At 35.6% G+C, this 288,358-nt stretch overlaps 3 protein-coding genes across 8 annotated transcripts in view; 2 read left to right on the top strand and 1 right to left on the bottom strand.

Annotated features, from left to right (window-relative positions):
* The window catches only part of PKIA (cAMP-dependent protein kinase inhibitor alpha), a 94,470-nt gene extending 7,025 nt beyond the window's left edge, over positions 1-87,445 (top strand). Inside the window, exons 1-3 of one of the 3 annotated variants that reach the window (XM_030303971.1) lie at positions 51,158-51,207; positions 80,434-80,611; positions 83,949-87,445. In XM_030303971.1, coding sequence (XP_030159831.1) covers positions 80,461-80,611; positions 83,949-84,028 — 231 coding nt within the window. In that variant the 5' untranslated portion in view covers positions 51,158-51,207; positions 80,434-80,460 and the 3' untranslated portion in view covers positions 84,029-87,445. Of the gene's footprint in view, positions 1-51,157; positions 51,208-73,702; positions 73,770-80,433; positions 80,612-83,948 lie in introns of those variants that run through there. The other 2 variants (XM_030303969.1, XM_030303970.1) reach the window with 2 other exon arrangements.
* A 54,948-nt stretch (positions 87,446-142,393) lies between these two features.
* On the top strand, positions 142,394-196,984 carry ZC2HC1A (zinc finger C2HC-type containing 1A). Of its 2 annotated transcripts, XM_030303964.1 has the most exons (10): positions 142,417-142,489; positions 152,366-152,439; positions 154,552-154,668; positions 168,578-168,719; positions 170,531-170,679; positions 177,956-178,055; positions 178,689-178,788; positions 187,601-187,717; positions 191,415-191,522; positions 196,175-196,984. In XM_030303964.1, the coding sequence occupies exons 1-10, from the start codon at positions 142,474-142,476 to the stop codon at positions 196,338-196,340; spliced, it is 1,089 nt and encodes a 362-aa protein (XP_030159824.1). In that variant the 5' UTR covers positions 142,417-142,473; the 3' UTR covers positions 196,341-196,984. The 2 variants fall into 2 exon arrangements, with proteins under 2 accessions (XP_030159823.1, XP_030159824.1); XM_030303963.1 differs by lacking the exon at positions 187,601-187,717 and having other exon boundaries at positions 142,394-142,489.
* Positions 168,992-260,301, bottom strand: IL7 (interleukin 7). 3 transcript variants are annotated; one of them, XM_030303966.1, is made up of 5 exons: positions 259,801-260,301; positions 253,725-253,858; positions 217,939-218,019; positions 216,714-216,845; positions 168,992-169,110 (listed from the first exon to the last, which is right to left on the bottom strand). In XM_030303966.1, exons 1-5 carry the CDS (start codon positions 259,808-259,810, stop codon positions 169,006-169,008), a joined length of 462 nt encoding a protein of 153 aa, XP_030159826.1. In that variant the 5' UTR covers positions 259,811-260,301; the 3' UTR covers positions 168,992-169,005. The 3 variants fall into 3 exon arrangements, with proteins under 3 accessions (XP_030159826.1, XP_030159825.1, XP_030159827.1); XM_030303965.1 differs by lacking the exon at positions 168,992-169,110 and adding an exon at positions 204,489-205,529; XM_030303967.1 differs by lacking the exons at positions 168,992-169,110; positions 217,939-218,019 and adding an exon at positions 204,489-205,529.
* Positions 260,302-288,358: the final 28,057 nt, after the last annotated feature.

Genomic DNA, 288,358 nt, shown 5'->3' with positions numbered 1-288,358 from the left:
CAGCAATGGGTCATTTGAATCTAGCCCAATCTAAATTTGGTCTATTTTTTAGTTCAAATTTATGTACTGCATTATAGTAAATCTTTTATTTTGTTGGGTTTTTTTCTTTAGTTTCTCTTTAGTATATTCTTTAAAAATTATTTTTTCATGTTTATTTATTTTTGAGAGAGAGAGAGAGAGAGAGTCAGAGCACAAGCAGGGGAGGGGCAGAGAGGGGGAGACATAGAATCTAAGCAGGCTTCAGGCTGTGAGCTGTCAGCACAGAGCCCAATGTAGGGCTCAAAATCACGAATGAACCGTGAGATCATGATCTGAGCTGAAGTCGAATGCTTAACCGACGGAGCTACCCAGTCACCCCTTTTAGTGTACTCTTTTTAATTTGTTCTGGTGAGAGTGTCGTATTTAAGCTAAACTACAGAATTTTGGAATGTATGAAGTAAAACAGAATTGGCAAGACTTTTAACTATCTTCTCAGAAGATTGTCTTGATTTGCTCTGTCCGAGAGGGGAGAAACAAAGAGCTTGCTAGGGATTGCATCATGTTTTACCCTAATTAGACATTAACATGCTAAAATGTCAAGGATGAAGCAACATGTTTATAACATATTTTTTAAAAGCTACTTAAAACTGAAGTGTTAGAAGAACATAGATAGACATACCCTAGACATTTCACAATAGTGTTTTAAGGTATGCTTTTTCTTTGGTTGATTGGGATGAAAAACCTATTAATAAACATTTCTCAATTATTTACTTTTATTGCTGCCTGATCAAACCTTCTTTAAAAAGCAGGCATAAAACAAATAAGCATTCTGACCTTTGCTTAAATAAGCAACAAGAACCTCACATCTTGATCAATGCACTGCCATGTTTATGAGACTGAGGGTACAAGCATTGGCTTTGTTGGGTCATTGCAATCATAGCAGCAGTACAACCCACTTTGTTGCTTCTCTTCTATACTGCAGAGTTTGGCTGCATAAACAGAGAAGTCAGTAATATCTTTCATGCCATTTCTTACGCTCCTCTCCATGATTTTCACACTCAGGTTCTCTGATAATTGAAATGTAGTGAAAAACAACAAGGGTGTTAATTCCTTCTATCCATTCACAAAACTTAATCCTGCTAGGACTTGCAAAAATAATTTTGAATCTGAATTGGTGGGTACCCCAATGGAATAATGAGAATAATCTGTCAGACTCACCAATTCCCAATACAGATTTAAAGATCATCAAATTTTAAATATTGCAAAGATTTAAAACGATTTTTTAAAGATTTTAAAATTTGGGGCTTATTTATAAGGTAAGCTCACTAGAGAACAGTGCACTTTTAGAAGGATTCATTCTGAAAAGGACTGCATTTTTTTAACCACTACCTTCCAAATAAATTGTGACAAATCATTGTTCACCCAAATTAATATCTCATCTCAAGGAAGTGAGTTCATGGGGAAACTGCCTTCAAGTAATCTGTGATTTCCTGCAGTGGATCAAGCTGAAATGCAAAAAGGCTGACATTCTTAACTACAGTAACACACCTGTATTTACTAGGATTACCTAATGATTAGTACACAAGAGTCTTAAAATAACCTGAGAATGTCCATTGATAAAAGTTAGTCAACACATGGCTGGTGATCCTGTAGAAGACAAATCTAAATTTCATTTCTTAAATCATCTGCATATTAGGGAACAACCTAGGATTGCAAACCAAAGCATGAGACAATAGTGTTTAGTATATTTTATAGGTGTTAAGGTTTCTAGGGAGCTTACTAGTATCATACACTGTGATAAGTACTCAATAAATGTACAGTTATTTTCAAACTGTAAAATATCAGAATCATAAAAATTTCTGCAACTCAAATGATAAGTTTCATGTTTGACATTAAAAGCATTTATAAAATATTTGTTGAACAACAAAATAAATCAGTACCATTTAGTTTTGAAAGCTGCTCCCCACCACAAAATAATTGGCATTCTATATATGTTCATTGCGATTATGTTTGTAGGTGTAGTGGCAATGAATTATGAATGGGATTACCCTCCTCTCTTGCCAAACCATAGTCCCTTCCTCTGAGGTTTTGTAGGATGCAAATTACAAGTAATGCATATTAAAGATTGATATATATCTAGTAAGCACTTTAAGACACTCAGCCAAACACAGTCCTTTTACCTGGGACAGGAAGACATGACATTACCCTTCTTTCTTTAACTTCAATGGATTTGGACTTTAAAAAACTCAAAATGCAAGATTTTAATAATAAAATAATAAAATATTAATCAATGGTTCTCTTATGTCCATGCCTTTTTCAATTTCATTTATTGTCAGGAACACAGTGATAGAGAAAGCAAAATTTTGGTTGATTGAAAGTATGCAGGTTTGAGATAATCATCCTGTAACATCTTCACTGGGGCTTTGTAAAGTCAGTATTTGACCAGAAAAATTAAATTTGACAATAAATGACCTGACACTAAACAGTCCATTGACTAAGCAGACGAAGGGGTTGGCCTTTTGGTATCATTTTTTAAAAATCACTAACTTGTTCAGGCAAAAAACCTTAAATGTTTGAATTTCCCCTTAATAGATAAAAAGGAAGATGAAGTAACCGGGTAACATGAAATAATATAACAGGGTTATGAAAGCAGAGCAATTGGGTTGATCTCAAAATGTTTGACTATAAAACTAATGTTTTTTGTTCAATTTGATAATTTTACTCAGAGCTCTCAGGCAGCTTTTGATCACTTTCAGAACCAATCAAAAAAGCTCTATGCATCATCTTCAAAGTATGCTGATCACTAGACCTTCCCCTTCCCTTGTTTGTGTGTTTATTTTGGGAGTTTTAGCTACCACTTATGTTGAAATCATGTATTTTAAGAAGTAAATTTGAGCTTGAATTGTAACGAGTTTGAATCCCACCTTACGATATACTAGCTATATGACTTAGTATAAGTCACTTAACCTCCGTGACTGGTTTCTGGTGTTTCAAACAGGAAAAGCACAGGGTTGTTGTGAAGATTAAAAAGATATCATAAAAGAGAATTTAGTGCAGTTTTTGAAACACTGTAAGGGTTAATAAATGTTTTTAATTTCTGTCATTTTTATTTCACGGGCAACTTACAACCAGACCTCATTACCACAACTTCTCCAAATGTTTATGAACTCTTTTCCTACCTCTCCCATGTTAGTTAAACTAAGCCTTGAAATGACCTTGAACCTCACGGGAAGATGTCTCTGTGCAGGTAATGCCACCGGTGGGAGAGGTTGAGGCCAACACAAAGCAAAGTTGTCAGGCTCTGATCTGGCAATAGCTGCGGGAATTAGACTTAACTTCTATTTTTAACTCTGCAAGTAGTTGATTGGATGACCTGGGAAAAGTCAGTTGGCTATTAATTCTGCATCTTATTTCTTTTGAAATTTTACCATATGTCTAATCACTCTTGTCACTAACTCATTATCAGAAAGGATATTAAGATTGAAGAAGGGTGTTGATGTCAGAAGCAAGTGCCAGATAAAATGGGGAAGCTCCCTTACTTAAAAGCAACAGTTGACTTTTATTTATTTATTTATTTTTGTTTGTAATACAATATGGAAGTTCTTTGGAGAGAACAACTTTAATTTATAGAGAGTTGTTAACATTCACTTCCACTTGCAAATGTCTTTGAAGAACCTGCTAATTATCTGCCTTATAACCAAATGTATATATATTTTTATGTGCAACTATTGAAGAAATTTCTTATTGTTAATATATTAAGTTGTCCAAAAAGGAAAATTAACTTGTAACTCCATTGTACATCATATACCAAGGACTCTTTTTGGTATATGATGTCTTTCTATTTTATTGAAGCTCAATGAATTTAGCAGGAACATATAAGCATTTTAATATTCCAGGTCTTGTTCATTACTGGGTGCTACTGATTAGATGTGATCAATAACAACATCTTTAAACTGTGAAATTAAAAAAAAAGCCTCAATTAGTGTGAAAACTTTAGTAGAAACACTGCCTATAAAAGCTGCATTGTTAGTACACACACATGCTTTAGTATGATAAATTTTGGGGCTTAAACACATAAATTTACTTTTTTTCCTTATATGGCTTTTATTATTAATATGAGTCATTTTGGTTTAAAGAAACCAGTACAAAAACTGTCTGGAGCTTGTGTTTAATATGTAAGCCATACTTCTTCACAGGTGAGGACTGGTGATCACTAGCCAGATTAGCAATAATTTATTTTGTTTGGTTGAGTCAACCTATGTGTACCTGGGAACAGAATAACTTTATTCTTTGTATGAGTAAGCCTGTCCTACATTTCCAAACCCATATTGTTAATTCATGTTTGGATCCTGAATTCATTAGCTATTCACCAAAGGCTTCAGGCATATAGATTGTTGGCATAGTCTGGTTCTAAGATGAGATGTTATAAATAGTGAAAATACCTGCTTTAAACATATAGTACATATATGTATACACAAATAAGTAAATTTATATATTTTATGTGTATTATATATTAATTATATTTAATCAATAATGTGTGAATATATATATATACATACATATATACATGTATATGTGTATACTTTCATGAACGTTTTCCTTCTATTTCAAATATTTGATTACTTTATAGTTGGATTTCATTTAAAATAAACAGACAAGTTCTTGGAAATGCGTTTGAACATTCTTTGTTTCCAGAGTCAAGTTTTGGGGAAAAAACCTTACCTTTTCACTGGGTATTTATTTTTCAAAAGTTAAAAGAATATTTCAAAAATTTCAAAGTGATTCTTTAATATACGAATATGTATTTATGTACCTCAGATTGATATATACATGTGTATGTGTGTATGTGTTTATTTCTTTAAATGTTTTAAACTTAATCTTACTGAGTTATTACTACTATCCAATTATGTGAGAATAATAGTATAGTTGCCTGTCAGCTTGGAACATACTCCTGTTCCATTTGATTATTTTTTATGTCTTATGTTCTCTGATTGTCCATCATCTTTTCTGCTTTAAAAATATGTTTTAGAATGCATAAAATACATTCTTCTATATTGGTATTTCATGTTATAATTTTCTGGTGTCCCACAAATCCTAATTTAGAGTGTTCTCATTTTACCAGTATTTCAGAAAGAAACACTGTCCTATTGAAATCATCAGGTCTATCTGTTCACTAGGTATTCTTCGCTTTTTCTGTTAGAAAATGAGTAGGGAAAGAGAAGAAGGAGATTCTGCACTATGGAACATTTTAGTTCTTTTTCTACATTTACACCTAATAAAATGCAAACAATAAACATGAGAGTGGCAGTTACATATCCCCAAATTAGGACATAGACCCAATATACTGTAACTTTTTTTCAAGTAAAAGAACCAAACTTGGTCTGGCATTTTTTCAGTCTTCCTCATCATCCTAACACAGGTAGTATAATATTAACTAGATTTTTAAAATAGCCATTGTTGATTAATGATGTCTATTTTTGGTTTTGCTAAGTTTTAACTGTTTTATAACACTTTTATACAGAGGCTTATATTAACAAACACCATTGGATTATTGGGTTTCCTCCTGCTTTATATCTGATAGCTCTATAACTTAAAACACTTAAAAGACCAAATCTCTCAATTAGAAAATATAAGCACAATAAAAGCAATGTTTCAAAAATTAAATCTGGAATACATTTCTCTTAATGTTAAAGACATATAATCTTGTAGATGTATGTTTGGATGTTTTATAAATAAAAGTAATATGACTAATCATGCATTAACTTTACTATCAGAAATTCCCTTGAAATCCTTTTTAGGACACAAATATTTATGATACTTTCTTTACTGTTTTAATTTTATTAACTTATTGAAGTGTTATATGTGAAGTATTTCATATAAACTGCATCAATTACTAGTTTAGGAATTTTAATTCAGTATGTAAATATGCTAACTTCCGTCAACATTTTTGTAACTTTAGGGTCAAAATTAATTTGAAGGTTATTGGTGTTATTATTCTGGTTTCTAATAACTGCTGTCTCAAATAAATGCATTACCAAGACAAAAATATCCCTGGCTTAATGTTTCTGGCCTATTAATCACATCCTGGGATGTCTCATGGATATCAGTAAAATGATATATTTTAGAGCATAGCCTCTGAAATGACTTCTCAGTTGGCAGGTAACCTTTGACAATAAAATATAACTAATATTCCATTCTGTAAATTCATTATACCACACAAATGTGATCTTAATATATGACAGGTGACTATTAATGTTTAATCATTCCCCATATGCCTATTACCAATTATTAACAGAATATTGAGTAAGCAACAGTCAGTTGAGCATCCCATTCTTGATTTCAGCTCAGCTCATGATCCCAGGGTCATGGGATTGAGTCATGCGTTGGGCTTTACGCTGAGCGTGGAGCCTGCTTGGGATTCTCTCTCTCTCTCCCTCTCTCTCTCTCAAAAAAAAAAAAAAAGTAAGCATGAAAATGGAAATAGGCTTAGATCTGCTCCTACTTCCAAATTTGTAGACCTCACAGGAGCCTGAACCAGGAAAATCTACATGGATTACTTTCAACTCAAAGAGCTGGTCATGTTAAAAAAAAACTTCTGGTTTAATTAGACAAAAAATCTATCTTGTCTGTTTTTTTCACCATATTCCAGGTTGTACATTTGTGATTACCAACTTCTTTTGCAGAGAACCATGCCTCCTACCTAACGATTTCATTGCTTAATAAACAAACATTGATGATGCTGATGGATTACCTGAATTAAATAATATACTAATCTAGTTTGCATTGACAGAATGCTGACATTCATGAGAGTATATCATTCACACACACACACACACACACACATACACACACTTACTAGGTGAAAGTTAAGTAGTAGTTTCTGCTGTAAACTAGAACATAATTTGCAACCTAAATGGAGCACTTGCTGCATAATCATTTTAAAAGGTAAGAACTAAAATTCACAGAAAATTCTCTTCCATAACTACCTTGGACAGTTTTAATGCATTTCTACTAACTTTCTGTTAGGTATAAAATTATTTTAAACAAGTCATTTATAATATCTGCCTTAGTATTTTTGTACTTCTGAAATATCACCACTATAATCTGCTTTTTAAAATAGTCTGACACCTACCAAGTACTCTTTCACCTCCTACAAGAAAGCAAGAAAAAGAAAGCATTTATGTTTTTAATTTTAGTGAAGGGTTCTTGATTTAAGAATTAGTCATTTTCTGTCATTTGAATTTCACCTCTTCTGTAAGTACTCAAGGTTCATTCTGTAGGACTTTTCCATAGTTTTCACATATATCACCATTAATTTCATCTTTAACTTGAGATTAAAAAATAAAGTTTACTTTCTACTATTTCTTAGTTCCCTTCATTTCCAATATCCAGTGCCTTCTCAAAAACAACATTATGGTTTTGAACTGTTTATCAGTAATAGATAATGCCAGGAAATGGTGACTCTGGTTTTCAGTTAAAAAATTAATAAAATGAGAAACTAAAGGAATAATTACTACAGAAACGTTTCCCCTCCATTTAGCTAATCAGCTATCCATACTAATGAAGATTAGATTTTGAGACTATGGATCCAAATACTAAATGTTTTACATAATTAGAGAAGTGAAAAATAAAACTATTTTGCTTACTCTGTGCTAAATGCTGTTCTTCCCCCCCACCCCCAAATGCTGTTCTGAAACCAAATAGATCCCCCCTCACAACAATCCTAAGAAGTAGGCACTATTATTACCTATTTTACAGATAGGCAAACAGACACCCAAAACGATTGAGTACAATAATAATACAGGTACAGATACAGTCTTTAAAACCAGTTTAAAGTATTTAAAACCTGTTACTGTGAGAGTCAACATTCCAAACAGCTGTAATGAATATAAGGGTTTTGATCCCCACTTTTTGTTATTTGCCCATTTACTTGCTTATGGAAAGGGAGGGAGGGAGGGAGGGAGGGAGGGAATAAGGTAAAGGAGGAAGAGCGGGAGGCAGGAGAGATGTCAAAATTCTGCCAGCTTGTTGATACTGTGTGCTATATAATGAACTTCAGTTTAGGGTCTTGTAGCATTTTCAATACAATAAGTAACTTTAAATTTCCTCAAGTGAAATCTCTGGTAATATTATCAGATGGAGACAGCCAGTGAATGTCTATTTACTTATAATCATAATTGAAATGTTATAGCAGTCTCATATTTGGAACAAAAACAGTTGTAATTTTCACAGCAATAAATCTATCTTTTCTTAAAATTATAATCAGGTTTTTTTTTTTTTCACCCTCAACACTCAGCTAATTTAATTTTAGTACCTGCCCTTTAAAAAAAAAGCCCAAGAGTTTTAGTAAGATTTTAAGTTAGGTTTAAATCATAAGAAAATTAAAGTTTAGAATTTGTAACAGAAAGGAAGCACCCCCGTCCCATTCCATGCCCACCTTTGTCCATTTCCACCAGAAATTTTCTACCAAGAAAGGAGAAATTATTCCAATTGGTCAGATTTAATGGAACATTCATTGAGCCACATTTTACTGTTACTGCATAAAGGTACATAGTAATAGTTCTCACATTCTTTCTTGCCTATAATTTGATCCTATGAGAGCAAATAAGTGGAGTGAGGATCCTTGAAAGCTAGACCTCAGTCTCCTCTCTCTTGCATGCCTTGCACCAGGGAGTGGTTAATCCAGCAGACAATGGACGCTTCTGTCTTTTACTGGTTGTTTCCATGCAGATAAGTCAAGCTCTGTTTGAGCCTGCAAAATCTTACATGCTCTCTTACCAACTTCTTCCTTCAGTATATATTAGAAAATAGTATCACACCTCAAATAAGCCTTTACCATAGCTCTGAACTCAGGGTCATCAGGAAGTAATCCCAAATCTCAGAGGTGGTTCTGTATCTTAATAGATAATTTGTATTTATAGTTAATATTTACTTTGGATCATTCACATGTTCTTGTGCAGTGAGAAACTATTTCTGTCTTCACATGCTTAAAGCCAAGATAAGTATAGATTTTTAATCAAGGTGATTTAGAAATTGTATTATGTGTTTGTTATGTACTAGCCACTATCCTAAGTACTGGTGTGTTAACAGAGTAGTTATAAACCACACTGATTTTCAGCAAGATTGTTAAGAAAGGTTAAAATTCAAATGGCAAAGGGGTACAAAAATAATACGCAAAAAACAAATTTCAGCTTAATATGCATGGTTGGCATTTTGGGGATAGAAAAAAATCTAATACAGGAACTTTTAAGATTAATGTATGTCACTCTAGTTGGACTTCCTTTTATTTAAAATGAGCTTTTTTTCATACAAAGTCAACAAATAATTAACAGTAATTATACAACTTTGTAGTCCTTTCTTTTCTTCTTTTTCTTTTCAAGATTTTATTTTTAAGCAATCTCCACACCCAATGTGGGGCCCAAACCCACAACCCAGAGATCAAGAGTCACCCTCTCTACCTTCAGAGCCAGGCAGGTGCCCCTGCAGTTTCTTATTTTTTAAAAATAGGGTGCCCTTGGCTCATGACATGTGGTCATTTTAATATTTTGAGAAACCAACCTTAAGAATTTTGGAAATTAGTTTTTTTCATTAATGAAAATTCTAATATTTGTGCATCAGTTTTATCTCATGCCTCTAAAATTGGATGAAAACGTTCCAATTTTAAGTCATAAACCAGTATATTGCCTGTTGATTCTAGGGTTCCAAGTTTTATTATAAGAAATGGTAGAGGAGAGGAATCCTCATCTTGAAAACACCCAAATTTGAGTTCTGAAACCTTTTTTGATTGGTGAGTACATGTTAGTGTCACAGCATCATATGCAATGACAGAGGACATGGTCAAGTTTTTATCAGCGCTCACCCAGCACTAGGTTTTGATAGTTTAGTAGGTTTTTAACTACCTTTTCTCCTGCTCTCTGACACGTGGCCTCTAACTTTGAAAGTACTTTGGTTTATTTATATACCATACATTCAAAAATACTGAACATACATACTATTCCAGATATGGCAATGGTCACAAAGGAGTCAAAGATGACTAAAACGTGGCTCTCAAGGATTCTCCAATGTAATGAGCCTTTGCTTCTTATTTTTCAAGAGGCATCAATTGTGTCTTTTTTAAAAAATTTTTTTAGCGTTTATATTTATTTTTGAGACAGAGAGAGACCGCATGAGTGGCGGAGGGGCAGAGAGAGAGGGAGACACAGAATCTGAAGCAGGCTCCAGGCTCTGAGCTGTCAGCACAGAGCCCCACACAGGGCTGGAACTCGCCAAAGGCGAGATCATGACCTGAGCCGAAGTCAGACACTCAACCCACTGAGCCACCCAGGTGCCCCCAAGCGGCATCAACTGTAAGCAAACAAAAGTAACAGGGATTTAAGTAGCATTTGTATCATAATTAAATGTAGATTAGGCCAGATGATTTTTTAAAAACCAGGTTTAACAAAGAAAGCACAAGAATGTTCTTTGGGCTTTCTCCTTGATGAGCATAGTTATCTATCCTTGGGATGTAATAATAGAAGTCAGTAAGTACTACATCAACTATAGCCCTATGGGAACAAAAATGAATGATATTTTCTCCTTCAGCCGTTGACTTTCAACAGACATACATAGCCAAGTCACTTTTGCTTTTCCTGTCAAGAAATCACCAGAAAACAGCAATGATGGTAGATGCTATTTACTGCCATGGGGTTGAGAAAATTAGTGAGCTGCATTTCACTACTTGTCAAGCATTTTGACATCCTTGAACAGAAAGTGCTGTTTAAATATAAAGAGCATTTTCGTTTGAACTGCTGTTAGTCATCCCTGTGAGGAAATGACCTATCAAGTAATAGACCAAAGTATAGGAGAACTGCCACCATACAAGATTGATTTCTGCTAAAGAGACCTTAAAGTAACTGTGTGTTTCAATTTGTGGTTGTTTACAATCATTTGTAAATTACCACGTAAAAACCCAATATAAAAAGCTATTTGGATTCACTTTCCAGCACAATTTCCTGAGCATTCTCTGCCCCTCCCTACCTTCTCTTTCTGTCTCTCTGTCTCTGAGACCAGAAGGAGAGCAATGGGTTTCAAGCTTTTGCGCAAATCAGGAGATCAGAAGGCTTGTCAAAACAACGATTTGGGGGCCCCGCCTGATAATATGCATTTGTAACAAGTTCCTAGGAAATACTTTTTTGCTGGTACACATTTGATGAACCACAGTTCAAATTAAAAGGGTTCAGGGATTTGGGAAGAGGAATGAGAGACCTTGGGAAGCTGAATCAGATCTTGCTTACCAAGCCATCCCAGCTGTTGGGAAGAGAATTGCTCCTGCCCTGGGGAGCCTACTGAAAGTAAACGGCCCTTCTCTGAGTAGGTGACTGAACTAGGTCAGCATGTAGAGCCCTCCTACTCTTTCTACTGTCAGGTATACAGTTTTAATAAGCCATTTAACCTCTCTTTGCTCAAGTTTTTCTCAGATTCAGAGTAGTAATGGTAATTTCTCTTCTCTGTTATTAAAAAATAAGACAAACAAAAAACCCCAGACAAATCCTTTGGTATTTTCCCAACATTGACAATTCTTTTTATTTATCTATTACTCTGATGTAGTAAAGAAAAGCTATAAAATTTTAGCAAAATCTCTCTCCATGAAGATTTTAGGCTTTTTAGCTTAACAATTTAGCTAAAATTACCAAATACCTGTTCTTTACTTCCTGGGGCTACAACTTGTCTCTCCTTAAGAGGGAGGGAGCTCTAAGGATATAAGTACTTAAAGAGACTCTCTTAAAAGCACTATCTAATCTGTACCCCTTCCACTGTCACCATCTCCACTTTAACCACTATTCTTTTTAAGGTTTCCACACCAGGAACACCAACGTCCTTGCTGTGCTTTCCAAACACAGTACTCTCCCATCCAAAGGTCCTTGCATTTACAATTTTATCTGCTGGAAATGTTCTACAAAATAATCCATATGCACACAACTAGAATTTTATAATGGAGGGTGTAATAATAGGATAAAACTACCCTCAAGTCTCTGCTCAAATATCACCTCATCAATGAGGGCTTAATCTTTCCATAAAAAATAACTTTTGCATATGAACATGCAAAGCAAACACATATACCCTTGCATACATTAAATACATATGCACCTATCCCATTCCTGATATATTTCTCTCCATACATTTGTCTCCATCTGACAGACAATATATGTTTGTACTGGTTTATTTACTGTCTCCTTTGCAGCCAGAATTCCATGATGGTAGGGTCTTGGTTTTTTATTGCAGAACCTACAACAGTTATTTGCATGTAAGAGCCACTCAGTCTCACCAAATATTTCTAGAATATTTCTAGAACAAAAGAAAGGTGATACATTCTTTTTTTTTTTTTTTTTTAATGTTTACTTACTGTTGAGAGAGAGAGAGACAGAGTGTGAGTTGGGGAGGGGCAGAGAGACAGGCAGACACAGAATCCAAAGCAGGCTCCAGGCTCAGAGCTGTTAGCACAGAGCCGGATGCGGGGCTTGAACTCACCAGCTGTGAGATCATGACCTAAACCGAAGTTGGATGCTTAACCAACTGAGCCACCCAGATGCTCCAAAAGGTGATATATTGTTACAGTAGATTATCCACTGCAAATTTTGGAATCTCTTGTGCTACTTACTCAAAAGACTTATACTCCAGTTATACTTAACTATTGACACTTCTTTAGAAGCACCAATGCTCATTATGCATGCTATTGCCTCTGCATTGAATGTTCATTTCTGAAACTTTTTTGTTGTTTTTCACACTCCTCTGTTTTCTTAAATTACATATCAGATGTCCTGTTCTCCAAAAGTGTTTCATAGTAATGGAAACCCCCTTCTGACTGAAACCCCTATCTTGGCACTTAACCTACTCATATTATTGTCTGCCTGGAAAGTCATCCCAGCTTTACTATGGACCACTTGAAAACAAGGTCTGTTCACTATTTCTAGCATCAAAAGTGCAATGCCTGAATGCCTGGCGTATGGCAACTACTCATTAATGTTGAATAAATGAACAACAATCCTCCTTCCCCTCACCATCATGATAAGCTACTCTTCATTTCTCTATACTTCTAAAGTTGTCTTGGAGGTCTGAAAGTAATAAGGAATGTTCCTGAAAGTCAAGAGAATAGACACCTGTGACAGTAACCAGTCTGAAGATCAGCCAAGTCAAAGTCTCAAAACTAGAGTAATTCTCAAACAAGGACAAAGAAAGAGGCATTCAAGCTCATCTAGCTAGAGGTAGAAAGATACTGGTGTCCACACTGCCACGAAGAAAACCGATGCCACATGAAGCTTCTAATACTAATGACAGTGTATAGTATCTCTCAAGTATGTGGTAGTAGATCATGAAACTCTTCAGAAAACCTGTTTCTGGACTTCACCTCTTTAGGTATCATTTGGTGTGTGCTGAGGCAATACAGTAATTTCACTATGTAATTGGTTTAGAAACGATTCCCCTAGGGAAAGAAAGATTCGGTCTTAGTCTGACCTTGTTTCTACAACAAAATACCACCAAATGGGTATCTTATAAACAACTAAAATTTATTGTTTACAGTTCTGGAGTCTGGGAAGTCCAGGATCAAGGTGACAATATGGTCACCTTCTGTTGAGGGTCCTCTTTGAGATTCCTAAGCTGGTACCTTCTCCCTGTGTCCTCATATGGTAGAAGGGGAAGGGATCTGTCTGGGGCATCTTTTATAAGGCACTAATCCCATCTGTGATAGTTCCAGCCTCATGACTTCAGCAACTCCCAAAGCCCCATCTACTAATGCTATCATATTGGACATTGGGATTTCAACACATGAATTTGGTGGGTACAGAAACATTCAGACTACAATAGATACTTAAGAGTCAAAGCTTATTCTAAAGTTCATAGCCTGGAGATAGACAGAATTTGGAGATGTTCAGCTGGTATGTGACACAGTCTTGCCTATTTGAAAATGAAAATGACCCATCCCAGCAGACAGATCCTTCACACAATTGAGAAGAAACAACCGTGCATTGTGAGAGTGTTTGCCTTGGCAGAAAGCTGTTATATTTGTTTCTCCTATATCTATCAGTGTATTATGCATAATATTAACAAGAATTTAAATACAGGGAAATCTAAAGCAAAAATAATAGACAAAAAAATGCAGGGAAATAAGGTGAGTGAGTATTGAAAGGCAGAGGTGGTATACTGGTGGGCCTGGAAATCAATTGTGACTAATTTAAGTTGATTAAACAGAGCATAGAAAATGCAGAGGAAAAGAAAGGTTGGTGATATCAACTAACAGACTAGGCAGTTTTCTCAATAGAAATATCTGTGCTTTACCAAAGAAGAAAGCCCATACATGATAAGAGATTGAGAAAACAAGTACAGCAATTCCTTTGTCAGAAGGCTACATCTAAGGCAAAATGAGAAGTCTACCTCAATGAGAGCAAGGAATCATTGTCAGGAAATGACAGTTGTATAGAATGAGAAAAGGGAGACTCAGAGGCATCAACTGGGAGATGAGAACTTGCCTGGTTTACTCATAAATAATTGGACTCAATTTATCTTGTTTCTTGTATTTCTTGAGAAGTGGTAAGTTTATTTTCATTATAGTACTTGTCCCTCACCTGCCTTAAAATATGGAATATTCAACATCAATAACTGATTGCTTAGTTTTGTCATATTTTTCTTGGACTAGAGTTATTTTTTAAAAAGTTTTTAATGTTTATTTATTTTTTAGAAAGAAAGAGAGAGAAAGCACAAGCATGGGAGGGAGAATAGAGAGAGAGAAAGAGAGAGAGAGAGAGACACACACAGAATCCAAAACAGAATCCAGATCCCATAAACCATGAGATCATGACCTGAGCCGAAGTCAGATGTTTAACTGACTGACCCACCCAGGGGCCCCAAGCTAGAGCTGTTTTAAAGCAGTAGTAAACAAGCTGTGGCCTCCAGGCCAAATCCATGCATGAGCTAAGGATGGTTATTATGTTTTTAGAAAGTTGTAGGAAAAGAACAAGAAAAAAAAGTAGAGTATTTGATAGAGACCTATATAGCTCACAAAGACAAAAATATTTGTTATCTGGAGAGTTTAAATTTTAAGGGATAAAATTAATATTCATTCATTTTATACATATAAATGAACATAATAAATAATGAATAACAAATGAATATTATATACAAAGTTCAATATATATATTTAATTATATATACAGTTGAATATACATATATACTCAAAGTTCAATATGTTTCAAGAGGGCAATTTTGTCATACACATTGTAGGGTTCACACCCTACAGGGTAGATTGCTGGAAAAGAGAGGAAAAAAACTTACTGGTTTTATAGTTCTTTGGGGTCAAGAAGAGAGAGAAATGAGGCAAGTTCACTTCATTTTTGCAATTATAATACTACAGAAGAAAATGTGGTAAAAAATGTAAACCTGATTGTGAGAGATACATAGATGGAATGAATGAAAAAGGCAATGAAAGGGTATAAATGACTTCTTTGAGAGCTCTGATGGTAGGAAGAAAGTAAGAAATGGTAATGTAGGTCCCTGTGAATACTGGTAGGTTGTCTTTCAATCTGAGATTTCTCTGCTACCCCTGCTGCTGTTCCCTGCCCCAAGCAAGTGTCAGAGAGATGAAAACTCTATCTTTGAAGCTCTTGCTGATTTGTTAAGAGAGATGTTGAACAAGTAGACCCACATACATACATAAATATATATCTATGTCTCTTTTGGATGTTAGTATGTAATAGCTTTTTCTGTTTTTGTGTAAAACACTTCAAACATGCTTCCTCTAATCAAATGCTCATAGGGCCAAGCAAATTGGGCCAGGTCACACGTAAGAGAGAAGGAAGAGGCCTGTGGCAAAATGGAGAGATTGTGCCCTTCCTAAAAGAACTAAAATTATATTAAATTTAAAGGAAAGAAATAAAGCATTTAGAAGTCACTAGTTTTCAATCTGTTCTCTTTTTTCTATTAACCATACCTCTTTTTTTGGCAACTGAAGGGAAAGGAGGACACCTTTCAGTTGTTACTTTTCTTGAAATGGTTCATTCTATTCCAATTCGGCCTAACCTCAACATACTTGCACTTCCCCTATGACCTTGTGAATCCATCTACTATCTTCATGTAACTTTCCAAACTCCTCCCGATGACAAATAATGTTCTTAATCACCATTTGTTGAGAACTTAAATACATACTGATTAATTTTTAGTGGCATTTAAACCTCACAAATATTGCCTCTATTATACAAATAAAAATAAAGAGACTTAAAGAAAGTAAGCAATTTGTCAAAAGTTGTACAGTTAGCAAGTGGGCAGGTCTAGGATTCAAGCAGAAAGGGTTCAATACCAGAGGGCATGGTCTTAACCATAAAGTTAAGCCTCTTGGAGGAAGTTAACCCCTATTCAAAGGAAATGACGGGCAGATGCTGGCTCCCTTGTGTGTAACAGCTGCAAGGGGGGTGGGGAACGTTTAATGGAAGTATATTCCCACTGAATTTTTCTATTTTTTCACCATTGCATTAAACAGTAACACATCCTTGATAAACATAATCTCTCTTTTTTTATTTAAAAAAAAAATTTTTTTTTCAACGTTTTTATTTATTTTTGGGACAGAGAGAGACAGAGCATGAACGGGGGAGGGGCAGAGAGAGAGGGAGACACAGAATCGGAAACAGGCTCCAGGCTCCGAGCCATCAGCCCAGAGCCTGACGCGGGGCTCGAACTCACGGACCGCGAGATCGTGACCTGGCTGAAGTCGGACGCTTAACCGACTGCGCCACTCAGGCGCCCCTCTCTCTCTTTTTTTAAAGTAAGCTCCATGCCCAGCCCCATCTGGGACTTGAACTCATGACTGAGACATCAAGAGCTGCATGCTCTACCCACTGAGCCAGCCAGGCACCCCAAACATAATCTCTTTGTGATTCAAACTTTCTAATATTTCAGAAACTTCAGTGAATAATTTACATTTCATATTTTTTCTCTTTAACTTTCAGACCTTTATGAGAAAGGATAATATTGCTTTCTTTTAAATGAGTAGATAGTTTGTAATTTTTTCTCTATATTTTAACATGAAGTTTTATTCAAACATTGCAAATTACCAACTGTATTGCACTTGATGTAAATTTATCACTTTTCTCAATTGACTTACTGTGAATAAGAGTTCATTTTTTTTCTGATTAGTCCAGAATTATTCATATGATGAGTGGCAAAGACATGTTTTAACACTAGTTTTTACTAACTCAACTTCCATGTTCCTCCTGAATCAACTAAGCTTTCTTTATTCTTAATATTTTATGATTTCCTCAGTTTAGTTGAAATTTGGATTTTTCAAATGAGTTCCCTACCATTTCCAACAGAAATTTAGCTTCTCTTTCTCCTAAGAAAGTCAGTCGCTGCTTACATTTATGTCACTTTCTGATTATTATTCTACCTTCTCTAAATTCTAATTTGAATTTAATGTTAGGAAGTAATGTTGGCCCTCTTTCTGTTCAAGCTACTCCTGTATCCTCCAGAACCAGTGTCCACTTACACCTTCCTGAATGAGGTCAACTACAACTCACCAAGATCCTTATCATTTTTATAGTTTCATCATCTCTCTTTATCTATGCCATGACCTCATTTCTCATCCACATTTCAAAATTCAAACTTATAGGACTCAGTGCTACAATAATCAGTGCCAGTGAACTTGAGATGACCAGAAGTTCAAGCATTATAAGCATTAGTAATATAGTCCAACCGCTGTCTGTTCTACAAATTAATATATGACTACTACTAAAATTTGCAGTTTCACCATGATAGTCTGCTTCTTTCCAAAATGTATTATATTCCTTTTATATGCCAGGGACTGATTAACTCTTTGGTTTCCTTCTTTTTCCCAAGTGTGACAATTTTTATTTTATTTTATTTTATTTTTTGAGAGAGAGAGAAAGGGCATGAGCGAGTGGGGGAGGGGGCAGAGGGAGAGATGGAGAGGGAAAGAGAGAGAGAGAGAATATGAATCCCAGGCAAGTTCCACACTCAGTGCAAAGCCTGGCATGGGGCTCATTTCCACCACCCTGAGATCATGACCTGAGCTGAAATCAAGAGTCATACACTCAACCTACTGAGCCATCCAGGTGCCCCGGTGACAGTTTTTAAAAACAACTTGTTTTCCAAACACTTAATGACAACTTGAGTTTTAAAAAATCTAATTGGTTTTATTCAACAAACCATAAATTAAGCAGCATCCCATCTAGCAAATAGAAGGGAACTCCAAGAGCTGCTGGAAAGGAAAGATTTTTAAAGGCAGAAAGGGTGGAACAAGGGAATCATAAAAGAAAGGATTGTTACAGGCGAGGTCACATTCCTCTGGGGGAAGGCAGGGTGGATTACCTCACTAGCTGGCCAGGAAATTCCAGACTGACTAGTTTACCATTCAATTCCTAGAAGAGGTTGAAACTGCAGTCAGTTTAGGTAGATATTAAGTCTTGGTTTGCTGACATGGGGCTTAGCCCAAGTGACTTCATTTTGGGTGTTTGTTGTTGTTGTTTTGTTTTGTTTTTAAGTAGGCTTCATGCCCAGCATGGGACTTGAAATCACGACTCTGAGATTAAGACCTGAGCTGAGATCAATAGTCAGACGATTAACTGACTAAGCCACCCAGGTGCCCTGTTTCTTTTTTAACTGTACCAAATACCAAGTTGTCCCTCCTGCCATGCTTGCTTTTGTATCCCCATTCATACCATCATAGTTTAAATTATGTTAATTTTCACCTTGGCCCTTATAATAGTCTCTTATCTACCTACTTCCCATCTCTTCCCCATCTGTTAATCTTCTAAAATAACAATTGTGAAAAATGATGTTCACAATAATAATTGCGAAAAAAAAGATGGCTGCTTGCTTTGCTTAAGGACACTTCAAAGATGCAGAGTTGGAGAGGAGGGCTCTCACCACCTGCTGATTTATGCCCAAGGTCTCAGAAGTTAGAATTTCTTCCTTCAGAAATGGGAGACCCAGCACAGAAAGGGAATGAGGAAGTACCATAGAATGGCTTATGAACTTCTTAATGACTTCTCAGAAAATGTACATACACATATACGTGTGCACAGAATGTTCAATGTGATTTCAAAGAGATTCTCAGAAACACTATGTCTTGAACACTGGGGAAAGAACTCTTGTTCCAGACATTCGAAAATTTACTTTTGAATAATGCAACACAACTCTTTCAACACAACCCAGAGAGCTGTGTACTTGGACCAAATTGTTTATATCCCTTATAGTATTGTTTCTGCCAAACTGCCCCATCTGCTTTTGGCTTGCATAACAGACAACTGCCAGAATTTCTTTTCTATCTGTTTGTAGAGGTGCTCTTCCATCCTTTATACAGACTGTACAAATGCACACAATATCTTACATACTATCTCATAGGTTAACAGATACTTGGAGCCCAAAGTAAAGTTCCATGGACTCTAGGCTAACAATGATCTATAAAAAATAAACTAGTTCTTTGTAAACCAGACTTTTTGTATTTCTCACACTCCCTGTTTCCCACTTATTGTCTCTTATCATTTCATAAATTCTTTTGATGTTTCTTCTGTATCATTTGTACTAAAGTGAAACAAAACAAGATATTTTTGTCTATATCTTCACAAAAGTGTTAGAATGGAGGCTTAGAGGCTGGTATGGGGGTCCCAGTGATAGTCGAAATGAGAGAACCCCTTAATGGATGTGGTTTTCTTCTTTCAATTACCTGGAGATTGTTTTCCAATGCTAAAACCAGAACATTCTGAATTTTGCCTGAATTAAGGGAATCAGTGTGAACTTTCATTATGATTTTGTTTTCTCTAAAATTTTTATGTCATTTCACTGACCACTGAAAAATCCAAAATAAACTCTTTTGCCTGGCACTTCAGGTACCTCGACTGTTCCCACCTGCTGCTACAATTCCATCACCTTCTCCTCTCCTACATAAAAGCCCATGCTGCTGTCAAACCACACAAGCCTGTCTTCTTTCAAGAGCTAGCGAGATTCCTAATCGCTGTCCACTTTTCATTCCATTGATCATGCCAGGAATTTGATTTTCTCATATCCAGTACATATTAAAAACACATTATTATAACATGCTTATATAGTTAATACATTAAATGAAAAATATTGACACCTAAAGATGGCTATGTTATTATAAAACTGGTATATATATTCATATATATTTATGTCTTTCAACACTAACCACACCTTCTACATAATACTTAAGATGTGCTTTGCTTTATATTTTCTAGGCCATTTTATATGATACTTTCTTTACCTGGAATTCTCCTTCCTCCATACTTTATCTGCTTGCTATCCCTTCCCCATGTGATGACCCTAACTGGAAACGGCTGGTTTCTACCCTTCTCACAATTTGGCCTGGCATCTAGTTCCAACTTCTATTATATCACACCTCATTGTAACTCCCTGTTCATTGTCTTATTTCATCGTTTCCCCAATACCTGTAGAGCACTGTGCAAGCATTCAAATGAATGAAAGTTGGTGACATTGAAATGTAGGTATAATTAGGGGCACCTAGCTGGCTCGGTTGGTAGAGCATATGACTCTTGATCTTGGGGTTGTGAGTTCAAGCCCCACAATGAGCGTGCAGTTTAATTAAAAAATAAATAAATAAATAAATAAATAAATAAATAAATAAATAAATAAAATAAAAATATAGGTATAATTGGTTTTGACGAGTTCAGTGATACTAGTTACTGAAAGTCATGAAAATACTTACACCTTTGATCCACTACTTCAGGAGTCAAAAATTTGAAAGCTTCCAAGGGTCAGGTAAGTAATGTAAATGTGCATTGTGGCCTGAGGGGAGGCAGTGGAAACAGGATACTGTATATGCCTCACCTAAACACATTCAATTTTACACTTTTATAAATACTGTAAATGCAAGCCAAGCAAATCATAACACTTGTCTCACTCTTACTAAGTTGTTCTAAAGAAACAATTCCTTAGAAGAAAAAAATGCATATTCATAATAATATTCTTTGTAAGTTTATATGTAAAAAAGGGGGGGATGAACACAAATTAAGTAACTAGTAATAGGAAACTTATTAAATGTGGATATCCACTAAATGTCATCTATTCTTTAATATTAAATAACCCCCCCCAAACTACATAATATGAAAAATGCTTTCACTATTGAAAATAGTAGAAGGATAAAGCAAAACTGTATGTTTGCTATAAACGTGACTGTGTGAAAATGTGCATCCTTGTTAACAAAAGGGATTGTGCAAAATAAAGATAGCTATATTAGGGTGCTCAAAATACAAATGACTTTTTTTTAAGTTCAACATTTAATAATTCTTTATTTTCCAATCCCAATCTCTGAAGAAGACTTTTGGGAATATCTTTTGGAATCTTAGAAGATAACGTCTAACAAGCAGAACCAGGTTACTTTGGGTAAGAACTAAAGAATATGAATTGTGAGCTAAGCTAGAAATACCATTGTCATAGCAACCTCCAAAGATTTCATAGAAAAGACTATGACTTTTTTTTATGGAGATGACTAACAAGATCCCTTTTGAAACAGTTCTGATACAGTGAAGGATAAGATACAATAAGTTTGATAATGAGTTTCTCTGAAGAATTGTGATAAACCAGCATAACCTTGAGATCAGAAGTGAGAATCCTTAGTTTAGGCTTAGCATGTTTTGTGTACTGATTGGTTTTAGTGATGTAATGCTGATATGATGCCAATCTGTCTTCCCTGCATATAATAATCATTTATTTAATAATACTATAATAAGCCTATAATGATAATAATGGTTATTTTCATTGCAAAAGCTTAGTTCTGGTCAAGAGAGATTTGATGTATTTTTCTGACCCTTCATAAAGACCCAGTTATGTATTTGCAGTGTTCTTCTGTGATACTGTATATAACCTCTTGGAAACAGAGGCCTATGGAAATACTGTTACCATCAATAGAATTTATTGTAACTTCATTGGAAAGGGCATATTCCATCCATCTCATTGCCTCAGTTGTTAAGCTGAATTGCCATCCTTCATGATAAATCATTTCCATGTCCAATCTTCCTGCAAAGGTTTTGTAGATGTTTGAGTTTAGATCAAGAATGCCCCTTAGATTGTTTTATGAAGACCGGTTTGCCATAGTTAGCAAAATCTGGCCCAGCCTACTGGTCATGTATTGTTTTGAAGGTTTCCTGAATAGCTAATGAAATCAATACTTTTGTATAGCAACTAATGCATTAAAACTGCTAATTTTGGGGGGTGCCTGGGTGACTCAGTTAAGCAATCGACCCTTGATTTTGACTCAGGACATAATTTCAGGGTTTGTGAGTTCAAGCCCTGCATCAGGCTCTGCACTGACAGTAGGAAGCCTGTTTGGGATTCTCTGTACCCCCCTCTCCCGGCCCCTCCCCTACTCGACCTGTTTCTCTCTCTCTCTCTCTCTCTCTCTTTCAAAATAAATAAACAAACTTAAAAAAACCTGCTCATTTTTTTTATCATGCTAAAACCATGAGTAATTCCTTGACTTCACTTGGAACATCTGCCTCTTTGATGGCATATTTCAGTGGTAATAACTTTGGCATCCTGCACACATCAGTAGCCTAGACACAGGGCCACATAATTAAGGGGGAAGAGACTGTTGGTAATTACATTAAAGGGGAAAATATTAATTAGCATTTTTTTTTCAGTTTGAGGTAAACTTATGTAAATCTGGGTTTATCATAAATAACAATATACCCAAAGTATCATATTTCTCATACACATACAAAATATTGAGTGTAGCTTTCTATGTAATATTTTAAAAACCCACATATACAGAGTCAAATCACCTATTATCTCAAAATAAGGGCTTGTGTGACAGTATCAGGAGGCATTATTATGTGATCCAAAATTAGTAAATTGTGGGGCTGAGTTTGAAACCTTTGCAGTTTAGTCCTCATCATTGAAATTGGCATTGGACTGTCTTTAGAATTAATACCTGTTCACTCAGTTCCCAAACCAATTAAATATATATCATAAATATCTTAGTTCTTCTAACCATTTAGTATGTTTTCTGAAGCCACTGGGAAAACTGCCTTTTTCACCATCTTCTGAGGACAGAGGTCATGTTACAAATAAAAGGAAGTATTGATTTCTATTTCCAGTTTTTAGTACTTGACCACACAAAATTAAACCTCAGATTTTTAAACAATAATTTAGTCATTATGATAGTGTATGAATGGGATCTGTCCATTCATTTATCCAACACTTACTTGGTGAGCTGCTGCTTGATATAAAAGACTGTATTAGGGAGATAAAAAAATGTTTGAGGAGATTCCTGGCCATTTAATCATGTAGCTAATCATCACTCATACTGAAGTCTTGAATCAGAAAAGAAACAGAGTTGAACCAATATTAAGTTTTGCACACAAATGCCCTTTGGGAGCACAGAAGGGAAGGCTTCTTTCATTGAAAAATATGTGACTTTTCTATAAAATATTAATATGTATCTTAATCTATATTTTAATTGAAGAAAAATTAAACAATTCTGTAAAACCTTTACTGCTTTGAGTCATATGAAAACTTGTTGCTAATTTGAGGCTTTTCTAAAATTAAATTCATAAGATGAGTAATTAATAACCTTGAAATTTAGGAAAGTGACTGAGGTAGACTAGCCAGGATGTTGTTTGCACTAATTTGACTTATATATCCTTGCTGTAGTTAATCTTTTAAAAATCAGCCTGACAATAAAAAATGTTCTACCTTTAAATATCAGTAAACCTCCTGATGAAGTTTTCCAGATTAATCTGAATGCATTTAAAAAATGTGGTAAAAGAATGGGGGACATCTAAATTTAGTTTCCTTATTGTGGTTTATATACACAATGGAGTACTATGTGGCAATGAGAAAGAATGAAATATGGCCCTTTGTAGCAACGTGGATGGAACTGGAGAGTGTTATGCTAAGTGAAATAAGCCATACAGAGAAAGATAACATATGTTTTCACTCTTATGTGGATCCTGAGAAACTTAACAGAAACCCATGGGGGAGGGGAAGGAAAAAAAAGAAAAAAAAGAGGTTAGAGTGGGAGAGAGAGCCAAAGCATAAGAGACTCTTAAAAACTGAGAACAAACTGAGGGTTGATGGGGGTGGGAGGGAGGGGAGGGGAGGTGATGGGCATTGAAGAGGGCATCTTTTGGGATGAGCACTGGGTGTTGTATGGAAACTAATTTGACAATAAATTTCATATAAAAATAAATAAATAAATAAATAAATAAATAAATAAATTTAGTTTCTTTAACTAAACAGCAAAATACTTTGCCCAATTTACTTGACTTCAGAATTTTCATTTCTGCAGTTTGAACCAGGAGATGTACCTTTATTGGCTTATTAATTTTCTGAAATTCTAATACTACATTGTTGTTAAATATCTCATAGTTATTAATAAAATATTGTCATAAGTATCTCTCATGAATATTAAGATAAATAGCTATGAAACAACTGAAATTTCTCAAAACTGTAGTAACAAAGTATTATTTCTAAAGGTGTATCTCAAGAAGTGTTAAACTGCGTTAAGTATAATATTTAATGTTCTTTCTCAAAAGATAAGAGCTTTCTATCCCAAACACGTAACATATTAATAAACTCATTTTGGAGCTGAAATTCTCCCTTCAGCAGAACACATGGCATATGTAAGTGATTTTTTTTTTTGGTCTGTATTCCTAATGCATTTTCTGTCATAGTCTCCCAGTGTAACTGCATTTAAAGTGTGCTCTTAAGCGTTTGTCAGTTAAAGAAACCCAACATAAAGCCCAATCTGAGTTTGCTAAGTGGTATAAAATTAATAAAAACTGCAGCTCATTGGAATCTAGTGTGTCACAGGATTTTTTGCACACTTGGCTCTTCAGCAGATTTGTTTTGGATTCTGGATAAATTATTTGGTACCTTGGTTAAGTAAGCTTGTAAAGAAATTTTGATATATACAACCACTTCACATCAAGCTCATAGCTATGTTTGCCAAGTATTTTGTGGGAAGAAAAGATTAAAGAGCGAAGAAAGATGGATTTCCTTAAGAGCACTGCACTATAAACAACATGTACATAAAGACTAGGTAATTACCAGGGAGAAATAGGCCTGCCAATAAAGGCCAATATATGCAACTCTCTTCTTTTGCTGAAAATCTGTGCTAATTTCATGTTATTATGTACTAAAAGAATATTGCATTTTCCACTAATGATACTATTATAATTCAGGGGATATGTTTCCCACCAGACTCTGTATGTACAATATATGATAAAAACAAAGGTATAATTATAAGATATCATACTCAACTCACTGAAGTAGTAAAGTATTCTAAACCTAATATAATGGATAAATGTGTATTGTGAGATAGTTATATGAGTCTACAGTATATTTGAAAAAGATATCCATCTTTATATAAAAACAACATTTCTACTATATTGTAAATTATAACTACATAAAATTATCAGACTAACTTTAATTACCACTTATTACACTAAATCTGTTCCCCAACAAGAACAATATATGTATATGGGTGTTTGTGTGAGTTAGATGACAGGCATTTTTTAAAAAACTGTACAGGAAAATTTGGAGTAATGAATTTTCATGTAGCATGAGGAGGTAATCAAATCATTCTCCCATATTTCTTTAATTCTAAGGTACCATATGCTGTATAATATGCTTAAATTAGTAACAGGTTTTTTTTGAAAGAGAAAAGGCTGATATAGCAAATGTGCACATTATAAGAATAAATTTCATTTTATAAATTTTATAATGAAAAAGGTATCAGAATGGAATATTTTTATTTACCTTAAAATTAAATTAAAATTGAAGCTTAATTTCTACAACAATCTTTAGAAAATTTTATTATTCAATCTTTGTTGAAGATAAATGTATAATTTATTATGATTTATTTAGAAATTTCCATCCATCTTAGAATTTAAAGTTGGGGCTAAAACCATCAATTATCTGAAATTCTTTTTCAGTCTGAGAATTCAGTGTCTCCATTGATCCTATAATGAGCTTCATGGAGAGTATGGCAGGTAGAGTCCTTGTGGAGTAATTTATAGATAGTGAACATGATGAATTGCTCCCATGTTTGCCCAGGATTCTGATCCCTTGAAATCACTGAAGTACCAAAAGAATGAGTATAGTAGGAAGAGTGAATATTTTAGCTTACTCACAGTCTCTCTGAAGCAAAGGCATATTTTGTACATAAGTGTAAAGAAATATATTATGGGGGGAAAATTCTAGTTACAATCAGAAAGTGGTGAACTCTGGGGCTTCATTTATTGCTGGTGAGAGTTTAGAGCCCTCTAGACATTGATTGACATGGTGGACTTATTTTAATCAGCAATTACAAAGACTGACTAAGTGCTAGACATCAGTGAGTAGAATACCAGGCAAAAATCAGCTCTTCTTCCTTGTACAAAACCTAGACTGCATCCTATCAAAGGACAGAATTAAACAGGCAAGGGAAAGTGTATTGAAGACTCCTGCAATAAGGGAGAGAGACTGGGCTCAACTCTGCTGAAACGAAAGGTGGGAGAGTTTTTCAGTGCTGGGGTGAGCTAGTAGAATAGTACTGGAGGACACGAAGGCGGTAGATTGGTCAGTGGCAATTAGGCCTTCTGCGTTTTCTAATTGGCACTTACTGAAGTAGACTCTTACTGTCCCACAGAGAATGGGGCTGCTCTCTTTCTTGATTATGTTTCAAGCAAATGGCTCCCAGGTAATTGAGAAAGATACTCCTGGGTTTGAAACTGTCAAGAGGTTGGAAGAAGATTTACATATCAAAGGGTCAGAGATCAAATTCACAGTAGCAAGTTTTCTAAAGCAAATGCTTTAAATAAGAAGAGGTTAGGGGCCTGCAGTCAGGAAGAAACCTGTCTGAAGTTTAGTCAAGCTAAGAGGAATGTTAAGGCTGACTGGTTGGTCAATCCAAATTTGGAATGCAAATACAGATCTGTTTGGCAACTCTGGAGAAACGCCTATAAGAACAGGAAGCTCCCTTAATCTCCCATTCTCCCTTATTTGATTTAGATGTTTCACTTATGTGTTCTTACAGGGCCACAGTTTTGCCAATATCACAGAACTTATCAGGTATAATTGCAATTTTTTTGTCTTTTTACTGCTGTTGACACTAGACGGTAAACTTCATGAGGACAGGGATCTTGTTTACATTTGTAAACTCAGGACCTATTGTAATGCCCCTCATCTTACAGTACTTAAGTAGATGCCTGATAAATTAATCTAAATTCTAAAAAAATCAGAAAAAGGTAGCCAGGCTGGGAAATAAGAATGCAAGAATTATAAAAGAATTAAGAGACTTTAGTTTGATAAAACTGAAGATTGTAAGGGAATAGAAACCATGTATTCCTAGAAGGTATGAACTGTTTTAGTAAGTCCTAGAAAACTACTAGAAGTAGGCCATACCCAGTGAAGGTAACAGGAAAGGGAGCTCACATTGAATGTTGACTATATGGTAGATACCATGCTATTAACAGATTTAATCTTTTCTCTGTAGGGAAAGCATTGCAAACCACACTTTATAAGCAAGGAAACTAACATCTAGAGTGGTCATATAATTATAAACTTAAGTTGTAATAAAGTTTTAGAAGAAGGGGCAAATAATCAACACTTTAAGCTCTGTATATTAGATCATACCTCTAACAAAAGATCACCCTCAAAATAGAAATAGAATCAGTATAGTATTAGATGTATCTTTAAGTGTTAGAGACATGGAAGGTTATAAAGAAAACAGGTGATGTTTGGTGTAACTTTCAAAACTTCTGAAGGTGGTATCACCACAGGAGACTATCCCTTGGCTGCACTGTCATCTATACATTATTGGGTTGGCATTAGTGGGGCTCTCCTCTTGTACTTAGGACACTCTCTATGATTCTTTAGTAACAAAATATCTTTGTTCCTTTGATTCTGTTATCACTGAAAAAGATTGTTTAAAGGAACAACCTTTTTTATTTTATCAGATTCACATTGGGAGTGGTATACACGAACTCTCACTGTATGCTGGCTATATGCTGGTAGTCTGTTTATATTTCCCTACATATCAGGACAGGAAATACCACGGCTGCTGGTGCCAGTCCCATCTGGCTAAATAAATTGTTGAAAGGAGGATATTTCTGAACTGAGGAGGGATGTCTGGGACAAGAGCAAACAGGTGGAAAGAATTTAATTAACATTCAGTTTGATCTGAAAGCCTGATAAAATTCAAATACCCATGTCAGGCTTATATGGAACTTAGTTTTCAAAATAATGTGGCTTTATAGTTTTTCTTCAGAATTTGAAGAAAAACAATAATTTAATCTAGTCAATAAAAGGAACATCTTCCTTATGTTGATTTGAAATCCTTTGGTGAATCCTTTAACTTCTCATCTTATGGATTTTACCCTTTCCAGAAAAAAAGCATACAGGGAGGAAGTAAGATCTAGTGCTTTTCCAGTGTACCATTGGCATTCTTCCAACTCTCCTGGAAAACTCTATTCTATCATTTATATTCCTATAGATCTCTGAATTGCAATGAATAATCCTCTTACACAACCTCTTAGACAAAAGTATCAAGATATTCTTAAAGAGACTATATACACTCAGGCATATTTAAAATAATTTTTAGTTCATCATCATTCCCCAATAAGAATGCAGGGTTGCTTAGCAACAGGATCAGGGAACCTTAACAGGAAAATGCATAGAAACAATGGTGAAAAGTGATCAAAACCTTAAAAGGCAAATTCTTTTAACTAAATCCTTGTGAAAATTTAATGCGTCATGCAGAGAATGAGCTTTTCAATCTACAAATTGTTTCCTAAGATTGATGCAGTATTATTTCAAGGTGAAACATGAACTGCTTTCTGTACAGTGGGTAAAGCAATAGTATTTCAGTCTTCACATAATTTAGGATACCTAAAAAGATTTAGCAGTGTTAGCTTGAAAATACATAACATTTCCATACTGTTCCATTAATTATCCTTAAAACCATACAGGTATATAAAGGTCCTTACAAAAATAAGTAAATACTACAAGTATATTTGATTAGCTAGAATATTCTATTTTTGGCTATGATATATAACTAGACAATTAAAAATTCAAAAATTATATTCTTTTAAATTTGAACATACACACATATATGCAAACATACGTTATCTAATTCTTATTTCCAGTTTTTAAAAAAAGAATCTACAAAGCACTGTCTCTTTGGGAATATTAGATTGACTAATTTTTGACAAGTTTGACTAATGGGCTAATTTTATGCTGTAATACCTGTAAAAGTGCGGACTTGCTTCTATTAGTAACAATGGAAACAAATCTGACACATGTGGGCTCTCTTGATGTAAATGCATAAACAGCTGATTCAGTCAAAGAATAAGCTCAGTCTTCTGGATCAAAAGGCAGAAAATCCCAACTCTGATCCTGGTCTTGCCTCTGGTTTCAGCAAGTCACTTAACCATTCTAGACCTCTTATCCCTCCTCTAAAAAAGAAGACCTTCAGAATTCTCACCAGGTCTAATACTCCTGATGTCCATGTCCATTAACTCTTCTCATGGAAGAATTGGTTGTTTTATGGAATTGGTTATTTGGCTACCGTCTTTATGTGAATGTTAAAAGTAGCAGGCCTATCCATCAATACTGTTGAAGTATCTGGCAGAAAAATTTCATTACTGGTTTCTTTTTTGCTTTTACTTTGTGTCTGATTATATACTGCAGAGCTACTTTTTTAGTTCTGAACGCTGAAAACATGCAGGTGCAGATGTAATATGCCGCAGCTCTCTATACCAAGCCATTCTGTTTTAAAACTGGCTTTTTTGCAGTCTTTCGAAGAAGGCTAGATGAGCACATCTGTTTACTTTTCTTAAGAAGTTTTATAACATCACCAAAAGGTCATCCTTAAACAGTCAGACAAGATCAACAACAAAATCTTGGAAAACAGCCAGTCCACCAACAAAACAAACCCAATGGACTATTTGCAGATTTTAAGTTTAAACAGGCAGCAGAATACAAGAGTTGGGGGAGGGTATGGGAGAGCTACTTTACAGATATAGCAAAGAAGTAGCTTCAAGAGATGCCTCATACGATTAAACTGTTGAGAACCAACCAGATTAAACAAACCTGGCCTCCAGTTATTGGTAAAAGGTGTATTTATAAAGAAGTTGGAAGCAACAAGTCTAAGATCATGAGTCAGAGAAGCAGATTCATGAGCCACACCCACGCTGGGTTCTACATGCCATTTATAAAACAAAGAGAAATTGATGTAAATATTTTAATTTCGAGGAAGTGAAACAGTGGTTTTTAATCCCACCAGTTGATGCCAGGCCAGATTTTTTTTGGTTTTTTTGTTTTTTTTTTTTTATCATGCAACTGAGTATGTAGTCCCAAAGCACTGACAGAGAAGTAGTAGCGAAGATGCTCTTTTCTTCCCATGAAAATACCACTTCTACTAATAATTCTAAGAAAAAGAAAACTTTTAATAGAGAACACATTAGAAAAGAGTCACATATTTAAATCCAGGAATTTAATATTGACATAAGAAGTTTGGGAAGAGAGAAAGCTACAGAAATCGTCGATGAAAACTTTGCACTGTTAGTTGAAATTTTAAAAATTATAAACATAAATGGGAGAATTGTCTGCAATTTGTATTTTATCTATGATTCAAGGAAGTGACATAGGAGAAGTTTACCAGATTGAAAAGTAACCTGCTAGGGAATATGGATACCACTAATATAGAAACAGTGATATAAAATAGAAACACATTTTTGTAGCCAAGGATTTCACCAGTTTTATAAGAGAGGATTTTATGGTTGACACCAGAATCATATTGTAGTTACACCTAAAAAATTTTAGATTATGGAATACCTAAATATATACTTAGGAGAAATAGTCAATAAATTGTACACAATATATTATAGTGGTAAACATTAAATTCTTGTCAAGGAATAATTTTAGTCTTTTTGTGGTCTTTTTGAAAAAGCCTAATTTTTAAATAAAAATTATTTCAATTTGGGAAATGAGAAATTTAAAATAAGAACCATATTTCTACAAGCCAGTTTCGGATGCTCAAAGTGAGCAGGCTACAAAATGGTGTATGGCCAAGGCCTTGTGGGAATCTGCCTGTTTCTTGCAATTTGAATCACACATTCTGTAATATGCAGGGGCACAAAGTATTTATAAGTTATGCTTTTCGGGTGAACTCTTACACAAAAATAGCAGTCACCTTCAGAACTTCCTTGTCTAACTAATTAGAATAGACCTGAGGCAAAACTACAATATTGACTTCGGTTTCATCAAGCTCCACTGTCTGAGTTTCTTTCCCCTGTGAGTCTATTTATCATTTCTATGCCCTCTGTTACTGAATACTCTCTGCAGAAGCCTGCGCCCTCAAGTTCTCTTCCTTCCCACACATCTTCAAAATTTGCTTTTGGATCATTCAGGCTAAGAAAAAAATGACTAAGATCTTAAGGTACGACAGGTATTTGAAGTTCAACAGGAAAGAAAGATTTAAGCTAAAGTGATAGGTTTAGAGCAAATGGGTACAAAGTGACCGTCAAGCATCTGTTAGTAGATGGGAAGACGTTTTTAGCATCAGATCTTTCCTGTATCTTCAATCATAAGACTAGTCCTGCAAGCCATATAGTTAAAAGTAATTATATGAAAGGATCAAGATACCAGTAAATAAAAATAATTTCTTCTTAGTTCATAAATAAGATGTAAGTTAACTAAAGCGGACACAAAAATGTCTCCCTGTTTCCTGAATGCAAACCAGCTAGCAGGGAAAAGGAGTTTGATAAACTGGCCTTGGTGTTGGTGAATGGCAAGGAAAATTCAGTGTGGAATTACAGATGGAAAGTATGTCAAATGATATGTGTGTGTGTATCCATGTGTGTTTGTATAAAAGCCATTTCTGTCATCTAGGAAAAGACATTTATTTATTTATTTATTTATTTTTTTAAATTTTTTTTCAACATTTTTATTTATTTTTGGGACAGAGAGAGACAGAGCATGAACGGGGGAGGGGCAGGGAGAGAGGGAGACACAGAATCGGAAACAGGCTCCAGGCTCCGAGCCATCCGCCCAGAGCCTGACGCGGGGCTCGAACTCCCGGACCGCGAGATCGTGACCTGGCTGAAGTCGGACGCTTAACCGACTGCGCCACCCAGGCGCCCCTAGGAAAAGACATTAAACCTTCCAAATTTAATGCACTGAGAAAAAGATATAAACCTCCACATCATTTTATTGCTAAATTGGATCATATTTGAGGGATGAATCAATACTTGAAAGGTCTCCTAAGGCTATTTATTATTATTTTTTTTAATGGCACTGGTATGCAAGGAAGTTGTTCTGAAAGGACACAGACAGGTAATACTATCTGTCAAGAATTTTGGCAGCAGTAGTTGAACAAAAACTAAAATATGATAGAAAGCACAGTTAATTTTCTTTGTCTCATTACAAAATTAAAATGAAAAATTAAAAAAACTCTAAATTTTATTTTATATTTAGCAGTTATGTAAATTAAAACAGATTGATCTTATTCCTCATTATGGTTATTCAGTTACCAAAAAAACCCAACAATAACACCATACTTGCTTTGAAGTGATTCCTGAATATGGATGCACTTCATATTTAGAATCTGATAGCCAAAGACTCTATTTAATTTACATGGACCAGTATTTAGTAGTTATTGATATTTATTCATGAAAAATAATTTTCTAATATTCCATCATTTACTATTTTTTAACAAAAGTAGGATTTTATTTTTCTTATCAGATGCTCCTTTCTTTGTTAAGAAATGAAGAAAAAAGGAGTTACTAATTCTAAGCCAGATCCTTGATTTGACTAATGATTATGAATATGAATAGAGGCTTTTTCTATAGTACAGTAGCTCTTAATGAAAAAAAAAAAAGGCGGGTTCTAACATATTCTACAAAGGAAAGTGTGCCAAGACATAGTCAGCAATCTTTTAAAAATTTTTTTAAGTTTAAAAATTATTGTACTTTGCATGAATTCTACATTTCTCCTAAATGATTTTTACTGTGGAATATATGATGCTATAATACTAAATTTGTGAATAAAGTATAAGAGGCTTCATATATCTCCATATCTTACACTGATGACACTAAATTCAAATGATACATAACAATGAAACATTGTTATTGTTTCATTAACTAGGAGAAAAGTGCTCTGATAACAAGAAGAAGATGACAGAAACAATAGATTTTCCACTCTTTGCTCTTTATTGTTTGTGAGACTACTCTAGTTGACCAATTAATGACAACACATGACAAAATTTTCCTGACTTCTAATTAATTAAATTAACTGTAATTTCACTGTTTTTATTACTGCTAAAATTCCACTAATTCTATTTATTATCTTCCTTACTCATCATATTTTCCTCCTTGACCTTCCTCACAGTCAGAAACCCCATGTCTTTAACTTGTCATGATCAGAGAAAAAGCAAAGAGAAATGAATGTAATGCCACTATAACCATTAATTAGAAGCCATGTTTTAGAGTATTAAAACAGAAGAGGATTATAAACGATAGTTTAGATTTCGGAAAGCTATATAGTATATAAATGAAACCCCAAATGGCACCAGAGAGAATTTTCCAGAGATTCAATGTATTTGATACACATCCAATTTGTGCCCATGGATGATGAACAACGAATAGTAAAGGAGAATCAAAGATACACTTCTGGACAAATGAGGGTAATAAACTGAAGTAATTTACCTCAATTATTTCTTAGGCTTTCTTTGTTTATTAAGCTAGAAGTTATATGACATTATTGAAGTAAAAGCATTACAATGACTTCGCCATTTTAGAACATGAAACAAAATGAGAACTCAGGGCAAGGAAGGAAATGAGTAAAGCAAGAAGGAAAAAGAGAAATGAAAGAGCTGAAAGATTTATTTCTGTGCTGCCCGGTGCTAGGAGAGTTTTCTTGTGCTCTACTACTTAATCTTAATGCCATTGTTATAATGGTATTAACATACACATTTTACAGACAAGTGACTGAAGCTCTTCAGCTCCAGGTTGCACTTGATCACGTGCCAGGTTTTCAAGCCTGTGATGGGGACAATCATACCAGGAATTTCAATCCTGGTCAACTCACGACCTGGTGGAGATACCATTCTGTAAGCTCACAGTTTTGATCCAAATTTTGAGCACATTAAAATGTTGCTCGTCTTTCTCCAGGATGGTAGTCTGTATTTCAAGAAGAACTGTAATTCTTTCCCCTGTAACAATTTTACTGAGTTGTTTGTGCCAACTAAGGGTTTTGATCGGTTTTTATATTAACAAATTCCTGGAATTACATGTAAAATGCTGTGAAGGGTTATTTGCTTACTTTTAGGGAAGGAATACATAGCTGTTATCAGATTCTCAAAACTCAATCAACTACTATATAATAGTTCACATTAAATAAGGTATTGAATACTCCTCTGAATCCAAATACTATTATAATGATTATTATTTTTTTTATGTGATTTTATTTTTAAGTATCTCTACACCCAGCATGGAGCGCGGACTCACAACCTCAAGATCAAGAGTCACGTGCTTTACTGACTGAGATAGCTAGGCACCCCTATAATTATTTTTAATCCTTGCAATGTCCCTTACGATCTCCATTTAACAGTAAGGAAAGTGAGACATAGTGAAGTCCAAGTAAATCACAGGGATAGAATTGAAATCCAGGTCTGTTTCAACTTGAGAATCACTAATTCTATACCCTGCACTGCCTCTCATTGTAGATAATCAATAAATGTCTATTTATTTCCTTTATCCCATTTGGAGAGGAAGAACACAGATGTGTGAAAGAAATCTAGAATCAAAAAGCAACTAGTACAAATTAGTTGTCTTTTTCTTTTTTTTTTGTTTTTTGTTTATTCATTTTTGAGAGACAGAGAATGAGCGGGGGAGGGGTAGAGAGAGAGGGAGACACAGCATCTGAAGCAGGCTGCAGGCTCTGAGCTGTCAGCACAGAGCCCATCGTAGGGCTCCAACCCACCAACCATGAGATCTTGACCTGAGCCAAAGTCTGGTGCTTAATGGACTGAGCCACCCAGGCCCCTATTGTTTTCATGCAAATGGTGTAATAATAATGCTAGCTAGCAACTACTAAATATTCATATTGTGATAGAAGCTGAGCATTACACACTTTATGGGCATTCTTTTATTTAAATCTCACATGTATACTACCTCTTCTAGGAAGTAGATGGTGTAAATGTGCTAAGGTGATTGAAATAATATGATCAGGTACCAGCAGTGAAACTGGGAACAAATTTCCTGGGTTGAATTTTGAATTCTGACCAAGACACTAAGAGAAGGGATGAGAACTGGTGAGAAGACTGGAAAGCTATTCACAGCAGGAGAAAGCACTCATGTAAGCATTGTACTGCTTTGCTTAAGAACTGTGAACCCTAAGGGGTGCCTGGGTGGCTCAGTTGGTTAAGCATCTGACTTCAGCTCAGGTCATGATCTCATGGTTCGTGATTTCAAGCCCCGCTTTTCTGTACTGACAGTGAGGTGCCTGCTTGGGATTCTCTCTCTCTCTCTCTCTCTCTCTCTCTCTCTCTCTCTCACTCTGGTCCTACCCCACTTGCATGTTCTCTCTCTCTCTCTCTCTCTCTCTCTCTCTCTCTCTCTCTCTCTCTCAAAAATAAATAAATAAATACAGAAGAACTGTGAACCCTGTGGGGTTCCGATGAAAACTGAAAGGAGGTTTCTTCTTACAGTTTGAAAAAATATATAAACTGGTATCTCTTCATCTCCTAGTGTTTAAACATGACTGTTTTTTAGATGTGTTGAAATAACTAATCCAAACTCTCTTTCAGCTCTAGAATAAATGTTTATATCACAGAGGTAGAGCCCATGGAGCCATTTTCCCAAATCCATAAATACAATCCCACCTCCCCACCCTCCTTTTTAAAGTGTTTTACACTCTGGAAAAACAAACAACAGCAACAACAAACACAGTTTCCTTTTATCCATAGTTACTATTCATCTAGTCAAGAAAACCCAACTTGATATATTTATGCCAAAGTATAAATGAAATTTATTATTCATTTAATTAGTTCTTCCCGTAAAATTCTATTTATCCCTACAACATATATTATCACACAAAGAATTTTGGTAGTATTATAGTATCAGCTTGATAATCTAGATCATCTGACTGTGTTCTCCATTTAAATAACATTACATGGATCTTTCTGAAGGAATATTATAATTAATCTGCCCAAAAAATTTATAATTCTCTGCTTTCACACATATTTGGCATCATTTTGACTTTCACTACTCATTTATTGTATCTGCAAGCCTTTTTTGTTAAAATAGCTGGTACACAAATCATTTCCTGGTTGCCACATGTGGAATGCTGATTCTATTTGCATTTGAGACTTACTAGCCTTTACAACTAGCAGAGTCTATGGACTTGAAAGAAAAACAGTGCTTCCTTTTGGAACTTTCAGAAAATATCTCCAAATCTGTATTACTGCTTAAAGAAAACTGATTTATCATTGTAAATTTATGACACTTCTTTTTGCTAATCAAATGTAAATTAGACTATGAACCTATATAAACTGACAATTAGTGTATATATTATAAATATGACTATATTGTAATTAACTATAATCTGTCTTTTTCCCCCAAAGCAAAAGAAAAATAACATCTTAAGAAAGAAAGGAAAGAGATGAGCCGGAGAGAGAGAGAGACGCTTGAGGAGGAGAGACGAGAGGAGAGGAAAGGAAAGAAAGAAAACGAAAGAAAGAAAGAAAGATAAGACAAGAAGAAAGAAGAAAGAAAGAAAAGAAAAACAAGAAAGTGAAAAGAAAGAAAGAAAAAGAAAAAGAGAAAGAAAGAAAAGGAAAGAAAAGGAAAATAGTTTCCTACCCACATCTTTGAATCACTGGCTCTCTTCTTTGAAGTTCTGAATAGCTATATTTTTATCCATTGGAATCATGGAAAAAGCTAGCTAGCATCCCTTTGAGTAATAACTTATCTCACATTGAAATATCTTAATACATATGAACAGTAATAGCTTAAGTGATAAATATTACTGACATGGAGTTATGATTTATCAAGGAGAATGTACTGGAAGTGGAGATGGGCAGTGACAGAACAAAAATAATTTTTAACTACACGTTGCCTTGATATTTAGACCATTAACTAAGAAATCATGTGAAGAGCATGAAAACAGATTTCATTCATTTCAAGGAAGCAGAATACTGGCTCATCACTTAACATTTACTAGGCATATTCTCATAGTATTGGAGGTTATGTACATCATTTAATTTAACCACATCCTTCTATAGTAGTGTTATCCCTGTTTGCATATAGGAAACAGAAAGATTAAGAATGTTACCTAATTCTAGTAAGCAGCAAAACCTAAACTGATCTAATTCCAGAGCAAAGCTCTTTTCTGCCATCAGTGTGGATCTTTATCTCTGAGAATTGATGAACTCTTATGAACATTCTTCTAGAAAAAATGCATAAAGAAACAACACATGGGATGATATAACAGTACAAAGCTCACTAAATGATTGGTGGGTTTAGAGTTGCTTCTGCTGGTAGAGCTTTTGCAAAATCACTTTCCTCTGAGATAGTATGCTTTCAATATTTTCTCTCAAGACTTTCCTAAATTATACGTATCAGAAAGCTATTTGCTTCAAGGCTAAAAAAAAAAAATGAGTGTTTTAAACTATACTTGGTGCCAGTGTTGTACTATATACTCTACATCTGTCAGGATCCAAGCTGTGTCCACAAACTGCCCACTATGCTATGGCTTCTTTCTTATTGTGAAGTAGATATAATTTAATAATTGTGAGGGAAAAAGAAGAGAGAAACACTGCCTCTTGGTCCTAAACATCATACTGTTAGCCTACCCTGGTGCCCTGGGCTAGTTCTTTCTCACTTTTGTTGCCCCTTAGTACAGAGAGTGCATTTTTGTGATCCTTTCTCACAGTCTTCTCTCCAAGTGCATCTTTTGTAAATGCAAGCCTTTTCAAGCAGTTACTTTGTACCAGGTGGTCTTATGTATAATTTTGAATTATATGTATAATTTTGTACTTCTCAGTAGGGTCCTTGAAGACAATACAGCGTAATGGTTAAGAAAGCTGGTGATCTGGGGCACCTGGGTGGCTCAGTCAGTTAAGCGTCCGACTTCAGCTCAGGTCATGATCTCATGGTTCGTGAGTTTGAGCCCCATGTCTGTGCTGACAGCTCGGAGCCTTGAGCCTGCTTCAGATTCTGTATCTCCCTCTCTCTCTGCCCCCCTCCCCCCACTTGCAGTCTGCCTCTCTCTGTCTTTCAAAAATAAATAAATGTAAGAATAAAAAAAAAAAAAAAAAAAGTGATCTACTGACTGCCTACACCCCTGACTAGCTATGTAACCTTGAAGCCCTTAAAAGTATCAGATTTCTTATGTGGCAAATGGGATAATAAATGCACCTACTGCATAGAGTTAATGTGTAAATTAATATAACATGAGATGGTACATGTTATGCATTAGCACAGTGCCTTGCTCTTATTAGTAATAGCTGCTCTTATTACTATTCACTCTGTATTCCCAATCTCAGCTAGTGCCTAACATATAGTAGTTTTTTAGCAAATACTTAATGAAATCGAACTAGTTCTGAAATTTAAGTGTTGCATCCACATCCCTCCCACCACTTCTCCCACAGAAAGGAAGAATAGACAGAGGAAGAGAACTGGCATGTGCTCCTTTCTTACTCTAGACCTCTCATCCAGCCCTGATCAATAAAATGATATTCCTGAACCTCAACAAGTTTGAGAATTTTTCAAATTACATTATTTGAAAATAGTTGGGTTCCCTAATTTATCATGCCCCAGGCCCACAGAGTCACCAAGCTTATATTAATGCAATATAGTTGAGACTAATGGTGATAATTAATGAACCATTTATGAGCTCATTGGGGATTTTAAAAATTTATTATCCATACCTCATAGAGGTACAGCTATTCTGTTTTTGTAGTAGACTCAACAGTCAAAGTAATCTTTTAAAAAACACAAATCAGATGATATCACTGCCTGCTTCTTACATCTAACAACTATCTACTGTGAAGAGAAAAATATAAACCATTGAGTGAGGCTTAGGAGTACTGTATGCTCTGGCCACTTTTGGTATCGTTCCCCAACCTTCACCTGGTTCCAGGCACATTTTCCTCACAGGTTTGCATTTGCTGGTACTTATACCTAGACCATTATCCCTCTAATCATTAACATTTCAATTCAAAGGGCCACCATTGTTTTGGCCAGATACCTGCCTTTTCAGTGCCTCTCTATCCCATTACCCAGTTATATTTCCGTCACTTATATGAAATTTATCAATATGTTTACTCTTCTTCCCCCACCTCTGGGGCATTTGATTAAGAGCAAGGACTTGGTGCTTTCTCCTTCACCATTGAATCCTCTGAGGCTTTCAACAGAGACTGGGGCATGGAAAGTGCTTAGGAAATGTGTGTTTAATAAATGAGCAAATATGTGAATGAATGAAAAAAATGTGAAACAACAGAATATTTCTCTTTCAAAAGAACAGAGAAATAATTTCATTCAATAAGAATCAATCACACTTAGTTACTGATTTATGACTTAGTAGTTTGCATTCAGTAAAAAATGTTCCATTCATTGCTTTTGGGTACTTTATATGTCATTAATTAAATTTTGCTCATTTTAAGGCCAATCCATGAGACATCATTTAACTTGCCTTCTCTAAACTCTTTAACTTACCCAGCATTAACTCAATTCAGGACATCACCAATTACTGCTCATGTGACACTGGGTAATCATACTTAACCACTCAGTGCCTGTTTCTTTATTTGTAATATGGAATAATAATAAGACTTATCTCATAGGTTTATGAGGAGGGTAAACTCATATATAATGTGTATAATGTATATAATGTATATAAATATATATAATGGTATATATATATATAACAGTATATAAATATGTATAAATTATATATATTTGTATATACTTTACTATATAAATTTGTATGTAACAGTATATGTGTATATATGTATATATACATATATATACATATATACATATATATATATACATACATACATATATATATATAAAACTGTCTTAAAATAGTGTCTGGCTCATGGAAGCATTATAGAAGTATTAATTACTGCTATTAGCATTATTATGAAAACTAAATGTTGAGAATAATCCTTCATAAGTTGCATATTGCACTGAAGATAACTAAAACTAATAGAATATTTAGATATGAGATTAAAGAAGGGGAGTCACTAAAATATACTGAGATAGAAGATTACGAGGGTATAAAAGCATAGAAGCATAAAAACAAAGTTTTTTGCTTTTGTTTTCTTTTTTAAAGAAGAAAGAGCCTAGAAATATGAGGACCAAAACTGTCCATTGGTTGTGTTGACATGGAGATAGCTGGTGACATTTATAAGTAAAATTTCAAGGCAGTGGGCAAAGAGGTTGGGGTGAGAGAAGCCAGATGGAACTAAATTATAGAATAAATGGGATGTGAAGAAATGGAAACAGTATATGAAGACACTTTTGAAAAGCTCAGCCATGAATTAGATAAGGAAGATAGGCAGGGATCAAGAGAAGATGTTGAGTATATTTTTTTAACATTTTAAGTAGGAGTTACTTAGTCTAGAAGTTGAATTTTGATGGGAATAATTCATAAGGAGTTTTCAAGTTGTGGAAAATGCAGTGCTGCGAAGTACTTGAGAAGATGAGAAAAAACGGAATACCCACTATGTATAGTGAAAATGGCTTTTTACTTTAACTCTTACAACAAAAAGGAATACAAAGATCTGTACAAATGTAAATGAACTAATGGATTCGACAGTGAGTTATTTACTGACTTCTATTTTCTTTTTTATTTTAGTATTTTTTTAAACGTTTATTTATTTTTGAGAGAGAGAGACAGAGTGCGAGCAGAGAAGGGTCAAAGAGAGAGAGAGACACAGAATCCGAAGCAGGCTCCAGGCTCTGAGCTGTCAGCACGGAGCCTGATGTGGAGCTCCAACTTACGAACCAGGAGATCATGATCTGAGCCGAAGTCGGATGCTTAACCGACTGAGCCACCCAGGTGCCCCAGTGACTTCTATATTCTTAATGAGATATGAGACAACTCCTCTCCTAAGAACAAGGGAGATAGAGAGGATAGAGGGAAATTTCAGGAGACTGGGGAAGATTTGTAAAAAAAAAAATCAGTCCTTTAAGTACAATTAAAAAGAACTTACTAGTAAGTCAGAGCCATATTTCCAGTCTTGAAAACCCCATTTGAAATTGGTTATCTTTAATTTATTGGAATACTAATTTGCCTTTGCCATGTAATTTTTCTCTCCAACTACCTGGCTATAAGTTATGAAGAGATAGAAAAGTTAAAGATGGCAGTGAAGAGAAAATACAATTATGGGGTACCTGGTGGCTCAGTTGGTTAAACATGTGACTTCAGCTCAGGTCATGGTCTCGAGGTTCATGAGTTCGAGCCCCAGATTCGGCCCTTCACTGACAGTGCTGGGCCTGCTTGGGATTCTCTCTGTCTCCCTCTCTCTCTGCCCTTTCCCCACTCATGCTCTCTTGCTCTCAAAATAAATAAACTTAAAAAAAAGAGAGAAAACATGATTAGCATTTGAAATATGTTATGTGATATTCAACCTCAATAGTTGTGTAAAAATTCAAAGAAATGGAATGTGAGGTTTCAGTTTATTAATATAACAAAATAAAAAATTTTATATATATTTTGTGTTGACAAAGATCTTGGTAATATAATTTGATTTCATCTTTTGAAAAGTAATTTGGCAATATCTCACAAGATGAAAAGGTCATAGGTTTTACATAATAATTCTAAGTCTGGAAACTTTAATAAATAATTGATATTTAGAAAATTATTATATAAAGGTGTTCATTGTCAGGTCATACCTAATAACAAAAAATTTGAAACATCTTTAATAGTCAACAATAAGAAAATATTTTAGTTAGTTATATCTCCTTAGTAGAAAATTCATTATTATAATTACAAGAAAATGCAGCAAAACAGAATGCTTAATGAAGAAATCTGATTTCAAAATCATGTTTACCTTGTGACAACTATGTAAATATATGAATATTTATTATAAATTAAACCAAAATAAAAATTTTAAAATTCTGTAACAGTATGAGAATTTTGTTTTTGTTTCAAAATAATATTTAACATGGTTCTTTTTATAATTTTGCTTTTTAAGAGAAGCAGTGAGGAATTTTCTACCGCTTTTCTTAAGACTCTCTGATTACCACATCATGTTACATTTCATACTTTCAGATCAAGTCAACAATTCTATCATCAGGGATTAGATTTATTTTATAGTTCATATTCCAAGTTATTTGATATAAAAAGACCAGATGCAATTGTAAGTGCTTCAAAAATATCATTTCAAGATCCTTTTTTTTTTTTTTTTTTTTGCTTAGTCTCTCCTAGTATGGAGATTAAGAAAACTACTTAAAATTGCTAGCCATTCATTTCTACTTTTCTTATTTTTATTCACTTATCTTCACAGAAATGGAAACAAATGAGTCTTCCAGGTACATCTGCCAATTTCTTAAATCCTCTATTATCCACATTATGAAACCGCACTGATATGAATGCTTCCAGTATTTTCAGAGCTCTTCAGTTACTGAATTATACTTTGACTGTCTGTAATAAGTATCTTATGTAAGTGTAAAATTTCAACTCAACTTATGGAAACCTTTTAAGTTCTTAGTTCAAAAGTGAGAGATCCTTAGTTCAGCCTTATGATTAACAATTATTTGCATAGTTAGGAGTTCCTAAATTATTGATGGATACCTGGCAGTACTCACCATTTCTCAGAAGTTCCCTATTACTCCCTCTCTCTCTCCCACTTCCTCTCTCTCTATCTCTCTCTCTCTCTATCTCTCTCTCTCTCTCTCTCTCTCTCCCACACACACACACACATTGTGATTAGAAGCATAGGCTGTGGCATCATAAAATCTAAAGTTCTAATTCCAGTTGTGCTGTTTCTGGGCCATTTTATTTTAGGTGAGTAACCTAATCTGTGAGTCTTTTTATTTTTATCTGTAAAATGGAGATTCCAATTATAACAGACAATCCTCAAAACATCCCTAATCATTTTAGAGTTTCTTTCACAGAGTTAGATACAAAGCAGGCACTCAATATATGGATAGGACTTTTATTACTTTTTTTATTATTTAGGTTTTGCTTTTCCCTGGGTCTGTGAGCCCCCATAATGAAATGTAATTTCCAGTAAATTGAGTAACACTTGTTATTAGCAAAGATTTTAACTGAGTTGATTATTTTTCAGTGCAACCCAGATTAGTTTTCTGCCTTTTTTTTTTTTTTGCCTTATGTAGGTGTTCAGTAAAGATTCATTTAATAAATAATTGAATGAATAAATGAGTGCATTTATTCTATAATTTATATCATTATATCAACGAGAATAAACACTAGTTCTTGAGAAAGTAGAACAAATATAACACAGGGGAAAAGGTGAGAAAGGGGTCAATGGAAAAAAAATGGCAAACTCATTTTTGTGCCCAGTGTCAGAGTAGAAGAACTGCCCTGTCTTCAAAAGCATGAAGGAGAATTTGCTAAATAACATACCTTAACTGTTCTTAAAAGTTAAGCATAACATTCCCTGATGATTTTTGTATTTTGCACCAATAAAAATAATCTAAGATTAGCCATATTAGAGATAGAATCATGTTCAATGACATTATGTACTCTAAATTTCACTGTACTTTAGACATTGCTTACAATCAATGTTTATGATAATCTCTGCCCTCTGAAGTGGAATCATGCCCATGGTACATATTAGTCATATAAAGGTAGCGTAGTATGAGGTAGTATTTTTCAGGTAAAGTTACTCTTTTCCCCAATTCCAAATTGTACATGTTGGAAGAACATCATTATGCTCAGCCCACAACTAAGAAGTGAGGAGTTATGCTTAAGGTGGAGTATTTACATAAACTATTTGGAATTTTGCATTGGAGATTTATCTGTTTTCCCCCATTTAATTATGTATTCCATTATTCATTTTTATCAGTAAGAACTCATGGATTTTTATTTTATACTTTGGGTTATAATGTAATGCTACTTTATTGCTGAAATTGTTCTGGTTGTGACCAATCTGAACACTTTCAGTTGGCTCTTGTGCGACTTTGCTATGTCCCCATCCATATACGTCTGCATTTTTTAGTACTTCATTGTTTTTTTTTTTGAAAGAGGGTCTAGGCTCATCTTTTATATTTACTGTCCCAGTCTGAGAATCAGCCATTTTTCCAAGGAGCCCTAGATCCTTTTATTGGGGAATGGTATTAGACACTAAGATCTGGGGGGAAGTATGCTCATTCCTGCTAGGGTGTCATTGCTTCTAGGTCTGACTGAGCAAAGAGAAAGATGTGTGTATACTAGCCATGTATATACGCCTATCTATAAACATTTCTGTACATAATCATGTGTGTCAATATTAAGTGAAACATGAATGTATATTGAAGTTTCCATCTCTGATCTATTACCACATAGATCATTCTTGCCTCATTCCTTGCTTATTTTTAAATTTCAAATCCAACAAAACACTTGACTTTTAAAAGTGTGAAAATCCACATTTTCAACATCAATAGACTACCTGACATCTGCTTCCAATAAGATGGGGTAGCCCATTTCTCCCAGGTCCTCACACTTAAAACTAAAACCCTGAACACAGCATAAAAAAAAAAAGCATAGGAAGACACTTAAAGATGGAAAAAAGGTGGACTTACTAGGAACCTTAGGACTTGAGGAATGACATGGCGATGACTTCCCTGTTTCCTATTGCTCCCTATATATCCTGCAGAGGACACTGCAGGAACCTCTGACCCATAACCACCAACAGAACAAGAGACGTAAAAACGTCTCAAGGAAAACCTGGTCTACCGAGCCAAAGTCTGAGGAAAAGGGTTGCTAACACCAGAAAACCATTTTGGTAATACATGCACTGCTCAAGCCAAATACCAATGGAAAAGTTGCATTCACCACCTATGCCCCCTGGTTTTCGTGGGACCAAGTGAGGACCTGATTTTCAATACCATCCCTCTTTTGCCCTCCAAAAGCAGGCAGCACTCTGGTTCTCCTACCAGGGTACTTCAATGTGGCCCAGCAGTGAGCTGAGCCTCCACCCCTATCAATCGGCAAAGACTTAAGAAGGTGGCCTGACAAGGCTAGTTAACACTGGACTGCCCTCACACAGTCTTAGGGTCCAGTTTGGGAGCTTAGCCTCCACCTCTACTTGAAATCAATAGTAGGATGTTGCAAGTTGAAGCTAATAGTCACTCTAATTTGACACTCTACTTTGACAGGGTGACACCACCCTGCCACCTGGTGTCAGTAAGACCCAGTAGGGTGCAGAATGCCTATTCTCTTCCTAAAGCACTAAGATACAATGAGGTGGCACAAAGCAGGGCTGGTTCTCTTCCCACCCTGGTGTCAGCAGAGAGCTGAGCCTTTGCCCACAACCAGCATCAATGGAAAGATGGTGTGAAGAAAGACAATTAACACTTCCCTTCCACCTCCCCTAATGTCAGGGGACCTGCTGGGGAGCTGAACCTCCATCCCACTTACAAGAAATATGATGCTATGAATGGTCCTACTTTGGGGTGGTGGGGCACAGGTATCAGCAGGGCAGGAGGAGAGAGGAGAGCTGAATTTCTATCACATCTGTCTGCAGTGAACCATGTGAATCAGTGCCCACTTTTGCTGAAGTATTGTCAATAGGGCCCAGTGGAAAGCTGTACCTACGTATTCCCACCCCAGTCTTCATGCCACATCTCAATATAGGGATCTTGCTGCTTAAAATAATAATAATAAGATTAAATAAGATTCAGATTCATATAATACTCAAAATGTTCAAATATAATTGAAAATTACTCATCAGGCCAAGAACAAGGAAATCACAAAACAAATGAAAAAATACAAACAACATGCACCAACACCAAGATAAATAAGGTGTTGGAATTATCTAAAAAGGATTTCAAATAAGCTATCATGTAAATGCTTCCAGTAAGCAATTATGTATTCCTTGAAACAAATGGGGAAAAAATAGAAAATGTAAGCAAAGAAGTGGAAATTATAACAATAAAAACAAATGAAAATGATAAAACTGAAAAATACAATAACCAAAATAAAAATCTTATTAGATAGGCTTTAGAGTGGAGATGACAAAGTCTAGAATCATTAACTTGAAGATAGATCAATAGAATTCATCAGATCTGAGAAACAGAGAGAAAACCAGACTGGGAGATGGAGGTGAAGAAGGAAAAGGATCTCAAGAACCTGTAGAACAATAAAAAAAAAAAAAAGAGCTAACACTCAGGGCACATGGTGGCTCAGTCGATTAAGTGTCTTACTTTGGCTCAGGTCATGATTAAATGTTTTGTCGGTTTGAGCCTCATGTGGGCTCTGTGCTGACAGCTCAGAGCCTGGAGCCTGCTCTTGATTCTGTGTCTCCCTCTCTTTCTGCTCCTTCCCCACTCATGCTCTGTCTCTCTCTCTCAAAAATAAATGTTAAAAAAAAAAAAGAGCTAACATTCATATTACCAAAGTCCCAGAATGAAATGAGAACAAGTAGGACTGACAGAGTATTCAAAGAAATAATGACTAAAAAGTACCCAAATTTGTAAAAGACATAAACCTGAAGATTCAAGAATCTGAGAAACTCCAAATAGGATAAACACAAAGATATCCTTGCCAAGACACATCATAATTAAACTTAGAAAAAATAAAGACAAAAAAATCTTGAAAGCAGACAAGGAGAAACAATGTACTACTTACAGAGAAACATCAGTTCCAATGACAGAACATTTCTTTAATATTTTTTAATGTTTTATTTATTCTTTTTTTTCAATATATGAAATTTATTGTCAAATTGGTTTCCATACAACACCCAGTGCTCATCCCAAAAGATGCCCTCCTCAATGCCCATCACCCACCCTCGCCTCCCTCCCACCCCCCATCAACCCTCAGTTTGTTCTCAGTTTTTAACAGTCTCTTATGCTTTGGCTCTCTCCCACTCTAACCTCTTTTTTTTTTCCTTCCCCTCCCCCATGGGTTTCTGTTAAGTTTCTCAGGATCCACATAAGAGTGAAACCCTATGGTATCTTTCTTTCTCTGTATGGCTTATTTCACCTAGCATCACACTCTCCAGTTCCATCCACGTTGCTACAAAGGGCCATATTTCATTCTTTCTCATTGCCCTGTAGTAGTCCATTGTGTATATAAACCACAATTTCTTTATCCATTCATCAGTTGATGGACATTTAGGCTCTTTCCATAATTTGGCTATTGTTGAGAGTGCTGCTATAAACATTGGGGTACAAGTGCCCCTATGCATCAGTACTCCTGTATCCCTTGGGTAAATTCCTAGCAGTGCTATTGCTGGGTCATAGGGTAGATCTATTTTTAATTTTTTGAGGAACCTCCACAGTTTTCCAGAGTGGCTGCACCAATTTGCATTCCCACCAACAGTGCAAGAGGGTTCCCATTTCTCCACATCCTCTCCAGCATCTATAGTCTCCTGATTTGTTCATTTTGGCCACTCTGACTGGTGTGAGGTGATATCTGAGTGTGGTTTTGATTTGTATTTCCCTGATGAAGAGCGACGTTGAGCATCTTTTCATGTGCCTGTTGGCCATCCGGATGTCTTCTTTAGAGAAGTGTCTATTCATGTTTTCTGCCCATTTCTTCACTGGGTTATTTGTTTTTTGGGTGTGGAGTTTGGTGAGCCCTTTATAGATTTTGGATACTAGCCCTTTGTCCGATATGTCATTTGCAAATATCTTTTCCCATTCCATTGGTTGCCTTTTAGTTTTGTTGGTTGTTTCCTTTGCTGTGCAGAAGCTTTTTATCTTCATAAGGTCCCAGTGGTTCATTTTTGCTTTTGATTCCTTTGCCTTTGGGGATGTGTCAAGTAAGAAATTGCTACGGCTGAGGTAAGAGAGGTCTTTTCCTGCTTTCTCCTCTAGGGTTTTGATGGTTTCCTGTCTCACATTCAGGTCCTTTATCCATTTTGAGTTTATTTTTGTGAATGGTGTGAGAAAGTGGTCTAGTTTCAATCTTCTGCATGTTGCTGTCCAGTTCTCCCAGCACCATTTGTTAAAGAGACTGTCTTTTTTCCATTGGATATTCTTTCCTACTTTGTCAAAGATTAGTTGGCCATACGTTTGTGGGTCTAGTTCTGGGGTTTCTATTCTATTCCATTGGTCTATGTGTCTGTTTTTGTGCCAATGTTTTATTTATTCTTAAGAGAGAGAGGAGAGAGAACGTGAGCAGGGGAGGGACAGAGTGAGAGAGGGACACAGAATCTGAAGCAGCCTGCAGGGTCTGAGCTGTCAGCACAGAGCCTGATGCAGAGCTTGAACTCAATGAGCCATGAGATCATGACCTGAGCTGAAGTCGGATGCTTAACTGACAGAGCCACCCAGGCGCCCCCAGAATATTTCTAATCTGAAGCTTGGAGCGAGAACATTGTCATAATATTTTTCAAGTACTGAAAGAAATGTCAGTCACAAATTCAGAAATTCTATATTTACTTTCTTGTTTGACTTATATCAATGGACTACTAACTAATCTTTCTATATCCAGAATTGTCATCACCCTTCCCCAACAATCCAGCCACTGAAAGAAAACACAGGCAAATTTATCTTACAAAAACTTCTGATTATGTTATGAAAATCAACTTTTCTCTCTCTTCTAACTTTAACTTTCCAGTTAAAATCCTTCAGTGCATTTACCTCTTGCTTAGGATAAAATCTTGCATTCTAACTGTATTAGTCTATTTGCACTGCTATAACAAAATACTACAGAGTGGGTGGCTTATGAACAATGGAATTATTGTTCTCGAGTCTGGAAGTCCAAAATCAGGGCAGCTTGGCTGGGTGAGGGTCCTTTTCTGGGTCACAAATTTGTCATTGTATCAAGTGGCAGAAAGTGGTAGGGAGCTCAGTGGGGTCTCTTTTACCAAATCACTAATCCCATTCAAGAGGGCTCCACCCTCATGACCTAATCACCTCCTAAAGGCCCCACCAACTAATACCATTACATTTGGGGATTAGGATTTCAACGCATGAATTTGGGGAGAACACAAACATTCATACCATGGCACTACTACATGGACCATTCGTGATCTGGTTTCTAACTCTTTCTCCATGTTCTTATTATACTCCAGTGAGTATACTGATTGTGTATGTAATTCCTTTCTAGTCTAATCCTTAACTATTCTTTTTCTTGCTACCATGAATTTCTCTCCTCTTTGTCTCAAAAATCACTCCTCATTCATGTTACATATCCATCTCACATAGTGCCTTCTACAATAAGCCCTGCTGATACTCACATACCACTGTCCACAGCATGAATTATGGTCCTGCTATGTCTTCCTATAACATGCTGTAATAATTTATGTTATAATTATGGATTTACTTATCTGGGTGTCCTAATACATTGCATTCCAGATGGTAAGATAATCCTTTTAATAATGGTAACACTGGTGTCTAGTATACCTATGGCATATTTTAGGTGTTCGGTAAATGCTTGTTGAATGAATGAATGATCAACTTGAAATCTTAATCATTCACTTTTTAAATATCTATCAAAGACACCCAGTTTTCCAAAAAGATTGGGGACTTGAGATCTTAGACTTGATTTAATAACAGAAATTGTTGATCTATTAGTGCTTAAATGCCTCAAAGTAAAACCATTAACCCAAGAACTTAAGGTTTTCCACTTGGACTTTCAAGCTAGTCATTAATATCCCCATCCCCACTGTATCAGATGCTGTCGGTGCTCCCCAGCACTCATCATTGCAGTAAAGACTGATAGAATCATGCTATCACCTGCAATTATCTACCCTGTACAGGCCAGAAGTGCCCAAGAGTTGATGTATGTGGGTGTAGCTTTCAACCAATAACAGTTTCTCACCCACTATTGGGGTAACTGAATCACACTCTGTAGTCTCACAGAACTCCCCTGAAGGACTGACAGCAGTTCTCCCCAGGAGTAATCTGTTCAGTAAAGCACCACTACTGGCTTCCTCCCATGCCTCTATTCTCAGTTCCCACTCCACTTCTGGGTTTCCTGGGACTACCTCCCAGATAAACAGTTTGCATTCAAATTCTCTTCAAGTTCTGCTTCTAAGGGAATTCAATCTCAAACAATTTATAGCCTCGTAATGATTCACTAGTCCTTGCAGAGTCTCACTGTAAAAGTATCAAGGCATGGCACATTATGTGTCACTCTTCCTAGATCCTATTATAAACACATAGGAAAGAACATAACTTTGAAGAGAAAAATAATTTATATGACAATGATCAATGGATAAAGGGAAGGTAAGATAGTGCCATTTGTTTTCCATTAATGATGCTTTGGAATTTATCAGCAGATGGTCTGTAACAGGTGTGACTATAATTTGTGGAGACTGCTTCCTCAACTACTCAGAAAACTGCTATTATTATTTTGGAAGCACAGCTTTAGGACTTTATTGCTTCACTTGTAGCCAGCCTTTCCTTTTACCCTAATATCTCTTTTTCTAAATCACTGACTAGCATTCAACAGATTTATTCTCTCCCCATCTCCCCATCCCAAGAAAAGACACATCCTTGTGCTACCCAGAGACATTCACACTCTTATGTATCCATCAGTGCTTGAAAAGAGGAGCTCATGGTGCATGTGTGCAGTGAATATTATACATTAAAGGTCTCTGTGAAATGTACTTCTCTAAGTTCCTATGTTTATGAATAATTTAATCAAATTAATAGTTTACTAAAGATCTAGATGAAGACTGAAGAAAAGAAGTAAATTTTACAGAAACAGAAAACTTGCCTTTTTTGCCTTTTGTTTTGTAATGATCAAAGGATAACGGGGCTTTCTTTTTGCTTGGCTTGAAGGCAAAATACAACCTAAACCCTTGTCATATTCACTTCTGAGTTAGCAAACTTATAAACTGGATATAAACTTATAACGTAGAAGTTTATACTGCTTAGGAACCCTACATTTGGACATTTACTTAAAATTTTAAAAAATTGAGATCTCTAAGTGAAAATAAATGTCCCTTTCTCTTGCTGTCTCCATTTTAGTTTCCTGAGTTTCTGGAAGGTCTGGTTTCCCCAAAGGAGCAGTTTCTGATAGAAGTCTGAAAGTCTGACCCAAGGGGAAAAAAAAATCAAGTATAGCCAATGAATTAAGGACAAGAAGGTTTCCAATCAGGTAGGAACACTTAGTCTCACATTCAACCACCTCAGAAAAAGTATGCTGATGGCTGGATAAGACATGACTATTTGGAAAACGATGGATATATAACATACAAGGAAGTTGTTTGCAATTCCCTATAGTGTTTATCAGAGAGTACCTTGGAGGGAAATGAATACAATAACAGTATGATGCTTTTTTCCATTTTTAGCTCACTGTTGCCTAGTACATATAGTGATCTTGGTGACTGGTTTAATCCTAGGAGGTTAGTCATGTGGAGCAGCAGATTAATCTTTTTGTTACTTTCTCCTAAGACAAATCATATTCTAGGTTGTCTTCATGACCTTTTAGTTGCTTATCAAAATTAAGGGCTATGATGACAAGAAGTCTAAGTAAGGAAGAGCTGCAGTCAATGGTGTGAAGGTTCTTGTTGGGGCACACTTAGTTTTGGTCTTGGCAAAAAGTGAGTGTACATAGGGAGTTAAGAGGGAGGAAAATGGGGCATGGGAATTTACCTATGCATGTCAAAACTGCACTAACCACTTTATTTTTCATTAGCAATTTCAGATAAAACCTTAAAGCAAAATTAATAAAGATATCTCATTGTATGGCAAGACAAAAGACAGTAGTGACATCAAAATCAGGGCCTATCCATCTCATTCGCAGTTATATTCAGCGTTTACCATATCACCTGGTCTGTACTCAGTACTCAATATAAGACCCATGTTGAATGACTTATGGATGAATGAATGAGAAAAGTTAATGTGTTAGAAAATGTGTTTTATCCTTATATTTCCTTGTGTGTCGGCTTCTGTATTCTCAGGATCCAGCACTGTAACTGACACTTTGAATGTAAGCAATAAAATTTGTTCCAAGAATGGATCAGTCCCCATGATTCTAAGGATAATTATAAGACCAAGACAGACCCCATATTGCGAAAATCTATGACAGAAGTATCCATTAGTTGAAAGTCTAGATTTCACACTACTGATATAGCTGAAGAATTTATCTAGTTTTAATTTTTTTTGAGTATAGTTGACACATTTGTTGTATAGTTGTAACATTCGTAATGTTACATTCGTTTTAGGTGTACAACATAATGATTCAACATCTCTCACCTATGCTCATCACAAGTGTAGCTATCGTCAGTCAGCATATAACACTATTACAATATCATTGACGATATTCCCCATGCTGTGCTTTTTATTCCTGACTTACTCATTTTATAACTGGCAGCGCATATCTCCACTCCCCTTCACGCATTTTGCCCATTCTCCTACTCCCATTCCCTCTGGCAGCTGTCAGTTTGTTCTTTGTATTTGTAGTTTTGATTCTTTTTATTTCTTATTTATTCATTTGTTTTTGTTTTTTAGATTCCATATATGAGTGAAATCATATGGTATTTGTCTTTCTCAACCTGATTTATTTTACTTAATACTACCATCTAGGTTCATCCATTTTGTCTCAAATGGCATGATCTTATCCTTTTTGATGATTGTGTAATATTCCTGTGCATATACGTGTGTGTGTGTGTGCGCGCACGCGCGTGTGCGTGCACATGTGTGTGTGTATACCACATCTTTCTTATTCATTTGTCTGTTGATGGATACTTAAGTTGCTTCCATAGTTTGGTATTGTAAATAATGCTGCAACAAACATAGGGTGCATATCTTTTCAAATTAGTGTGTGTTTTTTTGTTGTTTTTTTTTTTAGGTAAATACCCAGTAGTGGAATTATTAGATCATATGGTATTTCTCCATATTGTTTTCCATAGTAGCTGTACCAATTTATATTACCACCAACACTGAACAAGGGTTCCTTTTTTTCCACATACTCTCACCAACATTTGTTATTTCTTGTCTTTGATTTTAGTTATTCTGACAGGTATAAGGTGACAACTCATTGTGGTTTTGATTTACATTTCCCTGATGATTATGACGTTGAGCATCTTTTCATACGTCTGTTGGCCATCTGTATGTCTTCTTTGGAAAAAATGTCTATTTAGTTCTCTGCCCATTTTTGATTGGACTGTTTTTTTTTTTTTTTTTTTGGTATTGGGTTGTACAAGTTCTTTATATATTTTGGATATTGACCCCTTATTGGATATATAATTTGCAACCATCTTCTCCCATTCAGTACACTGCCTGTTTGTTTTGTTGATGGTTTCCTTCACCATGCAAAAGCTTTTTATTTTGATGTAGTTCCAACAGTTTATTTTTGCTTTTGTTCCCTTCCCTTAGGAAACATACCTAGAAAAGTGCTGCTGCTGCTGCGGATGTCAATGAAATTACTGCCTATGCTCTCTTCTAGGATTTTTATGGTTTCAGATCTCATATTTAGGTCTGTAATCCATTTTGAGTTTATTTTTGTGTATGGTATAAGAAAGTGGTCCAGTTTTATTCTTTTGCATGTAGCTCTTCAGTGTTCTCAGCATTGTTTACTGAAGAGACTTTTTTCCCATTGTATATTCTTGCCTCCTTTGTCAGAGATTAATGGACCAAACAATTGTGGGTTTATTTTTGGGCTCTTCCTTCTGTTCTATTGATCTTTAGGTCTATTTTTGTGCCAGTACCATACTGTTTTGATTACTGTTTTGATTACTACAGCTTTGTAGAGAATTTATTTAGTTTTAATTATTTACATATCATCCCATTACATTAGACATATTATTAAATGACTCAATTATGGATAGAATATCCCCTGATAAGCTTCTGTGCCATATTATTTGCAAAACATGATTTCTGGAGCATTTTTATAATGACAAAGATAAGGGCAATTTCAGAATCATTAACTTCTAAAATTGGTATTTATATTTTTCCACAGGTAGGTAGGATAGCCACAGTACTGCATGAGTGGCTATTTCTCTATAATCTGCTGTTGCTATCTTCTGCATTTCCAAGAGACAAAAGTCATTTCATTAAAGAAAGAAATGTAAATTTTAGCATAATGAAGCTTCCACCAAACCACATGTACTCTCTCTCTCAGATATGAAGAGGAAGTAACCATCTAAAATACCACCTTGGAACTCATTGCAAAATAAGAGGAAATCCACTCATATTTAATTATTTTATTCTTTAATTGATATATGATATTCTGATATACTTATTAATAAAATCTAAGTTGCTAATGGGGAAATAGCTTTGTAATGCTTTTGTATTTATATGTATTTATCAATAATGTATGATATTACCTCCCCCCCTCCATCTTTTTTCTGTATTCTCTTGAGGCAGGAGATGTAGTTATCAGTTGTTTTTAACATTCCTAGGCAGCCATAGGACTAGTATCACTTAATTAATGACAATAAATTATCCCAAAGTAGGATGTCTTTATATGGAAAATAAAGCCCTCATGTGAAGAGGGAAAACTTTCATAGCTGAAAGATTTCAACTCTAAAAGATTAACTACTAAATATGTATGTTGCGTCAAAGTAGATTCCCTTTTCTATAATTAATGACTAAGGGTTACCTTTGATAGAGGATTTTAATTTTTAAAATGCTATTATATAATAATTAATACATGCAAAAGAAAATATTCAAATACATTAAGTTATGAGGTATAATAATAAACTCCTGCAAACACACCACTAAAATTGAGAACTGGAATCAAACTGCTGAATCATTTTGTTCTACCCTTGTCCCACCTTCCAGTTTTCACCAGAGAAATAACTCTGATTTTGGCTTTATGTTCAACATTCACTTAATTTTTATGTATTTTTTTTACTATATATATGATTTTGCTTATTTTTGATTTTTATAAAATTGATTTCACAGTTTATATAGTCTTCTGTGCTTGCTTTTTTTCACTCAACATTATGTTTCTAAGGTTCATCCTTGCGTGTTGTATTAGTGTTCATTAATTTTCACCACCGTATTTCATTGTAAATGTAAGAAAATGTGCTTATTTATTACTCTATTGTGATATTTGGGTTGTTTTGGACATATTATGAACACTGCTTCCATGAACATTTATTTTATGTTTCCTGGTACACATGTGCAAGACTTATTTTAACCATATTTCAGTAAAAGTAGAGTTGCTAAGTCATAAGGAATTATATATTCAACTTTAAAGAAAATGACAAAATGTTTTCCCAAGTTATGGAATCAATTGGAAGTCCTTTTGTTCTATATCTCATAGGTTAGAATGGCCAATCTCCTTGGTATAAAATCTCATTTGGTCTTAGTATTAGTCTCCTAGTGTTGCCCTAACAAAATACCGCTGATGGGTGGCTTAAAAAACAGAAATTTCAGTCTTCACAGTTGTGCAAGTTTGAAGTGCAGTAAAAAGGTGTTGGTAGGTTTGGTTTCTCCTGAGTCCTCTTTCTTTGGCTTGCAGATGACTATGACCTTCTCGCTGTGTCCTCACTTGACCATTTTTACTGTATATGTGCCTTCCTCTTCTCATAAGGACACCAGTCAGATTAGGTCCTCTGTTATGATTCCTTTTAATCATAATTACCTTTTAAAAGGCACTATTTTCAAATACAGCCACAATGGGAGTTTGGACTTTGAATATGAATTTTAGGGACTACAATTCCATCTAAAACAGTTTTAATTTGTGCTTCCTTAATTACCAGTAGGTTTAGAATCCTTTCATTTGTTTGTTACTATGTTTCCTGTTCTGTGATATTCCAGAGAATATCTTTGGTCCATTTTTGTATTATCCTTTTCTTATTAGCTTCTTTTTATTCTTTAAATACAAATTAATAATCCTTTATCAACTATACATGGTACAAATAGGTTATGTCTTCTCACTTTTTTGATCTTGTGATAAACTGCAGCTCTTAATTTGAACGAAATCAAATTTAACTTTTAGGTCAGTGCCTTTTTGTCTTAAAATCTCCTTTCCTAGCTTGATGTTACACAGATATAGCAGATTTTCTTCTAAAATTTATTTTTATTTTTTGTTTATTCTGTATTCAAGCCATAATTCATCTAGAATGTATTTGTATGCATTATCCAATTTCTTTGTTTCCTGATGAATAACTAAGTTTCCCAGGACTGTTTACGAAATAGTCCATCCTTATCTGAATAATCTGTAGTGACTTCTCTGTGATATGTCAGATTTCCAAATACTGTATACTATAGTCTGAACTCCTTATTTTGTTCCATGAGTCTATTTGATTACCCTGAAATAACACCACACTGTCATAATATAGGCTTATGATAATCTTCATATCTGTTGAGTAAATCCTTCCATGTTAATGTTCTTTAGGTGTTTCTGAGCTATTCTTGGCCATTTGACCACTCATAAAAATTTCAGAAGTAGCAGCTCCATAAAACCTCTGTTAAGTATTTTGATTGAAACTGTATTGAATATATAAATGAAGTTGGGGAGAATTTCCATCATTATGATGAGTCTTTCTATCAATAAACAAGGTGTATCTCTCCATTTATTTAGGACTTCATTAATATCTTTCAATAGGCTTTATTATTTTCTCCACAAATGTCTTGCACATCTTGATTTGGGTTTATTCCTAAGGAACTTTAAATTTTAAATGATTTTTTAAGAACTCTGTTTCTGGCTTATAGAAATGCAACAGGTTTTTGCATCTTGAGCTTATATCTAACCATCTTGCTAGTACTGGTTATTAATAAGAGAAGAGTTTCTCAGCAAAGAGAAATAAATGTAAAATTTGTTAATGTAATTAATAAATATAATTAATAAATGTAATTTTTAAAATTTTAGGTCAGCTCTGGTCAATAGATTTTTCTGTGATTATGGAAATGTTCTTAGTGTTATTCAACAGTATAGCCTTTAGTTGCACATGTTTTTAAAATTTAAATGTAAATTAAACTCACCAAAATTAAGATTTCAGTTCCTGACTCAAACTAGTGCACATTTCAAGTATTCAATCGCCACATGTGGGTAATGCATATCATAGTGGACAGCGTAACTCTAGATAATCAGACTGTGGAACCATGCAGTCCCAGGATTTTTTGTCAGTGGCATAGTGAGGTCTTCTATGTGACAATTATTCTTGTTATTAAAAAGAAAAGTCACTTAAACTAACCATCCATCCCTTTTTTAAATAATCCCACGTAGCTTTCACCATCCATGATTTTTCTTTAATTTTATTTATTTTGAGAGAGAGAGAGAGAGAGAGAGTGAGAGTGTGTGTGTGTGTGTGAGCGAGTTGGGAGGGGCACAGAGAGAGGGAGAGAGAGAATCCAAAGCTGACTCTGCACTGTCAGCACAGAGCCCGATGCGGGGCTCAAACTCAAAAATTGTGAGATCATAACCTGAGCCAAAATCAAGAGTCCAAGTCTTAACCAACTGAGCCATCAAGGCACCCCCTTTCACAAATATTTTGAATCTTATTTATATTTTACATAACCTACTTCTTTAATTAAGTGTTTACTTTACTGTCCTAAAGTAGCACATACCACAGTATCCAAAGTTCCCTTCACTACTGGTAAACTATGATTGAATGAAGAAGCCCTTGTTCCACTACCTTGTTGGTCTTTCTTATAATCACATATTAATCTGTATCAGCCTTCATATTCAAAATCCACCTTCAAAATTATCGACTATTCCCATGATAGTTATCTTTATTTCATTCAGCCAGTATTACGCCCTTCTAAGTGTAGTTTCAATTATTTTCTCCTAACAATCTCGTATTTATCCATGTGGAAATGCATCTCCTACTTTTTCTTACCCTATTCTGAGTTCTTTCTGTAAATGAATCCTCATGAGATTTATTTCCTCTGACTTTAATTACTTAATATTTTCTAAAAAACTTAAAATATTCTGGTAAGCTCCTTTTTAAAAATTATTTATATATTTTAAATAATGTGTTATGATAAGAAATTATACTTGGTAACCAAAAAACCTGAGTCCTAGTCTTTACCTATAAAAATGAAATAAATCCATTCAAGTAAGTCATTTTATATATAAGATTTGTTCTGATTCTAAAATCATAATTATTATTTAGAAAATTCTGTTTGAAATATGAAGAGATTCAAAATCTATAACACTCTTGAATTCTACAAAAAATCTATAAAAAAATGTAGGGATTTCCCCCTTTTCCCATAAATTTGATGTATAAATTATAATTCTTCATCCCTCACCTATAGCATACTATAGCTGCAGTAGACACAAAGACAAAATATGTATAAATATGGTGCACTAATTTTTAAAATGGATACTTTTGTTTAAAAATTTTAAAATTGTTTGAAATTGTTAAAATTTTAAAAATTACCTAATTTTTCACAACTTTTCCATTCCCCATGACACTGCAATCAATCATGAACTATTTGCTTTTCTGTTTGTTAAAGCTCATTTTACAATATCAAGCATTAATTTATCCTTAACATAGGAAATTTTGGAAAATGAGCTTTCATAATTTCTAGTATTACATACTCTCCTAGATTTCCTCCTTTCTCACTTGTCATTCCTTACCAGTATACTCTGGTCATGACTCCATCCTCAGTGTCTAACTTTAGAATGCCCTAACCTTCATTCCCTCCTCACTCTCTATCTACACTCACTACTCATGAGTTTTAAACTGGTCCCATCACTTTAATGGGTAGATGACTGTGGTTCCCAGATTCGTACTTCTAACCCTAACCACTCATCCAAGCTCAAGACTCGTTATTTCAGTTTCCCACTACCTCCACTCTATGCATAGTAGACATTTCAAAGTCAGCAGGTAAAACTAAATATTTTCTTCTGATTCACCCCTTCCACTCCAGTTTTTCCTGGCTCCATAACTCATCCAGTTTTTCAGACCAAAAATGTTGGAATCATCCTTAAAAATCTCACTTCCCCACAATTCCCACATCCAGTCCATGAGAAATTCATGCCAGGTCTAATAGGAAAATATATTCTTTTTTTTTTTTTTTTTTTTCAACGTTTATTTATTTTTGGGACAGAGAGAGACAGAGCATGAACGGGGGAGGGGCAGAGAGAGAGGGAGACACAGAATCGGAAACAGGCTCCAGGCTCTGAGCCATCAGCCCAGAGCCTGACGCGGGGCTCGAACTCACGGACCGCGAGATCGTGACCTGGCTGAAGTCGGACGCTTAACCGACTGCGCCACCCAGGCGCCCCGGAAAATATATTCTGAATCTACCTACCTCTCACCATCTTCAACTCACTCCAAGACACCATTGCTTGTCTTATCTAATGCAATAAGCAGCCTCTTCCATGGTCTCCTGGCTTTTTCTCTTGCCCCAACCCTTATAGTCTATTATTCAGTACAATAGCCAGACCAATCTTAAAAAACATAAATCAGATCACATTATTTCTAAAAATCCATTTCCATCACTCTTAGAGTAAAAATTAAGCTGCTGTACATTTCCTACATGCATTCAAAGTTTCTTCATTTATAATACTATCCTCTCACACACTTTCCTTCAGGATTTTTCTTTTTGTAATGGTTTTCCCAGGATCAGGGCCTTTGCATTTGCCACTCCCTAAAATCTGGAAAATCTGTAAGATTCCTCCAAACAAGATCTTGGAAGGCACTTATATTTCACTCTGTGGAGACGTTTTGTAGAAGATATTTTTGCATAAGATAGATATATTTTACTTTGGAGACTATTCATATATCTATCAATGTCTAAGTTGGTTAAATAACAAATGTGAACTAACAGAGCTAAAACAAAATTGTTATAGTTAGTAAGACCTAGGTGTTTTAAACAGTGAGCTTTAAAGAATTATAGACATGTGAGGTACACCGTAGTCTCAGTATTTAATGCGTAAGAATCAGCTGAGATGTTTCCCAAATATCCATTACCCTCTACAGAGATGCTGAGCAGGAAATTAGGACAGGATCCAAGAACCTGAATTTTAACAAGTACCTCAACTGATTCTGTTGCAAATGGTTTGCAGACAGCCTTTTGAGAGACACCGAGCTGGTGTATTTTCTTAGATACGTGGAGACTAGACATGATTACCAATGATCGTACAACTCACTAATGAGATGCAACTGTGACTCACCAAACAGATGAACTTAAAACCTAAGTGATAAAAGAAGAGGATCCAATAAGAACCAATATAGATGCTATCCCAAGCTAGGAGTTTTGCAAATCCATTCATAGAAATGGACTGGTAGTTAACAGTCAAATAGCACTATATATACGTGTGTTGTTGTGTATTAAAATATATTTTTGTTACATATTTTTTTGCTATAAAATTATGTGCACATGTGTGTCATAGATATAGCTAAAGGATATAGATATGTAAAAATATGTAATCTAGGTTCAGTTCTTCAGCTGATACTTCATAATGTCTTTATAATTCTCTGAATAAAGAACCTCTTCAAATATTGTTTAGGGAAGAAAAATACTTGTCTATTTCTTTTCTCATCCACTTCCTTATCCCTTCCCTTCTTGAACAATTTAGTCCAGAAGCTATTAGATGAGATCAAGTTAGCCTTTGTTGGTGTGGGGATGGTGGGCATGCAGGGAACCACAGTGCTTTGGCATTGTGTCTCAGAGCCTGAAAAGGGTGAGAAGGATGTCTGCAAAAGTGTGGAGTGTTGAAGTCTGATTGGCATGAGAAGGACATCCTTATGAAGAAGTGGTCATGGCAACCACTCAATACAGATAGTCATAACTTGTACTAGGTGAGGAAAATGTATGGGATGGGAGAATGTCAGCTATAAGAATGTGTTTAACAGGGAGATTGATCCAATAAGTAAGGATATTAAGGATACGGTAATCAATGTTTCTCATTATCTGAGGAAGGTGTTAAAATAGGAAAAGGACGGAAACTAGAATGAACTTTGTGGTGTTAAATGAGGATCAAGGATATTAATGTGAACTCATGATTTTCAATACACAGACAGAGAAATAAACACAGATATAATGTGAATGTGTACATGAACATATAAATGTTTATGAATATGTTTTTTCATATGTGTGTACGTATATATGTACATAAATGCTCTAGTTCTGTCTGTTTGAAGTACCTGGGGCTGCTGCTTGCCAATAGCAATGAGCACACCTAGTGTCCAGATCTTTGATTCAAATTACAGGTCTCCAACTGAAGGAACTATAGCTTTTTGGAGAAATGACTGATTCCAAAGCTAGGGCACAGAAAATATAAAATGACTGTAGACCATATTATGGGTTCAAGAAATAAGGAAGATATTAAAGAATAATGGTGAGGAACACCTGGATGACTCAGTCAATTCAGCATCCAACTTGGCTCAGGTCATGATCTCACAGCTCATGAGTTCAAGCCCTGCATCTAGCTGTGTGCTGACAGCTTGGAACCTGCAGGCTACTTCGGATTCTGTGTCTCCCTCTCTCTCTGTCCCTCCCCCGCTCTCTCTCTCTCTCTCTCTCTCTCTCTCAAAAAATAAATAAATATTAAAAAAAAAAAAAGAACGGTGAAACACCCAGACATATACACCAAATTGAAGGGGTTCCCACAGGGCAAATCTTGAACAATCTAAGTCTCAAAATAAATAATGATAGAAACAAATTATAGTCCATTGAATAAAATAGGACTCTATGAGTTCATACTGATGTAAATAATTAAATTTAATAAATTATGTTTGATGAGAAACAGGATATTTACATACTCACAAAGTACCTTACCATAAAACTTATGAATGAGGGAAAGAGAAAAAATAACTTTATAGTGAAGACTGGGTGACACCCCTCAACCAAATACATAAAATTAATATCCTAGTAAGGGTATAAATTAAAAGTTTGCCAAAATTGTTTGATAGGATGCACTAAGAATAGAGATTTACTACTGTGATATTCCTTCCAACTATATATATCCTAAATTTAATCATGAGACAAATACAAACAGCTAAATCCCACAAAATATCTGGGTCTGTAATCTTTAAAAGTTTCAAAGTTATGAAGGTCAGCATGAGAAAATTTTCCAGATTAAAAAACTAAAGAGATAGGATAACTTAATGCAACATGTGGACTTGGGATTGATTCTGTTATTTTGTAGGAAATGACTGGGATATTCGACAAAACTTAAAAGGGGTCTGAAAATTAGATAGCACGGTAGTAATGTGTCATGTTAATTTCTTGATTTTGATTTTCATGATTATACTCGGATATATGTTTGTAGGAAATCTTAAAGTCTTTGAGGGTGACAGTGCATTATGTTGGCAACTTACTCTCAAATGGGTTGGGTGATGAATTATTTTCATTTTCATTTCAACTTTTCTGTTAGTTTTGAGATTATTAAAAAAAATTACAAAGATAAAGGAAAAGATTTCTGAGTCAAGTAATCCTCCTCCTGCTGGCAACTAGCATAGTTAAAACTTTACAATGATAGTCTGCTTCTCAGTCTACATGTGCTAATTACTCTTACTAGCACTATATACTTCTGTTGGTTGTATCACTTTCCATTTGAGGTTTCTGGGTTTTTTTCCTAATGATGTTTTTTTTTCTTTTGTTTTTTGCTCTATCAAATATCTATGAAATATCTATGAATCTGGTAAAGTCTTCTCTGTATTAAAATAAAATCAATACGATACATAAGAATGAAAATAGGTTCTTGAAGAAATTTATAAATTCCTACCTGCATTCAAATTGGAGTAAATTGGCCTGCAATTCATAAACAAAACAAAACACTATAAGGAACACTTGGACTCAGGAACTCAAAACGGTTGCATGTGTTTATCCTGTAAGATGTCTATAATGAAACAGCAGGATAAAGACTGTCTGTCCAAACAGAAATACAACCTTTTAAATCACATTTCAGGTCAGGCCATGGAACAGCAAGCCAATTCAGTAAAAAAATTGAAATAATTCTTGTTTTCAACAATTTACTAAGTCAGCATTTGGAATAATGAAAAACTTACCTTTGACTCTAAGAAAACTGGACAGTCATTAGTTAAAGCAAATGTGTTGTCCTACTGGCCTACACCTGGCTAAAAATAGTAGTAAGACTTGAGAACACCCGGGGACACTCAACAGACTCTCTAAATATAGCCTTTCCTTTCTCTAAAAGCTTTTAGAAGTATACTATCTTTTGTGAAAACTTGGCCTTTATAAAGGACACATGGACACTAAGGTCGGTGACTTTTAGGCCTAGAAAAGCTTTGAAGTATTTTCTCAGTTTGGGAACCCACATTTTTGAGTCATGTAAACTTTACAGTGAAGCCCAAGAAATTCAGTATTTTGCCTAGCATCAAATGGTAAATAAGTAATAATGATGGCACTCAAACCTCTGTCTTCTAAATCCACTGAACATGGATGGCAGGTAGTAGTTTGAAATACCTGCTTATTGGGGCACCTGGGTGGCTCAGTCAGTTGGGCGTCCGACTTCGGCTCAGGTCATGACCTCGCGGTCCGTGGGTTCGAGCCCCGCATCGGGCTCTGGGCTGACAGCTCGGAGCCAGGAGCCTATTTCGGATTCTGTGTCTCCCTCTCTCTGACCCTCCTCTGCTCATGCTCTGTCTCTCTCTGTCTCAAAAATAAATAAATGTTAAAAAAAAAATACCTGCTTATTTTCATCACCCTCAACAACACATTCTTTCTATGCCTTATCCCTCTTAGTTCTTTAAGAGGGTTGACAACAATCTGTAAAATTTAGCTATACTAAATTTTTAAAATTTTTCTATATGATATCACTATGTTAAAAATGTGTAAGGGCATTTTCTTTGCTTCTTAAAATGCCTCTGCCTACATTTACAGTATTTTACTGTTGAATTATTGAATAGTAATAAGCATAGAAACACATTCTAGTAGAGGAGACAAGTGTTAGGGGCAACATGGTAAGGAGTAGAGTAAGTAGTAACTCCAAGGGAGATGGGGAGAAAAAGAAGAGAACAAAAATGTGATTTGTTTGGAAAAAATTAATGGCAAGTTAATGTTTGATTATACCTAATACAGTATAACCGAACTTAATTTAAATTCCAGGTTAACTTCTGTTGTTTGCATTGCCACAGACTAGGGAGTAAACAAAGCAACACAATTTTTGTGTTCCACTATTTTGTATTAAATTCCTAATGATTTCTACAAGAATTTTTTTTTTAATAAATAAAAAAACAAGACTTGTCTTTATTTTCTCTGTTGGTTTCCACTTTAATAAGCTGACAAATGGAATTTAGCTGAATATTTATGATTAACCCTGTGCCATAACTTTTTAAATGTTTATTTGAGAGAGAGTGTGTGCACATACCATGCACACACATGAGTGGGGGAGGGAGGAGAGAGAGAGAGAGAGAGAGAGAGAGAGAGAGAGAGAGAGAGAGAGAATCCCAAGAATCTGCACTGTCAGCGCAGAGCCTGACATGGGGCTCAATATCACAAACCATGAGATCATGACCTGAGCTGAAATCAAGAGTCAGATGCTTAACCAACTGAGCCACCCAGGTGCCCTAACCCTGTCCCATAATTTTAAAGGCACTAGAGATTGTGTGTGTGCACATATGCACACACACATATACACCCATTTCCTATCAACTATTGTGCTGCCTTTGGAACCAATGAAATAAAGTTTTCAATCAAAAAATTATTACTGTCATCTAGACAAAAATCAGATATAATAGTGGGGGCAGCCACTGGTGAGGTTAAAAGCCACCCTAGGTGATTTATACACGCAGCAGGATTGAAGGTCTCACTTCAGCTGAAGCACTTCGATGGCAGTATAACCAAGCATGGCCCTATTTTCATATCTGAGATCTGTTTTTTTTTATTCTTTTTTATTTTACTTGAGTATAGTTGACATACAATGTTACATTCGTTTCAGGTGTACAACATAGTGATTCAATATCTCTACACATTATGCTATACTCACCACAAGTGTAGCTACTATCTGTCACTAAGCAATGCTATTACAATATCGTTGACTGTATTCCCTATGTTGTGCCTATTATTCTGGTGACTTATTCATTCCATACCTGGAAGCCTATATCTCCCACTCCCCCTCATCCATTTTGCCCACTCACCCCCACAACCATCAGTTTGTTCTCTGTATTTATAGGTATGATTCTGTTTTATGTTTGCTTGTTTATTCAACTGTTTTTTTTTTTTACATTCCACGTATGAGTGAAATCATATGGTATTTGTCTTCTGAGACCTGTTTTACTTAGAGTTCTTTGGCAAATGCTTCTATGTGTTTTTATACTATTTGGCTGTACTATAAATTATCAAAAGTTGGTGTGAATTAATGAAGTGATTTGCAAAAGTGAAAGCCTAGAAGATAAGCATGAGGTCTCCTAATTAACACTCAAATAAATTTGGATGACACAGACATTCTGGAAATTAGCCAAAGACATTAATAATTCATAGTGCTGAAATAAAAAATGTTCTAGTTATGTCAATACAAAAGAAATCCTAATTTATACCACAAGGTAATAAAGTCTAAAAGTTTATTTGTTACATATTTAGTTAGTACCCTACACTGTACATATAATCCTTCTCTGAAATTTGGAAGACGAACAAAAATAGAAACTCTCCACCCTCTTGAGATCTCTTAGTTTCAGTTTACTGTAACTTCATGAGTAGTATTTTATTTATTAAAACCAATGTTTACCACTTTAAATAGTTTCTTAAATGTTACTAATAATGCAATTGAGTAATAATGATAATTTAAACTACTGATAATAGAGTTGATATTAGAGATGCTTGATATTGATAGCAAAATGATTTTGATAATCTACAAAATGTCATGAGGTTTTCCAGAATAACAACTTGTCTCCTAGACAAAAAGGCACTTATTATTTGTCTTCTCACCTTATAAAAAGTTACTAAAATTTGTATTATATCTTATTTTTAAATGTTTATTTATTTATTTTTGAGAGCCGGGGGGAGGGACAGAGTCAAAGGGAGAGAATTCCAAGCAGGTTCCACATGGTCAGCACAGAGCCATATGCAGAGCTGGATCTCAGGAACCGTGAGATATGACCTCAAGATATGAAATCAAGAGTCAGAGGTTCAAGCCACTGAGCTACCTAGGTGCCCCTAAAATTCATATTTTAATATAGTTCTGTGTATTACCTCACTTTGAAATTATCGATTTATATATCCACTGTATATGGCATAAATATCACATATATTTCTCAATGGCTACATTAATATTTTCTTAATTTGTTAAAGTATTTAATGCATGTTGCTGTTCTTTAGCATTCACTTTTCTCTCTGGAGCCTATCCCACTGACTTCAAAAAGCCTGATAAATCTGAAAATCTCATAGTAATGTATGGAAAATCTTAAAATATAATGATGGTAGAGAAAAACAGTATTAAACATTGTGCTGAAGTTCATTCCATTAATAAAGAGATAACATTCAGACACATAATAAATATGAAAAACATTTATTATAATATACTGAACAGGACATTTTCAATAAAGGGAGATATTGAATACCATATAAAAAATTCATATCTGCAAAGCAGGTGAATTGGCAATGATGATATATATACTTAAATATATGGAAACATAATCATAGCACCTGTTTTTCTTTTTGGCTGAAAAAAGGAGTATTGGAGTGCTTAAGTACTATTTCAGTTGGAATAGATATTTAGACATTATGTAGAAAATACTTGACTGCAGAAGAGCAGATATTAGCATGTGTGTAAATGTGGGTTTTCAATTAATGCATTTTCATTCATGCAGAAAGGAAAAGAATGCCAAATTACTTTAAATGTGGCATTGTGATACCTTAACGTGCCATTCTTAGACTTTTGCTGCTGCTGCTTTTCCTTTAGCATTTACCAAAGAATGCCATCTTGTCATTCATCTAAGTTAGAATTCTAGAAGCAATCCCAGTATTCTCGCTGAAGGGCCCCCTACCTACCTTCATGCTCCTCACTCAAAAAGTTAAATTCCTGGCTCTCCTATTCTAGACAGCTCTCTCTAATGTAGGCCTGCTTTTTCACTCCCTGGCCCAAGATCTCTGCCTCAGCCTCCTACTGAAGTCACTTCTAGTTCGTTGTGAGTAGGGCCTTTTTTAAAGATTCCTCAGTCCTAGGCAACTGCACTTTTGGAAGCTTCACATGACATCTTATCAGTTGTATTAAAATGTTTCCATATCAGAGGCTCCCAGGTGGCTCAGTTGGTTAAGCATCCAACTCTTAATTACGGCCTGGGTCATGATCTCACTGTTTGGGAGTTTGAGCCCCACATTGAGTCCTGCATCAGGCTCTGCTCAGACAGTGCAGAGCCTGCTTGAGATTCTCTCTCTCCCTCTCTCTGCCCGCCCCCACTCTCACTGTCTCTCTCTCTCTCTCTCTCTCTCTCACACACACACACACACAATATTGTTAAATTACCTACCAGTTTCATGACTTAATGTTTCCAGACCCTTGTTATTTCATCTTTAAATTGAGATAATGAGAATACTCTATTTGATAGAGTTGTTGAGAATTTAAATTATATAATTCTAATAAACTGTTTAGTATGGAATCTGGCAAATAGCTGATATTTTGTTATTACTGATAAAACACTAGTAAACAATAACTGTTTCATTCTTTTTATGGTCATTGTTACAACTTGGTGCAGACCAGAAAATACTACTGAGCTTGATTTGACCTTTCATTGTTATTTTGAAGATGGAAAAGTTAAGAATGAGTTATTTTGAAAAGAAATGTGTCAGTGTTCTAACATCCTTTCAAAAGTTAAATATTTATTTGATATAGAAAAAAAACAGTCTTAGTTCAATAAGAAGGTATAGATTTTCAAATTATCTTTCTTCCTTGGAATCATACAGACCCAGAAAGGGAGGAGAAAAGACAAAAGATTTAGAAAGTATTATATAACAAAGAACAGCACCAGCCCCAGGCTTTTAATGCTTTTGTAATTTTGATGTGAATAACCCCAGGCTTCCATTCTGACATCAGTACTACCAGACTGTGTAAGACATGGTCAATTTGATTAACCCCTCTCTGCTTTAGTTTCTTCATCTATAATGTGCAAGTAATATTACTTGTCACTTGCCAACCAGCAGTATTTCTTCAGCTAATTGACTGTCTCAGCAGGGATGTTGCAAAGATTAGCTGATAAATGATTTATAAACCCTTTGAAATATTAAGTAAATGATGTAAAAAGCTCTAACAAGAGGACAGAACAAATCATTCCATGCATTAATTTGCTACTTAATTATATATGTTTTATATATATTAAAAAAACACCTTGAAAAAAGGTAACCCTCAGCACAGTGAAAATAGGATAGATTACTAGGAATTCTAGAGTGCTTTTTGTTGCTGTTATTTTTTTAAATCCTGTTATAATTAAGAATATACAGAAGAAAAAAAGTGTATTACAGGAAATGATTATAGTTCACCTCCTTAAATTTATGAAAAGTCTTCAAGACAGGAAAAGAACTGAATAAAAATAAGGAACCATGCTTCCTCAGCCTACTTTTACTATTGACAATGGTATAACCTTGATAATTTTACTTAACTAATGAGGATTTTGAGAAAGATAATTTTTTAAAAATCTACAAAATATTTCTTATAGATATAAGAACAATATACAAAATCCTGTGCCAAGCACTGTTAGGGACTAAAAATTCAAAGACCCAGATCTCAGGAAAAATATAATATACAGAGAAGAGTGATATGAAAATAATTAAATAATAATTCTTGCATAGCGCCAAATTAAATGAACACTGTAATACATTATTCATTATACCTGGAGATGGGAAAAGGGTGTAGTTTATAAATTTGGTTTGAAAGATCACCAGGGTTTTGTTGTTATTGGGAAAGAAGGGCATTCTAGGTTAGGAAAACAGGATTAGAAAACCATAAGAACACCAGACATACTGCAAATGTTAGCTATGAATGAAATTTAATATGCATGAGAGAGGTAGTTGTAGGGAAAGGTAAAGTAGGTTGGCTTCAAATTCTAGAAGACCATGCAAAAAATTTTAACTATGTTTAGTGGGTTTCCAGGAACCATTGAAGATTTTTGAGTACTTTATGTTTTATAAAGTTAATTCTGGTGATAGTGGAAAGCATAAATTGGAGAAGAATATGTTTAGATAAGTAAGTAGTAAGCATATAATTCCAATAGTCAAGAAACAGATGATGAAGGTAGTGACCAGAGAAAAAATGGAAATGAAGAATGTAAGAGAGACATTGAATAGACAGAATTAAAATAATGAGGTTTGAAAAATTATTAGATGCAAAGATGAGATGTGAGTAGTTATTGGGATGGAGTAATTGAAGACAATTTTAAGATTTCTGTCGTAGGTGGCTGACGAAATGGTGGTAATATACACTAAAATAATGAGAAGAATGAATAGTTTGGAGGTGGAGGTGGAGATACAGCAAAGGGATTCCATTTTGAACCTACTGAATTTGTGTGTTTGAAGACAATCATGGTGGATTTTCAATAGGCAATAAAAATTCTCAAGCTATACTTTAGAAAAATATCAGGCCCCCAAATTATAAATTTTATAGTCATCTATATATACAAGTGGCAGTTAAAACTACTGGGGTAGGGGAGCCTGGGTGGCTCAGTCGGTTGAGCGTCCGACTTCGGCTCAGGTCACAATCTCACGCCCTGTGAGTTTGAGCCCCATGTCAGGCTCTGTGCTGACAGCTTGGAGCATGGAGCCTGCTTCAGATTCTGTCTCCCTCTCTTTCTGCCCATCCCCTGCTCATGCTCTGTCTCCCTCTCTGTCAAAAATAAATAAACATTAAAAAAAAAAACAAAAAACTACTGGGGTAAATGGGATTACCAAACAGAACATAAAGAACAACAACAAGAAGAATAAATATTATTTAAGAGATAAGTGGGGGAAACAGCAAGATGAAATTTAAGGAAAAGACTATGGGGAAACTAACAGCAGTAACTACAGTAGCCAAAGGAGGAAAAACATTTCGAGAGAAATAACAATGTAAAATTCTGTATACAGTTTGATAGGGATGATTACTGTGAAAAACCTTGAATTTTGTGATTAATCTATGTTTTTTTTCTTTGAGAAAGCAGTTCTGGTAAATTGATAAATAACGTAAGTCAAACTGCAAAGAAAAATAGAGGAAGCAGGGAAAATTAGTATCTACCTCTTTTCCTATAAGTTTGGGAGGAAATGAAAGTAAAACAAGTGAGTGACTTAAAGAACATACAGCGTTAAAAAATAGAATATATTTTATAACACGGGAAGTGTAAGCAATTTTATAGGCATTAGAGAAATAGGGAAAAGAAGCAAAATTGAAGGAACAATAATGGGAGAGAAGATAGAATCAAAAACACCAGTCAGATATTAATGTTGGGCAAAAGACTCTCGAATAAAGAGATGGACAGTTTTGATGTGAGGATAAAGAAAGAGGAATTGAAGAAAATTATATAGGATGACCTTGATCTTTTCATAGAGTCATTAGGCAAGATTTTCTATGAAGAGTAAGAATTTGAAAGAATTTGAAATATAAATAAGACTTGAGAAGCACAGACAAATAAAGAAACTGCTGTTGTTAGGGATGATAAAGAGGTCAGCAAGAAATGAACAAAGGGATTTATGAGCTTTGAGGTCACTTGTTGCCTAATTAGTGAAACTATTTCCTAAAGGAATATACCCTGTGCTTCTGGCTTTATAACACTTTTAAGCTTAGATTTCTCATTACAAAGTTTTGATTTGCTAAGTATTGTGGAAAGGAAAAAAAAAACAGATTTGAATCAGACAAGAAATTAAGTAATGATACAAATTATTAGATTATGAATTTACAAAAACAATTTGAAAATTTGCCCATGTTAAAAAAGGAAATATATATATCTATGTTTATCTATCTATACAGAGAGATCTGTATCTCTCTCTATATATAGAACCTTGAATGAAGGCATAAGAGTAACAATTATCACATCACTAAGATCAGAGATGAATTGATGAACAGAGAGAAGAATAAGAAGAAAAATCATTAGTATCAAATAATTGGAAATTTTTTGAACTTGAGAATTTTTTTATATACTGAAAATCAGGGAGAAATTGAAGAACTTCCTACAATGAAGGTCGATGGCATAGCATCTCTAATAGTCAAAATCTTATTGTGAAAACCATCAAAAGACCTTCTATTCTTTTTCTCATATTGGGTAAAATGCATTCTAGCAATGTTTTGAATGTAATGAAAAGATCACTGCCTTGGAATCAGAATAAAAAAAAGGTTTGGCTTCACCTAGTTAATACATGTTGCCTCTTCTCTGTGATATAAATCAGTATATGAGATTAATTTTTGAAAGTATGCTTTTGATAGGACACTATCCAAACTCTTCTGAATTGCAATACGTGTCCCTATTATACCAAATGATACTTTAGAGCATGTAATGTCATGACTTGGTGCAGAAATTAGAATTACACCTTAAGAGAGGAGACTTTTGTGGAATTTTTAAAATCGTGTCTATTTATAGGGCTGTGGTCTTTTTATTTCTTCCTTGCTGAGATTTGCTCCAAGTATAACTAGAATATAGTTCAATTCAAGGAAAAAGGTAATTGAGGCAGCATGAAGTTCTGGAACTCTGTTTTGAGCTCAAGAGACCTAGTCTGAAGCCCTCTGATTTTGTGAGATTAAGGGCTTGCTTTTTGGGAATAAGCTACTAGAATCTTAACCCTGAATTAGATAAATAAGTAGTACCTTTATACAGGAAAAGAAAAGAGAAAAAGATGGGTAGTACTTAGCATGGAAATAAAACAGCTGATATTTCCAGAATATTTTAGGAATGAACAATTTGCTTGCTAAATTCTTTGCAAAATTCTTTACAATTCATTACAATAGAGTTTCCTTCTAGGAAACTTTCCTGTAGGTCTCCTAAACCCTTTCAGTCAGTCTCTGAGATACTTTCAGTAGGTTCACAAGTTCAAAATTATTTTCATAATTATGATATTTGCTTTTTTTACTTGGCAGACATTTGCACAAGTGGTGCAAAAGCGTGGTGGGAAAAACTGCTGGCACCTTAGCACGAATCAAGTCAGCAACACCAAACTCCACTAGTAACCCTGGTATTCTTATACACCACCATACACTCACAGTTAATATTTTATAAATACTAGATTTACCTACAGATATACTTGATGAAGCAGTAAAAAAATATTAATTTTGTCAAATCTTGGCCCTTGAATACAGATCTGTTGAATATTCTTTGTGATGAAATGGAAAGTCACATGAAGCATTTCTGCCAGGTACCAAAGTAGATGGCTGTCTCAAGTCAAGTACTTGGGTGACTACTTGGGTTGAGAGCTGAACTAGCCACTTTTCATAAATCACCATTTTTACTTGAAAGAACAACTAACAGGCAAACTGTGGTTTTTCAAACTTGGATATTTGGCAGAGATATTCTTAAAAATGAACAAAGTGAGCTTGTCACTTCAAGGGGAGCAAACTCCAACTGTGTCTGTTGCCAATGATTAAATCTGAGCTTTCAAACAAAAATTATAATTTTGAAAAACTTATTATCTGTCCCTGTGACCTTGTCAGTTTCCCAGTTCTTGAAGACTTTGCTGATGAGTTAGGTGGTGTTACCAACAAATGTGATATTGTACAATATAGTACCATTTGGCAATTTTGTATAACCTAGTGAACCAATATCCTCCAAATGACCAATGCTTGATATTAAAAAAAAAATATATATATACACATACATATGTATGTGTATATATATACATATATATGTATATATGTATGTGTGTGTATATATATATACACACACATACATATGTATGTATGTGTGTGTATATATATATATATTTATTTAATAAGCATAAGCAAAGATCCATTTAAAGTACAAGGTAGACAATAACTTTCAATAAAAGAGTATGGAAAGTATTTGATATGATTACAGATTCCACATTTCAGAAAAAAAAAAAATCCACAATCATCTGAAAAGGCTATTAAAACTCTCCTCACATTTCCAACTAAAAAAATCTGTATGAGGCCAGATTTTCCTCATATAATTCAACTAAAACAACATATTGAGACAGATTGAATGCAGAAGCAGACATGAGAAACCAGATATCTTTTATAAAGCCAGACATTTACAAAATTAAGCCAGAGAATTGCAAAATGGAAAACAATGCCATTCTTTGTCACTAGTTTTTTTTTTGCTTTCAAAAATATATATTTCACTAAAAATATATTATTTATGGAAACATTTAATGGGTTTATTATTTATATTTTAAATGAATTAATAAATATTTTTAAAAATTTCAGTTTTAATACCATATGGTAAATATGAGCAGATATAACCACATAAACAAAAACTCACTACTGTTCTTAAAAATTTTTGAGAATGTAATGGATATCTGAGACCAAAATGCTTCAGAAACACTAATGTAGACTAAGCCCTAAGCACACAGTAAACTACTCAGGGGCTTTTAACACACGTTGCATGATTTCATAAAGAACAATTGAGAAGTTATGTAATTGTATTTGTAATATGGGACAGGAAGAATTTTCTTTCTCTTTTAAACTTAAAAGAGATCATACCATTCATATTAGAGAGAAGACTTCAGTGCTTGCTGATGGCATTCTCTCCATTCTTTCTTCCAAGACTGTGAGTCTCATTTCATGTGTCCCCATTTACAGGAGTAAAATTAGCATGTTATCCAGTCACCATTTGGCTCATGACTCAATGTCACTATAAAAATCATTTTAGCAGCTTCATAGGCCCAACTTCTTTTAGGATACACATCTGTGTGGAATGCTTCAATTTGTTTAATATAGGAGACGTAAGTACATACTTTTCCTATCCTCTTGCAATCTGTCTAAATCTGTAAAATCTGTTAAGGTAAAATCTTTTGGTTTATTTTTGCAAATAATTTGTCCATATGATATTTAAAAAGGTAAAGAGCATAAACAAGGGGAAGACCAACATGAATCATGAATCTCAGTTCAGAAATCCATTATAGAAATGAAGAATTTTTAGAATACCAATATACTGTTTCTTTTCTTAAAGAGTGAGAAAGTAAGATTTTTTTTTTAAGAAGGGGGAAAGAAAAAGCAAGCTTGTTTCTTAGTTATGAATTTTTCTTGGATTTTTAGATATCAATATTTGGAAATTTATGTTTTATAATTTAATTAATCTAACTTTAAATGGTGCATTTAAGTAATAAAATGCTTTTTCTCTCTCTCTCTCTCTCTCTAATCAGACTGTGAATATTAAAATAATTGGCTGTTTTGTATAACTGGATAAAAAAATAACATTTTATCTTGTTTGTATCCAGTACTACCATTTTGTGATATCTACAAAATTCTAATTAAAGCAACATAAACAGGAAACTCTAGTGAAGCCCACTTTTGGTCAATTTTGCAGGTTTTATTCTGATTAGTTTTTTTTATAAGGCCATGTGTGCTAATTGCTACTCTTTTAAACGTCTACCAGCTGCTGATATTTATTAGATTTTTTTTAAAACTTTTATCATTATTTGGTAGGTATCAATCAGACATAATCATTTGGCAATAGGTTCCCCAAAATATCTAAGCAAAACTACAAGTCATTATACAGTGGAGTATTCAGTGTAAAAGATATTTCCGGTCTCTGATAGTCATAGCACTAAACTGAAGAGCTGTGTCTAAATGTTTAACTGAAAGAAAAAATAACATAGCTACCCCTGCATGTAAAAATAACTCTTTTTGAGCACCTAAGGGGAATTCACTAAAAGAAATATAATCATGGAAAGAGAGAGAGAGAAAAAAAAAGAGAGTTCATAACATCTATATATTTTGTCTAAAAATACAATTGTATTCTTCATTCATGTATTTATATGTATGCTATTTGTCAGCTATTTTTCTTTTTACTGAAAAATAAGTCTATTGTCCGGAGAAATAAAATGTAATAAAAATGAAATGCTACTTTTGTGATAACTATTATTATAATAATAATTATAATGGCTACCATAATTGAATGTCCAGTACTTAGCGTATCAACCTAGTAAATATGTTTCATAAGTGCTTAAGGAGAGGAGAAGTTTATAGTAATAAACTCTTCTCACAATCATCATTAGTGTCTTTCAATCCAATTGACAGCCATATATACACATTTTAAAGGTGAGCACAGTATACATTTACATATGTCATAACCCTATTTCTTATTTCATGTTCATGTTACTTAAGAGAATACCATGTGAAAATTCAAATTAAGTTGTTGGCTCCCCCCTTTATAAATAGAAATACTGCCAGGATCTTTTAATATTCCCAGATATACAAATCATTACACAGTATACATTCTTTTTAATTCATATCTTCTCATGGAAAATGTCACCACTTTTTTCTGTCTCATTCTTGACATTTCAAATCTCCTTCAAACTACTATTAGCAAAGTGAATAAGATACTAAACCCCCACAGGCACATGTATTATTATGACAGTCTACCAAGAAAAATGATAATGGCAAAAAAAAAAAAAAGGATTTTGTTGCAAAATACAGTACCTTTTTATGCAAAACCCATCAACCTGGGTTAAGTCATAGTTCTGTGTATTCTTTAGCAATCACTTACTATTTCTGGGATTTATTTTCTTCATCTGAAAATGAGGATATTTTTGCATACATCATAGCATTGTTATCAGATGGGAAATAATACCAGTTGTGCTTTTTTAAAAGCCTGAGTTTTAGGGGCGCCTGGGTGGCTCAGTTGGTTAAGCGTCCAACTTCAGCCCGGGTCACGATCTTGCGGTCCGTGAGTTCGAGCCCCGCGTCGGGCTCTGGGCTGATGGCTCAGAGCCTGGAGCCTGCTTCTGATTCTGGGTCTCCCTCTCTCTCTGCCCCTCCCCCGTTCATGCTCTGTCTCTCTCTGTCCCAAAAATAAATAAACATTAAAAAAAAAAAAAAACTTTTAAAAAAAAGCCTGAGTTTTAAAAAGCCATAAAGAGACTAAGAGTGAAAGACAGTAACAGTGATTGTGGGATGAATTTATTCCTGTAACTCACCTTTCCTGAAACTTTTATGACATAACATTTATTAGGTTGATGTGCATGTGAAACTCTAAATCATCAAAGTAATGTAGAACCTAGATACTGTGTTGGTTAATTGGTGGTAGAGTAGATAATGAAAATATCTTTATAACTAAATAACATTAAACTACTCCAAGGTCAAAATCTTTATCCAAACTCATACCTTACTCGCATACAGGCAATCTGGTAAAACAGAAAAAGTAAACTGGGACTTTCTAGACCTTCATTCCAGAACTTAACTAACTGTTAAGTGAAGACGGTCAGACCATAGAACTCTCAAGTCCTCAGATTATGTACATGTGAAAATTCTGGATTTTTAGGATTTGGTAATTTAGTATAAACAGGGAAGAGGGAGGTTCTCTGTGGCTACTAATGAAAGATGTAATATATTTCTTCTTCATTGTTCAATTCTATGCAACATACTTTTATCTAGCACTGACTTTGTGCAAAGGACTCTACTAGGAATTGTATGTAATTAAAACATTAAAATGTAGTTCCTGTCTTGTCAGAGCTTGTGATCTGTCTAGAAGAAGACAGTGCTACTTAGAATTTAAGTGCCTTGTACAGGCACAAATCAAGGCCAGTGGGAATGCCAGCTGAGGAGACAGGGGAAAGAAGACAGAGAGAAGATGGCATTTGGCTGAATTTTGAGGGCTAAATCCATTTCACTGAGCAGATTTGTTAAAGGAAGGCATTCCACGTGGAATAACAGACTTGAGCAATACACCAGCAGAGAAGCTCTGGAGAAATAGTGTATGCTATTCAGCAACATACAAAGTATGAGAGCTAGTAGTTGAAGTTAAAGCAACAAAAGTGGGTTCTTTCCAGATTATGGAAAAACTCAGCTATAACCCCAGGACGAGCTTTTCCTGTTTTACAGAAAGTAAATATGAGTGACATCAAATAAAAATCTATATGACTTGGCAAGTTATTAGACATGGATATCAAGTGAGAGAAATAAGCAAAAGTATGCTCCAACACAGTGTATTGGTGAGGCCAGTTTACTCTATTTGTGTTTTGTTGTTGTCTTTTTTATTGAATTTGAAATGCTTATGCAAAACCACGTGAAAATACCTATTTAGCAGGCAGTTGACCTTGTGTGTGAGGAGCCTGGGAAAAAGAGATGCATACTTTTGCATTATCCCTAGTGAGGAATCAGAAGCCTCAGGATTAGATGAGTTATTCAAGTTAGAAAGAAAAAAAAAAAAAAAAAGGTCAAGGACTGACCTAAGTTCCTATAAAAATGTCCCCTAGGAAAAGAAATTTGTGAAGAATACAAAAGTCAAAATAGGATGAAACCAGGATAGTAAGATGACAGACTGTTTTATTTGTTTGTTTGTTTGTTTATTTATTTCAGCACCTATCCACCAGGTGCCAAACCAGGATAGTAAGACGACAGATTGTTGTATTTATGTTTGTGTGTTTGTTTGTTTGTTTGTTTGTTTATTTTATATCAGCACCTACCTACCATGTGCCAAACATTGTGTTAGGCTCTTTAGATACATGATCCACATAAATTCTCATAGCCACCTTGAGAACTAAGTATATTTATCCCAGTTTATAGATGAAACACTAAGTACAGGAAGATTAAATATAGCATAACAACTAAATGGAAAATCTAAATTCAAATACAGATAGCTATAATAATACTTATGACAATACCTATAATAATCTTGCCTCTGTAGTTTGCTGTATGTGCTAGGGGAGAGTTTCAAGGAGAATGTAACTGGCAATGTCATATATTGTAGAGAGCTCAAACCGGATGGGCACTTGCAAGAAATTTTATAATTAATCAGTTACTTAATGTTAATACAGATCATTTCAAAGTAATCTCCATAAAATATTCTACATAAAAGCCAATGGAATATGGCACTTCTAAAGGTTTGTTCAAGGAAAATGAGAAAATAAAAGTAGCTGAACCCTTGTGAGAAGTCTAATAAAGGAAAGAGATGGTAGTGCAAAGAGTTATAAAGATTGAGAAAAGAATGTTTGGTTAAATGATTGGTTTAGTTGTTTTGATTTTTGTTTTTTTTTGTTTTTGCTTTTGTTCTTGTTTTTTTTTTTTTGTAAGCAGACTTGAACATGCTTACAAACTTACAGGAGAAATCCAGAGGAGAAAGAAGACTCAAATTATTGAGGAAAAAAAATTATGGATGGAGCAAGGTCCTACAGGAGGTGATAAGAAACAGAATCAAGAGAATGCCTTAGAAAGAGAGCGGCTAGTTCATCTAGAAAAGAAAGAATAGCGTTTTACAGAGAAATGTGTTTGAGACAGGAAGAAAGTTAAGAGAATTTACAGCAGATGTCCTACATTTTCTCAGAGAAAGAAGATGCAAAATCATCTCTTAAGGCAGGGGGTATCTGGTTGTGTGGCCTGGGAAGCATTTGGAATCCTTCCCACAGAGAAAAGCATAAAGGAGGAGTCAACTAGAGGTGAACAAAAGAATTTCTGAACAACCAAGAGTGTATACTAATAATAGAGTCAAAAATTTCCAGTTGAGCCAATTGGCACAATTTTGCAACTTTTTCTGGTAACATTTAGCTACCCAGGTAATGAGATCAGAGAAAGTGCACCATGCTGTTTTCCTAGGTGAGGCTTAGGAAAATCAAGGTGAGAGTAAGTCAAAGGGATTCTTGAGGCCAATAAGAAGTTACATGAAATGGTCAGCAATTGATCCAGACTGGACCTAAAGAAAGCTAAAAAAAAAACGTTAAAGGAATTAAAGATTTAACCAGTGCGAAGAACAGATTCATTAAGAGTAAGAGGGGAAAAAATGGTAGGTGGTTATGGCCACAAAGGGAATCTCCAAATTCATAATTTTAGAAATGCGATAGTTTTGAGTGATCATTGTTTTTACAGCTTCACTTGAGCTGTTATTAACTATCATGCCATTCAGCTGTCCCATTACTTATTAGAAAATGGAAGACCAGGAGGTCATGTGATTTTCAAAAGTCACTCCATGACTAACCCAGGATCTTTTGGGGAGCATTTTGAAATTTTAATAAAATAATAACCATTAAAGCATATTCCCTTACAAAATAATGGTAGGTATAGTGAGTGACTGGAAAGCAATGTTATCCATAATATAGTCACAGTAAGCATGTAGTATACATATATTTCCTATTTCAAAAGTGTATTATGCTATTCCTCCCTCTTTCTTGTTTCAGCTTCCTCTTAAAGAAGCAAAATGTAACTTTTCTCCAGATTGAAAGAACAGCTCCTTCCTCAATATGCTTTGGGGAACTAAACCTAAAAGAATGTGCTACTTACTGACTGCCATCCTAAATTACAGTGTAGATGGCATCAAGTTATTTCAGAGTGCCAGTGTGCATGCCCATGATGATGTATGGGGTCCACCATTTTTGCTTCCCCCATATTTCTTACATTTTGAAAATATTCCTTTCTCTTGACTATTGATGAGTTTTTAATCTTAAACTACAGTAAAATGTAATTGGAATGTTTAGGAATAGGAGTGAAATTATGTTATTTTCAAGTTCTGTTTCAACAAATTAGTACAACAGAAGTTTATTGTTTTATATATTACTACCCATTCCTCTTTTGACCTTTAGGGAAGGACATAAATTTAAACAGAAAATATTAAAAGATTTGCATTTGGTGGCCTTCTGTTAATACACATATCATATTTTACCTTGAAAATATTTTTTGCATTAAGTCTTTAATTAAGTATGTGTATCACAAGTTTGGGGAAACTCACTTTCATTGACTCCTTTTTAAACTTGAAAATTTTATTTCGAAGATTCAGTCAAGAAATATTATTATTCCTCTCAAACAATGACTTAACAAGGGGGACCATAAGGGAGCTGTTCTCCTGGACTGGGGGCAGTTATTTGGTCACTGACATTGATTAGACTTGCTGGTTAATGGTGCTAATAAAAAGCAAACTGAATTTTGGTCATTATCATTCTTAGAGTCTGTAGACAGTGTAACTTGCATTCTGCTTATGTCTAGGATGGACCACTTCGATTCCACCCCCAATTTTGGTATGCCATTGATCTCAAGTTCTCTCTGGAGTTGAAGACTGACTAAAGTGATATTAGAGAAGGAGAATTTTATGATCTAAACCAATACAAGTTATGGTATTCAGGCCAAATCTGCTCTTACTCCTATTTTTGCAAACACAGTGTGTTTATCACATGTATTTAGCACATTTACTTTGACTACTTTTGCATTATAATCACAAAATTGAGTAGTTGGAATAGAGACCATATAGCCCTCAAAGCCTAACGTATTTACCGTCAGGCCTTCACAGAAAAAATTCCCTGACCTTTGATCAAGAATTAAAGCATAACTTGCTTTTTGAACATGAAAGCAAGACAACTATTTAACATTCATATTGTAGACCAGTAAGCTAACAAGCATCTTTGTTAAATGTTATCATCGACCAACATTATATTTACCTATTAGTTTTTCTTTGTTTTGTAGTCCCTGCTATGTGGATATTTGTTAGCAATGACTGATGTGGAAACTACATATGCAGATTTCATTGCTTCTGGAAGAACAGGTAGAAGAAATGCAATACATGATATCCTGGTTTCCTCTGCAAGTGGCAACAGCAATGAATTAGCCTTGAAATTAGCAGGTCTTGATATCAACAAGACAGGTGAGTTGTTTGACACACATCTCTCTATGAACATGAGATGATTTGTACCATTTCACTGCGTAGGATTAAAACATGAAAAACTACCTTTGAAAATAATTTAGTAGAGTTATAAACAATCTTAGACAAGATAAAAGTCAGGGACTAATCCCTTAGTCACTCCTATTTCATTTTCAGTGACTTCTCTTTATAGGGTTCCCACTCAAATGCAGAATCCTTAATCTGATTTTACTAATGCAATGAATAAAGCACATGGGTTTTAAAAAATCCTAATCTCGGGGCACCTGGGTGGCTCAGTTGGTTAAGCGGCCGACTTCAGCTCAGGTCATGATCTCACGGTCCGTGAGTTCGAGCCCCGCGTCGGGCTCTGTGCTGACAGCTCGGAGCCTGGAGCCCGTTTCAGATTCTGTGTCTCCCTCTCTCTCTGACCCTCCCCTGCTCATGCTCTGTCTCTTTCTGTCTCAAAAATAAATAAACGTTAAAATTTTTTTTTAAATCCTAATCTCTATAAAAGCTCTGAAATTTCTATGTAGAATATTTAACAAAGTTGGAGCTCCTACCTTTGACAGTATTGGCCACCTATAACATTTCAAATAACCACTTCAAAGGAAAAGGGTCTCCAGGATCAATTCTATTGAGAATGGGAGTAAAATAGTTTGTTATATCAATGTGTTAGGTAATAAGATCTTTCAGTTTTCTTTTCTTAATAGAATGGGTTTGTGGAAAATTTGTCTTATTATTGGGCCTTGGCGCTCTTCTTACCCAAGCAATCTAACTTTACCAATGGAAAAGTAAAGCAAATATAGATGTCAAAGTACTTCTGAGTATTTAAATGAATCCCAATAGTTCTTTCATCCATAGCTTTTGCAAGTATTAAAGCTAAATGTGTTTCTCTGACAAATCTTGTGCAAAAATAACCTTTAAAATTAAAAGAGGAGTTCACAATTAAGGAACCACAGTGTTGTGTACGTGAAAAGTCAGCTTCTGACTCATGATAACTATTCAGTACTTCTTTGCTATTAGAATTTTTATGGCAGAGCTTTCCAGTTATTGGAAAACTGAGTCAGAGTATATGTTAATGAAACAGCAACATTACCCTAAAATACCTAGGGACAGTACCTTATTCAATGGCTAAAGGTCAGCAGGTCACAGATTGGTCTTTTAAAATTCAGATTGAAAATAAAACTTAACATCACCACCTTGGAATATACAGACCTATGTATACTTTAGGTTTTGTTGTTTCCCTATTATTACTACCAGAAGTTACTTCAGAAAGGATTTAGGGAATTATTGCAATTTGGTGGTATGAGGTAAGTAAAATTTTTTCTGTGGTCTTTGAGAAGTTGCTAATTAATTTCTTTTATAAGATTTATATTTTTATTTGTATATTAATATTCTGTTCTAAGTAATATACATTATTTTTAGCCACTCCCAATATATTCATAGTACAGTTACATTTCTTCTTTTTCTCCTCACTGAAATTGAAACTCAACAGCATCAAGACCTTTCTTATACAAGAGAATATATTAACTTGGTATATAGCAAATGAAATAATAAACTGATAGTTTATATTAACAAATATAATAAAATAATTTTATGTTTTATATTTTTAAACAGTTTAAAATAATTCAAATACCATTATGCTTCTAAATGTCTTCTTTTCTAAACATTTCTAAGTGTTAATTGCCATTCTCCAGGCTCCTGAAAATTTTTCTGTTTCTTTTTAAATCCTAAAGTCCAGAATCAGGCAAAATATAAGCGGTAGTAACTTTTTTTATTATTCTAAGTACAAAGAACTAAAAATAGTAACTGTACAACACTGACATATAATGACAAACGAAATATCAGTAGCTGAGTATTGTAAGGGACTTCCTCTGTAATTCATGAGTGTTTCAACTTCTTTTTAATTTATACTCAACAATATTGCTGTCCCATGTTTACCATGACTTGTTAAAAAGCATCTATTTAGCCACACCTCTGTAATTGCAGCATTATGCTAAGAAGCCCTGGGAAGTGTCCCCAGACACCCAGAAATCACAAGCCTCATGGGAGCCAAGTTCCTCATCTTGTATTTATGCAGTCACTTTCATCCTTAAATATTCTACTGTCTTGCATCTGCCCTAATTTGACTTCATTCCTTTGGTTATTAAGAGCTTTTCCTATTTATCAAGTTCTGGTTGCATGCTAATCTACACATCTCACATTCAGGCCATCTGCACATCTTGGGAGGTTGTTCATTGTTGTAATAATGAAAGTAGTTTATGAACATGATTTATAATATATAATGTAAACCCCGAGAACCCCTTTAGAACAGAATATATCTATATAAGAATATAGATATAGATATAATTTATGTACTGCTTTTAATTTCTGGAAGTATGGTGTATAGTGAAATGTTTTGTGTATACTTGTTAAGAGTAAAAGAGAAATTGCCTTTCAACATTTCCATCTAAAGAAATGGAACAGTCCACTTACTTCTATCCATTTGAATTATGGTAACAAACATTTAGCAAACATTGATATAATTTACGTTATTGCAACGCCCAAAAATATTTTATCCACTAATATTTATTGGTTGCTTAATGATGAACTAATACATGCAAACATATGAATCTTTGAATCAAGGATTGCCTACAGCTTGTAAGTTTGAACTTTAGATAAAATTACCTAATGTGAAAAGAAAGCATTATTTAATTTCCGTGCTTGCTATGTCATGAGCTGAGATTGCTGCTGAGGATGCTGGTTTTATTGGCATTGTACATATGTTCTATAAGGGCAGACCAGAGGCCATGATAACTGTTCAGCAAGGGACCGACCAGCTGACATAATGTCCTTTCATCCTCCACTGTTGCTTTTAATTTAATTAACTAAACCTCTGAGAAATCAGCTGGGTTATCAACAAGTACTATAAATAATGGAAAATGAAATTTTTAAATATTTCTTAAAATAAGACAGGAGTGAAACGGTAGAGTTGCTTCTCATTTCTGATTTCTGCCTAAAATCACTACTGATTTCTGCAATCTGTGAAACTATTAAGTGCCATCACCAGACCTTGAGATTTCCTGGCTATTTATCAAAAGCATAGATGATCACTAACAACTATAAAAATTGAGTTATTATTTTGTGCTGTCCCAAGTTCTTAGCATCAAAATTAGCCAGCCCTTGAAACTCTTATACTGTTTTCTTCATGAGAAATTGATCACCAATAAAATATACTTGTCTCTATAGAATTTATGACTTTTTGAGTATTTCTGAAATTTTCAATATGATATATTAAGAGTTGGTAAATATAAGAAATAGCTTTTATTTGCCTTTACCCTTTTTTCATTGTTTCTTACAGAAGGTGAAGAAGATGCACAACGAAATTCCACAGAACAAAGTGGGGAAGCCCAAGGGGAAGCAGCAAAATCTGAAAGCTAACACCCCACTTTGATAACTTCATCAACAGCTGACAATGTCTCAAATCTCCAGGCCTGGCTGGAATGAATTTGTTCCCAAGAGTGAAAAGGGGGGAAAAAAAATGGCTGTGCTGCATTGTAGGAATCTGCTCATTGTCATATTAAAAATGGGGGCAGAGGCTGTGGCTGCAGACAGACTTTTCTCTACCTCTGTCTTTAGCAATGGTTGAAATCATGTGGCTTGTGTTTGGATGTCATTTTTGTATGGATCCTTTCACTTGACCATATGATAAAATGCTTGTAGAGAGTAGCACAGACCTAGATGATGATTCTTCCTGTAGCATCTGGCCCCTCACAATGTCAGAGGATTTAATTGTGTTTAATTGCAAAAGGTTGGTTGAACCCCAGAGTTTAAATATCTCTGGTCCAAGTATTCACCCAGTAAAAGAACCATCCAGAAAGCACTGTTTTTAGCATTATGTATCTGTGTGTTCCTGCTGTGTTATTTACACTGTTTTGTATTGTACAATATAGACACTCAGCACTGCCCCCTTCTTTGATTGCTTATGACAAACAAAAACAATGTACGTTACTGTGAATTTTTATACCACTCATTTTTAAAAGGGCTGCCTTTTTCCTTCTCCACAGTATGGTGGTGTACACAGGATAGATCACAATTTTTTTTAACTTAATCTTTCCCCTTGATTCACTGTTGATGGATTAAGTCTAACCAATTCATCAAGAGTCCTTTGCTTTATTAAATAGGCATTTGAAAATATCCATTAATGTGAATTTTACTTGAATTCAGTCTGTTTGGTGTCTGCACAGACCAGAATTCAATCTGCAAATTTTGTTTTATTTTCCATTGGAGAACTTTTCCCACTAATATACATTTAAAAAATTTTTTAATTATGAGGATTTTGGAGAATCAAGATAGTGGGAAAGAGAATACAAGATAATTCTAAGAACAGGAAATATTTTGTTCTTATGGAATCAAATTTCTCAGTGCTGTATGGTACTATTTAAATTTGGAGGACAACTTATCTGCATGGAGCTGTAACAGATGGAAAAAATTATCTTGCAATCATGTGGCCACCAATCACAAAAGTAAAGCCCTTGCATTGTGTTTTCCATGTCTTTTTTCAGCCCTATCAGATACAAATGTTATTATGCACTTTTTAATGTTTGTAAACTTTTACTAATAATTAGTGTGAATTGCATTCTGATACAATAATAATTATCATTAGAAGCTAACAAAATCCTCATTAATATTGTTGATAGCCTCTGCTGTGTTTTGACATCATGGTTCTTATGTGGAAAGTTTCTGTGAGCTGTGTAATCCCTCTGGTCAGTATTATAAAATCACTTATCAGTGGTAATAAATAAGGAACCAGTAATATGCCAGTGGCTCATGGATTACTGGACAAATAAGTAACAGGAAGACCCTTTATAATAAAGAGCCCAATTAATTATCCTTGAGGTCTTAGATAGAGTCCCATATGAAGTAGGTTAAGCAGAATCTCCATAGATAATCTCCATGGACATAGTGGGAACTCAGCTCTCCTCTATAGCTGCATATAGGATGAAATTTACAGTATGTTCCAAATGAGTGGGATAAGGGCATGGGTATCATTTGTCCTCAATCATGTATTACTAGAAAAAAGTGTCCATAGGGTGAGTCTCTCAGAAAATAGAAGGAAGACTAAATATTAGAGTACTTCATTCTAACCCATTAAGGTCCAAAGTACCCAGTTAAAATTCAAATAAATCCACCTATTAATAATCTTACAAGTGGGAAAAGAGGTTCCTGAGGCTTTTTTAGACAATCTCTCATAGTCCATTTAAAACATCCAACCCATAAAATCACTCTTTCAACATCCTCATTTACTATTCTCATAGCTTTCTTGTGAATCTAGGTAAAGTTCTCTCCATCCTTAAAGTTGTGGAATTCCAAACTGATTTCATGTAGTTTTGTAAAGTTTTGGTAAGACTAGTGCTGAGTGTATGTGGAGAGTTTATATTCCTATGTGATATATTATTATTAATGCATGTGGTGTCATGCTTGTCTTTGAATATATAATAGTGCTAAATTGCAAAGTCATATGGAGCTTTTTGAATTATTTTGACCTCTTACTGCTACTTTGTCTGCTATATTCAAACCCAGAGGCATTCCCAAGCTGGAAGATAAAAATCTACTTTCCAAAATGCCTACAACCTACAAATGTTGCTCAGCAAAAGTTCAGTGTCTTCCAAATTGTACTGTAGTATCTTTTTCTTGCAAGTCAATAATATACATGGTATTGAATTTTTAAGGAGGAAAGGGTGGAAACTAAGACATTAGGTTTGATAATATGCACTTAATGCCTACTAACCAACTGACATTATGCTAATAACTTCTCAGCACATTTTCTTCCATTTAATTGTTTCTCAGACAATTTGATTAAAAAGGTAGTACTATCCCATTTCACAGATTAAGAAATTAAGTCTCAATAAACTATAACTTTTCCAAGTTTAAAAAGCTAATAAATGATGAAATTAAGATTTGAACCTATCTTGGTCTCTCTCCAAGGAGCTTTCTACTACACATGCCATAAAACTAAAGCCAATTTATACAGCATATTTATTTATAAGGGAACATTTAGAGATGAAGTGGTTCATCCTCCATTGTTTTAGAGAGGGAAACTGAGTCTCAAAAGAGGGAATTGTCTTTCTCAAGGTTACCTAGATGAGTAATGACACAAATGTGACTAGATCACAGAAAGTGTACTTTTTTTTAAAAAAAGAAATTCAATTAAATTTATTTTTTGTGTTATACTTGCCCCAAAATATTTTTCTGGCATGCAGTCTATAAATTTAACATGGTTCAGATTTTTTTATGTCCCATGCTACTCGCTTTGTTTAATTAACTAGAAATATGTATGACAGTTTCAGTTTTTCAACTCATTTGCAATAAGTATGAACTTGTCAAATTTACCTTTTATCAATTGTAAACATCCTATGCCAACATATTGCTATCATAATTTATAGAAATGTTTTTCCAATAGGTAATAGGCAGCCTTCAATTTTTAGGCAACACCCCCAGAACTGCTCACTATAAATGCCCTACACTTGAGTCTTACTCAGACACAGTAAAAATGCACCATTTTAGAAGATGAATGAGATTGCTCTTTCTCTTCAGAGAAGCAATAAAGGGTAAAGAAATGTAACTGCCAGGTAGCCAAGCTTCTGAGTGAAGCTTGTAGTAACAGGAAGACAATGTATAGTTACCAAATAAAAATAAGAAAGCATCTATGATTTATGATGTCTTAATAGGCCCCAAATTGTTCTTTAAAGAGTGGCAGTCTCTGAAGTCATTGTGAGCTTGTATGACTTTTGTATTTAGTAATGTTGCATGCTCACATATTGATATTAAAAGTAATACATTTTTTTCTGAAATGTGCATAGTCTATGAAGAGTATTTATTGAACATACACTATGTATTTGATCCCGAGAAAGTGCTGCGAGTGATAAAGGAGAAGTTTAAAGCCTTCCTGTGGTGGACATACCGGCATTCTAGCCTCTTTTTCTGGGATTTTACTCCAATAATTTTTACCGCCATTCCACTCTGGTGGCCCACTTCCTGGACTTCATCATCTGCCAGACCCAACTGTTAAATCGTAAGCCCCAATATCACTCCTATCGTTCTTACTTGCTCATCTGTAGGGCAATAAAAGATTTTCAGTCAGAAGAAAGACCAGTGTTTATCAGAATCCCCTGAAAGTTTTACAACACTCTCTCCTCTACCCATATGCATTCCCTCTCTCTCTCTCTCTCTCTCTCTCTCTCTCTCTCTCTCTCACACACACACACACACACACACACTTCCCCTTTGAAAGAACTCCCTGTGCAACTTTGGCATCTTTTTCTGCCCACACCCTCACCTCTACAACCTGTCAATCACTGATCTAGAAAAAATGCAGTTTCCAGATGCACCAGCCCTATTCACCTGACTAAAAATCTTTAAAATCAGTCAGTAACAAAATGGAGTGCTCACAGACACCCATGGTTTTACTATATCAAGGATAACATCTTGGGGTAGAAAAGCAGAGTGTTTAACTTCTTTTGTTTTGATGTTGCTCTCTTTTTGTTGTATTATTTTTACCACATAAAGGCAGCAAAAACCAAGCAGAATCCAAGGTGGGACTCGGGAGAAAGTAAGCATCAAATAACACACAGCCTGAGTTCAGGCGAGGTCTTAGGCAGAAGGGGTAAAAGAGGATGTAAATCTTTTAAGTTCATCTTACTCAGGTCACAAGGATAAAACAGTACACAGGGATTTGGAACAAAATGCTAGCCAGTGCAAAACAAGTTTGTATTGTCTCTGGTGTTTTTTTCTCTGTGTATATTTGTTGCCTCTATCTAGGCCAGAATGTGGGGATTTGGGATCCTGGCCATCTCTCACTATAAAGTCAAAGTTAACAAAACTATCTGACTATAACTGGTTAACTTTCTAGTTTGCACCACATCTACTTTGTTTTTATCAAGATCGGTATTTCCTTAGCAACTCTCCTCCAGTCTGGAATCTACTGTTAATCCTTCTCAATGCTCCTGCTTTTCTTCCTTTCTTGTCTTTGTGCCATCTCTGCCCAATCAAAACCATTCAAGCCATCTGCCTTCACTCTACTTTCTTCAGAGTGACTGTAAAAAGTTTATAACAATGCTCATTCATTATTTGCAACTTCAGTTTAGTCATAAGTGCTGCACAGCTTTTTTTGTCATGTCTCTCAGTACACAGGAAGTTTCCCACTTCTAAGATACAGGTTTTCACATCTGAGGTTTTTTAAACATTTTCTTTCAGAAGGTCTGTTAATTATCCTTTTTTCTTCACCGACTTTACCCTTTTTCACAAATGTACTCAAGTTCTCAGTTCCCCTCTTAACTTCACTACTTGTATTTCTGAAAATAGGCATCATTGCTGTTTTCATGTTTCTCTTCCTTATTTCTTATCCTTTTGCAATTTAACTTCCAATCAAATTTTTATTACCAACAATGTCTTCAGTAGCACCTGGACTCTCAGTAATTGTCACTGAAGCTTTGGCCAATGTGGAAATTAAAAAGTGATGATGTTCCAAAGGACTCAAACTTCTCCTAAAATAAAACTTAGTGGTTCTATAATTCTAATTGATATTCATGTGGCTACATAATAAAGCCTCCTAAAGGAAAGAATTTTTGTATCCTAAGAAACAAATTCTCCAGATTCACAAGTCTTCCATATAGATATGCCCTTTCTCTTCCAGAATATTCTCCCCATAAGGTTTTTTTGCTACACCCCCAGATCCTACAGTGCTCATTTCTACATAGGGGTGGTTGCACGTATCTAGGCATTAACCTGGAGACTGGATATGGAGAGATGGGCAAGATTAGGATGTGATGTTTTAGAGTTCTGTGTTCCATTATATTATACTCCAGGATGACTGCCAGTGGTATCACTAGCTCCTCTCCACAGCAGCCATGTACAAGCAAAACCACTCAATTTCTTTGTATCTAGTCCCACTCTAGTTCTCTGAATTAGACCTAAGTGAGTATATCAATCCTACTAGCCAAATATAATGGATAGTTCATGTATGTTTTATAGTCTACCACATGGCATTTAATCCTATTCACCACGGAATCTTTTTTGAGATGCTTCATTTACCTTCCTACCCCACTTCCCACCCTCTGGTTGAATGTATGTATGCATTTAATCCTTTGTTCCTTTTTCTCTGGCAACTGCTTACTTTCCTTGACAAGTTCAACCTTCTTTACCTCCCTACTAAATACTGTGGTTCCCTGGGATTCTATATTTATTCCTCTTCTACAATCCCAGTCTTCACATGACTTATTCTTGACCAACACAATCAATCACCACTTTTACCATGATAAATCCCAGAGGTCACTCCTGATCAGCTGACTTATTGGATCCAGCTCAATACGGATTTCCCAAAAACATCTTAAAATTCAATATTCCAACACCAAATCCAATATTTGACCCCATTCCCAAAACTGCTTTTCTTCATATGCTGTAGATCTCATATATGGAGGCACTGGTTTCCCAAATTCAAACCAAATTAAAAATCCAAATTCTTATAGTTCTCTTAACTCTTCTTTCTGCAGTTTGATTTTCAGTCCATCAATTCTAATTCTTACTACTCCTTGAAACTGCTCACTTCTTTTTGTCTGTATTACAACCCTTTAAAATTTTTTTAAATGTTTATTTATTTATTTATTTATTTATTTTTAATTTTTTTTTTCAACATTTATTTTATTTTTGGGACAGAGAGAGACAGAGCATGAACGGGGGAGGGGCAGAGAGAGAGGGAGACACAGACTCGGAAACAGGCTCCAGGCTCTGAGCCATCAGCCCAGAGCCCGACGCGGGGCTCGAACTCACGGACCGCGAGATCGTGACCTGGCTGAAGTCGGACGCTTAACCGACTGCGCCACCCAGGCGCCCCATATGTTTATTTATTTTTGAGAGAGACAGAGACAGAACCCGAGTGGGTTAGGTGCAGAGAGAGAGGGAGACACAGAATCGGAAGCAGGCTCCAGGCTCTGAGCACAGAGTCCAGCACAGAGCCCAACGTGAGGCTCGAACTCATGAACTGTGAGATCATGACCTGAGCCGAAGTCGGATGCTCAACCGACTGAGCCACCCAGGCACCTCTGTATTACAATCCTTTAAATCATCACTTATCTAATATAATGCAATAGCCTGCTCACTAGGACCTGCCTTCTCCAGCACTCTTTCTATCCATCTGGCAACCACATGTATCTTTCTAAAACATAAATCTGATTGTTTCACTCCCCTAATTTAAAAAAATTCTTAAATTTAGCCAGATAAAACTTTTTGATATAAATGCCACATTTTACTTTTACATAACTCTTTGCTCTGTGTTAGCTGTTTTTCTGTTCCTAAGATGTTCTTCTTTATGCTTTATTGCAAGTTCTCACTGGTCCGTCCAGACCCTGTCCCATTTCACTCTCTGGAGCCTTTTTGACTTACATTCCCATTCTGAAGCCCCAGTCTAGAAATTAGCTATTCTATACTTCTTGATTCCCTAACACCTTATCTGCAAATGTATCTCCTTAGATCACAGCTATTTGTTTACATGTGTATCTCTCCAACTTGAATATGAGCTCTTTGATGGAAACAGCCCTTTTTTATTCATCTCTGTATCCTCATTGTCTATTAATACTCAATAAATATTTGTAAATGAATGTCTGCTTTCTGAAGCTCACAATGTAGTTAAACAAAATTTACACACTGATTAGGGAAACGTGCAATTCAGAGATACAGTTGATAGTTGAAAATAGTGAAATCTGTGTAATATTGCCTTCTAGAACATAAAAACTTAATTTCTATCACTTTTTTTCTAGTTTATTAAAATAACGTAACTATTTCTAAATTTGGTTCCCAAACTGTATGCTGCACATTTACACAAACACACACACACTCTCACACAGATTTGATAGGACATACAGATAAAAGATGTCCAATAGGATAACATACATACAAATTAGCAAATCAGAGTAAGTCTTCCAGCTAAATAGTGATCCTGGTAAAGGTATTTCTTGACATTCTGTAGTATAAATTCCCTTCAGTTTGCTAAAACTAAGAATACTCCCCCCCCCAAAAAAGGATGTTGTATCATAGTCTCCTAGTCTTAGCAACACATTAGTCAGAGAACAAGATCTTTGGGGAGATTTTTGGTCTTTACAGAAGGGGACACTCAAGTTTTTAAGAATATGCTTTACACCAATAAAATATAATGTACTCTAATAGGCTAAAAAAATGAACGTTCTGATAGAATATGATGAACTTGGTAGGAATTCATAGAATAAAAAGGAGAAAATAATACGAAGGGACCAAGAAACATGTCAAGGAAAGGACACTGATATTTATGTACAGAAACTTAAGGTCTTTTTCCGGAACACTGCATCTTTTGAAAAACAGAGAAAAATAGTAACCAAATTAACACTGAAATCTAGCAATACTAAAGAAGGACGGTGTGCTTTTGGACTCTGAAACTAAGAAACAAGAATGGCCAAGGAAATGATATAGGTTGCTCCTAACAGAACACATGTTTGCACTTTGGCTACCATGATTAATTTTACATGTTTCACTTGAGTAGGATAGTGTGACCAGTATGACTGTCCTGTTTAATTTTTAAGTTTTCTTTATCCCACACATTCTTTAAAACCCATAAAATAATATATAACAATGAATTTTAAGGGCAAAAAGTTATGTAAAAATAGCTATAGCTAGGCAGTAACAAATTAAACAGAATCTATCTTCCTGCATGGTCCTAAATAAAATCCAGTAAATCATCAATTTTATTTAGGAAATATTTGTTGAACATTTAGTAAATTTAAGTCACTGTGTTAGGTGCAATAGGGAGTAATTTTTTTTTTTTTAATACCACAAAATCTTTGACTAGTAGAAACTGGAACATGTGACAGTAACCATAGTTTGTTTTTTTTTTTTTTCTGTCAGTATTCCCAGCCTTTTCCCATTGTCACTTTATCACTTATTATAAGGAATTTTCCTTCAATTCCACTGTGTAGTGAGAATTTATTTTTGCTCAGGTGATTCCTAGGCCTTTATAACACAGAACTGGAAGAATAGATCTAGACACAGTTTAGCTTGATAAGAGGAAAAAGATTTTTTTCATGAAGAATCAATACAAGAGTTGTTCTTTTCTGAAGATACACCAGAAAAAAATTTAAGCTAATATGTTTAAATCAGTTTGCATAATAAAAAGCTAAGAATTAGGAAATTACAAAAGCAATGAAACTGGGATTTCTATAATTTTTTTAATGTTTGTTTAGTATTTTTGAGAGAGACAGAGACAGCATGAGTGGGGAAGGGCAGAGAGAGAGAGGGAGACACAGAATCTGAAGCAGTCTCCAGGCTCTGAGCTGTCAGCACAGAGCCCAATGCAGGGCTTGAACTCACGAACCCTGAGATCATGACCTGAGCTGAAGTCATTTGCTTTAACTGACTAAGCCACCCAGGTGCCCGGAAACTGGGGTTTCTAAAAGACAGTTTGAGAGGGTTCACAGGAGATTTCAATGAAGAAACAAGGAAAATTTTAGAAAGGATAGTAAACAGCATTTCTATAGGTTGTGAACTAGACCTTCCAAGAGATACATGCAAATATTGGGAATACTTTTCAATTAGTTCTGGTTTTTAGATGAGATTTTTTTAAATGTGGTTCCATTCAAAGACAGGGCCACATGAGACCCTACGACTTATTAAAGTATACTCATCAAATAGCAATGGCAAGACAAGTACATACATAATCACATATTCATCTTAATATGATTAACAATAACAGATGAACCAGGAACATCTCATGCATATGCTGGGGGAGAAATGTCACTCAACAGGAAAGATCATGGAGAAGGATGCAATAGAATGATTCCTTAAAATACTTATTTCATTGAAGAAAAAGAGATCAGACACTGTAGATAGAATAAAAAATGATGTAAACTGAGGTAAACAGGTAGGAAAACATGGGGTCATATATTTTTCAAACAATCCAAGTTAGCTAGAACACAGTACATGTGTTAAGTCTGAGGTGAGACACTGGGTCAGGCAGAGAAGTAGAAATCTGAGACCCTCAAGAGGAAGACCTGGAAGTCCCAGAAGCTGATAAAGCCACTGAGGGCTTCAGGGTGTGCCTGGCAGCTGACAGACCAGCTTCCACAAGATCACTCAGAGGGAAGAGTGTGGGCATCCGAGAAGGTTCCAGGCACAAAGACCCTGAGACAAAGAGGAGGTCCATGCCAAGGAGCCTAACATAGAATTGGAAGAATCCTGAACTTGAGAGTTAGGTTTTTGAAGGTAGGCTAACAGATGAAAGTAGACACAAGGATGTATTCCAAGGTTAAGATTCCAGCCGCTGAGAAAACCAAACGTCAGAGGAAAAGTGAGAAGCAGCAGAAATGCATACAAGAGGCACAGCAGCTGCTGCTGTCCTTTACCCATGCTTTCCACTCATGCCCTGACACACGCCTCAGTTTTTAAAGGCACCATACTTCTCTGCTGACATGTGGCGCAAGTATAAGAGAAAGAGGTCTTTTTATAGCACCACAGAAAGATGATCTTTTCTAAGGTTCTGAATATGTATTGGATGCTTGATTAAATTGCCTCTATTTCTCACAATTACTCTGAAATATGAATATACTTCTCTCCTTATAAATGACCAACCTAAGGCACAGAGAAGTTAAGTGGCTTGTCCAAGGTCATGCAGTTTTTGTATTGCAAAGCCAGGACTGAAACCTATGTTCAACTTCTCTGATAATAATTTCCCATGCTCCTTCAACTACACCAGAGCTGTCCAATAGAACATCTACAAAACAGACATGCGTTTTTATGTTTTCTAGTAGTCACGTTAAAATAATAAAGCAGTAAACAACTGCTTTCAAAAATACTGGCACCAAAATATATCAACATAAAAATTAACAACACATTTTTGTACCAATTCCTCGAAATCCAGGGTCTGTTTTATGCCTATATCTCAATTCAGGCTAGCTACATTTCAAGTGGTCTAGCTACTTTATGGGACATCCATACCATAGGGCACATATCATAGGGCACAAACTATATGCCCTATTCTGTTTTCCATGGATTAAGCAGAGAAAGGACTGACTTTTGAGGCAAAGGGGTGTAGGGGGTGCATGTTCGTGTATAGTTCTTTCTCATGGAGTCTCAACTCTGGCCTCCTGTCAGAATCACCAGAAAAACTTTTAACATATTAAGAACTTAGCCTCATCTCTATTTTGACTCTATTGCAAGGTAAGACATCAACTTTCTTCTAACTTTGTTGAAGTATAACAAATACTAGAAAGTGCTCATAACTGTGCAGTTTTCCATATTTCAATAAAACAAACACCCTCAGGTAACCATCATCCAGATCAAAGATCAGAATATTCCAATACTCTAGAAGTCCTCATCAGGTTCTCTTCTGGTCACCACCTCCTGCAAAGGGCTGCATCCCCTGAAACTAATAAAATGGTGAATGTCCATCTGTTCTTACAGAGCAGGCCCTGGAGTTCAGCCCAGAACTGTCACCTAATATGCTAATGCTCCTTGCAGGCTGCTCTTTTGCAAGGTTCTATGCTTGGGATTCTCAGGTCAGTGGGTAGCCCCAGAAATAACAAACCACATGCCAACCCATCTATCTCTTAGAGGATCTCTACCCAAGGAAACACAGGTCCTTCAAACCATTATATCCCCTGGTTCACACAGGTCCTATCTACACTCAGCCTTAAACCGCTAGCTCTGTCTCCATGCAGCCCTTTTTAGGTGCATGATCCCAAAGATTGGGTCTTCTTCCCTCTTTTCTGCACAATCTACCCATTTTCTCATCTGAGTTTTACTTCTCTCAGTAGCAAAAGATCAAATGGATAACAGTTTTGTGACACCAGTAATAGAGATTTCAATTTCCTGCTAAACAGGCTTTAATGTAAGTCACAAACTAATGTCCTTTTCTTCCGTACATAATTCCCCAACCTTCTGCTCCAGCCCTTCTCATTACCACACAGATCCTCTGGTCTTATAAAATTCAGTTCTTTGGAAACAGCATTTGTTTTTCCCACTGGTCTTTTACCTGCCCAGGTTCAAATGATTTAAAGTACATTTCTTTCTTTCTTTCTTTCTTTCTTTCTTTCTTTCTTTCTTTCTTTCTCTCTCTCTCTCTCTCTCTTTCTTTTCCTTCCTTCCTTCCTTCCTTCCTTCCTTCCTTCCTTCCTTCCTTCCTTCCTTCCTTTCTATCTTTTTTTTAAAGTACATTTGTAACAAAAGGTAAACTTTGTGTCATCAACAGGTGTTCCCTCATTGGTTTAATCAAACAAAACAAAACAAAACAAAACAAAACAAAACAAAACATTAAGACATTTCCTAACTCCAGCCAACCTGAGCAAATATAAAAGCAAATGGAATCTGTGAGTCCCATGCTACAATAAGTCCTAAGTAAACAACTTCTCAAAGTATTAAATATCCAGCAATATTCGGCCTGCCATTTGTTGGAATTACAATTGCTTCACAGTATTGTTTTCTTCCCTGCTCTCAGAACAGTGCCTTGTTGTACTTCCAGCCCATACAAGAATATTTTGAATGAGTCTGACTTTGCAAAGACAGCATTTGCAGCTGAAAATAGCAAAACATGACCATCTGTTCTCTCCCTTCATGACTCAATCTGACAACATCTTAACACAGTTGTCTTCCTCCTTGACTCCCTCCTTCTCGGCCCACCTGCCTCATTCCACAAGTTTCCCACTTGAGCTTCTTCACTTACACTTTGTCTTTCCACGTTCCTCTCCTCCTGCTCACATATCACTACTTTCCTCCATTTTATTGCTTCATAATTCTCACAATCCTCAAGAATACTCAATGAATTGCATTCCAATCTCCATCCTCCCAAGTCCAGCTTTCTCCTTAAGCCCCCTGCCTAGCACTTTCTACACTCTACTTAGCCCTACCTAACTTTATGTGGGAAAAAGAAAAAAAGGAAAGGAGTTCCATATCTAGGCTTCTAAGACCAATCTGAAGTTTGCCTGAAGTATGGGAATAACCAACCCTTAGGCATTGGGGAGGAAGAAAGGCATAAGAAAAAAAAGAATGGGCAGGGTGCCTGGGTGGCTTCTGTAAGTGAAGCGCTGACTTCAGCTCAGGTCATGAGATCACAGTTTGGAGTTCAAACCCCGTATTGGGCTCTGTGCTAACAGCTCAGAGCCTGGAGGCTGCTTCAGATTCTGTGTTTCCCTCTCTCCCTGCCTCTCCCCTGCTCACTCTCTCTCTCTCTCTCTCTCTCTCCCCAAAATAAATAAACATAAAAAATTAAAAAAAAAAAAGAAACAAAAAATGAAGGGGCATAAGACATAAATAACACTGGGGGCAAGAGTAATTTTCACCTCTATTACTACAGATTTCCACTAAGTCATTTAACAACAACAGGAGAGGGAGTAGAGGATACCCAGTTGCCACCAGCTGCCAACCACTCCAAATATCAGAGAGACCCTGAATTTTTCATTTGTCCATTCACTGAAACTCCAAATGATTGATAATTTTAGGTAACACTTGGAAAATACATTTAAGAGAGACTGAATTTAATAACATAGGCTCAAAACCCAGACTCCTTACTAACTAAATGTATCATTGCCCCCAATTTACTTGACCACTCTGGGTATCAGTTTCTTGTCTGTAAGAAGAAATAATAATAGCATCTGTTAGCAATGTTGAATAATATTAAGAGTAATGTTATAGAGTATTTGAGTGGCTCAATCAGTTAGGTGTCCGACTCTTGGTTTCAGCTCAGGTCATGATCTCACACTTTGCGAGATCAAGCCCCGGGTCAGGCTCTATGCTGACAGCGTGGCACCTGTTTGGGATTCTCTCTCTCTCTCTGCCCCTTCCCTGTGTGATATTTCACTCTCTCTCTCTCAATAAATAAATAAACATTTAAAAATATTAAAAATAATGTTAAAGGTTCAAATTAGTTAATACATATAAAGCACTGAGAAAAGTGCCTGGCACTTAGTGTAGATGTTAGCTATTAACATTACTGTTGGTGTATTGTTGTTATATGAGATATCCAGTCTCAGATAACTCAGAGAACATAGTCAAATGACTTCTTCTACCTCTTAATGAGTAGTGCCACCCAATGGCACAAAGGTTTAACTTATTCATCCACTGAACAAATATGAATGAGTTTCTTCTATGTAGCAGGTACTTTCAGGATGCTAACTATATAATTTAACTATAGGGAATGATCTTCAGCCACGTAGAGCTCACAGACTGGTAAATCCTGGCTTAGTTGGATCCTAGCAAGTGGAATACTTAGAGCATTTCCTCTAGCCTATATGAGGAAAGCCAAATTGTGAGAGCAAAATTCCAATCAGGAGAAAAGAGAGAAAGGGAAACTATTTCAGGACTGCCTTAGGGTGAATTCAAGTTCATGTCTATTTTTTTTCTTACAACTGTTACCTTTGGAGTGTCACAATGTTAAAAAAAATAGTAGAAGGAGACATAAGTTCTCATAACAAAATAAAATGTAAAGCCATGAGGGATTGGCACTAGAAGGACTGGGGGAACCACCAGACAGGCTTAGTCATTTGATGACACTGATTTCCTCTGTCAACTCTTACTGGCACCTCTGAGAGCTGTTTTCTTTTTAGTCTTCTGATTCAAGTACAGGCAAAAGTATATCCTCTTGGTTCCCCTTGATAAAACTGAGATCAGGCAGAGTCTGGTAAACACCAAGGAGACCAAAGAAAAGAAAAATATAGAGTATACATTGATTGGCTTACTAAAGGAAGGTTTCTCATTTTTAATCTAGTTGACTTTAGTCCAGGATCTCAAGGTCCTCCCATTATTCATAAGATCCTCTGAAGAGTAATGAGACACCATCCAGATAATTCTCCCTTTTAATCTATAGACTTCCTCCTATCACAATTCCTAGATTAAGAATTTTCTCTTCCACTAGTTAGATATATCATGAAAACTATCTTTAAATAAGTATCTAGGGGTGCCTGGGAGGCTCAGTTGGTTAAGTGTTAGCTCTTGATTTTGGCTCAGGTCATAATCTCACAGTTTCTGAGTTTAAGCCCTGCATAGCCCTCCACAGTGTGGAGTCTGCTTGGGATTCTGTCTCCCTCTCTCTCTGCCCATCCACAGCTTGCTCTCTATCTCTCTCTTAAAATAAATAAAAATAAACTTTAAAAAATTAAAAAAATAAATATCTATTTCCACCATACAGTAATAATTACATGATTAATTTAACCCACATTATTCATACATACTAAAGTTATTTTCTTGTTGATTAATAAAAGAAAAAAGGTCCCAAATTCCTCAGAATCTCAACAGGCATACACAGGGGTTGTGAAGCATATCAGTCTATTTACTCAATCAGAAAAGCAGACTTTTAAAATTTTATTGCTATAAATAATAATTTTTAAATAAAAAGCATTTTCTTCTTTTTAAAAAGAAGAAATTTGTATTTAAAAAGAAGAAATGTTTATTTGAGAGAGACAGTGAGAGGGAGAGAGAGAGGGAGTGAGCAGGGAAGAGGGGCAGAGGGAGAGAGAAAGTGAATCCCAAGCAGGTTGCATGCCCAAAGCTTGATCCCACCACCATAAGATCAAGACCTGAGCCAAAATCAAGAATCAGAAGCTTAACCGACTGAGCTACCCACATGCCCCAAAGCATTTTCTTCTTAATCTGAAGTGAGTTCTGTAATAAATATTCTGGTTAATCAAAGACTGACTATAATTGCCCTTGAATAAATATTTCTATATTACGGCACATTTCTCAGATAGGAAAATCAAGTTATTTAACAATAGTTAAACTAGTCTTTTCTTGTACATGTCTCAAGTGAAAAATAAAAATATACCTTTATATTTTTCTATGTTTCTATATTTCTATTTTCTACTTTGTATTTCTAAATATTGATAAATAATAAGTAATAGATATCTGCCTCCTGGTGGCCATATGCAGTTCTAAAAGGAAAAAAATACCCTGTGTCTCTAAAACACAACAGTGATTTTGTTTCAGAATTTTTTTTAGAAAGCTGTTCACTCTGGAAAGCAATGATGGGTCAGATTGGTACCAAGAAGGGAAAAAGCAGCAGTGGCAGCCAACAGGACATTGTGCCTTCCAAGAACATTGTGAAACAGAATTCCCTTTTAGACCCAATTGGCTTGTAAGCCATAAATACATGCATATAAACTCCAAAGAGTCCTCATGAAAACCAGTTTTGATAAAATTAAAGAGCTTAGCTGGTAATTCTAATATGCTTATTACAAATATCTCCCCTTAAGCCTCAAAATCCAAAGGTTAGGGTGCAATATGCCTTTATTAGTAAACAGAATATTCCTCATAATATATATTACCTCCTGATATATACCTCCTGATGTAACGTCTCTTGTGTCAATCAGATATGGCCTAGAAATGTATGCTTCTTTGTTTGGTTAAGTACCTGTACTTGGCAATAGAATAAAACCTGGAAAGTAGTAAACATACCCTGACAGGAACATAGTATTGCTCACTAAAACCATGTCAGAAATGCAGGAGGTTTTGTCAAAATAATAACTTACTGAGGCAATTTTTAAAACTATGATTTATGAAAATCTGAGTCAATTTCTGAAGAGTTTCCTCAGTAGAAATAAGAGTAAAGTACGTTATATGTCATGTCACTAATAAATATTTAACCTAAGTTATAAGCTTATGACATAGAATAATTTTTAAATAGAAGTCACATGTTTCAATAGACAAACTTAGTGGCTAAAATTAATTTGACAAAATCTAATTTTGAAATTGTTAGATTAATTGACTCAAGACTAAGAACTTATAACACTTTTTTTAAAGTTTATTTATTTATTTGTTTTGAGAGAGAGAGAGACAGAGAAAGGGATAGAGAGAGTGGATGAGGGGCAGAGAAGGAGAGAGAAAATCCCAAGCAGGATCTGCACTGATATGGGGCTTGATCTCACATACCACGAGATCATGACCAGGTGTCATGTCATGACCAAGAATCAGTACCAAGAGTCAGAGGCTGAATCAACTGAGTGACTCAGGCACTGCTAGCACTTACACTTTTGATTGCAACATGAGGATTTAGTTGGGAAAGTGATATAGAAAATATTCATGCATTATTCCACATATCTCATAGTGTTCCTTTGATTAGTGTTGGTCTGCAGAAGGGAAAGGATTGGTGGATATTATTTTCATGTAAGTAATAGACAATAATTAAATTAACTGAACTCAAATCATTATACTATACTATTACACTATTGTTTTGAGAATGAGTTGTATTATCATAGAAAAATGTTCTCTTAAACAATTGAAGAAACAATAAATTCATAAAAAGAAATAATATATTTGACTACCAAGGACAAACATTCATTTATTCATGACAAGAAAAAGGGAAAGCAAAAGAATAACTTTACAAAGGAGAAACCTGACAAACAGAACTGTGAAATTATCCTTCAAAACGGGAGAAATAAAGAATTTCTCAGACAATAAAAATGAGGTAATTTGTTGCCAGTAGACATGCATGTCTTGCAAGAAATGTTAAAAGAAGTTCTTTAGAGAGAGGAAAATAATAAAGATCATAAACTGGAATCTACACAAGGGAAGAAAATCAAAGAAGAAATAAGTGAAGGTAAAATAAAAACTTTTATTTTTCTTACTCTTAATCTAACAGATAACAGCTTGTTTAAAATAATAATAGCAATAATGTTTTAATTCGGCAACAAGAAAGAGGAATTAGAATTATTTGTTACTATAATATACACACACTAACCATAAAATGACATAGTGCTATTTTATTTTTTATTTTTATTTATTTTTTATTTTTATTTATTTTTTATTTTTATTTAGTTTGTATTTCAGAGAGAGAGGGTGCATGAGCAAGAGAGAGGGACAGAGGGAGAGGTGGGGGGGGGCAGAATTTTAAGCAGGCTCCACACTCAGTGCAGAACCGGAATAGGGCTCAATCCTATCATCCTGGGATTGGGAGCTGAGTCGAAATCAAGAGTCCGACACTCAACAGACTAAGCCACCCATGTGCCCCGATACAGTGCTATTTTAAAGCGGACTTGGATTATTGCAAATGTATATTGCAAACCCTAGGGCAAGTACCAAAAATGGTAACAAGAGAAAAAGTAAAGGAGTATAAATCGATATGCTAAAAAGAGTAAATGGGATCAGATAAAATTTTAAATTAAAAACCACAAAAGGGGGGCGCCTGGGTGGCTCAGTTGGTTAGGCGTCCGACTTCAGCTCAGGTCATGATCTCACAGTCTGTGAGTTTGAGCCCCTCATCGGGCTCTGTGCTGACAGCTCAGAGCCTGGAGCCTGCTTCAGATTCTGTGTCTCCCTCTTTCTCTGCCCCTCCCCTGCTCATGCTCTGTTTCTCTCTGTCTCAAAAATAAATAAAAACATTAAAAAAAACCACAAAAGACAGAAATAGTGTGGAAGACAAAAATAGAAACAAAGAATAAAGGCAAGAAATAGAAAACAATAATAAATGTAATAGTTATTAATTCAATTAAATCAATAATTACCCTGGATGTTAATGCTTTAAATGCACCTAATAACAGATAGAGATTTTCAGAGTGCATCAAGAATCAAGACCCAACTATATGTTGTGTACAAGAAATCCACATTACATATAAAGACGCATATAGATAAAAAAATAAATAAATAAATGGATAGGGAAAAATATACCATGCTAACACTAGTCAAAAGAAATAGAAATACAGTTGGCTCTTGAACAATGTGGAGGTTAGGGGCACCAAATCCCATGGAGTCAAAAATCCACGTGTAACTTTTGACTCCCCCAAAACTTAACAATAGCCCCGTGTTGACTGCAAACTTCACCAATAATATAAATAGTCAATTAAAACATATTCTGTACATTATGTGTATTATATATTACAACCTTACAATAAAGTAAGGTAACGAAGATGTTATTAAGACATAAAGAGAAAATACACTTACAGTACCATACTGTAAAAAAATCTGCATAAAAGTGGATCTGCATAGTTCAAACCTGTGTTGTTCAGGGGTCAACCATAGTTATATTAATTTTGGACAGAGCAGATTTCAAATCAAAAAAGTTATCAGGAATAAAGAAGGGCATTACACAATAATAACAATGAGATCAATTTTCCAAGAAGACATAAAATTCTTAATATGTATGAGCCTAACAACAGAGCATCAAACTATGAAAGGCAAAAACTAATGGAACTGAAAGAAATGAATCCACTACTATTGTTTGAAACTTCTCTATCAGAAATGAACAGTTCCAATAGTCAGAAAATCAGTAAGGACATAGTTGACCTCGACATCATCAACAATCAACTAGATATAATTGACATCTATGGACTACAAGCAACAACAGCAGAATACATATTCTTCTCAAGATCACATGGAACTTTGACCAAGATAGACACAACATTCTGGATAATTCTGTCCCATTTATAAAATGGGACATTAGATTTAACTGAACCTATCTCAAACAAACTATGTTGGCAGTTTTCCCATGCACAAGTGACCAGGAAATTTTTCTTTTCTATATCCTTTTATATTAAAATGACATTATACACATATAAGTGTTAGAATATTTACTGTGTCTTCACACAGTGCATTTATTATCCTTCCTTAATGGCTTTAGAGTTCTTTTTACCAAGACCCCAGCAGTCTTTGTTAAATTTTTGCTTCGCATCGACAAGATGTTTCAGGCTTCCCTTTTATGCTATAGATCTGAATTAGCCATTTCTCTATTTTAAAAAAAAAATTTTAATGCTTATTTATTTTTGAAGGAAAGAGCAAGCATGAGCGGGGGGAGGGGCAGAGAGAGAGGGAGAGAATCGGAAGCAGGCTCCAGGCTCTGAGCCCAACATGGGGCTTGAACCCACAAGCCATGAGATCATGACCTGAGCCGAAGTTGGAAGCTTAACCAACTGAGACACCCAGGTGTCCTGCCATTTCTCTATTTAAAGACCATGATCTTGGTGCTAAATGGCTAGGGATGCTCATTGTTACTGGCTTTGGCATAATTTCATAGGGGCATCAGTGAAAAGAGGCAAGAAATAACTAAACAAAGATAGTACATCATAAGTTCATTTTGGTATTTACATTTCAAAATTAAAATTAAAGTGTTTACTTAATTTCTTTGATATTTGCATCTTTTGTACTAAAATTTTTTTTCTTAATGACATTTTATATATAATATGTCAAAGCAAATAATTTCCTATTCATATATTTAGAATATATACCTACACACAACCACACAGACACAATATGATTACTGAAAAACAGTGTAGGATTATACAAGTTTTTTTATCCTTAGTGTATAGCTTACTATGAATGTACAGTTAATGTCTTATAAATCACTTGAAATTATTCTTCTCTGTGTAATTATGTCATCAATTCCATACACAATTAGGCTCATTTATTTACATTGTTTTAATTTTAATTTCACATTGATTTAATTTTGTATATATGTTTCTAAAACAAAATTCATTCAAAGAAATCAAACCTCTATCTTTGTGCCCTTCATACAATTTTCTATTTTTCCAATAGGTAACCTATACCTTTAGATAGTTTTTTTTTTGTTTTTTTTTTTTTTTGTTTTTTTAGTATTTTTAAAATTTTCCTCTAAATAAATGTGTGTTTGTATTTGGTCACTTAAGATACACACTTTTTTTTTTTTCCACATTGCTCTTTCCACTTGACAATACTTGCTGAATATTACTTCATATAGAATATAAAAATAGTCTACATTCTTTTTTATATGTGCAGAGTTCCTTTGATTTGGGTATATCATCCAGTTTACCAAACAGCCCTCCATTGATGGGCATCTGCAGAGTTTGCTATATTTTGCTCTTACAAATAGTACAGCAACAAATATTGTGGACACATCTTTTTGTATTTTTTTTTCAGTGCATCTTAGGAATAGATTCCTATAAATAGGATTTCTGGATCTGAGTGTAAATGCATATCTAATGTTGTCTGATAGTGACAAATTTGCCTCAATAGGAGTGAACCATTCTGCATTTCCACCAGGAATGTACGAGTGCCTATTTTCCCACAGACTGCCAACAGAGTATTTTAGATGAGAAATGGTATCATAGTACAGCTTTAATTTGTTTCATTAAGTGTGTGTGCCATTTGTATGTCTTCTTCTTAGAAATATATAGATTACTTGCCCATTTTTCTATAGTATTGTTGGTCTTTTACTTTATTTTTTTGAAAATCTCTTTATATATTAGATATGTCAATATTTTGTTTCTGATCTAAGTCACAAACAAAACATTAACATATTTAATGTATAATATTTTTCACAATGTCATTTAAAAATTTTTTATTTTGGTGTTTTTACCACGTAAAAATACTTTCACTTGATGTAGTAAAATGTATCAAACCTTTCCACTATTACTTCTGGATTTTGAGTCATAGGAGAGTTTTTCCTATTCCCAATTTATAGATGAATTAATGCCTTCTCTGGTTCTTTTGTGATTTCACTTTTTAAAATATTTAATATATTAATATATTTATATGTATATAAATATAATAATATATTTAAATATCTACCACATGTAGAATGTATCATGATAGGACCTGGCTTCCCAGGTATCCCAACACCACTTATTAAAAAGCCTTTTTTAAAAATACTATGAAGATAATATGCATACATTTGGAATGCCACTATTACCATATATTAAATATTCATATACAACAGTTTATTTCTGAAGTTTGTTTTCTCTTCTATTTTTTGTATGTCTACACAGTGAAGAACTATATACCCTTTTAATTATAGTGATCTTATACTATGCTTTAACATCTGCCAAGGCCATTAGTCTATCATATACACTCTTGCACCCATTCCCCCATTTTTTCCCCTCACTACTTGTTGCTTATTTGTTCTTCCAAGTTAACTTTATAATAAAAATTTAAGCTCCAGAAAAAAATTCTGATGATATTTTCATTGGAATCATGTAAAATGTGTATGTTAACTTGGTTGATACTGTTTTCAAGAGCGTAATCTGTTTTCCATTTATTTAATCCTTCTTTTGCATCTTATAAGAGCAGTTTATAGTTTTTCCCAAATAGGTTTGGACATTTTTTTTCAAGTGCACTCCAGGTTTTGAGATTTTTTGGTGGGGAATGGTTGGCTGATTTTCATTTTTATTATAGTGTATAGAATCTTTTCTTCTGTTAAATTTATGTTTATATGTACAAAGGCTACTGTTACATACTGAATTAATTGCTATACTTCCGTGACACTTTTGTTTCTTATTTTTTACTTATTTATTTTTAATTTTTTTAATGTTTATTTATTTTTGAGAGATAGAGCATGAGCAGGGAAGGGGAAGAGAGAGAGGGAGACACAGAATCCTAAGCAGGCTCCAGGCTCCGAGCTGTCAGCACAGAGCCCGACGTGGGGCTCGAACTCATGAACCATGAGATCATGATCTGAGCTAAAGTCAGATGCTCAACTGACTGAGCCACCCAGGCGCCCCTTGTTTGTTTTTTTAATGAGATGATGACTTGTTAAAAAGAAAACCACAGGCCCAAAATGGCATCACTTAGGTTAAGACCCCAAGTCAGTAAACCAAGACTTAATACCTAAACGGTGGGTAGTTTCAACTCCCCAGGAATGTAAACTTTAACTAGTCAACATGAGAATTTTGTGGCCAGCACTAGGAAATTTACTGATAGACCATCTCCCTTCCCCATGGAAGGGCAACCTTGCCTAAAACAATGGATTCTTTGCTAATAATTTCCTTTTTTGTACTTCCTCTCTACTTTTAAAAACTTTTCTTTTTCTGTAGCCCTATTTGCTAGATGAGATGCTGCTTGATTCGATTAATAAAGCCAATTAAATCTTTTAAATGTATTCAGTTGAATTTTTGTTATTTAACAGACTTAGTGGCAGTGATGGGATTGGAAGTGAACTTTCAGCAGCATTTGGGGACAACAAGAAAACACAGGCACCCCAGAATCCTGAATTCACTGTCTTGCCACTTCTGAGGGCTGTGGGTAAACTCCTCTGGTTCTAAGTTCTACTTTGTGTGTATCTGAGCTCCCTATATAATTGGCTTTCCTTTGCAAGGCAGACCAACTTCAGCTGGTTGCCCAGAGAAAACTGAGCTGGCCTATTTGCCTGGAGCCAACTGAGCTGGCAGTTTTGCCTGGAGCCTGACTGAACTGGCAGAAGGATATGCCCAGAGCTAAGCTCCTAGCCTTTCAGACCACAATTCCCCAGGTAGAAAACCTCAGCAATGTTCCACAGGAAATGGTGCTGGTGCACACAGGGCCTTCTCATGGCCAGCACTCAGTAACATTTCTTGGTTACTGCCGACACATTAAAATGCACGTTTGTTTTATTTTATGTAAATAAAGGCTATTGCTAGTGGGGGATCTTGGAGGCCAAAAAGTCTCAAAAATTGGTGGGCACGGGTAGAGTATTTAAAGGCTGTTAGAGCACTCACCACCTCAAGAAGTTTCCCACGATAGTATAAGTTAGTCTCAGAACAGGTTAGATTAACACTAGGTCAGCCACCAACCTCAAGGAAACTTCCATGCAATGAGGTACACTGTAAAACACACACAACTCCCAACCTGGCAGCATGTCCCTTTTAGGTGTTATTTCAGCTCTGAAAAGCCCAAAGGCTTAGCTAGCGGGATCCTTAAATTCTAAAGAGCCAAGTATGCCACCTGCCAGCACATCTGCTTATTTTATGTTCAGGGAGTTGCAGATATCTAGCAAAAACAGCAAAATCTTACTAAACTTGTTTCATGTTTTGAGGAACTTGGCTTAGTAACTGTCAGGTTGGAAGTCCTAAAATAAGGCCAGACAGAAATGTGAATTGCACCCTGTTTGCATCTAGATATGGCTGGACAAAAATATGAGCTAACTCCATTTGCAGCCAGGATCCTACTAAACTATTGCCAGTCCTTAGGGGAATTACAGCCTAGAAATATAATGGCCATTATGGAAAACATTCCAATTAGATAAAATCATTTAAGGAGTGCACTTAAAAACAGCAGTTCCCAAATTAAACAGAATGGGATACCTGTTTTAATTAGCAAGCAGAAATCTCCAAAAGTTTTTCCAAATTTCAAAATAGTTTTCATTAGAAGATTCATTACAAAAAGCTAATGAAAAATTAAAAATGTAAGAGATACCTGGGGTGCCTGGGCGGCTCAGTTGGTTAGGGTCTGACTTTGGCTTAGGTCATGATCTCACGGTTCGTGGGTTCTAGCCCCGCATCAGGTTGTGTTGACGGCTCAGAGTCTGGAGGCTGCTTCACATTCTGTGTCTCCCTCTCTCTCTGCCCCTCCCCCACTAATGTTCTGTCCCTCTCCATCTCTCAAGAATGAATAAACGTTAAAAAAAAAAAAGTAAGAGATACCTAAAACAAGACAGTAAGATTAATGTAACTCTTACTGTTCCTCCTTTTCCCTCCATTAAGTACTCATTCCCTGTCTAAATTGTTTTTTTACTCCAAAAAGACTAAAGCATAAACCAAAGTCTGTCAAGTTAATGGACCTAAAGACATCCCCTATCTACCTTCAAAGGAGGGCCCCCATATGGGTCCCTCTCAGAGTTATCAAAATGAGGGATTTTCTGATAAACTGCTATGTTATTCCCTTAAATAGCCAAGGGGAAATTCTGGTAAATACCAAAACCAGCAGAGGGCAAAAATTCTCACCAGAATCAGCTTTGCTACATCTGTCTGTAGTGTCCACTTGAAAGAGGAAAATAAAATTTCATGTTGCCCCTTCCTTTCCAAATCCAGACCCACTGATTATTGATCCTTTCACTGCCAGAGATAGCTACTGTCTTCTCTTTTTTTCTCATTTGCATAACTGGGTTTGGCTTTCTGCCTGCCTGGGACAAACAGGTTCTTTCTTTTGGCTATCCTTGGGAGTGGCTTTGATTAAAGGATATACAATTCTACTTAGTAACCACCATTGACCCTAACACTAACTTGACTGAATGTAAACCCATCCATGGTTCTCAATAAATTTTTATTCTTATTTTAACTGCCAATCATATACCTCCATTTTCCACTTGATTTTTTATTGGGTAGCATTTGTGTTCATGGTAGCCAACACAAATAAAACCCATAAGCACTTGAAAAACCAAACCACATCCATAGTCAGACTTGGAAAGGTTTAAATTTGTGGAGTACTAGTGAAACGTATGAAGAATTTTAATCTAAGATTCATAAGTTCTTTATATTCTAGAATTTTAGTATAAGGGATGGTATTTCAATGATTGCTCTTGTCCACCATTTCTGCCAAGTTTAAGAAATGTAACAGCTAACCAAGATTTCTCATCTCTTCACCTACCATACTGTACTTGTATCACCCAAAAGGTAACACAACCATCAAATCTCACATTTCTAAACATTTTTATATACGTTTTCTGCTAACAGGAAAATGGACGGTGCTGTACTATTGAAATAGTTTCTCCTTTTCAAGTGCCAGGGTAAACTCTGGCTGATTACAGTAAATGATCTGAATTTTCAAGCATTGCACATGTCAGCATTCCAGTAAAAAACAAGGACAGAAGGGAGTTGTTTCCATTCACCCAAAAAATTCACAGGCTTGAGCTGACTTGTCTTGTGTGCTCAAGGAAACCACAAGTGGTGTATACTGCTGAGAACCAAAATACTTCCTGCTATTTTTAACAGAATTTAAATGTGTCTCCTGGCTGTCCTGCAGTTGCCTTTGTCTGTTAAACAAACCACCAAATGGCCTCTTTATGTCCCAGTTTGCCTATTAGGATAGGCTACTTGTTTAGAAAACAGCTTAATTTAAAGAATAACAGAATTATTATTCTTTTCCAATTTTGGTTATTTTATAAAAAAAAAAAAAAAACATGAGAATAACATTAGAGTTTAGTAACAGAGCTTCTGTTACAAATACACAGAAAGTATTTCCCCCAGGAAATAAACTCGTATCTACAGTTGCCTCAAAAGATTTACTATCCTGAGGATACAGGATAAAATAATATTAAAGGTCTGAAGTAATTATTTTGACTCCAATTGTGGTTGAACGTACCCTGTCACATTGCTCTGGAACTGTCACAGATTAAATATTGTGCAAGTTTTGTGAACTATAAAATTTGAGTATAAAAAGAGCCATCCAGTGAGTGTTGCTAGAAAAATTATGAGGTATGTTCTTCTTAGCCCCTAAAATGATACAGATAGAAACAGAATAAAATGAATTATCAAGGACAACTTGAAGAGAATAAATGTGTTACAAATGGATAATTTACAGTCAGAAAGCAGAGGGGGGACCAATGTGGATTAAAGGTCTCTGCACCTGGTCTTTAAGTGTTGAATGCTCTGATCCCCTTTCATCTAGGAGATTAAGATGCATAGAATTAGCTCTTTTTTCCAAAGCTATCAACTATGAATGGTGGATTGCATGTTCAAATTCAGTTCATTCTGTTAGAAATATTCTTGTACATGTCCCACAGAAAGGAATTAAACAGCTACCCCTACCCTTGGTATAATGGCTCGCATAAGTATCAGGGTTATATTTAGCAGTAACTGTTACCATTGTTTCTTCAAACTCAGTTCCCCCACTGAGTCTCCATAAGAGGACTTATAACAACAGCTCCAGGGAGAACACTTAAACATGCCATAGTAGAGCGATAATTTTGGCAATAGGAAACTAACATGACATCCAGTTTATGATCTATTTCTTATTCATAAACTATTCAGATTTTTGTTGTAAGTGTATCTTGCTTTGACAGTCTAAAGCATATTAGGAAAAAGACAGTCTACCCAAATCCTCCTCTTTTCCCTCCCTTCCCACTGTTGGCATGTGTTTATTTCTTTGTGTATTTGTGTACACATGTATCTTCCAACTTGTAAGTTTCTTTGAGGAGAGTGACTGTAATATCTAATTTCTTCTGGAAAAAAACCCATTTCTAACATACTGTTTTACGTGTACGCGCACACACACACACATACACGACGCTTTTTTTTTTCCTTAAAGATTTGATTTTTAAGTAATCTCTATACCCAATGTGGGGCTTGAACTTACAACCCTGAAATCAAGAGTCACACGCTCTTCCAACTAAGCCAGCCAAGGGACACTTTTTTAATGTTTACTGATCTAATTTTATTCAGTAAGGCTTTAAGAGTAGCTTTCTTTTAAAAAGCTAGTGGGATTTAGTATTTCAATTTCTATTTCTTCAAAAGTTCTGATTTTCAGCTTTCTACATACTTGCTTGACTGTAACATACACCCTGAAAACTTTCTACTAATTTGTGTCTTCTCTTGTCTCTGACCAGTGTGTGACATCATGCTGACAGAGAAAGAATGAACCTTTGTTTTGTCCAAATGAACAAATCTTCTAAATCTGAACATATTTACCACTGGGGGTGATGTGTAGAAGGCAGAGGTATAGTCAACATCAGAAGAGGCTGTATTCTAGGAATGCACTGATTTCTGTGTAAAGAGTTCAAGAGGAGACATGGTTGGAAGATATGGTGCTTAGTATATGTTATAAAATTAAAAATATGTTAAATTGAACATGAACAAGAAATGTATATAGTTTGCATTTTCCTGCATATTCTGATTAAGCTTTGAATTTGTAGCATTATCAATGAAGCATAGCAAAAAACTTTGAGAGAGAGTAGAAGCTCATATTCATTCACACTAGCAAGATGAGTGATGCAGCAGCATCATGAGTAATGATATAATGGTTTTAAAATTATATTTGGGAAGCACAGGCAAAAAGATCTATGATATTTTCAATATAATTTTCAGAGAGCCAAGGCATTGTCATAACAATTATTGTGATGCGAGACATGCCATTAACCAAGAATGGCACCGTTTCACAACAAACATGACAAGATGGTTCTGTAACATGAACAAGAAGAGATGGGGTCTGGACACTGCAAAGAATATTCATGTGCACTGACTGTACATTAAACAAATAATAAGGGTCTCTTTACTACCTATTATTCTAAATCTAGATCAACAAATCTCTATCACATTGGTTTATAAAATTTGTTACACATATTTTAAACCAAATTGTTAATATAGGCTTCACTTTTGACCACGATGGAGCCACAGGAACCAGATTTGCCCTCACATCTTGTACATAATGACAAAAAAAAAAAAAAAAAAAGAACAGAAGAGAAAAAGTAACTATTTTGATCCAAAAATATTAAGGATAAAGCAAAATATTTTTAGAAAGACACTGAATACAATTTAGCATTATTCTCCTTATCATAATCTCCTATAAGTTACACTGTGTGTGTGCCCTTTTACCTTTGGATAGTTTTTAGCAACATAGCCCTTGCTTTTTTTGTTTCTTTCCTTGATTCGACTTCCGTACTGAACCTTCCCAGATCTACTCAATTTTTCTGATATGTTTTTGAATTAAAGTTCCTGAAACTATTCTCAAAGCCATGCTTACGGTATGTATGATTATGAGGGAGAAAACTTCAGTATGGAGGAAAAGCTCTAAGTCTGCCATATTATTCTAAAAGATTCTGCCTTCTGGTTTTCTTCCATGTATTAGGAGAGAGGGATAATGGAAACATAATTACATTTTAATTTTTTTATTTTAACACATAACATTGACTATCCATGTGTAAAAAGCAATTTTCCTTTCCTGGTATGAATTTAGTGGTAGTTACAGTGTTTCTTAGTACTTCAAACTGATTTACTTAGAAACTTGAATTATCCCTAATAACCGTCTGATACAGTATCAGCTACATATGCTTTCTGAATTAAAGAAAATTAAAGAAGAAAGTAATGTGTTTGAAAGCCCCTTTGTTATATAGATCCAAGTTTATGTCATGTAGGATTTTTTTTTTTTTTTTTTTTAATTTTTTTTTTTTTCAACGTTTATTTATTTTTTTGGGACAGAGAGAGACAGAGCATGAACGGGGGAGGGGCAGAGAGAGAGGGAGACACAGAATCGGAAACAGGCTCCAGGCTCCGAGCCATCAGCCCAGAGCCCGACGCGGGGCTCGAACTCACGGACCGCGAGATCGTGACCTGGCTGAAGTCGGACGCTTAACCGACTGCGCCACCCAGGCGCCCCTCATGTAGGATTTTTAAAATAGTCAAAACTCTTCATAGATATGAAATCTTATTTTCAAAATAATTTTACCATAAGGCAAAAAAAAAAAAAAAAACAATTGAAGTTAATCATGGCCTCTAGCCTTGAAGGATGGTACTAATCACTGACAGAAACTGGGGAAGCTCTGAAGGGAGAAAGAATTCAGGGGGGATGTTAATAGATTTAATTTTAAGTACTACATATTTTGTTTAGGATCATGACATGATATTTAAGAGAAAAAAATCTCACAGGTTATCAGAAATGGGAATGCCTAGAGCTTTGTTAACAACTATGTTAGCACTATGATTACTCTTCATATAACCATGAGAACTGAGCATATGTTTCTTAAATACCTGTTGTGCCACCAGAGGATTTCTATACTAAAAATATAGTACAGAAATATTCTTCTAAGATTTATCTATATTCTCGTTAACTCCATGCTCCAATTTTCTTGCTCTAAAGTAATGAGTAATAAATAGAATAATAATCCAAGTATACAATTTAAATAACTTCCTTACCTTCCATCTTTTATATAAATATTGGTGAAGATTATATATCTACTATTCTTTCCATTTCACAGAAACTTCTCAGATTTTGAAACAACAGAGTATTTTTATAGACCATGGAAACTCTAAATCATAGCAGCACTTTATATGTAACCTTTTATAATTCTTTCTGGGCATAGGCTAAACAATACTAATTCCCAATGAAAAACCACTAGGGGGTGACCAAACATCATTTCATTTTCTTCTCTGGCTCTGGTTATTAATACTATTTGCATAATATTAACACTCTATAAATGTTTTACAATCAATTAATTCATTGGTATTCCTCAAGATTTTCCAAGTTACTAGAAATGTTTAAACAAAACTGAATTCAACAATAATTATTCACAAGAAGTTTAAGTACTTCTAAATACCCCATGTTATTCAGTCTTAAAGGATTTAAGGAATTGAAATACTCTTAAAATATAAAGGTTAAATGTAAACTATGAATTGTTTACTCTACCAGAAGTGAATTTTGTGTTCCCTCTGAGATTATGAATTATATAAATTAACCAAAAGCTTGAAAATCTAGTACACAATCTGAAAATGATTCTTGACAGCATTTCCTAACATTTGAAAAATTATACGCTAACATAAAGATAATGAACTATAATAAATGGTAAGTCTGTTTTTGAGAGAAGTAATCAATCGGTTTGCACATGGCTAAATTTGTTTTATTCTATTTTTTCCTGAAGTTTACCTTGAGAAACTTTAATAAAATACAAATTAGTAATCACAAATAGAAAAATTACAGTAGTCTTTACTTAAAAAGAAATATTTTCAATAGTTTTAACTCTCAAAAGTCTGAAGCTTAATAAGAAATTTTGGAAAATACCAATTTAATTACCTACTGACATTTCTGAAATGATGAGCAACTATAAAGAAGTCTTTTATCTACAAAAATGGAATGAATATTTATTTAAATCAATGACAACAGAAAGAGAAGCAGTTAAACAAAGTACTTACCTCTCAATTCTCCCAGCTTTTGGACCAGGAAGCAGGCTACTATAAATAAGCAAGTCAATATTATCCTCTTATTTTCTAGACAAAATGTGTTGCTGGAGTCAACTACTGAGCTTTGAAATCAAGCCCTGTCATTTGTTAATTGTGTGACTTTGAGAAAACTCTCTAAGCCACAGTTGAGAAATAAATAGTTCCTCTCTCATGGGATTGCTTGGTGGATTAGGTGAAATACTATATGTAATGTATTAAGTAGCATGCCTGACACAAAGCTCCCACTCAAAAATGGAGAATTAACTATTATATGGGAAGCTCTGCATCTTGATGTATGAGTTGGACAAAATGCATCACCTTCACAATACTCCTGCCATTGTCTCATGGACAGATTAGTTATCATTATATACTATTCCCCCGTCTTAGCTTTCAAATTCTCCCTCACAGGTTCCTCAAAATATCCCATTTCAAAGATTTTTGATGCTTAATTCAACTCAATGAAATTTGTTGGAACTATAAAATAGAATTATAATGATTATAAATTCATGCTTAGGGTCTGGCATGGTGCTGGATTTAATGAGGGATTGCAATAAAATATAAAAACATGATCTCTACCCTCAAAGATAAGAATGAGCTAGTATAGTTAATGGGAATGGAAGGGAGGGGAAGATAGAGGATGTAGGGGAGAAAATTAAGTTTCTGTTGTTTTAAGCCACCCAGTTTGTGGTAATTTTTTACAGCAGCTCTAGGAAATTAATACAGATGAGCCTCTTTTCAAATCATCATAGTTATTAATAAAGAATACATAAATAATTATGGCTAGGAAACTGAAAGCTATATACAAGAAATGTGTGTTCTGAGTAATGCAAAATTTTGCAGTTGGATAGAGATGGCCTAGTGTTAGTGACAGTTGAGTTTTCCAAAGTACTCCTGGATTTTTATATTTCTGTCCACTGTTGGTGCTACAGAAAAGGTGAGTAAAGTTTCCCTTTTAAAGGACTGATTTGTTCACCTGGTTTTTCTCACTGTTCTATTGCATTTCTAATAGACACATTTGCCTGGCCTCCTCCTCCATAAATATAGAGGCAGTAGTACATTGTTTACTGATGAATCCTGATTAGTGACATGCTCATCACTCTTGAGTAGTGAAAACACAGAGTATTGTTCTGAGTTTTCAATTACTTAATTTCAAGAAAAAATAGAAATTGGAGTTTACATGAGCCTAATGATAGTAAATGCTTATGTGTCAGACATTCTGTTAGGTATGTTCATGTATTACTTGACTTAGTCTTCACAGCAACCTTTTGAAGAGCTATTACTACCTTTGCTTACAAATGGAGAAACGGAAATCAATGAAGTTGTCAAAAGTCACTGGAGATAGGAGATAGGATTATGATTCTAACAGATCTGTCCTTGTCTAAAGACTTGGCATTTAATCAAAAAAGCCTTTTGAAGTAGATAATCTGCCCTACCTTAACAGTTTGACTCAGAGTCAAGATATTGCTAATAATTCTTAAAATTGACTTTCTACTGCCTAATGTAGCAATACTTCAAGCAATGCGAAGATAGGCTTTTAACAAGATATTTTTGGTTGAAGGAAAACCTACCCAAGAGCTATTCCTTTCATAAATGGCTACAGAATACTACTAGAATCACAAAATGTTGATGTTTTAAGATGGAATGGGTCCTGGAGTTAGTATAAAATCCTTGTTTCATAAAGAAGAAACTGAAGACAAAGATGTTGATTGATTTGCTCGAGGACTGCCTGGCTAGTTAGTGATAGAATGTGGGCTAGAAGTACAAGAATTCAAAAGGAACGAGATCACTAATGTCAAGCCTCTTGGCATACACTTTTTAACAGTTATGTCTAATGTACTATGAAAGGAACCTCACATTTAAAATAACTTTTTACTAAAACTATTATAAAATAATATTTGAATTACAGTGGAATAGCATACGTACCAAGAAATCCCAAATATGACCACTAAAGAGAAAAATTTTATCAAGAAGTTACTTATAACGTTTGTTTTTCATCTTCAGATCCATTACAACAATTTAAAAAGTACATTTTTAATTCCAACATGTTGTCAAAGGGTCAGCCAACTAGGTGTGTTAATCTACTTGAAGAAACAATAAATTCATCTTTGACCTAATCTCTGTTTGCTTCCTAGTTATTTCTATTCTAATGAATGAAGTGAATGAAAAAAATCACAAACTGGTATTTTGGTTTACAGTCACAATTTTTAAAAACTTATATGCAAATTGTTTGTTTGGTGTAGTTCTCTGGGCTTTCACAGATGTACAGATTTATGTGACCACTATAGCAATCAGGATACAGAATATTTTTATCACCACAAAACACTCTCTTGTGCCATTCCATTACAGTAACATACTCTCCTCCTTCCACCCTTACTCCCTACTAACCAATAATCCATTCTCTGTCCCTGTAAACTGACCTTTCCTATGTCAAATACATAAAATAATATAGAATGTAATCTTTTGAGACTGGCTTCTTTTACTCAGTATAATGCCCTTGAGGTTCATTCATACTGTTGAGTGCATCAATCATTGTTCTTTTTTATTGCTGAGTAGTATTCCATTGTATGGACATGCCAGTTTCTTTATCTGTTAAGTTGCTAAAGGACTTTTGAGTTGTTTCCAATTCTAGCAATTATGAATAAAATTGCTATAAAATTTATGTGCAGGCTTTGTGTGAATATAAGTTTTCATTTATCTAGGATAAATACTTAGGAGTAGCTAGGTCAAATGGTTAAATCTATATTTAACATTATAAGAGACTGTCAAACTGTTTTTCAGAGTGGCTGTAGCATTTTGCAAATCTCAACAAAATTTGAGATTTCAAGTTGCTTTGTATCCATACTAGCCTCTGTTTGTTTTTGTTTTAGCCATGCTAAGAAATTTACGATATTGTGTAGTGGTATCTCATTGTAGTTTTATTTGCATTTGCCCCGTGGACTATTCAGAAATGTATTGTTTAGGGGCGCCTGGGTGGCGCAGTCGGTTAAGCGTCCGACTTCGGCCAGGTCACGATCTCGCGGTCCGTGAGTTCGAGCCCCGCGTCAGGCTCTGGGCTGATGGCTCAGAGCCTAGAGCCTGTTTCCGATTCTGTGTCTCCCTCTCTCTCTGCCCCTCCCCTGTTCATGCTCTGTCTCTCTCTGTCCCAAAAATAAATAAACGTTGAAAAAAAAATTAAAAAAAAAAAAAAAGAAATGTATTGTTTAATTTTCAACTATGGGGAGATTTTCCATGTATTATATTATTGATTTCTACTTTAATTTCATTATGGTCAAAGATATAGTTTGATGATTACAATTCTTACAAATTTGTTAATGTTATCATTTATCTTGGTGAATGCTCCAACTGCCTTGAAAAGAATTTGCATTTCTGCTATTGTTGAGTGGAGTGTCTACAAATGTCAAATGGTTCCAACTGACTGAATCAATTGGCTGTTCAATTTTTTAAAACAATTTTTGATGATTATTTTGTCTACTTGTTCTATTAATTAATAGAAGAAAGTTGGACTCTCTAACACTTAACTTTGAATTTTCTGTTTCTTCTTTTGGTTCTATCAGTATTTGCTTCATGCATTTTGAAGCTCTGTTGTTAGTTACACAATCTAAGTGTTATGTCTTGTTCGTGAGCTAACACTTTCAATAATTATATAATGTCACTCAATTCCTTCTGATTTTTCTGGCTGTGAAATATACTTTGCCTGTTGTTAATACAGCACTCAAGCTTTCTTGTGATTAGTGTTTGCATGGTTTATCTTTTCTCATTCTTTTACTTTTAAACCACCATATTTAAAATGGATTTCTTGTAAGTAGCATATAGATGGTTCCTTTTTGTTGATTCTAAGTCTATCTTGTAAGTGGTATATTGAAACCACTTGCATTTAATGTAATTATAATATGGATTTATGCCTACTGTTTTATTTTGTGTTTGTCTCCTATGTTGATTATTCTGTTTTCCATTTCCTGTTCTCAGTTGGATTATTTGAACACATTTCAGTAATCCATTTTAATTTATTTTTGGGTTTGACTGTAACTATTTGTACAACTATTTTATAGTTGTTCTAGGGATAATAATGTATATAATTGCTTATTACATTTATTACATTATACTTAAAATATTTTACCACTTTCAAGTGAATGTAGAAATCTTACCACTTTGGAGATACATTTACTCCCCCCTTATATTGTGATTGTTGTATGTATTTCACCTATAAACACAGAAAATTCTGTGATCATTTTTGTTCTTAATCATCATATGTATTTTAAAGACTTTAAGAGAAGAAAATTACTCTACTATTATATTTACGCAGTGATTTATCAGATCTGTTGCTTTTCCTGCACTTTCGAGCTTCCAGCTTTTCCTCTAATATCTTTTCCTTTCACCTGAAAAACTTCCTTTAGGATTTATTTTAGAGCAATTCTGTTGGCAACAAATTATTTAAGTTTTCCTTCATATATGAATGTTTTTATTTTCCTTTTGCTCCTGAATAATATTTTTGCTGAATGTGGAATTTTATGTTGGCAGGTTGTTGAGGAATGTCATCGAAAAGATGTGACCATCAAGTGACTTGTGAGCTGGACCTGAGAACGCAGAGTGTAGATTCTACTTGCCTTTCTTGCTCCCAGAGGCTGTTCCAAAGACTTAGCCTTGAGATAGTGATGTGCTGTTGAGAACACCTGCATAGCATATGTGACTGAACCCAGTTGAGGGTTCTCTATAAACTTTTAAGATTTGGTGGGCAGGTATGAGGATCCATTCATTTTACTGCCACCCAAGATAAGCCTCATATGTAAGTTTTCTTTGCTTATTAAAACTGCCACCTAACAACCTAGAGTGGCCTGTGTCTTTTGGTCTCGCTATGCGCTCCACATTTGGGGGTCAATTTCAGATTATACCTAGGAAGTTCCTAGAGAATTTCAAACCAACACAGGTCATTTCTTTCAGCACTTTAAAATTGTTTTTCTACTGCTTTAGGACCTCCATGGTTTCTGATGAAAAATTCAGTTATTCAAATCATTATTCCCCCACATGTAGTTAATCTTTTTCTCTGGCTGTTTTAAAGATTCTTACTTTGCTTGGTTTTCAGCAGTTTGATTGTGACTTCTGTTTTCCTTTCTAAAATGTCTAGTTCATGGGGCGCCTGGGTGGCTCAGTCAGTTAAGCGGCCGACTTCGGCTCAGGTCATGATCTCGTGGTCCGTGAATTTGAGCCCCACGTCGGGCTCTGGGCTGACAGCTCAGAGCCTGGAGCCTGTTTCGGATTCTGTGTCTCCCTCTCTCTCACCCTCCCCCATTCATGCTCTGTCTCTGTCTCAAAAATAAATAAACGTTAAAAAAAATTAAAATGTCTAGTTCATTCTTTTCTATAGCTTCTCTATCTCTACTGAGACTTTCTATCTTTCTGTTCATTGGTAATTTTCCTTATTTCTTGGAGCATGGTCATAGTAGTTGCTTTAAAGTCTTTGATTATTTTCAATATCTAGGTCATCTCAGAATTTGTTAGACTTTGCCCTTGAAGTTTTTTGAGATTTCCTTGTGTGTGTGTGTGTGTGTGTGTGTGTGTGTGTGTGTGTTTATGTTGAGTAATCTTGTCTTTAGTCTCCCTACTCTACCACATTCATCCTGTGACTTGTGGCAAGAGGATAGAGAGAAAAAACAAAAGCAATGGGGATCTGTCCATAGTCTTCCAACCATAGTCACTCTAGTCAGAATGACCTCTTTCAGAGATTTAGGGCTCTCTGGGCCTCTGCAATAGCTCTGCCACCATGAGACTGTAGCTTTAGGACTGGAGCTTGCCTGATGGTAGGGCCAGAAGGGAAAACATCCAACAGACTCCCCTACTCTCTCTATTCCATGGACACTCCCCTTCTCACTCCTCAAACCAGAAAGATAGTGCTTCTATTGAAGTTCTTTCTTGTCCGTGCTGGTGTACAGTTCTGAGATTTGCACTGCCTTTGAGTTCAGACTGGGAGGTTAACAAAAACAATAATAGGAAAATCATTGCCAAATTGTTCATTCTCTGAGTAGTGCCTTTCTTCCCCAATCTCACTGCTACCATATATTTTTCAGAGTCTTCATACAGCTGATTCATAGCTCTGGACAGGGATTTTTAGTTGTATTAGGTGGGAGAGACAGGGTAGAAAGTCCTTAACCAGTACTGGAGGTTCTTCACAATATTTTAAATCAGAATAAAACTACCTGCGTTAAGAAACATAATTATGTATTATAGGGGTGCCTGGGTGGCTCAGTCAGGTAAGTGTCCAACTTCAGCTGAGGTCATGATCTCAGAGTTCTTTTTTTTTTTTTTTAACGTTTTTTATTTTTATTTTTGAGACAGAGAGAGACAGAGCATGAACGGGGGAGGGGCAGAGAGAGAGGGAGACACAGAATCGGAAGCAGGCTCCAGGCTCTGAGCCATCAGCCCAGAGCCCGACGTGGGGCTCGAACTCATGGACCGTGAGATCGTGACCTGAGCCGAAGTCGGACGCTTAACCGACTGAGCTACCCAGGCGCCCCATGATCTCACAGTTGTTGAGTTCAAGCTCCACATCAGGCTCTCTGCCTGCTCTCTGCAGGCAGCACAGAGCCTGCTTCGTATCCTCTGTCTCCCTCTTTCTCTGCCCCTCCACCATTGTTCCCTCTCTTTCTCTCAAAATAAATAAACTTAAAAAATTTTTTTAAAAGAAACATAATTATGTATTATATATTAAATTTTATGAATAAATATGGCATATTTTGGGGATTTGAAAATATTCTACTTAGGCTAACCATTTATCCATTATAACATTAGTAAACATCATGAATTTTGTTGGCTAATAATTGCAGCATTTATACATATATCTGCGAGATAATACAAAACAAGATGTGGCCTAACACAAGCTCATAATTCCAGCTAACATTCGTTAACACCTTACTGTGTACTAAGTGCTTCACCTGAACTTCCACATTTAATCTTCATAGGAACCTTGTAAGAAGCTACTATTATCTACATCTTACAAGTATAGAATGGGTGGCGCACAGAAGCTCAATCCATTTTCAAGAAAAGGAAGGGTACAAATTCAGGTTTGTTATGTAGGGGTAGATGGGCAAACTTTTTCTTAAACAGCTAGATAGTAAATATTTTAGGCTTTGTAGGCCACACAATCTCTGTTGTAAATACTTAACTCTGCCAGTAGCGTGGAAAAACCAGTCATTTGTAAATAAATGTGGATGGCTATATTCTAATAAAACTTTATTTATAAAAACAGGCAACTGATCCATGGACTGTAGTTTGCCAGTCCTGCTCTAGACACCAAAGGTCTAATCACTATTCTGCACTACTTCTTTTTCCCACATAATCATCTTTCTACCACCTACCTCTCTGAGTTTGACCTTATTTTCCTGTACAACAAAAAACTAAAATCAGTTGTGATTACATTGTTATTAGAAATAAGCATACTTCTTAAAATCAGAATAGATTTTTAATTTTTTTAAAGTTTATTTATTTTGAGAGAGAAAGAGAAAGAACAGGGGAGGGGCAAAGAGAGAGAAAGAGAGAGAGAGAGAGAGAGAATTCCAAGCAGGCGCTGTGCTGTCAGTGTGATGCAAAGCCAGACATGGGGCTTGAATTCACAAACAAGAGATCATGACCCAAGCCCAGATCAATAGTAGGATGCTTAACCCATTGACCCAGCCAGGTGCCTCCAAAATGGGTTTTTAATTTGAGATTTTGGCCATTATTTTGCTGTTGTTTTTCATTATTTTTTGTTAAACAATTCCTATAATTTAGTGAATGAGATGAATTTCCAGTCAAATACCTCTGCAGAAAAACACAACCAGCCAGAAAATATTATGCAAGAATGGTCACCAACACTGCTACCTTCTGAGATTTCAGGCAATGGTTCTTAACATCAGTACAAATTACATTGGAAGCTGCTGTTGAGCAAGCAAATAGAATTTCTGACTTGAGAAATTGAGAAATGGCAAAGGGAATTGAAGGATTAAGAAATGATAAAAATAATTTATAGAAGAGAAAAAAAGTGAATTCAACATTCCTTTCCCTAGAGAAAAATAGCATGAAACATTATTTGACTTAATCCTATTGTAAGTTTTTCTAAATTCTATTATTTTCAAATGGCACTCATATCTAATTCTATCAATTTATAAATTTTTAGTATCCTGGGATTCACAAAATATATTAAATTTTAACACATTAGTCTGTCTTCTTCATGTTCACCTTTGTACTTGGAAGACATAATATTAAATTTCATTCAATTTTATATCCTGTATTACTATAAATTAGGGTAAATTTCTTAGAAGATATTTCTGCTTAAGAGTGAAACATTGGGCTGAGATGTGAAAAAATGTGAAACATCATTTGGGTATTATGAAAGTTCTATCTGGAAATACATCTAAAATAATAAAAAGGAGGGGTGCCTAGGTGGCTCAGTCAGTTAAGCATCATTGTCTTGATATAGGCTCAGGTCAGTATCTCATGGTTCAGTGTGAGATCAAGCCCTGGGGCACTGACAGCGTGGAGCTTGCTTGGGATCCTCTCTCTCCCTTTCTCTCTGCCCATTCCACACTTGCACATGCACTCCGTCTCTTTATATAACATTTACAATACATAAACATTTAAAAAATAAAATAATAAAAAGGAGATATTTATCTCCTATTTTCTAAAATTTGAAGAAGTGATTTAACTTAAAATGGAAACTTGCAATGATTAAAAAAATTGTGATTAATTAATGATGTGGCACAGATATCTGTTTTAATTTCACCTAGTGGTAAGTTCACCTGTGTCATAAGTTTGTTAAAAATTGTCATTTAAGGGGCACCTAGATGGCTCAGTCAGTTGAGCATCCAACTCTTGGTTTCTGGGCAGGTCATGAGCCCAAGTAGGCTCTATGCTGAGTGTGCTCACACTCTTTCTACAATAAAAAATAATAATAAAAATAAAGATTTAAATAAAATAATTGTTTCAAAACCAAAATTTCATAGCTGTGTTGCATGCAAACTGGAGAAGCTTATAAGAGACTTTAACGATATCTTTAATATATTAGTTTCTAAGTCTCATAAAACTGTGGTTTCAGCGTATTATTCTTAATACTAAGTTTTCACAAATCTACTATACGTGCAGATGTTTCTGAGAATGGTATTGAGGGAACAAAAAAGAAATGGGTCTGGCCTCCACATTGGGATCATCATGGAGCATGGGGAATGAGGACCGAGCACCAGGGGTAAGGTTGATCATCCAACAAAACTATGTCCTTGGAATCAGACATCACCAAGAGAATACAAAATTTATAAATTGGCAAAATTCTTGGGAAAAAAAGAAGAGTGTTCAATTTAAACAAACTTCTGAAGGACACACTGACTTCAAATAGGTCAATTCTGTTCTAGAGTTGTGTTAACACTGTTCTGCTGCTGCAATTTTTAGCAACACGTCACAGAATTATTGTGCAAAATGTTCATCAGCTGGAACACAAGGAGTAATTTTCTAATCTCTCTTTGTTGTTGTCTTTTAGGAAGAACTATAATGTGTTTGTTATAAATATGCTTCACTGTGTAAAAAAACGAAAATTCCAGCACAGAATCTTCTTTTGCATTTTTGCATTTCTAAGGTCTATTTGTAAAGGATAAATAATTTAAGCCTCATTTTTAATTTCAAAATAAAGTTTACTTTAAATTTCTTGGCCACATTGGTACTACTAGGAGATCTTTGGAAATAAAAATAGTAAAAAAAAAGCATTTGAAACCTCAAATATTTAGACTTCATATTTATATGCCACATACCTCAATACTGAACCAATCATGTTTACTTTTTTTACTATGTGGAAATAGAAAGTATAAACCCTATATTGATTATTTCAACTCAGACTGCAAAAATATATCTGAAGCCAGAATCTACAAGTCTCAGTTGAGAATTTAATAATAAATCTTTTTTTTTTAATTTTTTTAATGTGTATTTATTTTTGAGCAGAGAGAGTGTGAGCAGGGGAGGGTCAAAGAGGGAGGGAGACACAGAATCTGAAGCAGGCTTCAGGCTCCAAGTTGTCAGTACAGAGCCCGATGTGGGGCTCAAGCTCACGAACCGTGAGATCATGACCTGAGCTGAAGTCAGATGTTTAACTGACTGAGCCACCCAGGCGCCCCTAATGATAAATCTTGACTGAATATAAACTATTGTCATATTTGTTTTTGAATTAAAAAAGGAGGGGTCATTATATTGTGCTAGATAGATAAGGAAAAGTTTACAGATATTTATATAATTCCATACCAAAAATTTTTTTTGTATTTATTTTAATCTTTTTTTTATCATGTTGTTTTTTTAACTTACCATTTAATTTTTATGTTTACTTGCTAAGAGTCAAATGCTTTCATACAATGAAATAGAAAATACTATTTAGAGTTTCATACAATGAAATACTATTTAGAGTTTCATACAATGAAATAGAAAATACTATTTAGAGTTTTAAAGAATTTTTACTTATAACTTTTTACTTATAACTTTGAGGCAATGAGAGTTTGTTATAGGAAATCACATTTGGTTTGGAAATGTGTGTTTGTTCACTTAATGTTGAATCTTATGTTGTAAATGATAATTAAATCTACCCACTGATCTTGTGACAGTTAACTCAGTAAGACCTCATTTTCTTCATTCTGTAATTTCCCATATACAAATGATTTCACTTGTTAGTAAGCCCCCCAAATTTTAGTTCTTCATATCTTGCTACAGAAATATCTACTAAAAACAGAATGACTAAAAATTCATTTCTAAAAAAGCAACACAAATCTCTCTTTGACAAATACACTTCATGCATTATTGAAAATACCACATTTAGCTTTGCTTTTTGTAAAGTTTCCCATTATTATAAAATACCAAATCTATATTTTTGTTTCAGATGAACTTCTTTGCCAATCTCCCTATTTCTCCCACTAGTATTTACATTCTTTTAATCATCCAGACTAGTCTTCATTTTCTAATTTGTCTTTGATTCTATTCTCTCACCATAAACTGCTTTCATAATTCAGTTTTAGAGGAAAATTTCCTGAAGAATCAAAATACTTCCTAATATCTGATAAAAAAGATCTGTGACTCAGTTTGTTCCTTCTCAATTTGGGTAACCTTAACTGCCAGAAAGTCTTGGAATTATGGTTAATCCTTAATTATAATAGCCATTTTATCTTAGTTTGGGTAAAATTGACAGATAAATTCTTTTCAACAAATACCTATTGAGCACATATTAAGTTAAGCATATATACATACATATATATATATATATATATATACATACATATATATACACACATATATATGTTAAATCTGGTGTTTATTATAATTTTATTTCTATATCTGTGATTCTTAATCACAGATTCTTAATGGTTAAATTATATTTTAACGATGTTACTAGAAGTTGCTTTCATACTTCAAGAAGTAGAGAATTGCATACGAATGACATGAAAAAAAAATGCATCTGACCCATCAATGAGGTCTGTGAATTCTTTCTTTGAAATACCAATTTTTGTAAATATAATTTATTGTCAAGTTAGCTAACATACAGCGTATGCAGTGTGCTCTTCCATTCCCACCAACAGTGAAGAGGGTTTTCGTTTCTCCACATCCTCGTCAACATCTGTTGTTTCCTGAATTGTTAATTTTAGTCACACTGACTGGTGTGAGGTGGTATCTCAATGTGGTTTTGATTTACATTTCTCTGATGATGAGTGCTGTTGAGCATCTTTTCATTTGTCTATTGGCCATCTGGATGTCTTCTTTGGAAAAGTGTCTATTCATGTCTTCTGCCCATTTCTTCATTGGATTATTTGCTTTTTTGGGTGTTGAGTTTGGTAAATTCTTTATAGATTTGGATACTAACCCTATATCCGATATGTCATTTGCAAATATCTTCTCTCATTCCGTTGGTTGCCTTTTAGTTTTGTTGATTGTTTCCTTTGCAGTGCAGAAGTTTTTATCTTGATGAGGTCCCAATAGTTCATTTTTGCTTTTATTTCCCTTGCCTTCAGAGACACAGTGAGAAAGAAGTTGCTGCAGCTGACGTCAAAGAGGTTGTTACCTGTTTTCTCCTCCAGGGTTTTGATGGTTTCCTGTCTCACATTTAAGTCTTTCAACCATTTTGAGTTCATCTTTTTGTATGGTGTAAGAAAGTGGTCCAGTTTCATTCTTCTGCATGTTGCTATCCATTTCTCCCAGAACCAGTTGCTAAAGAGACTGTCTTTTTTCCATTGAATATTCTTTACTGTTTTGTCAAAGATTAGTGGCCATACATTTGTGGGTCCAATTCTGGGTTCTCTATTCTATTTCATTGGTCTATGTGTCTGTTTTTGTGCCAAAACCACTGTCTTAATTATTACAGCTTTGTAGTAGAGGCTAAAGTCCAGGATTATGATACCTCCCACTTTTTTTTTTTTTTTCAACATTACTTTGGCTATTCGGGGTCTTTTGCGGTTCCATACATTTTTGTTTGTTTGTTTTAGCTCTGAGAAGAATGCTGGTGCAATTTTAATTGGGATTGCATTGAATGTGTAGATTGCTTTGGGTAGTATTGACATTTTAACAATATTTGTTCTTCTGATCCATGAGCATGGCACAAGGTGCGTGTACAGTGCAGCAGGCCTCAGTCTGGAGAAAGCGCCACAACACTGGATCAAGTTAGAAACTGGTTCTTTCTCCATTTTTTCAGTTCCTCGGTCCATGGTTTTTCTCTTGTCCAAATACAATCCTACACTTCCATAGCCTCTCTTTCTCTTCCTTTTGTCCCTCCACATTAAGGTATCCCTCCCCTCTGTGCCTACATCACCAATTTTATCTCTCCCAATTCCATAATCATGCACCTATGGCCCTCCAAGTTGTCCTCGTGGGTCCCGGGAGATGTTTCTGTCACTCTGTAGCCTGGTTTCCTGGAATTACAAGTCTTCTGGCCTCGATACTGCTGTGTTGGAGGGACGAGGGAACTTCGGGTCCCCCTACTTCTCTGCCATGTTGACTCCTTCCCCTGAAATATCTATTGTACCCTTAAATTTCCATACTTATATTAAGACACACTTTGCTTTATTTTGTCATCTTTTGAATACACACTCTTTTTAGGTGACATTTAACAATAAGAGAAGTCATTGTAAATTACACTGCCATACACATTGTATGTCACTTTTTAATTTTCCAATACTATGTCTACATAAATGCTGCCATGGACTGAATTGTGTCCCCCCCCCCCCCCAGATTCATATGTTGAAGCCCAATCCCCCAAAGTTACTATATGTAGATATAGTTATTACTTTTAGAAGGCAATAATGGCTAAATGAAGTTATAAGGGTGAGAGTCCTACTTTAATAGGATTGGTGGCCTTATAAGAAGAGGAAGACAGAGAGAGATCCTTCTCTTTCTACCATGGAAGAAACAGCAAGAAGTTGGTTCTTTATACACCATGAAGATAGCCTCACCAGAACCTCATCTTGCCGGCCTCCTGATCTCAGACTTCAGTCTCCAGAATTGTGAGAAAATAAGACTCTGTTGTTTAAACCCAATCTACAGTATTTTGTTATGGTAGCCCAAGCTGACTAATATAATGCTTATGCTATATAGTCCAACTAAGCTTTATTATAATTCTAACAGTGGAAGTATTAGACATTTTCCAACCAATAATAAAAAAAATAGCATTTTGTTTCACATTTTACTAGTATTTTTTGTGGGTGATCTGCTTAAGCCACCCTTTGGTAGCTGACATAATTAGGAAGGGAAGATTTGTACACTTGTGCCCTGGACAATAGTAATATTAAATATTATAAACCATACCCTTGAATCTACCAATTCTGTTACTAACAATGGGCCAGACCATCATCCTGTTAGGTTTGGGTCCTTCCAAATGATTACCTTGTTCACTGTCTCTACCAGAAATATTCATCTTAATTATACTTTTTAAAAAATGTTTTACCCTGTACAAAAATCATCAAAGCTGAAGATGTTTCACTGTTTATGAAATAAATTTTAGTTTGAAAGCCTCATACTCATGATCCTCTGTGATATGGGCCTAATATAAATTTCCCACATACAATTGCTGCTCAGTAACTACTTATTTAACTAATTTTCCATTTTCAACATGTTCTCACTGTCTTTTGACCTGGACAATTATCATTGCTACTTTTTCCCCTCTGTTTATCCTGCGATCAACCCATTACCCAAAATACCTGCCATAATCCTCTACATCTGCTAAGAATAAATACAAAAGAAACTTTCCCAATTCCAAACCATGTTGACATTTTTCCCTATAGATCCTTTGACTCTTTTGACTTAAACTTTTCATTCTAGCAGCATAGCATTGGGTGTGTGAGCTTGTATTTGTAGCATTTTTTATATCTAATCATCTCATCTAGATTATAAACATCTGTAGGCCTCCATTCTCAATATCCAGTCTTCTTCATCAATCCTTCTCTGGAAACCCAGCCCCTGATAATCTCTCTACTTTGAATATTTAATACGTATTTCCTATATCTTTCATTTGGCCATTAATTACATCCAATATACTATTTATTTGCTGTTTGTCATGTGTTATTATATTCTTCACATATTCTTGCTTTATTAACGATATTTTAAGTTCCTTGAGGTCACATCACTTTTTTATAATGTCTAGAGCTGAACTATGTAAACATTTGTGTATATAATGAGACACAAAATTATAGCCTGGAAGGCAAAATGCCAGAAGACAGAAGACCTGAGTTCTAGTCCTTGGTTTAGCTAACCAACCATCCATGCTGGACAGTCTTTTAGTAAATTTTTCTTGGCCTTTCTAGAATAAAGTTGTAATGCAAGAAGATTTTTAAGATCTTCAAAAATTTATTTTTTGAAATTGGTCCATAGTTTTCCTCTTCTACAGTGTCCAAATTGATACACAAACAAAGAGGTGAAATACATATCTCTCTAAAAACAGGAGAGAAACAAAGGAGACCCCTAACAACTGAAAGCAGCCAATGGGGTATTTTAATATGGCAAAGATTACATAAAGATTCTGAATTCTTCCAGAGAATATTCTTGGTGTTACTTTGTTGATTTTTATTTTTTGGTTACCCACCTCTGTGGGTAAACATGATGTATCAATCAGGGTTCTCCAGAGAAGCAGAACCAAAAGGATGTATACATGATTTACACATACATGTACACACATATACTTACATACATACATACATATACACATGTCTATATGGAGTCCATACATATGGAAAAAGAGATTTATGTTAAGCAACTGGCTCACATGTCTGTGAAAGCTTTCAAGTACAAAATCTTCAGGATTATGTCATAAGTTAGAAATCCAGAGTAGATTGAAAGCAGCAAGGGGTAAACGTGCCCTCACATATAAAGGGAGACCTATAAGACTCGTGACTGATCTCTCTTTTGAAACTTGGCAGGCCAGAAAGAATTGGCACGAGATTTTCAGGGTGCTAGACAGCAAAAATATGCAGCCGAGAATCCTTTATCCAGCAAGTCTGTCATTTAGAATAGAAGGAGAGATAAAGGTCTTCCCAAACAAACAAAAACTGAAGGAATTTGTCACCACTAAACCAGCCCTACAAGAGATCCTAAGGGGGACCCTGTGAGACAAAGTACCAGAGACATCACTACAAGCATAAAACATACAGACATCACAATGACTCTAAACCCGTATCTTTCTATAATAACACTGAATGTAAACGGATTAAATGCGCCAACCAAAAGACATAGGGTATCAGAATGGATAAAAAAACAAGACCCATCTATTTGCTGTCTACAAGAGACTCATTTTAGACCTGAGGACACCTTTAGATTCAGAGTGAGGGGATGGAGAACTATTTATCATGCTACTGGAAGCCAAAAGAAAGCTGGAGTAGCCATACTTATATCAGACAAACTAGACTTTCAATTAAAGGCTGTAACAAGAGATGAAGAAGGACATTATATAATAGTTACAGGGTCTATCCATCAGGAAGAGCTAACAATTATAAATGTCTATGCGCCGAATACCGGAGCCCCCAAGTATATAAAACAATTACTCATAAACAGAAGCAACCTTATTGATAAGAATGTGGTAATTGCAGGGGACTTTAACACCCCTCTTACAGAAATGGATAGATCATCTAGACACACGGTCAATAAAGAAACAAGGGCCCTGAATGAGACATTGGATCAGATGGACTTGACAGATATATTTAGAACTCTGCATCCCAAAGCAACAGAATATACTTTCTTCTCGAGTGCACATGGAACATTCTCCAAGATAGATCATATACTGGGTCACAAAACAGCCCTCCATAAGTTTACAAGAATTGAAATTATACCATGCATACTTTCAGACCACAATGCTATGAAGCTTGAAATCAACCACAGGAAAAAGTCTGGAAAGCCTCCAAAAGCGTGGAGGTTAAAGAACACCCTACTAACGAATGAGTGGGTCAACCAGGCAATTAGAGAAGAAATCAAAAAATATATGGAAACAAACGAAAATGAAAATACAACAATCCAAACGCTTTGGGACGCAGCGAAGGCAGTCCTGAGAGGAAAATACATTGCAATCCAGGCCTATCTCAAGAAACAAGAAAAATCCCAAATACAAAATCTAACAGCACACCTAAAGGAAATAGAAGCAGAACAGCAAAGGCAGCCTAAACCCAGCAGAAGAAGAGAAATAATAAAGATCAGAGCAGAAATAAACAATATAGAATCTAAAAAAACTGTAGAGCAGATCAACGAAACCAAGAGTTGGTTTTTTGAAAAAATAAACAAAATTGACAAACCTCTAGCCAGGCTTCTCAAAAAGAAAAGGGAGATGACCCAAATAGATAAAATCATGAATGAAAATGGAATGATTACAACCAATCCCTCAGAGATACAAACAATTATCAGGGAATACTATGAAAAATTATATGCCAACAAATTGGACAACCTGGAAGAAATGGACACATTCCTGAACACCCACACTCTTCCAAAACTCAATCAGGAGGAAATAGAAAGCTTGAACAGACCCATAACCAGCGAAGAAATTGAATCGGTTATCAAAAATCTCCCAACAAATAAGAGTCCAGGACCAGATGGCTTCCCAGGGGAGTTCTACCAGACATTTAAAGCAGAGATAACACCTATCCTTCTCAAGCTATTCCAAGAAATAGAAAGGGAAGGAAAACTTCCAGACTCCTTCTATGAAGCCAGTATTACTTTGATTCCTAAACCAGACAGAGACCCAGTAAAAAAAGAGAACTACAGGCCAATATCCCTGATGAATATGGATGCAAAAATTCTCAATAAGATACTAGCAAATCGAATTCAACAGCATATAAAAAGAATTATTCACCATGATCAAGTGGGATTCATTCCTGGGATGCAGGGCTGGTTCAACATTCGCAAATCAATCAACGTGATACATCACATTAACAAAAAAAAAGAGAAGAACCATATGATCCTGTCAATCGATGCAGAAAAGGCCTTTGACAAAATCCAGCACCCTTTCTTAATAAAAACCCTTGAGAAAGTCGGGATAGAAGGAACATACTTAAAGATCATAAAAGCCATTTATGAAAAGCCCACAGCTAACATCATCCTCAACGGGGAAAAACTGAGAGCTTTTTCCCTGAGATCAGGAACACGACAGGGATGCCCACTCTCACTGCTGTTGTTTAACATAGTGCTGGAAGTTCTAGCATCAGCAATCAGACAACAAAAGGAAATCAAAGGCATCAAAATTGGCAAAGATGAAGTCAAGCTTTCGCTTTTTGCAGATGACATGATATTATACATGGAAAATCCGATAGACTCCACCAAAAGTCTGCTGGAACTGATACATGAATTCAGCAAAGTTGCAGGATACAAAATCAATGTCCAGAAATCAGTTGCATTCTTATACACTAACAATGAAGCAACAGAAAGACAAATAAAGAAAATGATCCCATTCACAATTGCACCAAGAAGCATAAAATACCTAGGAATAAATCTAACCAAAGATGTAAAGGATCTGTATGCTGAAAACTATAGAAAGCTTATGAAGGTAATTGAAGACGACTTAAAGAAATGGAAAGACATTCCCTGCTCATGGATTGGAAAAATAAATATTGTCAAAATGTCAATACTACCCAAAGCTATCTACACATTCAATGCAATCCCAATCAAAATTGCACCAGCATTCTTCTCGAAATTAGAACAAGCAATCCTAAAATTCATATGGAACCACAAAAGGCCCCGAATAGCCAAAGGAATTTTGAAGAAGAAGACCAAAGCAGGAGGCATCACAATCCCAGACTTTAGCCTCTACTACAAAGCTGTCATCATCAAGACAGCATGGTATTGGCACAAAAACAGACACACAGACCAATGGAATAGAATAGAAACCCCAGAACTAGACCCACAAACGTATGGCCAACTCATCTTTGACAAAGCAGGAAAGAACATCCAATGGAAAAAAGACAGCCTCTTTAACAAATGGTGCTGGGAGAACCGGACAGCAACATGCAGAAGGTTGAAACTAGACCACTTTCTCACACCATTTACAAAAATAAACTCAAAATGGATAAAGGACCTAAATGTGAGACAGGAAACCATCAAAACCTTAGAGGAGAAAGCAGGAAAAGACCTCTCTGACCTCAGCCGTAGCAATCTCTTACTCGACACATCCCCAAAGGCAAGGGAATTAAAAGCAAAAGTGAATTACTGGGACCTTATGAAGATAAAAAGCTTCTGCACAGCAAAGGAAACAACCAACAAAACTAAAAGGCAACCAACGGAATGGGAAAAGATATTTGCAAATGACATATCGGACAAAGGGCTAGTATCTAAAATCTATAAAGAGCTCACCAAACTCCACACCCGAAAAACAAATAACCCAGTGAAGAAATGGGCAGAAAACATGAATAGACACTTCTCTAAAGAAGACATCCAGATGGCCAACAGGCACATGAAAAGATGTTCAGCGTCGCTCCTTATCAGGGAAATACAAATCAAAACCACACTCAGGTATCACCTCACGCCAGTCAGAGTGGCCAAAATGAACAAATCAGGAGACTATAGATGCTGGAGAGGATGTGGAGAAACGGGAACCCTCTTGCACTGTTGGTGGGAATGCAAATTGGTGCAGCCGCTCTGGAAAGCAGTGTGGAAGTCCCTCAGAAAATTAAAAATAGACCTACCCTATGACCCAGCAATAGCACTGCTAGGAATTTATCCAAGGGATACAGGAGTACTGATGCATAGGGGCACTTGTACCCCAATGTTCATAGCAGCACTCTCAACAATAGCCAAATTATGGAAAGAGCCTAAATGTCCATCAACTGATGAATGGATAAAGAAATTGTGGTTTATATACACAATGGAATACTATGTGGCAATGAGAAAAAATGAAATATGGCCCTTTGTAGCAACGTGGATGGAACTGGAGAGTGTAATGCTAAGTGAAATAAGCCATACAGAGAAAGACAGATACCATATGGTTTCACTCTTATGTGGATCCTGAGAAACTTAACAGGAACCCATGGGGGAGGGGAAGGAAAAAAAAAAAAAAAAGAGGTTAGAGTGGGAGAGAGCCAAAGCATAAGAGACTGTTAAAAACTGAGAACAAACTGAGGGTTGATGGGGGGTGGGAGGGAGGGGAGGGTGGGTGATGGGTATTGAGGAGGGCACCTTTTGGGATGAGCACTGGGTGTTGTATGGAAACCAATTTGTCAATAAATTTCATAAAAAAAAAAAAAAAAAAAAAAAAAAGAAATCCAGAGTAGAGCTATAGTTTGACTCCAAAGGCCAAATCCCTTCTTACTCAGGGAAAGACAGTCTTTGTTCTATTAAGGCCTTCAACTGATTGGATGAGGCCCACTACATTATGGAGGACAATCTACCTTACTCAAAGATCACCAATTTATTTTTTTTTTTTGATTTATTAAAAAAATTTTTTTAGTTTATTTATTTTGAGAGAGAGAGAGAGAGAGAGAGAGAGAGCAGGGAAGGAACAGAGAGAGAGAGAGAGAGAGAGAGAAGGAGAGAGAGAGAGAATCCCAAGCAGGGGGAAATCAAGTCCGATGCTTAACCAACTGAGCCACCCAGGTGCCCCAAAGATCACCGATTTAAATGTTAATGTCATTCAGAAAAGACCTTCACAGAAACATCCACAATAATTTTTCACCAAATCTAGTCTAGAAGCTGTGGCCTAGCCAAGTTGACACATAAAATTAACCATCACACATTGATTCTGTCCTTATGGAAATAAAGAGTAACTCAGACGGTTTGCCTTTATTTCATTCCATGAACAGTTTATCAGTCCTCTCTGTTTCCTGATCTGAAACTTGAGAGAACAGAAATCCAATGCCTTCCCTTCTGTCATTCTCAACAGGGTCACTATTCTTATTAAGAAAAAGTAGTTATGCTACAATATATGAATCTCAAGTCAGATAATCTATTTATATATTCCAATTCCACTACCTATTCACTGTAACTTTGAAAAAGTCACTTAGTCTTATTGAATTTCACTGTCTTCAACATTAAAATGGGAAGAATAACATCACAGGTAGGTTCTGAGAACAACATGAAAGTATATAGAAAATGGTATGCATAGTAACATATTAACCCTAAACGTTAAATAAAACCTCTCTAGAGGCCCTTGGGTGGCTCACTTGGTTGAGCATCCAACTCTTGGTTTTAGGCCCAGGTCATAATCTCATGGTTTGTGAGTTCAAGCTCCACATTGGGATCTGCCCTAGCAGTGCAGAGCCTGCTTGGGATTCTCTCTCTTTCTCTCTCTGCCTCTTCTCCACTCACACTGTCTCTCCTCAAAATAAATAAATAAACTTTAAAAAATAAATACATAAAATCTCTCTGCCTACCCAAAAGAACTGTTTTGAAAACCACACCATTCACTCATATCTATTCAGTCATTTAGCAAATAATACCATTGACTGAAGTATTATACTAAGCTTCTCAAAAATGAAATGCCCTATGAAAATGTAGAGAATTATCAAAAGCACTGAATGGTTAATATTCTGTGTTGTTATTATCAACTCAAGTACAGCTGGGCATGAGATAGAATAACTTTTAGTAATAGTAGTAGGTCATTAAATTGGCACTACTATATATCTATAAAAGGACGGTTCCCTAGAAGCAGGGACTGAGAGGGGGATTCTTGTGTAAGTGATTTGTTACAGATGACTCCATGACTAAGGGAAACAGGTTAGGGTAGTAGGGAAGAAGATAGGTAAGCAAGGATGTAGTCTTACATGGACACTGACTTTAGCTCACCTTCAGTCAAAGGTTAGCTTGTTGTATCCAAGAGTCAGCCATTGGCTGTGGGATGCCCTCCTGATGGTGAGGGCCATAACCTCTTAGATATGGCATTACTATTCATAAGAAGGACAATTCTTTAGAGAAGGAAGTAGCTATGGGTTATCAGCTAACATTCTCAACAGCTAGGCTGGATGCACCTCCCAGTGAGGGGATCTGAAACTGTCAACAACATCCTCCATTACAAAAGGTCACCGATGTTCACAATAACAGAGGCACTGTAAAGGTATTAAGAGCTCTGAATTCTCAAAACAAAACAAAACAAAACAAAACAAAACCCTGACATTCACTGTAGTATATTATGGTACTCAAATTCTTTGAAAACTGGTCATTCCTTGAACTGCATGTAAATTAAGTTCCTATGAATACCATTATTTTATTATCTGGAATTTCTCTTTCTTATGAAAACATAAACTTTATTTTGTTTTGAAAACAGAGCCAGATGAAATCCTCGTTTGTTTTTTTGATTATCTGTTAGCTGCTAAGAAACATAAATGTACTCAAGGCTTAAGCAATTCTGTTTCTTAGAAACAGTAAGCAAACAATTGTTGGATTCATATTATAAAATTAGACAATATACCAAATCTATTCTAAGTAAGAAGTACATTCTAAGTAAGAAGTAAGTAAATAGAATAGTATACTTTCAATGTAAAACTGTAAATAAGTAACTTTTCTATTAGAATGATAGGTTTGCAAATGTGGGCATTTGTATATTAATGGCAGACAGTTCTAATGAAGGCACAACTACTGAAAATTAGAGCTTTAGTTTTTCACTTTTACCTGTCTGTTCTTAAAATCAAGTAATCAATTATATTAGTAATTACATGTATTCATGGGGTTAATTCTCATATAGCGGTTTCCATTTAAAAGTAGCTGGAGAAACTACAGTATCTAATAATTGTTTTAAGAAACATACTCATTAGGGTGTTAAAATCATTAACAAATGCCAAGATATTCACTTATGTGATTTATAATGGGAGACTTTTCCCTTTTTTTGTCCTTAGTATAAACACCCTCTTCATGATTAATATTATATAATATTTATTTGCAATACATTAGAGCATTTTTAAGAAAATGCTTTTGAAGGACCCAGGAAGCTGCTATAATTAATAATAAGACAAGGGGGAAAGGACTTAGGATATTTTTTTTCTTTTTTTCTGTTTCTCTTCCTCCAGGTGAGAAAAGGAGCACCTGAAAACATACGGCTTTCCTGAAGACAATAGGCATAAAGCTGAAGTTCACAACGTCTCCAAAAAGTTCCAGGCATTGGTTCTTACTTGAATTTTTAGAGTTACCCTATAACATGTAAGACACACACATACAAAACGTTTTTGCTGTCCTCCCCAGTCAGTATCTAAATTGTTTCTGTTTTCTTAGGATTAGATTTGGTTAACTAATGGAAAAATGTGTAAGCAAGTACTGTTATAATCTACGGGTGAAGAGAACTTCAATAAAAAGTCAAATGCACAAGTCATAAGAACAATATATTGACAACCTGACCAATTTCTGTTCTATGAAAGGTGTTATAGACTAAGTTATCAGATATTTGACACACTGGAAAAAGATTTTTTTTAAATAATCAAAATTAGCAATAAGTAAACATCTAAAATACATAAGGAATTTATAAATCGTTAAGAAAAAATGAGAATCCTGACACAAAATATGGATAAAATTAGGCAATTCATTGAAAATCAAATCTGAATTAGCAAATATGTAAAGAGATGCCAATGTCTTGATTTTCAACAGATTGGTGAAAATTAGAGGTAAACCATGTGTTAATGAAACATAGGGAAATGAGACTCTTGCACGTGGCTGATGGCAGTGTACAGTGGTACAGCCACTATAGAGAACAATTTGGCCATACTTACTAGAAGTGAATATGATCCAGTAATCCATTCCAGGGATGCATCCCAGAGAAACTGGAGTCCAGGTTCACAAGGGGACAGACACAAAGATGTCCATCGTAGTAGCAGATTAGAGGCAACTGGGGGTACATCACTGGAGAAATGGGTAAACAAAGCATGGTGTATACATACAGTAAAATACTATCCAGAATTTAGAAGCAATAAACTAGTGTTACATACAGCAGCATGGGTAAATCTCTAAATTAATATTTATTTAAAAATTACAAACTGAGTGAAGGCTACAGTATAATGTCATGTATATAAACTAAAAACAGATGTACATATAAAACAGTACCACATATGTTTCAAGGAAGCATATATATCCAAAGATAACAGTAGCTTTGAGCTCAAATGCAATATAATGATGCTCTATTATGAGGAGGTTGGCAAACAGAGTTAAAATGATGAATGAAAGTCTAAATAATAAAATGCGGGGGTGGGGGGGATATGCCTTTGTGTAGACACATGGCATATGTGCTATACATTTTTCAAGTTTTTACTTAATTTAAATTCTAGTTAGTTAACATATATGGTAAAATTGGTTTCAGGTGTAGAATTTAGTGATTCATCACTTACCTACAACACCCAGGGCTCCTCACAACAAATGCCCTCTTTAATGACCCTCACCCATTTATTATTAACTTAACACCCTCCACCTGAGATTTTAAAAAAATATAAGTTATATAATGCTGTACTTGTAACTTAAGAAAAAATATTACAGGGACAAATATATATAAATACTCTCATTTACTGACTATCCCAGAACATGCCAGGCTTGCATTATTTTCTTAAGACTTAAGTAAGCCATTGCCCCCTCATCCTCAGTGATCTTTACCTATCCAATGACACCCTTCAAAATACAATTTAAGTTCTTATTCTCCATAAGGCCTTTTAAATTGTTCTATTTATGTAAATGTCTTCCTGAAACCAATCACTTTTATAAGCTGTGCCACAACACCTAAGACTTAATGATATATTGAATATATTGTCCTCTATCACTCTGTATTGTGCCTTTCCCAGGGCTTCCTCTACCAGATGTTAATTGCATAAAAAGCAGAGAGACTTCTTTGGAGCCTCCTGTTCTGCCAAGAACAGAGATCTTTATGTGGGAGTATCTCAATAAGTATCTCAATTAATAGATTTCCAGTTAAGATTTTGGATTGTGGTGGCAAAGGATGGGTAGATGGGATCATGACTGAAGGTTGAAAAAAATTTATCCTTTTGCTGCTAAGAATTAGTTTTGCAAGTGGGGAGAATACATGTTCCTTTTGGAATTGGAGTTCCTTTTGGAACTAGAGGAGAAAGAGTAGAATAATCACTATCACACTGTGAATTGAATAGCCTTCCAGTCAATGAAAGAGATGAAGTTTGCTTTAAGTTCCTCTCTTTTCTCAGTGTTTTCTTGCTTAAAACTATACTATTTTATCCCTGAACACTAAAAGAATTTTGTTTTTACTTCAATCTACAAAATAAAACTAGTAAGAGCCAACTCAGGATGTGCTTCCTCAATCTAGAAAACTGTTCAACAGCTCCTTCTCCCCTTTAAGGGAAATATGCTTCTTTTGTTTTTGATGAAAATTATCATTTTGTTAAGGTTACTAACTGCATAAATTCCTAAAGTGCCGTGGGTCATTCTTCTGGAGGCTATGGAAGGAAGAAATGCCCTACGTAATGGGAGTTGATAAACTGAGTTGGATTCTCACCGAGATTCAGAATCTCATTTACCTGTGTTCTGCAAATGATTCGAATGGCAGCCAAATGTTGTCTCAGAGAGGCAAACTGATCTTTGTGTAAGATCCAAAGGGAGGCTGGAGCTTTGAAACAAGAAGATACACATAGCTTGCTCAGCACTTTGGAAGGTGCAAAAGAGATGTGGGTTCGCTCCAGGAAATGATGGTTGAAGGGAAAGTAATGCAAAGCATAAAGAAGCAGGGATACGATGTGATAAGGGTGCAATATCTATTTCGGCCACTTACTAGTTTTGTCACCTGGATGGAGTCAGTAAACATCTCTGAACCACTGCTTTCTTTTTTGTATGATAAAGAGGTGAGAAAATCTTTAATTTGTATTCATCTATGAATGTTACATGAGCTAAAAAGATCAGTTGACAGCTAAAAAAGATATGAACAGATAAGGAACATAAGAGAAGAAATTGAGTTTCATTCATTTTTATAGTAATGAAATGGGCCTGAAACAAGGTAGGTACTTAACAAATATTTGTTGAAAGGATGAATCAGAAGAATGGAATAGATCAAGAGGAAGTAAAGTCAGAAGAGAGCACCAAGACTCAAGAGACTCTCAGGCCAAGCATGTAGGAGGCAGAGGATGGAATTTAGAAAGGCAGAGAAGAAACTATCCTCTTTGCCCAGAGATCAGGACCAGGGAAAAGCTGCAGGAGCCAGGGTTGCTGTAGCATAAAAGTGCTGAGAGACCGTTATCTGTCCAGGAGATTAGCAGGCATGTGTTAGAAAATTAAGATTCAGAGTAATAAAACCTACCCAAGTATACCTTCAATAACATGTCTGAACATTTAGAATTATATTTGAGGCAACTAGAAGGTAAGGTGAGAAAGGGAAGTGATGTGTCTCATGAAATTGCCATAGGTAAAATCAGACAGACCAGAGTTTAAATCCAAGTTACCATTCACTAGTAGTACAAATAATGGCAAAAAATTAATCTGAGATATCTAGAAAACAAAGACACTAATTCTGAAAAATGAACACTATAATATCTACTCTGAAGAACTGTTTTGAAGATGAAGTAAGTAAACATATGAAAAGGACCTAAAATACGCCTAATACGATTTAAAAAAAAATTGTTATTGTTATCATTACTATTGTATTAATGTTTTTGTTGTTACTACAGCTATTATGCCTAACAGAGTATGTATCAGCCAACTCCATCTTTGGCTTGACTTGAGATCAAGAATTTGCAATTTGTAAAGCAAATTCCTTCATTTTGGGGGGTTTTCTTCCAAGTGTGTTTTTTTCCTCCTTAGTGCTCTTTTATTTTTTTTATTTATTTTTTTCTTAGTGCTCTTTTAAAAGTGCCCTCCAGGGGCGCCTGGGTGGCTCAGTTGGTTGAGAGTCCCACTTAGGCTCATGTCATGATCTCGTGGTCTGTGAGTTTGAGCCCCGCGTCGGGCTCTGTGCTGACAGCTCAGGGCCTGGAGCCTGCTTCAGATTCTGTGTCTCCCTCTCTCTCTGCCCCTCCCCACTCATGCTCTGTCTCTGTCTCAAAAATAAACGTTAAAAAACATTTTTTTAAAGTGCCCTCCACACACACACACACATACTTCTAGCTTTGTCTTAGCAGCACCAAGGAAAAAGGACTTACCCACGCAGGCCAAGGAGGCTAAGTGGCAGGTGGCTGTAGTCTGGCCAATTAGGCCCAGGATCTCAGATGTTAGAGGAACAGAAAAGTCAAAGCAGAACCATGGGAAGGGCATGAATAGAGACAGGAATGGTTCAAGTTTTCCTTTACATGACTCTGTAAGAGATGGACCATATGGCTTTTAACTATACTTGGATAACCTTCCTAATAAGAGGTGATATCCCCCCCTAGTGTTTGTTTCTAGTTTATAATCGTTGACCCTTGAAAACTACAGGTTTGAACTGCGGGAATCCACTTACACATGGAGTTTTATTTTTATTTTTTTTTATAAATACAGTACTGTAAATGTATTTTCTCTTCCTTTTGATTTTCTCAATAACATTTTCTTTTCTCTAGCTTACATTATTGTAAGAATACAATATATAATACATGTAACACACAAAATATGTGTTAATTGTTTATACTCTTGGTAGGCTTCCAGTCAACAACAGTCTATTAATTAAGTTTTAGGGGAGTCAAAAGTTATTCGTGGACTTTTGACCGTGCAGGTGTCAGCACCCTTAATCCAGTATTATTCAAGGGTTGACTGTAATACCTTTGAGCGGGGAGTAGGAGGACCATTGTTTCCTAAACGCTACTGCTTTGTAAGATACATCCTTTTAACAATAGACAAAGTTAGATATGATGTGAAAACTCGGCAACTGGACAGATAAATAAGAAAATTAATATAAGATTTGTTCAGAAATTACATTAATACTGATAACTTGCCAGTGGATATACTAGAGTTAACACACCACATGGTTTCTCACTATTAAATCAAATTTTCAAAGAAATTTAGTTCTGGTGAAATGTATTAGACTGTTAAGCAAAAGTTTTAGCTGGTTTCGAAATTACCTTCATCCCCAAAAGGGTTGGACTCTGACAGAAATAGCCCTCACTCCCTAAGTCATTCCCTCATTCCGCCCTTAAACTCCCTGATCATAGTTTTGATATTACTTCATAAATTAGGAGGCCAGCAGACTATTTTAGCTAAAAGGGCCTGGGTAAGCCAGAGTAGATGAAGATGAAGGCAGGGCTGGCTTTCCCTTCTAATTTTCCGCCCAAACTTTCATGCTGAGGAAATGATTTCCAAGTATTTAGAGCAATCTCAGTTCTACACGCCAGGCGCAAAGTATGATTTCTCTAAAATAAGGGGGAAAAAAAGTGCCTTAACCCCTAAATCTGTGTGTGAATTTCTAGCCTAAGGAAACACACTCAGGTAGTGTCATGTGACCAACAAGCGGAAAATGGAGAGTGCGCTGCACAGTCGAGTGTAGGACGTGTGTTTGGCTTGCTTGTTTGCTTAAAGTCCTCAGAGAGAGAATAGAAGACACACCTGCATTGACCGACTGAAGGACTGGTGAAGGGCTGCCCGTGAGGTGCTGAGACATTCTAAATAGAAGGATAAGCTGTGAGGGAAACAAGTCTGCAGTCAGAGGAACAAAGGCGTCATTGGGCGGCAGTACGCAACCTGAAGTGGTTTAGGCTTACCGGGAGGGAGGACGGCCGGGAAAGCTCACAGCCAGGAGGCAGCCGCGCAAGGGCTGCTAGAGGCGCGCCTCCTCATGAGGCCCCGCCCTTCAGGAGCCCCGCCCCGCCAGCGTCGGGCCAATGGGAGCCCGGGATGTTAGCGGGTGGGAGGTGCGGCCGGGTTGCTACAGCCGGAGCTGGGCGGTGGCGGCGGCGGCAGCGGCGGTGGCAGCTGCTGCGGGCGCTGCCGGAGGAATCTCGCGGAATCAGAGGTGGTGGCGCAATGGAGGGACTGGAAGGTGAGGAGGTGAAGGAATACGGGCCGGGCGGTTAGAGCGGACCCGGAGCAGCCAGGGGTGCCCAGGAGAGCTGTACCGGGGAAGCGAGGCGGGTCCGGAGTGGTGGACCCCGCCGCTCCTCCCGAGGCCCTGGCAGGCGGTAGCTCTACAGCCCCCGACACGGTGGAGCTAATGATCCTCTGGCTGCCCCGCTTCAGAAGGTCTTCAGCTGGGGTTCTCCACCTCGAGCTTGATACTGCCTTTGGCATCTGCCTGCAGGTCTCTTCCTAACATCTTCTGGTCTTGCCTGATTCCTGAGTGTCCTTTTGGTAATCATAGACTCCGGACAGATTTTATTTTTCTTGCAAAGTAGATTCTTTATTATTGTCCATGGGCTCCCTACCGCTAGCCTTTCCTGGGGGGCCTCGGGGTGTATTTCCACCTCTAGGCTGTTTCCAGCCTCTAGCTTCTGACTTTCCTTGGCCAGTTTCCCTAGGTAACCGTTTTTCTATTTGTACCGCATCTTCTGTTGGAGGGATGCCAAGAGCATCTCCCAAGGAAGAGTCACTGGCCAGCTTTAGAGCCGGGACAATAGATTAACAGAAGGATTTAAGACTTACTCATTACGATTCTGTAAGAAAGAGCCGGCATTGATTCTTTATCTTTTGACTTTATCCTTGTGCTGTAATCATGACTCCAGATTTTGCTTTTTTCCCAATTCTTTCACTTCTCTATTATTTTTATCCATTTAATCCTGTGTAGTATAGCGTTTGCCTAAAAACAACAAAGGAAAAAAAAAACCCAACTAACATTGGCAACAACAGTTTCAAGATTATTTTTCAAATTGTGGTTAATCCTTTCCATGAAGAAGAAGCCTGCAGAATTGAAAAATCATGTTGCCTTGATTTAGCTCTTTCCCCCCCTCTCCTAGTTTACGTAGATTCAGGTGGAATTAAAAATAAACAGAAACATTGAGCCCTGTATTGTTGCATGCCAGAGAGCAAATTATTTCAGGTTATGTTATGAAAAGTAATAACTGGTAACTTTTTGCAGTTACCTAAGCTCACCAAAAAACAAGTGTAATGATGAGTATGATAGTGTTTCATGCTTTTGCTCTCATAGTAAACAGCTTGAGAATGGTAGATAAGAATTCTGATAATTTTCCATTTGTGGGCAGCTGCAGTATACTGTTGCAAATGAAGGTCTTAGTCTTTGATCATTTAATTTATTTTAGGGGGATCATTAAGCTTCCATGAGATAGGAATTGTAATGATAGCATTCCTTACTTTCAATATTTTTTTTAGAGGACTCCTGGAGGCATCTTATTTTTAAAATTTTTTTTACATTTATTTATTTTTGAGAGAGAGAGAGAGAGAGAGAGAGAGAGAGCGAGCGGGGGAGGGGCAGAGAAAGAAGGCGGCATAGAATCTGAAGCAGGCTCCAGGCTCTGAGCTGTCGGTACAGAGCCCAATGTGGGGTTTGAACTCAAGAACTGTGAGATCATGACCTGAGCTGAAGTAGGAGGCTTAACCAACTGAGCCACCCAGGTGACCCGGCGTCTTATATTTTTTAATGTATTTTGTAATATGTGTTGGTCTTATAGCATAATGGGTTCTGGAATTTTCATGAAGTTATCAAAACATACTTAAAATGCTTTAAAACAGTTTTTCTGCAGATTTTTATTATTTTATTCAACATTTGTAATTAAGGCAAAGATCTTCCTCTGCTTTTTCACTTATGTATGCTAAGCACCTAAAACAGTGTCTGACACAGAGTAGGTACTCAATAAATATTTGTTGTTAGATTAATGACTTTGTCTATGGTGGGCATCATTGTAGGCCCTGGAGACGTAGCAAAAAATATAAAGTCAAAGCTCTGCTCTCATTAAGTCGGTATTTTAGTAAACCTTACATTTTTGCAGTACTAAGACATTACTATTGAAATCTTAATAAGAATGCTTTTAAAATATAATGAAAACCTATTATAGTACTCAATTACATGGGTGGAGAAATACATGTATTCTGATGTTAAGATAGTGTGTTATGAGGGGCACGTTTTGTGGGCCCAGCTTGTGATGTATCATGGTAAATAGTAACTTGCCCTTTACTTTTGTTTTTGTTTTGTTTTGAGTTTTAAACAAAATTAGTTATTATCATTAACTGTAATGTGTTTAGTTCTAGTGAATTAGGTTAAAGTATATTAAATTGGTTTTCTGTACAGAAAAGTAATTGAATATTAGTAATTTCAAAAGTGGTTTAAACTAATACAACAAAAGCTCTGAGAAGTTTTGTTGAAGTTAGGACAGTGCCTTTCTTTCTTTCCTTTTTTTTTTAAATCAGTCCCTATGAGGTCACATTTTGCAAAGATCATAAGTTTGAATCTTAAGGTTACCATTCATTAATTCATTTATCTATGTCTTCATTTAATAAACATTGATACAGTGATAAGTAAGATAAAGTTTTCCCCTTATTGGAAGTTAAAATCTAGCACTAAGTGTCTAATAAACATTACATTGAAGTGTCCAGTAGAAAATCTTCAGGAATTTGCTCAACATCATAGTAATTGAGTAAATATTGTACTGTTTGGCATTATACCCATGTCTCTAGTTGAAACCAGTAACTGGACTAAGCTTGATTATAAAACCAGAAAATATATGGACTCCTAAAAAATTCTATTGAAGATTATTGTACTCTTTTAAAAATTATTTTTATATAAAACATGTACCACTTATATTATTTTTGGTCTTCTGGGACTTTCATGTTTTCTGGTTGTTAACGAGATGAGGTATTAGTCCGAATACTGTATTTCAAAACTAAATATAAATTATTGCTCATGATTTTGTGTAATCTATATCTGAGCACTTCTGTGTTCTCTGTGTAGTTAGAGCAAAGCCTTTAATTCCTTTTCACCTAAGTCTTGTGCTCAATAGGTATACTCGAGACCAGTAGAAGTAGTTCTAGACTTGGGAGAGTTCCAATGTCTCCCAAGCTTTTCATCCTTAAAATGTAGAAATGATAAACTTTAAGCAGATTTAATCAATACAGTATTGTCATTTCTTTCATAACATCTTGATAAGTGGTTACTAACAGTTTTAACAGAGATCAGGCTGCCCATTCCTTTTGTGGGTTACTAACTTAGTAGATCTTAGTGTACTATCTTCTAAAACCTCATTAGAAGTCTAATTCTTCTTCTCTAATGTAGCCTCTGATTTAGTTAACACAACCATTCCTGACCCATTAGAATTTCCTTTTTGTTTTGTTTTTCCCTAGTCCAAACACATACTAGTTTACTGAACAATTCTTCATCTTTTTAAATTTATCTTGCCTTTATTTATTTATTTATTTATTTATTTATTTATTTATTTTTTGTGCTGAGTTGGAAACTAGATTATTTTAATAGCCAGTGTTCGAGAGGCCTGTGTTTGGATCATTGCTTTGTTTCTTTTTAGCTCTATGATTTGGTTAATTGGAACTTCAGTCTCCTCAGCTATAAAAAGTGGGGCTATTAAATACTGACCTACCTGACTATATTAAGATTAAATGATGTCACATATATAAAGCTTTCAGCGAAGTGCCTAGTACATAGGAAGTCCCCTCAGTACTTGTTTATTGGATGGGTAAACTCATAAGAAGTGTGTTAGGAGCTTAGGAGTGATTCGGTACAGGTAAAGCTGCATGCTTGGAAGGTGTTGTGGGCAGTCTCATTAGATGCCTATGGCAGCAGGATAGATAGACTGGAGAAAGAAGAAACTGGAAATACATATATGTGATGAGGATTTGAACTAAGGCACAAGTAGTAGGAATTAAAAAGGGAAGATAGGGGCACCTGGATGACTCAGTTGGTTAATTGTCTGACAGCCCAGGTCATGATCTCTTAGTTCGTGAGTTCTAGCCCCACGTTGAGCCCTGTACTGACAGTGTGGAGCCTGCTTGGGATTCTTTCTGTCCCTCTTTCTCTGCCCCCCCCCCACTTTCTCTCTCTCAAAATAAATAAATAAACATTTTTTTTGGAAAAAGGAGGATAGATTTAGAAGATATTTCTGAGATAGAGAGGTGAGATATGACTGGTGGATGTGAGAGGGAAAAGGAATCAAATATAAAAGTCTATCTAGCTTGAACTAAGAGATAATGTTAGTATCTTTAACCAAGAAGACCAAGTGGAGTGGGAGAAGAGGTAATGAGTTTGGCTTTATAAATTTTAGTACAGTACTTGGAGGCTGTCTAGTGGAAATGTCTCATGGCTACTTGGAAATGTTTACTTGGAATTTTTAGCTTAGTAGCCATGACATATAAGTGACAGCAAGTGGATGTACTCACTCAGGAAAGCTGTATGTAACAAAATGTGGAAAGAAGCTTGGGGAGGAATTGATGCTTTAGGGTTGAACAGGAAAGGAAATTGGAGTAGGAAGAAGTCTGTAAAGAGATTTAAAAATTATCAAGAAGGGAAAGTGGTAAGAAACTAATATTTATTGAATAGTGAATGTGTGCCAGAAAAAGCCTATAGCACCAGAAATTCCTGGAGGTCTTAGTACTAACCAGGTCAAACCCTACTTAGCTTCTGAGATCTGAAAACTTGGGCATAGGAGGGAGAAATATCATTTAAGCCAAGACAGAAAGGACTTTAAAGGTAGAAGGGATTGATCAACAGTGCTTCATGCTATAGAAAGATTCAGTAGAATGAGGACTGAAGAGAGGGCTTTGGATTTGACAATTATTATTGTTGTTATTATTATTATTATTATTATCATTATTTTAAACTAGACTCCATGCTCAACATGCAGCTTGAACTCATGATGCTGAGATCATGAGATCGTGAGTTGTATGCTCTACCACTTAAGCCAGCCAGATGCCTCTGGATATGGCAGTTAGATTCATGAGTGGTTTAATTCCTTGTTTATTTCTTTTTATTTTTTGAAGTTTATTTATTTATTTTGAGAGAGAGAGAAAGTACAAGTGAGGGAGGCCAGAGAAAGACAACGTGGAGCCCGATGTGGGGCTCAGACTCACAAACCGTACAATCCTGACCTGAGCCAAGACCAGCAGTAGGTCGCTTAACCTACTGAGCCATTCAGGCGCCCCTAGTTCCCTGTGTCTTCAAGTCAGTACTCTAAAATCTCCTCATTAAAGAAGCTCTCCCTGATCCTGCCCACTTTCAAACACACATAGCACTGTTACTGTCTTCTCTCTCCTTACTCTGCTGTTTTTCTACATTGTGCTTATCACCACCTGACATTTTATATATTTCATTGCTTTTATTTTTTCCCTGTTAGAAGAGTAGAAGCTCTGTAAGTTCATCTGTGTTTGCTTACCTCATAGAACAGTTCCTGTGTCATGCTAGGTGCTCAACAAATACTTGTGGATCAACAAATTGATCTATTTTAATATAGTGTTTAGGCCTGATAAAATTTGCCTGCAATTCAGATAGGGAGAGAAAGGGAAGTAGAGAGGAGCTAGTCAGTAAATGTAAGCCAGTGTTTCAAAAAAAATGTGCTACTCAGGCATTGGTCCTAAAATATCGCCTTGATGAGAAAGGATTTCCGTTGAGGAAATAATAATATACTAATCTCTTTTTTAAGACTGAGGAAGTTCTGCCGTAAGAATACCCATTTATTTAATGTGGCATTTTCCAAACATGTGACCCTGGAGCAAGGGATTTGAGGGTGATTGGTCAAAATGGAAATGACTAGTCAGGTTCAGACTGAGTAGGAAGGGAAGTGCAACCAGAGATGGGTTATCAAGAAAATTCAAATCACTCTGAGATCAAGAAAGTACTTTAGAGAGAGGTAGAAGGTAGAAATGTGTGGTTAGAGAGGGTGCTTGGGCATTTTAAGAGTCAAATGTGGACCTTTACTAAATTGTTTCAACAGTGGTTGTTTTTGCTGAACTGGAGGGATGGACTAAAGAGGAGTGGAGGGTGAAGGTTATGTGGTGAGTAGGTTAAGTGTGAATGTTGAAATGTTGAAATCTAGGATGGGCTCAACAGGAAAAATCTTGGAGATACTAGAGATTATTGACCTGGAAGTAATTAAATTTTGAAAAGAATTGTTGGAAGAAGGTGGTGTGTAACAGATGCCATGTGCTGCAAAAGGAAGGTTTTATTTTAAAGATTGCATTCAGATGAACAGTGACCAGAGGTGAGGAAATAGACATGCTGCACAGAGGCCAGAACTGTTCTGAATTTCAAGACTTTTCTTTTGAAAATATTCTTTCCTATTTCTTAAATATGTACATTTTAGAATGTCATAATTGTCTTATGTAACAATATATTATTTCACATCTCTATATATCTATATATTTATCATATAATATATAATATGTATATCATACTTATATATCACATCTTTATATGATATATATATATGTGTGTGTAGTTACATATATATATATGTGTGTGTGTATATATATATATACACACACACATATATATATATGTAACAGCATTATATGAAGATACAGTTTCAAGCTTTATGGTGCACGTTTGAAATTGCTAAATATGGTAATGCATAACAGAATCAACATTGTGTTTGTGATAACTTTTATAAGAGGTTACCTTCTTGAGAGTTTTAGAATATTAAAGTGCTTTATTTACTTGCTTTTGTCCTTAGTTTGAATGCTTCTTTCAACAGTGCTTGCTCTCTGCTACAATAGTCAACCCTCTGCATATCATCTCTACTATATTTTTATAAGCCTCACAATTTGCTAGCTTTTGCCACTCAGGACAGATTAGTGGAGTTTGCCCGCATGCGCTGCAGAGTGGTATTTTTTTATTTCATTGATTGTGAAGCATTTTTATATATACCATCTTAGATGATCCCTTAAATTATAAGGTAGATTGAACAAATAATATCCTCATTTAACAAATTTTAAACTGAAGCTATTTATATGATTAGTCATACATTTTCTTGTTGAAGACATTTCCAACAAGGAGAGAGACATCATGTTCTTTGCAATAGTTCCTTGTAGATTCTCAGTTCTGTATGTAGACAAATGGAAGTGATTTTCTCAACATTCTACATGCTACCTGAAGCATTCATTCCACCATCTGCAATGGTCAGTTGGTTTAATCATCCTTACATATAACCATTTTTTTTTTTAATTTAATACCGGTAAGAGAGATATGTTATCATCCATGTACTTTTCTTCCTAATGTGGTCTTAAGATAGATTTTATTAGATGAATATAGTATATTTATTATGATATATTAGAGATAGAAGGGGCCATGTAGCCCATTTAACCTAACTTTCTCATTTTATACAAGAGGAAGCTTAATCTTAGGTGCCCAGGGAGTCACAGTTCTATGTGATAGAGCTGGGACCAGTACTTTTTCTGCTAAGCTGTCATATCTTTTAATGAATACCGTTACAACAAAATTTGGCTTTGTGACTGAATCTAAGCTGCTTATCATGACTTGCTGGTAGAAGGAGGTGTTGACACTAACATACATACATGTGTTATATTTTGTGAATTATAGGGCAATCCTCCATGACCAGCTAATATAAGAGGGAAGAAATTATAACTTTACATTTTTATTTATTTTGAATGAAGTAATGACTTAATTTTTTTTTCTTCAGGATAATTGTTTTTAAATCCTTTCTCTTTAATGCGCTTTCCTTTTTATACCTTTTAGAGATAAAGATTTTTCCTTTAAAGACAATTTGAACATATTTGATAACTTGTAATTAATCCCAGGAGTTGGATTTTATTATATGTTAGTATTGTAGTTGCTATTACATTAAAAAATGGGAGATGATTTGGTTCTTAGATATAGTGAAGAAGTAAATCATGTAGACTGTTAGCTTTATAGAACAGTGATTTTGTTATTTCATGCTGTGTCACTATGGCTTGATATGTGCTTGGCAAGTTGTGGGTGCTCACACAGGCACTCACATTATTTCCATGGGTTGAATTTATTTTTCTCAATAGTTAATTTTTATAAAATTTTGCTTTGTCATCTATTTAACAAGGAGATACTGAAATATACTTTTAAGCAAATAAAATATGTGATTCTTTTTAACATTTTGTATTAATGAATTTTTAAATCATTGCATAGAATTTAAGAGTATATGAAAACTATAAATAAGCAGCTTAATAGATTATGCATCATGTGATATCACTTTGACCATCATTATGAAGACATGCTTATCTTAATGTATGTAATGGATTCTATCTAGCGACTGCCTCAGCTTTTTAGATAGTGGAATTAAGTCCCTATAAATGAGGTTGCTCTCCCTAAATAACCTAACATGTGGTATTGGAGAAGGACAAATCATGCAAATCTTAGCTTTGCCTTTGTAGTGCCCACTGCTTAACTGCCACCATAGAGACATTGCCTCCATCTGAGATGACAAATAGTCACTGTCTACAATTAAAATAAGGTAGTGGAGTGTTAAGAGAATTAGAGAACACAGCAGTTTTTCTGGTACTGTTTGATTGTATTCTCAAAAATTTCTATTTTGATTCTTCTATTAGTTTTCTGTGAACTCACTAAATGTTTTGGAATAAATTATATGAAGTCCTAATTGTACTTTTTTCATGAACTTATTTAGGTTACTTCTAAAACAAAGTGGCTTCTATTTGTCTTTCATGTGATAAAACAATCAGTAAAATATTCAGCAGAAAATATGTTTAAGATACAGGTTCAAGTATCATTTTTAGAAAATTACAGATATGGAAATAAATTTAGGTTTGATGATTGGCTAGAAAATAAAATGACAAATTGACTCAGCTATGTAGAATTCCAAAGAATGTAGTTTTTTTTTTAAATCAACTTAGTAACAAAATGTGTTGTATGAAAATGCGTGATAGATGTATTAAGTTTTGATTGAGTAAAAGTCTCAGCTACTTGTTCCTTATTTAATGAATTGTCAGAATATCTCAATTGTAATATCTCCATTGAATCCTAATATAATATTGTATGTATAAAATAATGAACAATTCATATAATGAGGGCAGCATAGTAACTAGATGATTTTTTCTTTAAAGCATTATACTTCCTGTTATCTGGTGTTAAACAGAACAAGATTCTTTTTATCTTGGACTCCTTAGATCGTCTCAGGAAGCCACCTCACTGATCACCAATGTTATATCTTAATGCTTTGAGGATTAATAATACGTATTATTAACCTTAAGGTAAACTTTTTTTTAAGGTTTGTTTACTTACTTTGAGAGAGACAGAGAGTACGAGCAGAGGAGGGGCGGAGAGAGAGGGAGAATCCCAAGCCGGCTTTGTGCGGTCAGCATACAGAACTCGAACTCACAAAACCCTGAGATCATGACCTGAGCCAAAATCAAGAATCAGACACTTAACCAGCTGAGCCACCCAGGCACCCCAAGATAAACTTGGTTTTTAACGTTTGGTAATTTACAGGAGAGATAGCCTATAAGTTCAGAGAATATGACAAATTGGTTTGGTTAAAATTAAAGAAAACTACATATTTCCAGCAATATGCGTTTGGTTATCCTTAAATCATGACTTCAGTATTTGGCATGGCCTTTTTGACCACTGAGAACTTGTGGTTATCTTGTGCCCATTTTAATCAATAATATTGTTTATTCCAAAATGAAACAAGTCATTTTCCACAAGAATTCACAACTTGCGTATGAAACCAAGGGAAGACATTGAAATTTGAAACTTTCACAATTTGAGCAAAGAATTTACTGATTGAATTCTTTTCTAAGGGCGCCTAGACGGCTACTCAGTCAGTTAAGTGTCTGACTTTAGCTCAGGTCATGATCTCACGGTTCATGGGTTCAAGCCCCGCATGGAGCTCTGTGCTGACAGCTCAGAGCCTGGAGCCTGTTTCTGATTCTGTTTCTCTCTCTCTCTCTGCCTCTCCTCCACTCGCACTCTATCTCTCTCTCAAAAATAAACATTAAAAAAAATTCTTTTCTGTTTCAGAAAATGGAAGTGTCCAAGTTGGAGAATTGTTACCATGCAAGATTTGTGGAAGAACATTCTTTCCAGTGGCATTAGTGAGTACCTTTTTCCTTTGGGTTATGGCAGATCTGTAATTGTTTGATACTTCAGGACAGCCATTACAGAAAGAACCTCTGTGGAATAATTAAAAGATATACTGGCCAGTGTTCTTTGTTAAAGATATCAGTTTCATCTAGATCTTTCTTCCAGAATGTTCTCTTTTTTTTAGAGTTTGGTCTTCAGAACTACTGTGTTAAAGTGTTCCTCTCTGGGAATATTAGCAAAACTAAACAAAAACTCTGAGAAATGCATAATAAAATGTATTTAAAGACAGAATGATATGATGTCTGGGATTTGCTTTAAAGTACTTAAGGAAAAAAAGCTAGTATAGATGACAAGATTGCTGAATTGTTGGTGATTGTTGATGAGGAAATAGGAGTTCATGACACTGTGCTCTTAATTTTTAAATATATTTGAAATATTCTGAAGAAAAATTGTTTTCAATTAAAAGTATACCTAAAATATATTATGCATTCTTTAGATACTTTTAGATATTTGATGTACACAAACATAAGCACTTTTAATTGATTTTAATATAACAATAGCCAACTAGAGAATAAGGGAAAAAATGCCTATGTACTAATAAAATACTTGATTTTTACTTTTAAATATAAATATACATTTATTAATATTTTGATGTAGAATAAAGAGTTTTCTTTGAATATGGATCTGCTGGCTAGAGTTCTGCCACAATCCAGAATGTCTATTACTATTTCCAGTTTGTTTCTTTAAAGCAAAGTGAGGATTTAATGATCCAAAATGTCCATCAGACTATGGACTTCTTATAAATAATATTTTTTTTTCCTTTGTCCTTTAAAAACATCTAGCCCACACTTAGTGATTTTTTTTCTTGTTTCTATAATCAATTCACTGTTTTTCAAACTATTTTCAAAGCATTCAGCTCAGTTTACATAGGAAAAAAGTTGCCCTTTTTGCCCTCATTTATTTATTTAATTAAATAATGTGATCACTATTTGGGAATAAGCGCTACATACTTTTGACACATACAACTCAATGTGAGAATAGACATCTATTAGGAAGTTGCCTGCTAGCCACACTTTTAGTTTTGTTCATATTTAAGAGATTTTTATTCTAATAGCTATAATTACAGTGCTTGTTGAAAATGAAAACTGAAAACATGTATATAGAACAATTGATTTCTGATTGTGTATTGAAAATATAAGAGGCTCCATGATACCAAACCAACCAGTTCTGAGGTTTCCTCTTTTCTCAGATAAAGTTCAACAGTTCTTGCTTGTTCAGTGTTTATCAAAATACAGAAGTAAAAAAAGTGCATATAGTGCACTGATGTCATTTGTTAACGTGTTTTATTTAGGGGAGGGGAAATGATTATCCATTAGGTTAACTGGAATCAGTTATGAGAGCTTCCATTGAAATGAATGCATGAAAGATTAAATGAATGAGCTGCCAGCTGTATTTAAAAAAAAAACAAAAAACAAAACTATAGAAGTGGAAGGCTAGACAGCTCAAGAAAAATCCTTGGTAAAGAAAGGCAGAGAACTTGATTTCCAAAAGGGAAGAAATAGATGATTGTGAAGGAAATCGGACCACTGTGGCCTATCATTTTGTGTTAACTTTACATTAACATGCTACTGTTATGTTAATAATTTTAGTAGCCCAGACTACTACTATTCTGTTAATTTTTTGTGATCCTCACACTAATCCAGTCTCTGTTTACATTCTTTTTCTAGTATCTATTTTCATGTATTTAGTGATGAAGGGAATTTTTTTTTTTCACTCAATAGCTTCAATTTGGTTACATTACATTTCCTTATTCTCAGCAGTATAAAAACTAGAATATTCAATAACTTAATAAAATTTTGGAAGAGTATTTTTCTATACTCTCTTGTTGTATATAGTAATTGTACTTTCTTGAGAAAGATAACTTACAGCATGCATCATATATACTTTTTAACAATTTTAAAGCAAAATACGTCTTATTTATGTTTTATTTATTTATTTAATTTATGTTTTATTTTTATTTCATCTTCCAGTTTTTAAATTGGTCTCAAATGGCAATTTAAAGTTTTTTAGAATTCCCTTCTATAGAAAAGAAAATGATACATTGCATTTATTCATCTTGACAGAAAAAACATGGACCTATTTGCCAGAAAACTGCCACTAAAAAACGGAAGACTTTTGATTCAAGCAGACAAAGAGCTGAAGGAACTGATATTCCAACAGTAAAGCCTCTTAAACCTAGGGTAATTACATAGCTTTTTGAATAGTATGGACTTTCCTGCTATATATATTGAAAAAAAAATTGTAATTATCTGTTGTGCTAAGATTGAAAATTAAGGAGAATTGTTTCATGTTTTCAGTTTATAAATGATCAGAAAATTGTTTATTTTAAACTTCTGCAAAGAAGAAACCAACTACTGTCTAAAAACCTATTACACTGAGGTTTTTATAGCATTGGAAAGCCAATTGCTTAGTTGTAGGATGAAAATAATTTAAAAGTTTTCACATATTCTTTTTAAGTCATTGTTAACTACTTCAAACATAAGTTAGGTACTGTGTATAAGTTTAAGTGTCATATCAGTAGTATAATCCCTATATGCAAAAGTAAAGCTATAATTTATAGATACCTTAGTATAATAGAGACTGATTATTTCGATTGTCAGTAATTGTGATCTTATGCTTTCTGGGGAAGTTTGATCAGTTACTCATCTGTCCATGTATAGCCATTGTCAGCTTGTTTTCTTTGAAAGCAGTGAATCTCCTTTCATAATCTCTCCTTAATGCTAGCTGTGATATGTTATATTGCTAACAATAAATCACATACATACTTTGTTGGGCGTAGTTTTAAATAGTTCAGTGAAATAGTAAAAATTTGAGTACCTCATTGTATGGGTTCTACTTCAGTGATAATGACTTCTTCTTGTGCTACAGGAAAACATTTCCCAGTGGGGCAATTAATCTTACAATAAAATTATTTGACAGTAGAAAAATCTAATGTCCATCTTTGTTTTTCAGTCTGTGACTGTTTAAGTCAAGAATAGTGAAATTTGAATAATGTACATAAACCATTATTTGAAGTTTTTCTTAGTATGTCTTCCAGATATATGATTATATTGGCTTTAATTAGCTAAGACAGTTAAACTATCTATTGTTTATTGAAAGTTTTGGAGGCAATGTAATATAGTGGGTATAAAAATGAAAGCTGGCTCAAGAGCAGCCTGCCTGGATTTAACCCTTACTCTGTTACTTACCATATTGTGTTGGACAGGTTACTTAATCTATACTTTTCTTTATCTGTAAAGTGATTGTAATGGTAGTATCTATCTTGTGGGGTTCTTATGAGGATTACATTGAGTTTACCCATGATGATGTCTCAATAAATGTTAGCTATCCTATTTCTTTTTAAAGGAGAAGCGTTCCAATAGTGAAAAATTAAGCCTCAGATAAAAGCAAGGTAAAAACCATTGCTTTGCATTAAGTAGTTTAATTTCTTGGTACTTAAAATTGTGGTTTATAGAACAATAATGTCAGCACTATTTGGGAACATGTTAGAAATGCAGAATCTCAGGTCCCACCCAGACATACTGAATTAGAGTCTGCATTTTAACAAAATCCTTGGGGAGACATATTCATGTTAAAGTTTGAAAATCAGTATATTAAGACTTTTTTTCCCTTGATGTTTTCATAATTCTTTCCTTGTCTGTGTATTTTGTGAATTTGACTTTGATATGCCTTGGTGATGGTGGGTTTTTGTTGAATCTAATGGGAGTTCTCTGTGATTCTTGGATTTTGATGTCTGTGTCCTTCCCCAGATTAGGAAAATTTTCTGCTATAATTTGCTCATATAAACCTTCTGCCCCTTTTTCTCTCTTCATCTTCTGGGAGTCCTATGATTTGGATGTTATTCCTTTTTAATAAGTCACTGAGTTCTCTAAGTCTTATATCATGATCTTTTACCTTTGCTTCCCTCTTTTTCCCTGCTTTCTTATTTTCCATAATTTTATCTTTTATATCGCTGATTTGCAGCTCTGCTTCATCCATCCTTGATGTTGTGGCATCCATTAGAAATTGCTTCTCGGTTATAGCATTTTTAATTTAGTCCTGAGTAAACTTCATTCTCTTATCTCTGCAGAAAGGGATTCTATGCTTTTTGCAACTGCAGCTAGTATTCTTATTATTGTGGTTCTGAATTCTAGTTCAGACTAGTTCAGACATCTTGCTTATATCTATGTTGATTAAGCCCCTGGCTGTCATTTCTTCCTGTCCTTTCTTTTGGGGTGAATTACTTTGTTTTGTCATTTTGGAGGATAGAAAAAAAATTAATAAAATAAAAAATAAAAATTAAAAACAAAACAAAAAAATCAAATAAAGGGAGCTAGATCCTAGGTGTGTTTTGGTCTGTTTGTTGAAAAAAGCTTGACAGGATAGAGAAAAAAAGGGAAAGAAAAGAAAAAAAAAAAGTAAGAAAAAATTTTTAAAAACTATATAATAAAGTAGAATAAAATGAAATAGAATAAAATATTTTAAAAAATAAATAAAATAAAAAAATAAAAATAATTTTTTCCCTTTCTGTACCCAAGAAAGAGGAAGGAAAAAAAAAGAAAAAAAGTCAATTTAAGCAAAAACAGAAACAAAATGAATAAATGAACCAGCAAACAGAATGAAACCTGAATGAAGTTACATCCCATTTCCCCTAGAACTGAAACTATGAAGCCCTCTATAGTCTGTACACTAAGCAAGTGGAGGGACTTGTCCTGGTCTTCTAGGGGATGTGCTTGGGAGGGGGGGGGGTGCAGTTGGGAGGGGCTTGGTATAACAGCTCCGTTCTCCACTAGGTTGTGCTGCTTGGCTTACTGGGGTAGATCAGTGTGATGCCTGTGTGCATGAGAAGTGGAAATGGCTTCACCCAGCTCCCTAGTCTCTGACACAGGAACTTGGCACTCTTCACCAACCAGCAATCAAGCACCCCTTCTTTGTTTCAGGCCTCCATCCACTCCTTGCTTCTGCCCTGCCCGTGTCCAAGTTGTCCATTTGCTAGGCAGCACTTCCCTTTGGAGTTTTATCTCAGATAGGGTTTGTTTCAAAACCCCACACTTTAAAGACCTCTGCTTGGACTTGCACCAACTCTCTGGCAGAGAGTCTTGCTGAACAATGGCTGGGTGCCGGCTTGCCCCCAGAAAACATTCATGTGATCGCACAGCAGCAGAGGTTCAGAGATTATGGCAAATCACAATGCATAGCCAGTGCCAGGTTTCACCACACTCTGACGTCTTTGTCCCAATATCAGGAAACATGGCTACTCTCCAGGGTCCACTGGGACCTTTGCCTGTGAGAAAGCCATATGGCCTCTACCAAATGCACTCCAAGCGGGGGAACCATTTCTCCCCATGTGGCACATGAATCCCTCAGACCCCATTTCCTGCTCCTGGGGATTCGCCCTACTTCCTCCCAAGCTCTGCCAGGCACTGAGTCCCAGAACTTCAGACTCTGTACTCCACTGTTTATGGAATCTTGGTGGTATTGAAACCCTCTCCTTTCTTCACATTAGCGGTTATGGAGAACAAATTTCTTGTTCAGTCTCCTGTGAGTGTTTTCACTCTTTCTCTCCAGCTACTTTTGCAGGAATGCTTTTCTTGCATGATCCCGATGCACTGCACTCTCCCCCCTTACTCTTTCTCTGTTCTCTGCAAAAACAGCTCCCAACCCTCCATGGCTTTTCTCTCCCCCAGTTCACCTGTCTGTACTGCATTCCTGCCGAGTTCTGTGGCTCAAGTACCCAGATTGTTGTGTTAATCCTCACATCAGTTTCCTAGGTGTTCAAAATGGTTTGGTGCTGACCTAGCTGTGTTTCAGTGACGAGGCAAGCTGAGGGTCTCTATGCTGTCCCACCATCTTAACTCCTCCCCCCTTGAAAATCTGTGTATTAGAAGATTTAAACGTCATAGTGTAGTTCTCTATCTGTATCAAGGAAATCCTACAAAATCATAAGCAGAGTGGAGTAAAGCAGATACAAACTCCATTTTGGGAGAAACTAATCCACAGACTACAAAATATTTGTAAGGGCTGCCCAAAGCAACTGAATGCCAGGAGAACCTACCCACAGAGGAAGTGTAGGAAGTTGCTGAGGGACCCATGGCCCAGAATGGGAACCTGCCACCTCAATGGTGAAGGGTCTCCTCACCTTAAAGGTGACTCCTTATGTGAGAGGAGTCTAATCAGGAAGTATATATCCCTTGTTTACTATAGCCAAAGCAGGAACTGGGGTGAGTACAGGACCCTGGATGGCCAGGAAGTGGAATGAGCCTCGCTTAATTTGAACAAAAGCCAGAAAGGAGGAAGTAGGGAGAAGAGGCACAGAGTTGAAGAAGCCCAATGTCAGAAGATCTCCAAAAGCACTAATGAAAATAAAATACCCTTTCTGAAGGTAAGGGGCCCACTCTAAAGAGCTAGGTCCTATTTTTTTTGAAGTGGTTAGTATGGTTACTGAGGGAAGCATGGCTGGCAGCAGTAGCCTTCCTGGACCCATATTGTTTTAGAGAAGAATGAGAGGTGTGTCTTGTAATCATGGAGAGGCCTTATTTACATCTGTATCTACAAAGGAGAAGAGAGCTGTTGGTTTGTGTAGCCTGGAAAGGGACTGTGGACCTCTCCTTCTCTGCAGAACCTCTTGTAAATAGCTGTACCAGGAAAAACTAATTCATTCAATGATGAATAATAATAAACCACACAAGGATGCTATGAGAAAAAAGGTAGAGGAGAGCACCAAAACTTACCAGTAGATGAGTTATACTCATGGAGCAGATGAATGTTATATTCAGACCTTTCACTATTAAATAAGAAACTTTAAAGGGTCAGTTATCTCCAGTATCTAAATTTGCTTGTATTTAGTTAAGGTTTTGCATCTATCTTCACGAGAGAGGTGAGTTTGTCATTTTTCTTTCTATCAAATTTTTGTTGCTTTTGTACACCTAATTGGAAAATTGTTCTCTTAGTTTTTTTTATTTTTTGAAAGAGTTTTAAAAGATTGATGCTATTTCTTTTTCTTTTTTGTTTAATTCTTTTTAATATTATTTATTTATTTTGAGAGACACAGAGAGAGACAGCATGAGCAGGGAGGGATAGAGAGAGAGGGAGAGAGAGAACCTGACAGCACAGAGCTCGGCTCAATCTTATGAACTGTCAGATCATGACCTGAACTGAAATCAAGAGCCGGCCGGCCACTCAACCAGCTGAGCCACCCAGGCACCTAATGCTATTTCTTTCTTTTTTTTTTTTTTTTTTTTTTTATATATATATATATGAAATTTATTGACAAATTGGTTTCCATACAACACCCAGTGCTCATCCCAAAAGGTGCCCTCCTCAATACCCATCACCCACCCACCTCTCCCTCCCACCCCCCATCAACCCTCAGTTTGTTCTCAGTTTTTAACAGTCTCTTATGCTTTGGCTCTCTCCCACTCTAACGTCCTTTTTTTTTTTTTTTTTTTCCCTTCCCCTCCCCCATGGGTTCCTGTTAAGTTTCTCAGGATCCACATAAGAGTGAAACCATATGGTATCTGTCTTTCTCTGTATGGCTTATTTCACTTAGCATCACACTCTCCAGTTCCATCCACATTGCTACAAAAGGCCATATTTCATTTTTTCTCATTGCCACGTAGTATTCCATTGTGTATATAAACCACAATTTCTTTATCCATTCATCAGTTGATGGACATTTAGGCTCTTTCCATAATTTGGCTATTGTTGAGAGTGCTGCTATGAACATTGGGGTACAAGTGCCCCTATGCATCAGTACTCCTGTATCCCTTGGGTCAATTCCTAGCAGTGCTATTGCTGGGTCATAGGGTAGGTCTATTTTTAATTTTCTGAGGAACCTCCACACTGCTTTCCAGAGCGGCTGCACCAATTTGCATTCCCACCAACAGTGCAAGAGGGTTCCCGTTTCTCCACATCCTCTCCAGCATCTATAGTCTCCTGATTTGTTCATTTTGGCCATTCTGACTGGCGTGAGGTGATACCTGAGTGTGGTTTTGATTTGTATTTCCCTGATAAGGAGTGACGCTGAACATCTTTTCATGTGCCTGTTGGCCATCTGGATGTCTTCTTTAGAGAAGTGTCTATTCATGTTTTCTGCCCATTTCTTCACTGGGTTATTTGTTTTTCGGGTGTGGAGTTTGGTGAGCTCTTTATACATTTTAGATACTAGCCCTTTGTCCGATATGTCATTTGCAAATATCTTTTCCCATTCCGTTGGTTGCCTTTTAGTTTTGTTGGTTGTTTCCTTTGCTGTGCAGAAGCTTTTTATCTTCATAAGGTCCCAGTAATTCACTTTTGCTTTTAATTCCCTTGCCTTTGGGGATGTGTCGAGTAAGAGATTGCTACGGCTGAGGTCAGCGAGGTCTTTTCCTGCTTTCTTCTCTAAGGTTTTGATGGTTTCCTGTCTCACATTTAGGTCCTTTATCCATTTTGAGTTTATTTTTGTAAATGGTGTGAGAAAGTGGTCTAGTTTCAACCTTCTGCATGTTGCTGTCCAGTTCTCCCAGCACCATTTGTTAAAGAGGCTGTCTTTTTTCCATTGGATGTTCTTTCCTGCTTTGTCAAAGATGAGTTGGCCATACGTTTGTGGGTCTAGTTCTGGGGTTTCTATTCTATTCCATTGGTCTGTGTGTCTGTTTTTGTGCCAATACCATGCTGTCTTGATGATTACAGCTTTGTAGTAGAGGCTAAAGTCTGGGATTGTGATGCCTCCTGCTTTGGTCTTCTTCTTCAAAATTCCTTTGGCTATTCGGGGCCTTTTGTGATTCCATATGAATTTTAGGATTGCTTGTTCTAGTTTTGAGAAGAATGCTGGTGCAATTTTTTTTTTTTTTTTTTTTTTTTTGCTGGTGCAATTTTGATTGGGATTGCATTGAATGTGTAGATAGCTTTGGGTAGTATTGACATTTTGACAATATTTATTTTTCCAATCCATGAGCAGGGAATGTCTTTCCATTTCTTTAAATCTTCTTAAATTACCTTCATAAGCTTTCTATAGTTTTCAGCATACAGATCCTTTACATCTTTGGTTAGATTTATTCCTAGGTATTTTATGCTTCTTGGTGCAATTGTGAATGGGATCAGTTTCTTTATTTGTCTTTCTGTTGCTTCATTGTTAGTGTATAAGAATGCAACTGATTTCTGTACATTGATTTTGTATCCTGCAACTTTGCTGAATTCATGTATCAGTTCTAGCAGACTTTTGGTGGAGTCTATCGGATTTTCCATGTATAGTATCATGTCATCTGCAAAAAGCGAAAGCTTGACTTCATCTTTGCCAATTTTGATGCCTTTGATTTCCTTTTGTTGTCTGATTGCTGATGCTAGAACTTCCAGCACTATGTTAAACAACAGCGGTGAGAGTGGGCATCCCTGTCGTGTTCCTGATCTCAGGGAAAAAGCTCTCAGTTTTTCCCCGTTGAGGATGATGTTAGCTGTGGGCTTTTCATAAATGGCTTTTATGATCTTTAAGTATGTTCCTTCTATCCCGACTTTCTCAAGGGTTTTTATTAAGAAAGGGTGCTGGATTTTGTCAAAGGCCTTTTCTGCATCGATTGACAGGATCATATGGTTCTTCTCTTTTTTTTTGTTAATGTGATGTATCACGTTGATTGATTTGCGAATGTTGAACCAGCCCTGCATCCCAGGAATGAATCCCACTTGATCATGGTGAATAATTCTTTTTATATGCTGTTGAATTCGATTTGCTAGTATCTTATTGAGAATTTTTGCATCCATATTCATCAGGGATATTGGCCTGTAGTTCTCTTTTTTTACTGGGTCTCTGTCTGGTTTAGGAATCAAAGTAATACTGGCTTCATAGAAGGAGTCTGGAAGTTTTCCTTCCCTTTCTATTTCTTGGAATAGCTTGAGAAGGATAGGTATTATCTCTGCTTTAAACGTCTGGTAGAACTCCCCTGGGAAGCCATCTGGTCCTGGACTCTTATTTGTTGGGAGATTTTTGATAACCGATTCAATTTCTTCGCTGGTTATGGGTCTGTTCAAGCTTTCTCTTTCCTCCTGATTGAGTTTTGGAAGAGTGTGGGTGTTCAGGAATGTGTCCATTTCTTCCAGGTTGTCCAATTTGTTGGCATATAATTTTTCATAGTATTCCCTGATAATTGTTTGTATCTCTGAGGGATTGGTTGTAATCATTCCATTTTCATTCATGATTTTATCTATTTGGGTCATCTCCCTTTTCTTTTTGAGAAGCCTGGCTAGAGGTTTGTCAATTTTGTTTATTTTTTCAAAAAACCAACTCTTGGTTTCGTTGATCTGCTCTACAGTTTTTTTAGATTCTATATTGTTTATTTCTGCTCTGATCTTTATTATTTCTCTTCTTCTGCTGGGTTTAGGCTGTCTTTGCTGTTCTGCTTCTAGTTCCTCTAGGTGTGCTGTTAGATTTTGTATTTGGGATTTTTCTTGTTTCTTGAGATAGGCCTGGATTGCAATGTATTTTCCTCTCAGGACTGCCTTCGCTGCGTCCCAAAGCGTTTGGATTGTTGTATTTTCATTTTCGTTTGTTTCCATATATTTTTTGATTTCTTCTCTAATTGCCTGGTTGACCCACTCATTCGTTAGTAGGGTGTTCTTTAACCTCCATGCTTTTGGAGGCTTTCCAGACTTTTTCCTGTGGTTGATTTCAAGCTTCACAGCATTGTGGTCTGAAAGTATGCATGGTATAATTTCAATTCTTGTAAACTTATGAAGGGCTGTTTTGTGACCCAGTATATGATCTATCTTGGAGAATGTTCCATGTGCACTCGAGAAGAAAGTATATTCTGTTGCTTTGGGATGCAGAGTTCTAAATATATCTGTCAAGTCCATCTGATCCAATGTCTCATTCAGGGCCCTTGTTTCTTTATTGACCGTGTGTCTAGATGATCTATCCATTTCTGTAAGAGGGGTGTTAAAGTCCCCTGCAATTACCACATTCTTACCAATAAGGTTGCTTATGTTTATGAGTAATTGTTTTACATATTTGGGGGCTCCTGTATTCGGCGCATAGACATTTATAATTGTTAGCTCTTCCTGATGGATAGACCCTGTAACTATATATAATGTCCTTCTTCATCTCTTGTTACAGCCTTTAATTTAAAGTCTAGTTTGTCTGATATAAGTATGGCTACTCCAGCTTTCTTTTGGCTTCCAGTAGCATGATAAATAGTTCTCCATCCCCTCACTCTGAATCTAAAGGTGTCCTCAGGTCTAAAATGAGTCTCTTGTAGACAGCAAATAGATGGGTCTTGTTTTTTTATCCATTCTGATACCCTATGTCTTTTGGTTGGCGCATTTAATCCATTTACATTCAGTGTTATTATAGAAAGATACGGGTTTAGAGTCATTGTGATGTCTGTATGTTTTATGCTTGTAGTGATGTCTCTGGTACTTTGTCTCACAGGGTTCCCCTTAGGATCTCTTGTAGGGCTGGTTTAGTGGTGACAGATTCCTTCAGTTTTTGTTTGTTTGGGAAGACCTTTATCTCTCCTTCTATTCTAAATGACAGACTTGCTGGATAAAGGATTCTCGGCTGCATATTTTTTGTCTAGCACCCTGAAAATCTCGTGCCAATTCTTTCTGGCCTGCCAAGTTTCAAAAGAGAGATCAGTCACGAGTCTTATAGGTCTCCCTTTATATGTGAGAGCACGTTTACCCCTTGCTGCTTTCAGAATTTTCTCTTTATCCTTGTATTTTGCCAGTTTCACTATGATATGTCGTGCAGAAGATCGATTCAAGTTACGTCTGAAGGGAGTTCTCTGTGCCTCTTGGATTTCAATGCCTTTTTCCTTCCCCAGTTCAGGGAAGTTCTCAGCTATTATTTCTTCAAGTACCCCTTCAGCACCTTTCCCTCTCTCTTCCTCCTCTGGGATACCAATTATGCGTATATTATTTCTTTTTAGTGTATCACTTAGTTCTCTAATTTTCCCCTCATACTCCTGGATTTTTTTATCTCTCTTTTTCTCAGCTTCCTCTTTTTCCATAACTTTATCTTCTAGTTCACCTATTCTCTCCTCTGCCTCTTCCATCCGAGCCGTGGTGGTTTGCATTTTGTTTTGCATTTCATTTAAAGCATTTTTCAGCTCCTCGTGACTGTTCCTTAGTCCCTTGATCTCTGTAGCAAGAGATTCTCTGCTGTCCTGTATACTGTTTTCCAGCCCAGCGATTAATTTTATGACTATTATTCTAAATTCACTTTCTGTTATGTTATTTAAATCCTTTTTGATCAGCTCATTAGCTGTTGTTATTTCCTGGAGATTCTTCTGAGGGGAATTCTTCCGCTTGGTCATTTTGGATAGTCCCTGGTGTGGTGAGGGCCTGCAGGGCACTTCCCCTGTGCTGTGGTGTATAACTGGAGTTGGTGGGCGGGGCCACAGTCCGACCTGATGTCTGCCCCCAGCCCACCGCTGGGGCCACAGTCAGACTGGTGTGTGCCTTCTCTTCCCCTCTCCTAGGGGCGGGATTCACTGTGGGGTAGCGTGGCCCATCTGGGCTACTTGCACACTGCCAGGCTTGTGATGCTGGGGATCTGGCGTATTAGCTGGGGTGGGTAGGCAAGGTGCACGGTGGCAGGGGGGCAGGCTTAGCTCGCTTCTCCTTAGGTGATCCACTTCAGGAGGGGCCCTGTGGCAGCGGGAGGGAGTCAGATCCGCTGCCGGAGGTTTGGCTCCGCAGAAGCACAGAGTTGGGTGTTTGCGCGGAGCGAGCAATTTCCCTGGCCGGAACCGGTTCCCTTTGGGATTTTGGCTGGGGGATGGGCGGGGGAGATGGCGCTGGCGAGCGCCTTTGTTCCCCACCAAACTGAGCTCTGTCATCCGGGGGCTCAGCAGCTCTCCCTCCCTTTGTCCTCCAGCCTTCCCGCTTTCTGAGCAGAGCTGTTAACTTATGACCTCCCAGACGCTAAGTCGCGCTTGGTGTCGGAACACAGTCTGTCAGGCCCCTCCGCTTTTGCAAGCCAGACTCAGGGACTCTGCTTGGCCGGCGAGCCGCCCCTCCGCCCCGGCTCCCTCCCGCCAGTCCGTGGAGCGCGCACCGCCTCGCCGCCCTTCCTACCCTCTTCCGTGGGCCTCTCGTCTGCGCTTGGGTCTGGCGACTCCGTTCTGCTAATCCTCTGGCGGTTTTCTGGGTTATTTAGGCAGGTGTAGGTGGAATCTAAGTGATCAGCAGGAAGCGCGGTGAGCCCAGCGTCCTCCTACGCCGCCATCTTCCCTCCCTCCATGTTTATTTTCATGCTATTTCTTTCTTAAATATCTGTAAGAATTCAACAGTAAAGGCATCTGGGCCAGAAGTTGTCTTGAGGTTTTTAAATAATAGATTCATTAAAAAAAATTAATGTAAGACTGTTGTGATTTCCTGTTTCTTCTGGTATCCCTTTTGTGGTGTTTGTCAAGGATAGTGTTCATATAATGTGGTCGAATTTATTAGCATAAGGTACATTATAGTACATATCTTCATTTTTCCTCATGTTTATAAGAACTCTATCGTGTACTATTTTCCATTCCTTGGTATTTTGTGTTTTCTTTTTCTCCTTTCTAGTCCTGCTTATTACTCTTTTTAAAGAACCGTCTTTTGACTTTGCTGATTCAATGTATATTCTTGACTTAAAAAACAAAGACATAATAGAGATAGTTGGGTGTTTCAATAATATGACACAACTAAACCTATTGTAGCACAAGTGCCAGCATTATGCATATGGAAAGATACTTAGAGGTGGCGTTTAAAGATAAGAACAAGATTAAACTCTAACCAATATAGTAATTGCTATAACAGACACAGATGTTAGATGCATAGAGATTAGAAAAGAGAAAGTAAAAGTAGCATTATTAGATGATATGCCTGGAAAACTCCAGAGAATCAACTGTTAAATGATTATAAACAGTAAGAGAAACCAGTGAAGTAATGAGATATAATGCTCATTATACAGAATTCTGAGATATACAGAAATTACTGAGTATCATATGTCAAGAAACCCCTTGAAACATAAAAAAGAAGAAAAGACTCTCTATAAAAAAATAACACAAAATAAAAAATATCTAGGAATTATATAGGTATAAGGTATAAGGTATGCATTATGCCTTATAAGGTATGAGACTTCCACAAAGAATACTTTAAAAAAAACTGAAAAACACAAACACTTCTTTTTATTTATTTATTTATTTTTTTAAATTTTTTTTTTTTTAATTTTTTTTTTCAACGTTTATTTATTTTTGGGACAGAGACAGAGCATGAATGGGGGAGGGGCAGAGAGAGAGGAAGACACAGAACCGGAAACAGGCTCCAGGCTCTGAGCCATCAGCCCAGAGCCCGACGCGGGGCTCGAACTCACGGACCGGACCGCGAGATCGTGACCTGGCTGAAGTCGGACGCTTAACCGACTGCGCCACCCAGGCGCCCCCACAAACACTTCTTTAAATGAAAATATCTCATGTTTTTGGGTAGGCAGGTTCAAAAAAATAAAGGTATTAAGTTCCTTAAGTTGTTTATGAATGCAGTGTTTAATTTTTTCAGTTAAAATATAGTTTAAAAAAGTTAGACAAGCTGATTCTAAAGTTCATATGGGAAAATGAAAAAAAATAACAAGAATAACCAGAAAAGATCGAAAAAGAAGCAGCCTAAAGTAGGGTTATCCTATCAGATATTAAACTAGTATTATATTATAAAGTCTTAACATTTAAAACACTGATACTAACACAAGGATAATCAGAACAGTGGAACAGAAGAGAAAGTTCAGAAATACCCAAATACAAAAGAGAATATGATAAAAGTTATCAGTTCAATGTTGAGAAAAGTCAATAAAGGATACTGAGACAGACAGCTGCATAGCCATGTTAAAAACAAGAAATAAAGTTGAATCCATACATCACACCATAACTCATGATAAATTCCAAATGAATGAAAGGTTTAAAAATTTTAAGTAAAACCATGAAAATTCTGGGGGGGGGGGAAACATGGGAAAATTCCATTTACCTTAGTGTGAGGTTGGGTCTTGCTAACAATGACTACAAATCTGGAACTCATAAAAGAAACAAATAAACTGTATTTTAAAATAATTACTAATATCAGAACAGCCTTAGACAAGCTCATAAGATAGCCATATTGCAGGGGAGGGCTGAAGCTAGTCTCCTATAAAGAGTTAACTAGAAATTGTTAAAAATAAGACCAGTGAGGGGTGCCTGGGTGGCGCAGTCGGTTAAGCGTCCGACTTCAGCCAGGTCACGATCTCGCGGTCCGTGAGTTCGAGCCCCGCGTCGGGCTCTGGGCTGATGGCTCAGAGCCTGGAGCCTGTTTCCGATTCTGTGTCTCCCTCTCTCTCTGCCCCTCCCCCGTTCATGCTCTGTCTCTCTCTGTCCCAAAAATAAAAATAAACGTTGAAAAAAAAAAAATTAAAAAAAAAAAAAAATAAGACCAGTGACCCAACAGGTAATTTGACTAGGCACATAAATGGTTCACAAAAAAGGCAGTGCAAATGATTCTTAATGATACGAAAAGATGCTCAACTCACTTTTTATAAGAGAAAAGCCAGCTAAAACCAAAGAGAGAAGTATTTTTCACCTCTCCAGTGAGTTAAAAAAAAATAGAAGTTTAATAACATACTCTGTTGGAGAAAGCATAGGAAAATAGGGAAATTACCCTGTTAGTGGAGCTTAAATGGATGTAACACCTACAGAAGTCAATTTAGCAGTGTTTTTAACAATTACAATTGCATTTTAAAAATCGCATATAATACAATTACATGAAGTTTATTTTTAAAATTATAAATTTGGGGAGAAAGTCACTTAAGGACTTCTAATAAGAGAACATTTAAAATAACATAGCATTTCCTCAAGTTTTATTTCAGTTATTTTTTATTTTTTATTATTTTTTTAATGTTTATTTATTTTAAGAGAGAGAGTGTGTGTGTGAATGCGAGTTGGGGAGGGACAGGGAGAGAGGGAGAGAGAATTCCAAAGTGGCCCCATGCTCAGCACATAGCCCAATGCAGGGCTACATCTCACTACCCTGAGATCATGACTGGAGTCAAAATCAAAATTAATGCTTAACCACCTGACCCATCCAGGCGCCCCTCAACTAATTAAAAAAATGTTTTTAAATGGGTTTTTCTTTATTTCTGTATAGCCTGAACCACCAAAGAAACCATCTAATTGGAGAAGAAAACATGAAGAATTCATTGCCACCATAAGAGCAGCTAAAGGCCTTGATCAGGCACTTAAAGAGGGTGGAAAACTTCCTCCTCCTCCTCCACCTTCTTATGATCCTGGTATGTGGAATATTGTTGACAGAAATGTTCATATGGAGAGGAAATACTGATCGAATTTTTATAAATTTAAATTGTTATTAAAGTTAATGTATAATTATGGAACTTGATGAAGCATAATCTTTAAAAGTTTAACTATAAAATAATGCTGATTTTTTCAGACATTTAGGCTTATAAAGACACATCAGTGTTGAACATAGAAATTCATTATCTTTTTATTTCAATACTGTTATTTAAACATAAAGCATTATAATATCATTTGAAACATTATTATAGTCACTTTCAAATGTTAATATACCAGGAAATATTTGAAGATGCTCACTATCAATTGAAATGTAGTCATTTGGTAAGATTCAGATTGTTTTGTTGCCTGATGCCTTTGGTATCTTCTTATCTGGGAAGGAAAAAAAACATACTGTTGTTTCTAAGAGGTACATGTTTATGTAGGGAAACCACCATAAAAATTCATTTACCTAAATTATGCCTTAATTTCATGTATTATTATACTTTCTTCATTAGGTAGATAAAAGTTGCTTATCTGTTGTTACCAAAAGCAAGGTAAGATGCTGGCAACCTCATATAAGATATTGAGATATTGAAAGATTTAAAATAACACAATTGACACTTGGACATTGACTATTAGAGTAGTCTGAAGAGGTAGTTATTTTAATATAACAAGTTAGCTGCATTAAATTGTGTTAGTATTGTGATTGAGATTTATTTCTCAGTAAAGAAAAGTCTTATAAAATAAGTCGGGGAGATGAAAAGTGCAGCATAGGGAAATAGAGTCAATAATATTGTAATTACATTGTATGCTGACAGATGGTAATTACACTTACTGTGGTGTGAATTGAGTAATGTACAGAATTGTGGAATCACTGTGTTGTACACCTGAAACTAATGTAACATTGTATGTCAGCTATACTTCAATAATATATATATATTTTTTAAAAGGAGTCCTGTAGAAAACCTAGATATGATCGTTTTTAACGTTTTATTGTAGTGAAGAGGTTAACAAACTATTTCTATAAAGGGCCAGATCGTATCGTAATGAGGTATATTTTTATCTTATCTGTTGGAACTTCGAAGAGAAAATAAAACTGTATAAAGTCAAACTATTTCTTGACAGTTTTATCCTATTATTATCATTATTTATTATTATTATTTTTAGTGAGAGAGAGTGCTAACAAGGAAGAAGGGCAGAGGTGGGGAGAGAGAGAGAATCTCAAGCAGGCTCCATGCTTAGCATGGAGCCCAATGTGGAGCTCAATCCCACGACCTTGGGATGACCTGAGCCAAAATCAAGAGTTGGACACTCAACCAACTGAGCTACCCAGGCGCCCAACAGTTTTACTCTAATTAAAATGAAAAATTTTAACAGATGAGCTCAAATTTTAAAATTTATTTTTAATGTAATATGTTATTACTGCTTAATAATTTAGTCTCCAGTATAAAAATATGTATATATTGTGGAAACATATGATATATTATAAAGACAAAGAAGAAATCCTATTTTTCCTCTACTTATTCATTCTTTTGTACTAAGGATTTATGTTTTGGGTTTTGTTCCCCTCAAATAAGATTCTAAGCTGGGAGAAAATCAGAATTTACCATATGCTAGCAGACTTTTTTCTTAAATGTCTTTACCAAGTTTAGTGGTCAGGTTGGGTGGTTATAAGGAAATAACAAGTTTTGTGTATCAAATATTATTGCTTTTGTTACACGTATTGAATTACTGTCCACAAAAAACTTATAATTCCTTATGTTTCACTTTAAGAATTATGTTATTATTTTGTTTCTTTTTTCTGTTTTAGATTATATTCAGTGTCCATATTGCCAAAGGAGGTTTAATGAAAATGCAGCTGATAGACATATTAACTTCTGTAAAGAACAGGCAGCACGTATTAGTAACAAAGGCAAATTTTCTACTGATACCAAAGGAAAGGCAACTTCTCGGACACAGGTGAAATGTTCAATTATTCTACAAATGAGAAAATGACTCAGTTTTACAGTTTTTTGCATATGCTTTACAGAACATTTGGCTATAATTTTCTCACCTGCTAAAATGTTTTATTACTGTTCAGGGACTTAGTAAGAAATTTGAGTGTTTAATTGATAACAAGTAATTAAAATTATTAATTTTAAATGGACTTGAGCTTATAGAGATTTGAAAATACACAGGTTGATAAAGGTATTAGGAAAAAGTAAGAAAACTAGTTAAAAGGTAGGTGAAGGAGATTCAGAGGAACCTAGTGGGGTTAGAAGAGTGAGAAAATGGCAGTAAAAATACACATTTGAAAATTATGTGAGTACTGAATGTTTCCATGTTATATGTGACCATACACATGAGAGAGTGAAATCCTGGGGTCAAGACCAACTGCTATTTCTGAACTTTCAGGCAAGTACATAAGAGCCTTTTTTCTTCGTCTGTGAAGTAATCTACCTGATTTTTGTGAGAAGCAAATGAAATGGTGTATGTGAAAGCACCTCTAGAGCCATAAACCATGAAAGGATTTTGTTATATGAAATTTGTACAGCACTGTTGTTTTTCATTAAGCATATTATGACACAAAAACTTTGATAATGTCATACTTTTAAGCAAACTTCATTTTTCACAAAGCTTTTATATACAGTTTATTTATTTTTTACTATATCTTTATGCCTAAAAACATGAGCATTTGGTTTGGAACTGAAAAGTCTATTAATTAATTTTGAACCATTTCACTTACTTTTCTCAGTATCACTGGCAAGAAAGTAGAAAGCACATCAGCTATTAATAATCACAAAAATATCAGTAACCCTTTTTATACCCTATCCAAATGCTGCTTCTATTTAAATATATAAACTACTCCTACATTTATTTAAATCTTCCTCTAAGATTTCTCTTGGGGCACCTGGGTGGCTCAGTTGGTTGGGCATTCGACTCTTGATCATGGCTTGAGTCTTGGTCTTAGGGTCATGAGTTCAAGCTCCATGTTGGGCTCTGCTCTGGGCATAGAGCCTACTTGAGGGAAAATAAATACAAGATTCTCTCAAAATGTACTATAATTTCTAAAAATTATTTGTTTTCTTTTCAGAATATCACATTTGTCTTCCTAGTTTATATGTGAACATAGGTAGCTCTCCTCTAATATGTATGTAAAATATCAGTCTATTTTCTTGCCCTTCTTTTCCCTTTCAAATTTCTCCTTCCATCTGCTACCCTCACAGTTCTTCCTATGCAGTTCCGATTCACAGCCTAGAAAACAGATCTTTTATTTTCACTTTTATCTTCTCCCTGCTAGTACTGTAAATCTAATAGGCAGTAAATAATCATGAAATTCATTTTGTTTGTTACTTAGGAATAAAATATGGGATTAAAGGATGCCATTACAATGGGGAACCTTCTTGAGAAAAATCCATATTGAAGTTCTGTTAATATTATTGAGAATAGAACATTTCATTATTATTATCATCATTGTGAGGAAAGAACAGTGAAGAAAACTCATTTTGAAGAATTTCCAAAACAGATGTCAAACAACATTTATCTTTGACTTAAGACAGTTAAGATCATTAATATGATTTTTTTTCTTTAGTCATAATAATCAGTAAAGGAAATAGAATAGAATGTGTGTGTTCCAACAACTTGGAGGCAATGATTATAAGTGTAAAATCCAGGTAGCTGATAGTTCTCACTTAAAGTGTATCAATTCTGATTCTATGCCCAGTCCTATATAGTCATTTCAGTGTAAGTCCATATTTTCTCATCTTTATTTATTCAAGAAATTTTTATTGAGTACCCTCTCTGAATTAGACACTTTACCAAGTACCTGGTCTACATTAGTAAACTAAATAGAATACTTTTCCTAAAGATGCTTAAAATGAATCCCTGTCATATTTAGTAACTATAATCTGGCCCAATTACGGCCCACTTTTTGACCCAGCTCTGATCAAAATAATGATAAAAATACAATGAAGATCTATTTCTAATAGGTAAAAACAATCTTTTCGTTTAATTTTCCATCATTCTTCTTCATTAGGAATTTTAGCAAATTCTAGCAAATTCATGACATTTTACATATTTATTTATGTATTTATAGTGTTTATTTTTGAGAGAGAGGCAGAGTGTGAGCAGGGGAGGGGAGGGAGCAGAGAGAGAGAGAGAGGGAGACTCAGCATCTGAAGCAGACTCCAGGCTCTGAGCTGTCAGCACAGAACCTGATGCGGGGCTCTAACTCACAAACCATGAGATGCTTAACTGACTGAGCCACCTAGGTGCCTGATCAGGCACTGTGCCTGATCTTTCCCACCCTCTATAATCCAAACCTTCCATCCATCTCAACCGATTTAGTTCCCTACATGCTGTAAAATCTACCCTGATTTGGGTAGATTGGTTTCCCTCACATTTGCATCTATAGAATGGGGATAATATGTACCTACCTCATAACAGTTATCAAGAGCATTCAATGCAATAATGCCTATAGGTGTAATTTCTTCTTTTACTCATAGTTTATCCAAATGGGAGTCATTAACTTCCAGATCTTGGTGTTCCTCTAGATGTTTATTGCTAGTTTGTTGTTGTTGTCGTTGTTGTTGTTGTTTTTTACTTAATTCTTTTATGGTCTGAGAACATACTTGGTAAGATTTTCATGTTATTGAGATTTGTTTTATTGCCTAGCATATGGTCTTTTTGGTGAATGTTTCTACAGTCTTCAACTGTGATTGTGACTTTTTCAGTATTACTAATTTGCCAGTTTTTGGTTCAAGTATTTCGAATCTGGCAGCTTCAAACTGTCGGTTGAAGTATTTAGGCATTTACACTCAATATAATTATTGATGTTTGTGGTGAATAGTCCATGTTGCTGTCTGTTTTCTATTTTTGTCTTTTTAAAAGTATTTTTTAAAGTTTATTTATTTATTTGGCAAGAGAGAGACAGAGAGTGCCAGCAGGGGAGGGACAGAAAGAGAGCAGGGGGAGAGAGAATCCCAAGCAGGCTCCATGCCGTCAGTTCAAAGCCTGGTGCAAGGCTCAGACCCACAAAGTGTGAGATCATTACCTGAGCCAAAACCGAGTCAGATGCTTAACCCACAGAGCCACCCAGGTGCCCCCCCCCCTTATAAATTTTTCTGGTACTTCTTCCTTGCCTCTTTTGTCTTAGTGAAAGACATTTTATTTTCCCTATTGGTTTTTAAGCTATAAATCATCATATTTTTTTAAAATGGTTACTCTGGGAATAACAAAATGCATCTTTAACTTATCCATATCTGTGGATATTTCCATATATCTCTTACCAGTCTTAATTTATTGTTATATATATGTAACTCTATAGCCTTATAAACCGATCGATATTCCTGATATGTGCTGTATTACAGTGTTCTACTTACACCTTTAAAAGTCATCTGTCTTTTAAAGAAATTAGGAGAATAAAGTAAATATATAGTTATTTATATACGTATACACACATGAATATTTATGCACACACGCATATACTTTTTTTTCTTCTGCTGCCGCCTCATATACATATTGTATTTAACTTACATACTACTTACTCATATATTATCATTTTCAGATTTCTTCTTGTAATCTCAGTCACCATATAATGTCATTTTCTTTCAACCTGAAGAAGCTTCTTGAGCCTTCCAAGAGTGCAGATATACTAGAAGGGAATTTTCTGGTTTTGGATATCTGAAAAAATGCCCGATTTTGCCTTCATTTCTTTGTTGAGATTCTCTGTGCGTTCATTCACTATTACCATATTTTCCTTTAATTCTTGTGTATGTATTCCTTTACTTTTTGAACGTATTTGTAAGTAAATGTTTTGAAGGTCTTTTTAACTTCTAAATCTAATACACCTGTGCCCATTTAGGTCCATTTTTGTTGACTGTTTTTGCCAAATAAATATGGGTCATGCTTTTGTCTTTCCTTTTCCCTTTTCTTTCATTGCTGCCCCCTTTCCCTTCCCTGTTCCTTTCCCTTTCCTGCAGTTAAACCTAGAATACACAGTTACCAGTTTTCTAGAATTACTTTTGGATGGTTTCCAGTTTCTTAGCATCTTATTTTTTTAAGATACTTTTTAAAAAATTATTATCTATAGGAGAGTTAAACATATGTTTTACGCCCCCACCATTGACTTTGTAATCTGTTATTATATTTTTAATTTGATTGTTTGATTTGTATTTGATTATTTTTCTAATTTCCTATGTTATTTTGATTATTTCCAATTCCCTCTCTGTATTTCAGAGTTGTCTTTTATTTAAGTGTAGTAAACATAATTATTTTCTATTATGTATATAATTGTGATATCATTTGATTTTTATGGATATGTTCTTGCTTTTTTTCATTTATGATTTCTTATATCATTATGTACATAATTATTATTGATCATTTGGTGCTTATTGCCCTTAAAAAATTATTCATGAGAATTATTCATGTGAAGAGCCTTTTTATTTGTTTCTTCCAGGTATCTAAGAGTACTGCCACTGTGAAGGCACTTTTAAATTATTGGCTTTAATTTGCCTGACCACCTAGTAATGCAGATTTATACAGCAAATCCATGTGATGGCCAGACTTGTTATAATCTCAAATGGTGTTGGCCTACCACTTTATTTTTTTCTTTCTGTCATTCTGTGCTTATAAAGTGTTTTTTTTATACTTTCCTGAGCATTTTTACTTTTTAGTTGAGAGGTCAATCCAAATAGTGCCTTCTACTATGTTATTAAAAATGAATGCCCTCTATGTTCTTTAAGCTCTTTCCAATTTCAAGAAAAAGTCTTTGTAAACATAAATATTTCACTAAGGAAATTTATTAGATTTGTGACCATATAAAAACACATGAAATAATAAACTAACAAATGCATATTTAATGAATGAGAAAAATATGTATTAAATATAACTATAGGGGCGCCTGGGTGGCTCAGTCGGTTGGGCGGCCAACTTCAGCTCAGGTCATGATCTCGTGGTCCGTGAGTTCGGGCCCCGCGTCGGGCTCTGTGCTGACAGCTCAGAGCCTGGAGCCTGTTTCGGATTCTGTGTCTCCCTCTCTCTGACCCTCCCCCATTCATGCTCTGTCTCTCTCTGTCTCAAAAATAAATAAACGTTAAAAAAAATTTAAAAAATATATATATAACTATAAAAATAATGTGATTTTGGTTTTTTTTTTGTTTTGTTTTTCTGATGACTGAAATGGATTTGTATAAAATGGTTGATAGCTAGAGTCATCCCGAAAACCTTTATTATACCAGTAGAATTTCAGCTAGCTGTAGAACAAAGGAAATACAGCTCAGTAAGGAAGGAGTCAGATTATCTAGGTCAGGAGAACAGCAAGTTACTGAGAGGCAGGCGAATATGGTTTAAACGTGCAGAGTAGTATGAGGATTCAGTAAAGAAACAAACCTGACTAGTTCTGGTCAAAAGTAAAAGGAAATATTATAGGAGATAGATGAGATTAGTCTACATTCTGGATATCTCAGGAAACCTTGACAAAAAAATTGGGTAAAACAATAGGAGGCCTAATATAGAGAGGGGAAAAACAGAGCACCTTTTGAAATAAATTTATTTTCTAGTTGTACACCATTAAGTTAATTTCTAATATGTGCATGAAAATATTTACTCCTCAGTATGTAATGGTACCAGAGCTCTTCCCACCCGTGCCCAGCCTACAGATTTGACTTCTCTGTATGTAATATGCTGTACCAGTTCCCTTTGTCTATGCTAATTGTTTTGTTATTTTTTTTTGGTAGCTCACAGAATATGAGTGGCTCACCAGTCCTGTTTCTTAATCCAGTTTTACTGAGCCTATTTTTAGTAGACATGCCTCATATTTTAACAGGTCTTTGTTAGGGCTTGTTTTCCATATTGTTGTTAGCTTTAAAATCTTTCCTAATACCTTCATTGGTATTTTAGTGGGAGAGACCAATACTAATCAGATGCCCTTTTAAATACCGGAAACACCTCTTGGGTTTTGAGAGAAACCGTATCTTTATATGGCTTATCTATATGGATCCTAGTCATTTGTTCATTTGAAAGTTATTGAAGGTTTTCTAAGTGTCAAGTGCTTAAAAAAGTTTAATCTCTTGCATAGTAGTGCCAGAGGTGCATGGAATGTGTGTGTGGGGGGAGGGGGGAGAGAGACCCTTTCATCAAGATTTATTTTCATTAAAAGGTCACATACTAAATTTTGATGGGTGTAATGTTTGACTTTAAAATTTATGTTTAGCAATTTTTAGTAGTAGTGCTTCTTAACTTTCATACTGATTATTGGTTATAAAATATGATTTGATTTTTGAAAATTAGGTTTAAAACCAGTTTTCACATGAAGTCCTAAGCAGTCTAAATATGCGTTGGGCTAAATCTCAAGTATAGTAAGCACTTTATAGTTGAAGGGCTAGAACTGAATGGCATGAGTCTTAATTCCTGTTCTGTGATTATGTTGGAGTGTTACTGTGGGAAAGTTCATTTCATTATATTGGAGCAGGTGATTAATAAGATACTTTATTTTTATTTTTATTTTATTTTATTTTTAATTTTTTTTAATGTTTTATTCATTTTCTGAGAGAGAGAGCAGGGAAGGGGCAGAGAGAGAGAGGGAGACACAGAATCCAAAGCAGGCTCCACGGCCTAAAATTAATGATATCTCTCTAGAGAGTGGAGAAAAAATAAATACTCTATCTTTTCTCAACCTATATTCTATTCATCTAACATCTGGTGAGGATAGTGAAGCCAAAATTAGCTCTTTCTCTTTGCATTCAGGAAATCCATAAGGCAGCTATTGTTAAAACTTATCCAAACTTATTTGTAATCTTATGAATTATCAGTAGAAAATATGGCTGGATTATGTATGTGAAATATAAAACCATGCTCAGGAATATGTAAAAATTTTGACTTTTAAATCTGCACTACTAAGTGAGCATCATTGGGTGTTTCTTTTTCTATTAATATTTGTTTGGCATTTAAAATCTTAACATTGAAGAAATTTTTTCCATTTGACCTTTTTTTCCCCTGTGAACTGAGTAAAGCTGTTCTTAGTTTATTTTAGCAGTGCAATATCTGAGCCAAACTTTTAGTATACTAGTTTTGAGAGCGAATGTATTTTGGGAAACCTCTCTCTGAGATGATGTATTTTAATCTATACTCTCTCAATTTGAGTAATTCAGTAGCTAATAAAAAACTGCTCATTTCAGGGTATGGGAGCTTTTGAAATGCTAGTTTACAATCCATAATCAAAAAGTGATGTTGATAAAATATTTTTTCATTATTTTAGTATAAGCCGCCTGCACTTAAAAAGTCAAATTCTCCTGGAACTGCACCATCAGGATCTTCACGATTACCACAACCAAGTGGCACTAGCAAAACTGTTGTAGGTAATGAGCTCCATAAAATAATTTGACTTTTTTTTGGGGTGGAGAGTAGAGATGGAAATTAAGAGAGTGTTCTGTTTTGCATTATTAAAATAGATTTATAATTTGGAAGAGATGTGGAGGATAAATAATTCTTTGTGGGTAAAAATAAAGTAATTTTCAATAACTTCTACTTAGGATATTTTATAGTACTTTTTTCCCCACCTTAAATGTCTGTCCTTCATATTTTTACTGATACATAACCTGTCAGAGTCAACCTGTCTGATCAACCAAGTTCTTTTCTTGATTCTTTAACCACAGCATTTTCCACTCATTTCTATATGTACTGCTCTAAACTTGACAGTTGTCCTAATAGACACGTTTAATGGTTTGAAGAAGATATTGATTAACTGAAGTGTACCTTTATTTATACATAAATTGTAATAAAGGAATATGGAAATTTTAAACGAAGGGTGTTATATGTTGTTCTCTGGAAATTTCATTAAAAAAAACATTTTCTTAGTTGATAACTTGTTTTGATTTATTGCCACAAAGATTCATCGTGACTAAAGCATCGTTTTCCTTGTCAGATTCTCTGTTTTATGTGATTTTTCTCTTTCAGTCTGTTGTTAAAACTAACACCTTTTTTATTATAAGGTGTGCCTTCAGGTAAAGCGTCCTCAGTTAGCAGCTCTTTGGGAAGCAAACTTCAGACCTTATCTCCCTCCCATAAAGGGATAGCAGCTCCTCATGTAGGGTAAGTCAGTTTCAATTTAATTGATTAGTGATACGTGTGTGTGTGTGTGTGGATATATATATATACATGTATACATATGTGTATGTATATGTGTACGTGTGTGTGTATGTATGTATGTATGTAAGTGATGCCAAAGTTTTATGTTTAGATAATTGGCCTTTTTATTAACCTTGATTTTCTTTCTAAATTTCATTTGTCTTTTAATATATTGCTGTTCAGGGGCACATACACTACTGTTCAGTGTCTAAATTAGGATTACCATTTTGCAAAAAAATCTAGTAGCATGTATCAAGAGCCCAAAACACATTCATATATTCAGTTGAATAATTTTACTTCTGGGAATCTAGTCTAAGGAAATCATTTGAAATACAGAAGATTTTTGTAATAACCATTTTTTATTAAAAATTATGTATCAGGCACTGTGCTAGACATTTTTCACATATTTTTATTAAAACCACCCCACCATCATAGGATGAGGGGATCGGAGAAGCAAAGTAATTTGCTTGAAGCCACACAGCTATTAAGAGTTGGAAGCAGGATACCAATTGGAGTCTCTTTGGCTGTAAACATTAGTTTCTTTTCATGTGGTTTTATTACAACGTAAAAAAATAAAATCAAACCACCTAAGTTTCTAGCTTTTGTTTGAATAGAAAATTATGAAAATCTACACAGGGATATTATACCACCGTAAACTGTATATAAATTTTAAGGAGATGATTCTATTATTATAGGAGAGGAATGTAGTATATAAACTCCATGTATACTGTGATAGAAGCTATAAAAATGCATGTAGACAAAATATGCTGAAATATTAACAGTGGATGATTATTTTCTATTTAGTAGACTTGTTAAATACTTTTTATCTTTCTACAGTCTTATATACATGGGTTTTAAGAAAGTAGTATAATTAAGCTTTCCACAATTATTTTACGTTAATGTGGGAAAATTTTGTTTGTAACACCACAGATTTTAAACATCCTCCTATCTCAGTAGAAACTCTTTTTCTCTCTCATTTTGATAAATCAGAAAATTAAGGGTTACCACGTGATCATTAGAATGAGAGCTTATGGGGCAGCTGGGTGGCTCAGTTCGTGAATTCTCCGACTTTGGCTCAGGTCATGATCTCACGGTTCGTGAGTTCGATCCCCACGTTGAGCTCTGTGCTGACAGCTCAGAGCCTGGAGCCTGCTTCACATTCTGTGTCTTTCTCTCTGCCCCTGCCTGCCTCGCTCACATTCTGTTTCCCTCTCTCTCTCTCAAAAATAAATAAACATTAAAAAATTTCAAAAAAAAAATAAGAATGAGAGCTTATGTCTATACAGATACTAATAAAGTTGATTTAGGAAATATAACACACATATTTTCAGATATGGGTTATCATTTTTGTTTTTAATGTAGGAAATATATAGAGAGTTATCTATAAAGTAAGAGTAACTATCTCCCTCCAACTCCCTAATTTGGACTACATAGAAAGCACAAAATCTAAATTAAGTTAATGTAAGTATCATTGTAGAAAAAGAAAAAGTCAGCTAACAAGATCTGATTAGTTACATGTTTTTTTTCTTTTTATTGTGCTTCCATAAAGAAGACACAGGCTATCCTTAAGAAAGAGGTTATCAGTAGAACAGGTGGTTAAAAAGTAGGAAGTTTGGTTGTAAAAAACGATTTTATGATATTTTTTTAGTTTCTCTATTGAATTGACTCAGATAATTTTTAATTAAAGTGAAGACAGTAATATATGCATTTTAACTTTTACAAAGCTTTTTTTTACCATATCACAGAACTGCCTTCCATGTTGTGTTATAGTTTCATTTACAGTTGTTCATGAATTAAAAGCTCATATTTTTTTAGTGCCTTTCCTCTCCTACTAGTAATTTTATCTGTTGGCAATATTAAGTTGTCCTGACACCCTACCCTGTATTCTTAATAGGGCATGTTAAACTGGCAGGTGTAATGAAAAGGGGCACTGACTTTGGATTAGAAAGTTAGGCTTCTAGATCCTACTTTGCCACTGAATAGCCATATAACTTGGTGCATATCTCCTCTGTCTCACTCAATGATCTAAGAAACTCTGATCAACATTTATATAATCCTGAGGAGAAAATTTGTTTTTACTAACAATTAGCAAAGACTTTGAGCACAGTAATTTTATAAATTATGCACTGCTTACAATGCCATGAAGATTTAAAATTTCTGGTTGTCTCACATGGTATTAAACTGTCAAACATAACTGTGTAAATGTCAATTGTCCATTTTATATATAGTCCTTACATGTTAGAAGAATGTTTCCAACTACTGCCAGAGAGCTTTGGTGTTTGCTTGTGGCCAGTATGTTACCATATTAACTGGAACGTTACTATATTACTATATTAAGTAAAACCATTCATTGCTACCTATTTAGTGTCAGAGTTCATTTTTTTTTGAATTATTGAGTGTATTGTTATTTATTGATTATGTTGATTTATACTTTTCCTTTGCTAGATCGTGAGCTCTCTGGCCAAAGCTCATGTGTTTGTCTGTCTTGCTTACAAATGTAGCTATAAAATGTAGTTTAATGCCTGGCATAGAGACACATAATAAATTTTTGGTGAATGAATGAAACAAAAAATGAAATAATAAATTAAATCCCTTATTTGTTAACCTATTGGCACAGCATAGAACCATAGTCCTGATAGTGGTAGGATATTACTTGAAGTTTGTATGGCAATCATTATTTCCATTGACAAAGATGATTCAGGATTGAGTAAAGATAGAATTAAGACATTCGGTTAGCTACGATGTTCAAGAAATTGAGCACCTTCTGAGGTTAATGAAACAATCATTTCCGTAGCTTGGGATTGTTTAAATAATGCCTTGTGTATATAATCTTGATTGCTACCAGCTTTAATCATGTATAACAGTGATGTGTCATATTTAGTGGATATTGGACTCATACTACAGAAAAATTTTATCTTGGAAAAATTCTCATATATTTGGTAATTAACTTCCAGATAATCTGTGGGTCAGCTGATTTTATCAGATTTTTTTTAAAGCAAAAACTATTCTCAATGGAAAAATGTTCCTTTATTGAAAAGATGATTATCTTTAATCCCAGGAAATTTTAGAAGTATGATGAAATGCAAAGCTTTTAAATAAATACTGCCACATTTGAATTGTGTCACAGAATGTACAGTCATGCCTTGAGGTTTGTGCTTTCATAATGGCTAATTACCAGCTTAAGTGGATATTTTAGCCAATAATTTTCAATAGGTAAAATACTAAATATCAAAGACTTAACTTCTTTTCAGTTACTATCAAAAACAGACATTTACTTTGGAGATAGGCTGTTATACATGTAGTGAAACTAGAGCAATGGAATGCATTTAAGGAGCATTTTTTAATAAATTGAATTTGGTTTCCTTTACTTTAATTATATTGATAAAAGTAAGAAACCGATATCTAAATTTTAAGTACATTTTTGTAGAAGTGGAAATAGGCCTTTCTCATAAGCCAAAGTTTTGCTATGTGTGAATTGATTTTGTGTGGAACACTGTAAATTTTTATGAATTTCATTGTCATTTATTACTGATCTAGAAATGCCTTAAAAAACCAGAATTGCAGAGTTTGGCTTCTTATATGGACAACAGTGATTGAGGCTATTGGTTTAGGGAAACTAACTTTGCCCTGTATATAGGATTTGATGAGTTTAGGGTCAAAAATAGAAGTATAACACACTTAAAAACTTGGAATGCCTCAGAACATCATAACTTTGGGAGTCTACACAGACACAAAATACAAACCGGTAATTTTTCCCAATATTCTTTAAGAAGTCACCTTTTTATTATACCTACTCTGCTTGCTATAGTGTTAAAAGACTGAGTGTTTTACATATTTCCTGAGTAATTTGCTCTCATGGTATCAACAATAAACAAGGACCTTCTCAAGGTTAATATTTATTTCAAATTAAAACCTATTTCAGTAGGTTGATATCATTGCCAAATATTTCTTAAGATGGGAATTCATACTCAGCTATGAATATTATGAAAAATTGCAAAAGTATTATTCCTTTTTAGGTACACTCCTTATATTGTGGCAGTTGTATGCAACTACAGATAGTAATTTTAAATTAAAAAGTCCTGGTCAAAATTACAGTTTAGTATCTATAGAAATGTATTATTAGCTTGGCAAAAAGTAATGTATACTTGTCTGGGATTATAAGTAATGTAGTGATACCCATCGTAACCCTTACATATATGGTAAAACTTTAAAAATCATCACTGAGATCTGCTTTTCATTTACATTTTCAAAATCTTAAAATACTGGCATCCTCTCATATATGGAGTTTTTATATTTTAGATCAGGTAGTCTTCTTGAACTATGGCCTGAGAGCCAAATCTTGCCCACAACTGTTTTATTGGAACATGGCCATACCATGTATTATGTATTGTATTGTCTGTGGCTACTTTCATGCTACAGTAGTGCAGATAGTATTTGTGACAAAGCATAGCCCATAAGGCCTAGAATACTTACTGGTTGGCCCTTCATAGGAAAAGTTTGCCATTCTATATTTTAGAATAAGTAAATTATCATAGTAATTAGACATTTATAATTTGAAAGTATGGATTTTAAGGATTCTTTATTCCCAAAGTTAGAACTTTTTTTTTTTTTTGGTTGTGTGGAATATCTGGAAACTTTGACCATTGATTAGAGGTCCATGGAACCAAAGGATTTTTTAACTTTTACTAACCCAGCACATTTGTGTGCTTGTATTGAAAGAACAGTGAGAAATTGAAAATATACTTTCATGTTGACTCTGATGAAATCTAAGTGCCAATTTAAGGGCATATCCTTGAATTTCATGTGGGATTGAAACCGTATGTTATGTGTATCAGGTTGCTTAGTCTGCACTAGATGTATGCTATGTGTGTGCGCTTAGTTGACTTTAAAATATCATCTTCTGTTTTCCTTAGCAGTAGCAAGACTATTTCTACTGCTGAATGGATTAGTTTATTTCTGCCTTAATTTCTTTTAGCCCTTGGGTATATAAGTGACATCACCAGTTGGAACCTTTAAAAGAAAAATAGCATAGAAGCACTCTAAAAACATTGATACTGATAGTTCCATAATGGATTAGTATCAGATTGAAATTATATTGCTCAAACTTTGTGAATAATCTAAAAATACCTAATAGATAATTTACTTTCCCCAGATTTATTCTCAAAGTAACCCCGGGTGTATAAATTCAGTGTTAACATCAATAAAGGTGAATTTTTTTCATAGCTTTGAACATCTAATGCCCCTGAGGTCAGAACAAAACATTAAATAGACACAGGCTTCCAGGTTCCTAAACTCATTTTATTTGCTTCCTTAAGTCAGTTGCTGATGATTTGCACAACCAAGAAAGATAAAGAGAAGAAACTTCAACCAAAGAGCCATCTGCTGGGGTGAACCCTTTAAATTCCTTTTGAAAACATGTTACTACTTTTGCAAAGATTTTAATTTATTTCCAAATATCCCTTCATCTTGTTGCTGCTTTGACTTATCTTTAGTGCTGTTGGAGGTTGAAAAACAGAATGAAGGGGTTTGATATAAAAAGAAATGTGAGTAGAGAAGTGTTCATGCTCAGTAAAATAAATACGCAGATGGTACACGAGAAATCATCTGCTATATCTTATGATCTGGGTTAGTTTAGGGAAAGATTTAACTATTTGAAAGGTCTTCTTTCATAAACTAATAATTTTTAAATTTACATAATAGCCTCAATGTCGATTTTTTTTTAAAGGTTTATTTATATTTAGTGAGAGGGAGAGAGAGAATCCCAAGCAGGCTCGATGTTGTCAGCACAGAGCCCGGCACTGGCCTTAACTCATGAACCATGAGGTCATGACCTGAAGCAAACTCAAGAGTCAGATGCTTAACCAACTGAGCGACCCAGGTGCCCCCCCAGTGTTGATTATTATTATTGCATGGCCAAAAAATATATGTAATCGAGATTTTATATATAAAAATATATTTAATATATAAAGTTTACATATAAATAAATTTATAAAAATACTATAGTTTTTAAAGTAAGTACATTATATATAAATTTTTATGTGTGGTATATATATAATCTTGATTACATTATGGGGATTTATAAATTTTGTTTTTGTTTGCTTATACCTTGATAACATAGCATAACAATAGCAAGTTATACAAGAGCATAAGTTTAAGTGAACTGAGTTTAGGAATAACATTTGCTGGGGCACCTGGGTGGCTCAGTTGGATAAGTGTCCAACTCTTGATTTTGACAGATTCAACTCTTGAATCTGACAGTTCATAGGATCAAGCCCCGTGTCAGGCTTTGCACTGACAGTGCAGAGTGTGCTTGGGATTTTCTCCCTCCCTCTCTCTCTGCCTCTCCCCTGTGTTCTCTTTCTTTCTCTCTCTCTCTCTCTCTCCCAAAATAAATAAATAAACTTAAAAATAAGAATTGCATTTACTGACATTCAGGTAAAGTAATATTTGAATTGTGAATTGTGTCTGTGTGTGTATATGTATATACATAAACATATACATAGGTAGATAGGTCAACTGAGTTAAAATTTATGACACAGGTATATGGGCCACGAAACAAATCCTTATTGGAAACTGACATTCAATTAGATTTTCAAAATCTGAAAATGCTGGTTAATTCTCATATACGAAAAATATATAATACTCACATTAGATAATTACCTTTAGATTTTATTAGATTTTATACATCTCCTTTATCAAATTGAACTTTGTTGTGTCATATGTCAGATTTGAATAGTTCTTACCCTATTAGAAAAATTTGTTTTAAAAATGTAGTTTAAAATTTTCTAAATCTTAATTTCAGTAATTTCTGAGAAAGAAAATAAGATCTTTCATTCTTTATTCCGAAGACACAGATATCTTTTGTAAAATAACCACTACTTGTAACACTAAAGTTTTGATAATTGTTAAGCAATTCAAAGAAAAATCTGATTTTTACTAAGTTTTTACTGACATTTACTAAATAGTAAAATTAATAATCTTTTACAGCTGAAACCTAATTTTAATTTCAAACATTTTAGAAATTATGTAAAATATATATATTTAATGAAGGTATTTTTTAAGAAGTTTTTTGAGTATAGTTGACACATAGTGTCACATTAGTTTCAGGTGTACAACATAGCAATTCAACTTCTCTGTATGTTATGCTGTGCTCACCACAGATGTAGCTACCATCTGTCACCATTCAACACAATATTGACTATATTCCTGAAGCTGTGCCTTTTGTTCTTGTGACTTATTCATTCCATAACTGGAAACCTGTATCTCCTGCTCCCCTTCACCCATTTGCCCTTTTTCCCATCTCCAACCCCCCTGGCAACCATCAGTTCTTCTCTGTATTTATAGATTTGATTCTGCTCTTTGTGTGTTTATTCATTTGATTTTTAGATTCCACATATGAGTAAAATCATATGGTATTTGTCTTTCTTAGTGTGACTTACTTCATTTAGCATAATGCACTCTAGGTCCATCTGTGTTGTCTCAAATGGTGCAGGCTTATCCTTTTTATGGCTAGGTAATATTCCTATGTGCGTGTGTGTGTGTGTGTGTGTGTGTGTGTGTGTGTGTACCCCACATCTTATTGAAGGCATTTTTTAAAAAACTTTAGAGTGTTTTAAATATTGTGATGTAAACACCTAATATAAGCACCACCACCTGCAAAGCATTAATACCAACTTTCACAGCGAAATATCTGCTATGTATAGGATACTGAAAAAACATTAAAATGTATAAAATGTGTCCGTCTATAGAGACCCTTATAATCAAGAGCAATGAACGGATTCTTTTTAGACACTAAATTCTGCACAAACAAGATCAGTTTTGTTTCATTTACCGGGATATCCCCAGAATGTAGCATAGTGCCTGATACATAGTAGGTGCTCAGGATTTGTAGAGTCAGTGAGTAAATGGAAGATTAAGTGGAGTAAACAAGCATCTCTTAAAAAGAGTATCCTTTTTAAGTTAATGAGCATTGATGTATTATTCAGTAGTCACTTTCCTATTTTAATTTTTCCTGGTCCCTACCATGAATGGATATTGGTTGGTGATAGTATGTAGGATTTAATTATTTGGTTGATGTAAAACAATGACATTTCAACAAACCTGCAGTCTTCCATCTGGAGGAAAAACTTCAGATGACATGGCCACTTAACATTTCTACATGTGATATTTCAGAATTGCCATCCATTTTTTTTCCCCACTATATTATGCTTTACCTTTCTCTGTATAAATTTTAGAAATAATCATTCTTTGTTAGAAAGTCAGGGGTAAAGATATATATAATTTATTTGATTCCTTTATATTTGGAATTTTAAAATGCAGAGGAAATTATAAAATAATAAAGAAGAAAAAACAACTTACTATGAAATCAGGAAACGTGGAAATTAGATTATTTGTGAACTCCATAAGAACAAACATCAAATCAGTCTTATTTACCAGAATAATAACTTTTCTAGCTCTACAAGTTTTATTTGAAATGGCCATTGTCCTTCTTAACTTGCTTTATTGATTCCATTGCCCTGCTATATAAAAATGTGGCATTTTTTGGATGTTCCTCAAAATTGGCAGGGTGGTCTGCCTCGTCAGAATTTCCTATCTAGTAGTAGACTTTGTATGAACTGAGGATTCTTTTTGATAGTCCTTACCCTGGCAGTCTGATAATTTAGAGCTTGGTGGGTAGATTTCTGATGAATAAGAATAATGTTAAAAATATTTTCTTAATATAAAGAAACAAACAGTAGCAATCTCCTTATGGGTACACCTTTATATATTTTAATAGTAAGATGGACAAGTTAGGCCCTCCACTTCGAACTGGAAGACATGTGCAAAGGTTGTATGACAGTGATACAAAATCAGACAGTGCCATCAAAAGACATGAGTTATTACCCATTTACAAGTAAGTATTTGTAACTCAGTTTGGTTAATCTTTTTCAGATATTTCCTTAAAGGCTTTATGTAATTGAATATTATAAACTTATACATTCCTATACTTAAAAAATCTTTCTTTAATCATTTGTAAGCCTAGAAGTGCTAAATAATCTTCTAGGATTTAAAACACTGATGTTAGATGAGCATTTCTGTTGTTCTACATAAAGCTGGTTTTAGCATACATTTGTTTACATTAAATTTTAACTTTTAGAGGATTGAAATAGCCACCTTCAATAATTGTTATTTTTATGAAGCTTACTTTTAGAAGCAATATTTTTAAAAAGAAGAGAATAGGGGATATTATGCCCTACATAATGTGTAATATTCCTGTATTATTTTTTAGTTAGATAATGAATTATTATAAAAAGGCAGAAAAAAGATTTTAGAAAACATTTGGTCCAGGAATTCTCATCCTTTTGGTTACATGGTTACAAATAACACATGAAACTGGGAAAGGATAAGACACTGCCAGGTACACTCCCCTCTCTATACTGGCCTAGAAAGCGGAGAAGAGTGGCAAGTGCTGATGGCAGTCATCTTGGAACTCTTCCACATAAGTCTTCAGGGTTTTCTAGTTTGGGCTCCAACTCCCAAGTCTAGCCCTCTCATTTTAAAATGATGAAATCAGAATCTGATAAATTACTTATTAAAGTTGAAATGTGTATTATTCATCAGAATTCACTTACTTAACTTTTAAACCGATGCCTGCTACAGCATTCTCTTACCATGTATGAAAAGTAAGAATAAATTTAAATGTAAAATAAAGTAAAATAAAGATGGGAGAAGTCTTTGAGATATTAGCAGCAACCATGTGTTCTTTTTAAGTAGTTAGTGATCAATCCTAGAAGGAAGAATTTGTGCCCTGAGCCATTTTCTTAGTACTCCTGTTGCTCTCTATTTGCTCTGAAGTGTATCTCAAAGAAACAGTGACTGGTGGCAAGGTAGAGTAAGTGTAATTCCAAAATTAAACTTTCTTTATTACTGTGTGACCTAGGTCAAGCAGATTACAGATACAGAATAAGGGTAGCACTTTTCAAACTCTGGCCAGGAGCAAAAGTGTGCTGACCATGTGGGACTGGGGCAGCATGTTTTAAGTACTGATCAAGACTGTTTTTCCCAATCTCCTAAGAATGGTTCTTGATACTCAGATTCCACCTCTTAGAAGATGTTACTAAAAGTACATGATTGATATTTCATAATGATGATTCTTGTTGATAATCTAATTTTTCTCTAATTTTAAAACAATTTTCTAATTATTTGAATAACTTCATTGATATGGTGAGGTTATATGTGTATATCTATAGGTGTGTTTGTATTATCTGTGCATCTCATGTACATAATATAAGAGGGTGATAGGATTTCTAGCAAGACTTTGTTTTAGAGCCAAAAAAAAAAAAAAAGTGTCCTTCCTATTTCTCTTCTGACTCTCACTGGAGGAATTGCCATTGTTTGACAATTAGTTTTTAGAGATTGAATTCCCAAAAAGATACTGTAGCAGTTCTGCAACATCCCTGGAGGGGCTGGCTATATAAGAGTATATATACCTCATCGCTAGACTGTCAGTCGCCATTTGAAGGGTCCAGGGTAACCCATTCATACACCAAGGTGATTCTTGTCAAAGTTTAGAAATTATTTTTTTTTTTTTATAGTTTACTTATTTTGAGAGAGAGTGAGAGCAGGGTAGGGGCAGAGAGAGAAGGAGAGAGAATCCCAAGCAGGCTCCACACTGGCAGCGCAGAGTTGATGCAGGGCTCCAACTCACGAACTGCGAGATCATGACCTGAGCTGAAACCGAGAGATAGACACTTAGCTGACTGAACCACCCAGGCGTCCCAAAGTTTAGAAATAACTTAAAGTAACTACTGAAAGCAGCCTCTTTTTGAATGACAGCATTGCATATTGATATAAGAAATGTAACAACCCATCTAAATTCAAGTTCAAATACTGTGGCCATGTTATAGCTTTGCAGCTTACTTACTTTCTCTGAGTATGAGTTTATTCAACTTTAAGATGGGAATAATAATATCTTCTGAGATTTCTGTGAAGATTAAACAAAGTAAAGTATGTATAGTACCTGGCATCATATTTGGCATTTGAAAAACAGTAGATGTTGTTATTACCTATGTCTATTTTGGAGGTAGCTATTTCAGAGACTGTCTCCAACTTTGCTCGCTAAGGAGGAAGAATTTCAGCCATTGTTTAAGAACTTACCATCTAAAGGAATTTTTAAATGTATTCTGCTTGTTCATGTGACACAACATTGGATATCTCTGAAAAGAGTTGACTAAATCTCTAAAGAGGGAGAAGGAACTAGCTCTTTAACATCTGTTTGGCAACACATTTGAATGTCACCTTGGTGAAGTTACTTAACCACTCTTTGCCTTAGTTGCCTCATTTCTAAAGTAGAGTTATTAATACTGTTTACTTCATTGGATTATTATGAGGATTAAGTAAGCTTATATATGAAGGCAATTAGAAATATAACTATACCAAATGTGGTAAGCACCATTTTGTAAATGTTAACTAGTAGTAGTAGTAACAATAGCCATAGTAGTAATAAAATAGTATTATCATCATCGTCAACTATTCTGAATGTTTATATAAATTGCAGCTGGCATATCATAACTTCTATAAGAAAACTGATGATAGTTAATTTTAGAAATGGGGAACTTAGACTCACGTTGCCTGCTACTGCCACAGTAGTCAGTAGCAATTTGGGTTTGAATCTGGGTTCATCTGAATCCTAAATCTTGTACTTTTACCACTGTATTGTTATTCAACCGTCTAAGCTTTCTTTGATTCCTGAAATTTCATAAAGGGAATTCAGTGATGATCCAACCAGAACTCGTCTACTGATACCAGATAGTCCAGGCTGTGTAGTTGACTAGATTAAATCTTAAAAGGGGGAAATTATATTAACCCATTTATCTTAGTTGCTATTTCCAAGAGTAGGCTTTCATTTATTGAAAATTATTAAATATTTATTGGCTAATATTTGGCTAATACTGGCTAATATTTTTTTTTTTTAATGTTTATTTATTTTTGAGACAGAGACAGAGCATGAGTAGGGGAGGGGCAGAGAGCGAGAGAGACACAGAATCTGAAGCAGGCTCCAGGCTCCGAGCTGTCAGCACAGAGCCTGATGTGGAGCTTGAACTCACAAACTGTGAGATCATGACCTGAGCCGAAGTCAGATGCTTAACCGACTAAGCCACCCAGGCGCCCTCTTTCTTGTTGTTTTTTTAACCACATCTCATAATGTGTAACATATTATTTAACAGGTATTCATAGGCATTTAACAAATATCTCTATTTTGAAGGAACTATAGATTTAAACTTTTAAAATCCTGAAGCCTTTCAGAATTATTAACTTTAAATTTCACGTAACATATATATATATATATATATATATATATATATATATATATATATATATATAGTGGATTTTATATGCCATCAGGATACTGTTAGTAAATGCAAAGTGCTTTGGATTATCCTTAGCTTTAACTATTGTTTTCAGATTTAAAATAATTACTCGTATTTTAATCTTTTGAATTCACCTCTCTACAGCTTCAAATTATTTTTCTAATCATGCAAATAAGCAATATGAGAAATAAATGGTTACTATTTTTTATGTTTTCATTATGTCATCTCTTTCTCTCTTAGAACTAACATCAAACCTCGAAATTCCACACCACCTAGTTTGGCACGAAATCCTGCTTCAGGTGTGCTTACAAACAAAAGAAAAACATACACTGAGAGCTACATAGCCAGGTATGTTTAGCTCTGAGATTGTAAGAACTAAAATAAAAATGAATATATGTAGTTTTTTAAGGACCATATACAAAAATATGTATCAGACTGTTAATAGAAAATCTAATTTTCCTTTACTGTTAATGATTTAGTTTGGTTTTTAAGCTGTACACTAAAGAAATAATTTGGGCATAAATAATAGTTTCCTATACCTTGTAGTTATTAATGTTGTAAATGCTCAAAGTAATCTGTTCAGTTTCACTGGATTCATTGGTATTTTATATCTTAATTTTAAGTGCAACGTAGTTCTTTTTACCTCAACAAATTGAGTCATAGACCCTTTATACCACTGGTATTGTAATTTTCAGCAGCATTTTAATACATTTAAATTCCCCTACTGAGGTTGTGAATATCCATGTACTTCCCTTTCTTATCTGTCACAATATTTGTACAACTTTGACATTCACTCCGTGTTTAAGCATATAATGAAATCCTTCCAGTTACAGCTAGTATATATATGTGTGTATGTGTGTGTGTGTGTGTGTGTGTGTGTGTGTGTGTGTATCAATCACAAGTATTCCAGAAAGCTTTAAGGCAATATACAGAGATACATGTTGAGATACAATATTATATAAAAATGTGTGTGTGTGTGTGTGTGTGTGTGTATTCCAACTATTCCAGAAAGCTTTAAGGCTATATACAGAGATACACGTTGAGATACAGTATTGTATAAAAATGAAAGAATAGGAAAAGGAAAAATGAGAATTAAAAGATAAAGCAAAAAAAGGAATGAAGTTAGTCCACAGCCTAGCCCTTGGCCATAAATTGGGTCCAAACTTTGTAGCAGCCAGAGTACAGGAGAAGAGAAGAGTAGTTACATGATTGATGTTATATTTAAAAATCAAAAATTATTTCTCTTTGAAAGCACTAGTCTCAAGGCCTCAGAAATCTGCCTGTGAATTCTTATAAAAGAGGAACTGAGTAATTTAATGGATAACTTTTTTTTCCAGTTTTATTGAGAAGTAATTGCCATACATCACTGGATAAGTTTAAGGCAGACAGCATGATGGTTTTGTTTTACATATATTCTGAAACGATTACCATATGTTCGGTTAACATCCATCTTCTTAACACAAAAGGAAAAAAGCAAAAAAAAAAAAAAAAGATTTCACCTTGTGTTGAGAACTTTTAGGATTTACTCGCTTAGAAACGTTCCTATCTGTCACACTGTTTGATGTAGTCATCATGTTGTACATTACATCCCTAGTACCTATTTATCTTACAACTAGAAGTTTATACCTTTTGACCACCTTCCTCTAATTTATCCTCCCCATCCAATGGATAACTTCTTAATTAACATCTCCACTGTAAATACGGTAATAAATTTCATAGGGTGTTTTAAGATGCCCTCAATGCAGGCCTATAACATGAATTCACCAAAAATTGTTGTGATATATATTTGTTATGTATAGGTATATATGTTGTCCGCTTTTGTTATAAGTATATAACATACACAGTTATCCATTATTTAGATTTAATGCAGGGTTAGATTTTCAAGTATCTAAATCCTAGCTGTCAATCTTGGTTGTTACCCTTCAGAACAAAGCACCTGTGGAACTTTCTGAAAATGAACAGGTCCACATCCCTCCCAGAGAGTTTGAATTCTTTGGTTTGGATTTTTAAAGTTTTAAGAGTGATGTTTAGGCATAACATGGAATGAGAGCAATAGATGAATAGGTGAATTACTACCTTTCCAGCTACATTCTTTAATAAACATTGTTTGTCTCAGCTGAGGTTTTGATGCATGTTAAGTATTAAAGAAGTGAACTTAATGTTTCTTGGATTCCTGACATGTGGCTGTACTATGTTGTTGTGTAAGTATAGGGCCATTCTGAGTGTAGAATTTACATTCTCTTATAAAGTAGAAAGCTTAATAAATACATGCGCTTGAATAAAAAGATCATTTAATCTTTCTAAAGAGGTAGACAAAAGAAGTGTCAACAATCAGGGGTAAAAATCCATTAAAAATGAGTTTGGGTTCTTTTTTTGGTTTTCTTTTCTTTCTTTTTAAATGGTTGATATGTGATAGGAAACCCTGAACCTTGTTCACTTGACTTACTACCCTACCCAGATGGAGTAATTACAACCATAATAGATGAAGAAATCTCATAGATATCTTTTCCTGCAAGTTTGAGAGACTACATTTTCTGGATGGTTCTTCCACCCAAAATACCTAGAAATAACTACACAAAATGGAACAAATATCCTTTTGAATGTATAGCTTAGCTCTCAGAAAGGTAAAGGAAACCTCCACAGGTAAATAAACAAAGGAAACTAGAGGTCAAATGGGTAAATTAACCCTGACACTGCACTTACATTTGAGGCTTTACTGATCTTCCTGTTGAAAGGCTTGGGTTTTAATGTCATTGTGGGAGAAAGGAGTTGGTTTGTTGGACTTGTACAAAGTGGAGCTTTAGAAACTCAACTTTGCCTTCCCCTCTCCTCATGCCTCTTCTCTAAGCCAGGACTCTTGAAATGCTCATCCGGAGGCACAGCTAGATGTAGTCACATGGTAATATATGACATTTGGCATTGGGATTACTGACAGGAAATAGGGAATGATAGCAAGAAGTGTCAGGTGTGTCTCTTTCCTGGAAATCCTTGCCCCCATCCTGGAGCTGGTCTTTGACCGTCCAAGTGACAGCTTGGGTGTGAAAGAACAAGATCTTATAAGTGTGTGTAGGATCAGTTTAATAGGAAATTCTGTGTCCCCCAAAGGGAATGAGTTTCTCACATAACAGTCCATGGACATAGCTTTCAGTTTGTCCCGAGGGATGTCTGGTTTCAGTGGACAGCGTATAAGCTCTATGGCCTGGAAGCACAGCTGGCATTCCACCTTTTTAAAGGTTTTCATTAAAGAAGGCTGGGAAGCTATCCCAGTGTCAGATGTGTCCACAGAAACAAGGAGTTCACCTTAGGCTACATTATAGGTTATATTAAAATAGAAATGATTATAGCTGACATTCTTGTGGCATTTCTGTTTTTAAAGAAAATTCTTACATGTCACCATTAAAGAGGGAGACTGATACAGAATTCTGTTAAATACCTTTTATTGATATAATGACATTCCCTTTTATTCCTAATTTTCTAAGTGTTTTTTTAATCAAGAATAAGTGGTGAGTGTTATTGAATATCATATATGTACATATAACTAATATTTTTAAATCCTTTAGTCTGTTTATGTGATAAATTGTATTAATATATTTCCTAATGTTAAATCAGCCCTATGTTCTGAAATAAATCTAAAGTGTCCTGAATTGCATGTTTGTAAATTGCATTTGCTGAAATTCTTGAAGATATTTACATGTATTTCCAAGTTAACAGGTAAAATTTATTTTAATTTTATATTATCTTATTAGTTTGAGTTTCAAACAACCTTTGAAAAGAAATTGCAGAATATTGTTTTTCACCTCTCTCTTTTGGAAAAGTTTAGTAGAATTTACCATGTAAAACTGTCCTGAATCCATTATGTGTGTGTGTACCTACGTGATAAGGAGGGGTAGTCTGTTAATTACTATTTCATTCATAATTTAATGATTATGTTTGTTTAGTGCTAGTTTATTTGAAATCAGTTTTCATAAGTACATTTTTCTAGGAAATTTTTCATTTCATCTGAGTTTCAAATTGCTAGCATAGAATTGTTCTAATAATTTTAAATCTCTGTTATATCTGTAGTTACATCCCTCTTTTATTCTGAATATTGTTTGTTCCTTTTTTGTTGATCATTCTTGAGAGAAGTTTTCTTTGGCATTTTAAACAGACCAAATATTTTGCTTTCTTTATCCTTGTCATGTATTACTCATTCACTTACTCGTTAAAAAAATATTTACTGAGAGATGAGTTTATGTCCAGTACTTCTCTTGATCCTAGCCTAGAGCAATAATAAAACAGATAAAAATCCCTGCACTCAGGGAGCTTACAATCTTATGGAGAAGACATAACATAAATAACATATACTGCATGTCAGATGCACAACAGTTAAAGCAAAGGGGGACACAGAGTTCAAGGTGACAGTGAGAGTGTCCAGAGCCATGAGGGTTGCAGTACAGGGGATTAAGGATGAAAGAATTTGAGTGTGTTAGTGTAACTAAATTAGAGCAAAGGACCTAATGATAATGATGAGAATTTTAAAAGATACTATGGATACAGTGAAAATAGCATAATAGATTGGGAGAAATTATGTATTTAGTTTTATAATATATGTTATATGTACATATTTATTATGATGTATATTTGGAGGCAAGACCTCCACCTTTCCTCAGGGCAGAGTTCCAGTTTTCTCTGTAGAGATGGTTTTGCAGAAGGGACACCTAAATTTCCATCATGCTCCCATTGTAGTAAATACGTAGTATATTGAGGAGATGCAAAGTATGGTGGCATTTGTTCCTGAAAGATTCTCATAACAGGGACAAATAAAATGCCAAAGAAAACATTTAGAATTTCATTATTAACTAAAAGGATTCTTTTTTTTTAAATCTAAACTAGAAGAATATTAAAAATGAGGTTAAACAGTGTTTTAGTTGTACTTAATATTTTTATGTTGTGTTTTCTAAGGGTTATGAAAACTACTGACAAGAACTTTGTGTTTCCACTTTTTTCCTATACTTCTTCAGGCCAGATGGAGACTGTGTATCTTCACTTAATGGCGGAAACATTAAAGGCATGGAAGGAAATTCAACAGGACACTTACCAAAATTCTGCCACGAGTGTGGGACTAAATACCCTGTAGAATGGGCAAAGTTCTGCTGTGAATGTGGCATTCGAAGAATGGTTCTGTGAACAGAGTCCAAAAAAAAGCTAAGTCTAAAATTTTATGACTGTTGCTGCTTGGACAGCTAAGCACTTCCTCTAGTGAATTTATGCTAAAATTATTCAAAATACTTTTTTCAGCAATTTTTGAAGCATAATCTTTGGCTGTGTAATGTGTGTGTGTATATATTTGTGTACATATACTGTGTATAATAAATACCTGATGCCCCAAACTGTGCCATTCAAGGAAATATTCACTCATCTGTCAAAATAATTTCAAGTGGAATCATTAACTTAGGTGTTACTTTTCTGTTATTGTTGTTAAAGCACATGAAGCATACCTCCACAAAATCAAACACTAGTGCTCAGTCCTTCAAGCTTTAGGGATGATCATTACCTTGAGCAAAAAATCAGAACAAACATATTTATTATCGGTGCCTATTTTCAGATAGTATCATAGGATGGGATGCTTGAAATTTTGGAAATGAAGAGAATATTTTTAGTTACAACTAGTTATGTGAGATCATTTCTGTAGAGCTTGCCAACAATTAATTTTATAAATATTAAAAAAGAAAGGAAAAAAGCCCCACGGGTCTAGGTTGTCCTTTACTCAGTATGTCACTAATTTTATAATTTAAAGGTCTTTACTCATTCTTTAAAATGTAATTATGCAGTTTCCTTTTTAGAAACACAAGACTGAAAAATACAAATGTGTCTTATTCCAGTCATAACTGAATGATTTTTTTTTACTTCTTTGTTAGTTGAATGTATATTCTATTTCTAATTGTATCTCCATATTTCATTTTTTTCATAACCTCATATCTAAAGAGTTTTATTTTACTACTTTTTTTATTTGCAAAGTTTGAAAATAATATAAAATGCGTAAATTTCCTTACAAAATTCCACACATTTATTTCTGTGTAATTAGAAAAAATTATTTTTAATAGATTTTAAAACAAACCACCTCACCTAATAAATAATTTGGATAATCATTAGCAATTATTAAATTTTAATTTCCCTTGAAGTATAGTTAGATGTAGTTATGAGTAGGTCAAGGGAATATCTAATTTTCCTACTTATATTTTCTTTTTAGTGTTTAATGCCAAAACACCATTCACATCACAGTAAAAACCCCACTGATAATGCATTGCTTTAATGCATTAGTTGACTTAGTAATTAAACATTCACAAAAATTTAATTATACTTTAATTTTGGCTAAAATGTAGCTTTTAATCATTGTCACTTTCAATGTAACAGTATTTAGCAGATTTCTTTGATCGCCTATGCAGCCATATTCTGTAATTTATTAGTAATTTCTGTTGAATGGAAAGAGCTTTGATCTTATAAAGTTATAAGCAAATCTTTTATAGGCAGTTTATAGCTTCTCGTTTATGACTGTGATCAACTGTAAGGGTTAATGTAGAAATTTGTGGCTTACAATTTTTCTGAAATTTATTTATGCTTATACTTTGTAATTGTATTCATTAGTTTTTGGGGTTTTTGTTTTTTGTTTCTGTTTTTGTTTTTCATTTGGGCAGGGTATGTAAACTTGAGATAATGGGAATTGTTATTTTATTTTCCTTATGGTTTCTTTCCTGACTTTTTATTAACTTTTTTTTTCTGGTTGTCTTCATTCAGTCAAATTAGTCTTTAAAAAAAGTCCATTTATTAGAATAAGCTGTAATTAATTAGAATAATGTACGTATTAGATTTTCATTTCTATAATATGTTATTCTGTCTTAATTGTTATAAATCATAGGAAGAACTTTAAACTTTGTTTTACCTGGAACTGAGCACTATTTTTTTTTTAAGACCACATAATTTTTGCCCAAGGGGAAGGGTAGATAAAATGAACTTAAACAGAAGTGGCACGTGTTTGTTTCTCACAGAATTTTGCAGTAGCAAGTAAATGTTACAATGTACTACATGGAAAATGAGTTGGTAAAAAAAAATCATCCAATTCTAGAACCCAGAGATTATTATAAATAGTAAGTTGGTGAAGTATACTTATGAATTATGAAACATGTTGTGACAGTGTGTTTAAATGCATTTTTATATTACTTACATATATTATTCTCACATTGATTTGTTGTGCAATAGTTCAGTTTATGAGAAATTTTCCTAGATCATTTAGTTTATTTTTATTTATTTTCACAAGTATTTGCCAGTGTGGTAGAATAAAAAATGATTATAAGCTTAAATTTAAAATGTAAAAATTGCTTATATATTATTCTGAAAGTCATTAGCTTGAAAAAGTAAAATTATTATGGTTGCTGTTGTCTCTTGTTCACAGTTTTTTATTATAAATATTGTCTTCATTTTTGAACCTATTCAATAAAGATGAAGCAAAAAAAAAAAAAAAATTCCAGTCGGTCTTTATTAATGTCTTAACTTTTACCCAGACATAGGTAGAAAGATAAGAGCACACTGAAATATGAAGAAAATATTCAAAGTCTAAATACAAATTTTTTTAAATGGCAGAAAGTAGCTTTTAATTGGCCATTTTTTTGTGCCATCAGCTTTTAAAAAAATTGCTATTACTTTACTGAATTGCAGTGTTTTCTGACTTCAAAGTATTCTAAATGTTTCATTACAAGATTTCTAATGCATAGTAAATTCTCTTCATGGCCAGTAAAATATAGCAGTTGAAAACATTAGTGAACTTAAGATTGATAGAAAATGTTGCGTGTATATTTCGAATTAGGTAATGTTACAGTTAATGGCAAAAAGTATTGGTTTGTCATCAATACTTAGTAATTTTAGACTATCATATTTAAAATTTTAAACAGGAGCTGTCTCTAGTAAAAATATAATCAAATTAGGGGCACCTGGGTGGCTCAGTCGATTAAGCATCCCACTTCTGCTCAGGCGTGATCTGGCGGTTTGTGAGTTTAAGCCCTGCATTGGGCTCTGTGCTGACAGCTCAGAGCCTGGAGTCTGCTTTGGATTATCTCCCTCTCTCTGTCCCTCCTCTGCTTGCACTCTGTCTCTCTCTCAGGAAATGAATAAACATAAAAAAATTTTTAATATAATTAAACATGTTTGATTTGTACTCAATGCAATATATTTGCATTGTAGGTATATGTATTTTATGTGGTGGATATATTTTTAGTACTAAGATAATTTTTCCAACTGTGTTACTGAATTGAGCAGTAGAAAATCATTAAAACCAAGTTAATGATAGCCACACTTATTTTCAGAAGTTCAGAAGTTTTTTAGTTAATTACTACTATCAGAATACTCATTATATGGAAGTTTGCTTGGCTTATACGTGGATTGCTTTTTTTTGCCACTAGAGGGTGCTTTTAGATAATTTAATATTACCAGCTTCCAATTTTATTTTAAAGGCCTCTCCGCAACATAGATATATCTATCTCATGACATTATGGAGATTTATAAAAGATAGTTTTTATTCTTCATTTTGTTGTAACTTTAATAATTCGCAAGCTGGTTTTTTTTAATGTTTATTATTTTTGAGAGAGCGAGAGACAGCAAGCAGGGAAGGGGCAGAGAGAGAGAGGGAGACACAGAATCGGAAGCAGGCTCCAGGCTCTGAGCTGTCAGCACAAAGCCCCATGCGGGGCTCGAACTCACAGACCGTGAGATCATGACCTGAGCTGTAGTCGGCCACCCAACCCACTGAGCCACCCAGGCGCCCCCATATGCTGATTTTTAAGAACCTTAATCTAGCTCATTTTAGGCACCATTGTGGTAGTAATTAATAGGAATGTTTAATATTTAACCCTCACATTTTGTTAACAATTTATGCATCTCAAACCTATTACTCAAACATTACCAGATACTCTTTATGCTATTACTTTAATATTTCATTTTAGTTGTACAAGAGTTACAATCTTTTTTTAAGATAAGAATTTTTTTTAAATCATCTAGCCTAACTTAACGATATTTAATATAGGTGAGTGACATCTACTTATTTTATTTTTTGTTTTGTTTTTTCTTTTTAAATGTTTATTTTGAGAGGTAGAGAGAGAGAAAGAGTGGAGAGGGGCAGAAAGGGAGAGAGGAAGAGAACCCCAAGCAGGCTCTGTACCCTCAGCATGCAGCCAACACAGGGCTTGATCTCACAAACCACAAGATCATGACCTAAGCTGAAATCAAGAGTCAGATGCTTAACGAATTGAGCCACCCAAGCGCTCCTAAGTTTTTAATTCCAGTTAGTTAACATACCCTGTTATATTAGTTTCAGGTGTACAATATAGTGATTCAACAATCCATCCATACATACATCACACAGTGCTCATCACTGACAAGTGCACTCCTTAATCCCCATCACCTATTTTACCCATTTCCCCCATCCCTCCCCTCTCGTAACCTCAATTTCTCTGGTAGTGACCAGGGATGCTGCCAATCATTCAACCATGCACCACACACCCACCCCCCACAACAAAGAATGCTAATTTCTTGGTTTGGATAAATGTACCATGCTTATGTAAGATGTTAGCGTTAGAGGAAACTTGGTAAAAGGTATACAGGAACACTCTGTACTATCTTTGCAACTCCTATATATCTGAAATTATTTCAAAATATATAAATAAAGCTTATACTTGAGGGCAACATACAGCTTCAGAGTCAAACAATCGATATTTTCATAATTTATTTCTATTACAGTGTACTATGTACTATAGCTGAAGTATTGTTTTGATTTTTTGCAAATAACTTGAATCAATGAAATTTATATTGCCAGTGATATATGTTGACATTTTTGAGACCAATAACATACTTTCAAATGTCTTCAAAGGGGTCTTTAATCATCTTACCTAAAATACCTCCTCTGTTGATCAATCTTGTTTTTTCTTTCTTTGTTTTCCAGAGAATTTGTTTTCTGTAATAATTTTGTTCATTTGTTGAGTGTTGCCTTTTTTGGAATATATGCTCCCTGAAGGCAGGGGCTTTCTTGTACCTCTAGGTCCAGAACTGTCACATTAGAGATGGATACTTAATAAATATTTGTTGAGTGAATTATCTGTATCTGTGTTGCATCTTCCTGTTAAGTGGTATTCAAAGGATGGGGCTTCTTTAAACCCACTGGGCTGTGAAGATTGAAGTCCCAACCATAGTGTTTAACTTAACCTTGATGAAAGTAACTCCTCTTTCTTAAGTATAAAGATGTATTTGTCTACATATTTAAACTTTTTCACAGCTAAAGACAAATCCTTTCCTTTCTGCTGGGAATGCTGGGTAAGGAGATGATAAGGTAGATATCTGTGATTTTATACTTTCCTGTCAGATCTTTCTGATTTCTCCTAGAAAGCTTTTACTTCACCTGATGAGATGTTCTTCAAACCAACCGCCTTTCATTTGATAGGATTTGGACCATTTCCAGAACAATTTATAAGAGTTCCTGTCCAATTAAATTCTTAGGTAAAATGTTCCCATTTGATTCAGATTATTTTCAAACATAAAATTTGTGATAAGCATCAAAGGTAGAAATTGGCAAGCACATGCCCATCTCTCACATGGTAGCACCTGATAGATTATTGAGTTATTTGTTGACCTTAGTGGTGGCACAAACGAAAAAATCATCAATCCCACCCGGGAAGTGTGGAAAGGATGGGACCCTTAGTCTGTGTTTTAAAGAAAAACAGGAGCAGTGAGCCCTAAATTGTAAATGTTTCCACAATATTCCCCATGTAAGATACAGATAGAAAATTGATTCACTTTGATAATAAGATCTTAAAGTGTATCTAACCACCCCCCTACTTAGAAAACTTGTTTTCTACAGAAAACCGCAGTTTTTTCTTACCGTTGTGTATGAAGAGGATATAAAACAAATAAGTGAAAATAAACCCCAGGTTATTCCAAACCAAAGTAACCATTTTGCATCTTTCTCAAATACTAAATACTTGGTGAATCTAGGTGCATACATATATTTAGGTACTGAGACATAAAAAACTGTTGGAATTGGTGATTATCAATGTACCTACCTATTGTATTTTTCTTGTCCTATAATATCTCCACAGATTCTATTATTTGGTCAGAATCAAGACTGAAAGCTGTTTCACAACACAGTTTAGAAATGAAAATTCCATGGAGATGTTGAGAACACAAAGCTGTGGAGTCCTATTGGTTTAAATTAATTATGTTCTATGCTCCTATCATATCTACCTTTAAGTAAGTTGTATTTTATTGCAGTAAAATATTTTTTTGATAATTAGATTTTTATTGATACACTGGTTTAATGCGATTTGTCTTTATGTATTAACCACCATATACCTAGCTTTTCCCATTAGAAGCTTAAAGGAACGCAAAAGATCATATGCTTTTTCAGGAGAAAACATTTTAAACAAATGTGGATAGAAAACAAATTATGTAAATAATAAGTTGTATTTAAGATAAAATATTAAGATGAATCTGATGAAATAATAATGCCTGATACCGGAAATTAAGTGCTGGGCAACGAAAGGAAGAAATATTAACATTATCTAGAATCATCATGGAAGCCATAGCAATTGAGGAGAAAGGAATTGAGATGCCCCTTGAAGTTTGAGCAGGATCTGTAGTTTTAAGAGAACTGTCTTAATCCTGGAAGGAGTATTTCCTTCAACGGATTCCTTGGGAGCCTATTCTAAAAGACTTTTAATTGAGACCCTTTATATAATGCAATATTCCCCAAAGTGCATTTAGGTAATGGATTTTACATAAAAGTAGTGCTCTCTAGTCAAATTTTGGAAATGATTTTTAGTGTTAAGCTTTTTTTTTAAAGCTGTATGTGTTTATACATCCTTTAATATACTTGTATAAATTGTAAATCTCTGAAAGAAAATTTATCTGACTCCAGAACTCAGAATCCTCCCTCTTTTTATTTTTCTTTTTATATTTCTCCTTCTCCTCCTCCTCCTCCTCATCTTTCTTCATCTTCTGTGCCGTCATCATCTTTTTCTGTAGCATTAGGATTAGGATTACTTGGGACAAACTTTAGAAAATACTGCTTTAAAGCATTGTAAATGTACATACTGGAAAGAAAATGTTCATTGGGATAAAACAAGTCTCTAATTGGAGAGTAAAAATATAAAAATATGATATCCAAGTTCGTTATTAACTAGCCTGCCTTGTCTCCACTTACCTTCCTAGTGGGTAGGAAACAACGAAGGTAAATACAACCATAAATGCCTGGGTATTTTTTTTTTCAAGCATTTGGTACATAGTATAGGCTGAATACTGTTTTGAGTGTGAATTTTCTCTAAAATTCAAACATATCATAAACAAATGAAAATCAAGGAAGAAAATTTTAATAACTTATTGCAAGCATTTAAAAATATTGTTCTTTATTTTGCCATAATCTCAGAATCATTTTCAACACTTGTTAGGGATGTTTGAGACAGGCTTCAAGGAACACTTTCAAGGACAGTTTGAAGAGCTTGCCTTAGAAACTTAAAATTCCCTCATTTCTACAGCTGATGGTTTACCGACAATACCAGTTCATCAGAGTGAAGGTGTACCACACAGTTGACCATGTTTTATGGTGGAAGGAAGCATAGCTTACTTGGAAAAGTCCATCTGAAGAAAGAGCTTGGTGAAGAATCATTTGCTCCTGAAAGTGTGAGCTCCCTTTTCTAGAGTTAATAATGAAAACCAAACAAAAAACATACTTGATTCAAAGCCCTATTAATGGAGCAGTCAGTGAATTCTGTACAACCGTCTGTACAATTCTACACAGCTACCTGCACCAGTGAGGGTGAAACGCCATAGGATTTAGGGAGAGGGAGAAAGAGAGGCAGGGACACAAACTTGAACTGAGAGGAAAGTCTTACCACCACACACTGGCACCAGAGCCTCATCTGAAGCTCAAAGCCGGTCAGCACTTTACCAGGTGGTAATGAAAGCATAAAAGAGCAGTAAGGCTGTGAGTTAAGCAAAGTGGTGGCTGTTGAAGGACTCTGGCCTGGCTAGAATAGGTTTTTCATTTCCCTTTATAAGTAAGCAAAGACTATTGGCAGACTTTTCTAAACTGGATGTGGTATATACAAAAGCTTCTTTTAAAAGACTAAAATTTAACATAGAAAGCAAAGTTCCTGTTCTTATATAGTTTTGGGTCCTGGTTTCATGCACATTCTGAGTAATAAGGTATTAAAAGTCACATATTCAATGACAGTGAGAGATCAAATAGTGGTACAGTATTAAAATCTTGTTTTAAAAGGCATTAAGTGAATCTGACAGTGTTATTACATAGGCCATTTATTATCAAAGGAGGAATGTTATCCAAACTAAGCAACGTTTGTAATACTGTATGAAAATATTTGTATATAATACAGATACAGTGTCAAAATTAAATATACACATTTCATTAATTAAAAGGTCAACATATATTATTCTGTTAAAAATATACTTCCCAAATTGCAAACTCATTTAGACAAATTTTATTACATATAAATGACCAAAATAACTCAGTATTATGGTTTAGCATCCTTAGAACAGGTGAGTTTCTATTTTGTGAAACTATTCTTTATGGTCATCTTAAAACATTTGCTATACCATCTAGTGAAGGCACTGTGTTATACATTCATGTATGATTACATGTCTTAATCTCTCTCTTAAATCTCTTGTACTCCTTCATACTGCTGCTGCTTTAAGGTATATGACTCCTCCTCTCATGGACGTTACCCACATCTCACTGTTAATTCTGAAACATTTTCAGCACAGAGACACCAATTTCCACTCTCATTGTAGTATGCTGATGCATAAAATTAATTTGATAATAAAGCAGTGTTATTTTTTAATCTTTGCAACCTTTATATACTTCACAGATTTTCTCTCTTCTTCTGAAATTTTAAAACAGGTTTAAAAAGTATTATTGCAACTAATAGTTTACATGGATTATCTTACAAAAATCACAGAATTAATACTGATTATGTCCAAAAACATATAAAATAGTTTGTTGATTGCAGCATTTGGTTTCCACTGTCTGCGTCCATCTAGTTCTAGTTCTATTGTATGAATTTCTCAGCTGCTGTAATCCACTTTTACCAGGAGGCATTCTGTCACTTCTAGGGTATTCTACCCCCAAAAACTGTATGAGCAAATAGATTCTTGGAAGATACAACTAAAGTCATATGTCTTTATATTGCCACTCCATATTTTTCAATGTTCTTTAGAGCCCCTCAAAATTTTATTCCAACAAGTTTTTATCTTTTGTAGTAGTATCCCTAGGAAACACAAGCTCTTCTGTTTTCTCTGTTCCTTTAAAGATTTGCTGTCTTCCTAGAAAAATAAATTTAAAAAGTTTCAAATTTACATTAAAAAACACCTTTTAAAATATTCAATTATTAATTTCCATCCTATTAGGTTATGCTGAAAGTTTGGTGTAATTGAAAAGGGAGAATCTTGAATGATATTTTTTGAACTATGATTTCTAACTATACTTGTGATAATTGATGTGGAGGAAATTCAAGATTGTTGTGGTTTAAGATTTAGGATTAAAGAGCTACATCAGGTGGCTGCCATTTTCACCACTGCAACAGTGTACATGCTATTGAAATTCTGCTGAAATTTACATGGAAAAGATATTTGTGGATTACTCAATCGTCTTGTTTAATATAGGAAAAAGTGTATTTTTTTGTGGAAGGAAGAATTAACACTGAAAACATTCAGGGTATTTTGGCAAAGTTGATTGATGATGATCTACCTGGTAGAGCTTGTGCCCTAAGGTCCACCCTGACAATCTGGTCAGTTTTCACTAGAGTATAGAAGACACGTGTCTCAAAACTAGTTTTCAGGCCCTGATGAAAATCTTACAAAAGGCTACCTGTACAACCTACAGAGAGTGGAGAAAGAAATACTTCACACGGAATAGATACATAAGGGAGCAGCTCTGTATACACTTGATCACATTCCAGTAAACCCCTGGAAGGGGGATTCATGGAGGGTAGCGTAATTCACCTTTTGGATAACAACCAATTATTGAGTGTTTTCTAGGTCACGTACTGCGTTCCATGCTTTACATACATTATTTCATTTTATCTACTTAATGACTTTATGAAGTTGATGATTTTGCCTCCATTCACAGATGAGGGAACTGAGCTGCAAGAGGATAAATAAGCTACCATAGCCATGTAAGTATAATACCTGTGGTTTAAGATCATCTGTCCTATTATTAGTTTAGCCACAAATTGGGATCTCTATTATATATTTAGTAACACTAACACATAGCCTTTAAATAATACACTTAAAAGATTAAATAGATTTCAAAGAAAAATATGAAGGAGAATTTCTCATTCATTTTATTGAGGGTCTAGGACATCTTCACAAAATACAAACTGAAATTCATAGGACTAAGCGGTTTTGAAATGCATAGATGTGAAAATTTAAGTGACATTTCCTAGGACACCAAGATTAGGCATTCATTAAAAAGACAAATGCAAAAAAACCATGATTTTACCTCTGTAATCCTGGGAACACAGATGTTATCTCCCTTCTCTAAGCTTTGTTTCCAAATTTTCTTAGCCAGAATCCCTCAATGTATTTATATTGCTCGTGTTCATTTCCACTCTTCCAGTTCAGCTGGAATTCCTATGATTTCCTGAGTCCCAGAGCATGCAACTCCCCCTCCTTCTTTAAGAGAAATAAGGGATTCCCATGCTCCCATATATCTATTGGTGGAATAACATTATAATAGTAACAGAAATGTGAAATAACGGAAATAACCCATCATTGCTATGAATCAACTGTCTTCATTTTCCGTGTCCCACTCTAGTTAATATTTACATCATTTTTAAGTTTTGTATTAAGCTTTTACTTAAATTCTAGTATAGTTAATATACAGTGTTAAATTAGTTTCAGATGTACGATATAGTAATTCGACACTTCCACACATCACTATGTGCTCATCACAAGTGCACTCCTTAATCTCCATCACCTATTTAACTCATCCTCACACCCATCTCCCCTCTGGTAACCATGTTTCTTCTCTATAGTTAAAGAGTGTTTCTTGGTTTGCCTCTCTCTCTCTCTCTTTTTCCCTGATGCACATTTGTTTTGTTTCTTAAATTCTTTCCTGCTTTGTTGAAGATTCGTTGACCATATAATTGTGGGTCCATTTCTGGGCTTTCTATTCTGTTCCATTGATCTCTGTGTCTGTTTTTGTGCCAGTACGATACTGTCTTTGATGATCACAGCTTTGTAATACAGCTTGAAGTTTGGAACTGTGATGTCTCTGCTTTGGTTTTCTTTTTCAAGATTGCTTTGGCTCTTCAGGGTCTCTTCTGGTTCCATACAAATTTTAGAATTGTTTGTTCTAGCTCTGTGAAAAATGCTGGTGGCATTTTGATAGGGATTGCATTCAATGTGTAGATTGCTTTGGGTAGTATTGACATTTTAACAATATTTGCTCTTCCAATCCACGAGCATGAAATATTTTTTTCATTTCTTTGTGTCTTCTTCAATTTCTTTCAAAAGTGTTCTATAGTTTTCAGAGTACAGATCTTTTGCCTCTTTGGTTAGGCTTATTCCTAGGTATCTTACAGTTTGGTGCAATTGTAAATGGGTTCGATTTCTTGATTTCTCCATCTGCTGCTTCATTATTGGTGTATAGAAATGCAACAGTTCTGTATGTTGGTCTTATATCTTGCAACTTTGTTGAATTTGTGTATCAGTTCTAGAAATTTTGGGGTGGAGTCCTTTGGGCTTTCTTCATAGAGTTATCATGTCATCTGCGAAGACCGAATGTTTGACTTCTTCCTTGTCAATTTCAATGCCTTTTATTTCTTTTTGTTGTCTGCTGAGGCTAGGACTTCCAGTACTATACTGAACAACAGTGGTGAGGGTGGACATCTTCGCCGTGTTCCTCACCTTATATGAAAGGCTTTCAGTTTTTCCCCACTGAAGATGATATTAGCTGTGGGGCTTTCATATATGGCCTTTAGGCTGCTGAGGTATGTTCCTTCTATCCCTACTTTCTGGAGGGTTTTTATCAAGAAAGGATGCTATATTTTGTCAAATGCTTTTTTCTGCATCTACTGAAAGGGTAATATGATTTTTATCCTTTCTTTTATTAACGTAGTGTATCATGTTGATTGATTTGTGGATATTGAACCACCCCTGCAGCCCAGGAATAAATCCCACTTGATTATGGTGAATCATTCTTTTATGATACTGTTGGATTTGATTTGCTAGTGTCTTTTTTATAATTTTTGCATCCATGTGCATCAAGGATATTGGTCTGAAATTCTATTTAGTTGGGTCTTTGTCTTGTTTTGGAATCAAAGTAATGCTGGCTTAATAGAATTAGTTTGAAAGTTTTCCTTCTATTCCTATTTTTTGGAACACTCTCAGAAGAATGAGTATTAACTCTTCTTTAAATGTTTGGTAGAATTCGCCTGGGAAGCCATCTGGACCTGGACCCTTGTAGTTGGGAGATTTTTGATTACTGATTGAATTTCTTCACTGGTTATGGGTCTGTTAAAATTTCCTATTTCGTCCTGATTCAGTTTTGGTAGTTTATATGTTTCTAGGAATTTGTCCATTTCTTCCAGATTGCCCAGTTTGTTGGCATATAATTGCTTATATTATTCTCTTACAATTCTCTGTATTTCTGCAGTGTTGGTTGTGATCTCACCTCTTCAATTCATGATTTTATTTATTTGGGTCCTTTCTCTTTTCTTTTGTTAAGTCCAACTAGGGGGTTATCAATTTTGTTCACTCTTTAAAAGAACCAGTTCTGGGTTTTGTTGATCTATTCTTTTTTTAAATTTCTGTATCATTTATTTCTGTACTAATTATTTTATTTTATTTTATTTTATTTTATTTTATTTTATTTTATTTCCCTTCTTCTGCTAGGTTTGGGTTTTAATTGCTGTTCTTTATCCGGCTCCTTTAGGTGTAAGGTTAGGTTGTGTATTTGAGACTTTTCTTGCATCTTAAGGAGACCTGTATTGTTACATACTTCATTCTTAGACTGCCTTTGCTGCATCCCAAAGGTTTTGGGCTGTTGTGTTTTCATTTTCATTTGCTTCCATGTATTTTTTTAAATTTCTTCTTTGATTTCCTGGTTAACCCATTCATTCTTCAGTAGGATGTTCTGTAACCTCGTCTTTCCAAATTTTTTCTTGTGATTGACTTCAAGTTTCATGGTGTTGTGGTCTTAAAATATGTGTGGTATGATCTCAATCTTTTTGTACTGCCTGAGGCCTGATTTCTGACCAGTATGTGATCTCTTCTGGAGAATGTTCCATGTGCACTCAGAAAGAATGTGTATTCTGCTGCTTTTGGATGCAATGCTCTGAATATATCTGTTAAGTCTATCTGGTCCAGGTTATCATTCAAAGCCATTGTTTCCTTGCTGATCTGCTTAGATGATCTGTCCATTGTTGTAAATGGGGTGTTAAAGTTTCCTACTATTATTGTATTATTATCAATGAGTTATTTAAGTTTGTTACTATTGTTTTTCTTTTATTACTAATTTTATTTTTTTTCATTTACATCCAAATTAGTTAGCATGTAGTGCCACAGTGATTTCAGGAGTAGATTCCTTATTGCCCCTTACCCATTTAGCCCATCCCCCCTCCCACAACCCCTCAAGTAATCCTCTGTTTGTTCTCCATATTTGAGTCTCTTATGTTTTGTCCCCCTCCCTGTTTTTACATTATTTTTGCTTCCCTTCCCTTATGGTCATCTGTTCTGTGTCTTAAAGTCCTCATATGAGTGAAGTCATATTATACTTGTCTTTCTCTGACTGACTAATTTCGCTTAGCATAATACCCTCCTGTTCCATCCACATAGTTGCAAATGGCAAGATTTCATTCTTTTTGATTGCCGAGTAATACTCCATTGTATGTATATACCACACCTTCTTTATCCATTCATCCATCGATGGACATTTGGGCTCTTTCCATACTTTGGCTATTGTTGATAGTGCTGCTATAAATATTGGGGTGCACATGTCCCTTTGAAACAGCATCCCTGTATCCCTTGGATAAATACCTAGTAGTGCAATTGCTGGGCCATAAGGTAGTTCTATTTTTAGGGTTTTTTTTTTGTTTTTTTTTGTTTTTTTTTAATTTTTTTTTCAACGTTTATTTATTTTTGGGACAGAGAGAGACAGAGCATGAATGGGGGAGGGGCAGAGAGAGAGGGAGACACAGAATCGGAAACAGGCTCCAGGCTCTGAGCCATCAGCCCAGAGCCCGACGCGGGGCTCAAACTCACGGACCGCGAGATCGTGACCTGGCTGAAGTCGGACGCTTAACCGACTGCGCCACCCAGGCGCCCCTAGGGGTTTTTTTTTGATGAACTTCCATACTGTTTTCCAGAGTGGTTGCACCAGCTTCCATTCCCACCAACAATGCAAAAGAGATCCTCTTTCTCCACATCTTCGCCAACATCTGTTGTTGCCTGAGTTGTTAATGTTAGCCATTCTGACAGGTGTGAGGTGGTATCTCATTGTGGTTTTGATTTGTATTTCCCTGATGATGAGTGATGTTGAGCACTTTTTCATGTGTCAGTTGGCCATCTGGATGTCTTCTTTGGAGAAGTGTCTATTCACTTTAAGTTCTTTAAGTTTATTATTAACTGATTTATATATTTAGGTGGCTCCACACTGGGGGCATAAGTATTTACAATTGTTAGATCTTTTTGATGGATAGATGCCTTTATTATGATAGAGTGCCCTTCTTCATCTCTTATTTCAGCCTTTGGTTTAAAATCTAGTTTTTCTGGGGGTGCCTGGGTGACTGAGTCAGTTAAGTGTCCACCTCTTAATTTCAGTTCAGGTCATGATCTCGTGGTTTCATGAGTTCAAGCCCTCCATGGGACTCTGTGCTGACAGTATGGAGCCTGCTTGGGATTCTCTGTCTCCCTCCCTCTGCCCCTCCTCACTCACACTGTCTGTCTTTATTTATTTACAAATAAACTATTTAAAAAATAAAATGAAATAAATAAAATAAAATAAAATAAAATAAAATAAAATAAAATAAAATAAAATAATAAAATAAAACAAAATAATAAAGTCTAGTTTGTCTGAGATAAGTATGGCCACTCCAGCTTTCTTTTGATGCCCATTAGCATGATAAATGGTTCTCCATATCCTCATTTTCCATGTTGAGGTGTCTTGGGCTAAAATCAGTCTTTTGTAAGCAGCATATCAAGGAGTTTTTTGGTTTTTTGGGTTTTTTTGCCCATTCTGATACCCTATGTCTTTTGACTGGAGCGTTTAGTCCATTTCCATTTAGAGTAATTATTGATAGATATGAATTTAGTGCCATTGTATTACCTGTAAAGTCACTCTTCCTGTAGATTGTCTCTTTTCCTTTCTAGTTTTTGTTGTGTTTGGTATCTCTTTCCTGCTCATAGGGCCCCCTTTAAAAATCCTCACAGAGATGGTTTAGTGTTCACCAACTCCTTTAGTTTTTTTGCCTGTCTTGGAAACTCTATTTCTCCTTTTCTGAGTGACAGTCTTGCCAGATAAAGGTTCTTGGCTGCATAGTTTTCCCATTTAGTATGTTGAATATATCATGCCACTTCCTTCTGGCCTGCCAAGTTTCTGTGGATATGTCTGATGCTAACCTTATGTGTCTACCTTTGTAGGTTCAGGACCTTTTGTCCCTAGCTACTTTCAGAATTTTCTCTTTACCTTTGTATTTTGCGAGTTTCACTATGATATATCATGGTGTTGACCTGCTTTTGTTGATTTTGATGAGAGTTCTCTGTGCCTCTTGAACTTGAATGCCTGTTTCCTTCCCCAGATTATGGAAGTTCTCAGCTATAATTTGTTCCTATAAACCTTCTGCCCCTTTTTCTCTGCTCTTCTTCTTGGACTCCTATGATATGGATATTATTGCACTTTATGGAATCACTGAGTTCCATAAGTCTTTATTTGTGACCTAATAGTTTTTCCTCTTCTTTTCAACTTTATTATTTTCCATAATTTTATCTTCTATATCACCTATTCATTCCTTTGATTCTTCTATCCCCATTGTGATTACATTCAGTTGGTTTTGCCTTTCAGTTAAAACATTTTTTATTTCAGCCTAACTAGTTTTTAGATCTTTTATCTCAGCAACAAGCGTTTCTCTGGTGTCTTCTTTGCTTTTTTCGTGCCCAGTTAGTATTCTTATGACTGTTGTTCAACATTCTTGTTCAGATACTGCTTATATCTGTTTTGAGCAAATCCCTGGCTGTGGTTACATCTTGATCTTTCTTTTGGGGAGAATTCCTCCATCTTGTCATTTGTCTAAGTCTGTCTTTTCCGTGTTATGAAAGCTTGTTGTTTCCTGCTCCTGAGAGTAGTGCTATATTAAGAAGGGATCATACATTGTCCAGGACCTGGTGCTTTAGGAAGTGTTTCTGGTGTATGCTGTGTGCAGTCTCTACTTTTGTGATTTGGCTGCTCTTTCCCCAGGTCAGTCCTCTGCAGAGTTCCCCCTTGTTTGCAATGGGGAGTGTTTGGGCCTTTATAAATAGGTGCATTTGATTTGTTCGTTAAAATAAGCCTGATTTTTAAAAAAAATCCTCCAAAAAAAGAGAAAAAGAAAAGGAACAAAAACAAATAAGCAACCAAAAATCTTTATGCCTGATTCCAATGAGAAAGAAAGAAAGACCTGATCCAAAAATGGGAAAAGGAAAAAAACCCAAACAAACAAAGAAAAATTATAAGCCTAATTTAAAAAAAAAAAAAAAGCCCAGTCCTATTTCCACCAGAACCGAAGCAGAAACTTTGGAGCACTCTATGATCAGTAGACCTGCTGCATGCGGGGTGTCTGTGTTGGTCCTCTGGGGAAGAGACCTGCTGTGCTTGCTCACAGACCTGTCCTAATAAAGATGCCCTTGCAGGATACAGGGGGGCAGGGTTTGGTGTAAGTGGCTCCAGCCTCCACTGGTGGTGCTGTATTGCTCACTGAAGCTTGTTATGTGGCAAACACTTTTTAAAGCATATTATATAATCATATTTAATTCTCATATAACAGAGGTAGCTACTTCTATTAGTCTTAATGCAGAACTGAGGAAACAGGGATTCAAAGAAGTAACTTTTTAAAGCTCATGCCAGGAGCGCCTGGGTGGCTCAGTCGGTTAAGCGTCCGACTTCAGCTCAGGTCACGATCTCGCAGTCCGTGAGTTCGAGCCCCGCCTCAGGCTCTGGGCTGATGGCTCAGAGCCTGGAGCCTGCTTCCGATTCTGTGTCTCCCTCTCTCTCTGCCCCTCCCCCTTCATGCTCTGTCTCTCTCTGTCTCAAAAATAAAACCTTAAAAAAAAATTAAAAAAAAAAAAAATAAAGCTTATGCCATCAGTCAATAGTACAGTTGAGATTTGAATCCAGAGTCTGACTCCAGAGGCTTCACTACTGGTATAGAAGGGAGATAGAAACTACACTTGAATCAGCAGCTAGACAAGGCAGTAATCACTTCCTGCATTGGTTACCATTGAGTCAGCTGAAAGAGGTTTGTCTGGAGAGCATGCCTCGTGTTTAGGGTATGCAGCAATCTCAAGGGTAAGATATTTCCTACCCCATACCTACTTCCCTTCCCCTTCTGGACATATTCAGTCTGAATTACAAATGTCCTTTTCAGTCTATCCAGAATGCATTCTCTTTCTAATTTAATGTTGAATATAATCTGAACTCAATCACTACATTGACCCTCAAAATGGGATTCTGAAAAAGGCAAAGAGGTTCTTTAGGTGTGGATCAGAGCAAGATATTCAGACAGATAGGGGTTTGAATCCCAATTTGTTCTTTTACTAGCTGTATATCCCTGGGGAAATTAAATATTTTGAAGCTCAGTGTCCTCATCTCTATAATGGCAATACGACCACCTCTCCTAGGGTTATAGAGAGGGCTAGATACATAGTGCTTAATAAATGATAGTACTCCTACTTGACTTACTAGGAATATCAATTCTGAAGGCATCACACCTAGCAAAGGATGGGGTGTGCTTTATTGAGGGGTAAGTTCTAGGAAATAATGCCAAAATGCACAGTCTGGGCTGGGCTTTCTCTTTGCACTTGTCAGTTCAGGTTCTCTCTCCAACTGGGGAGCCTTTTGGACTCCTGCTGCTCTCTCTCCAACTGGGGAGCCTTTTGGACTCCTGCTGCATACAGGGCTAGACTCCTGGGGAAGTGTTCAGAGTCCTCACTTTGACTTCAGGTCTAAGCCATGTTCTTCAATCCAGCTTCTCTGGCAATAAAGCCCCACTTTTAATTCATATCTGCCTTCTGTGTCTATTTCCCAATTCATTCACAGAATTTGGCCATAAAATCGGTCTACAGTTGAGGCAGTGTGGTGGCGTGAGAGATCATAGCGTCAAACCACACCACCTAAATTGAATCCCAGATGTACCTCATACCAATCTGTGACCTTGGGAATGTTTCTAACTTTTTCTGTGTTGTAGTTTCTTAATGGTACATACTTGCAGGATTTTTGTAAAGTCTGAGGTAATATATATATAATACCTAGAGCAGTGCCTGGTACTCTCTTAGCACTAAATAAGGGTTGTTAAAAATAACATATCTGGAGAATTTGTGTCAGAGTAAAGGACAAATAAGAATCCTACTTCCAAGCCCCATCTTTGCTGACCCCAATCAAGCTCTGCCACCATGAACCACAGAACTGATTATTTCAGTGCTATTTGTGTCTCCTTTCCAAGATCTCCCCACCCTTGGTAGCTATTTTGAAATGTCTCTTAACTCCATCGCAATCACTCAGGGGATCCACTTTAAAAGTTGAATTCCCATGGCATTCCCATGTCCAGCACTATGTTAATGCCTGTGAGATATGAAAAACTAATATAGAAGGGTATACTAACCAGGACAAAAGTAGAATTTTAATCAACATGAAAATAAAGTTAGCATTAATTTATTAAATCCTGACCATAAATTTTAATAAGCTTTATCCATCGGAAGCAAAAGGAATTAAATAACAATAAAAGCTTATAACATGCTTGACTCATGAAGGAAATTCACTGTAGCTAAATTCAAAATTTAACATTTTGCCTTATAATTTCAAGAAAAAGGTGGGCTGTATCAGGTTAGTTAACTTTGTAAGAATTTAATTTAATTTCAAGGTAGAAATTATTTGTGTATTTTCTTCTACAATTAGTTGATTTTGGAAGATGGTATTCCATGCAACATTCAACACATGAGAGAAGGAATTGCAAATATATAGCATACCTCTAACCCTTACTGCTTCCTAAGCCAAGAGTTGATATCACCAGTTTTGTCTGCAGACTTCTAAGTTCAGCCCTGATTTGAGACTTTATGTTCAACATAACTTTTCCAACAACAGTCACTATTAAGCAACTGGATGTATAAGCAATAAGGAGCCTATCTGCCATTCCTCCACTAGACAGTGCTTTGAAATCACTCTAAATAAGGATTAAAAGGCAGTCGCCTGGAGTATATGCCTTCACAAGATGTAAGCTTGGCCTTGATGGATGCATAGAACAGGATAGTCCAAAGTTATAGAAAAAAGGACAGTAGAAATTCCACATAAAGGACTAACATAAGTAAGGGGAAAAAATTGGAAATAAGCTTGGTAAATCCAGGACACCAAGAGGAGACTGGCTTGCATCAGGTAGATAATGTAATGATAAATGAAGTTCAAATTCCATTGTTTTTATTTTCATCACTGTCAATAGGGCTCAAAGATAATTTTACCATTTCACCTTCTGTGGGCAACTACTGGTATTAAAAAATAGAAACGCACATGACCCTTTCCCTATCATGAAAATGTTAAAAATTTCTTTTTAAAAAAGCATGAGAAACTTTTTGGCTTTCTCTCACAGCTGGTAAAATTCCTCAAGGAGGGGCAATGGTAATAATATATTTGTTGAAACTTTTTTTAGTACTAAGCACTTTACATGAATTATGCCATTTAATCCTTTCAACCTCCTATAACAGATACTATTTTTTTCTCCATTTTGCACATGAAGAAACAGTTGCCTAGTGTCAAGATAGTGTCTTCCAAATTTTGTTTTGCTGTTTATATTTAATAACCACTAGCAGACAAGTAGGGGAAAATTAGCCCTATATACTTACCAAATTATTTTAAAAAATAAAAAAAAATGTTGGACATATATATATATATGTCCAGTTTTAACATGTAAAGATATTTGTTAAATACATTAGATGATCTCTTTTATTGGCTATGAGTTCTTATAAATGTGTACATATACGGATTAAAATTATTAATGTGTTTTAGAGGTAAAATTTATCACATTAGCCTCTTGGAAAGTTATTATAGAAATGAGGTATGCAGTCATTTATTTTTACTCTTCTTTCATGAACTATTTGCCCAGCTAAGAATTGGTAAGATTTACTCTACTAGAGTTGAGTAAATGTACTTAAACCTCAGGTAATAATAAGCACTTAGAATTCTAAGATAATAGATACATCCATAAGAGAATTATAGCACCCTATCAGAGGACTAGTTTGTATTTCTGTTCAAAGTAAACAACTTACCTTGGGGGTACAGTTCAACAACTGTAACATGCCCTGTGAAACTCTTGATAAGTGGAGATTGAATTCCTCACTGTTATTCACTTTGACAAAGTGCTTCAACTTGTGAGCAGCACGATATAAAAACACAGCTTCCTATTATAGAAAAAAAATTAGAAGGGTTGTGGTTCAAATAAAATATGAAGAAATGATAAGCTTTCGTAAGGAGCCTAAAGCCAGAGCTGTGTTGCCAAATAATGCCTCACCTCCACCCCAGATTTCCATTCCAGTTAATCACATGACTGACAAATAACTAGACTAAAACTGTGTAGCTCCTAAGTGACAGTCTGAAGTCCCTAGAATTTGGTTTAATGATTATTTGACTTTTTAAAGTCTCCTTTCTTTATAATATACCTTTATGATCTCATCACTTATGAGTGAGCATATAATAAGATTATTGAATTTTAAATGAGATAACCAAAGGAGAGGGCTTCTGGAGGCAACAGTAATGAAAGGTATGTGGTTTCTCTTATTATTTTTGTACCTTTTGAGCTATGGATGAATAGCTGGCAATAAGAAAATAAAGGTCCATATTCACTTCAAACAAGTCTTTCAAATATTTAAAGAAATTAAAATTAAAAGAATTTATGAATACACTATGAGATACTATGAGGTTAATTTGGTTACTGTGAATTTAAAAAAGACTTGAATATCATACTGGTTTCTGTAGATGGAAATAACACATACTATTTTCTGTAGAAGGAAATGACACAGACTTTTGTTGTAAGGTTTGTAAGTTGTAATATTCCACCAACCAGAGGTAATAGTTGTTTGAAGATAAACAAATATTGAAAGAAAAAATTTCAAAGCCCTAGAAGTAAATTATCGTCATGACATGTTTGTGAATATGTAAGCAATCACTCTAACAAATATTTTGCTGCAGAAGAATTTCAGAAATAAGGGATATGTATGTCTTTGAATTCATCAGCTCTTCTAACATTTTCAAAGTGAAAATAGAAATGCTAAAATAGAAAAAAATTATTTACCAAATAAGCATAGGGATCTTTGTAAAATAATTATAAAAGAAGACCACAGTATAACCTAATAGGTCAATGGGAACTGTCTGGTGAGAACCAAAAGAATATGATATGAATATAAGCAATATAATTATCTCTAACAGACATACAAATAATATAAGCTTCTATAAAGTCAAATTTGAATGACATAAATTCCAAGTAATTATTATTACCTTATTATCATCACATGCATGTTTTTTAAAAACGTTAGGTTCATTATTCGGGCAATTGGTACGATTTTTTATCATGGTGTCCTGTAGAAAGTAATTATATAACAGTATGGTTAAATTGGGGACTTTTCTAATATGTAGCAATTTTTAAAACAACGTTATAAAACTTTGTCTTAATATATGCATTTTAAGGAAAATAACTTTAGCCTGGTTCAGCTGAGTAGGCATAAAGAATAGTTTTCTGTAGTTGAAGAATAAACAAATATATATACAACCCCTCACATCTTTAGAGCTTCCCCCAGACTCCATAATTTAATCCCAGAAGTCACTGAGAGAATCTGGTTCATTTGGGGAAATAAAAGTAAGTACCTATTTCAGAAGTTATGTTATGTAGACAAAATATTATAAAATTTGAAATCATGAAGTTGAGATGCATTTAAGAGGTTTTCCAGTCTGGTTTCCTGCCACTACAAAACAGCAACAAAAGAAACTTACATTAGAATAAGAGAAAACCTCTTGACACAGTGAAATTGTATTTATTCTACACAGCTTTTTTTAATAATCCAATTTGTCTGGGATGCTTGAGATAGAACTTTGCTAGAAACAATGGGATTGAATGTGTGTGTGTTGTAATGTAGGAGTACGGAGGCAGATAGTACATGTTCATTTTTCATTTCTAAGGAATGTAGTATTAAAATGTGGGGACTACTTGAATCAAGAATTTAGTTGAGGTATTAGGAAGAACTTCCTAAGGATTCAGATTCTCTTATGCACAGGATTGGACTATTCTGTCAAGCAAACCAGCAATTCCATGCTATGAGAGCTTCTAGAAAGACTTCAAGTAATTTTAGCCTATAGGTTGTCACCAAAGAAACAGGAGAAATGGAGTAATGGCAAACTTTAGTCATGGTCTTCTCTCAGAAAAGTGTGCATTACTCTAGTTACCCGTGAAAAGCATAAATGGTCTCTGGGTATATGTTGGCCTTAATAGTAGTATATACTATCTATACTATATAGTATATATACTATATATACTATAGTAGTATATACTATCTATACTATAAAGCACTATATCCTGCTTTACCTGCAGGAATTAGTGTCTGAACATTCATTTAACCACTCAACACTTACTATCAGCCAAAGTTCAAGGTTCCTGCCCAGCCCTATGAGAAAAAGAGACTAAGAAAACACCGTCCCAGTTTCTTGTGCCATTTGATACAAGGGGCAGGTGCTGCATCCCTCGGACACTTTTACATCACTTTTTACCTTTGGAAAAGTATCCTTTTGTAAACAGAAAATTTGTTAGTGTTAACCACCCCCATTATACTGAAAATGTCTCAAGTGAAAATGGGTATATTTTCTATAACTCATGTCGCCATTATACACATTCTAGAAGAAGTGAAGAATTGACATTTGCCTATTAAATCATTTTCCTATGGATATCCATTTAATTCCAAAAAACCCAATAAATCATACATATATTTCTCTTTGATAAAACACAGAGCATTTTTTTGTCATGACATTATTTTTAAAAAGCTATAGAAGAGACTCTATAGAGAACAAACAGGTTGCTGTTTGTGGGGGGATGGGCTAAATCGGTGATGGGTATTAAGGAGGGCACTTGTGATGAGCACTGGGTGTTATATGTAAGTGACGAATCACTAAATTCTACTCCTGAAACTAAAAGTACACTATATGTTAACTACTGGAATTTAAAAAAGAACTTGAAGCATTTTAAAAAAAAAGAAAAAAAGAAGATAGACAAATTTGCGGCTAATCGGTAATGTTTTCCAATTTACCAAAAATATACAAAATATACACAATGAGTACATAATTAGTACATTTATTGGATCATTGTAACAAATTGCATGGCACATGAATATCTGAAAAGCCATTTGGTGAAGCCATTGCTCCCAGTATTAAAAAAAACAACTCATTGATATGTAGTCATATGTTGTTGTATGTATGTATAACATACAGAAAGGTAATGTTATGCTAGTTGATTTGTTTGCCAAATGCTTGTTATAGTATATAAAGAAGTGACAATACACTTAAAAGGTTGACTTCTATAGAGGTAACAATTATTGACTCCAGTGCATTTTATGAATACATTAACAGGTGCACATGAGTGCCAATTACAGTTGGCTTCTGAAATTGTTTTTATGCAAACTTGATGAGAAGGATGTTTCAGACTAAGGTCAATGGAATCACAGAGTTGAAGAGAACCTTAGATATCCATCTCTTGAGTTACTTTACTTGATTTATCAATAATAATTTCTTATAGGCATCATGACATATTTGAAGATTTCTTCATATTTATTATGAATAGGTAAAATCAAAAAAGAAAAGCCAAGATCACATTGACTTTGAACTGCAACATTTTCCAGTATGAAACATGTTATATAAATTGTTCTAAAAATACATAATGTCCTTTCAATTAAATTTTTTTTTTCAACGTTTATTTATTTTTGCGACAGAGAGAGACAGAGCATGAACGGGGGAGGGGCAGAGAGAGAGGGAGACACAGAATCGGAAACAGGCTCCAGGCTCTGAGCCATCAGCCCAGAGCCTGACGCGGGGCTCGAACTCACCGACTGCGAGATCGTGCTTTCAATTATAAACTGACATGTCTTTCAGTATAATTTTCTTCTTGGGAATTTTTCCTATTATGTTTGTAACAGTAGCTTCTTCAGAAACACTAATTGTATATAAAATGGATTTCATCTTTTCTTTTATATATTTATCTTTGATTTTTAAAAATCTCATTTTTTGTGTTTTTTCCCCCATATCTTCCGTATGCCTGTTCTAACACAGCACTTATTCCTTGTTCCATCTATCCTCCATTTTCCCCCTAAATCTAAAGAGCTCACCTTAATTTTCTCTATTTTCTCTTCTCTTACATTGTATTATTTTTAGATCTTTTTACTTTGGTTTCTTAGAAAGTGTTGAGAAGAAAAATTTTGACATTTTCTACTGCTTTCATGGATAATTCATCTTTGATATGAATTCATTTTTCTCATCTATGTATTCATTGCTTATTTATGTGTTTATTTGTTCATTTATTTTGGTAGTATCAATACATAGTCTTTTTATTGTCTGGTTATCTTTTGAAGTGATGCTAAAGTAAATTAGATGATTTTTCAGCCAGTATACAACTCTTCCCTCCACCTTATCAGAGGACGTATTAGTTTCCTAGGGCTATTGTAGAAAATTACCAAAAACTTGGTGGCTCAAAAAAACCAGAAATTTATTCACAATTCTGGAGGTCAGAAGTCCAAAAGGAAGGTATCAGAGATTCTAGGAGAGAATCCATTGTTTACTTCTTCTTTCTTCTGTTGGCTACCAGCATGCTTTGGCGTTCCTTGGCTTGTGGCCACATGGCTCTAGCCTCTGCCTGCAACTTCGTCAGCTTCTTTTCTATGTATTTGTTAGATCTCCCCCTGTGTTTCTCTCTCTTCTTTTTCTTCCAAGTTTTTATTTAAATTCCAGTTAGTTAACATACAGTGTGATATTAGTTTCAGGTGTAGAATTTAGTGATTTAGCACTTAAATACAATACCTGTTGCTCATCACAACAAGTGCACTCCTTAATCCCCATCACCTATTTAACCATCTCCCCATCCACCTCCCCTCTGGTAACCATCAATTTGTTTTCTATAGTTATGTGTCTGTTTCTTGGTTTGCCTCTCTTTTCCCCGACAATGTTCATTTGTTTGGTTTGTTAAATTCCACATATGAGTGAAATCATATGGTATTTGTCTTTCTCTGCCTGATTTATTTTGCTTAGCATACTACTCTCTAGCTCCATCCATGTTATTGCAAATGGCAAGATTTCATTCTTTTTGATAGCTAAGAAATATTCTAGTGTGTGTGTGTGTGTGTGTATATATATATATATATATATATATATATATATATACTATTTCTTATTTATTCATTTATCAGTCGATGACATCTGGGCTCTTTCCATAATTTGGCTCTTGGCTATTGTTGATAGTGCTGCAATAAATGTCAGGGTTCATGTATCCCTTTGAATTAGTATTTTTGTATTCTTTGGGTAAATAACTAGTAGTGCAATTGCTGAATTGTAGGGCAGTTCTATTTTCAACTTTTTGAGGAAGCTCCATACTGTTTTCCAGATTGGCTGTACCAGTTTGCATTGGCACCCCCACCTTTCTCTTATAAAGAGAATGCCACCTGTGATGGCATTTAGGCCCAACTGGGCCTAAATCCAAGATAGTTTCATTATGTCAAAATTCTTAATCACATCTGCAAAGACTCTTCTTCCTTATAAATTTCTAAAGATTTTGAACCTGATGTCATCAAGTGACCATAGCCTCCTGTAGAGAAGTACTTCCCTGCCCATTGATGTTGAGTTTGACCAAAATACTGTGCTTTTGGATAGTGGACATTTGCAGATGGGACAAGAGCAGAGGCTTGAAATGTATTTGCACAACTGAGTTGGGCTACTTACACCAATGTCTTTCAACATGAGGAGAATAAGCCTCTGGTAGCAGCTTGTTCATTAGCTAATACTGCCTACTAAATTATCACAAAACTTAGTAGCTTAAAACAAGAAACATTTATTACCGTATAGTTTCTGGGGCCCAGAAATGTTGGAGGAGCTTAACTGAGTGCTTCTGACTCTGCATCTTCCATGGAGCTACAGTCAAATGTTGGCCTTATCTGTAGTCAAGTGAGGCTTGACTAGGTCTAAAGGATCCACTTTCAAGAGATCTTATTCATATAGCTACTAGCAGGAGGCCCCAATTTCTCACCACATGGGCCTCTCCATAGGTGTAAGTATCCTTACCAAGATGGTGGCTGGCTTCCTCACAAGCATGCAGTTCAACACAGAGCAAGGAGGAGGCTACAAAAATGTCTTTTATGACCTGGTCAAAAGTCACACACTGCCACTTCCATCTTATTCTATTGGTTGCCAGTGAGTCACTAATTACAGTCCATACTCAAGAAGCAGAGAATTAAGCTCCATCTCTTCAAAAGAGCATCAAAGAATTTGTAAACATATTTTAAAACTACCACATAGCTGTTCCTTCTGGGTCCTGTGACCCACAATGAAGCATGTAGAGGTGATCGAGCCCAACCAAGTTGTATACCTGTGATTTGGAGATAAATGCATACTGTTGTATGTCTTAGTGCTGTTTGTTATGAAGTAAAAGCTGACTCACAGAAAACTATTGCTTCTTGGATCAATTAATGGCCAAAAATAAGGTGGAAGGGGCAAGGGTAATGGCCTGGGGCAGCTAGTACCTTCAGTTCACATATATTGTCTTAGAACATTCTTAGCATCATAAAGAGATAGTTCTCTTCTTAATTTTTCTTTTTCCTTTTTTTTTTTTTTCCTTTAGGAGAGAAGGTCAGTCTGGCCTACATGGAATCTTCATGGTCACATGTGTCTAAATGAACTAATGTCTATTGCTGATAAATGATTCTGGTCATCAGCTACATGCTATTTCTTTTCTATCTTCCTATTCATTTTGTAGGACAAGGCTGATTCTAAGGATTGGGGTTTTGACGCAGAAGATAAAGATTCAGACTCATACCTTGCCATTCTCTGAAAATGAACTTGTTGCCTACAGAAATAGTCTTAATTTCTGATCATCACTATCACAACCTATCCATGGTCTAAAGCCTTGTCCCATATAAAGATTCATTTGGAGGGCCTTTTCAAAGTGAGACTTATTTTTGGTGAAATCTGTACTACATCTGAAATTTGAAAAGGTGTATATTGCTCTTGGAATCCTATTTTAATTGGTACAAATTTTACCATTTGTCAGGTAGCTTAGCAGACTGTAGTATGAATTGGTAGTTGATTCTTAGTGTAAATAAAATGTCATTTGTTTATTCTTCAATCAAATATTTGTTGAGCATCTACCATGTACTTTACAGTAGTAGAGACAGAACTGTGATCAAAATCATAAATGGTTGCAAACTTCAGGAATTTTACTGTCTGGTAGCAAAGACAGACATTAATCCAGTAATAATCACAATCAAATCCAAACTTGATAACTGTTAAGAATAAAGGGCATATGCAGCCATGAAAACCTATACAAGAACCTATACAAGATTTTACTTAAGAACCTCAGTGAAGACTTTCATGAGAAAGAAATACTTTAACTGAGATCTGAACCATGAGTGAACTAAAGAAAGAGAAAATAGAGGAGGATTTGTGATGTAGGAAACTGCATGTGTGGCTACATTTAAATGGGGGGGGGGGGGGAAAATGACAGATATGCTTCTGGAAAAAAAGAGTAAGGGAAAGCAGGTGTATAGCTGAGAAAGCAAAAGAAATCACTGGTTCTGCATGAAAACAGAAGGGCTGGAAGAGACAAAATTATGCAGGAGCTTAAGAACATGCTAAAGAGCATTGTCTTGATCCTAAAAGCAATAGTTAATGGCTAAATACCTTTTTCAGAGATTATATTAATAGCAGTCTGATGAACAGAAGAATTCAAGAAGGTATATGCATGAATCTTTAGGAAGCTATTGCATTGTCTGTGCTTGAGATCACGGTTTATTGGACCTGGTGGTGGGAGAGAATGTAGAGATAGGTGAATCTTTAGGAAGCCAATTTAACATGATTTAAAAATTAAAGTTAATGGAGATTGACATACCAAGGATGATTGATGGTTTTTCTGGTACTGTGTTGCAATTTACTGAGAAAGGGAATAGTAGAAAAGGTGGAGTAAATAAGTCATGTGTGTGATTTTAAACAGATGAAGTTTGAACTGATGTTCAGAGATCTAAGAACAGATGTCAAATAGACACATACATAGAAAAGTCAGAGAACTGTAAACAAAACCAGAAGGATAGATTCTTTAAAGAGGTGAAGTTCCATTATCCAAAATGCCAACTAAAAAGTCAAGTAAGTGGGGCACCTGGGCGGCTCAGTTGGTTAAACGTCTGACTTCAGCTCAGGTCATGATCTCGTGGTTCGTGGGTTTGAGGCCTGTCTCAGGCTCTGTGCTGACAGCTCCGAGCCTGGAGCTTGCTTCAGATTCTGTGTCTCCCTCTCTTTCTGCCCCTCCCACACGCATGCTCTGTCTCTCTCTCTTTCAAAAATAAATAAACATTAAAAAAAAATTTTAAAGGTCAAGTTAGCTAAGTTCTGTATGAAATTTATCCACATAAAAGGAGCAAACTTAAGTAGGAAAAAACTGATAATAAATGGTAATACTAATGATGGAACATAAAATATTAAGCAGATATTATATTTGTTTTGAGGTAATGTGTGTGAACAAAGGAATATGCTTATAATAAAACATCAAAAGAAAAAAATATTACATAAAGCATATATTCAAATGTATGTACATTGCACACATATGAACATATATAGGAGAGGCTCTCTTAACTGATCAACATTAAACTAACTTTCTAGTTTGGTCAATACTCTGTATTTTCTGTACAATCTGTACAGATTTTCTGTACAATCTCTATATTTTCTGTAAAAACATATTGGCCAATGCCACAGCACACTGAACACCCCCAACTAGTAGTCTAGTTCCTGATATACTCATACATTTTTGCACTTGAGTTGCACATTTACTAAGTCAATTCCTTAACACTGAGTTATAGTCTGGCATGTAAGGAACTTAGATGCTGCCACTCTGTCATAATAACAAGTAAAAAAGCTGAACCAACCGAAGAATCAACAACTCTTTATATCTGTCAGAAAAGGGAGTTTACAGGGAAAACTGCTGCCCCAAATATTGGAGAGATAGACAGGTAGATACAAATAATCACAATTTATAGCGGCATAAATCTCCATGGGAGCCAGCTAGACAGAAAAACCTAATCCATAATTTATAATTTGCTGAATGCTGAGTGGACAAGTTTGAGAGTTAAAACTCCAAGGGTACCCTATCATCAGTGTGTGTGTAGTGGGGCGGGGCGAGGCACACTCTTCTGAGTTTTTCCTATAGAAGTTCTATGAGTTCCTCACAGTGAATATCTAAGAAAAATCCCCATGTGCTTCTGGCAGAGGGAAGGAAACAAAATGATTTTCAAATATGTCAGAGCATTATGTTGTTCTTAACAAGGCCTACCTCAGGAGAAACTAGTTAAACAGAACCTAACCTGATGGGTTTTATCAGAGCCCAACCTATCTGGGGTAAGGGAAATATCCAACTCCATCCCCTCTAGCCATCTTGTCTCACCTAACATGGGGAGATACTGAGAAGCATGGGGAAAGTTTACAGTCCAGGGGCACAGACTCATCAAAAGACTGAGACCTAATCATAGTAATATAAAATGTTCCCTTTCTTCCCACATCTTATCACTTCATTACTCAAAGCCTATTTGCCACAGATGCCTGTTCAATACATCATGTTCATCCTTCAATAAAAAAATTACAAGGCATACTAAAAGGCAAAAGGCACAATTTGAAGAGACAGAGCAAGCATCAGAACCAGAATCAGATAGGGCAGAGATGTTGGAATTATCAGACTGGGAATTTTACAGTAAGGGCTTTATTGGGAGAAGTAGACAACATGCAAGAAAAATGGATAATGTAACAGAGAGAAATTCTAAGAAAGGATATAAAAATAAATTCTAGAGATCAAAACTCTTATGATAGAATAATGATCTTTATTAGAGTAGACATGACTGAGGAAAGAGTCTCTGAGCTTGAGAATATGACAATAGAAACATCTAAAACTTACAAGCAAAAAGGAAAAATACTAGAAAAAAATCCATAACAGAGTCCCTAAGAATCCTGGACAACTACAAAATGTGTAACAAACATACAGTGGGAATATCAAAAGAAGAGATAAAAAAGGAACTCAAACAATATTTAAAGCAATAATGACTGAGAATTTCCCCCCAAATTAATGCCAGACACCAAACCACAGATTCAGGAAGCTCAGAGAACACTAAGCAGAATAAGCACCCCAATCCTATATCTAGGCATATTGTATTAAAACTTTAGAAGATCAAAGATAAAAAAAAATCTTGAAAGAAGCCATGGGTGGGGAGATGGTTGGGCAAAAATCTTACCTAAAAAGGAAGCAAAGATAAGAATTACATCCAAATTCTCAGAAATCACTGAAGCAAGAAGAGAGTAAAGTGAAATATTTAAAGTGTTGAGAGAAAAAACCACCAACCTGAAATTCTGTGCCCTGAGAAGTTATACTTGAAAGAGGAAAGAAACAAAGACTTTCTCAGACAAATAAAAGCTAAGGTAATTTGTTGTCAATAGACCTACCTTGAAAGCAATGTTAAAAAAAAAAAAGTACTTCAGAGGGGAGGAAGATTATATAGGTCAGAAATTCAGATCCACATACACACACACACACACACACACACACACACACACACACTCAAAGGGAAGAGCATCAGAGAATAAGTAAAGATAAAATAACAACTTTTATTTTCTTATTACCTAACAGTTCGTTTAAAATAATATTAGCAATGATGCATTTGAATATATATACATATATATGTGTATATATATATATATGTATACACACACATATATATATATAACTTGATTATATATATATATATGTGTGTGTGTGTGTGTGTATGTATAATGTTTGCTTATAGCTGAAATGAATGAAAGCAATGATACAAGTGACAGGAGGAAGGAAGAAAAGGATTGAGAATATTTTGTTATTTTAAGGTACTTGTGCCACCTGTGAAGTGGTATAGCATTATTTGGAAATGAACTTGGATTAGTTGTAAATATATATGGAAAACTCTAGGGTAGCTACAAAAAAGTAAAAAATGTATAATTTCTATACTAACAAAGGAGAGAAAATGGAATTATATAAAATTTCAAATCACAAAAGGCAAAAAAAAAAAGGATGGAAAACGAAAATAGGAACAAAGAGAATATAGGAGCAAATAGAAAATAGTAAAAAAATATATAGTAGGCATTAATCCAACTGTATTAATAACCACTTTAAATGTCAATAGTCTAACTACATCAATTAAAAAACATTGTCAGATGGATCAAAAGGACATAACTCAAGTATATATTGTCTACAAGAAATGCACTTTTTAAAAATTTTATTAAAAAAATTTTTTTAATGTATTATTTTTTTTAAGAGACAGAGCATGAGTGGGAGAGAAGCAGAAAAAGAAGGAGACAAAGAATCTGAAGCAGGCTCCAGGCTCTGAGCTGTCAGACATGGGACTTGAACCCACGAACTATGAGACATGGAGCTTGAACTCATGAACCGTGAGATCATGACCCAACCCAAAGTCGGAGCTTAACCGACTGAGACACCCAGGCACCTCATCCCCCTGAACGCACTTTAAATATAAAGAGACATGTAGATTAAGAGTAAAGTGATGGAGACATATATACCATGCCAACACTAATGAAAGGAGGGGTAATAGTATTAATTTCAGACAGAGATGACTTCAGAGCAAGGAAAGTTATCAGGGAAAAAAATGGGCAATACATAATGGCAAAGGAGTCAATTCTGTTCTTAGTGTGTATGTGCCTAATAACAGAGACAAAATAAATGAGGCAATAACTGATAGGATGCAGAGAAATAAATGAATCCACTATTATAATTGGAAGCAATAACATCCCTCTCTCAGAAATGGACAGATCTAGCAAGCAGAAAATCAGTAAGGACATTTGAACACAAGTTGAACATAAGAGCACCATCAGTTAACTGTATATAATTGATATCCAAGACCATTTAATCCAACAGCAGATTACATATTCTTCTCAAGCACACATGGAATATGATCCAAGACAGACCACATTCTGGGCCATAAAATAAACCTTAACAAATTTAAAAGAATAGAAATCATACAATGTCTGCTGTTAGATCACAATGGAATTAAGCTAGAAAGACAGCTAGAAAATCACAACATATTTGGAGATTAAACAACATAGTTTGAAGTAATATATGGATCAAAGAAGAAATTTAAAGAGAAATTTTAAAATATTTGAAATAAATAAAAATGAAAATATAATTTATCAAAATCTGAGATGCAGTGAAAGCAATCCTTAGTGGAAAATTTAAAGTATTGAATGCTTTAAATTTGTGTTAAAAAGGAAAAAGTATCTGGAAAAAAAAGGAAAAAGTATTGATTTTGAATATATATATATATATATATATATATATATATATATATAAATCTAAGTAAAAATCTAAGAAAATCAGTAATCTAAGCTTCCACCTTAGGAAACTATAAAAAGAAGAGAAAATTAAATTCAAAGTAAGCAAAAGAGAAGAATGATAAAAGAGCAGAAATCAATTAAATTGAAAATAAGAAATCAACAGAGAAAATCAGTAACACCCAAAGTGGCTTCTTTGAAGAGTTTAATAAGATCAATAACCTTTAGCCAGTTTAACTAAGAAGAAAAACCACACAAATTACTAATATCAGAAATGAAAAAGAGGACATCGCTACAGATTCCATGACCATTACAAGGACAATTAAGAGAATTCTATTAATAACTCTATATCTCCAAATTGATAACATAGATAAAATGGACCACTTTTTTGAAAGACATAATCTGCTATATATAATTTCTTATGTGTTTGATAGAATTCATCAGTGAATCTATCTGGGCCTGGTATTTCTGTTTTGAAAGGTTATTGGCAATTAACTGAATTGCTTTAATACTGATAGGCCTATTCAGGTTGTCTATTTCTGGGTAAATTTTGGCAGATTTGGCATTTTTCATATATAGACTTATTATGTTGAAGTATGTTCCTCTAACCCCACTTTATTGAGAGTTTTTTTTTTATCATGAATAGATATTGAATTTTGTCAAATGTTTTTCCTGCATCTCTTGAGATGATCATAAGTTTTTTAGCCTCCATTTTGTTGATGTGGTATATCATGTTGTTGATTTGCAAATATTGAACCCTCCACGTATCTCCAAGAATAAATCCCACTTGATCATGGTGAAAAATCTTTTTAATGTATTGTATGTGGCTTTCTAATATTTTGTTGAGAATTTTTGCATCTGTGTTCATCAAGAATACTGGCCTGTAGTGTTTTTGTTTGTTTGTTTGTTTGTCTGTGGTATCTTTGTCTAGTTTTGATATCAGGGTAATGCTAGCCTCATAGAATGAATTTGGAAGCTTTCCTTCCTCTTCTATTTTTTTGGAATAGTTTGAGAATAGGTATTAATTCTTCTTTAAATGTTTGGCATAATTCACCTGTGAATCCATCTGGTCCCAGACTTTTATTTTTTGCTACCTTTTATTTTAAATTGCAAATTCAATTCAGTTACTTGTAATTGGTCTGTTTAGATTTTCCATTTCTTCTTGGTTCAGTTTTGGAAGATTGTATGTTTCTAGGAATTTATCCATTTCTTCTAGGTTGTCCAATTTGTTGGCATATAATTTTTCATAGTATTCTCTTACAATTGTTTGTATTTCTGTGGTGTCATTTGTTAATTTTCCTCTCATTTCTGATTTTATTTATTTGGGTCCTGTCTCTTTTTTTCTTGATAAGTCTGCCTAAGGGTTTATCAATTTTGTTTATCTTTTCAAAGAACTAGCTCTTGGTTTCATTAATTTTTTTCCCTTTATTCCTTTTTTTGTGTGTGTCTCTATCTCACCTATTTCTTTATATTTTCTTTATTCTACTCACCTTGTGTTTTGTTTGTTCTCTTTTTCTAGTTCTTTTAGGTGTAATGTTAGGTTGTTTATTTGAGATTTTTCTTTATTCTTGCGGTAGGCCTGTATCACTATATATTTCCCTCTTAGAACTGCTTTCACTGGGTCCTGAAGATTTTGGACCATTGTGTTTTCATTTTCACTCTTCTCCATTTTAAAAAATTGCTCTCTCTCTTTTTTTATTTGAGAGAGAGAGAGAGAGAGAGAGAGCATGTGAGCAGGGACAGAGGGAAAGAGAGTGAGAATCTTAAGTAGGCTTACGCGTGGACCCTGATGTGGGGCTTGATCCCTTGACTGTGAGATCATGACCTGAGCTAAAATCAAGAGTCAAATGCTCAAGTGACTGAGCCACCCAGGCACCCCTGGAAAATTCTTTTTAAGAATTATCTTAAATACCAAAATTCATATACCAAAATTATAAAACATATGAAAAGAAGCATAAAGAAAGAATAGTATCTGACAGTAAGTATGAATCACTTTAAACTCTGAAATTGAGACTAACTGCACAAAAAATGGATTATATGAGATATACAATGGAAATAAAACAAATTTTAAAAATATTTCTTACATAAAATGTACAAATTGATTATTAAAAGACAAACAACCTAAAAATGGGTAAGAATAGGCTTGATTAATATAAAAGGAAATGCACACTGTCAACATGAAATGATGGCCATTTTATAGTAGCAATAGAAATGCAAATTTAGCCTATAATTAGGCACAGATTTTCACTTATCAAGATTGGTAAAAATGTTAAAGGCTAATGACATCTGTTGTTGGCAAGGATGTGACAAAATGTGCTCCCTTATTTGCTGGTCAAAGTGTGAATCATTTTTCAAATGAATATACCATTTTCTTCAGCAAATCTCAATTAGGGGAACCAATTTTACAGAAATTTAAGGATAAGGAGTAACTAGGTGGTTAAGTTGGCTGAGCGTCCGTCTCTTTGTTGCAGCTCAGGTCAGGTCACGTTTTGAGCACCACATCCAGCCTGCACTGACAACGTTGAGCCTGTTTGGGATTCTCTCCCTTCCTCTTTCTGCCTCTCCCCTGCTAGTGCTCTTTCTCTCTCCAAATAAATAAACTTTGAAAAAAAGAAATTCAAGGATTAACTCAAAGGAGATAATGTGCACATACAAATATATATATGTATACACATACAAAGATGTCTGTTGTAACATTGTAGGATTAAATATTGACTGATCACCAATAAGAAAACTGTTGGAAGAACTGTAGAATACACTAAATGTGGAACATAATGCATTTATGAAAAAAACTGTTCTAGATATATTTGGCCTAGAATGATAGTCATGATATAAAGTGAAAATAATGCATAACAAATAGAAGAGCCATGAATATATTATGAACCCTCTATTAAAAATTGTAAAGGAAAATACCTTCATATGTCCTATATATGCAGATATGTGTGTGAATTTTGTATGTTTGTATGCACATTACATATATGCATAGCTTTTCTTGAGCAAGAAGGATATTTTCATCAAACTGCTAATATTAATTATTTCAGGTGCATGATTCTGGTGGGGACAGTGGAGAGAAATTAAAAAGGTTTCATACATCTCAGTACTGTTTGAATAATGGCAAACAAGTAACATATTTGACATTAAAAATATTTTATGTTCAAAGTAAGTAAAAAATACAAATATAGGAAAGCTCTGTACCATGCAAACCAAAAATTAAAGTAGCATAGTACAAATAGTGTGAGCAAAAAATTTATTGCACAAACTAGAACACTTTTAAGAATGCAAGAGGAAACTAACCAAATAGGCTGCCATTCTGGTACAATCCAGAATGGTCCCAGAAAACTGGGGTATGTGGTCACCCTGTGAAAAAAATAAACTTCAAAAGTATTATCACAGAGAACAAAGAAGAACATTTTCTTTTTTTTTTCTTTTCCAAGTTTTTATTTAAATTCCAGCTAGTTAACCGATAGAGCAATATTAGTTTCAGGTGTAGAATTTAGTGACTCATAACTTACATACAATGCCCGGTGCTTATCACAAGTGCCCTCTTTAATACTCATTACCAGTTTAACATGCCCCCACCCAACCACCTCTCCTCCAGTAAGCCTCAGTTTGTTCTCTATAGTTAAGGATCTGTTTTTTGGTTTGCCTCTCTCTCTCTCTCTCTCTCTCTGTCTCTCTCTCTCTGTCTCTCTCTCTCTCTGTCTCTCAAAATAAGTGAATCAAAATAAGAGAATCCTCTCTTAGAAATATGCCAATCTTCTCATTCCCTTCTGTCTTGGAGAAAATGCTCTTGAAATTTTATATGCTCAGACTCAATTTGGATATAATTATTTGTTTATTCTTTTTCTTGAAACACTGGCTTTTCTACTAAAAAATCCCATTCCATAACAAATATGTCATATAACTGTTCCAAAAGAAAGCAGTTACAGCAATACAGTTATGAAAAGGGCTCTGGATTTAGATGGTCTGGGCATAATTTTGTATTCTAGTATCCACTAGCTGTGACTCTGGGCAAATTACTTTATTTCATTATGCCTCAGTTTTTCCTATGAAAGAAACTGTATATTATATCCCAGTGTAGTAAAGGAATAATAATAGTACTGAACTCAAAAGGTCTTTGTGAGAGTAGGAGAGATATGTAGTTAAACTTTGTGTCTTTTACAGAAACACACATTGAAAACTGTGAATGAAAGTATCATAAGAGTACCTTTTCATCTGTGGATCTTCAGTCCCTAGAACCACACCTGAATCTTTAAGTTGTTTAGTAAATATCTGTTAAATTTAAAAATTCAATTATATTATCATTATTACTAAGATACCCCTCTTTATTTTCCTGTTTTCTCCACTTTTTCCATAAACTTTAATGTTACCTCAGTCCAATTAAAATTGTTTCTACCTCCTCCAGTCTACAAGCTGTTTCCTTTCAAATACAACAATCCTATCTCCAGCATGTTTGTGTGCTAGGGCCTGACATAGAGCCAAATATGCTCTAAAAATGTTGGATGCAGGGGGCGAAATGGGTGAAAGTTCTCAAAAGGTACAAAATTCCCATTATAAAATTACTAAGTCTGGGGAATGTAATGTAAAGCATGGTGACCATAATTAATAGTGCTATACTGTATATTTGAAAGTTGCTAATAGAGTAAATCTTATAACTTTCATCACAAGAAAAAAATTGTAACTGTGTAGTGATGGATGTTAACTAGACTTATTGTGGTGACCATTTTGCAATATACACAAATAGTGAATCACTTTTGGATGCCTGAAACTAATGTTGCGTGCCAATTATATCTTAACTAAAAAAAAAATGTCTAGGAGGCCGATACAGTTAAGGCAGGAATCTATGGTTTGACTGTATGCTAAATCACTTCGTACAACCTTATGTGGTAAAAAAATGTTGTAATTCTACATTGGTATTCATCTGGTCTAGGGAAAAATCACCTCTGGGTGGAATGGCATCATTTAAGACACTTAGATTCTGAAGAAATTATTTACTGTGGCTGCAAGGCTAATCAGAGGTGTAGTCATTTAGATGATAGCATGTTTATCTTCTGTTGATTCCCTGCTTATCTATGTGAAGAACCTTAGTAAACAAGTCCCTAAAAACATTTATTTTGCAAACTTTGTTTTCAAAGACATAGGTGTATGTGTGTGTGAATATAATAAATATGTAACTATATGTACACAGTGCTACAATAACATATGTCATATGTTACATATATCATAAATTACATTACATACATATATAAATATGAATAGTGCTACTATAATTACTAGAATCAGGGGAAATATATATATGTATATATACATATATATGTATATAAACACATACATGTACATATATGTATATATATGTATGTACATATGTACATATATGTATATATACATATATATTTGTATATATACACATATATGTATATATACATATGAATGGGTTTTGATTTTTTTTTAATTTTTTTAATGTTTATTTATTTTTGAGACAGAGAGAGACAGAGCATGAGCAGGGAAGGGGCAGAGAGAGAGGGAGACACAGAATCTGAAGCAGGCTCCAGGCTCTGAGCTGTCAGCACAGAGCCCGACAAAGGGCTCGAACTCACGAACTGTGAGATCATGACCTGAGCCGAAGTCGGACGCTTAATCGACTGAGCCACCCAGGCACCCCGAAGTTTTTTTTTTTTTTTTTTAATTTTTTTGTTTATTTATTTTTGAGACAGAGAAAGACAGAGCGTGAGCAGGGGAGGGGCAGAGAGAGAGGGAGGCACAGAAACCAAACCAGGCTCCAGACTCGGAGCTGTCAGCACAGAGCCCTATGCGGGGCTTGAACTCACAAGCTGTGAGATCAGGACCTGAGCTGAAGTCAGTCACTTAACCGACCCTGGGCCAAAGCCACCCAGGCGCCCCTGAAAGTTTTGATTTTAATAAACTCCAGATTATCATTTACTTTCATTAACCATTCCTTTGGAATTTTATTTAAAAAGTCATTACCAGTGATGCTGAACATCATTTTATGTGTCTGGTGGCCAAGTGCATGTCCTCTTTGAAAAAATGTCTATTCATGTTTTCTGCCCATTTTTTAATTGGATTATTCATTTTTTGGGCATTGAGTTTTATAAGTTCTTTATACATTTTGGATACTAACCCTATATATATATATATATATATATATATATATATATATATGCCCCATATATATAAATATATGTGTGTGTGTGTGTGTGTGTGTGTGTGTGTGTATTTCCAAAGATCTTCTCCCATTCCATAGGTCTTTTAGTTTTATTGATTGTTTTCTTTATTGTGCAGATGCTTTGCATTTTGATGAAGTCCCAATAGTTTTTCCTTTGGTTTCCCTTGCCTCAGGAGACATATCTAGTAGGAAGTTGCTATGGCTGTGCTATGCCTGTATTTTCCTCTAGGATTTTTATAGTTTCATGTCCTATAGTTAAGTCTTTAATCCATTTTGAATTTATTTTTATGTATGTTGTAAGAAAGTGATCTAGTTTCATTATTTTGCATGTTACTGTCTAGTTTTCCCAATACCATTTGATCATCAGGGAAATACCAATCAGAACTACAATGAGATATCACCTCACAACTGTCAGAATGGCTAAAATTAACAACTCAGGAAACAACAGGTGTTGGTGAAGATGTGGAGAAAGGGGAACCCTCTTACACTGTTGGTAGGAATGCAAACTGGTGCAGCCACTCTGGAAAACAGTATGCAGCTTCCTCAAAAAGCTCAAAATAGAACTACCCTATAATCCAGCAATTGCATTACTAGATAGGTTACCCAAAGGATACAAAAATACTAATTCAAAGGGATACATGCACCCCAATGTTTATAGCAGCATTGTCTACAATAGCCAAATTATGGAAACAGCTCAAGTGTCCATCAACTGATGAATAGATAAAGAAGATGTGGTATATATATACACAATGGAGTATTACTCAGCCATCAAAAAGAATGAAATCTTGCCATTTGCAATGACATGGATGGGGCTAGAGAGTATTATGCTAAGCAAAATAAGTCAGAGTGGGGCGCCTGGGTGGCGCAGTCGGTTAAGCGTCCGACTTCAGCCAGGTCACGATCTCGCGGTCCGTGAGTTCGAGCCCCGCGTCAGGCTCTGGGCTGATGGCTCGGAGCCTGGAGCCTGTTTCTGATTCTGTGTCTCCCTCTCTCTCTGCCCCTCCCCCGTTCATGCTCTGTCTCTCTCTGTCCCAAAAATAAATAAACGTTGAAAAAAAAAATTTAAAAAAAAAAAAAAATAAGTCAGAGAAAGACAAATACCATATGATTTCACTCATATGTGGAATTTAAGAAACAAAAAAAAATGAGCAAAGAGGAAAAAAAGGAAGAGAGAGACAAACCAAGAAACAGACTCTTAACTATACAGGTGAACTTATGGCTACCAGAAGGGAGGTGGGTGGGGGGATTGGTTAAGTAGGTGATAGGATGAAGGAAGGCACTTACTGTGATGAGCACTGTGTGTTGTATGGAAGTGTTGAATCACTATATCATATACATGAAACTAATATTACGCTGTATGTTAACTAATTGGAATTTAAATAAAAACTTTAAAAAAAAGTCATCACCATACCCAAAGTCTCCTAGGTTTTCTCCTGTTACCTTCGGGAGCTTTATTGTTTTGCGTTTTAGATTTAGGACTGTGATACATCTTGAGTTATACTTTGTGAAAGATGTAAAGTGTGTGTATAGATTTGTTTTTTTGCATATGGATGTTCAGTTGTCCCAGCACATTTGTTGAAGGGACTGTCTTTGCCCCATCGTATTACTTTTGCTTCTTTGTCAAAGATCAGCTAACTATATTTATATGGCTTTATTTCTGGGCTCTCTATTCTGTTTCATTAGTCTATATGTGTGTGTGTGTGTGTGTGTGTGTGTGTGTGTGTGTGTGTGTGTATTGCCACTTTCACACTGTCTTGATTACTCTAGTTTTATAGTAAGTCTTGGGTTGGGTAGTGTCATTCCTCTGACTTAATTTTCTTCTTCAAAATTGATTTAGCTTTTCTGGATTTTTTTCCTCTCCATATAAACTTTACAACCAGTTTGTTGATATCCATAAAATAACTTGCTGGAATTTTACTAAGACTGTGATAAATCTTAGATCAAATTGGGAGAAGTAACATCTTGACAGTATTGAGTCTTTCTATCTATGAATATGGAATATCTCTCCATTTACTTAGTTTTCCTTTGAACTTTCATCAGTTTTATAGTTTTCCTCATACATGTCTTGTACATATTTTGTTAAATTTATACCAAAGTATTTCATTTTGGTGGGTGCTACTGTAAATGGTGTGTTTTAAACTTCAGATTGCATTTGTTCATGCCTAAAGTACAAAAATTCATAACCAAGAATATGCTACCCAGCAAGATTATTATTTAGATTTGAAAGAGATATAGAGTTTCCCAGACAAAAGAGAAAGGAGTTTATCACAACTAAACTGGCCTTACAAGAAATGCGGAGGAGAGATTTCTTTAAGTGGAAAATAAATGGTCATAATTAGACATAACAAAATATTGAATAAAAAAGTAAAATATGACCACATATACATAAAATATGGAGGAGGGAGTAAAAAAATGGGGGAGAAGAAAAAAGAAAAACAAAGAAAGGTTTTTTTCTTTTTCTGTTTGTTTGTTTAGAATGTGTTTGAACTTAAATGACCATCAAATTAATATAGACTGCTGTTTATTTAGGATTATATATATATGTGTGTGTGTGTGTGTGTATACATATATATATATATATATATATATATGTATACACACACACAAACCTCATGGTAACCACAAACCCAAAACCTATGACAAATACACAGAAAATAAAGAGAAAGAAAGCCAAACATAACACTAAAAACTCATCAATCACAATGACAAAGAGGAAAAGAAGAGGAAAGGAATTGAGAGGAGCTACAAAAACTACCAGAAAACAAATAACAAAATAGTAATAAGTACACACGAATAAATAATTACTTTGAATGTAAATGGTCTAAATGCTTGGATCAAAAAACATAAAGTGGCAGGATGGATTAAAAAACAAGATCCATCTGTATGCTGCCTATAAGATGTTTGCTTCAGAACTAAAGACACTTACAAATTAAAAGTGTAGGGTTGTAATAACATTTACCATGCAAATGCAGGTGGAAAAAAGCTGGGTTAAGGATGCCTGGGAAGCTCAGTTGGTTAAGTGCCCAACTCTTGATTTTGGCTCAGATCATGATCTGACTGTATGCTGGTTTGAGCATACAGCAGAGCATGCTTAGGATTCTCTCTCTCCCTCTCTGTCCCTCCCCCACTCATGCTCTCTCTACCTCAAAATAAATAAAAAACATTTTTTAAAATCTTAAAAAGAAAAAACTGGGTTAGCAATACTTATATCAAATCAAATAGACTTTAAAATAGACTGTAACAATTGTAAATATCTATGCACCCAACACAGAAACACATAAATACATAAAGCAAACATTAATGGACATAAGGAGAGAAATTGATAGTAATACAATAATAGTGGGGGACTTTAACAATCCACTTACATCAATGGATAGATTACCCAGCCAGAAAATTAACATGGAAACCGTGTCTTTGAATGACACATTGGACCAGATGGACTTAACCGATATATATAGAATATTCCATCCCAAAACAGCAGAATACATGTTCTTTTCAAGTGCATATGGAACATTCTCCAAAATATATCACATGTTAGGTCACAAAACAAGCCTCAATAAATTTAAGAAGATCTTTTCCAGCCACAACGACATGAAACTAGAAATCACCAGAAAAAAATGAAAAATCACAAACACATGGAGACTAAACAACATAATACTAAATGACCAATGGGTCAATAAAACAATCAAAAGAGAAAGTTAGGGGTGCCTGGGTGGCTCAGTCAGTTGAGCAGTGGACTTTTGATTTTGGTTCAGATCATGATCTCATGGTTACGGGATTAAGCCCCATGTCAGGCTCCGTGCTGAACATGGAGCCTACCTGGGATTCTCTCTCTCTTTCCCTCTGCCCCTCGTCCCCGCTTGCATGCTGTCTCTCTTTAAAAATATAAAAAAAAGTATTTTCCAAAAAACTGTTAAAATTATATTCTTTCTCAATATAAGTGGTAAACATATTTGGTTATTCTGAAATGTGAAGAGGGATTTATTTATTTTTTTACTTCCTCTCAGTCCCTCTGTAATCACATGCTTTGAATATTTTTAGTTTTTAGGCAAAACATGTTATTGTTTCTATATTTATAATAACCATCCAGACATCACCAAACAGTTCAGTTTTTAATAGTAGTCATTTTTATAGTATCATTTCTTCACTATTGAAATATATTAATACCTTCTTTTGTTGGACAATCCTGCAGTCAGGTTTTTGTTGTTGTTGTTGTTGTTAATATAAGAAAGTTGTATCCTAACTGAGCTCTGTTTATCTTTATTTCCCTTGGCACATTAATTAAAATTTTCCTATGTGTCGGATTATGGATTCATGCTCTTGTTATTATAAATCTCAGTAGAGACTGGTCAACTGGAGGTAAAAATGAATGAAAAAATGGAGAGGAGCCAAATTTTATTTTCTTTTATTGGAAACCTTTCCTCTTTATTCTTCTAGGATGAATGCTTGCTTGAAAAATTTCTCTTTGACATATCCTAGTGTTTGTCTCTCCTTATTACTGTTGACATAATCAAGAGACTTTATATACATATTTTTAAATACAGAAATAGATCTTTCTTCAATTTTGGAATTTCTGCTTCTATTTCATTTTTTTTTTTTCTTTAGAATCACTTGTTTTCACAGATTAGCTCTCCGGACTACGTCTTTGGTATCAATTACCTTCTCTTAAATATGTATACTCACACATACACAGATGAATAGGTAGTTATTTGTGCCAGTGTTTGTAAGACAGTGTTTATAAGTGGGTAGAAAAGTAATGTGTATAGTTACATAAAGTCTTTGCTTTTCCTTTTTCTTTTTAGGAGATCTTTACATGTGTGTCCATCTAATGATTAGAACATAAATTCACTCTTCTTTTTTATACATACATCATTATAATATAAGCCTTTAACTTCCTACCCGATTGAGATAAACTCCTCTCAAAGTGCCATGTTATTTCTGGAAGTCCTCATGGTATTATCTAATGTTTACTCTGTAATAACTCCTCAATTCTTCTGTTTGATCTCGTCAACTTTCTGTCAAGATCTTCCTCTAGAAATGATGATATTCATGAAATCACGACTTTGTTGGGTAAAGCTGTTTGTCTAGTGACAACCACAATGTTCCCACCCAGTCGTGGAGAGGAATCACAGTTTTTTGTGTAGCAAGCATTTTCTTGGCTGTTGGAACTCCAAACGCTCCTATGGTGTTTTCTTTCCATATCTTATCAATTCCTCCCCCTCTTCATTATTTAACAGTCACATGGTTTTGGGGACTTAATCCACTCCCACTTCTTCGTTTTCCAACCCCTGGGGGCTATTTTAGTCCCACCTACTCCTTTGGAATCTTGCTTTAAAAAGCATTTTATAGCTTTCAGAGTACAGATCTTTGCCTCTTTGGTTAGGTTTAATCCTAGGTGTCTTGTGTTTTGGTGTAATTGTAAATGGGATCGATTCCTGGGTTTGTCTTTCTGCTGCTTCATTACTGGTGTACAGAAATGCAACAGATTTCTGTATATTGATTTTCTATCCTGCGACTTTGTTGAATTTGTGTATCAGATCTAGGAACTTTTTGGTGGAGTCTTTTGGGGTTTCTACATAGAGTATCATGTCACCTGCAAAGTGTCAAAGTTTGACTTCTTCCCTGCTGATCTCAATGTCTTTTATTTGTTTTTATTTTCTGATTGCTGAGGCTAGGACTTCCAGTACTATGCTGAACAACAGTGGTGAGAGTGGCATCCCTGTTGTGTTCCTGACCTTTGGGGAAAAGCTCTAAGTTTCTCCCCATTGAGGATGATATTAGCTGTGAGCCTTTCATATATGGCTTTTATGATGTTGAGCTATGTTCCTTCTATCCCTACTTTCTGGAAGGTTTTTATCGAGAAAGGATGCTGTGTTTTGTCAAATGTTTTTCTACATCTATTGAGAGGATCATATGGTTCTTATCCTTTCTTTTATCAATGCGATGTATCACGTTGATTGATTTGAGGATATTGAACCATCCTTGCAGCCCAGGAATAAATCCCACTTGATCATGGTGAATAATTCTTTTAATGTACTGTTGGATCCAATCTGCTAGTATCTTGTTGAGAATTTTTGCATACATATTCATCAGGAATATTAGTCTGTAATTCTCCTTTTTAGTGGGGTCTTTGTCTGGTTTTGGAATCAAGGTAATGCTAGCCTCATAGAATGACAAAACTGTGAACTTCACAGGACTGGAACCCATTCTGCCAGACTGGTCTTTTTATACTTATGTTCAATATCTAACTGCTTGCATACAACCACTAACAGGCATTTCATAAGTGCATACAAAATTGCATTGAAAACCTTGGACTTCAAACTTGATTCAAGTAGTCCTCTATTCTCTTTCATTTGCCTCCTTAAGACCTACCATTCTTCAAAGCCCTATTAAAATTGTAATTTTCCATTCAGTCACTAGAGCTCTTAGAATAAGATCCATTTTTGAGTTGGAAGATTGCAATTGTCAGATGCTTAATGAATGTTTAACTGAACCACTAAGGAACAGAAGTTGCTATTTTACATATATCAGGAAAACCAGTTGCAAACCTGCCAACGTATGCACATTAATCATTTTAGGAGATTTTAATCACTCACCAGTGTTAATGTTAATAGGCAGTAATGATTATATAACATCTTACAAGTATAACAACCAGCAATTAAAAATGTGCCAAATATGAATTTGTAATCATCAGTGCTGATGCTAAAGGATGAAAATCATCATTTTCTAACTGTCTTATTACTTGCCTGAACTTTATATATCACTTTCAACCTTAGGACATATCAAATTTTATTAATGAGAGAATATGAGTGAACCAAGTTCTAGATTGACTATATTTAGAGATTATAGTGAGCTGAAGTGGGGTGGCCACAGGTAGAACAAAGATGAAGATTTACTGAAGAAAATGTCAGGCAAAGCAATATAATCAAATATGGTAGAACAAAGTATCATGCAGAATCAGAAGGGAGTGCTTTACTCTGGCAGCATAACTGTAAACACTGCCTGGCCCACCAACAGTAAGCAAGACATTAGGTGGGTTACATGTTCTAATAGTGATAAACTAAGAGTGGTGAGGAGTCATGAGTACAGTCAATATGGTAAAAACTGTAAGTCATATAAATTTTACAGTTTCACTAATGCATATCAACATCTTTACACTATAATTTGAAATTAACATTTAAGATTTTTATGTAAATATAGTAAAGTATGTTCACTCAGTCAGTCAATTAATATTTTTGAGGGGGTCAACTCTGTGCTGGGTAATATTGTAGATTCTGGGGATACAGTGATTAACAAGAAAGCCTCTGCCTCACAGATAAGAAAATTTCAGATATTAGTAAGAACCATGAAAAAAATAAAAGAATACAATATATTTTGGGGAGAGGAGAGACCACTCTAACTTTAAAAGAAAGTACATTTTATGCTCATCAATTAACCTTTTGCTACTGTATCCTTTTTTCTCTTGGCTAGCTGGATTTTGTGGCTGGTAGTTTTTTTCTTCTTCTTTTTTAAGTTTTTTTTAATGTTTATTTATTCTTGAGATAGAGACAGAGCGTGAACAGGGGAAGGGCAGAGAGAGAGGGAGACACAGAATCTGAAACAGGCTCCAGGCTCTGAGCTGTCAGCACAGAGCCCAATGTGGGGCTCGAACCCACGAACTGTGAGATCATGACCTAAGCCGAAGTCCGACGCTTAACTGACTCAGCCACCCAGGTGCCCCTTTCTTCTTCTTCGTTAAGGCTTATGAGTGCTCTGTTCCCCTACAGTTTGGCATTGATGCATAATTTTCTGTCTCTGCATTTTATGCATAAACAATAACTTGGCTAGGTATAAAATTCTTGAGTCACATTTTATTTCCTTCAGAATTTTGTGGCTATTATTTCATTATCTTTTGCATTTAGATATGAAAAATCTGAAGCCACTCTGATTTTCCCAAAATTGATTTGCCATTTCTGTCTGAATGCTTGAATTATTCTTCCTTTATCTTGAAGTTCAATCACGTTACCAAGATATAACTCACTGACAATCATGTTATATCAATTTTTTATAGTACATGATACGCCCCTTTAATTTGTTAATTCCATTTTTTCAGCCATTTTGGGGGAAATTTTCCTCTATCATAGGTTATTTTACTCTCCCATTTGATGGGTTTTCAGAGATAATTATTCATAAATTGACTTATTACTGTCTGTGATATTTCTGCAGGGTACCCATGTTGTTTTCATCTTAAGTTTATAGGGAACCACTCTATGCTGATATTTATTTGACCTCATGTGTCCCTTCTCACCTATTAGAGAACACTGTCTCTTTTCAGTACTTGTAGATGAGGTCATGGTATTGTCTACTCCATAACAATCTTTTCAAGTCCATTGTGGGGGGTTTGGTGAGCTGCCTTTCTTGGAAAGAGAGTGGTCACTTCACTTTCAAGGTTCTCTTCCAATTAAGAGTGAGGTATTTTGCTTTTGGTAGAGACTTTGATATTCAGGGAGTCCTCTGTCTGCTTCACTTGCCTTTCCCCAGCAGATATTTCCACTGCTTCTTTCCAAGATGGAGTTATTAGTGAGATCTTTTTCAGAATTATGTACGCTTTTGCCACCATCTATATGAGTTTCCTATAGCTGCCATAACAAATGTTCACAAACTGGGTAGGTTAAAACAACAAAAATGTATTCTCTGGAGGCCTAAATCCAAAATCAAGCGTTGGCAGAGTTACATGCCTCTCTCCTAGCTTTTGGAGGCAGCCAGCAATCCTTGGCATTCCTTAGCTTGTAACTTCATAACTCCAATCTCTGTCTCTCTTTACCTGGCTTTTTCTTTGTCTCTTCTCATATTCTTTACTTCTAAGGACACTTGTCATTGGATTTGGAACCCACCTAATCCAGATTGATCTGACTTTGAGATTTTTTAAAAAATTTTTTAAATGTTTATTTATTTCTGAGACAGACAGAGAGATAGAGAGACAGAGTGCAAGTGGGGGAGGGACAGAGAGAGAGAGGGAGACACAGAATCCGAAGCAGGCTCCAGGCTTTGAACTGTCAGCATGGAGCCTGATGTGGGGCTGCTGGAACTCACAAATGGTGAGATCATGACCTGAGCCGAAGTTGGACATTTAACGGACTGAGCCACCCAGGTGCCCCTTGAGATTCTTAATTATATCTGCAAACACCTTTTTTCCAAATAAGATCACATTTATACATCCCAGGTGTAATAGAGGTGCCACCATTCAAACCACTACACCACTTATATTACCATTTTTGGAGGGGTGTTGTTTTAGGACATGCTGTAAGTCATGAGGGTTCCTGAAAGATCTTTCTCATTTGGGGGCTGACAGTTTTCAATGACTTTTTTGCATAAAAAGTGTCTTTTCCTTAGTTTGATTCTCTGTTTTATACTTTGTAAGGTTTTAGGTACCCAATTTTAGCTCATTTTAATGTGCTTCTATCTGTCATCTCACCCCAGCAGTACATTTTAAATCATGAATACCAATGATACATACACCTTTAGACTCCATTGTGTGATCACCTGTTAAAGCCCGCTATGAAGGTTAGAACATATGTTACGTCATTTCTTTGTTGTATGTAATGAGATCATAGTAGTTCTCAAAACAGGTATGATACGCTTCAGTAGACTAAGAGTAGTCAGAATGTCACGTCTTTAAAAACTTTCCAACTAAACTAGCTCTATTTCCACTTGTTACACTTGTATAAATCTCTCTTTTCAGTTTTCTGAATTAGCCAAGAATGTGGAGGGTTTATTCAGTGCAAACAGACTGTTTCCTTCCAAATTCCATGTAAAGAAAACAGGACTGTGTGATCCATCCATAGCTTTCTGCTTATGCTTTTTCTCTCTGTTTTAATTTCTGTTGTGGATATAAGGTATCAACACAGAAAATCAGTGCAACATAGTCTGATGTTCTTCCTGGTCCATATATGTGTATATGCTCCAACTGTGCACAGGCTTGAGGTCCCAAATTCACAATTATTCATTCTTGTATGCCCACCATTGTCTCCAAAGAGATCTACAATAGCGGGGTACTCAGATCTAAAAATGATGCCAATCCTTACACTGTTCTCCAGAGTAAACTTTTCCTAACAAGTATCTTGAACAATAGTAAGTATCTTGTTGGTGTTCAGTACAGGTAACCAGTCAAGACTCCTTTCTCTCATGATGAATCTTCCTGCCAGTGGATATCAGCCAGGAACAATTCAGTCCTTCATAAAGAACCTATTTTCATTGGGCCTCAAAATATAAGAGGTTGAGTTCTTAATCTCATTTTGCCCAGGAAACTGTCTTTGGAAATAGAATCATTTCCTCCCCAGCAACTAGTTGTACATACAAAAGGATGTTGGATTTTGAAAGTTTGTAGCCATAAAATAAGTACTGTTAGCCTTCTTTTATTTTTTAATGAATGAATGAATGAATGAATGAGTGAATTTTGCTTTGTTTTAATAGACTTTATTTTTTATTTTTAAAACATTTATTTATTTTTGAGAGACAGAGATAGATAGAGCACAAGCAGGGGAGGAACAGAGAGAGAGGGAGACACAGAATCCAAAGCAGGCTCCAGGCTCCGAGCTGCCAGCACAGAGCCTGACGTGGGGCTCGAACTCACGGACTGCGAGATCACGACCTGAGCCGAAGTCGGATGCTTAACCGTCTGAGCCACTCAGGCGCCCCTTAATAAACTTTATTTCTAGAACAGTTTTAGGCTTGCAGAAAAACTTGGAAAAAAGGACACAGTTCAAATATATCCACTCCTTCTATCCATCATTTCCCCTTTATTAATGTCTTGCATTAGTGTGGTATCTTTGTTAGAGTTCATGAATCAGTATGGTTACATTCCTATCAACTTAAGTTCATAGTTTACATTAGGGTTCTCTCTTTATGAAATAAAGTCTATTTTGACAAATGTATGTCATGTATCCACCCTTACTGTGTCATATAGAATAGTTTCACTGCTCTAAAATTACTCTGTGCATCACCCATTCATTTCTACCTTCCTCCTTCCCCAACCCCTGGCAACCACTGATCTTTTTACTTTGTCCATAGTTTTGCCATTTCTAGAATGGCGTATACTTGGAATCATAAGGTATGTAGCCCTTTAACTGAATTCTTTTACACAATATGCATTTAAGATAACGTCATGTCCTTTTGTGGCCTGATAGCTCGTATCTTTTTATCACTGATTATATGCCACTGAATCTACGTACCACACTTTGTTTATCCATTCACCTGTTGAAGAATGATGTAGTTGCTTCCATTTTGGGCCATTATGAATAAATAAAACCTTTATAAACATTAACATGACAGTTTTAGCATGGACATTCATTTTCAACTTATTTGGGTAACTACCTAGAATCATGATTACATGGTGTGACTATGTTTAACTCTGTAAGAAACTGCCAAACTGTTTTCCAAAATAGCTGTATCAGTTTGCACTCCCATTGGTAATGAATAAGAGCGCTCGTTGCGCTGCATCTCTGTCAGCATTTGATGTGTGACTGTTTTTAGTCATTTTAGTCATGACAGATTTTAGTCATTCACCAGGTGTGTAGTGCTATCTCACTGTTTTAGTTCACAATTCCCTAATGACATGATCTTGAGCATCTTCTTCTATGTTTATTTCCTATGTGTATTATCTTTTTTGGTGAGGTGTCTAGTCCGGTATTTGCCTCTTTTTTATGAGGTTGTTTTTTGTTGTTGTTGTTGTTGTTGTTGTTGTTATTGTTGAGTTTTAATAATTTTTTGGATATTTACCAGATATGTGTTTTGCAAATATTTCTCCCAGTCTGTGGCTTGTTTTTTCATTCTCTTAACAGTGTCTTTCTCACAGCAGAGATTTAATTTTAATGTAGTCCAATCTCGGTTTTTTGTTTGTTTGTTTGTTTCATGGGTTGCACTGTTGAGTATCATATCTAAAAAGTTATCGCCAAATTCAAGTTTACCTAGATTTTTTTTCCTATTTTATTTTCTATGAGTTATATAGTTTTGTGTTTTACATTTAGGACTACTTTCTACTTTGAGTCAATTTTTGTGAAAGCTACAAGGTCTATTTGTTGAAAAGACTATCCTTTCTCCAACTGAATCGGCTCTGATCCTCTGTCAAAGATCAATTCTCTATATTAGTGTTGGTTTCTTTGGGGCTGTTTATTCTGTTCTACTGATTAGTCTATTCTTTCACCAATAACACACTGCTATTATTACTCTAGGTTTATAGTAGTCCTGAGTTTGGACAATGTCAGGACACTTTGTTTTCCTTTTCAATATTGTGTTGACAATTCTGGGTCTTTTGACATTCCATGTGAATTTAGAATCAGGTTTTTGAGATCCACAGGATAACTTGTTATATTTTGACTGAAATGCTTTGATCAAGTTAGAAGAATTGTCATCTTAACAATATTAAGGCTTCCTACCCATGAACATGAAATAAATCTCCATTTATTTGGTTCTTCTTCAATTTCTTTGATAATTAGGGTTTTATAGTTTTTCTCATATAGATATTATACATATTTTATTAGATATATCCATGAGTATTTAATTTCTTTTATGCTTATGTAAGTAGTGTTGTAATTTCTTTTTTTTTTTAATTTTTTTTTTCAATGTTTATTTATTTTTGGGACAGAGAGAGACAGAGCATGAACGGGGGAGGGGCAGAGAGAGAGGGAGACACAGAATCGGAAACAGGCTCCAGGCTCTGAGCCATCAGCCCAGAGCCTGACGCGGGGCTCGAACTCCCGGACCGCGAGATCGTGACCTGGCTGAAGTCGGACGCTTAACCGACTGCGCCACCCAGGCGCCCCTTCTAATTGATATTTAAATTAAATGGTGCTAAAGTTTATGAAAGGGGTGTAAACCTTAGGGCCATCTATGTATGCAAAGACGGAAGTTGAATCCGTGAAGGCCCCTCAAATAAAGATGGAGATGGAGTTAAGGACATTGGAAATTGTAAAGCCAGTTATCACCTATTCACATTTTATAACTTAATAACTTACAATAAAGAACAGCCCTTCATGTGCCTATAATCAGACTGACTCATTCCTAGAAAGTATGTGACCATATCTAGCAGCATTTTTTTTTTTTTATCAGCCTCTGTTTTGGTGACTAAGAGTTATGTAACTCAACCATATGAATCATGTTTAGGCAAAATATTTTTTTTATGGAAAAAACACAACAGTATTCACCATCTCAAAGTAGTTCAGACTGAATATCAGGAAGGTACCTGACATTTGATTCATAACAAATTACCAAAGAAACAGATGTTCAAGTAAAGAGACTTCTAGCCTATTTGAAACAAGGTCTGGGTTCTCATTAACTTATGGTACTGATTTTGAATTCATTTATTATTATCATATATTATTATAATTCATATAGTTACTTATGAAAAACTGCTATATGCAAGGTACTCTGTTAAACATTCTATGGGATACAAAGATAAATCAAGCATAAACTGTCCTTAAGATACTTACTGACTAGTATGGGGAAATAAGATATAAACTTAGGTAAGTGTACAAGGAGTACTGGGTTAAGAACCACAGACAATTTTAAAATGAAATTAAGAAAACAATCCCATTAACAATATCAAGTGCATCGAAGACACATAAATTACCCAGGAATACATTTAACAAAAAAAGCTCAAAGCTTACAGTCTGAAAAATACAAAATATTTGTTAAAAGAAATTGAAGATCTAAATAAAAGGAAAATCATCCCATGTTCATGTGTTCATGAATCAGAAGCACTGTTATGCATTGTTGAAAAGACAAAGCCCTCACATTTATCTGCAGGTGCAACAAAATCCCTATCAGCCTCTTGACTGACTTCTTCCTAAAAATGGAAAGCTGACTCTAAAATTCATATGAAATTGCAAAGGACCTGAAATAGCCAAAACAATAGCAGAGCTATTTTCTGTTTTTCCTCACAATAATGAGTGTATTTTCTGGAACCAGATTGCTGGGGTTTGATTTCCAGTGTTGCCACTTTCTACCTATGTGATCCAGGTCTCAGTTTCCCCATTACTAGAGGTGTTTTAAGAATCATATAAGTTGAGGGGCGCCTGGGTGGCACAGTCGGTTAAGCGTCCGACTTCAGCCAGGTCACGATCTCGCGGTCCGTGAGTTCGAGCCCCGCGTCAGGCTCTGGGCTGATGGCTCGGAGCCTGGAGCCTGTTTCCGATTCTGTGTCTCCCTCTCTCTCTGCCCCTCCCCTGTTCATGCTCTGTCTCTCTCTGTCCCAAAAATAAATAAACGTTGAAAAAAAAATTAAAAAAAAAAAGAATCATATAAGTTGATACACAGAAAGTGCTCACAGCAGCACTGGCACATTGTAAACCTTGTATTTGTATTAGTTATTATTATTACTATTATTATTATTATCACCTCATAGGGGTATTGTGAAGCTCAAATAAGATAATGTATGTGAGGGCACCTGGGTGGCTTGGTCAGTTAAGCGTCGGACTTGGTTCTGACTCAGATCACGATCTCACGGTTGATGAGTTCAAGCCCAACATCAGTCTTTGTGCTGACAGTGCAGGGCCTGCTTGGGATTTCACTGCTGTGTGGGAAGAAAATTTTAGAAATCCTATCTACATGTGGTTTTTATCTCATCCTTTGTAAATTTTCTTCTGATATATATATATATATATATATATTTCTTAATGCATGAAAAAGATACTATGAAATGCTCTAATATGTAAATAAATGCTAACTGTGTATTTGTAGTGCAGGCTCCAAAAATGTTACTAACGAGTGTACTGTCTAAAGTCTGGAGATCAGTGCACTATCCCACAGCATGGTCTCTCTCCTAGGGCCACGCTAATCTATTCTCCTCCTCAGAGAACCCAGCTTATATCTTCTGATTCCCAAATCTAGCTCGCAACCAGTCTGTTTGTTTTGAATGACGGTATGGCAGCTGCTCCGTATGAAGTATGCAAGTTGCATACTTCACACCAAGACTTAACCATCACCAAATGAAAGCTTCTTTAAAAAAGGGTCCATACCTAGTCCATCATTATATCTACCCTGAAGCCCCCACCACTTCACCCCACAGAAAGGTTTTCCATCATAGCAGGCTCCAAATAGATGTTTGCTTCATGAATACGCTAACACAGATATTGCTATCAAGAGGCAGGTGAGTGTGCTGGTTAACAGCAGAGGCTCATATCCGGGTTCTGACACAAACTGGGCGCCCCAAGCCTCAGGTTCTTCCTCTGTGAAATAAATGTGATAAAAGCACCTTTCTTATAGGCATACTGTTTATTTGGCTAGCACCTGGAACATAACAAACATTTCGTAAATATTAGTATTATTATGGTGTCCCTGAGACTCAAACCCAGTGATTTCCACACACTGAGTGAATGAATAGTCTTCATGTTGATATGAATAATTCTTTGTGAATTCTTTCTCCTTCCTTCTGATTTATCACCTCACATTTACAAACAGCTTTCTCGAGATTATCATGGCACTATTCACTGGAATTGATTAGTTCATACACTCTTCCATGTCTTGTGAATTAATCTCTTAAGAAGAGTAGCCATATTTTGCTTTGTTTAAATAGCATCATTGCTGCTGCTGTTGTTCTTGTTGCTGCTGTGTGGTTTAATGAGATAAGCTCCTCTAAATTTCCAGGAAAAATGTGCTATGAATCTGGTAGATAAAACTCTCCTTTTGGATTGCTAGTAGCATTTTTTTCTTTTTTTGCAGTTTTACACACATAATAGTTATTTATAAATGTAGGACCAATACTAGTTGATTCCTTGCCCAGATAATAAAACTTAATAAAAACATTATCTTGACTCAAAAACATTAATTTAGTAGCATTAATGCAGAAAATGTCAAGTGTCAAAAATGAATGAAATATAAAATGATATAATTACCATTTAGTGTACATTTTTTTCCTTGTCAATGAGAAAAATCAGGGACCTCTGTGGTCCCTGTTCAATATTATCTTGAATTTCCCATATCCCTCTAAGAGGTAGAACAATGATTTTCTCTATGTGTCACGTGCTACTTTAGTATAAGCATGTGGAGAGGATGATAAGGAATGGCAGGAGGGGGCAGATTAGACAATTTCTCCCAACTCATGAACATTTGAGAGGTTCTCCTTTGCCATTTGGGGCTTCAAGAACTGATTATCTGTTAAATCAACACATCTGATTATGTTGATATAGCTCTTAAATTGTCAAAAAATTCATTTTTTGTAGGTGGCATAATTGTGTAAAAAATCCCAAAGGATTTTTCCTCCTGGAACTAGTAAAGTGATTACAGTAAGGTTTCAAGATACAAGGATAATATACAAAAGTCAATTGATTTCCTACATATCTGCAATGGACAATTGGAATTTGAAATTCAAAACATAACGCTATTTACAATAACACCATAAATATGGAATACTTAGATACAGATCAGAGAAAATGTAAGCAGGATCTATATGAGGACAAATATCAAACTGATGAAAGAAATCAAAGAAAGATCTAAATAAATGGAAAGATATTTCACAATAGGATTTAATATTTTTAAGATTTCAGTTTAGGGGCGCCTGGGTGGCGCAGTCGGTTAAGCGTCCGACTTCAGCCAGGTCACGATCTCGCGGTCCGGGAGTTCGAGCCCCGCGTCGGGCTCTGGGCTGATGGCTCAGAGCCTGGAGCCTGCTTCCGATTCTGTGTCTCCCTCTCTCTCTGCCCCTCCCCCGTTCATGCTCTGTCTCTCTCTGTCCCAAAAATAAATAAACGTTGAAAAAAAATTAAAAAAAAAAAAAAGATTTCAGTTTAGATGTGAGTTCAGATACTTCAGCGATCAATATGTACAGATGGCAATAAACGTATGAAAAGATGTTCAACATGTTACGATATTAGGGAACTTGATTAAAACAACAATGAGATGCCATCACACACCTATTAGAATGGCTAAAATTAAAAACACTGACAACACCAAATGCTGGTGAGAATACGAGGCATCAGGAGCTTTCATCCATTGCTGGTAAAAATGCAAAATGGTATAGTCATTTTGGAGGACCCTTTGACAGTTTTATATAAAATTAAAGACAGTCTTACAATATGATCTAGCAATAACTCTCCTAGATATTTATCCAAATGAATTGAAAACATATGTCCACACAGAACCCTGTACATGAATGCTTATAGAAGCTTTATTCATAATTGCCCAAAATGGGAAGCAACCAAGACATATGTTTCAATCAATGAATGGAGAAAGAAATGTGGTATATCCATTCAACGGAATTTTATTCAGCAAAAGAAGAAACGAGCTATTAAGCCAAACACTTACACAAAAAAAATCATGGAGTAACCTTTTTTTTTTTTTAATTTTTTTTTCAACGTTTATTTATTTTTGGGACAGAGAGAGACAGAGCATGAACGGGGGAGGGGCAGAGAGAGAGGGAGACACAGAATCAGAAACAGGCTCCGGGCTCTGAGCCATCAGCCCAGAGCCCGACGCGGGGCTCGAACTCACGGACCGCGAGATCGTGACCTGGCTGAAGTCGGACGCTTAACCGACTGCGCCACCCAGGCGCCCCTTTTTTTTTTTTTTTTTTTAAATTTTTTTGGAGTAACCTTAAATATACATTGCCAAGTGAAAAAATCCAGTCTAAAAAAGCTACATTCTGCATGATTCCAACTATATGACATCCTAGAAAGGCAAAATTATAGAGACCATAAGCAGATTGATGATTGCCATGGATTCAAGTGGAGGGAAGGAGGGAGGGATGAATCAGTGGAGCACAAAGGATTTTTAAGGGCACTGAAACTATTTTCTGATACTGTAATGGTGGATACATGATACTGCATTTGTTAAAACCCAAAGCACTGGACAACAGAAAAGGTGAACCCTCATGTCAACTATGGACCTTAATTAATAATAATGTATCAATATTGGTTCATCAATTTAACAAATGTACCACACAAATGCAAGATGTTAATAATAAGGGAAATTGTACAGAGGAAGAATGAGTATGTGGGAATTCTCTACTTTCTGTTTAACTTTTCTGCAAGCCTAAAACTGCTCTAAAATATAAAATATATTGTAAAAAAAAGTCCACAGTAAATTAAAAAATTAATTCACAGCAAGTTACTTATATACATGGGTATAAAAATATCTGTATAATACATATGCATGTACACACAGTCAGATAAAATAACTATATACCTCTTTTCATGATAATTTTTTAATGTTGTATTCTGTTATTTTCCCTTTTCTATCATAGTGTTCTACAGTGACTAACTGTCATCAGGAAGTGAGGAAATGCAGATAGTTATGCTAAATTATGCTTATAAGAAATTTAGTAGTGAATGGAACTGGGCTGAAATGGATAGTGGTGGGAATCTGAAGGTCTACTAAGGAATTATTTTAAAAGGATATAATGATGCCAACTATAAAAATATGTACTTAGTAGCTCATTAAATTTTGCTCTTTAGTTATTCCACTTTCTTCCAAGGAATACAGATGGATACTTGAATATAAAACTGTTAAAATGTGAGAAAAACAAACAAGCACATACCAAGTAATTGATGCTGATCATTAGAATGTGCTGATATTCTCTTCCGTCTTTACCTTCAATATCACAATCAGATGATGCTACTGGCAACAGAACAAGGATCAGGGGAGGAATTCCAAAGATATACCTAAAAGAAACTAAATTGAACAGTGAGTAAGAATAAGCTAAATGTTATACGTCATATTATATAGTTTGATTGTGTTGTTTCAATTGGCCTGACCATTTCTATCTTTCTTTTTAAATTTATTTTGAGAGAGAGAGCAAGCACAAGCCGGGGAGGGGGAGAGAGAGAGAGAGAGAGAGAGAGAGAAAATCCCAAGCAGACTCCAAGCTCTCAGAACTCCGCATGGGGCGTATCCCACGAACTGTGAGATCATGACCTGAGCCAAAATTAAGGGTCGGACGCTTAACCAACTCAGCACCCCCCAGGCACCCCAGACTGACCATTTATTTCTAGTAAGTTTTTAAAATGCATCTTGGCTTTTGGATAGTGTGGGAAGAACCCTAAAATTCAATATTATGTAACAGCCAAAGTAAGATTACATTTTAGAGTTCAGATTTCTTTTACTTTTTTATTTAAAAATTACTCTTTGGAAAAGTGCCGAACAGGCGTGATGAAAGCAGCCTCTTTGCCTCTGAAAAACACTCTAGGGTATAAATCAGTTTATTCAATTTCAGTTTATGTTGAACATTTCTACAAAAAAAGCATCTACAGGTAAACAAGTAAACTATAGGTAAAAAAAACAATTAAAATTTTTTGAAATTTTATGATTTGTGGCATGTATATTTATGTAAACCTTGATGGTTGCCCAGGTATCCAGCTGTTTCTGGAGGCAGCAGTGCAGAAGGTTCTGCACTGTAATTACATTCTTTCTTTCTAATACTGGACCTTAAAGGGTTTACCCTTCCCAGAACTGTGACAAAGTTGGCATTTATATTTTGACATTTTATCTTTTCAGTTTCTAAGTGCCCAGAGACTCCTATTTTCTTCAAACACAGTTCTATCTAGCTTCTTGACATGTTAAAAAAAAACCAATAAATAAATTCACACCCTGTTAGCTAATGATTTATATCTGTTTTGGGTAAGCCTTCCCAGTTAGAGACAATCGTCTAAACAAAAGGAATGAAATTAAAAATGGTTATCATTTCAGACAGTAATAATGCACTGATGGAAAGCCAGTTATTCCCAGAGACATTAAAATCTGGTCATATACAGACTTATTCTTCGTAAGCCTGTGAAAATGTCTTGTTTGCATCTTTCTGCAAACTTTTGACCTAAGTTGACAATATATTTCCTGTGAATTTCCAAGTGAAGTTTAATTGTACTTGTTGACTGCAAGACATTTCACATCTGTGCCTTTTCTGAGTAGTACTACAAACAGTACTCCTTGGAACCCAAGGGCCTAATATTATGACAATCTAAGCACTGTTAAATACATCATAAAGTTCCCAATAACATTATCATCTACTATATCATTATCTGTCATATAAAAATCAATAGCACTCCCCAATAAATTATATGCTATTAGTGACCCAGATTTTTACAAATAGTGGAACTGGGCTAAATAGCAGGTGTAACAACAAATATGAATCCTATATCTCATCTTCATATATCATGGACACTTGACAAGGTAAGAGAAGGAAAATGAGACACGTAATGTATTCATAACTCTGCCGCTAAGTGTCTATATGCGTTCAGGCAAAATTCACATAGGAGATGAATAATGATGATGACGATAGTTATTCTTGAGTACCTATCATGTGCCAAGCACTTTGTTACCTTACATACATTATCTGTAAAGATCAAAAGAGTCCTGCAAATTTTTTTTTTGTAAAAATCAGATGGTAGGTCCCAGGTCCAGATTCTAATCTGAGTTTACTGCCTCACCAGCATTTTATCAGAAATGGCCATAATCTTTTAATAACATGTAATTACATTAGCTCTCTGAATGAAACCCATCTCTGTGTAATATTAGACAGCTTTGCCTCTCTCTTGTACTAATGTTCCTGCATCCTGAAGATTCTCAAACAATAATCAATTGCTATTTATTCACTAAATATACTGGATTTGTATAGATTGCATACAGCCAAATTTCATTTTTTCTGTTGTTTTACAGGTGTCCCAAAGGTATTTGGAAAGAGTAGATGATAAGGAGAAGCTATACAGCATACAATTTAGGGGGAATATAATAAAATAATTAAATACTAATGAAAAAAGAGACATTTTTACTACTTAACATGAATGTTATTTCAAACATCCACCTTTCATGTTTTAATAAAGGAGGCCGTTTTACTTTCTATGAGCAGTATGTGTTGTGTCCTCTTCACCCTAACTTTCAGTAATTAGTGCTCCCGAAATTCGTATCAATTCAGTTATTCATTGAATGACATTTTATCAGGGCTTTCAATGATGGCTTGGTAGAAACCTCAGTCTTTTTTATGTACTACAACTAATTTCTCAGTTCTGAAACATAATTTGCCTTGTCTGTAAAGAGTGTCTTTTGTTGCTGTTGTTAAACAGCTTAGCTCCAGAGGGACTAGAGCAATACAAAACACAGAGGGTTTGGAGTATGGAGACTTGGGGGTTTTGTCTTACTCTGACAAGGGGTTGTATGACAACGTGTTGTGAGACTGATTGAATGACAGCATCTTTTAAGTCTCGTTTAACTGACTTGTAAAAGGAAATCTTTAGACTAAATCATCTCTCAACGTCTCATTCAACTTTCAAGCACCGTAATTCTAAGAATCCCCCTGGCCATCCAAATAAGGCATTTCTTTAGACTTGACATCACCTCTGGACAATACTGCAAACACACCAGGGCTTCAGACTCACATCTCTCAGGTTCCCACCTCTCGAATTAACAATTTGCAGTTTGGTCTGCAATTGAAGTCTTTTCTCCACACCATATAGAGAGTAAACATATTAATATTGCCTCGTGTGAGCATGCTTTTGACATTGTTGTCACAACAGGAAACAATCTCTGCTTTTATTCTGTTTTGTTTCAGGTTATACATAGATATGCACCCTTTTCCCAACCCTGAACTTTTCTTCAGGTTACAGAAAAGACAAACCATAAGGAATAATGCAAGGCAAGCTTGGGCCTGTGGAATTGTCTTTAGATTTCCTGAAGGGATTGAAACTGTAGAATTTGTTTTCAGTAGGGAATTTGGTCAAACCAGAATGATGACTGTCTAAAAAATTCTTGTTGGTTTTTAATTTAAGCCAAATAATACATTCAGTCCTCAGCTGTATAAGTTATGGGGTCAAAGTGAACGTAAAAAAATTAGTTTCTACAGAGGAGCCTGGGTGGCTCAGTGGTTTCAGCATCTGACTCTTGATCTTGGCTCAGGTCAGGATCTCTGCTTAGGTCATGATCTCAGAGTTCATGAAATTGAACCCTGAGTCGGGCTCTGTGCAGACAGCATGGAGTTTGCTTGGGATTCTCTCTCTGTGCCCCTCTCTCTCAAAATAAATAAATAAACTTAGAAAAAATTAGTTTCTACTGTGTATCAAATCCAATCTTTCATCAGTCTTTAAGACCAATAAGTGCTTATTTAATATCCATTATAACATTTCATAGACCCATTTTCACTGGGAATTAAAAAAAAGTACTCAAAAGACATTCAGGATGAAACAGAAAACATTATCTGAATATATAAGACTTGCCTTTAATATGAACAACTGGCGCAAGCAAATTGGTGCAATAAAGCAAACAAAAAATTAATAAACAGAAAACCATCTGCTGTATGGAAATCATCTCGTTAAGGTTACAAACATAAGTTTGATTATAGCTAAAGAAATCTAATATCTGCCACAGCCAATATTAAGATTGCACTGTAAACTCTATCCACAAATCCCATGATAAACCCTTAAAGACATTTCTGCAGCTGTCCTATGATACTGCATACAATATTTCATTTAATCTCATAACCACTTCTGTAGGTCTACCAGTTACTCAGTTTTGCAGATGGAGAATCTGAGGAACAAAGAAACTTTGTGAAGAGTGAAGAATTTAGAAACTCAGCTTTTAGCCACCGAGCTACACTGCTTGCTACAAAAAAAAAAAAGTGTGTGTGTGTAGTTAGGGGGAATGTACAAAAACCCATCTTTTCCCACATGAACCTCACTAAGGTGCTTCCTGGCCAAGCTCTGAAATACTGTACCATAATACACTCTTATTTCAGAAAACAGACACTAAATATTTGTTCTTATTACACTAGGTTATGTGTCAGAGGTGAGATCCTAGAAAATAATCTCATGTGCATGAGTGTGAATATGACATGTAACTTGGTCCTATAAAATAGCCTTTTCATTTTTGTTTCAGATATGGAAATATCAATGCGGTACCATGTGTGATTGTCCTGTGTACCTGTTCAGGCGTTCTCATCTTTCTGGGTTCCCTGTCTTTATTACTATTCCACTTTTGCCCCTCAAATATGATTACATTACCTAAACTAGACAGCATAGTTGAGAACCACATAGTAGGGTCTCAACGACTTCAACTCCCAAAACAAATAGCAAAAAAACAACAAAAACCAAACAAACAAAACAAAACAAAAGCTAACTCTGTCCTTAAGCTTCTAGTGAAATCTCTTGGAACAAAATGCAAAAGCCACACATTATGAGAAGTTCGGTTTTCTATTCTATTGTTTGCTAATAATACCTTATGGTAAATGAACAATATAGATACACTTCAGGAAATAAATCTCCCTGTTAATAATGCATACCCTAGCTTCCATTTCTTTTCTTTTCTCTTTGTAACCTCTCCACTTAAAATCAGAGGTGATGCAGGGATTAGAACCAAGAGCAATAAGAAAGAAAGAATTGCAGGCGATCCATGGCATTGTAAAGAAGGCAGGGATATACCTAATTTCTAATTCTATGCTGAACTTCTGGACGGCACCCATTACAAATCTTTTTCCATAACTGTCCTCCACACTCTATCCCCACAACCCCCTTTATTTTGGTACTGATCTGGTACTTCTTCGCTATGCCAATTCTTGATTCTTTAACACCTACGAGAGAGGAAGGAAAGGCTCCTTTGATCTAACGGTGTAGCCTGGAAAGCGCACAGACCAGGCATCAAACGGAAGAGCAAACTGCTCCCTACTCCCGCACCCTCCCCCACCCGTCTTTTTTTGCTTGAGGAAGTATTCACTATAAAGCATTCTAATTTCCCTCAACAGATCTTCGCCCCTCACATCTCGTCTTCTCCTTTTTCCCCTTCCAGTAAACTTTCTGGCTCTTTTCCTTGGCCATATGGCTGCCACCGGAATCCCGGTCCCTCGACTCAGCTCTGCCCTTGTCCTTTTTACTCTCTGTCCGTAGTCCGCACAAATTAAATATATCGGATCCTAGCAAAAGTCTAGAATTTGAACTTTTGCCTATTTAATCCTGCCTCCTCCAAGGAGTACCCATATAGGAAAAAGCAAAAACCCGAAACTCGCCTTTCTCGGTGGCAGCTCAAGGATTCGGTTTCCCAGCAAAGGGCACGAGGTACAGCCCCAGTCGGAAACTCCCAGCCTCACTGAGGGGGCGAAACGGGGTTTTCCAGAGACCTGTCCCTTTAGGGTTTAAAAGCGCGTCCCGTGGGAGCTTCGCTTTCACTTCTCTAGAGAGTACGGAGCTACAGGAGCCCAGGTACTCGCCCCTCTCCAGGCGCCTGTGAGTAACTGGGCGCCGCCAGGAGCACGGGAAGGGCGGGCTGGGAGCCGGGTTGACCGAGGACAGCGCTGGCTCGGGAAGACTGACGGCGAGCCACTGGCTACCTCTGAGACCTGGTTGCCACCGCTGAGCGGCGCCGAGGCTGCAGCTCTAGGGCTCGGGACGGAAAGCCGGCGTCTGGGACGGCTTCTCGCAGCCGGCCAGGAGCAGCAGTCCCAAGTGCAAGTGGCTGTGGGCCAGGGTACTGAGGCGCGGCTGACGCCTGCCTGTGAGAGAGCCAGTGCTCTCCGCAGGTCCAAAGTGCAAGGCTGGACTGTTCCCGGACGCGCCTGGGCGCCGGGCCCGGCAAAGCGTCCTGGAGTCCCCGGGCGTGCAGGGCGCGCGAACCGGTGCGCCTGGAATAGGAGTCCTTACCATGGAACATGGTCTGCGGGAGGCGGGCGTGGTCATGATGACCGCAACTGCAGCAGGAGCAAGCTCTCACCGCCCATAGTCGCTGCCAGGCCCCTGGTCTTCCGCGGAGTTGCTGGGAGCGCGTGCGGGGTAGGGCGGTCTCTGCGGCTGGTTCCTTTCACCCACGCCGCGCCTGCTGCTTCATCCATCCCAAGGGGGGCGGCACACACCACGGCCAGGCTCTGCGCTTTGCCTTTCCCATAACTTCCGTAGGATCAGCCGGCAATGTACTTTCAGTTTCTACTTTGCGCTGGGTCTGCAGGTTCGATCTTTGGGTTCACCACTCGGGCGCCTTCACCGCCCCACCTCTCTTGAGCACCTGCGTCCTCCCCCAGACGTTTCTGTGCACCTGAACCGGGACCAGAGGAGGGCGCGAATTTCCAAAGCACCACAGAAGGAATGAGATGGCCTTTTGAATGAGAACCATTCGAGGCAAAACACTCTCCAAGTGACCTCTGACCGCCTTGGCAAAGCTAGGCGACTGGGATCTAAAAGCGTTGGTTGCTAATGTGTCCACGGAAGCCGCAAATGTGTAGGGCGAAAGCTGGGCTATTGCAAGCCTACGCCACAAGGGAGGCGTCGCCACGGATGTAGTGATGCCAAGACGTCTTGGGGCGGGGGTGGGGGTGGGGGTGGGGGGGTGGTGGAAGGAAGTAAAGAATGTTTAAGAGGGTCACGCCCTCAGCCCCTCCACCTCTGTAATCAGTCTCTTTCTGCCCTGTGGTTTGTAGATGCACCTGCCCAGGTGAGACCTCAAAGAAAAATAACCCTGTGGGTGCATCTAATCTGGTAAGTGGTATGTTTGAACCCGACTATGACTTCCACGTATACATTTGTCAGAATTGGCCAATAAATCATACTATCCATTTTTACCGTGTTTTACTGAAGATTTAGTGTGTTTTTCTAAGCCTGAATTATTTTACTATTTCCTGTTTGAATTTGTTTTCTGATATTCGGCAGGAACCCTGCTTAAAAGAAGATGGGTACTGTAAAGTGACAATAATGATGATGATAATGGCTATCATCTATCTAGCATTTGCTTTGTAGTAGTATTGTACTAAGCATTTTATATATATCCTCTCATGCAAACTTTTCTCTGAGTAGACAATTTTCTTATCTACACTTCACAGATGTGGGAACAGAGACTTCCTTAAGTAACTTGCTAGAGTTCACTTAGCTAGTAAGTAATAGAGCTTGGGCACAAACCTGCTGTATTTTGACTCAGAGTTCATGCTTGCAAACTCTGTGTTAGTGATCCTTGTGAATAGTGTAGAGATTGGTGCCAAGAGGGAGGCAGGGTCAGGTATCATGTGGGTGTGTCTATTCCCCACTGTAGGGACCTCAGGAAAGCTTTCTGGAGTTTCTGAGTTCTAAATGGAGACTTAAGCAGGAACTAAAGTAGGGATGTGAACCTTCCAGAGTCTATTACAGTGTGAACAAAGAAAAGAGGAAAAGAAAGAAGGGAGAAAGAAATAGAGAATAACAGTGAAATAGAGAGTGAGACAGAGTTGCTCAAGCCTGACAGTTGGATCTGTGATTCCTCTTTTAGTCTCACTTCTCACCTCCAATCCATAAGCACGTCTTGTCCACTTTACCTCTAAAATGAACCCTGAGAATGCAAATTGGTGCAGCCGCTCTGGAAAGCAGTGTGGAGGTTCCTCAGAAAATTAAAAATAGACCTACCCTATGACCCAGCAATAGCACTGCTAGGAATTTATCCAAGGGATACAGGAGTACTGATGCATAGGGGCACTTGTACCCCAATGTTCATAGCAGCACTCTCAACAATAGCCAAGTTATGGAAAGAGCCTAAATGTCCATCAACTGATGAATGGATAAAGAAATTGTGGTATATATACACAATGGAATACTACGTGGCAATGAGAAAAAATGAAATATGGCCTTTTGTAGCAACGTGGATGGAACTGGAGAGTGTAATGCTAAGTGAAATAAGCCATACAGAGAAAGACAGATACCATATGGTTTCACTCTTATGTGGATCCTGAGAAACTTAACAGGAACCCATGGGGGAGGGGAAGGAAAAAAAAAAAAAGAGGTTAGAGTGGGAGAGAGCCAAAGCATAAGAGATGTTAAAAACTGAGAACAAACTGAGGGTTGATGGGGGGTGGGAGGGAGGGGAGGGTGGGTGATGGGTATTGAGGAGGGCACCTTTTGGGATGAGCACTGGGTGTTGTATGGAAACCAATTTGTCAATAAATTTCATATATATATATATATAAAAAAAATGAACCCTGAACCAGTCTATCCATTATGTGAATTGCCTGTGGGCCGATCATTAAAACCCTGCTGTCTGGGGGATCATCCAGCTTTCACCCTTGCTGAAGACTCCTTCACTCTCCTCACAGCAGCGGGATATTTGATTTCCACAATGCCACCTTCTGTGGTCACCCTCTGGCCACTTCCCACTGTGTACCGAGCCCTCCAGGTTCAGGGTGATCTGGGTACTGTTGCCTTCTCTGATCTTCCCTGCTGCACATCTCACAACGCTCCCCAAGCCTTTTCTTTCCTGTGCCCAGCCAAGCCTACATCCACTTAGAAGAACAGTACCCGGTACACAAGCATTCAGGAAGTGAGTGACAGAGTGAGAGAGAACAATTGTATGAAAATGCATGAATGAGAACACACATGAAGAGGACGTACATAAAGGCAGAGGGGAATAGAAGAAAAGAGGAAGAGTGGAGGGAAGCAATAGAGACCAGGAGACAGAATGGGGTGGAAAAGGCCAAGTATTTCCATTTGAGTGGAACCTAGAGTGGCAAGTGGGGAGTGGAGAAACAGGAGGCTGGAATGACTTTTAAAAATGAATTCTGTAACTGAACACACCTAGATTGGACATTTATAAATTTAAAATCCCTGATAGCACCACTGAGGTATGCAATTGCACATAGCCTACACCTTTAAAAAAAAAAAAAAACTTTTCAGGGACAAATAAAAGAGCCTTCATCAATAACTTGCTCAAGAGGAAATCCGTCTTCCTTTTTCATGCAGTCACCATAAAACATGACAGAATAAAGGCTTGTGCATAAATGAACTTTGGGGAATCATGAAGGGAAATTATGTAGAGCTCCAGGAGAGGACATGTAAATTCCTTACTAAATTTTGGCCCCAAATGTAAAGAATCACTCTGAAGAAAATATTCATAAAGAATTTGAAATTTCTATTGATATATGAAAAGGGATACATTGTGACTACATCAAGTTATTATTTTTCTGTGTGTAAGAGAATAAATACTGTTTGGAAAAAATTCCAAAATGAAGTCTTAAATCAGTGGTTGATATTTTGATAAGCTGAACATTATTTTTTCTCAAACAGATGGACAAGGATTAAACATTTTATTTTTTTTTATATGCTCATGTTTTATAACTAGAGAAATGGAGTGGTTACTATAATGTTCACTCATAGAATCCATGAATCGTGCAGAAAAATCACCATGGAAACAAAATAGTACACAGTTTATAAATTACAATCAATAAATATTAAGAGGGAAGACTTCATCTCAGAATGATTTAAACAATATAATAGAAAGAACTGAAATAAAACGATAGGAATGTCTACTTAAAGAGAGAATCGTTAAAGGTTAATCAATGTCTTTTTAGTTGTTCTACAATCTTCAGTCAAACTAGTTAGTTTGTGGTAAAGTTGAAAACATTTTCTTTATTAATTATATGAACTACTTTTTACCCAACTTAATATGACTATTGTTTATAGTCTGAGATCTGAATGCTAGCTATCTTTCTATCTATGGATTCAAAAAAATTTTAATGTTTTTATTTTAGTTTGGCAGGGGGGAGGGGCAGAGAGGAGAGGGAGACACAGAATCCAAAGCAGGCTCCAGGCTCTGAGCTGTCAGCACAGAGTCGGACATGAATCTCAAACTCGTGAACTGCAAGATCATGACCTCAGCTGAATTAAGATGCTTAACCAATTGAGCTTCCCAGGCACCCCTGTCTATGGATATTTTTTGAGGTATCTATGACTTAATTTTCCAGGCATAATACTCAACATATGTCAATCACAGACACACACACAGACTCACCACACACACATAAAGCCTTATACGTACTGTGCAGTTGCACAGGGGCCTATGCATGTAAGGGCTCCCTGCTTAATTTAATACTCTGCAGTCACTGTCTTGAAATTCTTAATTATTTTTGGATAAGGGGACTTTCATTTTCACTTTGCGCTGGGCCCTGCAAATTCTGTAACTGGTCACACATACACATATATGCATGTCTTCAAGGTGGTTTCAATCTGGGGAGGGGGGGAATGTATGTTAAACGTATGACTTCAAAGATAAAGAATGTTATGAAAAGGAAAGGATGAGTGTATTTCAAATAAGGGTTAAGGCAATCTAGACCCATTTTAAAAATTAGTGAAACTAAAATCTAAAAAATGTTAATCTACCTGTCTGATGGAAAAATAGCTGTAAGTGGATAACCTATAATTCTAAATCATATCTGTTTTATTTTCAAGCCTGAGCTTGAGGATGGATTTTGAATTTTATCAAATGACTGCTGAGCGTCTATTTACATGGTCATATTTTTTTCTTGTTGTATTCCTGAATCAAATTTACCATAATGCTAAATTCAAGTTGCTAATATTTAACTTAGACTTTTGCAGTTATATTTATAATTGGTATGTGTTTGTTCTTCATATTATATTTAACCAGACTTGGGATATTTCATCAGATTTTCTTGGCTTCACAAAGGAATTTGGGAATTCTATTGTTTTCTAAAACTGTAAACGTTTAATCATGATATGAACTATTTGTTTCTGGGTGATTGACTAGAGTTCAACAAGAAAACATACTGAATTTCATGGGATACAGCCCAGGGATCAGATGAGACTGTCAATTTCAAGCATTAGAAGAGTCAAAATAAAAAGATTCTTCTGAGGCTGAATCAGAATATCAGGAACCCTACTGGAAATGTGTATGTCAGCATATCAATGATTGCTCGAGCCATTGAAAATTAATGAAATCATCCAACTTAGAAGAGATAAGAAAGAGAGAGGGCTAATGCCAGGAGGGACCGTGAGACACAAACATTAGGGTAGATGGAGAAATGGGTGCCCACCAATAAACTAACAACTAGTGGACAGCAGAGTGGCAGAGGCAGGAGTCAGTGTCCCAGGATATGATTTCAAAATAGGTTAAGTAGTCAGTATTTCCAAATGTCACAAAAAGATCGAGAAAAATGAAGATTGTAAAGTGTGCCCACTAATTTGGCAGAGCAGAGTTTGTCCTTGGTTCTTGTGACAATGATTTGAGAAGAGCAGTATAGAGAAAAGCTATATTCCAATTTGTGGGGTACCAGGGAAGATGCAAGGAGAAGAGACAGCGTTTAAAAGATCTTTGGTAAGATAAAAGAAATCAGGCTATGGTTTGAAAGGCATGTAAAGCATAATAGAAGTTTCTGTTTTCATGCATGAGTGGTACTAAAGCATATTTATATAATAATTAGTGAAATTAGGTTCTCTGGAAGAAGCAGGAAAGGATGGAACTGAGAAACCCAAGATGCACGATTTCTTCATGTGATCCCTTCGTTTCTCTCTCCTCTTTCATTTTAGTCCTTAAATTGTGTAATTCTAAACAATCAGAATCGATTATAAATCTGGTGTCTAATTTCATGTTTCTTATTGCAATGTCTTCTATGACCTCACCTGTGTACTCTGGATTGAGTATTGGCTAGGGTAAGGATGAAATATTGCCCAAATTGTCTTTCAGAGGGAGGAGCAGTAGCTTATGTAGTTTGCATCATCCCGTCCTTTTTTACACTAATGGGTATGTTGTTGGCAATTAGGGGTTTCTTTTAGGTACTAAATTTTGGAGGGACTGTGCTTTTAACTATTGTCTTTATAGATGATTAATTAAAGAAGATTACACTTATGACAATTTTCCTCGTGGAGATTATTTGAAGAAAGTGGAAAAATATTTTCCCCTTATTGCTTTAAAATCCCTGGACAGAGTCCCTTAATATCAGCCAGTTGCTATGTGAAGATGTTGAGTTGTTCTTGTGAGCTCCATGGACAATAGCGACAGTATCTTATTCAACCTGGAATTCTCTGAAATCAATAGAATTCAAGTTACAGATTCTTTCCAAGTATGACTTGTAGAAAAGGGAGATATCCAATTGCGCGGGTCTTGACTTGCTATTCTTACAGAGAACCAATGCTCTCGACAAACCTGTGGTAATATCCAAGAATGTTATAGTAACAACTACTGATTGACATCGATATGTCTAGGGATCTGGTAGGCATGTCAAAATTCTTATATTTAATTTAAATTTAGACTTCTTTTTCTAGTATGGAGGACTGTGTGTCTTATTTAAATCCTTTTATTGTTATTAAATTACAAAGTTAGTTCAATCTGCTTCTCCTTTAGGCAAGCCAAGTTGCTCCAGCACATTGTCACTGTGTCGGATTCTGATTGGACTCTTAGAATATCCATTAACTTGTACATGACATAGAATGATTAAGTGTATTGCAGCAGTAATTAAGTCCATAAATAGTAATAATTTAAAAAGATCTTATATGTCCCTGAGTTCCCAGGGTATCAGTTGTTCCTCTATGCCAATAGTGTGTCGATTAATTAGCAACCCAAAAGCCTGGAACTACCACTGACATGCTTGCCTAAAAATTCAATATATTAGCTGGTAGTGACATATACACTTCAATGTGAAAAGCACAAAAATGGAAGTTTTTGAGAGATCAAAACACTGAGCTGTTGAGTTTAGTGTTTCAGGAAATGATTTCTTCAAACAATGGAGCAGAGTGTCATTGGTTTCTTGAGTAATATGGCCTATGAAATGGCGGTTATATGCTTTGATTTCCTTGTTTCTTTTACTATATTAGCAATTCTCCCTAATGTTTAACTAACAAATTTTCTAATCATGTCTTCCTCATTACATTATTTCTCTGACAAACACTTTTGTTCCTGGTCTGTCCTGGGTAAGACATTGTTTTTACCAGTGAAATGTAATATTTTCTATTTCTTTTTTTTAATTTAATTAATTTATTGTTTTAAATTTACATTCAAATTGGTTATCATATAATGCAACAGTGATTTCATGAGTAGATTCCTTGATGCCCCTTACCCATTTAGCCCATCCCCCCTCCTAAAACACCTCCAGTAACACTGTTCTCTATATTTAAGAGTTTTGTCTTATGTTTTGTCCCCCTCCCTGTTTTTATATTACTTTTTTATTTTTATATTATATTTATTTTGTATTATTATACTATTTTTGCTTCTCTTCCCTTATGTTCATCTGTTTTGTATCTTAAAGTCCTTATATGAGTGAAGTCATAAGATATTTGTGTTTCTCTGACTAATTTCACTTAGCATAATACCCTCTACATCCACGTAGTGGATAGCAAGATTTCATTCTTTTGGATTGCCGAGTAATACTCCATTGTATATATATACCACAGCTTCTTTATCCATTCATCCATCAATGGACATTTGGGCTCTTTTAATACTTTAGCTATTGTTGATAGTGCTGCTATAAACATGGGGGTGCATGTGTCCCTTCAAAACAGCACACCTGTATGCCGTGGATAAATGCCTAGTAGTGCAATTGGTGGGTCGTAGGGTAGTTCTATTTTTAGTTTTTTGAGGAACTTCCATACTGTTTTCCAGAGTGGCTGCAACAGCTTGCATTCCCACCAGCAATGCAAAAGAGATCCTCTTTCACCACATCCTCGCCAACATCTGTTGTTGCCTGAGTTGTTAATGTGAGCCATTCTGACAGGTGTAAGGTGATATCTCATTGTGGTTTTGATTTGTATTTCCCTGATGATGAGTGATGTTGAGCTTTTTTTCATGTGTCGGTTGGCCATCTGGATGTCTTCTTTGGAGAAGTGTCTATTCATGTCTTTTGCCCATTTCTTCACTGGATTATTTGTTTTTTGGGTGTTGAGTTTGATAAGTTCTTTATGGATTTTGGATACTAACCCTTTATCTGATATGTCATTTGCAAATATCTTCTCCCATTCCGTCAGTTGTCTTTTAGTTTTGCTGATTGTTTCCTTCACTGTGCAGAAACTTTTTATTTTGATGAGGTCCCAGTAGTTCATTTTTGCTTTTTCCCTTGCCTCCGGAGACATGTTGAATAAGAAGTTGCTGTGGCCAAGGTCAAAGAGGTTTTTGCCTGCTTTCTCCTCGAGGATTTTGATGGCTTCCTATCTTACATTGAGGTCTTTCATCCATTTTGAGTTTATTTTTATGTACGGTGTAAGAAAGTGGTCCAGGTTCATTCTTCTGCATGTCGCTGTCCAGTTTTCCCAGCACCACTTGCTGAAGAGACTCTATTCCATTGGATATTATTTCCTGCTTTGTCAAAGATTAGTTGGCCATACATTTGTGGGTCCATTTCCGGGTTCTCTATTCTGTTCCATTGATCTGAGTGTCTGTTTTTGTGTCAGTACCATACTATCTTGATGATTACAGCTTTGTAATACAGCTTGAAGTCCAGGATTGTGATGCTTCCTGCTTTAGTTTTCGTTTTCAAGAGTTCTTTGGCTATTGGGGGTCTTTTCTAGCTCCATTCAAATTTTAGGATTGTTTGTTCTAGCTCTGTGAAGAATGCTGGTGTTATTTTGATAGGGATTACATTGAATATGTAGATTGCTTTGGGTAGTATCGACATTTTAACAATATTTGTTCTTCCTATCCAGGACCATGGAATCTTTTTCCACTTTTTTGTGCCTTCTTCAATTTCTTGCATAAGCTTGCTATAGTTTTCAGTGTATAGATTTTTCACCTCTTTGGTTAGATTTATTCCTAGGTATTTTATGGTTTTGGTGCAATTGTAAATGGGATCGCTTCCTTGATTTCTCTTTCTGTTGCTTCATTACTGGTGTATAGGAATGCAACCGATTTCTGTGCATTGATTTTATATACTGCCACTTTCCTGAATTCATGGATCAGTTCTAGCAGTTTTTTGGTGGAATCTTTAGGGTTTTCCATATCGTGTCACCTGCGAAGAGTAAAAGTTTGACCTCCTCCTGGCTGATTTGGATGCCTTTTATTTCTTTGTGTTGTCTGATTGCAGAGGCTAAGACTTCCAATACTCTGTTGAATAACCGTGGGGAGAGTGGACATGCCTGTCTTGTTCCTGACCTTAGGGGGAAAGATCTCAGTTTTTCCCCATTGAGGATGATATTAGCGTTGGGTCTTTCATATATGGCTTTTATGACCTTGAGGTATGATCCTTCTATCCCTACTTTCTTGAGGGTTTTTATCAAGAAAGGGTGCTATATTTTGTCAAATACTTTCTCTGCATCTTTTGAGAGGATCATATGGTTCTTGTCCTTTCTTTTGTTGATGTGATGAATCATGTTAATTGTTTTGCGGATATTGAACCAGCCCTGCATCGCAGGTATAAATCCTACTTGGTCGTGGTGAATAATTTTTTTAATGTGTTGTTGGATCCGGTTGGCTAATATCATGATGAGGATTTTTGCATCCATGTTCATCAGGGAAATTGGTCTATAGTTCTCCTTTTTAGTGGGGTCTCTGTATGGTTTTGGAATCAAGGTAATGATGGCTTCATAGAAAGAGTTTGAAAGTTTTCCTTCCATTTCTATTTTTTGGAACACCTTCAAGAGAATAGGTGTTAACTCTTCCTTAAATGTTTGGTAGAATTCCCCTGGAAAGCCATCTGGCCCTGGGCTCTTGTTCTTTGGCAGATTTTTGATTACTAATTCGATTTCCTTACTGGTTATGGGTCTGTTCAAATTTCGTATTTCTTCCTGTTTCAGTTTTGGTAGTGTGTATGTTTCTAGGAATTTGTCCATTTCTTCCAGATATCCCATTTTATTGGCATATAATTGCTCATAATATTCTCTTCTTATTGTTTTTATTTCTGCTGTGTTGGTTGTGATCTCTCCTCTTTCATTCTTGATTTTATTTATTTGGGTCCTTTCCCTTTTCTTTTTGATCAGACTGGCTAGTGATTTAGCAGTTTTGTTAATTCTTTCAGAGAACCAGCTTCTGGTTTCATTGATCTGTTCAACTGTGGTTTTGTTTTGTTTTTTTGTTTTTTTGTTTGTTTGTTTGTTTTTTTTTTTTGGTTTCGATAGCATTAATTTCTGCTCTAATCTTTATTATTTCCTGTCTTTTGCTGGTTTTGGGTTTTATTTGCTGTTCTTTTTCCAGGTCCTTAAGGCATAAGGTTAGGTTGTGTATCTGAGATCTTTTTTCCTTCTTTAGGAAGGCCTGGATTGCTATAGACTTTCCTCTTATGACCGCCTTTGCTGTGTCCCCAGAGGTTTTGGGTTGTGGTGTTATCATTTTCATTGACTTCCATATACTTTTTATTATCCTCTTTAACTTCTTGGTTGGTCCATTCATTCTTTAGTAGGATGTTCTTCAGTCTCCAAGTATTTGGTTGATTTTGAATTTCATAGCATTGTGGTCTGAAAATATGCACACTATGATCTCGATTGTTTTGTACTTACTTAGGGCTCATTTGTGTCCCAGTATATGGTCTATTCTGGAGAATGTTCCATGTGCACTGGAGAAGAATGTATATTCTGCTGCTTTAGGATGAGATGTTCTGAATATACCTGTTAAGTCCTCTGGTCCAATGTGTCATTCAAAGCCATTGTTTCCTTGTTGCTTTTGTGTTTAGATGATCTGTACATTGCTGTGAGGTGTTGAAGTCCAGTACTATTATGGTATTACTATTGATGAGTTTCTTTATATTTGTGATTAATTGTTCATATATTTGGGTGCTCTCACATTTGGAGGATAAATGTTTACAATTGTTAGGTCTTCTTGGTGGATAGACCCCTTAATTACGATATAATTCCCTTCTTCATCTCTTGTTGGAGTCTTTATTTTAAAGTCTAGATTGTCTGATATAAGTATGGCTACTCCAGGTTTCTTTTGTCGACCATTCAACAAAAGATGGTTCTCCATCCCCTTATTTTCAATCTGAAGGTGTCTTTAGGTCCAAAGTGGTCTCTTGTAAACAGCATATAGATGGATCTTGTTTTCTTATCCATTCTGTTGCCCTCTGTCTTTTGATTGGAGGATTCAGTCCATTGACGTTTAGAGTGAGTACTGAAAGATGTGAATTTATTGCCATTATGATGCTTGTAGAGTTGGAGTTTCTGGTCATGTTTTCTGGTTCTTTCTAGTCTTCGTTGCTTTTGGTCTTTTTTTTTTCCTTCTTTTCTCCCCTCAGAGAGTCCCCCTTAAAATTTCTTGCAGAAGAGGGCTGGTTTAATGGTCATGAACTCCTTTAATATTTGTTTGTCTGGGAAACTTTTAACTTCTCTTTCTATTTTGAATGACAGCCATGCTGGATAAAGAATTATTGGCTGCATATTTTTCTGATTCAGCACACTGAATATATCCTGCCACTCCTTTCTGGCCTGCCAAGTTTCTGTGGATAGATCTGGTGCAAACCTGATCTGTCTTCCCTTGTAGGTTAAGGACCATTTTTCCCTTGCTGCTTTCATGATTCTTTCCTTGCCTGAGTATTTTGTGAATTTGACTATGATATGCCTCGCTGATGGTCAGTTTTTGTTGAATCTAATGGGAGTCCTCTGTGCTTCCTGGATTTTGATGTGTGTGTCTTTCCCCAGGTTAGGAAAGTTTTCTGCTATGATTTGCTCCAATAACCTTTCTACCCCCATTTCTCTCTTCCTCTTCTGGGACCCCTATGATCTGATATTGTTCCTTTTTAATGAGTCACTCTTGTCTCTAATTCTTAAATGATGTATTTTCACCTTAGTCTCTCTCTTTTTTTCTGCTTCATTATTCTCCATAAGTTTGTCCTCTATATCACTGATTCCCTGCTCCACCTCATCCATCCTTGCCACCTTGGCATCCATTCGAGATTGCAGCTCAGTTATAGCATTTTTTATTTCATCCTGACTAATTTTTACTTTTTTAATCTCCACAGAGAGGGATTCTAATCTATTTTCAACCCCAGCTATATTCTTATTATCGTGATTCTACATTCTGGTTCAGACAACTTGCTTGTATCTTTGTTGATTAAGTCCCTGGCAGTTGTCTCTTCCTGCTCTTTCTTTCGGGATGGATTCCTTCATTTCATCATTTTGACAGGAGAAGAGGAATTAATAAGGTAAAAAGAATTAAAAGTAAAGAATTAAAAACAACATACACACACACATCAAATAAATGATGCTAGATCCTAGGTGTGTTTTGGTCTGGTTGTTGAATGGAGGTTGATAGATTAGAGAAAAAGAGGAAGGAAAAAAAATAGGAAAACGTTTGAAAATTTGAAAAAATGAATACAATGAAATAGAATAATATGAAATTATGGAAGTAAAATCGAATTTGAGAAATTTACAAAAGAGTAAAAAATATAGTAAAAAATAAAGAAAAGTATTTTTAATAAAAATTGAAAATAAAAATATTTTTTTTCTTTCTGTATTCAAGAAAAAGAAAAAAAAATGAAAAGGAGAGAAAGAAAAGAAAATTGAATAGATGGACCAGCAAAGAGACCAAAGTACTACTGAAATTACATCATTTTCCCCTAGAAGTCAAACTATGAAGCAATTTATAGTCCGTATACTAAGCAGGCGGAGAGACTTGCGGTGTTCCTGAAGAGGGAGGTTGGCCCACGTGGGCGGGGCTTAGTGTAACAGCTCTGTTCTCCACTAGATGGTGCTGCTTAGCTTACTGGAGTGGATTGTTGTGGCGCTTGTAGGTGTGTATGCACATGCGCGGGAGGGGTGAAAATGGCGTCAGCCAGTTACCGAGTCTGTAGTTACAGACCTTTGTTCTCCAGATCAGCAATCGCGCGCCTGTCCTTTGTTTCTGTTTTCTGTCCACTCCCCGCGTTTACACTGCCCGTGACCAAGCCGTCAGATTGCCTGGCGGCACCTCCCTCCTGAGTTGTATCTCAGATGTGGCTGTGTTTCCCAACCCCTCACTTCCCGGGGACTGTGGCTTTATCCCGCTCTGACTTTCTGGGGGAGGTTCTCACCGAGCAATGGCCGGGTGCCGGCCACACCCTGGAACGTTTGCAGGACTGTGCTGCTGCTGGTGTCCAGAGACTGCTGCTGGATGCCAGCCCACCCCAGAAAATGTTCATGCACTTGTGTAGCAGCAGCATTTCGGGGATTATGGAAAATCACAAAACACATCTGGCACCAGGCTTCACTCCTAGCGACTTTGTTCCAGCACCAGAGAATGTGTTTGTTCCCTGGGGTCTGCTGGCACCTTTGTCAGCTGCACAGCTTCTACCAAATGTCCTCCCAGCAAAGGAGCCGTTTTTCCCCATGTCGCCCGAGAACTGCCCGGACTTCACTCTGCTTCTGGGGATTCGCCCTTCTCATCAGAGCACCACCAGGTATAGAGCTGTGGAGTTGCAGACTCTCCACTCCCCTTGTTTATAGAGTCTTAGTGGCATTTAAACTCACTCTTTTCTCCTTTCTCCCTTTTCAGTTCAGTCCCTGTGGCTATTTCCACTTTTCCACTTTCTCTCCACCTGCTTTGGGGGGGGGAGGGTGCTTTTCCCAAGCTCCCCCCCCACACCCCGTCTCTGTCATCTTCCTGCAAGCAAAAACAGTTCCTGTCCTCTGTGGGTTTCTCCCTCCCCTCGTTCACCTCTCTGCACTACGTACCTGCTGAGTTCTGTGGTTCAGATTGTGCAGATTGTTGTGTTAATCCTCAAATCAGTTTTCTAGGTGTGCAGGATGGTTTAGTGTTGATCTGGCTGCATTTCATAGAGGCAAGATGCAAAAAAAACTTCCATGCTGTCCCACCATCTTGGCTTCTCCCCCCAGTGACCAATAATTTCTATTTCTTATTATTTCTTTCCTTTCAAAATGATGTTCTGTGTTACTTTCATTCTCTGAGACTTTTAAACTTTTATTTATATTGGAAAAGTGAGGATCTTTTCGTTCTAATTCCAAACTAACCCGTATTAGAACTTTTTTTTTTTTGAAAGAGAGAGAGAGAGCACGTGCACACACACAAGAGGGGGAGGGAGAGAGACAGAGAGAGAGACAGAGAATCCCGAGCAGGCTCCACACTGTCAGTGCAGAGCCCGACATAGGGCTCAAACTCACAAAACATGAGATCCTGACCTGGGCCAAAATCAAGAGTCGTAGGCTTAACTGACTGAGCCACCCAGGAGCCCTCGGAACTTTTTTTTTTAATCTTAAACTTTATGAAATTAGAGCTGTTTACCAAGTACAAATACGTCCTCAGGTATTAAATGATTTAAATTTACTTTTAAACTTTTAAGAATATATATTTTCATTTTATATACATGATCTAAGTGGCTTCCAATGAGATCTAACCAAAAGACAAGACGAAAACAAATACTGCATGTGCTGGTGCATTGATCATTTAAGAATGATCCTTTGAGACTAGAAGTTTTTTTCAAGCATCGTCCCGTAGCCACATATAAATCAGTGACTTTAAAGTAAGATCCCCAAACAATCAGAACAATACAAAACTGAAGACTTTCAAGAGCCACAAGACACTATCAAAAGGCAAAAAAAGATTAAAGGCCCAAAGAAATTTCAGGAGGTGATCTAGAAAAGTGCTAGGAGATACGGAGTAGAGCAAATTCATACTTTTGTTCTTGTTTCAGTTTGCAAGCAAGCTCCTAGGAACCTCCCAGGTGTAACCTAAAACTGGTCCATGTTCTCAGGGGTCAGGGAGAGACAGAAGAAAGAGGCAGGCCACTCCAGATTGGCAAGGGGCTTGTCCTGGGCAGAAGTAAGATGAGTAGATCTCTGCACCTGCCCACCAAATCTTAAAAGTTTATACAGAGGCCTTAACTGAGTTCAATCACGTGTACCATCCAGATGGTTTCAACACCACATCATTGTTTCAAGGCTGTATCTTTGAAGAAGCCACTGGGAAGGGAGAATGCAAGTGGAACCTACATTATAAGGAATGGGGGGAGGAGGAGGGCAGTGAGGAATCTCTGATTTGGTGGTCCAGTTCAAGGTCAACCAGCAGTCACATCCTCCAACATATTATTATAGTTACTTTGTGTTAATATTGATTGAGACTACTATCTTTCTGACTTTAATTTCCTCTATGTCTTTTGATTCTCTTAATAAATATTTGTATTGTTGACTTTGACTTAATACAATTGCTTTTTTCCCCTCCTTTTAATCTTTATTGAATATTAAACTGTAAAAGGAAGTAAACCTTATGACACCCCTGTTCTTGTAAGCAGACCTTTTTGACAGTTCTCTTTTGGTACTTTTCCTTCTGTGTGCATGCAGTTAATTCAATATATCATATCATTAAATGGAATTAACCGGACCTTTGCTTTTCCATGGTAGTTAGTACCAACTCAAACAGCCTGTGTTTCTGAAATGCATGGTTGCCAAAGCAATGACTATCTTCCACTGAAAAAGCACCAACAAAATTTGGTATAGCTGTTCTGGCAGTGCATTTTATGTTACTAGAAATAAAAGCCAAATAGCAAGTACACAAAATGGTAATCAGTTCCACTCTTTCAATGGCATATAAGACATCCTGAACTGTTTTTATCTGCTTACTGCTATACATGTGATATATACGCTCTAGGAAGATACAAAGGAAATGTCATAAAGATTGCTTTGCCGTCGTGAACTTCATTGATCAGGGGTTACCTTTCTTCCTTTCTTCCTGGGAATAGTTAAGATTAGCACATAAATGTGCTTAAGTCTTTCCCAGTCCTAACTAACCCTTCTTTTAATTCAAAACATAGTTATCAAGTAAACTATGTGGCATACACTGTTCTAGGTACTTAGAATATATCAGTGTATAAAAAAGACAAAATAATTTCTGTTAAATTGACTTTACATTCCAGGGGAGGAGATAAGCAAGAAAAAGGTAAAAATTATATAAAATTTAGAAAATTATCAAGATCAATGGAAAAAAAGTAGCATCAGGGCAGGGGCTTTGTGCAAGTGGAAGAGAGCTGTGATTTTGAACAGACTTCAGTAGGAAGCTGACACTTGAACAAAGATTGAAAGGAGGTAATTGAGTGAGTCACATGGATATGTCTAAGAAGCATCTTCTGGAGAGAGGAAATCCAGCACCAAAACTCTAGGGCAAAGAATGCCTTTAGCCTGCAGCCACCCCACAGGCATTTGAGCCTTTGAGCTGCCTGCTTCTAATTGCTCTCCTTCTTTCTCCCCTTCTTCGGCATGGGACTCCCGAATAGTTTTCACTTACAGTTTCCACTCCTATTCATTCATCACTGCACTCTGGCCTCTGTCTACCATGTTCCAGGTCTTCAGAGAACTAGTTGGTAAATTCTTGATGATGTTACTTCTTAAATTGACTTCTTAAAATTATAAAAGCAGAACATGTAAAGTGTAAACAGTGAATAAATGGAGACAAACAAATTTTAAAAAATTAACACTCCATCTAGCCATCATATTTATGATGGTCATGCTGTTAATATATATTTTTAATCAAAGTGAGATCATACTATACATATTGATCTGCAACATGCTTTGTTTTCATTTATCTGTCTCTACCTTTATATTTCAGTAATTCATATCTAATATCTAGATATTCAAATTTCCAAAATTGACCCCAAACCTCTATTACACTAGAGCTTTGGGTTATTTTAGTAGGTTATTGTATTAGAGATCACATTCTGGGCACTAGAAGTGCCCATTTCTTCTAGATCTTTCAGTAGCCACAGCGGAGAAAAATTATGAGTTAGTGTTGATCTTTCTAATTACATTTTAATAGTTCAGCTTTTTTTCACTTAATTTCTTTATTTAGAATGTTATCACTTTTCTCTTTCACTGAAGGATATTGACTCTTGATATCCCTAATTTAACTCCTTGTTTTTTGACAACAGACATAAAGTAGTTGCAAAATATTAATACTAATATTATATTAAACAACATACCTTCTAATGGAATTTTAAACCGTTTACATACTTCTTTCTGTTCCTGAACACATCCCTCTAAGGACATATATAGCATCAAAATGTTGCATTATAGGGTAATTTAAAATCAATCTTTTTTATTTATGGCTATTTTGCTGATTTAATATATGATAGGTTCAGTTGTTTCCAATGATATTTTCTAAATTGAGATACATAGAAAAACCTACTCAAGAAGTTCTGTGTGGCAGAACTTCTACTTCTCTTTCCTCTTCTATCCCTTCTTTGCTTCCCCCAGTAGGTAAATATGTTCTCTAAACCAGAGCATAGAGACTTTGTGCGTGTGTGCGTGTGTGTGTGTGTGTGTGTGTGTGTGGTAGCTGCATTATATATAAATGGCTCATAATTTTTTAAACATTATCTATTGCTGGCCACTTGGTTTGGGTGCAGTCTTGTAAAAGCACTTTGTGTCCATTTTACTACTTAGCTTACTTGATGTCTCGGAAACATTGACACTTAATCACTCCTTCTTGGAATATTTTTTCCTTCCTATGTTTTCATGGCCATCCTTAATTCTCATTTTGTAAACTGAAAATCTTTCCTTCTCATTCCTTTGATTCTCTTCCTCTGCCTATTTGTTGTAACATTTCTATTCTTTTTTTTTTCAAGTTTATTTATTTAGTGAGAGAGAGAGAGAGAGCATGCATGTATACGAGCAAAGGAGGGGCAGAGAGAGGGAGAGAGAGAGAATCCCAAGGAAACTCTGTGCTCTGCACTGAGCTGGACACAGGGCTCAATTCCTTAACTGTGAGCTCATGACCTGAGCTGAAATCAAGAGTCAGATACTTAACCGACTGAGCCACCCGGGCACCCCTGTAACATTTCGATTTTTCAGGGTTCTGTTTTCACCTATCTCTTCTCATGCTACACTCACTTCCTGAGTTACTTCATTCATTCAGACGGTTTTAACCATTACTTTCTGCTCATTGCGTACATTTTTTGTTTCTGGGATAATCCTACCTGACCTTAAATTCCAATCCCATTATCCAACAGGCTATGGTGCATCTACCTGAGTTTCTCAAACATATCTCAAACTCAACATATACCATCATATACTTATTTTCTACCTCATTATTCCCACTCTATATCCTTCCAGAATATATAATTTAATTGTACGTTTTATCCCCTAGGCTAGAAACCTAGGAATAATAAAATTAACCACTAAACCCTTTGTGATACCATTTGCTTATTACTATCTTCTCATCCATTGCCTTTGTTTAGGCAATAGGAATCACTCTCTCTTTCCTCCACTACAAAACCTCCTTAAAAGATGTTTTTGAAAAAAAATTGATTAGCTATGTCACTCCTTGCTTAAAGTTTTTCAGTGACTTCCTGTTTCTTAAGGGCTGTGTCAATAGACACTCTGCATGGAATACAAGATTCTTCATGGCTTAGCTCCACCCTCCTGCCATCCAATCATTTAGACAGACACTCCACCAGCATCCTGAATCCTCAAGTCATTCAGACTCCCAGGCTTCCCTCGCTCTGCACCTGCTGTCCTTGCAGTCTAGAGTGCTCTTGACATTCTTCAGGTTAAGCTCAGTTTTTATTTCCTACGGGATGTTCTATCTAGTGTCCCTTGTATGAACTAGGTCTTTATTTTATCTAACACTTAGCAGCTATATTGTAATTGTTTTGATGATTTTGAGGCTACAGACTTCTTTTTTGTTTATGCTATCTTTTGAGCCCAGCACAAAGCTATCTTGCCTTAGGCATTTGATGTGTGTTGAATGAATGGATGGCTACTTCCACTGTTGTATGTTACACTATTAGAATTTCACAGTTTCCTGAGGATAGGCACCTATCTTATTTTTGGTTCTATTCTCAATATTTAGCATAATCCCTGGACATCACAGGCACTCAGTACACATGTAGCCAATATCATCTTAGAGGTAGGTGCATGTATTCATGCTGGTTTATTTACACATCAGTTCATAACTAGGGTTTAGATTAATTGGAATATCTCACTCAGAAATTCTAAATACAGACAGACTCTACCTTTTAGACATATTCAATTTAGTTATATATTTGCACAACAAATGTATTATGATTTCATCATGCATATCTGATATCAACATACTAACATATTTGGCTATGTTAAAAATGTAGTATAAGAGGGGTGCCTCAGTGGCTCAGTTGGTTGAGTGTCTGACTCTTGATTTTAGCTCAGGTCATGATCCCATGTTCGTGGGATCAAGCCCCATGTTGGGCTCCACACTCAGTGTGGAGCCTGCTTAAGATTTTCTCTCTCTCTCTGCTTCTCTCTCTCTTTCTCCCTCTCCACCCCCCCCCCATTGGCCCTTCTCCTCCACTCTCTCTTTCTCTCTTTCAAATAAAAAAAAATGTGCTATAAGAGACAATTACTGTCCTGAAAATTCAATATCTTTAAACCTCACATAATCTACATAAAATAACACTATAAAGATGAAACAACTTTGTGTGTGTTGTATGTGTTCTATAACTAAGAAATACATAAAAGGAAATCATAAAGTGATGGGGAAGAGAATTGAGTTAATTATGAAATAGCTTCTTTTGTCAAATATTTCCATTCATTCTATACTATTAAGTTGAAAATATAGGTTTAGTTGTAAGATCTACTTTAGTTATTTTATCCTCTTCCTATTCCTTCCCACAAACAAACAATTTGAAATCAAGGAGACTGGTTCTAGAAATTATTCCAGAATCACTTGTTTTTATTTGCAACATTTGGTTTATGGGAATTATTTTGGTTATAGCAATATTTATGATGACTAATAGTGGTTTCTAGGCAGCATTGTAAATAAAATTTTTTAAGTATGTGTCTTGGCAGACAGAAGGTGATGTTGCATAAAGTGAGTCCAGAAAATTTGTTTTATAAATTAGTGTAGGTATTGGTTTTGCTGTTTGTTTTGAATTTTATTTGCATTCTGGAATTATGAATTAAAGAAATATTCTATCTGAATTGGATGGGCAGTAATTTGATATCCTTTACACTTCATTCATTGATGAAGTTATTTTCATTAATTTGTAATTAATTTTGTCAGACTTCCTCCATATTGTCTAATATATATTAAATACTTTCAAAGTATGAAATGCCACTTGTATGTCACTATATTTTAGTAATGCTGATAGGGTAAGGGCAATCACAAGAAAAAACTATGCTCCAAAACTAACAATTTATGTTGAAACGGACACATATTGAAAAATATGAATATCTATATGATATTATATATCTTGATTACTAATAAAAAGTATTATGACTATTTTAACATTCTGGAATTTTTACTTCTTAATTTTTTTCCCTTTAAAGTGGCTATCTTGTGAATTTATAAATCAATGTTATGTTCATGCCATCATTTTTAAAATGTATTTTAGAAACACCTTATAGAATAGGTTACAGAGCCTCATTAGTATATTACTTTTTAAAAGTTTGTGGTTTGATTTTCAAAGACAATGAAAAAACTGATTTGGAAACTAAAAGAATTATGGAATTCTTTTTCTTAAATGTTTATTCATTTTTAGAGAGAGAGCATGAGCAGGGGAGGGGCAGAGAAAGAGAGGGGGCAGAGAGGGGGACAGAGAAAGAGAGGGGGCAGAGAAAGAGAGGGGGCCAGTCTCTGGGCTGACAGCAGAGAGCCCAGTGTGGGGTTTGAACTCACAAACCCTGAGAACCCGACCTGAGCTGAAGTGGGACACTCAACTGACTGAGCCACCCAGGCACTCCAGTGGAATCCTTAAAAAAATAATTTTTTTTTTTCAACGTTTATTTTTATTTTTGGGACAGAGAGAGACAGAGCATGAACGGGGGGAGGGGCAGAGAGAGAGGGAGACACAGAATCGGAAACAGGCTCCAGGCTCCGAGCCATCAGCCCAGAGCCTGACACGGGGCTCGAACTCCCGGACCGCGAGATCGTGACCTGGCTGAAGTCGGACGCTTAACCGACTGCGCCACCCAGGCGCCAAAAAAATAATTTTTAATTAATTTTGGCAAGGTCAGGAATTCAAATGGCTGCAGGGGCCATTTGAAAGCTAGACAGCCTTTTAGGGACTGCAGTGACTGCCTGGGGAGATCAGGCCTTTGTAAAGGAAATCAGAATATAGGATCAGCATTGCCTGGTTTTCCAGTCTTGTAGGCAAAACTGAAAATTTGCATATTCACTGGATCTTCCCAATTTTTAAATGGTGGGTCAGTTCTTTTCAACACTTCATTTGCAATCTCTGCTTAGGAGTAATACCTCTTCATAGTACTTATATTGTATGAAATCTTCTTAAAGTTTTTATAAGTTCAACTCTCTACACACCAACTGCTTTTCTCTCTAATTTATCAAAAGCTTTATGGAAAACTGTGAAGATTAAATATATCATATGGTCTTTTATCAGTGAGGCCTTCTCCCCATATAAAATAGAAATCCCCCCTACCTTATCCCCATATATTTTTCTCCATATCATTTATCGACATTTGACAGATTGTATGTTTACTTGTTTTTGTTTATTCATTATCTTTTCCTCTCCATTTTAACATAAGCTCCATGAAGATATTTTTTGTTCATTGATGTATATTAAGTTCCTGGAACAGTTATTGGGAAATAGTAGGCCTTTAATAAATACCCATTGAATGAATGAATATTCCACATATAATCAACTGCATGGGGGAAATAACAAAAAATTAGGGATATTTAACGTTGGCAAGAAAAGACATGATCAGGAATACATCCAACAGTGTGTTGGTTCATACTGGACTAGGAGAGCTGACTGTATGCATCTCTTCTCAGCTGTGCATTTAGTGACATCCTATTGGTTGCTTGAAGCCAGCCACGGTATTTCTGCCACAGAAACTAGAAAATGATACAGATGTGTCATTTACCAACACACCATTATACACAAGAGTTGTGAGATATTGGCTTAGCAGAAGAAAGTAGTTTTTAAACATTTAGGGCCATCACACAGAAGAATGGCCTAACTCACAGGAAGTGTTAACTCTATTTTAGAGATTTACTTTTTGATATGATACATTGTAAAACTTACTCAGGTAGTTTATAGTGCCCTGATGAAATATTTAAGCTTGGTCTTTTATTTTTTTATTGAATAGGGGTGCCTGGGTGGCTCAGTCAGTTGGGTGTTCGACTTTGGCTCAGGTTATGATCTCGTGGTTTATGAGTTGGAATCCTGCATCGGGCTCTGCGCTGACAGCTCAGAGCCTGGAGCCTCCTTTGTATTCTGTGTCTTCCTCCTCTATCTGCCCCTCCCCCGCTGGCACTCTGTCTCTCTTTCTCTCAAAAATAAATAAAAAACATTAAAAAATTTTATTTTTTATTGAATAAAGTAAGCACGTGTGTTTTATAGTTTTCTTATACTTCCACTTATTTATGGTAAGGATAGTATGCTAAGTATTTGTGGGTATGTTTTTATCTACTGTTATTTCTGCTTGCTTTCACTCGTAAAGTCTTGTTTCTTTGTGTGCCTGGTTATGGTCCTATCATTTTGCACTAGACATTGTTGTAGAAACCTTATTTGTAGGAATGACTGGAGGTCTAGAATGATAGACATCTTTCTCCAGACAGAACTTTTGTGTTCTTATGACAGGTAACTAGATGTACTTCCAGTTTGGGACCATCAATCTGAGTTCCAGGTTTGAAGTTTCTTAGACCATCCAGATAATGAAAAACCAGGCTGTCAGCGTATATGAGGCTTGTGTTGCTCATAGTGCTCCTACCGTGAAGGCACAACTTTTTGATGTCTCAGTTTTTGTTTTTTGTTTTTTTTTTTAAATTTTTTTTCAATGTTTTTATTTATTTTTGGGACAGAGAGAGACAGAGCATGAACGGGGGAGGGGCAGAGAGAGAGGGAGACACAGAATCGGAAACAGGCTCCAGGCTCTGAGCCATCAGCCCAGAGCCTGACGCGGGGCTCGAACTCACGGACCGCGAGATCGTGACCTGGCTGAAGTCGGACGCTTAACCGACTGCGCCACCCAGGCGCCCCTTGATGTCTCAGTTTAAAGTAATGAGTGATTAATTAAACCCCAACTTTTGAGCTCTTATTTTCTGATTCCCGCTTTTATTTTTTTTGTAGAGAAGCTTTTATTGATTTGTGGCTGCAATATTTTCTTTTATGTTGAGAGAGAGAAAAAGACACTTAATTGTCCCATTTTTTACCTACATTATCTGCACTTATTTGAGTCTTTCCCACCCCCTTTCTTTGTTTTGTTATCTGCGTCTCTTGCTAAAAGCAGAGAAGATTCTTCCTATCTCTTAGAATTGGGTGGTTGCCATAAATCTAGCTACCAATTTAAATAACACTAAATGCTAACCATCTTTAAGTACTTGACACATATTAACTAATTTCAGCCTCAACCTTATGAGATAGTGTATCGGTTATCCATTGCCATAATAGCTGTATAACAAACCACTCTAAAACTTAAAAATGTTAAACAATTTACAACAATAGCTGTTTATTATTTTTCAGAAGTCACTGGTTTGGTGATCTGGACTAAGCCCAAAAGACCTTGACCTGGATCATTCACTTGTTTACACTCAGCTGCCTACTTGGGTTGAGTTGTGGGGTCTAGGAAGGTCTCAGAAATGACAACTTGGTCGTTTTCTGTGTGGTCCCCAATTTTTCAAAAGGTCAGCCTAGGATTTATTCTCACAGCTACAGCAAGATTCCAAGAAAGAAAAGTGGAACTTTTGAAATCCAAGCTCAGACTGCACACTATCACTTCCTATATATTCAAAAGGACAAGGTAGGTCGAGACATTAGTCCAAGTTCAAGAGATGGGGAATAGAATCTGCTTCTTTATAAGAACAGTTGCGAAGTCAAATGCCAAGTGTATGGATCCAGTAAAGAACTGGAGCCATTTTTGCAACTTTTTCCACAGATGGGTATTATGCTCATTTTAGAAGAAGCTGAGATATGGAGAGGCTAAGTAAGTGGATGAAGGTCATGGAGTAATTAGATGATGGCACTAATGTTTGAATTCAAGCAGTCTGGTTCAGTCTGTGCTCTTAACTGCTACAATCTACTCTCTTCCAAGTGAGATATTAAATCAGTTGGTGGAATGATAGAGGAGGAAAGGCAAAGGGTATCAAAGGGGCTTTGCAATAACTCTATAGAGAGAGAAAGAACAAGCCATATAGAAAAAAAATGAGGATCACAGTAAGAAGGTGACACTAAGAACCCTCCTTCTGAAATCAAATAAAGGTTGCATGTATTCTATGGATTTTGGAAAGGGAGAGGCATGCTGTTGAAGATAGATGGCTTACTGGGGGCTGCAGCTTATTAGAACCCATCTCATTACAGTAACTGGAAGGAGGACACAGTATCCAAAAAATGTCACACACAAGGATAAGATCCCAGTGCTGTGAACAGTCGGGAAAAGGGTTTTGCAACTTCTTGTACCAGCTGCAATATTAACTTTAAATCTTATAGTTTGGTTGATGAAGTTGGTTTTTAATGCTCAGTTTTTGTATGAAATTGACATGGAAATATGATCCCCCCCCTCCTGATTTAACATAATAGACATACCCAAATTTGTTAGGTGGTAGATATTCTTAATTTTTAATTTATACTTTTATTACTACCTGCAACAGTGCCTTCCTTGATCTCTTAGTTTCCAGTTTTTCTGCTTCCATTTTTTATAGAAGCCAAAGCAATTTTAAAAAATGCACATTTGATCATACCATTCTTCTGCTTAAAATTTATCAGTAATACCCATTATCTCCAGAGTGGAGCCTTTAAGGACCTTTATCAGGTGGCTGTTCTTTGCCTCCCAATCTATTTCTTATCTTCATTTCTCTCCCAGGCAAATACCTTGCAGAATTCCAAATGTGTCATACAGTTTCATGTCTCTTTCCTTTACTTGCATGGCTTTTTTTTTTTTGATAAATATCTTGATCCACACAGGTCCTTCCTTCCTTCCTTCCTTCCTTCCTTCCTTCCTTCCTTCCGTCCATCCATCCGTCCATCCTTTTTTTTTTTTTTAAATCTTTGCCAGTTTGAAAGGTTGGCAGAGAACAATGCTAAAATTGGAAAGGCATGTGATAAGTATCAGCCAAGGAAATTGTGAACAGAAGCGGCATGTGTTACTTCTAGGCTAAGCCAAAGAAAAGATTATGTGTGATTCTCATATCTCTTCTCATACTTCATTGGCTAAGAAGGGCACGGGTTTCAGATTGAAGAGCTGTGAGTTAGTGGGACCTTCTTCAGTGTAGATCTCTAAGTAACTATATGAAACAGAGCTCCCCTCTAATCTGTGATAAATTTGTTGCATGAATGAGAAACCAGCTTTCTTTTGCTAAATTATGGAGATTTGGGAATTAATATAGTGCCACACCATAACCTAGGCTATCAAAAAAAACCATTGCACCATTGGTTTTAATTTTCATTCTTCACAATACTAATGAGTTTGAGCTTTCATATGCTTATTGAACATTTAAGTGTTATTCATGGTCTTTAGTACTTGTTTGGTAAAATTCCTGTTCATGTCTTTACCTATTTTTCTACCAGGCTATTCATATTGATTTATAAAACATCTTTATATATTAGGTAACATTAACCCTTTTATTCATCTATGCTGACATAATTTTTCCAATTTATTAATTACCTTTTGATTTTATAATGTATTTTCATGTTCAGAAATTTTAAAATAATATATACAGTAATCTATAAAAATTTAAAATTATTCTTGTTTTAGGATGAGAAAGGTCTTTTGAAATTTGATATTTTGATTTTTTTCTCTAGCTTTTTTAAATATTGAAATGTCATTGACATATCATTGTATAAGTTTTAGGTGTATCATATAATGATTTGATATATGTGAATATTGCTAAATGATTATCACGATAAGGTAGTTAACATCCCTCAGCACACATAGTTACAGAATTTGTTTCTTCATTGAGGACTTTTAAAGTCTACTACTCCCTTCTAGGGACTTTCAAACATGCAATACAATAGTGTTAACTATAGTCACCATGCTGTGCGTTATATCCCCAGGATTTACTTATTTTATAACTGAAAGTTTGTAAAATTCTGACCACTTTGACCCATTTCTCTAGTTAATTCTCTTTGTTATTTCTTATTTTTTAAAACATAAAATTCTGTAATCTGTGCTGTGATTTATGTTGATGTGTGTGCCAGATAGGGGTATAGCTTTGTAGTGAAAACATGGTCTTAAAACTTGGCTCTTTCCAAATTAAAAAGACCATGCTGGTGGTGTGCTTTTGAATTATTCCTCCCTAAACAACATCCTCATCACATTAATTATCCATTCAGTGCCTTTGGGACACCTTGGCCAGTTAGCACTACGCTAAAGATCTGTCTATCTACTACAGGGGCACAGAGCCCACCACAGGAGGACATGCAGGAAGCAGAGACATTTCCAGCAGCAAGGGGAAATGGCCTGATTCTCTGATGCAAGCAGTCTGGAACTAGAGCGGGAAACAGCTCTCTTCCTCAGTCGCTTTTTGGTTAGCACTTGATTTCTTCACTTAGTGATATTTCAGTCTTTTATGTGGTAGTAAAATATAGATTGAGGACTGAGAAGCATTTTGCTAGGCTCATGGGAAACACTCTTGCTTTTTAAAATTTTTTTTTCAGTTTTGTAAGTGAAACAGTGTAGTAATTTACAGTAATGGAGACTTTCACTATGCTTGGAGATAAAGACGGTATAGATAGTGAAAAATTATCTCGTTATTTCTTTCAGTTACATGTCATATGTTCTAAGATTTATATTAGGATGTAATAATCCTCAGTTCTCTAACCAAGTACATGTAGATGCTCCCTTAACACAAAGGTCTGGTGAACACAAGATCTATAAGAATCCACAAAACTGAGATTCTACAAATCGCAATCAGAAATGTGTCTGAGTGATGGGGGTGGTATAAAGGCAATGAGAAAGACTGAGAGTGAGAGAGAGAGATTGACAGGGACAGAGAGAGAGTGAGAGAGCCTAACCAGATGCAGCCTGGCCAGAGGCAGGTTTATTTACATGGTCTACAGTCTTCTGCTTTAGCAGTGGGTCTTTTTCTTCCATGAAGTGGACCACATTCTCACCCTGTCTTAGCCTGACTCACTTTGCAAAGAATTTTAGGTGATCCTGGGCTACAATGGTTCTAGGAAAACAGGAAGATGAGTCTTAGTACCACCAATGCAGAGTACTGGTAATAGTCACATTACCAGTTTTCTGCATTTGCAGAAATATCAAGTCCTACTGTGTCAGCTTAAAATACTGCTTCCATCATGGTTTCCCAGGAAGTTGCAGTTGGAAATCTACATAGAATTGATCTGTTGGTTTGATATTAGATAGAATTTAAAAAATATTGGTAACATTTCATCAGTTACTGTTTTTTGAAATCCATTGTATTTTAACATCTAGAAGAGGTAGGGGAAAAACCCACCCATGCATCAGTGATGTTTTGTGCTTAAAGACAGGTGATCGAAAAATTGACAGGATCACATTTCTAAATTTCTCAAAGCACAGACCCATTCTTTATATAATCTGGTCTCATTTCTCCAATTTGGTATCTTCAAAAGCAGATTTGTATACTCTACAGATTAGAAAGCATTATCATCCTTTATCACAAATTGATATGTTATTAATACTGAAATGTAATTGCAACATGTCCACATACAGTCAGAAGATGATCTAAATACTTCCAATGTTGTGTGGGAAATGACCTTGGTGTTATTTATACTTAGAGCTTCAAGTGCACTACCAGGTAAGTTATCTGTACAAGAAAGAGGTCACAGAACAGATGGGTTTACAGACTAAATTATATTTTGAGCTACATGTTTTATTAGATAAATTTAAAATATACTGTGACAAGCAAAAGGAAAGAGTGGGTCAGTTAATAATCTAAGGATATGAGGCAAGCAGATGGAAAATTCACATGCTTAAATACTGGGATATCACAAACCAAGGCTGAGTTTTAACAAAGATTCAACTATTTGGAAATATCTTGTTGATTATCTAAGCTTTAAATTGGAAACCTGTTTCTCTAGAAAATCATTTTGCAACTCTGAGTTGAGGTGAGTAACAGTGAGTAAGGTGCTAAGCAAATGTAAGATGTCATTGTTTTTGACAGTAACACCAAGCTTACTCTGGAAGCAAAATATTCTTGTTGTAAATCCCATTGTGGTAATGAGTTACTCAATTAGATTCATTTATTCATTCACTCATGTAATGATTTATTGATTTATTATGTTTTAATGTACTTTTAGATAGTGGGAATAAAACAGTGAACAGGACAGCAAATATTCCTGCTCTTACAGAACTTCTATTCTGGTAAGGAAAGAGAGAGAGAGAGAGAGAGAGAGAGAGAGAAACAATAAGACATAATAAACAATTAAGTTGCAAGGTATGTAAGAAGATTGTAAGTATAATAAAAAAAAATAAAGCAACATAAGGGGGTTTGGGAATACCCAGAGGGTTAGGGGTTGCAGTGAGGGTAGGCCTCATGGGCAAGGTGATGTCTGAGTAGAGTGAGCCCTATAGATATTTGGGGTGGAAATGTGAGAACATTTTTTTTGTTGTGTTAAGAAGAGATGAGATTCTAGAATTAATTTGAAGATAGAGCCACCAGGATTTGTTAACAGGTTGGATGTAGGCTGTGAGAATAGCCAGTGCAAGG

Source organism: Lynx canadensis, chromosome F2 (assembly GCF_007474595.2).
Source record: "Lynx canadensis isolate LIC74 chromosome F2, mLynCan4.pri.v2, whole genome shotgun sequence".
NCBI classification, from domain to species: domain Eukaryota; kingdom Metazoa; phylum Chordata; class Mammalia; order Carnivora; family Felidae; genus Lynx; species Lynx canadensis.
The sequence above is the reverse complement of the archived record's forward strand: the minus strand, read 5'-3'. Positions and strand labels throughout refer to the sequence as shown.

Excerpts from the sequence above, each read along its gene's own strand:
- ZC2HC1A (XM_030303964.1), top strand. Across the intron at positions 154,669-168,577 it reads TAAAGCCTCTTAAACCTAGG|CCTGAACCACCAAAGAAACC; the intron begins GTAATTACATAG and ends ATTTCTGTATAG. Across the intron at positions 187,718-191,414 it reads GAGTTATTACCCATTTACAA|AACTAACATCAAACCTCGAA; the intron begins GTAAGTATTTGT and ends TTTCTCTCTTAG.
- IL7 (XM_030303965.1), bottom strand. Across the intron at positions 218,020-253,724 it reads TGATCAGCATCAATTACTTG|GACACCATGATAAAAAATCG; the intron begins GTATGTGCTTGT and ends TACTTTCTACAG. Across the intron at positions 205,530-216,713 it reads TGTTGAACTGTACCCCCAAG|GAAGACAGCAAATCTTTAAA; the intron begins GTAAGTTGTTTA and ends TTATTTTTCTAG.